The sequence below is a fragment of the Globicephala melas genome, chromosome 14 (genome assembly GCF_963455315.2).
Source record: "Globicephala melas chromosome 14, mGloMel1.2, whole genome shotgun sequence".
Taxonomy (NCBI): domain Eukaryota; kingdom Metazoa; phylum Chordata; class Mammalia; order Artiodactyla; family Delphinidae; genus Globicephala; species Globicephala melas.
The window spans coordinates 7,266,800-7,486,865 of record NC_083327.1 but is presented as its reverse complement, the minus strand read 5'-3'; the positions used below and the strand labels follow the sequence as shown (position 1 = coordinate 7,486,865).

The window sequence follows — 220,066 nt, the reverse complement described above, 5'->3', positions numbered from 1 at the left end:
AAAAAAAAGAAAAAAGAATCTACCTGCCAATGCAGGGGACACAGGTTCGATCCCTACTCCAGGAAGATCCCACATGCCGCGGAGTAAGTAAGCCTGTGAGCCACAACTACTGAGCCTGCACTCTGGAGCCCGCAAGCCACAACTACTGAGCCCACGTGCCACAACTACTGAAGCCCGCACGCCTAGAGCCCGTGCTCTGCAACAAGAGAAGCCACCGCAATGAGAAGCCTGCGCACTGCAACAAAGAGTAGCCCCCGCTCGCTGCAACTGGAGAAAGCCCGTGTGCAGCAACGAAGACCCAACACAGCCAAAAATAAATTTAAAAATAATAATAATTTTATTTTTAAAAAAAAGAGTCCCAAGGACAAAACGCTGGGGATGGCCAGCTAAATGAGTGGACAGAGAACGGTGAACCGTTGAAGAGAGAGGTGAAGTGCGGCCAGGAAGAGAACCAGAGGCCATGGGAGGAGGGGTTTCTGAGAAGTAAGGGTGCACACGAATGCCAGCTGCTCCGGAAAAGTCACTTATTTCAGTTTCAGGCAACACACACAGCATGGAGTCGCAGGTCTGTACCGTTCACTGTTTTCCTGCATAACTGGCCGTTAGCCAGGAACAAGAGAAGACAAGTGGTCTCGTCTGCTGAGGCTCCCCAGGGGGCTGTGACTGCTTGGTGTTTCAACAAACTGTTGAGGTAGGGGTGGAGATGGTTAGAAGGGAAAAGAAAGGAGAAGAAGATGTAGGTTCATGGGTAGGAAGCAGTGCTAGCATGAACCGTGGAGGGTGCAGGAAGGGAGGTGTCCGAGCTGAGTGTGGGGACAGCCGAGTGACCACAGGCTCCTTGGGGCCAGAGGTGATCAGGCGTCCTTAGGAGATGGACGCTGACAGCCGGAGAAGACAGTGTCTATGACAGCTCTCAGGGAGGAACAGAACTGGTACTGATGGCGTCTAGGACGTCACGGTGTCTGTGGATGCTTGGTGGCTGGGGAGTGAGGTTGAAGGCTTGTTTCTGCAGATTCTTAGAGAGGGGAGGTCCCTTTCAGCTCTAAAATTCTGTTTCCAGTTGGAGGAAAAAAATGCGGAACAATCTAGAGAGTCTGAACACAATGGAGCCAGTGTTCCACAGTAAAAGAGGGAAAGTGGCAGGGTGGGGAAGGGAATCTGGCTGGAGCGCCATGGGCGAGAGGGAGCCGCGTGTGAGGTGCGGGTGGAGGGTCTGCTATGAGCCGTGAGGACGGGATGAGAGTAGTAAGAGCCACTGGGCACTGATAATCCCCACACCAACCGTGGCGGTAAATCTTACCATCTCACTATGCGTACTGGGAAGCATCAGCCAGGATGGGCGAATTCACGCCGAGCAATAAATAACCCCCAAATCCTAATGACTGCAAACAACATGGTGATGCCACGTGTGACTCGGGTTGGTGGGAACTGTGCTCCTCACTCAGGGACCAGACGACTCTGTCATCTTTCAGGGAAAAGGCAAGACGGCGACTGTCTTACAGGCTTCTCCCCAGGAATGACATGTCTGCTCCCACTCTCAACTCACTGGCCAGCGCAAGCGCGTGACCCCTCCTAATCCCAGGGGGACCAACAGTGCAAGCCTACCATGCACCTAGAAGGAAGAATGGGATTCTCACCGACCAGCCCAGAAAATGGGGCTCAGAGATGTTGAGTACTTTGTTGAAAGTTGCTTAGCTATTAAGTAGCAGAACTGGCATGTGTGTTCCAGTCCTTTCTGGCATTAAGGCACTGCTCTCTTCATAAGCTGTGCAACACACTCCCCTACCCGGCCCCAGGATGGAAACCAGTAGAACAAAGTTAGATCCAGCAACGATGAGAGTTAAAGAGAGGCCAAGTGTACTGAGGCCAGAGGAACACACACACACACGCACATGCACACGCACACACACGGCAATACATAAACACAACATAGACACCCACAAAGAGAGGAAAGACCACTTGGTGTATGGCAGAGAAAAGATACATATATACATGTATACAAAATGAATATAGGGCAATAGAAATCAGAACCATAGGGGTCTGGGGAGGGAGCAGGGGTGGGGTGCACAGGTGGGAGTCTCTGGGGTGATGTAAATGTTTTGTATCTTAATCAGGGTGGTGGTGTAGGTAGTTATATACACAGGTGTTGTCAACACTCATTCAACTATATCCCTAAGAGCTCTACATTTTATTATACATAAATTATATCTCAATAGAAAGACTATTGAAAAAAGGGTATTGGGGGACTTTATACCATACGGAGCATAATTTGGTTTCATTTGTTCCCATTATTCTTGATTCTGTGCTGAGAATTTCCCCCTCTCCTTCCTTGAAACTCTGCTCTCAGCACTTCTACTCTGAGGAACTAGCACAAGGTCCTACCCTGGCTCGTGGCCAGAGCTACAGACCTTGAAAGCCACTCCTGAAGGGCTCAGAGGATTTTCCAGGGTCTCTTTTCCATCACCCTCTTCAAACCTTCCATGTCCTCTGGAGCCCTAGCTTCCAGCCAATCAGCTGCCACCCAGAATTTACATCTCGGCCTGGCCACTTTGCACCGGGAGCTCCTCTGACTGTTTGCTCGGCTTGTTAGATGCCCAAACAACCCTTCTTTCTCTCCATGGTGCTGCCTCTCGGGCATCTCCCTGTTCCCCCCCTACCCCAGGTGCAGGTGTGGGCGAGCTGCCCTACCCCCTCGCCCAACCCAGACCCCCCAGACTCTGCAACCCAGCGGCCCTGGCTGGCTTCTCGGAAGAGGGGACCCTCCGTGGACTTCAGGCCTCTCCCACCAGCTGCATTCTACATCTCCAAGTGCCCACTGAGCACGTCCCCTGGGAGAGCCTGACTGCGTGCAGAAATCCGTGTCTTCAAATTCGGGCCCTGCCTTGCGCCTCCCTGCCTCTGAACTGGCGTCTCCATGAGCCCAGTCACCCGACTTCAGACCTCAGAGTCACCTTTGATCCATTCCAGGGAAAGGAAATGTCCAATGAATGACCTATGCACTTCATTTCTTTTTAAAAATGTCTCCCGTGATTCGGTTCATCAGCCCCTCGCACTCAGATGGGCCTCTTTGTTTCCATTCTTTCCCTGACCCTAATTCACCCAAGGCCATTTTCTTAGACTCTGTAGACGTCACATCAAAGAGCAGGGTCATCAGCTTTTCATCAGCTCCAGGCAGATAAAGTAGCCTGAAAGACCAAAAGTGCCCAAGGTACCAGCAGGTATATTGAGCATCCTTTCTTCCACCCATCCATTCATTATTCACTCATTCCACAGAACTGTTTTGAGCATCAACTATACGCTAGCCACTAGAGACATATCCCCGAGTAAAAAAGATACGCTTTCTCTTCTTAAGTACCTCACAGTCTAGTGGAGAGGACAGACAATAATCAAATAATGACACAAATAATGCTATGAAGGAAAGGAGCATAGTGCCGTGAGGGCATGAAAAAGGGAGATTTGGCCCCCGTCGTGGAAATCTCCAAGCAAAGAGAGAACTGAGCTGACAACTAAAAGGTTAACAGGCACACATTCGCAGCAACATGGGTGGACCCAGAGGTGATCATACTCAGCGAAAGAAGTCAGACAGAGAGAGACAGACACCATGCGGTGTCCCTTACACGTGGAATCTAAAACAGGACACAAGTGAACTTATCTATGAAGCAGAAAACAGACTCACAGACTAGAGAACAGACTTGCGGTTGCCAAGGGGGAGGGGGTGGGGGAGGGAGGGCCTGGGAGTTTGGGGTGAGCGGATGTAAGCTAGTATCCACAGGATGCACAAACAGCAAGGTCCTGCTGTAGAGCACAGGGAACTCTATTCGACGCCCTGTGATAAACCGCAATGGAAAGGAATATTTGAGAACAGAATGTATGCATGTATAACTGAGTCACTTTGCTGTGCAGCAGAAATCGGCGGATCATTGTAAATCCACTCTACTTGAATAAAATAAATTTTTAGAAAAGATTAATAGGCATAGACGGGTGTCTGTGCTGGGGAGGGGTTGGAAACATGTAACAGCCATTGTTCCAGGAAGTGACAAAAGACATGTGGAGAGTATGAGACCATACGTGGCAGCATGGTGCCAGGCAAGGCTGGGGAACCAGCCAGGGAGCCTTGGGGGTGGTCGTGAAAGTGCAGGACTCAGGGCTCTGGCCACGGGGGAGCAGAGCTGACTCACAAAGTGAGCCGTTGCTGTTCCCGACCCGCCGCTGTGGTCTACGAGGCCAGGCTTCCCCCGGGCTGCTGCCCTGGACAGAGGAGGGGCGCCACTGTGAGCGCCCTCACCCCACTCTGTCGAGGGGGTTAGCCGCGCACCCTATCTTCCCTATCACCCTCCCCTTTACTCTTTTTTTTTTTTTTTTTTTTGCGGTACGCGGGCCTCTCACTGCTGTGGCCTCTCCCGTTGCGGAGCACAGGCTCCGGACGCGCAGGCTCAGCGGCCATGGCTCACGGGCCCAGCCGCTCCGCGGCATGGGGGATCCTCCGGGACCGGGGCACGAACCCGTGTCCCCTGCATTGGCAGGCGGACTCCCAACCACTGCGCCCCCAGGGAAGCCCCATCCCCTTTACTCTTCACAGGCATCCTCCACAGTAAACATCTTTCGCGTCTAATCCCATTTTAGCAGCTGCTTCTTGGAGAGCTCAGATTGACACAGCCTTTCTGGCCGCGACTGTCATTTCAGTCTTCATCCCAAGAGCTATAGGAAGTTATCGGAGTGTTTCAAACCCAGGACTGACGTGATCGGATTCATGTCTGAGAAGCAACCATTCCTGGCAGCAGGGGAGGGAGTAGACTGGAGGCACGGGGGCAGCAGTCAGCATCCTTGGCAGAGGTGTGGATGGGGTGGTGATGACTGGTGGTTACGCAGATGGTCAGCGGTGGGTGGACTGGAGAAGCATTGAGAAGGTGAAATCAATGAGACCTAGCGACGCACAACAGGGGCAGGAAGGGAGAAGGAGGGATCAGGAATGACCCTGAAGTGAGTACGTTCTGGAGATGTAACATGCAACAACGAGATTCTAGCTAAGGATACTGTGTTGTCTGTTTGAAATTTGCTAAGCGGGTAGAACTTAAATGCGATCAGCACAAAAACGAAAGAGAGGTAGAGAGAAATTGGGAACTTCGTGAGGCGATGGATAGGTTAATGAGATTTTATGGTGCGTATTTCACAATGTATACATATAGCAAATCACCTAGTTGGACTCGTAAATATATACAATTTAAAATTGTTAATTATATCTCAAAGCTGGGGAGAGGGGGAGAATGACTGAGATTTCTGCCTTGAGCAGCTAGATTCACGGTATTATCCTGAGGAACCTAGAACGGTGCCGTCTTTCCCACCAAGGCCAGTCTAAAGGAGTTCTCACCCGGGATACGACTTGGGCTTCACTCTTGCCACGACCTCTGCCGGAGACTCCTCCCAGCCTTCTCTGTCTGGCTGATTTCACCCGTCTTTCAGGCTCTTTCCAGCTGTCACGTGTTTGTTCGTTTTGGTCTCTCGGCCTGTAACACTCCCCCTCCCTCTCCTACAGTCCTACAGCGACATCTAATCCTCACCTGGGTTTCCCCATGAAGCCTCCTTAGGTGGCTCCTGGCTTCATGGTGCTCAACACTCAAAGGAAAGGCCTGCAAATGCATTTTGGTCCTAGCCTCTAACTTGAAACATTAAGGAAGGCACATCTGTGAAAACAAGAGGCCAGGGTTTCCGTGCTCTCTTGCCTCAGCCTGTAAAACCGTGTCCGATCATGTAGCGGAATGACACTGACAGCGATGGGCCCGATTTCCAGCAGCGATAAAGACTCGTGTCCCCACGCAGCAGCCACAAGGTAACGCCAGGGCTGGGGAAAGTCGTTTGACGAGCCAGCTGCCAAACAAGTGCTTCTTGATAGGTGATTTTTTAAATAAGAATAGATACGCTCCCAATCAACTTACAGTACCAATTAGTCCCTTGTCAAATCTCATAAATGGCTAGTCGACCTCAGTTTCGAAAAGGCCAGCTCTTCTCTGGGAAACTCATGGCAAGAAAAAGACAAAAACAAGTTTACTCCACCAAGCTATTTTCACGCGGGCTCCTGGTGAGACAGCAGGCATCTCAGGGATGCACGCAACATAGAATTTTCTTCAGACCCATCTGAAGCTCTAATCAGAGCTTCAGTTCTGATGAACCTGTTGTTAAGCTGTTAACCTGTTAACAGCTCTAATCTAACCTGTTGTACAGTAAACGAATCCCAAATACGAGCAGGGCATTTGCAAAGAGCTTTAACTCTTTCAAGTCTGCTGACCACAAAATAAATTTCCTGGAACAGCCAGTATGGTTAGACTGAGCTGAATAGAGAGAGAGAGAGAGAGAGAGAGAGAGAGAGAGAGAGAGGGAGGGAGACAGAGACAGAGACATTCCTAGTTAGAGTGGTCATTTGGGAAACTCTAAATGTGCTTCCAAATGACCTACTTACATTTAAATAGTTTGGAGGTGACAGAAACAGCTTATTATATCTGTCAGGGACCCTCTGATTAATTAATTCATCTATCATGCAATACCTGAATCTTTGCCTTTCTTCCCTGCTAAGAAATTCTCAGGCATTTCAATTGAGAGGCCGTATAACAGAAAATAAGTTCATAAAGGTAATTTCCTGTGAGGTTAGCCTTAGTGATTTTTCACCTTCCAAGAATAATTTTTTTTTTACGCACAATGGTCTTAGTAACTAAGATTCAAATAGGTCAGTGGGTCACATTTTTCTGTGCTTGTTAAAAAGGGGGGAAAAGGAGCGACAGGCGGAGAAATGGAATATGATTAAATTTAGTTTAATTTTAGAAATATTTTAATTGCAATGAAATTTAATGAGGGATCTTCAGGTAGTTATATAAAATTACAAAACAAAGTTGAAAACAACCTAAATGGCCCACAATAGGTGAATGGATCAATCATGTGTGACAGAGCAACACAAGGGGCAGTCATATAAATATTAAAATGATTTTTATGAAGAATTCATATAACACGTAAATATATGATCACAATTGCATTCTAATTCATTTGCTAGGAAATATCTGTAAGAAAACATATCAAAATGATAAGAGTAGTAAGCTTTGAAAGAAGGACCTCTGAGTAATCTTTTTCTCTATGTGACAAAATTTTCAAATTTTCAACAAAGAGCGTATGCCGATTTTATAATTTGGAAAATTCTACTTTTACAAACGAAACTACATTTTTAAAATTCACATTTTATAGATCATTTACTAAAACTAAATGTAATGAGTATAGTACCTAAAAGGCTTTACAGTTTACAGCACACTGTTACTCTGATGCTCTGTCATCTACAGCAGGTGAGAGCCCAGCATACCACGGATTTCGTATCGAGTCAAGCTAATTGTATTCCACTTCTTACAACATGATATGAAACCCAGCAAATGTTTTGGCAGAAATAGGATAATTCCCAAATGTAATTTTCTTTATGACTGGCCGTAAAATGAATAGTATAGCTGTAGAAAAAAAAAAAAAAAAAAAAAAAAACACCTTACAGAAATTATCATATTGAAAGTATTTTAAAGCCCTTGGACTTACTGATTCCCCACCTGACATTTTAAACCTTTAAAACTCTCCCTGGCGCCAACACTCAGAATCCACCCTGCTTCTATTCCCCCACGACCCCCATTTTCTTGCCTCTAACTTTTCAGATGGAAAAAAAGAAACCAAGTATATGAGGCCTGGACCCCCTCATCATCCCATCCTTGTACCCAGGTTCAGCAACATGATTTGTAAGATTCAATACAAAATGAAAATGCAGGGCCCCTAATTTTAGAAAGCAAGGAAAGAAGTGCAGTTACAGGCACTAAAATATAAAGCTTTTTCCTTTAAAAATATTTTATGAATGACAATATATATTAGGAGTAATAGCGACAGGTGAATAAAAACATAAACTTAAATTGCAAAAAATAGTATCTTTGGTATCATAATTGTATATAATACATGACAATATTTTATTAATGTGACATTCTAATCACAAGATTATTCCGGCTCACTTTTCTACAAGTGCATTTATTAGGCTGGCACAATTTTTACTTTCAGCAGCTTCATTTTCTTTTTTTGAATTTTCTTCTATTTATTTTTTATACAGCAGGTTCTTATTAGTCATCAATTTTATACACATCAGTGTATACATGTCAATCCCACTCACCCAATTCATCCCACCACCACCACCACCACCACCACCAACCCGCTGCCTTCCCCCCTTGGTGTCCATACGTTTCTTCTCTACGTCTGTGTCTCTGTTTCTGCCCTCAGCAGCTTCATTTCCAATTGATATAATTGAAAGCAACATCAGTTGCTCTTTTCAAATGCAAGATGGCAAATAATTTTTGCTAATTCTTCATTTTGAGAAGGATCCTTCTGCTGATGCAACTATTAGCTCTTAAGAGCATTTTAACAGATGGTCAATAGGCACATGAAAAGATGCTCAACATCACTAATTATTAGAGAAATGCAAAGCAAAACTACAATGAGGCACCACCTCATACCAGTCAGAATGGCCATCATTAAAAAGTCTACAAATAACAAATGCTGGAGAGAGTGTGGAGAAAAGGGAACCCTCTTGCACTGTTGGTGGGAAGGTAAGTTGATACAGTCACTATGGAGAACAGTATGGAGATTCCTCAGAAAACTAAAAACAGAATTACCATACGATCCAACAATCCCACTCCTGGGCATATAACCAGACAAAACTATAATTCAAAAAGATACGTGCACCCCTATGTTCATAGCAGCACTATTCACAATAGCCAAGACATGGAAACAAGAAGATGTGGTACATATATACAACAGAATACTACTCAGCCTCAAAAAAGAATGAAATAATGCCATTTGCAGCAACATGGATGGACCTAGAGATTATCATACTAAGTGAAGTAAGTCAGAAAGAGAAAGACAAATACCATATGATATCACTTATATGTGGAATCTAAAATATGACACAAATAAACTTATCTACAAAACAGTAACAGACTCATGGACGTAGAGAACAGACTTGTGGTTGGCAAGGGGGAGGGCGTTGGGGGACGGATGGATTGGGAGGCTGGGGTGAGCAGATGTAAGCTTTTATATATAGAATGGATAGAAAACAAGGTCCTACTGTACAGCACAGGGAACTCTATTCAATACCCTGTGATAAACCGTAATGGAAAAGAATATAAAAAAAGAATGTGTGTGTGTGTATATATATATATATATATATATATATATATATATATATGACTGAATCACTTTGCTGTACAGCAGTAATTAACACAACATTGTAAATCAACTATACCTCAATTTAAAAAAGTATTTTATAAGCTATGACAACATTGAGATACATTTCTGACAAATTATTTTGAAATGTAAATTTTAGTACATCTAGAGCTGGTGATTCTTGTGGGACAATTTTTCTAAAAAGTTTTAACCCTGCATACAAATCAGTTCTGTGTTAAGTCTGAATTGAATCGTAAATGTAAATGTATACCATGGAAATGTGCTTGGCAGTGCTGCAGTAGTTTTCAAACCCAGAAATTCTGAACTCTTAGAAATATTCTAATAACTCCCCAATATGCTTTAATGCAAATCAGTGGATTGCTGCTACCTGTCATGTCTGTGGGCTTGAACTTGAGTGTGCGCACACGGCCGCCAGGCATACCTTCTCTGTTCACGTGCGTGCTTCACGGTCCTGCTGGACTCCACGCACGAGACGCAAGTTCAAAGAGAACATTATTAAGAATTTGACTAATGAGAACCTACGGTACAGCACAGGGAACTCTACTCAGTGCTCTGTGGTGACCTAAATGGGAAGGAAATCCGAAAAAAGAGGGGATACATATATACGTATGGCTGATTCACTTTGTTGTACAGCAGAAACTAACACAACATTGTAAAGCAACCATACTCCAGTAAAAATTAATAATAAAAATAAATAAATAAATAAATCCATCAACGATGTGGTTTAATCTTCTGACTTTGGAAAAGCAAAAACTCTTCTCTATTCTCACTACAAATGGCTTTGAACTCAAAATTAAAAATCTGTATATTAATGATTCTTCCAAACATAAAAAAAGAAAAAAAAAAAGAATGTGAAAATGGACAAGCCTAGGGCTCCTGGTGAGAGTGAGGCTGGCCACTGCAAAGTCGCAGGCCCCTGAAGCTGGCCGTGCTCACACCTCCATGTCTACTGTCTGTCCAGCCTTCCTTCCTCTCTAATCCCAGCAGAAGCAACCTGTTTTCTGTCCAGCTCTTCTTCCTCTCTCCTGTTACTGAAAGACCTTCTCCATTAGGCATCTCCTTTCTCTCCAACACTTTAAAATTTAATATTTAAATTCAATTTAAATAAATTTAAATATTTTAAATTTAAATATTGTTCTTTGCTGAGACCTCCTAGATGCCTGTGAGCATGCTCAAATCTCCCCATCTCCAGACAGCTCTGTGGAGAAATTCATGCTCGCATTTCTCCTTCTCTGCAGGTACCGGAACACTGGACCGAGATCGGTGTCTTGGTCCTCTGACCTTTGCCTTGATCTGCCATCAGATTTCTACACTCACAACTTCACCAAAGTTTGTTGCGACCAAGGCCACCAAATGCTTCTTGACTGCCATAAAAAAAACCTTTAATCTTTCTGATGGACTGAATGTTGTCTCCCACAAATTCTTATGTTCGAGCTGCACCCCCCAAAGGGATGGTGTTCAGAGGTGAGGCCTTTGGGAGGTGATTGGGTTTCGATGATGGGGTTAGAGTTCTCCTAAGAAGCAGAAGAGAAACCAGAGCTCGCTTGCACTCTGTCTGTCTGTCTCTGCCATGTGAGGACAAATGGAGAAGGCAGCTGTTTGCAGGCCAGTAGGAGGTCTCTCATCAGGAACCAAGTCCGTCAGCACCTTGATCTTGGCCTTCCCAGCCTCCAGAACTGAGAGGACTAGATGTCTGTTGACAAAGCCCCCAGTCCGTGGTGTTAGTTACAGCAGCCTGAGCTGACTGAGACAACCCTCGCCTTATTGATGATCACTCCCCTTCTGGAAGGTCCTCCCCTAATTTCCGAGACACCACCCCGCCCTGGTTCTCATCTTGCCTCCAGCCCTCTGACCCCCCAGGGGTTCCTTCCCTCCACACGTCCCTAATATCACCTGGGAGGGTTTTTCTTCTCCCTTAGGCACTACTGCTGAGCAATTCCAGCACTCAGGCCGGAACAAAGGGGTGTGTGTTCAAATAACTCCTAAGCTCACACCTCAGCCCAAGCCTCTCTCCAGCCCTCCTGACCCATAAAATGCACAACTTCCTGGCCGTCTTCAGCAGGGTGTCCCTGGACCTGGAACAGTCTGCCCGGCAGAAACTCATCGTCCCTGCCCTACGCTTCCCACTGCTGCCCCATCCACCATCCAAACCCGCCCACAGCAGGAAACTGACTCGCCCGGACTCCCCTTTCCCCAGGCTCAACGCTGCACCTAATTGATGCTGCACTTCTCCAGTTTCTTGGCTTTATCTCCTCTTTCTCTGTCTCGCAGGGCCTGCCTTACTCCGGGCCCTGGTCCTCCTTTCGCCCGACCCCTGTTCCAGGTGTGTGTCCTGCCTTCCTTACCTTACGCTTTGCTGTCAGAGTGATTTTTCCAACACACATCTGCCTACGTCTCCCTTACTGACGACCTTTCAAGGATGCCTCATTGCCTGCAAAACTCAGGTCACACTCCCTCGCTAATAACAGGAGGCCTTCCGTGGTCTGGCCGCTGTGCGTTGCTCCAGCCTCGTCCTGTACATTCTGTGCTCTGGCTGTGTTGAACTCCTAGCGGTCCTCCAAATAGGTCTCTTTATTCTTTCCCACTTTTATCTTCTTTTGCTTAGAAAGCTTCTCTTACACCCTTACACCCTTATTTTCCTCCACACCTTCAGGGCTTATCCAATAGTGTATCACAGACCAACAAGGCACGAGATATGAAGCCACGCACTTTGGGGCAGTCAGGGAAGACCGGGGGTGGCCCAGGATGGTAGAGATGGGCAGGTTTTCTGACACATCGGATGTGAGACATGAGACCTAGAGCACTCAAGGATGACTTGAGGCTTCTGGCCTGAACAGCTGGGAAGGTGCAGCTGCCATCAACCCTGGCTGAGGAAGCCTGGATGGTCTGGGATAGGCCGAATCTGAGATGCAATCAGACACTCCAGCGGGGCGTGGGGCAGGAAGTTAGAGGTAAGCTCGGAATTCAGAAGGCAGAGCTGGGGGTCAAAGACAAAACCTGGCAGTCAGAAGCATTTAAGGCCACAAGGCTGAATCAGATCACCGAGGGAATGAGTGGAGATTAAAAAGGAGAAGTTCAAGGCCTGAGCTCTCTGATGTCCAGAGGAACGGCCAGTGAGATAGAAGAAAATCAGAAAGCTCGAACGTCCTGGAAGTCGAGTGGAGACAAGGATGAGATAAGATGAAACCCCGATAGATGGAGTGAAATGGGGACTGAGAATAAATCATTAGACGGTGCAGGATGGAATTATAGCGGGTGGTAAGGGAAGACTGAGTAGAGAGCGTTCCAGAGAAAATGCGAGCAAAGGACTTGGCTGCAGTGAATGCAGGGCAACCCTTTTAAGATTTTTTTTTTTTTCCTACACAGGGAAAGAGAGGAAGCACAGCAGTGGAGGCAGCTGGATAAAAAATGGTGTTCATTAAGATGGGAGGAAGTACAGCATGTATTGTATAATGGAAGAAAAGAAGGGAAGGAAAATGAAAGGCGGGGGCTGACACAGGAGCGGAGTGAGGGCCAGTGAAGGGGTGGCAGGGGCCGAGTGAAGGCCGGCCGGGACTCGGGCACGAGCGGAGATGAGCTGAAGCTGGAAGGCGGAGGCTGGAAAGTGGAGGGCTTGAAATGGAAGTCCCGGCGGCGCGGCAGCTTGATGTAAATGTTACCACGTACATGACGACCCGGGGTATGTAGGGTCTGGGGTGTCAGGGGGTAAAGCGGAGGAAAAGACCGCTGGACCGGAGGAGAGCAACGACCGGGAGGCCAGAGCCTCGGAAGGGTGCTGGGGTCTCTGCCTTTCGTGGAAGGACTCGTTGGGGACAGCGTGACAGTGTCCCTCAGAACATCTCTCTCCCACTCTCCAAGGGAGAGGACTGTTTCTCGGGCTGTCAGCTCCCGTGTTGGCTCAGCAGATGGCTCGCTTCTCGCTGCCCCGCGCCCCTGCCCGGCGCCGCGCCCTCCGCCCGCCCTGGCGCTGGCAGGAAGGACAGCACGCTGCTCCCCAACGCAGCCTTCGCACGGGGCGCCGGACCCACCCTCCGCTCCCGGCCTCCTGGCCGCCCTCCGGCCGCCGCGAACTCCTCCGCCCAGAACTCCATGACGTCCTGGCCCCACCGCGCGCCCCTACTCACCGCCACCCTCTCTGCACTCGCCCACGCCCGGACTCGCCCCCCAAAGGACTGGCGGTGGTCTCGTCCACGTGTTCGAAGCCAGCCCGCCTCGTACTGAGTCTCCCCGCGGCGTGTGATAGAGCGCCTCGCGCCCACTGTCTTCAAACACCTTCTTGGCTTCCGGGATGTCCCGCTCCCGTGGACTTTTCCCCACGGATCCTCTAGACGCAGCCCTTAGACGGCTCCTTGCCGCCATCATCCTCATTTCTGTGGTGACCTCACCTGGCGCCTGACTTAAGTAGCATCTCTAGGCCTACGACTTGCAAACTTGTACCCCATCTGCATCCTCCCCTTGGACTGCCTGCTACACATCTCCACCGGGGGTTCTAGTAGACGCCTCAAACTCAGTTATGTCCACCGTGGAACGCTGCTTCCCTGCCCCCCAAACCTGCTCGTGCTCCAACACCCCCTCGATGGGTAAGTGGCACCTCCATTCACCCGGCTGCTCAGGGTCAGACGTTGGACTCATCCTGGATTCCCTTCTTTCTCTCACACCCAGTTTATCAGCAAACAAGGCCAACGTTCCCCTGGGAATACATCACGTATCTGACCTTTCCTCAGCACCTTCACCCCATCACTCCAGACCAGTGCTCTCCAGTAGAAAGATAATGCGAGCCTCAGGTACATTTCTGCATTTCCTAGCAGTCATATAAAGAAGCTAAAAAAGCAGCAAGTGATCACAAATGTGGAAAACAAACTTATGGTTACCGGGGGGGAAGGGGAAAGGGATAAATTGGGAGACTGGGATTGACGTACACACACTGCTATACATAAAATAGATAACTAATAAGGACCTACTGTATAGCACAGCGAACTCTACTCAATACTCTGTAATGGCCTGTATGGAAAAGAATCTAAAACAGGTGGATATATGTATATGTATGGCTGAGTCACTTTGCTGTACAGCAGAAACTAACAACATTATAAATCAACTATATGACGACAAAAATTTAAAAGATAAAAAAATAAAAAATGAAAAAGTAGAAAACTCATTTTTGCAATACATATCAACACGATAAAAAAAGAAGCGAGTGAAATCAATTTTATTTATATATTTTATTTAACCATACATATACAAATTTTTATCATTTCAACGCGTAATAAACATAAACATTATAAAAGAGATGCTTTACATCATTTTTCAGCTGTCTTCCAGATCGCGCATGTGTTTTATGCTTAAAGCACATCTCACTTTGGACCAACCACAGTTCAGGCGCTCAGTCACTACATGTAACGCGCGCGGCTGCCCTATTGAACGGTGCGTCATCGCCCATCAGGACGCACTGGTTGTATTTTAATTGGTCTCCCAGCTTACATCACACCTCTCCTCCGCTGCCCTCCCACAGGTATTCTCCCCTTATCAGCAACGAGAACGATCCTTTAAAAATGTAAGCAAGGTCACGTCCGTGGCCTGCCCGGAACCCTCCAGTGAGTTCCATCGCACTTAGAATAATGTCCAAACGCATCATCATTGCTTTAAAGCCCCGCATGATCGGACCCCCTTCCCGGCCCCTCCTTGGGACCTTCTCTCCTACCACAGACCCCTCGTCACTCTTTGCCACCCCGCTGGCCCCCTGGCTGTTCTTCAGACATAAACACCCATACTCTCCCCACCAGGGACTTTCAATTGCTGCTCTTCTGCTTGGAATTCTTTTCCCTCAGACCTTTCAGGGTTTACTCCCTCCTTTCATTCAGATCTCTGCTCAGATCAGCCCCAAAGTGGGGCTTCCCCAAAACAGAACCTCTACCACTGGGTCTTCCTCCCTTGCTTTAGGTTTCTTCCTGGCATTTGACCCTGAAGGTCAGCACGACCTGACTTTGGTTTATGTATTTATTTGTTTGCTTAGTTAAGTCCCCACATTAGAATATAATCCCCAGGAGAACACGGACCAGGCTCTGTTCTCTACATTCTGACTCATTTATCTGAGTTACAAGTAAATACTCAATCAATATCTATTGAATGAAGAGTGGAATTGAGAAAGAAAGACACAAAGCAGCACCCTGACATTCAGAGCTCGCCTGACAGGGTTGGGCTGTGTTATATTCCAATCAGACAAAAAGCATCCCAGAGAACACCAGCCTCAGGCAAGCTTACTCTGACATCACGACGAAATGGGACAAGTAAGGCCACTTCATAGTTGTGTCTAAGGACAGACAGAAGCAAGATCAATGAACTGCCCCAAATGCCCCTCCCTTGGACAAAGTGAGTGACTGCTTCTTTACAAATTACAGCTTTATCCTCCTTCTAGCCTGCCCTCCTTATAGATAAAGACTTGAGATACCCAATCACAGAACTGTCTTGCTTTCCGACAGGAACCAGTCTAGAGCGAAACCCCTTCTCCCCGTCCTTAGACTGTCCCCTGCATCACTCAACCAAGGCGCTATACATTCTCTCTAACACTCTTACTGAGAAACCCCGTGATTCTCCATGGCGTATGGCCCCGCTCACTGCCATGAGTCATAAGCTCAACTTATTTCAACGTCAGCTGTGTTCCTGGTGGTCTTTGGTGGTGGGTGTTGACAGAAGGAAGGAATGATTGAACCTTTGCATTTGGAAATTATAGATGATCATTATTCTCTTACTTTTCTATTTTTTCCCCTGTATTTTCCAATGTTTCTGTAAAAAAACAGGTAGTCTTTTGGAATCAGGAAAATTTGAACACATTCAATTTTAAAATAACAGCTAGTATATCAGAGGCGTACCTTCTTAACAGATAGGAGATCTGCTTTTAAAGCCAATTCTGACACTTCCTAGCTGAATAAACTTGGGAAATTTATTTAGCCTTTTTGGATCTCACTGCTAAAAGACAAGAACTATCTTTGAGATCCCTCGTGGCTCTAAGAGTTTTAATTAAAATTCTTCCAAAGTAACTGTATTTAACTTGACACGGCGATATTCAGGAATGAGGGAGTGAGATGAGGGCTAAACTACGATCATGTGCCAATGTCTTCTACTTACTTTTCTTTGCATGATATTGGACATATTATTTGATCAATATTTTTTGAAGTAGAGTTGATTTACAAGGTTGTGTTAATTTCTGCTGTACTGCAAAGTGATTCAGCTATACATATATATATACATTTTTTAAAATATTCTATTCCATTATGGGTTGTCATAGGATATTGAATGTAGTTCCCTGTGCTGTACAGTAGGACCTTGTTGCCTTCTATACATAAAAGCTCACATCTGCTGACCCCAGCCTCCTGCTTCATCCCTCCGCCACCCCCTCCCCCTTGGCAACCACCAGTTTGTTCTCTCTTGGACAAATTATTTTACTAACTCGACTTCTTTATCCTTACCTGTAATTGATAAGTTGTAACATCCCCCCTTATATGGAGACTTCTGGGTGTCATTTTGTAAATACGTGTGTTTGGTGGAGTGTCAGGCATGTTCACGCACAATCTCTGCTCAGCAGCATAGCTATGGGAGCCCAAGATGCTGCAGACACGAAGCTGCCCTTCCCTTAGGAGTCTCAAGCTAGGGGGTGAGCGGGAGATGTCAATGGATGGTTGGAACATTGCATGATGCCCTCACTAAGAGATACATTTCCCAGACACAGGAGACGTTAGGTGTTGGGGGGAGGGGGAAAGGTCTTCCAGAAGAAGAGTCACTGAGAATGTGAGGAAGGATGAGGAAAAGCAGACCTCGCTGGAGGAGGGCGTTCCACGCAGACAAAACCTTCACCAACATGAAATAGCACGGCGGGTTCAAGGAGACACGAGCCAGTTCGTGTTAGAGGAGTGGGGTGAGGGAAGCATTAGGAGGTCAGATTGGAACCCTTAGGGTGGTTTAGTCCACACTCCAGCTCAACGCAGGGATTTCTTCTAGACTCTTCGGCTGCACTTTCCAATGTTGTCCCCTCTTCCCTCATAGGATTGTTACATTACAGTTACTTACAACAAAATAATTCAGTCCCTCAGTCCCACCAGTCTGTTTCTAGGGCTCTTGCCCCTGTGGTAGGGGCTCGGGTCTCGGCAGGATGGACCAGGACGTTTCCAGCCTGCACGAGTCTCCTTCTGTTAGAAGGCGCTGCTCCCCGTGCGCCTGACAGACGTCCTTCATCTTATTTTTTTTTTAATTTATTTATTTTTGGCTGCGTTGGGTCTTTGTTGCTGTGCGCGGGCTTTCTCTAGTTGTGGTGAGCGGGTGCTACTCTTCGTTGCGGTGCATGGGCTTCTCACTGTGGTGGCTTCTCTTGTTGCGGAGCATGGCCTCTAGGCACGCGGGCTCAGTAGTTGTGGCTCGCAGGCTCAGTAGTTGTGGCTCGCGGGCTCTAGAGCGCAGGCTCAGTAGTTGTGGCGCACGGGCTTAGTTGCTCCGTGGCATGTGGGATCTTCCCGGACCAGGGCTCAAACCCGGGTCCCCTGCATTGGCAGGCGGATTCTTAACCACTGTGCCACCAGGGAAGCCCCAGATGTCCCTTCGTCTTCCACCTCAGTGTTGGGAACCGTCTACTCTCCAAGACAGCACGTTCCATTCTCAGAGAGATCTACTTGCGAGAACATAATTTTAGATAATTTACCCCCATTAACATGCCTCCCTCTGATTTCTGCATAGGGACCCTAGTTCTGTGGATGAACAGAACCCAAGTTTACACTTTCTTCCACTTGGTGGCTCCCTGTCTAAGTTCAGACTATTGTCCTGTGTCCCTCTCTTGTTCTCTTCTCAGGCTAATCCTCCCAGTGCCTTCTGTGCTCCCTCCCGTGGCTGTTGCCAGATTCTCCCTGTTCTGGAGGCCCTCCTCCATATCACTCCTAGATGGTGTTCCCCCAAATTGAGCTCTTTATCTCGGTTGTGGTTTGATCAGCAGAAAACAGAACTGCTACTTTCCTGTGCTCTGAGCACTTTATTTCCATAAATGGAACCTAAGTTTATTTTGCCTTTTTTTTTTAAGCATCTATCATTCTGTGGTGCGTACTAAGCTCATCAGCCACTAATATCCAGTCCCCACTTTCTTTTTAACACAAGTTCCTTTTCTAGTAAGTCTTCCTGAGCCTGCATCACACAGAAACATCTCTTTTAAAACCTCTGTTTAATTTCTTCTTGCTGATGAAATTGTTATAGGAACAGCAGAGAAGTGAGAAAACTCAGAAAGGTCAAAAATAATTAAGACATGGGCTTCCCTGGGGGTGCAGTGGTTGAGAGTCCGCCTGCTGATGCAGGCGGACGCGGGTTCGTGCCCCGGTCCGGGAAGATCCCACATGCCGCGGAGCGGCTGGGCCCGTGAGCCATGGCCGCTGAGCCTGCGCGTCCGGAGCCTGTGCTCCGCAATGGTAGAGGCCACAGCAGTAAGAGGCCCGCGTACCGCAAAAATAATAATAATAAAGACATATCTTATGATTTATTATTCAAGTTGTCTCATAAAAATATTAAATCGGATATAAAAGAAAATATAAAAAAGACAAATGATAACCTTCGGCATAAGATGGTAATAAAATGACCGTTTGAAACTGGGCTTGTTCTTTCCAATAAATGACTTTTAGACCGTTCTAAATGCATGTGCTGACTTATTACGCAATACCTTTTGCCATACTAATACCTCGGTAATTGGGTCCTTTTTGGAGACACGGGTGTGTGTGTGAGTGCCCACCTGCCAACTGCACAGGAAGGCACACGTGTGTCCCCCTTCCTGTCTCTGAGCGGGGCCCTCGGAACTGGGCCGGGCCGACTCTGATCCACCCGCAGTCCTTACCTGATGGAGGAAAATTTCCCTTCATTCCTCTCCTTTGGGCTCACGTGTGGAAAGGGCCCTCCCGACCGTTAATCTGGGTTCTGAGTTATTAACATTGCCTTTTGATCCCCACTCGTCTTTACCCGCCTTTGAAATGGCAATTTCCCCAAAGCAAGATGGCATGGGAGGTTTGCCACGACAGCTGTGAGTCTCTGAGGTCACCGTCCTTTCTGTTCCTCCGATCTTAGCCTGAGTGTTTCTGCCTCGTGGCCCTGAAGTCGCCTCGCACGTGTCAGGACAGTTTCAACGTGCACACGTCAGTGAGCAGCTGTCCCCACGTGTTCTGAGCCAGCCGGTCCACGGTGGCTGTCTTCTTGACTCCAGAAAGCTGACAGCTGGGTATCGGGCTATTCCTTTTGGGGGTGTTTCCAATGTGACCTCCAGGTGCTGAGTAGTGACATGATAAATAACCCCTTAGACGTGATCAGTCTCTCCTTATCCATCCCTCACTGGTTCCCTGCAACCCCCCAGGAGACCAGTGGGGCAGAAGTAGCCGCCCCCCATTCCGTAGGAGGAATCTTAGATTGCAGGAGACAAGGTGAATTGCTCAGGAACACACGGAAAGGAAGCGGTCAGCCAGGATTCAAACAGCCTGAAACACACAGCAAGGGACTTTCTACTCCACCTCGATGCCTTCCCTGCGTGGAGGAAGGGGGCGTTCCTCTAAAACTTTCCCACGGGCTTCGAGATGCTGGCCTTGGCAGACAATCCACTTCATCTTGGAAAGAAATAACCAGACTTACCCTGTGGTACATTCTGACATCCAAACCTCTGGCGACGAAATTAAACACGTGGTTTACAAAATACGCAGCAGTACCTAAGTCTCAAATCACATGAACAACCGTTTTCTAATGGTCACACCTCAATTCACAGTGGATTCCTGAAGATTCTTTACTGAACGGTGTAATGCATAATGATGATATAATAGAATTTTGGGTCTGGAAGGGATTTTCATCTTTTAAGCCTTTTAAAATGGGCTATTTTTAATTGAAAAGGCAATACATGCATATACGGTAAGAATTCAAATATGGTAAGAAGGTATATATGCCATCTTATTTATGGGTATACCTGTACACTTTCTTAGCCCATTTGCATTTTCTTACCCTATTTCAATATTTGAAAAAAAAAACCATTTTTAATACCTCCTCCCCTCGAGCTCCGTTCCCCACTCCTCCTCTGCAGAGAAATGACAGACACCCCGCAGCCCAGGCCGAGGCTGTCCAGGCACAGACCATGACCGCAGACAGGCTCGAGCGAGCTGCACACACTGTCCTGTGTCCTGCGTTTTTCACTTAACAGCATATCCTGGAGGCTGTCACTTAGCAGGGCATCATCTTCCAGGGCTACACAGTATTCCACACTACAATTCATTCAACCAGTCCTAATGACAAAATTTGGGGGTAGTGGACTATATTCAGCCTTTTGCTATTATAACAATAACACAGTCATAACCTTACATACATCTTAAATAAAGGCGGAATTGCTGGGCCAATGTGCATGCATTTTCAGGGGACCCTTTTATCATTGTAATGGCACCTTCTTTGTCTAGTTTAAAGTTTTTTTCTATAGATTCGACCTTGTCTGATAATAGTATTGGGGTCTCTATTTTCTTTTTGTGTGAATTTGTTTGATATATCTTTGACCATTCTTTTACTTTCAAATTGAGTCACTTTTTTAATGTGTGTGTCCTACTTGGTGCTTAGTTTTAGGTTTTGCTTTGTAATCTAAATTGATTTTTTAAAAATTTAATTTATTTACTTATTTATTTTTGGCTGCCTTGGGTCTTCGTTGCGGTGCGCGGGCTTCTCGTTGCGGTGGCTTCTCTTGTTGCGGAGCACCAGCTCTAGGCGTGCAGGCTTCCGTAGTTGTGGCTCACGGGCTCTAGAGTGCAAGCTCAGTAGTTGTGGCGCATGGGCCTAGTTTCCCTGCTGCACGTGGGATCTCCCCGGACCAGGGCTTGAACCCATGTTCCTGCATTGGCAGGTGATTCTTAACCACTGTGCCACCAGGGAAGTTCGAAATTGATATTATTATCCTTTAATAAGTGAGTCTATCCATTTTACCTTAGTTCTATCATCCAATTTTATTATGTTTTCAGTTTTTACTGCTTCGTGTTTTACTTCGTTGCTTCTCAAAAATCTTCTCCCAAAAAGAAACTTAGGAAAGATAACAAGAAACTAATGACATTGATCATAATGATACATGGAACTTGGGTGGGAACAAAGTTGAAAGAATAAGAGAGGGAGCAACACTTTTCTGGGTATAACATATACAGTTTTTATTCTGGAAACACAGAAGTTTTAAATATTCAAAACTAAAATTACATCAGTAAGGATGCAGATACAACTCTAAAATTGAATATAAACAGAAACAAATTAACCTTGTTGTATTTCAAATAAACATAACTTCAGAGAAAAAAATAAATGAATCCAGGTAATTTTGAACACAGTCTTTTACCCTCAGTGTAAAAATAAAAAAGAAATGCCAACAGATCTTAAACTCTGTAATTGGTTGGACATTTCAGTGTTAAAATTTTTTTTTCACTTTAATAAACACATACTTTTAAAAAACCCACGACCATATAATTTACCCGTTAACGTAAACAATTAAATGGTGTTCAGTATAGTCACAGAGTTGTACCACCATCATCAGAATCAACTTAGAACCTTTCAATCGCCCCAAGAAGAGACCCAAGAGCACATACACCTCATCCTCCCCACCACCCCAATCTCCCTTCTAGCCTTCAACGCTGATGTTTGTCTCTGTAGATTTTATTCTGGACATTTCATATAAATGGAACTCTACAACGTGACCTTCTGTTATTGGCTTCTTTCTTGTACGATAGTGTTTTCAGGACTCATTCACGCTGTAGCAGGTATCAGTATTTCTGTATATGCCACAGTATATCTATCCATTCATCAAATCGGACATTTGAGTTGCTCCCACTTTGGGGGGCAGTTGTGCCCACTATTTAAATTGTTAAATAGAAGTGGTGAGAGCAGATATCCTCATTTGTTCATGATTTTTCACCATTAACTCTGGGCCAAGTACTGAAGTGGATCCCTGAATCTCAGACCTCCCCACCCATCATGTCAAACGCAGCTCATTTTTTTAGTAAGATCTGCTTCACATACAGATCAATAAGAAAAAGACACCTCAACAGAAATGAAATGAAAGCCTGGGCAAAAGACATGGAGAAAACAAAACAAAACAAATAAAAGTGATAAACACAGAAATGCTCTACCTGCTTAGAAATCAGTTAAGAGTACACCAAAGTGCCACGCTTGCTAGCCTAATTAGCAGAGATCTAAAATACAACAATTATGTTATGAAGAACGCTGCTATGGCTATTTATTTAGAGTTTTTGTGTGACATGCTTTCATTTCAGTTGCTGGGTCATACGGTAATTATGCTAAACTGTTTACTATTTTGAGGAACATTTTTTCAAAGCAGCTCCACCATTTTACGTTCCTACAGAAGTGTATGAGGTTTGCAATTTCTCCATATCCTCTCCAACACTTGCTATTGTCTACTTTTTACTATAGCCATCACAGTATATGTGAAGTGTCGTCTCACTGTGGTTTTGATTTGTGTTTCCGTAATGGTCAATGATGTTGAGCATCTCTCCACATCCTCATCGGTCATTTGTATATGTTCTTTGGAGAAACGTGCATTAAGATCCTTTGCCTATTTGTATTTTTATTATTATTGTAAATTTTTTTAATGGTGAGTTTTTTTAAATTAATTAATTGATTTATTTATTATTTTTGGCTGCGTCGGGTCTTCATTGTTGCATGTGGGCTTTCTCTAGTTGCGTCGAGCGGGGGCTACTCTTTGTTGCGGCACGCGGGCTTCTCACTGTGGTGGCTTCTCTCGTTGCGGAGCATGGGCTCTCGTTGCGGAGCACGTGCGGGTTTCAGTAGTTGTGGCACGTGGGCTCAGTAGTCGTGACTCACGGGCTCTAGAGCGCAGGCTCAGTAGTTGCGGCACACGGGCTGAGTTGCTCCGCAGCATGTGCGATCTTCCCGGACCAGGGCTCCCTGTATTTTTATTATTGAGTTAAGTTGTTTTTTATATATTTTGGACATAAGTCCTTTGCCAGATATATGCATTCCGAATATTTTTTCCCATTCTGTGGGGTGTCATTTACTTTCACGATGTTTTCCTTTGAAACACAAAAGTTTTAAATTTTGATGAAGTCCAGCTTTCCTTTTGGTGTCATATCTAAGAAACCATTCATTGCCTAACCCAAGGTCGTGAAGATGCACTCCTAGGCTTTCTTCTAAGAGCTTAATGGTTTTAGCTCTTACATTTAGGTCTGTGATCAATTTTGAGTTAATTTTTTGTATACGTTATAAGGAACAGGTACAACTTTATTCTTTCGCGTGTGGATATCCAGTTGTTCCAGCACCATTTCTTGAAAAGATGATTCTTTCTCCACTGAATTGTCTTGCTATCATTGTCAGAAATCAGTTGACCATGTGAGGGTTATTTCTGAACTCTCAATTCTATCCCTTTGATCTATATGTCTATCCTTATGCCAGTACCACAGTCTTGATTACTGCAGCTTTTAGTAAGTTCTGAAATCAGGAAGCATGGATCCTCCGACTTTGTTTTGTCTTATTTTTAGTTGCTTTGGCTTGTCTGGGTCTCTTGCATTTCCACTGGGATTTTGCAATCAGCTTGTCAACTTATTAAAAAAAGACCGATGATATTTTAAGAGAGTTTGTATTGAACCTATAGATCAATTTGGGGGGTATTGCCACATTGAAAGCATTAAGTCTTCCAGTGCACGAATGGGGATGTCTTTCCATTTGTTGACATCTTTCTTAGTTTCTATCAACAATGTTTTGCAGTTCTCAGAGCAGTTTTCACTTCCTTTCGAAAATTTATTCATAAGTACTCTCTTCTCTTTGATGCTATTGTAAATAAAAGTGTTTCCTTGATGTCATTTTGGTTTGTTCATTGCTAACATAAAAATACAATTGTTTTTTGTATTTTGATCCTGTAGCCTTCAACCTTGCTGGACTTGTTCATTAGTTCTCATCGTTTTTTAGTAGATTCCTTCAGATTTTCCATGTACATGATCATATCATCAGCAAACAGAGATAACTGTCTTACTTTCCAAGTTGGATGACTTTTATCTCTTTTTCTTGCTTAGTTGCCCTGTCTAGAACTTCCGGGGCGATGCAGAATAGAAGGGGCAGAGCTGACATGCTGGTCTTACTCCTGATCTTAGGGGGAAAGCACTCAGCCTTTGACCATGAGTATGATGTTAGCTGTGGGTTTTCATAGATTAATGCTAAAGTATTAGGGATAACAGGCATCGTATCTGCAATTTACTCTCTCAAAGGGTACAGAAAGTGCAATAGTGATACGTGTGTGTGCATGCACTTATGGGGAAAGAGAGAGATAGCAGAGAGTGAATATGATAAGGTCGCTGTGGTACGATGTTAACACTGGGGAGTTCTAGAGAGCCACTCTCTTCAGTCTGTTTTTCTTGAGCCCTTCTTTCCAAATGAAAGAAATTACTGGGTGCCATTTTATCCATCTAGAGATGTAAACCATGGGTTTGACAGCCATATCCTTGGTCTAATCCTTGCTGCAAACTTAGTACTTCTCTTATTTTCATCTTTTATTATTTGCAGTTGAGTAGCAGCTGCCTCTCTCAATGCTACAAGTTCTGAATTTCTGGATTGTCTATTCCCTTTTCTTCCTGCTTATGAAGCAGCCAGTCGTCTCTGAACCCATCCATTTTGTGGTAATTTGTGAAATGTGGCAAATATTAACCAATCCCTTCCCCTAAAGTCGCAAGTCCAGAGACACAGCATCTGCCTTCCGAGTTCTCCGAGGCAACAGTGTATTTTGCCACAGCATAACACGGATCACCATTTATCCTCAAAATGTTTCCATCTGGCCAGCGGGAGACCTTTGTTTTGAAGCTGGCGCCTGTGTTCTTCTCTTTATTAGTCTTTGGACACAGCCTTACTTTCTGACAAAAGTAGATTTTCCAGGCTCGTCTTGTTCTTTCCCTGCCCCAGCCTATTCTCTAAGAATAATTCCCTGCTCAGGTTTAGGAAAATAACATATAACGTACGCACACATATATATGAATATATACAACGTTTTAAAATCTATCCAAGCTGGCTTGAGAGCGTTACATATGCATACATATGTATATTGCTAGTAGAGAGAATTATCCTATGGATTCCTTTTCGTAATTTTAAGAAAATGTGTACAAACCAAGTAAAAGTGACAGTCTATTTTGATTTTTATAATTTTAGCGTATCCTGTTTTCAAGCTAATGTTACCACTCTCACAAACTGAGATTTAATTCTGCTTGGAGTTAATGAATGTGCTGGTTTGGACTGGTAATTTGCTGTTCAAATTTGAGATCCTTCAAAACATCTTCACGAACGCTAGTGAAAGCATAGTTTCCAACCCGTGTGCAGAAACAGCAAGGTGTTCTTCCTATCAGTTCTGCAGATAAATAAATATGTCAATCTTTCATTTGGAAAGGGCTATTTCACAATCACAGGAAAAAATCCGTAAACTAGAACCCAGGCCAAATGTCTGAAAGCCCCCCTGGGATGTGGACAGGCCAGCAGCTTCCTGGTGGACAAGTCTTCCCCGCCTGGTAGAGGTCAGCCCTCTGACCCGGCCATGGACCCCTGAGGAAGGACGGCTGAGTGGAGGGAGGTCGCTTTGGTGGGTTGTGTCCCTTTATCCTCTCGCTGGAGGGTGGGAGACTGCCGAGATCCTGTGCCTCCTACGCTCACCCTCTCTGAGCCAGGTGCCAAGCTCTACGATCCTTCTACATCAGGTTACTTATTTCCTTAAGACAGACGGTCCACCTCGATCAGAAATCTCATCTCCCAGGGATGTGATGAGCCTGGGCTCCTGGCTGCAGGAACGGAGGGAGGACTCACGTGTCGCGCCTGTTCGCCTTTAGTCACAGCTGCTTTGCAAGCGCCTCTGAGGCAGAGAGCTTCCGGAACATCATCAGTATGAATATAAACGATTTAATCTGCTAACGGTCCTTGTGGGCTTTGGCTGTCTCGGGTGTATCATGCACGGGCAGGGTCCTGTTCTGACTTCCGATGAGAGCTGGGGTGCCCCTGGGGAAGGAGGGCAGGCAGCCGCGGGCCGGGCCACAGGGCGAGCTCCCCACCGTCCGGCACCCGTGCCGCCCCCTCCAGCCTGCGCCTGGGACAGCGCGTGGCACCTGCGACGCGGACGAGGTGGAGGTTCCCGCGGACGTTGAGCACGAGGGCCGAGGGCCTCCGTGCGCGCGCGCCACGGAGAGTCTGTCCACCCTCACGGTCACCACCTCGGGACGGGCGGCCGTCGTGGGGAAGCTCGAACGTGCTGTCCCCACCGCAGTGTCTCAGGCCATCCCGCGACCCTCACCTGTCCCTGTCCTTCCTCCCTTGGGATGGCCGCCCAGAGGCCGAAGGGAGGAGTGGAAAGGTTTGCAACTGCTCAGTCACCGTCAAAATCACCAGGGTGAATGAGGGCTTGTCCTCCACTCTCACCAGCTACCTGTTCTCAGGAATGCGAACCACACGTGGCTTGGCAGCGATGACATTTTCTAAAATTTTTATTGGAATATGGTTGCTTTACAATGGTGTGTTAGCTTCTGCTGTATAACAAAGTGGACCAGCTCTACGTATCCATATGTCCCCTCTATTTTGGATTTCCTTCCCATTTATGTCACCACAGAGCACTGAGTAGAGTTCCCTGTGCTGTACAGTAGGGTCTCATTAGTTGTCTATTTTATATATAGTAGTGTATATGTGTCAGTCCCAATCTCCCAGTGCATCCTACCCCCCGCCCCCCGCCTCGCTTGCTATCTGTAAGTTTGTTCTCTACATCTGTGTCTCTGTTTCTGCTTTGCAAATAAGTTCATCTGTACCATTTTTCTAGATTCCACATAAAAGCAATGACATTTTTTAGAGTGGCTTCGTGTGATTTTCACTGAATATTCTGTATACTGACTCTTCACCCTGTTAACAACTTGGTTTGACCTAACAAAATGTAACGTGTACTGCGTTTTTTGTTTTTGTTTTGCTTAGTAGTAATGACAGTTAAATAAATAAAGGAAAATGGATGGTTTCATAAAAAACAATTACCAAAATGTAATTTAGTTTGTATCCATACTTTTAAAACCAAGAAGTAACTGATAAACTAGATGGAAATGACATGTAACTAGGCCACTAGACTGTCGATGCCTGTGCTCCCTGGTGTTAGAGTGACACACGCTCCCAGGCTTTCTGAGGGTGATGGGTGTGCGGGGGGGTGAATTCAGGCTGACAGCCACCGCTGCTGCTGCAAAGGGCAGCGGAAGTGCTGACAGTGTCACCCAGATGCTGAAGGCCAGGACAGCAGACTCAGGCAGGTAGGCAGAGAACACTGTGCTTGAGGGCCTCCCTTTAAAGTCCTCTAAGCAGTTAAGAAAGCAAGTAGGTTTCCTGAGAATTTTGAAATGGAGGTTAGCAACTCATTTCTAAAGTTAAGAAGGTATCTGCTTGACTGTCAGTTTCATCTATGCCATATGTTAATCTTTGAAATGGCTAAATGTGGACGAAAATATTACATTAACGATCTACCATAGACTCCTCCAATAAAACAAATTCAAACCGGAAACCTGCTCTTCTAAGTTAGTGACATTTGAAAGTTAGTTTCAAGAGCGGCAATGGGGTCGGGGTGGGAGGAGGTTCTGAGCACTGACTGGGGGGTGAGGACACCTCAGTCCTGGCCCTGGAGCTTCTGAGCAGCAGGGCGACCTCAGCCCGTGCTCTCACTAGGCTCTGCACCTCTGCTGACAAGGCTGCACCCGAGATCAGTTCTGGGCACTTTCGAGATCGACAGCCTGTGGTCAGGATCTAACAGCCGTGATTCCAAGATAAGCATCTTACCTTCACCCACACCCTTCCTCAGACCCAGAGTCCCATTCCTAAGAGATGCCATCTGCGCCTTGCTGGTCCACCTGCGACGGCAGACTCAAGGCACTGCTCCCAGTTCAACAGAATCTGTCCTCTGGTTCCCACTGGCCTCGTTTACATTTTAATAGGTTATGGCTGATAAAGCTTTAGAGGAATGAGTCGGTGAATCAGTCATTTTCCCTGGGCTGCTGCAGGTGTAATTCAGGCAACGGATCACAAACACGCACAGCCCTGAAGACAAATTTTATCTATGTGAAATTTTATAACTATAAAATAGACTTCCTCTTTGTAAAATGATCCTGCATTCAGATGGTTAAAACCGCCTTAATGATTTCTACTAAGGGAAGGTGCAGGGCAATTTCCTACAGCCATACCTTCTCATTGTTTTAAAGGAGAACTTTTTTTTAAAGTATTCAATAAATCAAGTGGTTTTGCAATTTTATTGCTAAATTAGTTCTATTATCAAATATAACTAAAATGCTTTTACATAATATTTTTATGATTTCATAGTTTGCCCGATGTACCTTATTTCTTGGATTTTTTTCCCCCTCTGTGCCACTGGGGTGAAGATGCTTTGATTAGAGAACAGTGTACAGAGGTTTCCAGTTTGTCTCTGAGTGGGAGGTTGCTATTTATGCGATTTAAAAAACTGCAGACAGATATTAGTTTTTCAACTAAGGAAAAGTCAGAGCGGTGATATCTCAAATGAATTTGAGCAGAAATGGGGCACTTCTGTGATTTTATGTAACTGGAAGAAAAAACATCCAACCTCCCATATTCTCAACCCCCAGGGGCTGACTGAGGAGTGTTTTTCTACCCCTCCCCTGCTGCTTATAGCGTCTGGCAGGGGAGCGGGCTCTTTCCTACACATTTTATATAGGGTGTATTAAAGAAAAACCGTCACTGCAACATGTTTTATCACTAAGCCTGCCGACCAGGAAGAGGTGGCACCTTTGACCAGGAAGTGACCCTGTTTTTTTTGTCTATGTGTACACAACCCATAAAAGTTTCGAACGGCAAAATCAAAGGAGAGTAGCAGCAACCGTGGACAGCGAGTGAGACAATGAGGCACCTGGAGAGAAGCAGGCGGTGGCAGGAAGTGGCGGGAAGTGGGGACGGCCCGGGGAGCGCCGAGAACGCGCACGTCCAGTGCGAGGGTCCGGACCGCCCCCCGCTCCCCGGCGCTCGAGGGCGGCGTCTCCACGTCCCCCACCCCCCCCGGAAACGCTAGCACAGTCCTCTGCCGTGGGAGGTATGCAGTGGGGTTGTGCAAGTGTCCTGGGCTGTGTGAGTGTCTCTAGACGCGCACAGCCTAGGCAGTCGGGCAGAGCCTCCGGTCCTCAGCCGGCTGATACCGAGGCTAGTCCGCGTGCCGCCGGCTCGCCGGGCCTAGTCCAAGGCCGCTGGCACCTCCTTCGCACCAGGTCGGTACTGGTACCTTGTGCTCTTCTTACGGGTGAAATGTGTTTCCCCTAAAATGACATGGTGACGTCCTAACCCCTGATACCTCAGAATGTGCGCTTATTTGGAAAAAAGGTGTCATCTGTCCAGATGAGGTCGTACCGGAGGAGGGTGCGCCCCTAATCCAACATGACTGGTGTCCTTACAAGAAGATGGCCTTGTGAAACCAGAGACACACGAGGAGAGCGCTAGGTGACCACGAAGGCAGAGGCTGCCGGCGTGCCAGCAGCAGTTGGGAAGAGGCAAGGGAGGGTGCGCGCCTGCGTCTCAGAGGGAGGGTGGCTCTGCTGACACCTGGACTTCAGGCTTCCAGCCCGCAGAACTGGAGAGCATAAATCCTACTGTGTTCCCAGCGTACCCTCCCCCTCCCCCCCGGTCAAAAAAAAAATCCGATTGTTTTAAGCCAGTCTGTGCTGCTTGTTATGGCCGCCCGAGGAAACAAACGCAGCTTTCCAGACGGTGGGCTCGGCATTTCGTCCGGTATCCTCCCTGCATCCCCCCGGGGGGTTTCCTCCGGGCCGCATTTTGGAGCTGGGCACCGGAATGTACTAACTGAACACAAAGCCTGCGCGCTCCTCCCCTCTCCTTCAGAGGTGGTCGGGTTGAGTCCCCCTCAAAGAGCAGAAAAAGACCCTAAGAACACAATCCTGGCCTCGCCTTACTGGACTGCCGAGGCCACCACAATGAAGGGAAACAGTAACCTGAGAACAAAGCCCAGTGGATTTTTTCCTGAGCAACAGATGACGTCAGCGTGGCGCTGCTCCCCGTCCTGGGCCATCCCGACCACAGCCTCAGTCACCCGCGCCCGCGGGAGAGGCCGGCTCGAGCCACGGAGGGCTAAGGACGCCGAGATGCAGGAGGGGTCGGCGCTCCCCGGCCGCGCCCTCACTAACCCCCAGGGGGCGGCGGGCGCCGGAGGCGCGGACGGGCTGTGAGCCACAGCAGGGAGGACGCCTCTGCACCGAGGGCTGAGCCACACAGGGCGCTGGACACACCCCCTCTGCCGGACACGCCCGCGCGAGAGGGACGCATTCGCCGGGTTACATTCACATTCAAAGGCAGACGGGGGACTATCCTGAACGACGCGTGCTGAGGATTTGGAAACAGAGCCTCTCGTAAGTAACACAACAGCCCCAAAGACTTTAACTGCCACTTTCCCAAAGGAAAAGAGATGGAAATATACTATATAATCAAAGAGAACTGAACCCATAATAATGATTTTCCTGAATGTAAGCGATGATGAAACTTTTTAATGTATTTTCTAAAATTTGCGAAATCATTGTCATGGTCTTTAAGAGCAGGCTATAAAACAGAGAGCCAATGGGCTACCATCATGCTTACAACAGGATGTTTAAACCCAGTGTAACTGTAAGTATGTTACGTCTAAAATAAATATCTTGAAGTGAATATAAGCACAATCTTCCTATACTGTAGGTGAAACAAAACCTTAAAAGAACAAGACCGTTTTTTTGGTTTGCAGTCAAGATCAATTGTTTCTTTCTCAGAAAAGATATATTTAAAAACATCCATCGATTTTTTGCTACCCTAGCCCTGGGCTCATGCCTCCTTCACGCTGATATACCCGTGTCACTCCCCAGCTAGACTGGCTGCTCAGCCAGGGACCCATTCTCTGAAATCCTCTGAAACCTGCTTAACTCCTCTATATAAAAACTACACATTCAGTCTGAAGTTGTCTGCCATAAAATATCTCAGAGGGGAGAAAAAGTGTAAAGGGATAATGAAACAAAATTAATAGCTTTTGATAAATATCAATAACTGTTAAACTTGAGCGATGGGTACATGGGGGACACACTGTATTATTCTTTCTACTTTTGTGTATTTTGAAAACTTCCAAATAAGAGCTTAAGCAACAATAACAAAGATGACATGTCTGGTCACTTTCCACAGGGGACTGCTTAATACCCAGTAGCAATGAATGCATGAAAAGTAAGTAACACCGAGACTTCCCTGGTGTTGCAGTGGTTAAAAATCCACCTGCCAATGAAAGGAACATGGTGTTCGAGCCCTGGTCCGGGAAGATCCCACATGCCGCGGAGCCACTAAGCCCATGCACCACAGCTACTAAGCCTGCGCTCTAGAGCCCACGAGCCACAACTAGTGCAGCCCCTGTGCCTAGAGCCCATGCTCCACAACAAGAGAAGCCACCACAATGAGAAGCCCGCGCGCAGCAACAAAGACCCAACACAGCCCCAAAATAAATAAATTTTTAAAAATAATTAACACCTTTTAATGAGCTACACATGCTAACTCGCCCCTTAATACCTTCAACTGTGACCAGTAAGGACCGTGGGGGCCTTCGGGAGTGACTCGAATGTGAGGAGTATCGGAGAGTGTAGTGGGGAAAGACCGGGGAAAAGCAAATTTCAGGAGAGGGCTTAAATTAAACCATGATATGTAGGTGTTGAACTGGTTCTGAGTGTGCCCTGAAAGATTTATCTAGTATGTCCACTGTGAAGAAAAGCGGGAACTATCTCGCATTTCAATGACTGAAACAGCTATGACATTTCACGCTGAAGCATCTTTTCGGTGACCCGACCCGAGTGGAGACAAGGCCTGCCTGCGGGCCTGCAGCGGAGGGGCCTGGCAGGTGGCGGGGGCCCTGGCAGGCCGTCCTCAACAGCTCACCCCTCACTGCTGATCATGCAAGCCAGCCTGCTCGGTGCCAGGTGAGGAGCTTCGCTTCGGCAGCGCGTCTGAAAATGTCAACGTTATTCTTGTCTGAAACTCTTCTTGCCTTTTACATCTTAATTACTCGTATAAATTTTGCAAAGTATCTGAACGTGGTAATGAGTTTTGTTCTGTTATTTTGGCACTTGCTGAAGCCGATCCCCATTTCTAGTAATTCTCTTTAGATTTCCTCAATAAAGGTTAAATGTAAATAATGTGGGCAGTTTAAGTGAATTTAATGGTTCTAAAAGTACGTGGGGTCAGCCTTACATAGCCTGAAGTTCTTGGTTCATGTGCAGGACATGAGGGCCATGCCTGTGGCTCAGCTTACATCCTTATAAAAATTACGCTAAAACCAGGACCGGTCTCAGACGTTTTGTGACCAAGCTTGTTTCTGGGTTAAAGCCTCCCAGCCCTCCTGTCTCCCCTTGGGCTGCACCCTGGCTAGACCTGCCCCACTTCGTCTTCCTTAACCGCCGCCTACCTTTTCTAATCCCATGCCCCTGCAACCCAAGGGGAACTTTTTGCTACTTGTCTCTTATCAACATTAGAAACCGGGCTTCCCTGGTGGTGCAGCGGTTGAGAGTCCGCCTGCCGATGCAGGGGACACGGGTTCGTACCCCGGTCCAGGAAGATCCCACATGCCGCGGAGCGGCTGGTCCCGTGAGCCATGGCCGCTGATCCTGCGCGTCCGGAGCCTGTGCTCCGCAACGGGAGAGGCCACAACAGTGAGAGGCCCGCGCGCCTACCGAAAAAACAAACAAACAAACAACCCCCCCCCCCCCAAGAAAAAAAATTAGAAACCTCAGAAGATTCCAAATCTTTTAGTATTTTGGGTGGTTTAAAGAAAGATGCATTACTCTTTTATAAATAAATTCCTAAAAGAATTTGGGGCATTCTTATAGCAGTTTAAGGTTGATTTAGGATTATTTTATCTCACCTGAGGGACCCAGCTGGCCCAATTCTAGAATACCGGGCCAGGAAACTTATTACAGGGGACATTGTGAGAAGGAAACAATCCCAGCTTCTGGGCACTGAATGAGACCAGGCTGCAGGTGCTGAAGGAAGGTCAGTCCAGCAGGCTTGACACTGCACACAAAAATGTCACAGTAATAGGTGTAGTTCACACACATGCGGTCCCACAGGGAAAGAGACTCGCCATAAAGCAGCAGGAGTGGTATCACGTGCAGACAGAACATGGCAAGAGGGAACCTGCGAGCAGGAACTCAACTTAGTTGTTGATCACTAGGGAGGTGGCACTGGGAAGAATGCCTGCAAGGTAGTAGGGCTTCGTTTCTACTAAGAAAGACAGGGCAACGGTTTGGCAAAGCAGGTCTGAGAGGAATTTTGTGTACAAATAATGAAGACAAGGATCCAGTTCATCAAACTGCAGGTCTTAACCCAGCCTAGTCACTGCTCCTGAGATGCAAGGCCAATGCCCTAGTAACAGCAGCTCGAGTACTGTAACAGGTTCCTGTTGCTGCACATTACTGCAAACCCAGTGGCTTAAAGCAACAAACATTGTTCACAGCTTCCTTGGGTCCGGAGTCTGGGTACTGGGTAGCTGGGTCCTCTGTTCAGGGCCTCACCAGGCTGAAATCAAGGTGTCGGCTGGAGCTGGGATCTCATCTGAGGCTCAGAATCCGCTTCCAGTCCCATTCATGTGGTTTGCAGACTTCAGAGGCTTGTGGCTGCAAGAAGACCGAGGTTCTTGTTTTCTTGTTGGCTGTCAGCAGGGGAGCTTTCAGCTCCTGAAAGCTGCCTTCAGGAGCTAGTCCATGGCACTTTCACAACAGAGCATCTTACTTCTTCAAATCCAGCAGGAGAACCTTCCTCCAGTTGGCTACAGTGGATTCTTACACAGGTAACTGGAGCCCCAGAATGACTATTCCATCATCGTTGCCATATAATGTAACTTAATCAAGGGAATGACTATCTCATCATATTCACATGCACACCAGGGAGAGGGAATCTCGGGGGCCATTGTGGAGTTCTGCTGGATGATTCAAAATTGAGCCTACGTTTGCTGAGTGTTTATTAAATGCTCAGCACCATGCTGCAATTGGGGGTACAAAACTGAATGAAATAAGTCAGGAATATAAGACAGATAGGGAAGCCCACGGACTGATGGAGGATGCAGAATTGAAAATTAATTCTAAAACAAGTTAGTATGTCTGTAATAGTTGAATGTGGAAATGACACAGAAAAGATAGTCAAGGAAGTGAGGTATAGCTTGATACGTGTTTTCTAGGCAGACAGTAAAGAAGAGGGCATTTCAGGCAGAAGGCATGTTTATCTACCCACACGTCTAAGAGGCTGTGAGTAGTGGGGCTTGACTGGGAAGGAGGGGCCTGAACAGATGGAAAGGGTCAGAACAGGAAGGACACAGAACTTAAGACTTCATCATGGACAGGAACCACCAAGGAACTTGTGAAGGGATATTAGTACATTAAGGTCACAGAGACCAAGTTACACAAAGATAAAAAAAACTGACGCCACAAAAATAAGAAAAATTTCAACATAAATAAGCACAAGTGAAAAGCAAAAGTCTCATATAAATTGATAACAAAAGACCAACATCCAACAGAAAATGAGCAAAAGATAAGAAAAAGCAATTAACAGAAGACACAAAAGGCTGATCAACATAGAGAAGAGTGTTTAACATCACTTGTGATTAAGAAAGTGAAGATTCAAATAGTGAAACATCATTTTCACTATGAAATTGTTAGGATAACAGTATACAAAACATGTATACTTACTTAGATTACTGAAGGACAATACGTCAAAGGGTAAGCAGGTGTAGAGATTTTATAGACCATTCTTGTTTTCTTCTTTATACTGTTTTCTAAATTTCCCCAATGAACTTGTATAAATTCTTAAAATAGTACCTAACATATTCATTTATTTTAAGAGAGAAAAAGCGTCTAATGAGAAACCGCAGTCCCTGTCCACCCAACTCGCCTCCAGAGGCAACTGCTTTCAGCTCTTCTAGTGTGCACTGCTCCAGGTGGTGTACATGTATTCACTCATTTAATCTTCTCAACTGTCCTACGAGGTGGAACTAGGATTATCTCCAATTTACACATAAGGATACTGAAGCACAGAGAAGTTAAATAACTTACCCAAGGTCACATAAGCTAGTAAGTAGTGGAGCTGGGATCTGAACCCAAGTGATCTGGCTCCAGAGTTAAAGATTTTCTGCTGTTACTGTGGCCTTACCGAACTATAATGCATTACTTAACTCACATTTATAAAGTCACTATTACCTAGCACATGGCAATGAAATCATTTTAAAAAAACGTTGTTTTACTTACATTTGTATCTTATAAGCAACTGATTAACTTAAACTGAAACATGATGAAATAAAAGTTTGCAGCTCTAATCATCACTGAAATATCCTAATACATTTAAATTAAAATTAATGTGCTAATATTTCCTCTTTCCTGATTTATAACAGCATATTTTCTTCCAAAGCTATCAAATATATTTTTAAACACATTATAGAAATTAGATGACTTAAAGGATATACAGAAAGAAAATAATCAAAAATAAGTTAATTCAGATGTACACAATCAGAAAAAGATACTGAAGTTAACGAATATGTGGCTTAAAAATCAATACAGCGTCCTTTTCGTTCCCAATCTCCATATCGGGTAGGTTCTGGGCCCCTGGGTCCACCTCTTTCTTTGGTAACAGGATTAACATCATCTGGAAATTCTGAAGAAAGACAGAGATGTAAAAAAAAGCAGTCAATGGAGATGGGAAAAGCATTATGGTCAATTCTGCAGACGAGGCTGCAGAGCTGACAGTTAACAGGCTGCATGCTACTGATGAGGCTACTACTATGCGGTCCTTAAACAAACTCTCCCCAGAGAGTGGTTCCTCTCCCCAGTTTGAGAAATCACTTTAGCATCCAATCTTCATATCCAATCTACTTTATTTCCTGCATTAGTGACTTAGAATTCTCAGAGGACTCTCAGGCCCTCATCTGAGGAGTGGCTGGGTTAGAACAGAAGGAAAGGGGTGCAGAGAATACAGAGTACAAATCCACAGGGTTTGGAAGGCTTTGAAACAAGATTACTTTGATTCAATGCCTTATTTTTCTTAACAGTGAAGTGGGTACAACCATCATACCTGCCTTACTATCTTGAGAAATAAAAAAAGAAATGCATGTAAAAGGTCTAGCACAGTGCCAGCTACATAAGAATGCTCAAATAATTTTAGCTATGAGTATTAATTTTCCTCATCATACAGTTTTGGCTTCAGCAACTGGTTCCCGGAAACTGCCATTTATGGGCATAACAGCTGTTATTATTGTTAACAGTGTATGTTCATAATAGGATTTTCCGTTTTGAGTCAGGCCCAATTCTGAGGACTTTATACATATTAATTCATTTAACCCTCATAATAATCCTTTGGGACAGGAACAATTATTGTTTCCATTTTATAGATGAGGAAGATGAGACTAAGTGATGAAACTGAGTTTGAATTCACACATTCTGGCTGCAGTCTTGCTCTTAGTACATACACTGTACTGATCTGTACACAGGAAGATCAGGAGAGGAACTAGCTATTTGAAAGAATCCCAATTCTTAAACAATGTCTAATCACTCATTCATTTTCTTTGACGTATAGGTGATTTACAATATTGTATTAGTTTCAGGTGTACAGCACAGTGATTCAGTTATTTTTACAGATTATACTCCAGGAAAAGGTATTACAAGATAAAGGCAATAATTCCCTGTGCTATATATCATTGTTGCTTATCCAATTTATACACAGTAGTTTGTACCTCTTAATCCCATACCCCTATCTTGGCCCCCCCTTCCCTCTCCCCACTGGGAACCACTAGTTAGTTTTCTATACTGTGAGTCTGTTACTGTTTTGCTATATACACTGTTTATTTTTTAGGTTCCACATGTAAGTGATAGAGTATTTGTCTTTCTCTGATTTTTTCACTAAGCATAATATTCTCGAGGTCCATCCACACTGTTGCAAATTTCATTCTTTTTAATGGCTGAGTAATATTCCATTGTGTGTGTGTGTGTGTGTGTGTGTGTTTGTGTGTATCTTCTTTATCCATTCATCTGTTGGTCGCTTAAGTTGCTTCCATATCTTGGCTATTGTAAATAATGCTGCTATGAAGGCTGGGGTGCACGTATCTCTTCAAATTAGTGTTTTCATTTTCTTTGGATATGTACATAGTAGTGGAATTGCTGGGTCATATGGTAGTTCTATTTTCAGTTTTCTGAGGAACCTCCATAATGTTTTCCATATTGGATGCACCAATTTACATTCTCACCAACAGTGTAAGGAAGGTTCCCTTTTCTCCACACCCTCTCTAGCATTTATTATTTGTTGACTTTTTGATGATGGCCATTCTGACCAGTGTGAGGTGGTACCCCACTGTAGTTCTGATTTGAAATTCTCTAATAATTAGTGATGTTGAGCATTTTTTCATGTGCCTGTTGGCCATGTGTATGTCATCTTTGGAAAAATGTCTATTCAGGTCTTCTGCCCATTTTTGGATTGGACTGTTTTTTTATATTGAGTTGTATGAGCTGTTTATATATTTTGGATATTAACCCTGTGTTGGTCATATCGTTTGCAAATATTTTCTCTCATTCACAGGTTGTCTTTTCATTTTGTCCACGGTTCCTTAGCTGTGCAAAAGTTTTTAAGTTTAATTAGGTCCCATCTGTTTACTTCTTTTGCCTTAGGAGACAGATCCAAAAAAATATTGCTACAATTTATGTCAAAGAGTGTTCTGCCTATGTTCTCTTCAATGAGTTTTATGGCTTCAGGTCTTACATTTAGATATTTAGTCCATTGAGTTTATTTTTGTATATGGTGTGAGGAAATGTTCTAATCTCATTCTTTTACATGTAGCTGTCCAGTTTTCCCAGCACAACTTACTAAAGAGATTGTCTTCTTCCATTGTATATTCTTGCCTCCTTTGTTGAAGATTAATTGACCAAAGGTTCATGGGTTTACTTCTGGGATCTCTATTGTGTTCCATTAATCTATGTGTATGTTTTTGTGCCGGTACCATGCTGTTTTGATTACTGTAGCTTTGTAGTATAGTCTGAAGTCTGGGCGCTTGACACCTCCAGATTTGTTCTTTTTCCTCCAGATTGTTTTGGCAATTTGGGGCCTTCTGTGGTTCTATATGAACCTATATGAATATATGAATCTATATTTGTTCTAGTTCTGTGAAAAATGTCATGAGTATTTTGATAGGGATTGCATTTAATCTGGAGATTGCGTTGGGTAGTATGGCCATTTTAACAATATTAATTCTTCCAATCCAAGAGCACAGGATATCCTTCCATTTCTTTTATCAATTTCCTTTATCATTGTTTCATAGTTTTCAGAGTACAGGTCTTTCACCTTTAAGTTTATTCCTAGGTATTGTATTCTTTTTGGTGTGATTTTAATGGGGATTTTTTTTTTACTTTATCTTTCTGATAGTTCATTATTAGTGTATGTAAAGGAAACATTTCTGTATATTAATCTTGTATTCTGCAATTTTACAGAATTCATTTATTAGTGCTAATAGTTTTTTGGTGGAGACATTAGGGTTTTCTATATATAGTATCATGGATCTGCAAATAATGACAGTTTTACTTCTTCCCTTCACATTTGCATACCTATTTATCTTCCTTGTCTGATTGCTGTGGCTAGAACTTCCAATACTATATTAAATAGAAGGGGCAAAGAGTGGGCATCCCTGTCTTGTTCCTGAGTTAGAAGAAAGGCTTTCAACTTTTACTGCTGAATATGATGTTAGCTGTGGATTTGTCATAAATAGCCTTTATTATGTTGAGATATGTTCCCTCTATACCCACTTTGGTGAGAATTTTATAATGAATGGATAATGAATTTTGTCAAATGGTTTTTCTGCATCTATTGAGATGATCAGTTGGTTTTTATCCTTCCTTTTGTTAATGTGGTATATCACATTAATTGATTTGCAAATACTGAACAATCTTTGTGTCCCTGGAATAAATCCAAATTGATCATCATATACAATCCTTTTAATATATTTTTGGATTCAGTGTGCTAATATTCTGTGGAGGATTTTAGAATCTATATTCATCGATATTGACCTGTAATTTTCTTTTTTTGTAGTGTCTTTGTGTGGTTTTGGTATCAGGGTAATTATTGGTGGCCTTGTAGAATGAATTTGAGAGTGTTCCATCCTCTTCAATTTTTTGGAATAGTTTGAGGTGGTTAGGTATTAGCTCTTCTTTATATGTTTGGTAGAATTCTCCTTTGAAGCTGTCTGGTCCTGGACTTTTGTTTGCTGGGAGTTTTTAAATTACAGATTCAACTTTACTACTAGTGATCAGTCTGTTCAAGTTGTCTATTTCTTTTTGATTCAGTCTTGACAGGTTGTATGTTTCTAGAAATTTATCCATTTTTTATAGGTTGTCCAATTCATTGACATATAACTGTTAGTAGTGTTCTCTTATGATTTTTTGTATCTGTGGTTTTTGCTGTTCCTTCTCCTCTTTCATTTCTTATTTTATTTGGGTCTTCTCTCTTTTCTTCTTGGTGATCCTTGCTAAATGTTTACCAATTTTGTTCATCTTTTAAAAAAAACAGCTCTTGGTTTTACTGATCTTTTCTATTGTTTTGTTGATCACTATTTCATTTCCCCTCTGATCTTTATCTCCTTCCTATCGCTGACTTTGGGCTTTGTTCTTCTTTTTCTAATTCTTTTAAGTGGCAGGTTAGGTTGTTTACTTGAGATTTTTCTTCTTTCTTGAGAAAGGCCTGTACTGCTATAAACTTCCTTCTTAGAACTACTTTTGCTGCACCCTATAGGTTTTGGAGTGTTGAATTTCCATTTTCTTTGGTCTTGAGGTATTTTCTGATTTCCTCTTTGATTTCTTCATTCACCCATTGGTTTTTTAGTAGCATGTTGTTTTAGTCTCTAAGTATTTGTTCTTTTCCCATTCTTCTTTTTGTAATTGATTTCTAGTTTTATACTGCTATGGTCGGAAAAAATGTTTGATATAATTTCTATCTTCTCACATTTTTTTGAGACTTGTTTTATGGCCTAGCATGTGATCTATCCTGGAGAATGTTCCATGTGCACTTGAATATAATGTGTATTCTGTTGTTTTTGGATGTAATGTTCTGTACATATCTGTTAAGTCCAAGAGGTCTATTGTGTCATTTAAGACCAGTGTTGCCTTATTGATTTTCTGTCTGGATGATCTGTGCATTAATGTAAGTGTGGTGTTAAAGTGCTCTACTATTATTGTGAATTTCTCCCTTTTTGTCTGTTAGTATTTGCTTTATATATTTAGGTGCTCCTGTTTCAAGTATTTATGTTAATGATAACATCCTCTTCTTGTATTGATCCTTTTACCATTATATAATGCCCTTCTCTGTCTTTTGTTACAGTCTTTGTTTAAAGTCTACTTTATCTGATATGAGTATTGCTACCCCCACTTTCTTGTCATTTCTGTTTGCATGAAATAACTTTTTCCATCCCCTCACTTTGTCTGTGTCTTTGGCTCTGAAGTGAGTCTCTTGTAGGCAGCAAATAGAAGGGCCTCATCACCCTATGTCTTTTGATTTTTTAGTTCTTTGACATTTAATTTCTGATAGGTATATAGTTAATGCCATTTTATGTTTCCTAGTTGTTTTTCTATTTCTTTGTTCATTTCTTCTTTTCGTTTCTTCTCTTGTGGTTTGATGATTTTCTTTAGTAGTATGCTTGTATTCTTTTTAGTTTTATCTACTGTAGTTTTGATTTGTGATTACCATGGGATTCATATATGTTGACCTGTAACTATATCTACTTGGTTTGAACTGATAGTCATTTAAGTTCAGATGCATTTGAAAAGATCTACAGTTTTTACACCTCTCCCCTACATTTTATGTTTTTGATGTCACATTTTAGATCTTCATGTTTATCTCTTAACTGTTTATTGTAGTTACAGTTGCTGCTACACTTTTTTTTTAAGTTCATCTCTTTCTTTTTAATTCCTTGCCAAACAGTCAGTAACAACCAACAGATATTATTAAGGTTCAGTTTTCCAGCCCTTCCCTTACAGCTACAAGTTCATTAGGTATGTGGGGTCTATGTCCCAGGTCACTGCAGGCAACAGTTAACCAAATGCTTTTACAATTTTTTGTTTTTAATCTTTGTACTGGCGTATTTAAGTGGTTGATCCTCAGTCCTTACTATATATTTGCCTTTCCTATCAGGATTTCCCCTTTCCTACAGCTTACTTCTTTTCCACCCAGAGAAGTCCCTTCAACATTTCTTTTAAGTTAAGTTTAGTATTGATGAACTCTTAGCTTTTGCTTATCTGAGACGCCCTTTATCACTCCTTCTATTTTAATGATAATCTTGCTGAATAGAGTACCCTAGGTTGAAGGTTTTCCCTTTCGGGACTTTGAATATGTCGTGCTGCTCCCTTCTGGCCTGTAAAGTTTCTGCAGAGAAATCAGGTGACAGACTTATAGGGACTTCCTTGTGTATGACACTGTTTTTCTCTTGCTGCCTTCAGAATTCGAACTTTTGCCATTTTAATTACGATATGTCTTGGTGTGCATCTGTTTGGGTTCATCTTGTTTGGACCCTCTTCCTGTACCTCAACCACTGCACCGCCAGGGAGGCCCAAAAAAGGCAGTTTTAAAAAATGAAAACAGTCTAAGAGATCTCTGGGATAACATATAAGGAGCCCAGAAGGAGGAGAGAGAGAGAGAGAAGGGAATTGAAAATGTATTTGAGGAAATTGTGACTGAAAACTTCCACAATCTGAAGAAAGAAACAGATCAGGTCAGGACCTGTGCCCCTGGGAGAGGACTCAGAAGAAAATGGAGAATCCATGGCGGAGACCCACCATGGGCAGTGAGTGCTGAGAACCACAGATTGGGTGCCCTAGTCCTGGCGTCCTCCACTGGGGAGACGAGCCCCCTTGGCCGGTTGGAGGGCAACTGGGACTCCCAGGAGGGCAGAGGGACCTGGACTCCGCTTGTGAGGAGGGTGCACGCAAGCTTGGCCCAAAGGCAGGGCAGAGGGAGGTCTGCTCCAGCAGCTGCCAAGTCCTGCGGCGGCCTCATCATGCACCCCAGCCCCAAGCCAAGCCAACTCTCTGGGGCAGCCACTACCAAGAGGAAGACTCAGCCGTGGGACACAGCGGTGACCCAGCCCCAGGGTGGAGCCTGGGAGGGGTAGCGGCAGCCATTGTCGGCACCTACTCAAGTGGCACAGCAGAAGCAGCCCAGACCTCTGACAGCAGCTGGCCTGCCACAGCTCACTCCTGGTACACGCCGAGAGTCCACACGGGCCCCCCGCAGCGCTGCAGTGTGGCTCCACAGCCAGATGGAGGTGACGGGCTGGGGGGCAGTGATCAGCTGAGAGGGTCAAAGTGGACTTGTACCGAGGCTGCATCTGAGTGGAGCATGGGAAACAAATATGTGCACCTGAACAGGCAGTGAGGCAGAGACAGCTCAGACCTCTGTCTGAGGCTGACATGAGCGGAGAGCCCACACAGGCCCCACTCACTTCAGCACTTCCTGCTCTGGGGCAAGGAGAGAGGAAAAGACCCACTTAATGGGAACAGAGCCAGCTCGTGCCTGACCCTCAGGGCTTCTGCTCCAGCAACCTGGGATCAGACCCCACCCCTGATAGGACAGTGACAGCCACCTAGCAGAGGGGAAGTCCTGCCCCACACCTGGCTCCAGCTCTAGCCCCTCCACCAGCAGGCCCACCTCCTACCAAGGAGATAGCTGTCAGCACACCCTGAGGAAAGACATGATTTGCGTCCATGTCAAATTCAGTTCTCCCACAAAAGGCATTGGGCACACGCAGTCTGTATAGGGCCACTCCTACATAAGAACACTCCTTCAAGGTAACTTTCACCTAAATTCACAGAGGCAGGAAAAGTTAAGCAAAATGAAAAGGGAGAGGAACTCCTCTCAATTGAAAGAGCAGTAGAAAACCCCTGAAAAAACCATTAATGAAACAGTTGACTAGATAAAGAATTCAAAGCATTGGTTATAAGAATGTTAACTGAATTAGGGGGAAGAATACATCTACACAGCAATGTTTTTTAACAAGGAACTAGAAAATATAAAAAAAGACCCAATCAGAAATGAAGAATTCAATAGTTGAAGTAAAAAACACACTAGAAGGAATGAATAATGCATAAGTGATCTGGAAGATAGAATAATGCACATCACCCCATCAGAACAGCAAAAAGAAAGGCAGTTTTTTTGTTTTTTTTTTTTTGCGGTACACGGGCCTCTCAGTGTTGTGGCCTCTCCCGCTGCGGAGCACAGGCTCTGGACGCGCAGGCTCAGCGGCCATGGCTCACCGGCCCAGCCGTTCCGCAGCATGTGGGATCTTCCCAGACCGGGGCACGAACCCGTGTCCTGTGTCGGCAGGCGGACGCTCAACCACTGCGCCACCAGGGAAGCCCCTTTGCCCATTTTTGAATTGGGTTGTTTTTGTTGTTGTTGAATTGTAGGAGTTCTTTATTCTGGATATTAATTCTTTTCAAATATATGATTTACAAATATTTTCCCCCATTCTGTAGGTTATTTTTCTCACTTTCTTGATAATGTTCTCATATGAACAAAATTTCTTAATTTTGTTGATGTCTTATTTATCTATTTTCACATTTGTTGCTTGTGCTTTTGGTGTCATATGCATGAAATCATTGTCAAATCCAGGGACATGAAGAGCCTGCCCAATTTTCTTCTAAGAGTTTTACAGTCTTCCCTCTTAAGTTTAGGTCTTCGACATATTTAGAATTAGTTTTTGAATATGGTGTAAGGTAAGGGGTCCAATTTCATTCTTTTACATGTGGATATCCTGTTTTCTCAGCACCACTTATTGAAAAGACTGTCCTTTTCGCCACTGAATGGTATTGGCAATCATGTCAAAAATCAATCAAGCATATACGTGAGTGTTTATTTCTGAGACTGCTGCTTTTGTGTGAGACATTTTAAGGAAGTATTTCCTCTCAGATTTTTATGCTTAGCTAAAACCTTTGAAGAGAAATTTTACCTCTAGATTAATGGCAACTTTTTAAAAGCTTCCATCACCTTGGCTGGTTGATCTGGTTATGAGATTGGGCTTGGTAGAGTGCTATAATCTGAAATATTTAATGAATGAGCAAACCCCCAACGCTTTTATATTCTAGGAAGAATTCCAGACACAGGTCCCTGTATCCTCTACTGGTATCTTCTTGCCTAGGACGCTTCACTTCATAGATGGGTTAGCGCTCATGAGACTGGAAAAACCGGACAAGCAGGGCAGCCTTGCCAAAGTTTCAAAGTGGTATGTTTACATTTATGCTGTATGAAATGCTATTTTTGAATAGCTAATATCTGCACATTTTCCACAATTCAAAGGTACAAAAGGATATAGCATGAAAATAAAGTAGTACTTAAAAAAAAAAGCTTTAAGACATGAAACAAATTTTATATATACTGAATACAAAATAATGTTTAGTCTAGCATCCCTTCTCCCGCCCAAAAACCTCTTTATTCTCCAAAACATCCCCTTCTCTTTCCCCAGCCATGTAGTTACAGTGAGAACAACCACATTTTCACCAGGCCACTGGCCACTGGTTGATTTAGCTGTGGACATCTGATCCAAGGTAGGCCAAGGAGCTCTCTTCTTAAGGAATCTGAAATCAGGACTAAGAAATTGTATTTTCAGTCTTGTTGTTCTCTTGAACTGAGTAGCTACTAGGAGCAGTTACTTTCTGCCCAGTGGACTCAGAAGGGAGTATGGAGACAGAAAACAATGAACAGTAGGTACCAAAGACAAGAGAAGGAAGAACACCCTGGTTTCCATACAGTGTTTAGTCCTGAGGTCCCAGTCTTCTTCTAAGGCCCATCAGCATTACTGCCCTAGGGAGCCTCACTTGTTCCCTGTACCTTAATAACAGCATACCCTACCTTCTGCTTAAGTCTGTTCAAGTAAGTTTCTGTTATTTGCATCTTAATTCATATATTTTGCCATGCGAATAATGGGGTGTAATAAATAAATTAATCAAACATAATCAATCACTACCAGGGACCTGGAAATCTTTTTTTTAACCCATACATACTGACAGTCAATTCAGTAAGTCCCCTACATACGAACCTTCATGATGCAAACTTTCAAAGATATGAACGTGCATTCCATCAACATCAGGGGTGAGTGAAAGTGCAGCTTGCCCTCTGTCTCCTATTGCTGACAATCCTTCAGCTCTACCATCTCCTACCTCCTCTCCCTCCTCCAGTCAGTAAGTCTTCTTGCCTGTTCACTTGATGCCAGCCCCTGTGTGCCAGCTGTTGTATTGCACTACTGTACTTTTCAAGGGACTGTACTGTAAGATTAAAAATGTTTTCTTTGTTTTTGTTTTTTATGTATTATTTGTGTGAAAAGTATTATAAACCTATTACAGTACAGTACCATATAGCCGATCGTGTTAGTTGGGTACCAAGGCTAACTCTGTTGGACTTACGAACAAATTGGACTTACGAATGTGCTCTCGGAACAGAACTCGTTTGTATATAGAGGACTTACTGTATGGTAATTTTATTCATTGTTGAAATGTTCTTTATTACTGTCAATGAAGAATTATAAACAATAACATGCTTCCTTCCTTTCATTTGCTTCTCAATGACAGAAAACACTTTCTTTGAGACCAAAAATTAAGAGAGGAGGTTTACTCTACTCACTTGTCAGTGGTTCTTTCTCTAAATTGGAATCTTCTGGTGCATCAAAACGACCTTCTGGTAACTTTGGCTTCTTAAGGGGTTGTTTGATGGGTTTGGATTTTTCTCCTTGAGAACTTATTTTCCTCAAAGAATGACACAGAATGGGTGATCCTAGCAGAGTGAAGACAGTGAAAAAATAGGAGCTGTTCATTTATTCTACTTCAAAATGTAACACTTTTACTTACTTGTGTTAAGCTTACATATTCACAGTTATCAAAATTAAAAAGTACAGAAGGACACATAGTGACAACCCTTCCCTCTGCCCCTATCTTTCAGACGGCCAGTTCCTTTCCTTGGAGGCAATCAATGCTATCAGTTTGAAAAGAAGAGCTTTGAAATGAGTTAGTTAACCATTATCAAAATTGCAAAAACAGATATAAAATGCGGATTCCTGGGACTTCCCTGGTGGCGCAGTTGTTAAGAATCCGCCTGCCAATGCAGGGGACACAGGTTCGAGCCCTGGTCCAGGAAGATAACACATGCCGCGGAGCAACTAAGCCCGTGTGCCACAACTACTGAGCCTGCACTCTAGAGACCACGCTCCACAACTACTGAGCCCATGCATCACAACTACTGAGGCCTGCGCGCCTAGAGCCTGTGCTCTGCAACGAGACACCACCATGATGAGAAGTCCGCACACCGTAACAAAGAGTAGCCCTCGCTCGCCGCAACTAGAGAAAGCCTGTGCACAGCAATGAAGACTCAACAAGGCGAAAAATAAATAATAAAATAGATTTATTTTTAAAACATTAAATAATAAAATAAAATAAAATATGGATTCCTGTCTGAAGCAATGCCAAAAATACCAGGAATCAGATCATTAAGAGTAACTAAGTAGTAGGAACTTTTCAATGACAATATTTACTATTTAAATCTCTGTAAGTCACAAGGCACTGTATTTAGTATTCTTATATTTAAATCCTAATCATGCCCCTCTTTTTCTGCCAATTAAACATCTTAAACTGTATTGGGCACCTGCAATTTATAAATGAGCTCACTTTCTAGGTTACAATGAGAAAGGTAAACTTTCAGTATTATGAAAGTTATCCAACCCTTGTTGAGATAATGTTCAGTAAGGGCAAAACCACTCTGAAAAATGACTTCAGGGTTGGGGTCTTCAACTTCCTAAAGGAAGAGCTTTAGAGGCAGACAGAGGTGGGTACCAGTTCTGGTCACACCACTGTGGCAGGCACAGTAATGGCCCCCAAAGAGGGTGAGAACCTAATATCTGGAAACTATGTGCAGGCTAGGTCACATGGTGAAGGAGAATTAGGTAAGAGATGGAACTGAAGTTGCTCATCAGATGACCCTGAACTAGGTAGACTGTCCTGGATTACCTGGGTGGGTCAACTGTCATCACAGGGGTTCTTAAAAGGGGAAGAGAGAACTGGAAGAGAGAACCAGAGAGGTGGCAGTGAGAGACAGACTTGATGATGTTGCTGGCTCTAAAGATGGAGGAAAGGGCCACCAAGTCCAGGAACTTGGGCAGCCTCTGGAAGATGGAAAAGGGAGGAAACAGATTCTCCCCTAGAGCACCCAGAAGAAACACAACCCTAACACCTTGGTTTCAGCACAGAGAGACCCATTTCAGACTTCTCACCTCTGGAACTGTAAGGATTTTTAAGCCACTAAGTTTGTGGTAATTTGTTACACCAGCAATAAGAAACTAAAACAAATACTTACTAGTTGTTTGACCTTTGTCAAGTTATTTACCCTTTCTAAATCCATTTCTTCCCCTCTAAATTGAATATAACAGTATCTACCTCATGAGGTTACTAAATAGATTAAACTGGACAATTCAGGCAAAGCACTTAGCACAGTGACAGACTGTATCTATTATTGTTATTATAGAATTATCTGGAAGCTCCTGATAGCATTACACGTAGTTAGGATTTTCTTTCACTACATGTATTTTATTCATATTCCAATAATGACTACATCACCCAACCCCCCGCTTTAAAAAATTATATATATATATACACACACACACACACATACACACATGCAAATAGATATGCACAAGTATTTGTATGTATATATGTCTCCATGTATGTGTGTGTGTATATATATATATATACACCCTCCACAGCCAATTTGGAATTTACATTGACATGTTTGTAAGATTACATAAAGTTAACATTACATACAAACTGCATTAACAATTTCAAAATAGTACATCAGGCTGTTAATTTGCACGTCCACTGCATATATCTCAGTGTCTAGCAACATTGTTGATTGTCTGAATGTCCAACTGTAATGCAGATTAGTCTTCAGCCCACAAAATTCAAGGATTAAGAAAATAAATATACAACTGAATGTATTAAGAAAGCTACAACGACTTACAGAATATAGACTTCTCCCATCTAAATACTCACTTACATAAAATACTTCACATTTATGATACTAATTGGCTGAGAAGAATCTGTGAATCAATAACAATTTCTATACATATTAAAATAAAAACACTTACCTAAAATTTTAATGTATTTATTGAGTTAGACTACAGACCATTCTGCCTTCAAACTTCCACTTCAATATTTCAGGGCATATTTTACTTTTAATTATGTCCTCAAAATAATACTTAGTTAAGCATGCACTAAAAATCAAAAGAGAAAAACCTGCAAAAAAATATCTTGTAAAGCTGCATTTATTTTTATTAAGAAACTATATGGGGGCTTCTCTGGTGGTGCAGTGGTTAAGAATCCGCCTGCCAATGTAGGGGGCATGGGTTTGAGCACGGGACCAGGAAGATCCCACATGCCGTGGAGCAACTAAGCCCGTGCACCACAACTACTGAACCTGTGCTCTAGAGCCCGCGAGGCACAACTACTGAGCCTGCATGCCTCAACTACTGAAGCCCAAATGCCTAGAGCCCGTGCTCTGCAACAAAAGAAGCCACCGCAATGAGAAGCCTGTGCACTGCAACAAACAGCAGCCCCCGCTCACAGCAAGTAGAGAAAGCCCTGTGTGCAGCAACGAAGACCCAACACAGCCAAAAATAAATAAATTTATTAAAAAAAATTATATGGGTAACAGAAATATGAGTTTCTGATTGTACTAATGTATTTCATATAATAATCTGTTCTTCGTTTTTTGTGGTTGACTATTTAGAAAAATATTATATTGAAAATGTTGGTGAATATAAACCACGCACAACTGAAAGACATTCTAGGTCCCAAATCACACGGATGTCCATGCTTGCCACTATTATTCAACATAGTTTTGGAAGTCCTAGCCACAGCAATCAGAGAAGAAAAAGAAATAAATGGAATACAAATTGGAAAAGAAGAAGTAACACTGTCACTGTTTGCAGATGACATGATACTATACATAGAGAATCCTAAAGATGTCACCAGACAACTACTAGAGCTAATCAATGAATTTGGTAAAGTTGCAGGATACAAATTTAATGCACAGAAATCGCTTGCATTCCTATACACTAAGAACGAAAGATCAGAAAGAGAAATTAAGGAAACAATCCCATTCACCACTGCAACAAAAAGAATAAAATACCTAGGAATAAACCTACCTAAGGAGGTAAATGACCTGTACTCAGAAAACTGTAAGACACTGATGAAAGAAATCAAAGATGACACAAACAGATGGAGAGATACGCCATGTTCTTGGATTGAAAGAATCAATATTGTGAAAATGACTATACTGCCCAAAGCAATCTACTGATTCAATGCAATCCCTATCAAATTACCAGTGGCAGTTTTTACAGAACTGGAACAAAAAAATCTTAAAATTTGTCTGGAGACACAAAAGACCCCCAATAGCCAAAGCAGTCTTGAGGGAAAAAAAACGGAGCTGGAGGAATCAGACTCCCTGACTTCAGACTATACTACAAAGTTACAGTAATCAAGACAATATGGTACTAGCACAAAAACAGAAATATAGATCAATGGAACAGGACAGAAAGCCCAGAGATAAACCTACACACCTATGGTCAACAAAAGAGGCAAAGATATACAATGGAGAAAAGACAGTCTCTTCAATAGTTGTGCTGGGAAAACTGGACAGCCAAATATAAAGGCATGAAATTAGAACACTCCCCAATACCATACACAAAAATAAACTCAAAATGGATTAAAGACCTAAATATAAGGCGAGACACTATAAAACTCTTAGAGGAAAACATAGGAAGAACACTCTTTGACATAACTCACAGTAAGATCTTTTTGATCCACCTCCTAGAGTAATGGAAATAAAAACAAAAATAAACAAATTGGACCTAATGAAACTTAAAAGCTTTTGCAAAGCAAAGGAAACTACAAACAAGATGAAAAGACAACCCTCAGAATGGGAGAAAATATTTGCAAATGAATCAACGGACAAAGGATTAATCTCCAAAATATATAAACAGCTCATGCAGTTCAATATTAAAGAAACAAACAATGCAATGAAAAAATGGGCAGAAGACCTAAACAGACATTTCTCCAAAGAAGCCATACAGATGGCCAAGAAGCACATGAAAAGCTGCTCAACATCACTAATTATTAGAGAAGTGCAAATCAAAACTACAATGAGATATCACCTCACACCAGTTAGAATGGGCATCATCAGAAAATCTACAAACAACAAATGCTGGAGAGGGTGTGGAGAAAAGGGAACCCTCTTGCACTGTTGGTGGGAATGTAAATTGATACAGCCACTATGGAGAAGAGTATGGAGGTTCCTTAAAAAACTAAAAATAGAATTACCATATGATCCAGCAATCCCACTACTGGGCATATATCCAGAGAAAACCATAATTCAAAAAGACACATGTACCTCAATGTTCACTGCAGCACTATTTACGATAGCCAGTTAACGGAAGCAACCTATATGCCCATAGACAGACGAATGGAGAAAGAAGATGTGGTACATATATACAATGGAATATTACTCAGGCATAAAAGGGAATGAAATTGGGTCATTTGTAGAGACATGGATGGATCTAAAGACTGTCATACAGAGTGAAGTAAGTCAGAAAGAGAAAAACAAATATCGTACATTAATGCATATATGTGGAACCTAGGAAAATGGTACAGATCAACTGGTTTGCAGGGCAGAAACAAAGACACAGATGTAGAGAACAAATGTATGGACACCAAGGGGGAGAAGCGGCGGGGGTGGTGGTGGTGGTATGAATTGGGAGATTGGGATTGACATATATACACTAATATGTATAAAATAGATAACTAATAAGAACCTGTTGTATAAAAAAATAAATAAAATTATATTAAAAAGAAAAGCCAAAAAACACGTGGACACAAAGTAAAATGAAGAACCCAATATTAAAGGAAGATCTAAAAAAGCAGTCAGATCAAAGACATTACTAGTAAAGGAATAAAAATTAGACAGATGACTTCCCATTAGCTATAATGAAAGCCAGAAGAGATAGAGCTGTGAGAAAATGATGCAGCCATTGAAACTACTTTCAAGAACAGGAGAGAAATAAAACCATATTTTCAGATTAAAAATAAAATATATATTTAAAAAAACCACAGAACTTTATCACAAGACTGTCACCAAAGGGAACTTCTAAACAATGTACTTTAAGAAACTGATCCAAGGACTTCCCTGGTGGTGCAGTGGTTGAGAATCCACCTGCCAATGCAGGGGACACAGGTTTGAGCTCTGGTCTGGGAAGATCCCACATGCCACAGAGTAACTAAGCCCGTGCGCCACAACTACTGAGCCTGCACTCTAGAGCCCACCTAGAGTCCATGCTCTGCAACAAGAGAAGCCACAGCAATGAGAAGCCCAAGCACCACACTGAAGAGAAGCCCCCGCTCGATGCAACTAGAGAAAGCCCGCATGCAGCAACGAAGACCCAACGCAGCAAAAATAAATAAATAAATAAAAATTTTAAAAGTTGTTAAAAGAGTAAATCCTAAGCGTTCTCATGACAAAGAAAATAAATTTATAAAAAGAAAGTGATCAAAAAATAAAGTGAGATAAAATAGAAGATAAAAGTTTTATATGTTGACTGTATAGAAGTGCAATAACAGTATTGATTTGTGTTACTACACAATTCCACCTAACATACACACAACAAACACACACACACACACCCCTAAAAGGCTGAACAACATAAGTGGAGGGTGAGTGAATTCAAAGCATTTTTAAGCTTTGTACTATTTAGGAGGAGAATAAAGGTATTAATTAACTTTCAACTTCCTTAAGCATGCATTTAGATTTCAAGGGTAACCAATAAAAAGCAGTGTATATCTTCCAAAGCAGTGTGTATCTTCGTTTTTTTCCTGTTTTTCTAGCAGAGGAAACAAATGAAAAAAGCAAACACTGAATTCAAAGTATGACAAATAGAAGGTGTGAAAAATAAGATGGTAGAAATAAAGCCAATTTTATCAGTAACTATAATTGTAAATCGACTGAACTCTCCAGTTAAAAGGTATGCTGTTGGACTTCAAAATAAAAACTCACCAAAATCTAGCCATATGCTGTTTATATGAAGAGAACCATTACCATGGTTCAAAAAAAAAAAAAAGGGTCAATGTTATGGACGGAAGGTTTGTGCCCAACCCCCCCCACATTCATATGCTGAAATTCTAACCCCTGATGTGATGATATTAGGAGGTGGGGCCTTTGGAAGGCAAGTAGATCATGAGGGTGGAGCCCTCATGGTGGATTAGTGCCCTTATAAGAAAGGCTATGAGAGCTTTCAGGGTCCTTCTGCTCTCTGCCACATGAGGATACAACAGGAAGACAGCCATCTGCGAACCAGAAAGCAGGCTCACACCAGAGACCAGATGTGCTGGCACCTTGATCTTGGACTTTCCAGCCTCCAGATCTGTGAAAAACAAATGTTTGATGTTTAAGCCGCCCAGTCTACGGTACTTTGTTATTGCAGCCTGAGCTAAGACATGTGAGATGCACCATTTCCACATCTTCTAAAAATAGGGGAACCCACAGAAAATGGAAAGAAAATAAAAACAGTAAGAGAAGAAAATAATAACATAAATAAAAGACATAAAACTAAGGATCAACAAAACCAAAAGTTGGTTCTCTTAAAAGACTAAAACTACTGTGAAGTCTTTGGTAAAGCTAATATGAAAACGACAACAACAAACACAAAAACACCCAAAAAAACCAAGAGAAGGTAAAACATATAATATGAGCAAAAGAGGAGTACATAGCTACATAGAACAAAAGTTTTTTAAAAACCCCAAACCAGGAACTTTATGCCTATATATTTAAAGTATACAAAAGGAACAATTTTCTCAAAAAATTTAACTTATCAAAACTGACTTTAGAAGAGAAAATCTGATAAATACCACAATAATCATTACAAAAATAACCAATAATTTAAAATCTTCCCTCAAAGAAAAGGGCAGGTCTAGACAGTTTTGTAGGCAATCTGTAGCAGACACTCAAGGAACAGAGTATTTCAATCTTAAAAAAAAAAAATCTAATATAGAAGAGAAAAGGATGAGAAGACTCTTGAATTCATTGTAAGAGGCTAGAATAACTTTAATTTCAAAACCAGAAAAGGAAATTCCAAGACATGAAAATTACAGGCCAACTTCTAAACAAAATATTAGCATACCAAACCCAACACTAAATTAATAATATAATCAACCTGATCAATCTGAATATTTTCTAGAAATGCAAGAGTGATTCAGCACTAGAAAAATTTATAATTCACCAACCCACCATATTAAAGGAGAAAAGTGAATTAACAAACAAGATGAAGAAAAATGAATTAGTAAGTTTCAAGATTTATTCTGTCTTAAAAAACAGACAACTACATAAACAAAAAACCCCCCAAATCCTTCTAGAAATGGCAAGGGACTTCATTAACCTAATAAAGGGCACACCTACAGCTAATATTACATGATGAAATATGAACATATTTCCTTTACAATTATGAACAAGTATGCCTATCACCACTTTTACTCAACATGGTACTGGAAATCTGAGCAAGGACAGAGAAACAAGAGAAAAGAAAAAGATATAAAGATTAGAAAGGGAGAACTAGATTTTCATTATTTGCAGGCAATATTTGTGTCTACCTAGCACTGCCCCACCAAAATCTGCAAATAAATTATTTAAATTAATAAAGTAATTTAGCCAGGTTACTGGACACAAAATCAATAAATAAGTCAACTGTGTTTCTATACATAAGCAGCAATCAGAAAATGATAATCTTAAAAAATACTGAGCAGTTGTAACCAAACCCCAACAGGAACTTTTTTTTTAAAGAATTTTATATGGAAAGCAGATATCCAAGAATAGCCAAGACACTTCTGAAAAACAAGATGAAAGGACTTATCCTACTAAATATCAAGAGTTGTTACAAAGGCATGGTCATTAAGATAGGTGTTACATCACAGGAACAGACAAATAGATCAATGGAACTGAAGAGAGCCAAGAAATAAACCCGCGTGCATATGCATATGTAAACTTGATTTATGACAGGGGCGTTACATCGGGCGGGGGGAAGGTCCAATATATGGGCCTGGGACAACTGGCTACTGACATGGGAAGAAAGTGAAATTGGTTTCCTGCCTCACACCATACATGAAAATCAACTCCTGGTAGCATAAAGGCTTAAATATAAAAAGCCAAACTATAGACCTTTGAGGAGAAAATACAGAATATCTCTACGACCTTAGGGTAGGGAAGGCTTTAACAAAGACCACAAAGCACAGACAATAAACAAAAGGATCAAGACAAGATTATAATAAAATTACGAATACCTGTTTATCAAAAGACACCTTTCCTTTGAATCTGTGTGACTGTACAATCAGATCCATTATTTTATTCTGTCTACTGCTGAAGATAATTTTTTAAAAAAAGACACCATGAGAGTAACAAAAGCAGTCCACAAACTGAGCTTGAGCTTGTATGGCCGTTAGCATAAGTGAGGCCATCTTGGGCCCATACAGGCTTTCTGCTGACCCTACCCAGGACTGTACTGCGAAGTCACTCACTCTCTGTTGTCAAGGGCTTAGCAGTTAATCGACATTGTTCAATAATCATTCGGATCAGGTGGCCTCTATACTCTGTTAGTCCCCAAACAATGAGGAAAATCTTCGCTGACATATTCCGGGCACCCACAAGACCAGTTACCTACTCATAAATCTTAGGAACGCACTTCCTGTTTCCAAGCACATACCTCCATAGTCTAGGTCAACTATAAAACTGTCCCAATGGCCCGCTTGGTGGTTTGGGGGGCAGCTGTTAATTTTTACTGACGGTTGCCCGCCTGCTCTCAGCCTTTACAGGTAAGTTACCCTATGATAAACTGATTCACCGATTGTATGAACCCGCCTGCCGTGTTTTTCAGTCTCAAGATGCCTTCTCAGTTCAGTAAGCACTTTTCATTCCCTCCGCCCTCAAACAAAGCTATCTGCCATTTACATAAGTAAAAAAGGTATAGTGGTCAAATACATGTAAAGAATATAAATAAGAAAGACAAACAACCCAATAAGAAAATGAAGAGATATTTCATCAAAAAAAGCGAAAAACTTTCGAAAAGATGTTTAACTTCTCTAATCAGAGAAACGCAAAATTGTAATGAAATACCGTTTCAACACCCTACAGGCAGACAAAAATTAAATTTTCTGATGCTATCCAATGTTGGCAAGTATGTGGGGCAACAGGAACTCTAATACTGCTGGTAGAAGTATAAATAGCCAGTAGGAATGGAAAATGCCTTTACAGCTTGCCATCATATTGTAAAACTGAACAGGCCTATGCCACATATTCCAGGAATTCAACCCCTTGTGCAAGTACACCTACAGTGTACACAAGATGTGTAGCAGTCAATCCTGGTGCTTCTAGAGTTACACAATGTCCACTGAGAAGGGGAAAGGAAAAACGTATGATACACTCTCATAACTCAATGAATAATTACAGCATCACCTATCAACATGGATGAATCTCAAACCAGTCAGGTGAAAAAAGCAAGTAAAATAAATGCAAATGGCATGAAGCCCTTTCTGTAAAGATCAAAAGCTTGCAGTTACACAACTGCATCAGGAAGCAGGTAGCAGGTAGCTGCTTGGCAATGGAAATATTCTATTTCTTAAACTGGAGAATGGATTCACAAATGTTGGCTTTGCTTCACAACTCACATGTGTTATGTAAATTTTTGGTATGAAACACTTCATTCTTAAGTTTTGAACATTAGTGAAAAAGGGATATTGAATGAACACACAACGAAGCTTCACAGTTATTACCTCGAGGTTTGAACAGTATGGGACTTTTACTTTATATATTATTCATTCCTGGATCATTTAAAATTTTTACAACTTAACAGGTAGTCTGTCTGGGGAGAGATGATTACAGAAAGGAAAACAAACTTTATAGGAATCTGGGGCCCATCAGGAGGAGGGGCGGAATTGTCTTCAACTTAACACAATTTTTCCAGCGTGTCCTAAATTAAAACTAGGCTTAGCATACTCTGTGGGTTAAGTCTGTAATATTTTGAGAAAATTTTCCAGCAAAAATGGGTTTTACAAGATTGGTTTTTACTGAAAGCATGCATACTTTCTCAGGAATAATTCCTGGCTTCACCTAATTTTTATTATACTTATTAGCCTTCGGCCCACTTTTCCAAAATTCTGCACTTTTCCACTTCTAGTACTGTAGACTGCCAGAGATCTTTTACGCTGTAAATAAACTAAATAAGCAAATGATGAGTCCACTGCCGCAGGGCCCGCTTTTCCACACTCTCCACGCGCACCAAATGCCGCGCGCCCTGCGAACCTCCCAGGACTCAGGACGCCCGCCCCGCTTCGTGGCCATCGCGGTGGCCGCCGGGAAGGAGACGTCCGGACAGCGGGGCCCAGCGACTGTCCAGCTCCGGTCCCGCCCTGAGCTCGGGCGAGAAGGACCTGCCGGGGACGAGCGCGGTGGCCGTGCAGGACACGAAGGCTCGGCAGGCCCGGGGCCCCCGAGCCCGCGACACGCCGCTGCCCCGCCGGACGCGTTTCTCGTGGTATCCGTGCCTTCGCGACCCCGCCCGCGACCTCGGCCCCGGGACTGGGCGCCTTACTTGCCGCTCTCCACGCTGTGGCCGGGATATGACTCAGCAACGAGTTGAAGCCCAGCACAACCATGACGCCAGCTCCCGCGGCGTCCGCAACATCCGCGTCTTCCCGGCACGCCCCGCGGGAGGGGCGGGGCTGCGGGGCGGGCGGGGCCTCCGCGGGGCGGGCGGGGCCTCCGCGGGGCGGGCGGGGCCTCCGTAGCCAGCGCCGGAAACCCGCGCTCCCGCGCCTGGCTGTATGCAGGAAGAAGTGGAGCGGCCCGGCCTTATCATGAAGAACAACCCAAACTACCCTGAAGCTCGTGTTGATGAAAACCTCAAATCATGGCTGAAGTTGGATGAGGGAATGCTTCCGTTTCTTCCTCTCAATTTGAGGCGAAGGTCTCTTGGAAGCTCGCTGTTCCAGTCCACAAATAGTGGGCACCTTCTACTCTTTTGCCTGTGCAATAGGCTTCTTTCCCCTCAGTTCTCCGTCTTTATTTTTTTATATTTCTGCTTGTTCAGTGAACTCTGACCCACTGACCAGGTGGCCTGGAAGATGACGTTTGGGTGCAGCGCAGAGCAGAAGGCTCTCATCTGGTCCAGCTGCTGGGAAGGAGAGCTGCGCATCCGCCCTCCGGTTCCAGCGGCTCCTGCCGTGTTCGGAGCACCTGTGGCAGGTCAGGAGGCTTCATGGGACCTGTGGAAAGTCTACACAGAACCGGAGTCCTTCGGGTTTTTTTTTTTTTTCTTCATTCATTCCTTCCTTTTTTCCTTTTTTAGGAAAGTTCTTGGCCAGCTCTTGGGCCCTGGTGATGTCTGACCGAGTAATATCAGGTGGCTGTATAATTTGAGTTTCTCATCACGAACCGGAGTCATCTGGTCCCCCTAGATAAGGACTCCTTTCACCAGGAGGCAGTGGTATATTCGGAACGCGGCCAGAGCCAAAACCCAAGCAGTTTTCATTAGCAGGTAGCTCGGTAGCTTACATACACACGTCACCCTTAGTTCATATCTACAGTTTAGTGGTGAGCTCCTTGTGACCAGCTGACAGAGGAAAAAATTCAAAGCTGGATTACGGAGGACTTTGCTCAATATACTGACCAGCTGGCAAATGACTGCTTTGGCATTTCGAGCTGCATTTAACAGAGGCCCTCGAGGAACAGCAGAGAGAAAAAAGATCCTCCCAGAGGGCAGAACTTTATCTTCTACTCTTTGCCTGGAAGGAGATATAGCTTGAGATAAAGATCTACATCAATTCATGGGCACTGAAATCAAGTGGTCAGGGACTGGGAAAATGTAAAGGTTTTGGAATAGGTTTTTTTGGAATTAGGACCTCTCCAAATGGCCCCAAAGCATGAGAACATTTGGGTCCCACTGAGTGCTCAAAAGAAGGCTCCCATGGCAAAAGGGCTCTTAATCAGAAACAAGATTACTGCACGTTATCTACTGCTGTCTAACATATTATACCAACATTTTGGGGCTTAAAACAATAAACATCTATCCTCTCGCAGTTTTTGTGCGTCCGAAATCCAGGAACCAGGGTGCCTCTGGCTCTAGGTGTTAAATGAGGTTGCAGTCAGGCTGTGAGCCGGGGCTCCTGTCTCACATGGAGGCTTGACTAGGGGAAGATCAGATTCCGAGCTCACGCACATGATTATTGGCAGGATTTAGTTCCCTGTGCCTTTTGGACTGAAGGCCTCCCTCAGTTCCATGCTGCGTGGGCTTTTCCAAAGGTCATTTCACAACATGGCAGCTGGGTGTCCACGGAATGAACAAGCGGGAGAACAAGGGAGACTGCTCGCGATGGAAGCCACAGCCCTTCCGTAATCTAACCTCAGAGGTGAAAGCCCATCACTTTTGCTGAACTCTGTCATTAGAAGCGAATGAATTAGCAGATCCAGCCCACCTCAATGGGAGGGGATTACACTGGGGGTGAATGCCAGCAGGTGGGGATCACTGAAGGGCATTTTAGAGGCTGCTGACCACCATGACCATTCTGCAGGCATTGCTTAGCCTCCTCCCCTCACCCCAGCTGTGCTTGCTCAGTGCCCCCCTAACAAGGGAGCCACGGTGGCATGGAGACATGCATGTGTTAACATAGTATCCCCCCTGCCAAGACTGATGGGCTAGCACCACTACTTGCAGCGACCAACCCGATCGATCCCTAATATAATATGGAATAGCCTGGTGGCAGCTTTGGTTACAAGGGACTGTACTACAATGAAGGAGATAGCAATTTGTTCTATAGGAATAGACAATTATTCTGGGTTTGGATTGCTTTCCCTGACTTATGCTTCTTTTAACACTTCACCTGTGGACTTACTGAATACCTTATGTTCCGTACACTTTATGTAGCATCCCATACAACATTGCTTCCTGTGGATACAGATGCCTCTGGGATAAACCAGTCTCATCACATATCCCATCAGATCAGAAGCAGCTGGTCTTGTAGGACAGCCCTGTTAAAGGTTTACTCTTGGAACCAGGTGAGAAAATGCTTTGGGATGCTGTCCTAAAGGATTTGGCATGTGCTCCAAATGAGTTAACAGTGTTCAGTGATAGCTCTTCTGTTGACAGAATAACAGGCTCCGAAGAGCAGCAGAGGGATTGACCTCTTGTTGTGATGTCTCACACCCTGCCCGTGTATTTTGCTTTCCATTATGGGAAGACACAGTCTGCCATGGGTCCCGCGCATCCCTGCATATTATTGCTGAGTATCCCAACTGCAACTCATTGCCTGATACTGGGCAGTTTCTGCATCTGGTCATATGGTCATCTAAGTAGGTCAAGGCAACCACAGCATTGCTACCATTTAACTGCTGCTCTCCTGGGAGAAAGAACTGGCTTGTGTGCTGCTTGTGCTGCTTGTTCAAAAATGGCTTGGCCCTTGCCTCTGGATTCTTCTCCTGTAATGCAATCCAAGCTGCTTGGCCCTGGCCCTGCATTGCGTGTACACGCCTCACTTGGCCCTCAGCATCACCGTGGGAAATGAGGCTCTAGGAGCTGGTGTGACTGTGCTGACCGTTTGGCCACGACTTTGCTGTAGTAAGGTCTCTTGTCTCTGACCTGGGAGTCTCCTGTCTCCACGCATCCATGAAGCTGCAGCAAGACTGCAAGCAAGACAAGTAGATACAATCTCAGATCCTTCGCAGCTCACCATCCGTCTGCACGATCCCAGGTTCTGCTGGCATGCTAAGTTTGTACCCAGAGTGGGGTATAAGTGGATAGATAGTGTCTTCTCTGAATTGGAAGTTGGGATTGCCTCCTGGCCATTTGTAGCTCATGCCCCTAGGTAAGGAGTTAGAAAAAGTGGTTAAGGTGCTGGCTGTAGCGATGGGCCCTGGTGACCACGGGGGAAAAGGGAGTGGGGAGAGGACTCTGTCTAGAACTTGGGGGACCTCGTCTCCTGGAATAACCTCTCACACCATGTTGAATTGTAAACATTAAGCAAAGATTATTGCAACCATATAGAGGCAAGGCCACCCAAGCCTCAGATCCTTGGGTCACACAAAAGGTAAAGAAATCTGATCAGCTGAGGTGCTGGTTGAGCACAAAGAAAACAGGGAATAAGTGGCACTGGTGACAGGTCATAGCCATCTAGCTTAATGGCCAGTGGCAGAACTGGGGGCTCTATTTACCATAGTTTTGTTTTGGTTTGAAATCAGAGAGCTTTGGGACATAAAACACACTGCTCCCTATATCCTACCCTGGAGATTCTGCTTCAGTTGGTCTGTCCTGGGGCCCTGAAGTTCACCAAGGAAACTTGCAAAGCACTGCTCTAGCTGTAGTTTCTTCCTCACTGGCTCATGCATGTGCTTATGTAGTTAATAATTTATTTTCTCTCCTTGTATATTGGCGGGGGGGGGGTGATAAAGTCACAGTTTTGTCTGTGGGCTGCACACCACTGAGGCAAGATCATTACAAAACCAGACGACAAATGGACGTAACACTGAAATCCTGGACTTGAAACTGGATGGGGGATAATAGCAGTATGTCAGGACGAAGCATTTAAACAATGTGTGAATATGATATTTGTGATGTTGGAAAGGCAAAGAGATGGACGGTAGTAGATCTCTGATGTGTTTTTCTATTTGGTGCTCAGTCATCGAACCCATTCCACAGGTTTAGTGAATTCTGGCAGGAGAAACAGTCCCATCTTCTGCTGGAGAAGCTGATGAAGTCCGATATACTCACTGTCTTGGGTGCCTGACAGCCTGGGTGCTGGCACGAGACTAAGCCTGTCAGTCGTATGATCTCACCAGACTTTGAATCTGGAACGAGTGATGGAAGTAAGTGGATGTCTGGGATCCAGTTTTCAGAGGCATCCCTGCTGGCAGAAACATACACAGACCTCCAGCTCCCCTGGAGTTGGAACTTGCCTATAATTTTGGTCATATTCTAGCTTCCTCGGTTTCTACCAGTTTTCCAAGAGTGGTTCTCCAGCCTTTCCGTCAAGTCTGTGAGCTACCTATATTCTTCCAATAAATTATTTTTCTGCTTAAGTTAATCACAATGGTTTTTGTTGTCTGCAACTCAGAATTCTTACTGGTATACACTTCAATGAGATTTATTCTCTAAGGTCAGTTATGATCATTGACCCTCTCCCTCAGAATCCCACCCCACCCCTGCACTCTGAATTTGGAGGTGAATAGCATATGACAGTTTCCCTGGTAAATGAGAAGTTAAATCTGTTAGACTTGAAACCATAATCACTGATGTGCTTTTAAAACTATTAAAACAACCAACAACCAATCAACCTACTATGATCATAAGAGCAGTTTTCCCTTCAAAACAATGATATGATTATGAATAAGAATGAATACTTTGATAAATCTGGAAGATTATTCAAACTTAGAATAAGTTGAACTTCTTTTTTTTTTTTTTTTGCGGTACGCGGGCCTCTCACTGTTGTGGCCTCTCCCGTTGCAGAGCACAGGCTCCGGATGCACAGGCTCAGCGGCCATGGCTCATGGGCCCAGCCGCTCCGAGGCATGTGGGATCCTCCCAGACCGGGGCACGAACCCGTGTCCCCTGCATCGGCAGGCGGACTCTCAACCACCGCGCCACCAGGGAAGCCCTGAACTTCTTTTTTCAGTTAAAAAGAAGAAATAAAAGAAAAAAACTATGGTATTTCAAACTCAGGACCAAGGAATGTGAAGATGAAAAATGTCTATAGCAAAAATAAAAATATACCTCTAGTATTCTGAAAATAAGCAAGTGTTTTAGCTGTCCCTCCAGATAGTCATTTGTTCATTTATTAGCAGCAGAGGCAATAACACAATGCTAAAAATAAACATGCATCAGCTGTACAATACACACTTACAAAAGCCTATCTATCCTTAGTGCATTCTTTTTTTCACAAGTAAAACAGGAAAGGAAAATAGTGAATTTAATGCTATTCAGCACCTTGAATAAAGTCAAAAGACTTTACATCTCCATATATCAAAACATTTGCATCTGTATCACCAAACATGTAAAGTTATTTTGTTCCATTTGAAACATGAATTATTTTATTTACATTACTCTTTAGTTCAACAAATTTTAACAATATTTAAAAATTATCTAAATTCATAAAAGTAGTTCATAAATTTCAACATTTAATTATTATGTACATACAAGGAAGTCCATGAAAAAAGTTAAAGAAATGTAGTCAGAAAGTTCAAGCAACATTTCCAAATTTAGCAAAATTCCAACCAAATCAAGGCAGAGGGCATTCAAACATTCAAAAATCTCTAGATGCTGCTAACATGAACATGGAAAGTTCCAGTAATAAAAGTCAATATGAGAAATAATGTTGAAATCACCAGTAGAAAATATATTTTAATAGGCATGACATATATTTACTAGCAACAGTAATAATGCTTCTTTTATAGAAAATGTTTATAACGTTGTCATATATGAACTACCCGATTTGAGAGGGCAAAAGAGTTGATTTCAAAAAATATATTTTAGCAGCCATAATTTTACTTCCAGTTAAAACATAGTAAAATGTTAAAAGTAAAATTTATGATTAACTAAATAATACCCCAATACTAGAAAATTTAAAATCCCATGCTATTCTAGCAATAACGGCCTCTAATACAATGTGTCTGATGTGAGGATTGTGGAAAGCCAATAATAAACAATCAGACATACATATGGGCTTAGAGTTTCACTGAAATACTTATGTAGCAAAATATATGAAAAAGTAATAGAAAAGTAAAAAGATAAAATTAAAAAAATATTGCACAGCCACATTACCTAGAAAGTAAAGTTGATGTTTAAAAAGCTCTAAACATGGATGATATAAATTATCTTCCATATAAAAAGGTATAAATATTTCTTAGAACTTATCAGCATCTACAGTTTAATATAATACATTATCTGAATCACTGTTGAATGAGGTAATTGTCAAGTCTCTACCAATGCATTTAATCCTAATGGAAATATTTGAGGGCAGCAACCAGAAAGAATTTCTCTAAAAATATTTCCGAATCCAGAACAGCTATATGTGCAGCTCTCCCAATGAGTGAATCAGCTGTATTGGGCAATGCATTGATGACATTATACCGAACCAAGTTACAATCCTTGCTTTGCAGAACCGGGCGAAGCAAGTTGTGGATCATTTCTGTATAGATCTGTCCTATGGAACAAATAGAAAAAAGGAAAATCGGTTCACAAGAAGAACTGAAAAGAAATTCTATGCCAACTTTTATATAATTTATAAAATTTAGTTACATTATTTCCGTTTAAAGCAGAAAATTGTCTTTTAAAAGGTTTTTTTCCCCTTGAATATCACTTTTGAGACTGTTTTAGAGAAAATATAATCACATTATTTATCTAGTCAAGCGAAATAAATTTATCATACATTATTCTTGCCAACTTGATATTTTTAATTAAAAGCAATGAATATAACAGAGCAAATAGTTTTTTTCAACCTTAAGTCAATTATGACTCATTATGAAAGTAAAGGAGCCATGCTGAGACATTCTGATAAGGCAAAATTTAAAACCTCTCAAGAGCAAATACTTTAAAAAAGTTTCCATGGCAGCCAACGTTATTCCACATATTTCCAAATTATCTTGAGAAAGAATAGCAACTTCCCATAATCAGAACAATGTGAGTTTGGCTCATAGGTCAAATTGAGAATTTTTTTTTTTTTTTGGCCTGCAGGTTTATTTAATGCTTCGTTTTGCTTTTAATTTCCAAGCTGTGCTCTTCTCTCCCTCTTTTTGGTTAATTCGTACAATGGATTTATTGAGGGCATGCAGAGCATAGAAGGTAAAGGTTACACACATATGTACACATACAAGCACAAACTGCCTTAAGAGGGGCGAAACAGTTTTTAATGCTCATGCATTACTATATTACTAACAGATGGGTGCTAACACATGTCCATCAAACGTGAATTTCAGGGTAGAGGCAGGATGTAGCCTTGAGGAATGATGAGAAGCGAATAACATACAGAAGCATAATTAGAGAAAGAAGAGAGATGTGCTTAAAAGAGGGATCAATAGAATATAGATTTCATAGAAAACGGTTTTTAAAAATTATTTATTTCTTTTTTTAATTGAAGTATAGTTGATTTACAATATTATATTAGTTTCAGGTGTACAAACATATTGATTCAATATTTTTATAGATTATACTCCATTTAAATTTATTATAAAATATTGGCTCTATTCCCTGTGCTGTACAATATATCCTTGTAGCTTATTTATTTTACACATAGTAGTTTGTATCTCTTCTTGTTTTAAAATATTATTTATTTTTGGCCGCGTTGGGTCTTCATGGTTGTAAGCGGGCTTTCTCTAGCTGTGGCGAGCGGGGGCTACTCTTCGATGCAGTGCGTGGGCTTCTCATGTTGCGGAGCACGTTCTCTAAGGCACGAGGGCTTCAATAGTTGTGGTGCGTGGGCTCAGTAGTTGTGGCGCGTGGGCTCAGTAGTTGTGGCTTGCAGGCTCTAGAGCGCAGGCTTAGTAGTTGTGGCGCACGGGCTTAGTTGCTCCATGGCACACGGGATCTTCCCGGACCAGGGATCGAACCCGTGTCCCCTGCATTGTCAGGCGGATTCTTAACCACTGTGCCACCAGGGAAGTCCCAGTAGTTTGTATCCCTTAATCTCCTATCCCTATCTTGCCCCTCCCCCATCCCTCTTCCCACTGGGAACCACTAGTTTGTTCTCTGTATCTGTGAGTCTGTTTCTGTTTCATTATATTTGTTTGTTTGCTTTATTTTTTAGAATCCACCTATAAGGGATATCATACAGTATTTGTCTTTCTCTGTCTGACTTATTTCACTAAGCATAATGCCCTCCAGGTCCATCCATGTTGCTGAAAATGGCAATATTCCATTCTCTTTTATGGCTGAGTAGTATTCCATTATGTGGATACACATCTTCTTTGTCCATTCATCAGCTGACGGACACTCAGGTTGCTCTGATGTCTTGGCTACTATAAACAATGCTGCTATGAATACTGGAGTACACATAAGTTTTGGAATTAGTATTTTCTTTGGCTATATGCCCAGAAGTGGAATTGCTGGATCATATGGTAGTTCTATAATGTTTAAAATTTTTTGAAACTCCATACTGTTTGTCACAATGGCTGCACCAGTTTACATTCCCACTACAAATGTACGAGGGTTCCCTTTTCTCTACATTCTCACCAGTATGTGTTATTGTGATCTTAATTTGCATTTCCCTGATGATTAGTGATGTTGAGCAGCTTTTCATGTGCCTGCTAGCCTCTGTATGTCTTCTTTGGAAAAATGTCTATTTAGGTCTTCTGCCCATTTTATAATCTGTTTGTTCATTTTTTTGATGTTGAGTTGCATGAACTGTTTACATATTTTGCCTTACTGGTCATATCATCTGCAAATATTCTCTCCCATTCAGTAGGTTGTCTTTTTGTTTTGTGGATGGTTTCCTTTGCTGTGCAAAAGCTTTCACACTGAAAACTTTATTTAGGTCCCATTTGTTTATTTTTGCTTTTGTTTCCATTGCCTGAGGAGACAGATGCAAATATTGCTATGACTTATGCCAAAGAGTGTTCTGCCTATGTTTTCTTGTAAGAGTTTTATGGCTTCTGTTCTTACATTTAGATCTTTAATACATTTTGAGTCTAATTTTTTTATATGGTGTGAGGAAATGTTCTAATTTCATCTTTTTACATGTAGTTGTCCAGTTTTCCCAGCAGCACTTATTGAAGAGACTATCTTTTCCCCATTGTGTGTTTTTGCCTCTTTTGTCATCGATTAATTGACCACAGGTGCGTGGGTTTATTTCTGGGGTCTTTATTCTGTTCCATTGATCTATGTGGCTGTGTCTGTGCCAATACCATGCTGTTTTGATGACTGCAGTTTTATAGTATAGTCTGAAGTCAAGGAGTGTGATTGTCCAGATTTCTTCTTTTTTTTCTCAAGATTGCTTTGGCTATTTGGGATCTTTTTTGGTTCCATATAAATTTTAGGATTATTTGTTCTAGTTCTGTGAAAAATGCCATTGGTATATTGATAAGGATTGCTCTGAAGCTGTAAATTGCCTTGGGGAGTATGGACATTTTAACAATATTAATTTTTCCAATCCATGAACATGGACATCTTTTCATTTCTTTGTATCATCTTCAATTTCCTTCATCAATATTTCATAGTTTTCAGAGCATAGGTCTTTCATCTCCTTGGTCAAGTTTATTCCCTAGGTATTTTATTGTTTTTCATGCGATTTTAAACAGGATTCTTTTTTTTGCTTTGTCTTTATCATAGTTCATTAGTACATAGAAAAGCAAATAGTATCATGCCATCCGCAAACAGTGACAGTTTTACTTCTCCCCTTCCAATTTGGATGACTTTTATTTATCTTTCTGTCTGATTGCTGTGGGTAGGACTTCCAATGCTATTTGAATAAAAGTAATGATAGTGGACATCCTTGGTTTGTTCCTGATCTTAGAGGAAATGCTGTCAGCTTTTCACCATTTAGTATGAAGTTAGCTATGGGTTTGTCATAAATGGCCTTTATTGTATTGAGGTAGGTTCCCTCTATACCCACTGTGATGAGAGTTTTTATCATGAATGGCTGTTGAATTTTGTCAAATGCTTTTTCGGCATCTATTTTTTTTTTTTTTTTGTGGTACGCAGGCCTCTTACTGTTGTGGCCTCTCCCGTTGCGGAGCACAGGCTCCGGACGCGCAGGATCAGCGGCCATGGCTCACAGGCCCAGCCGCTCCGCAGCACGTGGGATCTTCCCGGACCGGGGCACGAACCCGCATCCCCTGCATCGGCAGGCGGACTCTCAACCACTGCGCCACCAGGGAAGCCCTCGGCATCTATTTTTTAAAAAATATTTATTTGGCTGTGCTGGGTCTTAGTTACGGCATGTGTGATCTTCAGTTGCAGCATGCAAACTCTTAGTTGCAGCCATGTGGGATCTAGTTCCCTCACCAGGAATCAAACCCAGGTCCCCTGCATTGGGAGCGTGGAATCTTAGCCACTGGACCACCTGGGAAGTCCCTTTCGGCATCTATTGAGATGATCATGTGATTTTTATCCTTTGTTTTGTTAGTGTGTTGTATCACATCAACTGATTTGCAGATACTGAACCATCCTTGCATCCCTGGGATAAATCCCACTTTTGGTGTATGATCCCTTTAATGCGTTGTTGAATTTGGTTTGCTAATATTTTGTTGAGGATTTTTGCTTCTGTGTTCATCAATGATACTGGCTTATAATTTTCTTTTTTTGTGGTGCCTTTGCTTGGTTTTGGTATCAGGGTGATGCTGGCATTGTAGAATAATGTAAGTCTTTCTTCATCTTCAATTTTTAGAATAGTTTGAGGATAGTTGTTATCTCTCTTCAAATTTTTGGTAGAATTCACCAGTGAATCTGTGTGGTCCTGCACTGTTGTTTGTTGGGAGGGTTTTTTTTTTTTTTCTGATTAAATTTCATTACTGGTAATCATATGTTCATATTTTCTATTTCTTCCTGATTCAGTCTTCGGAGATTTTACATTTCTAGAAATGTATTAATTTCTTCTAGGTTGTCCATTTGATTGGTGTTTATTTTTTCATAATTGACCTTTTATTTTAAAAAATTACAGGGAGCAATTTCCAGAATCTTATTTTATAAAAGTCCTGCCTATATCCAACATTTTATATCACTATTAATTCCATTGAAGAGCTGCCTTTTTTTTTTCAAGGTACTAATTCCAATTGATGGGATACATGCCCTTAAATAGAAAGTTTCCATTTATTCAAATGTCAAAATTAAGATTATTGAGAAGTTTATTGCTTTATGGCTGGGCAAGATGCTACTAGCACATTTTAGGTAAATAATATTCTTTGTTAAAAACTATGAGGTCATTCTGTTTAAAACTCTCAGTATAATTCACAGAAAATAGATATATTTATTCAAATTATACATTGAAGGGCTGAGATATTAGCCATAGACATTTATACGTGAAGCAGCTCTTTAAAGAAGACACACAAACAGGTCTGTCTTAGTATAATATACATAATTGAAATTAATAAAACCTGGAAGACCAATATTATGCTATGTTCTGTTAAGATCTTGAAAAAAAAAATCACACATTTAGTAGTCCATTTGCTTCTCATATGAATGAGAAGCTTTAAGGAAAAAAAACACCTCTATACATGATGATGAAAATAAAGTAAACAATGTTTTGAAACTGCACTGTTATTTAAAACACTTTCCTAAATTCAGACCCTCCTTTGCAGCCGGCACAATTTTTCAGGTCTAATTGGCAACCTGGGGAGGCCCCTCTAGTATTCGTGAAGTAAAGAAGGTGGTGATAAAAGACCAAGCTGCTGCCATTAATCCAGGCCTTTGAATTGCACTGGCATCTTCACCTGCATCTTCTCCACTCTCATCTTCAAGCCCATCATCCATAAGACGCTCCATTTCTTCAAGTTCTAGATTGTTTGCATTCTGCACATCATTGTTGACTTCGGCATTATTATTGGGAGCCTGTTGCTGACCTCCTTCTTGCCTAAAATGAAACCATCCAGCTCGGTGTAAACCAGTAGCATGGCTCCCATTACCATGATAAACCGACTAAAAGAGGAACAGAAGTACACAATGCTAGGGAGAACGGCAGCTCGTGAGAACGTGTACATCCAGTCTAGCCAGTCTCGACTGAAGTCTTCTTCGTTTAGCACTGGACCTCCCTGTGCATTCATCTGAACATTCTCATCCATGGGTCGATTTTCTTGGGTCACTAGGTTTGGAGCTGATGAGGGTTCTTCTCCAGGAACATGTGCCACATTTAGAGGCTGTGAAGTAGCAGGCTGGTCTGCGGTGGCATTTGATGTGGCCTGAGCTGAAACTGCAGCTTGATATTGCATATAATACTCATGCGTATACATCTGTTGCCACCACAGCATCTGCAGTGGGCTGAAAGTGGGATACCCTGGGAATCCAGCCGGAACAGCCTGCCCAGGAACCTGGTTGTCTACATTTCCTTGCATTACATATGGGAACTGATGACTAGTAATCTCTTACGATACTTGTATTTTTGTGGCGTCAGACATTGTACTATTCCTCTTTCATTTCTTGATGAGTCCGCTCGCTGCCATCTTTGACTAAAAGTAAAGTACAGCCGAACATGCAGCATGACCATTACTGCAACCACCAATCCCAATAATCCGGAGGAAATTAAAGCATGGATTACTTTTGAGGCAATAAAACGGAGAAGCATTGGTAATTAGATGAGAAAAAGATTTCAAAAGAACAACTACTGTGTCACTGGCCAAAACATCTTACACAGCAAAAGAAAAGAAAGGAAGGATAGCTGTTACTATCAGCGGGTGTAAAAGGAAGTCGAAGGAAAGAGAGGACAACAAAAAGAAGGGAGAAGACAACTGCAAGAAAACTTTGGGAGAAACTCATGTGTAGACGTAGCTCTTTGAAATACTTCTAATATACTTTGTTACCTGACTGTTTGTCCTTTAAAGCTGTCTTGCACATTTCAATGCGGGCAGAATGATAAGGAACATAGCGATCCTGCAGAGAGCCCACTAGTACAACATTTTTGAAATAGTGAAGCCCTGTGAAGAAAAAATACTGAGTTACAGTGCAATAATTAATTAGATTTGAAATAACTTATTAGCATCATATTAAGTGGCCATAAACTTTATTTCCTTGGTAGTACTAAGTTTATGCCTTTTAAAATAACTGATGAATTCTTTCTCCAAATTTCTATACATTCTCTACCAAAATCCCCAGCTTCCTTATATGTAGTTTATGTGCTGATATGAGAAATGTGTGTTTGCACTGAGTGAGAGCAAGGATTGTGGTCTTGGGGGTTAGGGGGAGACTGAATGTGGTTGGCTAAAATTCTATAACAAGTGTTTCATGACGCTTTTACTTTCCAAAGGATATTCATCAATATTTAGGATTATTCCCCAAAGGAACATATATTCTTCCATAAAAACAAACAAAACACCCTATTTAAATCCTTTAAAGCTGACTTTTTACTTTAGGTTTTCATTTGACTGTTGCCTAATATTACTTATATTTTCTCCTTATTTAAGCATGATGTCAAGAGGATAAACACTTCGATTTTTCCAATAAAAATAACGATTTTTTGTGAACCATCCAACAGACTTTTGTCAGGTCTATTTTGTTTTTTTTTTAATTTTTCAGTAAACTACGTGAATTTAGGACTTGTGTCCTTGGGGTACTTTGCTAAATAACTCACTTAAGTACTGAAACCACATTCTTGACCCCTTTAATACCGATAATGTTCTAATTACAGTAATGTACTATTTGGCTCAGACTAGTATATACAAAATCAAAATTTTATATGATAATTAAATAAGATACAAATCAATAATAGTGACACATTAGAATTGTGTGTGCAGTACAGAGAATTTTGTTCTGGAATGTTCCAGAATAAAACTTTGATACTCTTATGTGCACTGAAATTCAGACTCTTAGAGACAGGTCAATTGTGGGGACTGCTGTGAATCCAGAATATAGGAAGCCTTTGTAGAAGCTCCCTGTCTTTCCTGGAACTTAAGGATCCTAATGATGGGAAGAGCTTAGACTGACACATAGCCAGGTGAAAAAGTATATACCCTCTGTGTCAAATATAACGTATCCCTCCTTTTCCCAATGAGAAGATACTACTTTGTGGCCACTTGAATATATAAAATTCTAGAGATATAAGTGAAATAAGAGAATGTCTATAACAGGAATTAACTCAGTTGAACACACATGTTTAAAATATTTTAGAAAGTTTAAGAAAACTTGATCTTTTCCCCTTCATTTTCACATTTCACGAGACAAAGTCATCCCCTTTTGGCATCACGTGATGACAGTCTTCATTGGTGCTACTTTGGGAAATGTCTGTGTGTCCTAGAGCAGAGGTCTGTGAACTGGTATACACTTACCCCCAGGGGTAATTTAAGACTCTCTGTGGTGTAGATGGGCATTTACAGCTCTAAGATAATTGATTTCCAGATCCCAACTTCATACGAGCACTTTTCTACAAATGACTTTTCCTTCTCCTACTTTACAAGGGAAAGACATTTCTCCAATCTATTTCAGATCTTCTTATGGTATATGGCCCTGCGGTATAAAATCTCTGGGAGAACCAAGCAAAATATGAACGAAGTCTTCCTCTTCCGAAAAGTAAGTCTGATGTTACCGACTGTCTGACAATAAGAAATGGCTGTGCCCGTTAGATCTTATGGCACATATTTTCCATAAATTAAATGAGCTAAGTCTGTGACTCCAGCTGAATATAGTAAAAATATACTATCTCATATGCCAGAAAATACATCCTTTGCAGCTATTTAAAATTATAGAAAACAGTTTTAGGTGTCACCATAAAATTATACAAGGGGATACAAACTCTTCCAAAATTCTTTTGAGGGGTAAACAAGCCAAAAATGTGAAAGCCACGGTCGTATGGTACTTCTTCACTTCTAACCCAGTTATTTTAGGTACTGTACTTTCTGAATCTCTAAGTATAATGCTGTTAAATGAAATTTTATCCCGAACTGCATGAAACCAGCCATGTAACAGCACAGTTGGCTCCTTCTTTTATCTAAAAGGTGTTTATGTGTGTCCTCCATAAAGGCGACCACACTGCACATCTCTGGGGGGGCATCACTCCCATCACATCGACAGGAATGATACTGCACAGCCGGTGGCAGCCTTGCTCAGTAACGGTCACCTCTGTACTTCTCCGGAAACCACCAGCATCTTCTATGTCCCCCTCTGTCTTACCTTATGGCTTTCCTGTCTCACTGGGCACACGGAAGCGTCGGAAGGAGCTTCCGCAGACTCTACCTTAACACAAAACCCACCTCCCGCATCTGTACCTTCTCGCTCTGCCCACCCCTGCCTCAGGCCGGCCCTTGCACTAGTGCACTAGGTCCCACTCCTTCTTCCTGTCTGCTTAAGGGCATGCCTCTAGTTGCTGTCCCATCCTTCTCTCGCATCAACAGTTTTCTCTTCTGGATGGATCATTCTTATCAGGATGGAAAATATTACAGTATTATACTTCCCATCTTAAAAAAAAAATCAGTCTCTCAATGAATCTGTCCTTGGGCTTTATTCTCCCCTCCAATTACCTCCCCGCCCCCCCCCATTTCTCGGCACTGCTCTATTTCTATAGTTTACATTATAAGAGTAATAGCCATTACCTTAAAAATTAAATATACTTTTCAAAATAATTCGCGGAGATTCTGTTGTGCTTCTACAGAGAAATGGCACTCAGGCTGAGAATCACTGCTTTAGACCAAGACCCTGGAAAGGAGTACCCATGTCTCCCCAGGTTCAGGCAGCTCGGTGGAGACGAAGCATGCAAACCAACAAAGGGAGAGAAGGGGATGTCCAAGAAACCCTTTAACTCTCAGATTCCATGATGATAAAACAGATACAATCACAGATTCTGACAGTGACATAGATACAAGATATTGTCATATTTTTAAACGTGATTCCCAAGATAGCACTGTACTTTAAAAATGCATTTTAAACTTAGTAATTATTTTAATAATACTTTTTCAACAACAATGTATTATTACTAGTACTGTGCTTCTGTATGGAAGGTTTGCTTTTTGTATTAGCCAAGAACCAAGTCAAACAGACTCTGACCCTTTTTTGAGTCTTCTGGTTTCCATTCCTGTGTAGCAGTGCTGGCTAGAGAGGGCAGAAACTCAAAGAGAAACATGGTAGCCCCCGAGGTGCAGTGCTGGTGGGAATCATGGCAGCACTTCATCCGAGCTGAAGCCCAGCTGATGACAATGTCTGAGGTGTGTATTTGGGGGAGCCTTGTACTGTAGGTTCATCCTCTCTGCACCTGCACTGATTCTACCTGCTCAGAGATGGTCTCGTCCACTGGCCCTCGGGTTAGCACTTCACTCAGCCCAAGGTGACTCATTCTCGGTTGAAAAGTTACCTGTAACTTGGGAAAGTAACACGATTTCCCCATCTATAGAATGAGACAGTTTAACTGGAAAAGTTTCTAAATATTTTAGTTATTTTTCAGGATTGCTAAGAAAAAGATTAAAGTAAATGTTCAGTATTTTTCTGGACTGCACAATTACATGGTTTACGTATGAACGAACACCGTAATGGTAACTTTCACCTTCATTATCTCAGTCGTCCTGATATATATATATATATATATTTTTTGCAGTACGCGGGCCTCTCACTGTTGTGGCCTCTCCCGTTGCGGAGCACAGGCTCCGGATGCGCAGGCCCAGCGGCCATAGCTCACGGGCCCAGCCGCTCCGCGGCATGTGGGATCTTCCCAGACCAGGGCATGAACCCCTGTCCCCTGCATTGGCAGGCGGGCTCTCAACCACTGCGCCACCAGGGAAGCCCTTCCTGATATTTTTGGCTGCTCATTTTTTTTCTGAAAAATTTAATGAGTTTTAAAGCAATTCATATTGACTCATCTCTGGTTACTTTCTGGAACTGGCAAAAATAGCAGTTCTGCACTGGTGGCTTTGCACTCCAGGGAACATTTAGCAGTGTCTGGAGACAACGCTGTTTCTCACAAGCAGGGGGTGGGGTATGTGAGGTGCTGATGGGTGTGTGCTCTACTGGCATTTAGTGGGTAGAGGCCAGGGATGCTGCTAAATATTCTACAACGCACAGGACAGATCCTGACAACACAGAATATCCAGCCTAGAACGTCAAAGTGCTGAGGCTGAGAAACCCTGTGCTTTCTAAATGGACATAGTCTACTCAATATTAAACTATTCTTATTTTTACTCATTTATTTTAAATACATTTGAAAGAATTTGCTTCCTAAAATAATGTAAGCTGCTGCTGATGCTTTCCTACACTTTCAGAAACAAAATACAAATGTTAATTACAAATCAAGTGATACCTATTATTAAACACCTCAGTAATCTGCTGGAAGAAAAGATTGTCTTGTACCATAGTAGCACAGCAGGAGACTTCTTTAATTGTTATATTTTATTTGTCAGAATTCAACAGCTGGTTAAGAGATTCTAAGCAGATGTTTTTAGGAAGATCTTAGAATGAGGATACTTTGTTCTTGAAATTCCAACAATGGGTAGATTGTTCTTTGGCTCTTTTTGAGCCCTCACCAAGGAATACAGGAGAGCCCCTGAGCCTTCTCTCTATGTAATCTTGACTACTCAGCACTGCTGTCACCTCATCTAGGTACAGTATACTGTTTACCTTCCACGTTGCTCTAGGTTCCTTCATCTTTCTTTCCCTTGATATTCAATGAGGACATGCTAGCATGCTGCAACTATATTGTGTAAATTATTGATATATTCTATCAGCAATCTGTAGGATGCTACAGGTTTTTTAGTTAAAATTAAAAGCTGCTATAAAATTTAATCATTGTTATCATATGATATTGCTTATATGTGGCATCTAAAAAAAAGGGTACAAATGAACTTATCTATAAAGCAGAAATAGAGTTACAGATGTAGAAAACAAACTTACGGTTACTGGGGGGAAGGGGAGGAGGGATAAATTGGAAGATTGGGATTGACATATACACACTACTATGTATAAAACAGATAACTAATAAGGACCTACTGTATAGCACAGGGAACTCTACTCAATACTCTGTAATGGCCTATATGGGAAAAGAATCTAAAAAAAGAGTGGATATATGTACATGTATATCTGATTCACTTTGGTGTACACCTGAAACTAACACAACACTGTAAATCAACTAGAGTGCAATACAAATTTTTAAAAATTTAATCATTGTTTATAATTGTAATGCCTTAATCAAAAAAGCTAATTTCCTTTTAAACGTAACATTTCTGTAGCCCTCTACAATATCTATTGTGTTCACAAAACAACAAAGGCAATTCACACTTAGTAAATACCTGATTTTTACAAAAAGATAACATTTCTTAATTGCTTTAGAAATCACTCAAATTACTTCAGGCTTTTAAATGCTTCCTTAATTTTAAAATAATGAATAGCTTTTGATTAAGGAACGCTATTAACCAATGATATGTTGCAGAGAAAAAGACTGTTTCAAAATGAAGACCCACAGGGGAGTCTTTGCTTAAATAAACAAGGGAAGAATGTAGAAGGCTGGATTTTGCTTTAGACAGGTGATTTTATGCGTTCTCAAAAGAATAGGAAATTGGCCATTCAGAAGAAACAGAAGCAATAATTGGATCAGGGCATCAAAGACTTTATAGCTTTAGCAGAGTAAAATATAAAAGAAGTTATCTCTAGGGCTCTTGATTGTTTAAAAATATCTGAGAATAGCAAACTGGCTACGTAAATTGGTTAAGTAAACACTGCTCTATGTTTTCCTGTTTTATTTACTTATGTTTCTGATGTGAACCCATATATTTCTACTTTGTGAATAAAGAATTTTATGTACATATACAGGTGTAGCAGTTTCCTAGGAATTGACTACTCATTTCTCATAATTCTTTAGATGATTAAAAAAAAGGAAAAAAACAGCTCAGAGAGACCTGTTCCAACTCCCATGACAGTATTATAATTTTAAAATCAATTAATGAATATTTGTTAACATTTAAAACTACAATTAGGATAACCGTCTCAAGTTCTTGAAAGTATACGTCACTGGCTTAACACGACCTGGTCTGACCACGCATGATGGCTGTGGTACCAGCTTCTGGGCTGAGGCGGCGTCTGGCCACTCTGGGCATCACACGCAAAGTGGGGCAACGGGGCTCCTACTTCATAAGGTTAAACACACGTGTATGACATGCTTGGGTGGCACCTGGAACACGGTATGTGCCTTGTGTGTTGGCTATTATTTATTTCTATATTTAGTATTATTTAATGTACTAGTTATTATTAGAAAACATAGTATGCTTTCATGCTATGTTCCATAATAATACTAATTCAATTCAGGTGTATACTAATAAATTCATTTCTAGCTATAAGTAGAAATCTTAAAACACAAAAACAATTTTAATAAGTCATTTGAACAATTTTTATAGCTAGTAATATTGACAGTTCTGCTAAAAAAAAAACCTCCTAAAATAGATTTATGATGTTAATGTGACAGCAAATTTCTATAATCTATAATACTATTTTAGTTCAGGCACCTCTTCATTTAGAGCTATTTTTACCAACTAATATTTACTGAGTTTCGTGCTATTCAGACCATAATCATTTTACATGAATTATCCATTCAACCTTTAATGGTCTTGTGAGGAAGATACTATTATTCCCATTTTACCAATGAAGAAACAGAATTACTTAATATTTAGATCAAGTAACCTTTATCAGTGTCTCAGCTAAAACTAGTATCTATGTGTGCCTTCAAAGTTTGTCTCTTAAACAGTGCTACACTGGTACAACCGGGGCGGGGGGGGGGGAGATGAAAGTCCTGCCATACATTAAAAGGCAAATAATAAATTAATAACCTGTAAGGAAAAGTTTTAACTAATCCTTAAAAAATAACTCAAGTACAAAAGACCTACTCATATCTACTAATAATTATAAACTTAGTGATACAAGTATCTGTTCAGTCAGTTGGGAAATGCCATGAATTACAGAATTTTTACAGTAGCAGCACCGGTACAAACTCCATGGCTACTCACAATGCTATACACATAGCTACATGTAATGGTTCTAGTCAGGGTAAGTTTTTCTCACATGAGAACTACGTGATGTATTTGATTTTGTAGGAATATCTTGTGGTTTTGTGAATCAAGTATGTATTTCTGTGTACTGTAAATACCTTACTGTTGCTACTTTTTACCCTTAGAAACAAAATCCCAAAACTCCACCTACAAAAGAACTTTTCTTTCACTGATTCTAATAACAGGCGACACATGAAATAACCATTCCCAATTCTCTTTCTCATATTGACAGCAGTATTTAAGGCAGAATCTTGAAAAGGTTAAAACAAGACTCAAATGAAGTGGGCTGTATTCAATGACTAAATCTGTCTAGTGTTCGTATCAAATGTTTCAAGAGCAGGATGGAAGACATGATGAGAGGAATGAAGATGAAAAGTGGATTTAAAAGGCCAGGGCTTAAGTTTACAAGTTCAAGCTACTTCAGCCTTCACCAAATACATGGGTTTGATTTTCAGCTTACCGTACAATATTTGACCTGCTTTTGGATACCAAACATAATATTGAAAAGATCACTCATTGATTCAGTGGGTTGACAGCGAACGCCTACTAGGAAGAACTACTGTGAATGCTGAGGGTATGTCGGGGGGCGGGTGGGAAAGGGTTGTCATGACAGATCCCACTGAAGGAAAAAAGGCTGAGATACATAAAAATGACTGACATGAGACAAGCTATAACGACTATGATAAAAGAGGTTCATATATAATGTTATAGCAGTTCAGAGACGACGTTAACAATCTTGGGATGTGTTATGCAAAGAAAAGAAGTGGGGTCAATCGAGGATGACACTGAGGTGTTTCAAACCAAGTAATCTAGAGGACAGAGTAACATTTAGAAAAGGTCAAAAAAAGAGGCAGCAAAAGAAGAAACTGTCAATTTTAGACACATTTAGTTTGAAATATAAGCACAGATATGTAGCAGGCAAGTGAGGAGTGGAATTCATTACTGTCGTCGGTCCTGAGACATGAGATTTGGGATATGAAGGCATGTGCTGGTACTCTGCCAGCAGAGGCGCACCGAATCAGATAGGGCAACAAGGAAAGCTCCGGAGAGCAGGTGGTGCTGGAGTGTAATTTTAGAAGATGAAGAGAATCAGTGCTACACAGATGGGCAAACGCACGGGGAGGAATGGTGGCAGAAGCAGCATGGTGAAGGCGAGGAAGCACAAACACGTGAAAAGTGACTACAGCAAAGGATGCCCGTCTGCAAAGAGGAAGGTACAGAGCACATGAAAGGACCAGGAGCCAGATTATACAGGATTTGATGCCCTAAGCCATGGACTCTACACGTCATCCTGAGAACTAGAAGGTACTCTGGAGGATTTTTGAACAGGACCAATACGGTCTGATTTAATTTTTAGAAAATCATTTCATCCAATGAGGAAGTGAGACAGAGGAGAAGGGGGGCATACAGGAGGCAGGGTAACCAGTTTGGAGGCCACAGTGATCATCTAAGTGAAGGTGATGGAGGCTGGACGAAGGCAGTCACAGAGTAAGGAAAGGGAGGCTCCACCAGGGCCAAGCAGGCTGGACGTCGCAGGGATCGGTAACTCAGCAGATGGGGGAAAGGGAGAAAGAGAAGTCAAGAACGACTTCTAAGTTTCTGCCTGGGTAGATGCAGAGAAGCCAATCTGAGGGGAAACAGGAGGTGTCTGAGCACACTGCACAGGAGGCACCCATGAGACATCTAAGTGAATATACTCTGAAGGCAGCTGCACACACAGGTCTAGGTATGCTGATGCTTGCAGGCCAACAGAAGGAAGTAGGAAAGTCCTTGCTTGACGGCCTTGACTTTCACAGATAGAACAGGAAACAGAGCCATTTGTGGAAGTGCAGGCAGCAGCGGTAGTTTAAGTCTGAGGAAAGGAGGTGAGAAACTTTGAAGGGAATGAGTAGAAAGCTACTAAGAGATAACCAGACAGGGAAGCCACGGATCTACAGCAGTAGTGATGTGCACGTCTGCGTGTCCTTTGTGGCAGAGCTCAACAGGCTAGGTGAAGAAGCGGTAGTACAGGTTTGCTAGTTGGCTACGATAGAAAGCAAAGGGTGACAGTGTATGAATGATGAAAGTGATAATTCAGAGTCTGAGATGGGTCAGGAAGGGGATGAAACCCTGAGGCACAGGGTCATCTTAGGAAGATGGAGTAGGGATCTTAACTGAGTCTAGAAAGCAGGCGAGAATAAGGGAGTGAGAGAGAAAGGACTGGCTGTTAAAGTGACAGAGTGGAATACTGGTTGAAATTTCTGGGTGGAGTGTAGCCATAGGTAAGGGTTCACAGTGGAGTGGAATAGAAGTTTACCAGAGTTGAGAAAGGCTCTGTAATGCTTCGTGAATCATCTAAAGGGTCGGCTCATCAAATTACCAAAAATGATGCCAGGATTAAGTATATTAAGGTTCAAGAAAAATATCTTTTCCGGGCTTCCCTGGTGGCGCGGTGGTTAAGAATCTGCCGGCCAATGCAGTGGACACGGGTTCCAGCCTTGGTCTGGGAAGGTCCTACCTGACGCGGAGCAACTAAGCCCGTGAGCCACAACTACTGAGCCTGCGCTCTAGAGCCCACGAGCCACAACGACTGAGCCCACGTGCCACAACTACTGAAGCCTGTGCGCCTAGAGCCCATGCTCCACAACAACAGAAGCCACTGCAATGAGAAGCCCACGCACCGCAACAAAGAGTAGCCCCCGCTCGCACAACTAGAGAAAGCCTGCAAGCGGCAACGAAGACCCAATGCAGCCAAAAGTAAAATAAATAAATTAAAAAAAGAAAATCATACAATTAAAAAAGAAATATGTCTTTTCCTAAGCATAACTGTGTAATAAATATTTGTCATGAACTCTTGTCAAAGTTCTCACTGCAGATGCAAGGAAGGCGCAGGAGAGCATTATACTGAAGACGACGAGAAGGCTGAGGCTCAAAGAAGCAGTTTCACGTGGCGGTGGAGAAGTCACGACTGGGAGGGATGGAAAGCAAGAGGACGGGCTCCCGCTCTAGGTGGGCCTCAGTAACTGAGGAATCAAGAAATCCAGCTGCTTCTATGGCAGGCCTGTGTGGTCTGGACTGCTGCCTTTTTTTTTTGGTAAATAAAGTTTTTTTTTGAAATGCAGCCGCACTCACTAGCTCATGTGTTGTCTATAGCTGTGTTTGGGCTACAGTGGTATGTTGAGTGGTTACAACTGAGATCCTACGGCCCACAAGCCAAAATGTTTACTATCCAGCCCTTTAGCAAAAAAGTGTGCCACCCTCTGCTCCACAGCCGGGGGAGTGGGCAGGCGGGGGCGGGCTGGGGAATAGCCAGCTTTCAGTTATGGCTCCACTTTCAGCAGGAAGTGGCGATCACATTCTTTGAGGAAGGTACAGATGAGGGCAGTCTCTTCTCCTCAAGCGGAGACCTCAAAGGACACAGTGGAAAGAATGTGCCGGGAATCTGTGAGTGCGAGGATGAGTCCAGGAGAGAGGAAAGCTCACAGGCGAGGTCACTTACAGAGCGTGAGAATGAATGGCCAAGGACCAGCTGGGGACTTCCGGGAGTAAAAGCTTAGAATACACATGCAAGATGGGGAATACATTTAATAACTGGTTAATGAGAGATGAGTAACAAGATCCATCTAGTGGTGAGAATCTGAAGAAGGAATAACTATTAATGGTTTCGTTTCTGACATTTTCCAGAAATGCTTATAATAGGAAAGTAAAAAAAAATGTGGCAGTTTAAAACAAAGGCTGAGGACTGGGGTTGGGGGTAGCTAGAAGGACAGGAGGGCTAGGACATGCAGAGGCCTAGTTCAAGAACTTAACTTATAGCTGGTATGAATTATAAAGGCCAAAATTTTTAGGATAACTTCAAAGTAGCTGTGCACCTCACAAAAAAATAAATACAATCATGTAAAAAAAAATTAAAACATGCTATCAACTGCTTAGTTCTGTGAGTCTATTTCACTATTAAGAAATAACAACTGACTGATGGTTTTTTAATCACCAGAAAGACATGTTGATAATTGATTTGTTAAAGGTTTATTTATTTACTTATTATTATTATTATTATTTTTTGCAGTATGCGGGCCTCTCACTGCTGTGGCTTCTCCCGTTGCGGAGCACAGGCTCCGGACGCGCAGGCCCAGCCGCCATGGCTCATGGGACCAGCCGCTCTGTGGCATGTGGGATCTTCCCAGACTGGGGCATGAACCCGTGTCCCCTGCATCAGCAGGCAGACTCTCAACCACTGCGCCACCAGGGAAGCCCAAAGGTTTATTTTAAAAAAGGTTTTCAAGTGAGTGTTTTCAAAACTGTTTCTATATACTTACCGGCTTTATTACTAAGCTTGTATAAGAAAGTCTGGCGAGGGTCTGAATGATCTCGACATGTCAGTTGCAAAAGAGAACCTGATTTTTTCCATTTCTGCATAAACCACAGACCTAGAGAGTTATAAATGGTATGTGATATGTGAGAGTTATAAACCGGAAATACATAGTACCATATGCCAACGTTATTCATTCTAATATATATATTTCACTTCAAAATATATCTCCCAAATTAGCATTTTGTTGGCGAATAAAAAATATATTTGCAAAATATTTCCATTTTCTGATAACAAATATAAACACACAGACACACAGAGGTTAACGATGGGTTAATGGTGGTTGACAGAGGGCTTGTTGTTTATTTCTACTTCATTAGGTAATGAAATAGGTAATGGTCTATGAAGAACACATTTGGGAAAATTATACCTTTAGATATACTTGTTCAAATTATAATGAAGCAGAGGGGGAGTAAACTTTAAACACAGTAGTAGATCCACATGCCTGAGCACGGCGCCTTTAGACAATCACAGGTCAGTCATGGGAGACTGACTGGATAAGGACCAACTCTAAGGATGAGCAACTGGATAATGTTTTCTAGTAACAGCTGAATGTAATTTCAGTGTCATATTTAATTGTATTTCTTTATATTACCAGTTACCCGTATTTAAGTGCATCTTCCCCTTAAGTGAAACCTCAATCACTCTGGAGCTGGTTTTCAAGATTGTAGACTACTCATTTCTACTTTTGTTGATTCTATTACTGAGGTGAACAGGGGAGGAAAAGAGGGTAAAAACCCTTTAACTGATTAAAGCTGCCAACTGAAAGTCTACCTGGGGAAAAGTTTAGTGAAGAAAGAAATTCAAAAGAAAGAAATTCAAAGTACTGCATCCGATTCATACTGGGTTCTATTTTGTACTATTTATGGATTTCATTTTTCTCAAGCCCTCTTCTTGAAACTGTAAAAATCTACAACTAGCTAGATTTTGAATACCACCATTTGAAATGGGATACAAAGGAAAATGGTATGGTTTATTTGTCAATGAAAGAAGTAGAAGAGAAAATGGAAATAAGAGTTTCAAGGCTCAATGAAAAAAAGTCAGAATGAAATCTAATTCTTACAATGGGAATCAATTGACTAAATTATAAAAGCCATTTTAAAATTCTAATGGAAAAACAAAGCCAAATAAAGGGCAAATCAAGTATCAGATCCTTCTTAATGAGCATATTTATTCTAATCAAAATTGGGGTCTTAATTTTTACTTTAATTTCTTTTAAAAGTTTAGAATTTATTTTCTCATAATATCCCTTTATCACTATCAAACCAAAATCAGAGTTAATGTTCTATATAAAACATTTTATAACTTTAAAATGTATTAAGCATAGGTATTTGTTATCTGCTCAACTAATGGAACAACAAAATAGCCTGTTTATAAGACTAACATTTACTGAAAATATTTAAAACAGTTTAACGATAAAAAGGGAAAAAATGCTGTTGTGACTTGACAAATATCTCAATATGACATCATTTTCTGAAATGAGTTTTGTCAGCTTATTTCACGTGCATGACAAAATAGAAAAATAGATACATCTTTTGTTTCATGAAATTCCAAGTACATGACAAATCTGCTCTAAAATAAACACCAGAAAATATTAAATTTGTATTTAAATCTTCTCTCCACGCCATAATTTTTGTACTGGACAATAAAACTTCTTACCTGTATTAACAAGAGCACTGCTGTTGTAGAGCGTACCAAGGTGAGGTCCAGAGAGTGATAGAAAGGTATGAAGTTTGTCAAGGTAATATTTAAACCGTGGCCTTGTAAGCACTGAACGGATTATTAAATTGCCCAACGAATGTCCAATAAAGCTATAAGAGAAACAAAATGACATTTCTCCCATAGTATTAGTTTAAAAAAAAATAAAAGCTGCTATCACTGTACATAGATGTGAAATACTAAGCATTTAAAATGTTCTAATATGTTTTAAAACTATGGTTTGATACTCTGAAATGACATAACTTACATTTTGAAGCAAAAAATGTGAGAATGTAGCAGAAAATTCCTATTATTATAGAGTTTGCATACTTACTCTATAGAAATAGGATACTACTTATCAGAAAACTCCTATTATTATAGAGTTTATATACTTACTCTATAGAAATAGGATACTACTTACCAGAAAATTTTTACTCCTAGTTCGTAAATACTTAGAAAGAAATACATTTTAAAAGCGCTAATACATTGACTAGATGATAAATTTGCATCTTTAGGTACACACACCAATTATTTACCTGTCAAGTCATGATTTAAAACAAAATAATGAAGTTATACGTATAAGCATGATTTAGGAGACATTATATCCCCATTTCTCTTATTCTCTGGTCCACACTCCAAGGTGGGGAGTTCTCTAAGTACTTTCAAGCCACAGGAAAAAAAATGTGCATTTTCTGACAGTAAGTCTAAAATTATACCAAAAGAATAACTAATACTTATAAAGCTTTTCACCTTTATTAAGGAATAGTTTAAATCAAAAGAGCCTTTTTGCCTACCATTATTTTATGATAGACAGTATATGAATCCCTCGGGACAATTAACAGTGAAAGAAGAAAGGCTGAAAGCTGTCTTAAAAGTGGTTTACAGATATAACTAATTTACAGACATAACTAGTGAGAAGCTACAAACTTCCTGAAGCTGTGAAGTAAAGTTTGATAACGAACAGTCCTCATTCAACCAAATCAAGCTTTTGGATAATGGTTGATTATAACTGACCATCTAATCTAGAAGAGGGCATACTTTCGTGGATGAATAAAAGAACTGAAAAAATAGACTTATTTTCTCATCATAAAATAACAAATTAATAAAAGGAATACAAGATGACTATAGAAAATTTAGTAAACAGATGAAAAATCCATAAATGAGAATGACTAGAACAAGAAAACAATCTCTCTCCACCCTCCACATACTTGCATCTCCCACCATATTTTAACAGAAATCTGTTTTTAAACGGTGACTTCAAATAAAAACCTGCTCTCTCTGTTCTCTGTCCCTACTCTGTACTTCCAAGAGGAAGCAAACTCTACAAAAGCCTAGAGTATAAAGAGCCAGCTTCCTCCTCTAACCCAGCTGGGATATGAAACTCATCAGTTTACTCTTCTCTTTTTGAGGCAGGAAGATTAGTTTTGACTTTTTCTTTAATTCTTACCGGACTAGAAGAAACAAATGCTTTTCTCTCCCCCATGTCTATTCACAACATCTGTGATTAAATAATAAGACATGTTGATTTGATCATCATCTCCTGCTTGTGGAAAGCTGACTCTCAAAGTATAGTCATGACATGTTGAAAGTATTTTTACAGTTTCATGTTTTAAATATATATCCATTTCCCTATAACCTTTCTTTTTGGTAACAGCTTTACTGAGATATCATTCACATACCATACAATTCAGCCGTTTAAGGTGTACAACTCAACGCTTTTTAGTGTATTTACGGAGTAGTGCAGCCATCACTACAAGAAATTTTAGAATATTTCACCACCTTAAAAAGAAACCCTACATTCTTTTTTTTTTTTTAAATAATTTTATTTATTTATTTTTGGCCATGTTGCGTCTTCGTTGCTGCGCGCAGGCTTTCTCTAGTTGTGGCGAGTGGGGGGGGGCTACTCCTTGTTGCGGTGCGCGGGCTTCTCATTGCGGTGGCTTCTCTTGTTGCGGAGCATGGGCTCTAGGCGCACAGGCTTCAGTAGTTGTGGCACGCGGGCTCGATAGTTGTGGTTCGTGGGCTCTAGAGCGCAGGCTCAGTAGTTGTGCACAGGCTTAGTTGCTCCGTGGCATGTGGGATCTTCCCGGACCAGGGCTCAAACCCGTGTCCACTGCATCAGCAGGCGGATGCTTAACCACTGCACCACCAGGGAAGTCCAACCCTACATTCTTTAGCTATCACCGCCCCCCCCTCCCCCCACTATCTCCCCTCTCCCCCAGCCCTAAGCAGTCACTGATCTACCTCTATCTCTATAATTTTGCCAATTCTGGACAATTCATATAAACAGAATTATATAATATGTGGTCTTTCCCTAAAATCTTTTTATTTTTATTCTCTTTAAATTAGAGTTGTGGTATCCTATATTTCAGAATAGGACAACAAAATTACCAGAAATTCTGTGTGATTTTTTTATAATTCATAAAGATATAAAAACCATTTATGTAATATTATAGAAGTTACCTTATTTTTGAGACTGTTAGACTATATATCTGAATATATTGTATTATCTCGTCCAGAAGGCGATCAGTCATGCTATCAAAATCAGCGAAAGTATCATTCTAAACAAAAGCGAAATAGATACGTTATATACTGAATATGTGTAATTACATAAAACACTGAATATAAACATTATTTTTAATTTAGGTATTGAAAATATGGTTAAAGACCAGTGGTTTTTAAAGAAGTTAGTGAATGTAATATTCATTATATTAAAATGAACAAGTAGTGAATTTCTAGGGGAAAAAAAGGCTCACTGTTCTTAACACTTCATTTAGGTAATCGTTTAGTCCATTATCAACACTGAACATAAGGTTATTTATAATGGTTTAATTAAAATATTTGCACAGAATGTGAAATTCTAGGAATTTTGCACATGTAAAAAGCTCATAAATCAAACTGTAAATCGCTTCTACTTCCTTAGGCTACACATTAATTGTTAAACTTCATAGAAGTCAGAAAAATTATATCTACTACTACAGGCGTTTTGCAGTCAGCAAATATTTAGGTAGAAACTGGTAGAAAAATGTGTGCTTCCACCGAAAACACAGCTATCTGTACCTGATTTCTCTCAGACATAAGAAAATCAATTCTTTCCCCAGGCAGTCCAAGTTCAATGTAAGTTTTTACTAACCGGAGATCTGCACTGTTACCTAGAAAATGAAGAAAATCAAAGTTATACCTAAGGGACGAGATAAAGCAAAAGGTACAATGCGCACCCTCATACTCTGTTACACTTCTTGGGGACAAGCGTAGGCCTATGCCAGCTGTGAAGAGACAAGGCCCTGGGAACCAGAATCCTCAGTGTCTATTTCACAGCAGATTTCCATCAGCTGGCAATGGCCTCCAACAGCCTGTCTCTTCAGAGGTCTGGTCGCATTGATGCTCTCGCCACCGCCCCCGTCCCCCCAGCAGTGTGTCTGTCTTCCTCCCTATAACGTGGGATAGTGTGTTTCTTGAAGATTTCAAAGAGGAATTTACCAGAGATTCTACTGGGCCAAGAAGCCTTTCTTGGAGGATAATTCTTTGAAAATTTTATTAGTGGGGGGAAAGAGGTTAGTATTAGAGATCTTTTATTCCTTGAGTCACGGTTTTGTTTTTCTTAAAGAAAAATCTCCAATTTCATAAGAATTTACTAGCTCAGACCTGTGTTTAGCATTTTTATAATCCATAGAATCTTTTGTCAATTTGTTGCTACAGAATCACCTTATAACACAGTAGTAGTCTGCTAGTCCAGAGATATTTGGTGTCTTCTAACATAGCTCCTAACCAAGAAAAATAGGCTGTCGAGTAACCGAAACAGCTGTCACAAAACCACAGCAGTGAAACAAGGTATTAAGAAGTTAAGTTATACCCTGATTAATCAGTGAATCTTTAATTCTTAGGTATTGATTTTTCTTGTCCATAAGGTTTAAAGCAGCAAGCTAAAAGGGAAGCAGAAAGATGATCAAAGGGAGACAAAATGATTGCCACGAGGTGACAGCTGACAAAAATAATAAAAAGAGAGAAGACAGAAAAATCCGAAGTTAAAATAAATAAAATGTTGGCGTGTGGATGTCAATTCCATGGAAAATTTACTTTACAAAGAAATCTAATATTATACTCAGCAAAATTAAGCACATCTCTGTTTTAGAGAGTATTTAAGATTTAATTAATATCAGCAATTCAGAAATCTTTTTTCAGGTCAAAGATTAAAATAAAACTAAATGAGATCTACTAGGAAAAGAAAAGACTGAGATGCTACGGGTTACACGTGCAGACGTTACGTACCGTCCAGGCCGTGCACACACACAATGAGATGGACTCCGCCTTCGGAACAACCCTCTTCCTCCTCTTCCACACAGAAATAGGGCACTGAGGACGCCAGAAGAGGGACATCGCTGTACATGAACCCGGGGAGCTTAAGGTGCTTCAATTCTTCTTTCGCCTGAAGGAAGCTGAAGCAAAACAGTGTAAAAGACATTCGTTACTAAGTATTATATTCAGTTTTTAGAACCCAAAAGATAATCTGCTGCATTTAGAGAACTGCAGAAGAGGAAACCCAGAAATATTTGATTTTAAATAATGAAAATATGTGGGCTCACCTAAATGATTTAGCAATCAGAGAGTACTTTTTTTTTTTTTTTTTACTATTTCTTAGTACATATTCTGATCAAATACAATGAGTATTTAAAGCCTGACATCACTTAAAAATATTCTTTTAAACTTGAAATCCTCTAAGAAAACACTGGGAATGGAGTTATGCTTTCTGCTGAATTTTATACTGTATGCATAGAAAAGACGGGAGAAGTACTGCACAGAGGACAGTCTGATGCTGACCCTGTGATCAAATCTTACCCTCTTTGCTCCTTTTTAATCTTATATAAAAGGCAAAGAAGGAGATATTCTACACAGTGTAGCAGTGAGAATGGTAGGTATAGTATTTAGTAGATGAGGTTATTTGTATTTTTCTCTAAAAATACCAATAAGAAGGAACAGAACTAAGAGGGGGATGTGATTAAATAAAATTGGTGGCATACACTCATTTACTGATAGAATAAGTGACATTTCTAATCAACTTGGGGACTGAGAACATCAAAGATTATTAACTATCGTAACATTAGATCATTTGAACTGATAAAAGTAAAACTCCAAGAAGCTGATGAACACTAAACTGAGCAGGACACACTGGGTGAAGAATACAGACCACTGCTTGCACTAATGACTCAGAAGAGTCTGAGGTACCCAGGAGGTGATGCAACCTTCAGCTTCCCGGCACATTACAAGTCTTCAATGGGCTGTTCTCACCTTGCTGGGTTCACTAGGTGTGGGCACCATGGGTCTTACTTATGTGTATACATCAGAATGATCTGGGAACTTAAAAAACCTACAGTAGATATGCCCAGACATTTTATTCCAGGGATTATAATTCCATCTGGACTAAGGTAGTAGAAAACCAGTGCCATGCTAGTAAACCTATGTCATGCTCAAAATTTTCTGGATTTTTTTACGGGCCCATGAAATCCCAATTCTGGAAACACTGACTTAGCTGAGGCAATCTAAGTCTGGTAGGCTTTAGGAAGTTTCTAGCAATTATCTAATATTGTCCTTATTTGCTAGATGTAAAACCTAACTTTTGTCTAGGAGTTAACCAGGGGAGAGATGAGGTATTGATGGGAAAAAAAGGGTTTTAGTCTCAGTTATGCCATACTTCTACCATAAAGTTACCAATGGAAAATCTGTATCAGGCAAGTCGAGCCTACAGAACAGGACAATCATACTGGGAACTGCAGGTCTGTCTGTCAAAGAGCATAGTGAGTTCACTGCTCCATTTCAGACAGCTAGTCGAAGAAGCACTTTCTGTATTACAGAAACCAGAGAACGTGAAATATGTGTGTTACTGGAGAAATATACATATATGTTCTCTCTCTCTCTCTCTAGTAGCACGTGCTATTGTGCTCCATTACTTACGCTTGTATTTGAGGTTTTGGTGAATTTTCATACCAGGACAGTGATGAGGTGAAGTTGTAAGAAGCGCTGCTTGGCTGCTTTGTAATGGCATCACATTTACTCTTAGAAGAATACTTAACACTGCAAGGAGACTCTCGTGGTGCAGATGGGAAGGACAGACAGCCGGAGGTACAGACAGTAGGCACGGTTATACCATCCCTCAGATGGTCAGTGCTAATCCTTCCGGATTTGATAGACCCTTCTCCTCCTGGGGCGCCTCGGTCTGCCCAGTGAGCACGTGCCGCCCCACCTGGGGCGGGGTCATCTGTCTCCCCATGATACCCGTTTTGAACCATTTGCTGGTCCTGCTCTTCTTCCTCCTCCTCTTTATCCTGGTCCTGCTGAAGGTGACTAATTTCTTTGTCAGAAGCTTCCTTCTGAGGGCTAACTGAATTGCTGTAGCTAATAGTACACGTGTCAGAAGTATCTGTACTGCTCTGACAGCCAAAATAATTTTCCACAAGCCCTTGCTTTACCATATCAGGACTGGCTGAAAAAGGGTCACCTGTACCCAGGTGCGTTTCATCTTTAACCGTAGGGGCTTCTGAATACATTTGTTTGAGATTTAACGCATCACTATTTTTTCTTTTCACAGTTCTATCTTCACTGACGTCTATCCTGGTAGAAATGGAACCTGAAACGACACAAGGGATGCCTGAACAAACCAGTCCTGAACTTAACGGAACTGCGGTCCCTGCAGGGTCACTAGATTTATCAGGGCTCTGGGAGTCTTTACACGAAGTGTCCAAGTTAGGTTTGGAGCTGCAACTACTTTTCACATCACTGGAAGTACCTTCGTCTGAAAAAACAAATTGTAAAGGGTCTTTAGTGTTTGAATTTAAGGAATGTATTGCTATCATTTCATTGTCCAAATGCCCTGAAAACACGACACTCTGCTGTTGCAAGATAATACTTGACTTCTTCCTATCGTCACACTTTGGCACATCAATTGTTCCTAGATTCAACACGGTTCTGCTATCGCTTAGGTGGCATTCAGGTACAACAGATTTCTTAGGATTTTCATCAGGTGACAGCTCATCGTCAGAAGGCAGAGAGTTTATGGACGTTAAGGATGACTGGATCTCACTGAAAGCACTTGTGCTCTCAGTGCAGTGGCTGCCTACTGAAAACTTTACATTATGATCCGGCTTCATCAAAAGCTGAGGAAACAACCTTTCGTTATTGGAAAGACCTTGCCCTTGTACAGTTTCAAAGACTAGGTCAGGGTTTGGATGTGTTGCAACAGAGCTTGGTTCACTTTCCACACCTGAATCTGAGAACCGAGATGAGGCACATGTGGCACTAATATCTGGTAACTTAATTGAGTCTCCACTCACTACAACATGATATTCTCTTGTAGAAGAAGCAGGTTGATTACTTCTTAGCTTAGCTAATGATTCTCCAACAGAACGACACTTTGCTTCCTGCAAAGCTTCCTTTTCAAGTGTTAGTTCTATAGATTTAGATTTACCGTTAGAGTCTAAGGACTCAAAGTTGGGTAGTTGTAAACTGTCCACAAAGACTTCATCCTGTCGAAGCTCTGTCCAAGGTCCTATTTTAACAGTTATTTTCTCTCCACCGAAAGGGTCTTTATTAGAGGGCTTTACTTCAATTGTCCTAACTCCCGAAGTGGGGGCAGTTTGATGATCATGGCAATCATCTGATGAACTTCTGGATGCCACACTGTGTTCCACTTGTGCAATTTCACTATCGTCCTGGGAGATATCAAGTTTACCTGAAATGGACAAATTTGCACAAAGATTTAGGCTGCCAGAGTTCAAAGGATCAAACAGGTCTGGTTGCATATTTTCAATATCTGGAGACTTTTGTTCAGTTCTCTCTGTATTAGCTGGCAAATAGCTAGCTTCCTTTTGACTTGTCTGTCTGATGTAGGTCTTTAGGTCAAAATTATATCCACATATTGTGGTGTCCAGACCTTCCTTCTGACTATGTGAAAGATTGCCTTCAAAGCTTTTAAAGAGATCATTTGATGCTGTACTTTTCAAACATTTGTAGCCTACCAAAACCACAGAATCCTTAGAGTTCTGTTTTATTAATTTTTTTGTGTTTTCAGGTTTCATTGTTTTCATGAGCTTAGTAACCTTAACCTTGGATTTATTTGATTCTTCATTCTTTCCTTTTAGAGACTTTGTTAGCTGCTTTTCACCTTCTGTAGACCAAAAACTGGAGGCCCCAGCAGGTCTGACTTTCAACTCTGGGCTGGAAAGTCCAGCTAGAGAGCTTTCTTCAGTCTCACATTTATCCATTCTACTGGACTCTGATCTCTGAAGACTCTGAATTCCCATCCAGGGTGCATCTAAGTCTTTTATCCAAAGAAAAAGAAATTCAGGTTTAAAACGAGGTATAAGAACTCATATGATCAAGACTACTTTCTCTGACTATAACTTTCTAATATCCTCAAAAATAAATAAAACTGGAGGGGGGTAACAGCCCCACATTAAGGAATGGCTTTATGTATATTAGAATATACTGAAAATGACACACACAGCTTACATATTTTAGTTAGATTACACTTACCTTCAGTAACTGCATCTAAATACCTGTCTTCAAAGATCACAGGTAATGAATTGAGATCTCCATCTAATTCACTACACTCAATAGGCAGGGGTGGGAGAGAGCTGCAGAAGGAAGTGTTTTTGAGAGCGGTGCACATCTGGAGGTGACTCTGAGCACTGAAAAACATGTCTTACGTCAGACTGCAATCTAGACAATCACACCAATTTCACCTCATCGTCTCTCCAGGACCACCCCTCCTCAAGACAACCTCCTTACGAAAGAGCTCCTTGGTCAGAGATAAAAACTGGTACGATGAAAATTATGGTTTGTTGACAAAAATTACTAATAAAATTATTGTTTACTGATAAGTTATTTAATTTCTATTATACTCTTCTATACTTTTAAATGTCATTTCAAAGTGAGTCTTCTGTGTTTAATGTCTGAACATCCTAATTAGCTGAGAATAGCATGGAGGAGAAAGACCAAAAGCTCAAATGCCTGCTAACGATTTGATGATAATGTTGAAAAAAAAAGTTAACATGTACTGATGAATACAATTAACAGCTATTTTAAAAAAGGTATATAGCTTTCTAATGCAAAATAGTTTTTTTAAAAAAACTTTCTTACGGAAAATTTGAAACAAATCAAAGTACACAGAACAGCACCATAAGCCCCATCAACAAACGTTTTCCCTTCTTGCTTTGTCTGTATCTCCACTCACTGCCTACCTACACACCCTATGATTATTGAGAGTTGTCTGTTGGGGCATATACTTCACGTGCACTGAAACAAATAAATCTTGGCTGCACGATTCTGACAAACGGACACGCGATACAGAACATTTTCCACCTGTCCAGAGAGTACTCTCACGTCTTTCCAGGCAAACTCCCAGCCCAAGTCGACACCAAGACACCCACTCTTCTGACTTGCTCCACCTTAGTCTTATGTGTTCCAGAACTTCATATAAACAGAGTCATATATTCTTTACTCTTTTATGTCTGACTTCTTTCACTCAACATAATGTCCTCAAAATATTCTTTAAAGCCAAAGAAAACCAGATCTAAATGTACTCAGTAGGGAAAGTGGAAGGCATCTACTCAGGATATTTGAATTGTAAATCTTTTACATAACAGCAGGAAGTGTCAGTCAGACTACCTGTGAAAATATGTAATACATAATGATAAATGTAAGAGATTCTGACCTGTGAAGATAAAAATACAACAAGACGGCCAAATGAAAGGCTGGAGCCAGGGCTGCGTGGGACTCCCAAGGGTGGGGTAGATCTGTGTGGGGAGGGGTAACGGCACAGTACACTTCTTTATGTAAGGGCGGGGTCTTTAGTGAAGGAATGCATAAGATTAAATGCAATTTGACTAAACAGGAGCTTTCTAAACTTCACATTCTCCTAATTTCTTTCATTGTAAATATTGTATATTCTGTCACTGATAAATTCTGAGATGATATCTTATGTAAAAGGAAATAGAATCATTTGAATTTTGGATTTATGCTACTCACTGAAGTTCCTGGTATGCAATGGCAGCTTCTCTCGGATGCTCAAAACAAAAGAATGCCTCAGAAAATCTGCGCACCTGGAAAATCCCAAAAGGGAGTATGAATAACATGGCACATTTAAAAAGTCAATCAGGAACTGGGTGGCAGGGAAAGAAACCCCCTTTGCGAGGCCCTCCATAACCATCCCTGTGAGAATTACTCTCCCTCCTCAGGGTGGCCAAAGCACTGTATTTTGGTACTTACCGCAAGAGTTAGAAGAAAGAATAGAATGTAGGTAAGAAATTTCGTTTTACATTATGGATCCACCATTCATCCTCCTTGAAGATGGGGATTCTGTCTGTCTTATTTACCACTACATCCCCACACCAAGAACAGCACCCAGTGCACAGAAGAATGGTGGGATCAGCTAGAACTCCCTGGTGCTCTGTGCCAGGCATCCCAGTACACACCAGCTGAGCTGATGGTGGACTCGCTGGCTCTGTGACCTTCGGCATTTCACCTTGGAGCCTCGATGACTCCTTTTCAATTACACTTAATACTTATTCTTCATAGGGGGTTATTGCAAAGAATAAACAAGATAATGTATTTGATAGCAGTTTTTAATCTGGAAAGTGTCTATAAATATAAGCTATTACAATTACCACTGTAGCATTCACCACATTTTTTCTTAAAATAATTGTATATGTGAACTGTCTCCCCTCCTAATGTGTAGGAACACATTAGAGTAGGAACTGTGTTTTGGATGATCTTTGCTATCCCCCCAAAATATGTCTTAGTATGTTACAGAAGCAAGTACTTGGTAAATACTGGTCAAATGTAGTTGAATATTTCTTCCATCATATTTGTATTCTGACCCTTTCATTTCTAACTATGCAGGAAAAGGCTTTGTCAGCACTGGAGCAACAGTAAGGGGATGGAAAAGATATTTTGTTTGAAGGGTACATGGAGGAGAGAGAAATGATATTATATCTTGGAATTATATTACACCTAAGATTTTTTTCTAAAGGGAAGTAAAACTTAGGGGTCTTTGGTTTTAAATGTACAATGAGGGGCTTCCCTGGTGGCGCAGTGGTTAAGAATCCACCTGCCAATGCAGGGGACATGGGTTCGAGCCCTGGTCTGGGAAGATCCCACATGTCACGGAGCAACTAAGCCTGTGTGCCACAACTACTGAGCCTGCGCTCTAGAGCCTGCAAGCCATAACTACTCAAGCCCGCACCACAACTACTGAAGCCCACATGGCCTAGAGCCCTCGCGCTGCAACTACTGAGCCCACGTGCCACAACTGCTGAAGCCCGCATGCTCTAGGGCCCATGTGCCCCAACTACTGAGCCAGTGTGCTGCAACTACTGAAACCTGCACGCCTACAGCCCGTGCTCCACAGTAAGAGAAGCCACTGCAATGAGATGCCCGCTCACTGCAACGAAGAGTAGCTCCCGCTCACCACCACTAGAGAAAGCCTGCGGGCAGCAGCAAAGACTCAACGCAGCCAAAAAAAACATATTCAAAAAAAGAGTCAAATATTTTAAAAGCCAAATGCAGAAAATTATGTATTATACGCTCCCCCTTGTATTTTAAAAAAGAGAGGAGAGGCTGGTGGTGATGGGGTTCTGGACATGCTACCCCAAATTATGGCACCTTGGCATACTGAATATCTTAAGGTGAAGAAATTTAAGAAAAGGAAGAGCAGGAAAGTCACCCTGACCTCCTCACCAACCCTTCTCCCCTAAAACAGGTCATAAAACCTTCATGTGAGAGGTGCCCTCACTATACCCAGAGGAATGAAATGTCCATTCTTATCTCCCAAAACAAAGGAATGGCAAGAAGAAGCCTACAAACAGGCCTTGCTAATAAATTCCCTCGGTTTACTACAATTACTTCATACTCCTTAACCTATCGTATTCCTTCATGAACTGTCAACTCTTCATCAAGCCTATCACAAAATACTCAGGTCTGTTTCTTTGGGTCTTCATTTCCTTATGAAGGCTACCTTGTCACATAAAACTTATATTAAACAGATTTGTACACTTCTCAGGGCTTCCCTAGTGGTGCAGTGGTTAAGAATCTGCCTGCCAATGCAGTGGACACGGGTTCCAGCCCTGGTCTGGGAAGGTCCCACCTGACGCGGAGCAACTAAGCCCGTGCACCACAACTACTGAGCCTGCGCTCTAGAGCCCGTGAGCCATAACTACTGAGCCCACGTGCCACAACTACTGAAGCCCGTGCGCCTAGAGCCCATGCTCCCCAACAAGAGAAGTCACCACAAGAAGCCCATGCACTGCAACAAAGAGTAGCCCCCCCGCTCACCGCAACTAGAGAAAAGCCTGCGTGCAGCAATGAAGATCCAATGCAGCCAAAAAAAAAAAAAAAACGTACAGTGAATTGAAGAAACATTTTATTCATCATCAAGTTATAGCCAGTTGAGTTTCTGACTTCCTAAGCTTGTCTCCCTGAGTTGGTGAGACTAGGTCTTCAGAGGGACAAGTTGACGGGGGCAACGAAACATCTGTGGGAAGGATGCAACTGTTTTCACCTTCAAATGCTGCTGACGGCCCCTTCTTCCTCTCCAACACTACGGGAGACATGAGGAAAAGCTATCTGCCTGCCTGCCTGCCTGCCTGTCTGTTAGAGGTATTTTCCCCGAGGGCTGTAAAGTGTAAAGAAATGCAGCCTGAAGTCATCTGGACTCCTGCAGCTGCAGCTGGGCCTGCCTTCCCACCTTCCCTGATCCCTACAATAAGAACCATCATTTCTGGACAGCATCCTCCCTACCAGGCTCCGTGCTAAGCACTTTAGTTTCATTCTTTGATTTGAACCATATAAAAACCCTATGAAGTGGATATTTCTTCATTTAACAAGTGAGGCAAGACAACATAGCTGGGCTGTGATACACATGGGATTCAAATAAAGACTTGAGAAAAGTGTCAAGACTTGTGCTCCAACCACTGATCCCTTCCCTTCTTCATTAAGACTCCCTGTTATCATAAAGTCTTTCCTTTCCTCTCTGCTCCCAGACGAGGCTCTCTGTCTGAACTTTCTCCTGCCCTGATTTCCGGGCAGTGGCAACCCGTGAGGAAAAAGGCTGGCACAGCACTGTGAGGCCATCACTAAGGCATCACTGCCACCTGATGGCAGCACAGCTTAATTCTGGGCAAAAGGCAGGCACAGAAAAAAATGTCAAATTTACAAACTCAGGATATGAGTAACAGATATTAATACTTTGGTGTATATATATATATATATATATATATATATATATATCTGTAAGACACGTTTTGAGTATGTACCCTAACTTTAAAGAATCCACTTATTTGGCAATATCAACTATTCAAAATTTAACTAGGACGTTAAAAAAAGGCTTTAAGGGTTCAAAATGGGTGTTTATAGTGCTTTAAAGAGTTAAATGTTCCTTTATCTATGTTCACCCTAATAGGTTGTTTAAATTGCTAAGCAATGCTTACTATAATAATTTTAATAAGTAGTTATTAATATAACTATATTTATTATAATTTAATATATTAATCACATATTATTATAATATTTACTATAATAATTTTATACATGCTCATCCAGGTTAGATTCTAATCTGTAGTGCAGAGTCCAAATATGTGATATATTATCTATGTTGCCTTGAAGAAAGAAGGCACCTCACAAATGTTCACTGAACAAATGTTTCTTGTTTTGAATTTAATTTATTTTTTTATACAGCAGGTTCTCATTAGTCATCCATTTTATACCTATTAGTGTATACACGTCAATCCCAATCCCCCAGTTCATCCCACACCCCCGCCCACCACTGTCCCTGCTTGGTGTACGTACATTTGTTCTCTACATCTGTGTCTCTATTTCTGCCCTGTGAACTCCTTCATCTGTACCATTTTTCTAGGTTCCACATATATGTGTTAATGTACGATATTTGTTTTTCTATTTCTGACTTAGCTCACTCTGCATTGCAGTCTCTAGCTCCATCCACGGCTCTGCAAATGGCACTATTTCATTCCCTTTAATGGCTGGGTAATATTCCATTGTATATATGTACCACATGTTCTTTATCCGTTCATCTGTCGATGGGCATTTAGGTTGCTTCAATGACCTGGCTATTGTAAATAGTGCTGCAGTGAACATTGGGGTGCATGTGTCTTTTTGAATTATGGTTTTCTCTGGGTATATGCCCAGTAGTGCGATTGCTGGGTCATATGGTAATTCTATTTTTAGTTTTGTAAGGAACCTCCATACTGTTCTCCATAGTGGCTGTATCAATTTACATTCCCACCAACAGTGCAAGAGGGTTCCCTTTTCTCCACACCCTCTCCAGCATCTGTTGTTTGTAGATTTTCTGATGATGCCCATTCTAACTGGTGTGAGGTGATACCTCATTGTAGTTTTGATTTGCATTTCTCTAATAATTAGTGATGTTGAGCAGCTTTTCATGTGCTTCTTGGCCATCTGTATGTCTTCTTTGGAGAAATGTCTAATCTGCCCATTTTTGGATTGGGTCGTTTGGTTTTTTTAATATTGAGCTGCATGAGCTGTTTATATATTCTGCAGATTAATCCTTTGTTGATTTGTTTGCAAATATTTTCTCCCGTTCTGAGGGTTGTCTTTTCGTCTTGTTTGTAGTTTCCTTTGCTTTGCAAAAGCTTTTAAGTTTCATTAGGTCCAATTTGTTTATTTTTGTTTTTATTTTCATTACTCTAGGAGGTGGATCAAAAAAGATCTTGCTGTGATTTATGTCAAAGAGTGTTCTTCCTATGTTTTCCTCTGAGAGTTTTATAGTGTCCAGTCTTACATTTAGGTCTTTCATCCATTTTGAGTTTATTTTTGTGTATGGTGTTAGGGGGTGTAGCTTTTACATGTGGCTGTCCAGTGTTCCCAGCACCACTTACTGAAGAGACTGTCTTTTCTCCATTGTATATCCTTGCCTCCTTTGTCATAGTTTAGTTGACCATAGGTGCGTGGGTCTAACTCTGAGCTTTCTATCCTGTTCCACTGATGTATATTTCTGTTTTTGTGCCAGTACCATATTATCTTCATTACTGTAGCTTTGTAGTATAGTGTGAAGTCAGGGAGTCTGATTCCTACAGCTCCGTTTTTTTCCCTCAAGACTGCTTTGGCTATTCTGGGTCTTTTGTGTCTCCAGACAAATTTTAAGATTTTTTGTTCTAGTTCTGTAAAAAATGCCATTGGTAATCTGACAGGGATTGCATTGAATCTGTAGAATGCTTTGGGTAGTAGAGTCATTTTCAAAATATTGATTCTTCCAGTCCAAGAACATAGTATGCCTCTCCATCTGTTTGTATCATCTTTAATTTCTTTCATCAGTATCTTACAGTTTTCTGCATACAGGTCTTTTGCCTCCCTAGGTATTTTATTCTTTCTGTTGCAATGGTAAATGGGAGTGTTTCCTTAATTTCTCTTTCAGATGTTTCATCATCAGTGTGTAGGAATGCAAGAGATTTCTGTGCATTAATTTTGTATCCTGCAACTTTATCAAATTCAATGATAAACTCTAGTAGTTTTCTGGTGGCATCTTTAGGATTCTCTATGTATAGTATCATGTCATCTGCAAACAGTGACAGTTTTACTTCCTCTTTTCCAATTTGTATTCCTTTTATTTCTTTTTCTTCTCTGGTTGCCGTGGCTAGGACTTTCAAAACTATGCTGAATAACAGTGGCGAGAGTGGACATCCCTATCTTGTTCCTGATCTTAGAGGAAATGTTTTCAGGTTTTCACCATTGAGAATGATGTTTGCTGTGGGTTTGTCATATATGGCCTTTATTATGTTGAGGTAGGTTCCCTCTATACCCACTTTCTGGAGACTTTTTATCATAAATGGGTGTTGAATTTTGTGAAAAGCTTTTTCTGCAACCACTGAGATGATCATACGGTTTTTATTCCTCACTTTGTTAATATGGTGTATCACACTGATTGATTTGCGTATATTGAAGAATCCTTGCATCCCTGGGATAAATCCCAGTTGATCATGGTGTATGATCCTTTTAATGTGTTGTTGGATTCTGTTTGCTAGTATTTTATTGAGGATTTTTGCATCTGTATTCATCAGTGATATTGGTCTGTAATTTTCATTTTTTGTAGTTATCTTTGTCTGTTTTTGGTATCAGGGTGATGGTGGCCTCGTAGAATGAGTTTGGGAGTGTTCCTCCCTCTGCTATATTTTGGAAGAGTTTGAGAAGGATGGATGTTAGCTCTTCTCTAAATGTTTGAAAGAATTCACCTGTGAAGCCATCTGGTCCTGGACTTTTGTTTGTTGGAAGATTTTAAATCATAGTTTCAATTTCATTACTTGTGATTGGTCTGTGCATATTTTCTATTTCTTCCTGGTTCAGTCTTGGAAGGTTATACCTTTCTAAGAATTTGTCCATTTCTTCCAGGTTGTCCATTTAATTGGCACAGAGTTGCTTGTAGTAGTCTCTTAGGATGCTTTGTACTTCTGCGGTGTCTATTGTAACTTCTCCTTTTTCATTTCTAATTTTATTGATTTGAGTCCTCTCCCTCTTTTCCTTGATGAGTGTGGCTAATGGTTTATCAATTTTGTTTATCTTCTCAAAGAACAAGCTTTTCGTTTTATCAATCTTTGCTATTGTCTTCTTTGTTTCTATTTCATTTATTTCTGCTCTGATCTTTATGATTTCTTTCCTTCTATTAACTTTGGGTTTTGTTTGTTCTTTTGTCTCTAGTTCCTTTAGGCATAGGGTTAGATTGTTTATGAGATTTTTCTTGCTTCCTGAGGTAGGCTTGTATTGCTATAAACTTCCCTCTTAGAACTGCTTTTGCTGCATCCCATAGTCGTGTTTTCGTTGTCATTTGTCTCTAGGCATTTTTTGATTTCCTCAGTGATCTTTTGGTTATTTAGTAATGTATTGTTTAGCCTCCATGTGTTTGTGGTTTTTACGTTTTTTTCCTCTGTAATTGATTCTTAATCTCATAGTGCTGTGGTCGGAAAAGATGCTTGATATGATTTCAATTTTCTTACATTTACTGAGGCCTGATTTGTGACCCAAGATGTGATCTACCCTGGAGAATGTTCTGTGCGCACTTGAGAAGGAAGTGTAATCTGCTGTTTTTGGATGGAATGTCCTACAAATATCAATTAAATCTATCTGGTCTATTGTGTCATTTAAAGCTTGTGCTTCCTTATTTATTTTCATTATGGATGATCTGTCCATTGGTGTAAGTGAGATGTTAAAGTCCCCCACTATTATTGTGTTACTGTTGATTTCCTCTTTCAGAGCTGTTAGCAGTTGCCTTATGTATTGAGGTGCTCCTATGTTTAGGAGCACCTCAATACATAAGCACCATATATATATGGGTGCACCATGTATATATGGGTGCATATATATTTATAATTGTTACATCTTTTTCTTGGATCAATCTCTTGATCATTAGGTAGTGTCTTTCCTTGTCTCTTGTAACATTCATTATTTTAAAGTCTATTTTATCTGATATGAGTATTGCCACTTCAGCTTTCTTTTGATTTCCATTTGCATGGAATATCTTTTTCCATTCCCTCACTTTCAGTCTGTATGTGTCCCTAGGTCTGAAGTGGGTCTCTTGTAGACAGCATATATATGCGTCTTGTTTTCGCATCCATTCAGCAAGCCTGTGTCTTTTGTTTGGGGCATTTAATCCATTTACATTTAACGTAATTATCAATATGTATGTTCCTATTACCATTTTCTTAATTGTTATGGATTTGTTTTTGTAGGTCCTTTTCTTCTCTTGTGTTTCCCACTTAGAGAAGTTCCTTAGCATTTGTTGTAGAGCTCGTTTGGTGGTGTTGAATTCTCTTAGCTTTTGCTTCCTATGTAAAGCTTTTGATTTCTCCATCGAATCTGAATGAGATCCTTGCCGGGTAGAGTAACCTTGGTGGTAGGTTCTTCCCTTTCATCACTTTAAATATATCATGCCACTCTCTTCTGGCTTGTAGAGTTTCTGCTGAGAAATCAGCTGTTAACCTTATGGGACTTCCCTTGTATGTTATTTGTCATTTTTCCCTTGCTGCTTTCAATAATATTTCTTTGTCGTTAATTTTTGTCTACTTTATTACTATGTGTCTCGGTGTATTTCTCCTTGGGTTTATCATGCCTGGGACTCTCTGCGCTTCCTGGGCTTGGGTGGCTATTTCCTTTCCCATGTTAGGGAAATTTTCGACTATAATCTCTTCAAATATTTTCTCGGGTCCTTTCTCTCTCTCTTCTCCTTCTGAGACCCCTATAATGCCAATGTTGTTGCATTTAATGTAGTCCCAGAGGTCTCTTAGGCTGTCTTCATTTCTTTTCATTCTTTTTTCTTTATTCTGTTCCACGGCAGTGAATTCCACCATTCTGTCTTCCGGGTCACTTATCTGTTCTTCTGCCTCAGTTATTCTGCTATTGATTTCTCCTAGTGTATTTTTCATTTCAGTTATTGTATTGTTCATCTCTGTTTGTTTGTCCTTTAATTCTTCTAGTTGTTTGTTCTTTAATTCTTCTAGGTCTCTGTTAAATATTTCTCGCATCTTCTCGATCTTTGCCTCCATTCTTTTTCCGAGGTCCTGGATCATCTTCAATATCATTATTGTGAAATCTTTATTTGGAAGGTTGCCTATCTCCACTTCATTTAGTTGTTTTTCTGGGGTTTTACCTTGTTCCTTCATCTGGTACATTGCCCTCTGCCCTTTCATCTTGTCTATCTTTCTGTGAATGTGGTTTTTGTTCCACAGGCTGCAGGGCTGTAGTGCTTTTTGCTTCTGCTGTCTGCCCTCCGGTGGATGAGGCTATCTGAACAAATGTTCTTTAAGTTCTTTTTATACAAACCTGATTTATGTTTACTGTTAGATACAACCCCTACTGGTTTAAGTTATTTGTTTTCTCAATCCACAGTACATTATAAAGAGCAAATGAAACCAAGGGAGAAGGAGAAGTAGAGCATATATAGTATATATAGGCATTAAGTATACATAAGTATAATAGACAAAGGAAATAAGAACTTGATGCTGAAACAAAAAGGTCCCTCTTAAAGAAAACCTAGAAAATTCCCATAAAAAGCAGATAAAATCAGTAAAAAAAATTAATATAACTTGGGCCTCTCTAATGGAGGATCTACTATCCAGACATTTTTGAGAGCACAGGACACCAGTGTACTATTAAAGCAGAATAGATTACACAAGATTGATAATGATAACTAAGTCACTTTGAAAGGGCTAAATTAGGTTCCATATACTCTACTTCAGAAGGTAAGCAACCATGAAGCACACTAGAAAGTTTTCATTTAAAATGGTCAAAAATAATTTAAGGAAAAAATTAGCCCTTTAGAAAGCACATATTGGATGATAACAAAATTCACGTATGGGTAGACTTATTTCTTGAAAATTCTGGGCATGTTTTTTGTATATACACATAAAAGCTATAATATATTTTATGTTAATAATTACATTAACAATGGGAGTCTGCCTAAACCTTGCAAAATAGGAAATAAATGGCATCAAACTAAATATTACAAATAAACAATATGTTCTCAGAAAGTACTTCTACTTTATTAAAAAAAGATAGAGCTTAATATATTAAGGTTCATTGATACAGTTGTACTGAAGGAATATCAGATGAAGTAGTTTTAGAGATGAGTTCTTAAAAATGCAAACTGTGCAATGTTTTGAATAGATAACACATCATTGTAAAGAAACCTTTAAGTGGGAAAGGATGGCTATACAAGTTATTTCTAACTCTTTCCCTCTTCTAGAGCACAGAAAGCATCAATACACTTGAAAACGTTATGATCTTAAAATCTCTGTAAAAGTTAATAAGAATTCCTGACCCTCCACCCTTGTTAGGGGAAGCTAGTGGCTACACATTAGAATCCAGGGTCCTGCTGATCCATATGGAAGCTTTGAAGGGCAAATTCAAAAAAGTGCTCCTTCAGAACAGAATGAAGATTCCTCAAAAAACTAAAAACAGAACTACCGTATAATGTAGCAATACCACTCCCGCGCATATATCTGGAGAAAACTCTAATTCAAAAGGATACATGCACCCCAATGTTCCTTGCAGCACTATTCACAATAACCAAGACATGGAAGCAACCTAAATGTCCACTGACAGGTGAATGCGTGAAGAAGATGTGGTACATATATACAATGGAATACTACTCAGCTATAAAAAAGAATGAAATAATGCCATTTGCAGGAACTTGGATGGACCTGGAGATGATCATACTAAGTGAAGTAAGTCAGACAGAGAAAGACAAATATCATATGATATTACTTATAGGTGGAATCTAAAGTAGGACACAAATGAACTTATCTATGAAACACAAACAGACTCACAGACTAGAGAACAGACTTGCGGTTGCCAAGCGGGAGGGGGTTGCGGGAGGGAAGGAGTGGGAGTTTGGGATTTGCAGATGCAAACTAGTATATATAGAACAGATAAACAACAAAGTCCTATTGTATAGCCCAGGGAACTATATTCAAAACAAAAACAAAAAGGTGCTCCTTCCACAGGCAGATACAACCTGCCCCCGGGAAGGAGAGGCCAGATTTCACTTCCCACTCCCCCTAGTAGAATGCTCGTATTCAGGGAAAAGCCTAACCCTGTTAATCACTTGGAGAATTTTTAAAAAATTACCCATGCCTGGGCCTCATTCAGCACTGGTAAGTTTTAAAGTTCCCTAGGTGATTCTAATGTACAGCCATGGTTGAAAAGCACTATTTAACTTCTACTTAGACCATGACAGAGCAAGTAGTATTGGATTGACTGTACTGAAAACAACTTACAAAACTGCACAAGATACAGGAGCAACTGTTTCAAGCACTGAAGAACATCAACTAGACATGCAAAGAAGCTGGAAGATGTAACTTACAACCAAGAGATAAAAGCAGTTAGAAGTAGACTCCAAGATAATCTAGGTGTTAGAATTAGCAGGCAAGCACTTTTCTTTCTCTTTTTAAATAATTAATAGACTAGGTTTTTCAGAGCAGTCTTAGGTTTAGAGAAAAATTGATCAGAAAGTATAGGGAGTTCCAACTATACCTCAAGCCCCCAAGTTTCTCCTATTATTTACGTCTTGTATTATGGTGATGCATTTGTTATAACTGACGAACCAATACTGATACATTGTTATTAACTAAAGTCCATCGTTTACATTAAGGTTCACCCTTGTTGTTGTGAATTGTATGGGCTTTGCCAAATGTATAGTGACACGTATCCACCATTACGATATCATAGAGAACAGTTTTACTGCCCTAAAAATCTCCTATGCTCCACCCACTAGACTCTCTCCCAATCCCCCTGAGCCCCTGGCGACCACTGATTATTTATTTATAGTTTTTCCTTTTCCAGAATGTCATAGAATTGGAATCATATAATAGGTAACTCTTCAGATTGGCTTCTTTCATTTAGCAGTGATATACTTTTAAGGTTTCTCTATGTCTTTTCGTGGTTTGATAGCTTATTTCTTTTTATTACTGAAAAATATTCCATCGTGTAAATGCACAACAGTTTGTTTAACCATTCACCTGATGAAGGACATCTAAGTTTTGGCAATTATAAAAAAAAAGTTGCTGTAAATATCTGAGTGCAGGTTTTTGTGCAGACCTAAGTTTTTAACTAATTTGGGTAAATACCAAAGAGCATGGTAGCTAGATTATTACGTAAGAGTATGTTTAGATTTATATGAAACTGTCAAACTGTCTTCCAAAGTGGTTGTATCATTTTGCATCCCCAACAGCAATGAATGAGAGTTCCTGTTGCTCCACATCTTCACCAATATTTAGTGCTGTCAGTGTTTTCAATTTTAGTCATTCTTACAGGTGTGCAAGGTACCTCGCTGTTGCTTTAATCTGCGAATCCCTAATAATTTATAAGTTGGGTATTTTCCTTCCCCCAAGTGAAAGGCTAGAGAGGGCTGGAGCTGGGTCCCCCAGGTCAGCTGGACTCTAGAAAGACAGTTTCTGAGGAGGAAGGTCTTGTTAAGAAGGACAGAATGCTCTGGATGTATTTACAAATGGCTATTTCCCCCTCTCCCTGCATGAGGGGATTTCTCTGATTTGAACTATGTGAACCTGGTAGGGTTCCTGGAGCTAAAACTCATAGAAGTGTGGGTGTCCCCTAAGACTGGGCCCTCCTGGAGTTATTAACTCAAGCTTGTTCACACTGAGCCTCCAGAAATTCATCAATTACAGTTTAAGTTTTGCTCTCCTGGTACTGGCTCCTGGTGACTTCTGTTCATGGGTTGGTTTCTGCTTTGGCAAGATGTGATTCTCTGTAACTGGCTAGCCATCTCTCCAGTTTGGGGGTCAGGAGTTTATCCCGTGGCCTTGGTTCTCTAATGGACCTAAAAAGGTGTGTTGATATTTGGTTTGTTCAGCTCTTTTCTTGTTGTTAGAAAGGGAGTGATGAAGTCCAAGCCTCTTAAAGCTGGATCAGAAACCAGAAGTTCAGGCAAGTACTTTCAAGCCATAAGTATAAACTAGCCAATGACTGGGAGAAGCTGGTCATAATGAATGAAGAGATGAGGAACCTTAGCAGAAAAATGAAATGATTAAAAAAAGAAAAGAACCAAAGGCAAATTTTGGAAGTAAAAAGTATATATCTGAAATGAAAATTTTACTAGAGAAGAGTTAGAGCAGATTAGACACTACAGAAATGAGTTAGTGAATTCAAAGATGGAAGAACAGAAATTATTCACTCTGAAGAGCACAGAGAAAAACTACTAAGAAACAAAATAATATCAAATAGTGTAACATAAGTGAAATCAGAATGCCAGAGAGAGAGTAGAGGAGAAAACTGGGGCAGAAAAATTCTGTAGTTCTAATGGCTAAAATTTTGATAAAAATATCACCCTGCAGATATGAGGATCTCGGCAAATCACGAGATAAATAAACATAAAGATAAATATCAAGAAAATATATAAATATATATTTAGATAAATATAAAGAAAATATATAAACTACAAGCAATATAAAGAGAACTACAACAAGGCACCGTCAGAGTCAAACTGCTTCAAACCAAAGATAAGGAGAAAATTATAACAGCAGCTGGAGGGAAACAACAATATAAATGACAACTGATTTCTCATCCGAGATTATGGAGGATGATGATAAAGGTATGTCTTTAAAATACTGATACAGGAAAAAAAAGTTAATCCAGAATATTGGTTAAACAACCGTATCAATCAACTTGACCTAATTTATTTATTTATTTATTTTTGGCTGTGCCATGCACCTTGTGGCATCTTAGTTCCCTGAAAAGGCATTGAACCCAGGCCACTGCAGTGAAAGCACCAAGTCCTAACCACTGGACTGCCAGGGAGTTCCCAACTGTAAATATATATGTTCTCAACACCAGAACACATGAATATATTAAGCAAATACTAACAGATCTGAAGGGAGAAATAGAAAGCGACACAGTAAGTCCCCTACGTATGAACGAGTTCTGTTCCGAGAGTGTGTTCATAAGGCCAATTTGTTTGTTAAGTCCAACAAGGTTAGCCTAGGTACCCAACTAACACAATCAGCTATATAGTACTATACTGTAATAGGTTTATAGTACTTTTCACACAAATAATACATAAAAAGAAACACAAAAAATAAAGAAAACATTTTTGATCTTACAGTACAGTGCCGTGAAAAGTACAGTAGTGCAGTACAACAGCTGGCGCTTCTTAGCAGTACCAGCTACATCACCACTGCTTTTACACTTGCTTCCGGACGTCGTACGCTTGAAATAAAGATACTATACTACTGTATTCTATACAGTACAGTACAGTAAAATACACAAAAGCACAACCACTTGTAGAGGATGCACGCACGTGACAACGTAGCCAGACACGTGGACTAACTTACGTGACTGGACATGCGAACATGTGTTTGCATCTTTCAAAGTTCACAACTTGAAGATTCGTATGTAGGGGACTTACTGTACTCATTAAAATGCTCTAACATCACTTTTTTTAAACTTACCCTCAAAGTATGGTGCTCTTGTGCTAGTACTAGTCTTAGCTCTTCATGTAGTGTTATAACTTCCAGAAACTGTCCCCATAAAGCCATTAGAAGTGAGCAAAGTTGTGCGAGATTCATATTTATAAGTTCTGCCAGTTCATCAGGATTCTCTATTTTCTGAAATGACAAGGGAAAAAACCTTTACTGCTCTCTGAGAATTACCATAACACACCTATATATATTACTGAGAATACAAAGGCAAATTTTTAGTTTTAAAAAATGGGTGTGTGCGCGCTTGCATGTGTGTGTGCGCACTTGCATGTGTGTGTGGAGAGAGACCAACTGACCCATGGCTTTTTTCTATCTGATAGTTACTACAGCACTTTTCGACCATTTAACCAATATTTCAATACCGGAGGTATCTTGTTACTGAAATAACATCATAGTCTAAAGTTACAAATCAGGATTCTATAGAACATGATCAAATTCAAACACTAAAATACTGGGAATTTTAAACACAATGTACAAATCATGATGAAAGTTATAAAAATTTTGAAAGATGATGAAATCTTAAAATCTGATTTTTTTCCCCATCAGCTAAGTAAAGTACTTAAAAGATCTGTAACTCCTCAGAAAGGAGACACTCTCTAAAGTACTGCTTTGCCCTCACACCTGTGCTCCTAGATTTTATGTTGCTTGCGGGAATCCTTTCATAGAGCTGTCGAACACTTCTTTCCTTCTCTTTTCTAACAATTCACTCACCCAGTATTTACTGCGCACATTTTACATGCTAGGGCCTACATTCTACAGACACCAAGATTAATATGAAAAGTTCGCAGTCTAATGAGGAAAGAAAAGTGGGTAAATGATTACAATATACTATTATGAGTGTTCTAATAGTGGTATTAAATTATCCCCTTTATTTAAATATTCACCTAAACTGATGATGGAAGTTAAGAGTACTGAATGAGATGCAGAATCTTCTAAAAGGCATTTGGTCTTCTTGAATTGATAAAATAAGAACTTCTAAACAAAGAATAACAAAGGACTATAAGTCAGAATGATGTTTCTCTTTGGTCAAGCATTTTTATCATAAGGACAGGCTTTTCTTCAATACACTGAGGCAGCAGTCAGTCTTCAGGGACGTAGTATCTTGATGCAAAAATCTGTCTTTAATTACTAGTAACACTAAGAAATCTACTTTAAATACATACACGGGTGCTGATCTCATTTTCCTACTGTAAAGATGGAAGAAGTCTGCTCAGATTGAAGCTGAGAGCCATTCCCACCTACACACCAATGATGGCCTCATTTATGGCTCTGGATCACATCTCCCCGAGCTCTAGATCCAGCATCTACTGGATGACTGTACTTGGACAGTTCAACGTGTCCCAAACTGCACTGCACCCTCCCTTTCTAAAAACAAACAAAACCCCCAAATGTTGCTTATCACATATGACCCTCTTTCTCTCAGTTTGTATTGGCTTCTTTTTGAAGTCTGCAATCCAGCAGGCTTTTCTTCCCCAACCCAAACCAAGCTTCCATTTATCTTCTTAACTAAGAGAACACTTAAAACAAAAACTCCGCAGCATTAGTAAGAAAGGAAGGGATCGTGTCTTATTCACTTTTGTGACTCTGGTTACCGGTACACAGTAGTCACTCAATAAATACTAACTGGACGAATAAATGAATGAATGAATAAGGAATTACAGGCCTCGGATAAGGAAAAAGCTCCCAGAATACAAGGACAAACTCAGAAAACGCTGACAAATTCCAGAATTCTGGAATGCAAGCTAATAGAGTCAACAGATGATAAGTACTGATTCATCAACATACACAGAAATTCTACAGAGGTGTTCTGCCCCAGGAAATGGTTTATAAGTGTTATTAGAAATGAAGCTAACAAGTTTCTCATGTCTCCTAAGAACACACAAAAGATTAAGATGTACTATAAAGAAGCTGAAACCTGCAGTATTGTTTCAGGAATGAATTTAATGGAGTTAGGAAAAGAAGACTAGAGTAAGTATTTGACAGTGATTAAATAGCACTACGTAAGGCAAGCAATGCTACACCTAGTATAATCTACACACAAGTAGAGCTAATTCTCCTCCAGAGAGCGAGGCTATCTAGATACCTTGTATTTATTAATTGTATTTCTCAGGGATCATGGTACCAAGGTTCTGAGAAAGGACTTTTAGTATTTTCATTATTGGGAAAAGCATCCCTTCGGGTATCAATTACTCCTTTGGTTTATATAACTCTTTACAGTAAGTGTCAAAATATAAATAATAATCTCTTTTTTATATTAAAAAGGAAATCAGAATTAAGTTTGACAAGATCTTTTATATGTATAAATGTAGGAATAATAAGACCTTACATTTATATATTTTTTTCAAATAACATTCATTATTTTGTCCTATTCGTAGCACTCACTGACCTTGTTTGATTACAAAATGGTGCTTACTTTAATAGACTTGGAAATGGGGGAAAGCAAAAAAGAAAAAAATAAAGTTCATTTTAGTTTATAGTCTTCAATTTTTTTCAGTTATAGAGAGGAAAAAAACAGAATCATATATAGCTTTATGCCATTTTCACTGGATAACACAGTATGAGCATTTCCCTACATCATCGAACATTTGTTGAAAGCAACATTTTTAAGGTTGTACAACTTCTTTAGATTATGAGTGTCCCATGATTTCTTTAACCATTGTCCTACTGTTGGGGATTTATTTAGGTTAATGTTTTACAATATTATAAGTTACACTACATATGAATTTCTGTTTATTTGGTATAAATTAAGAAGAAATACTCTTTTTGGCTTTGGATACATACTGCCAAACTAATCTCTGAGAAAGATCTACGAGGTACGAGAATCTGTATCTCAGCGCATCTCAATAAGCATTACATTGTTATTAAAAAATCACAGCTAGGGCTTCCCTGGTGGCGCAGTGGTTGAGAGTCCGCCTGCCGATGCAGGGGACACGGGTTCGTGTCCCGGTACGGGAAGATCCCACATGCCACGGAGCGGCTGGGCCCGTGAGCCATGGCCGCTGAGCCTGCGCGTCCAGAGCCTGTGCTCCGCAACGGGAGAGGCCACAAGAGTGGGAGCTGCACGTACCGTGAAAAAAAAAAAAAAAAAATCACAGTTAGGTTAAAAATGATGTCAGAATATTTAAATTTTGGGTTCTTTGATAATTAAATATTTTCCATATACTTATTACCAGTTTTTGTAATTTGGTGTCTAACCTATATTAATATGAAAAATGTGGAATAACAGGTTTCCTTAACGATTTGTAAGACCTCTTTGTAAGACTTATTATTCCACCTCTTGTGTATTCTATCTGCTGTCAAAGTTTACCATAGTTTACGTTAAATTTTATGACGTCCATTTAAATGCTGAAATTAAATACGAGTACATAAAAATTTATTAGTAATATTTGAATACATATAATTTTTTGACACTTAATACAGATGGATATAGAGTAAAGAATAAAACTTTTCCTTCACAGCCCCATCCTTCATTGTTTTTGTTTTTTTGCGGTACGCGGGCCTCGCACTGCTGTGGCCTCTCCCGTTGCGGAGCACAGGCTCCGGACGCGCAGGCTCAGCGGCCATGGCTCACGGGTCTAGCCGCTCCGCGGCATGTGAGATCCTCCCGGACCGGGGCACGAACCCGTATCCGCTGCATCGGCAGGCGGACTCTCAACCACTGTGCCACGAGGGAAGCCCTGTTTTCTGTATTTTTGTTAAGTTTGAAATGTATATGTATGTGTGTATATATATCCTTTCAAATATTTTATATGTATTCTAATCACACAAATATGATCAAATACATACAGAGCTTTTATTAACATATAAAAATCGTACTCATATTTTTCCAACTTATTTTTTCTTTTAAAGATTTTTGACGTGGACCATTTTTTTAAGTCTTTATTGAATTTGTTACAACATTGTTTCTGTTTTACATTTTGGTTTTTTGGCCCTGAGGCATGTAGGATCTTAGCTCCCGGATCAGGGATCCTACATGAACACCCTGTATTGGAAGGCAAAGTCTTAACCACTGGACTGCCAGGGAAGTCCCTACTTTTTCAATTAATATATCCTAGAGAGCTTTGCAGCATGAAAACAGTACCTTGCATCATAAATGAATACATATATCTTGAATTAAGGAATCCATGTCAATGCATAGAGACTTGCCTAATCCTTTCAAATGGCTACATGGGAATTGACAATTCTTTATGTCTGTTGAAATGTATTAGCACTTCTGCGGGACAGATTCCTAAATAAAAACTGTTTTGTGGCAGAGCATGTGTTTTAATAGATGTTTTCAGAATAGACTGATGAAGTGACCTAAAAAATGTACCAGTTTCTACCCTCACCAACAGCACAGGCAGATACTAGTTTCCCTACACCCTTATCAACAATGCAGATTAGCAGTCACTTTCATTTTTGCAAATTCCATGGTCAAAAAACCCTTTTATTGTTTAAATATGCATTTCCCTGGTTTTCAGTAAGACTTAGTGTCACCTATGTAGCCAACTTGTTCTGCTAAGAACTGCATTTTGTACATTGCCTCTATGCACATCCCTTTTTCCCGGGGGGTGTTTTGAAACTGATGCATAGGACTTCTTTATATATTGTGAGTATTAATCATTTGCCACTTTTAAGTATTGCAAATATTTTCTTCCAGTTTATTGCTTCCTTTCAACTTTATTTATATTTTATTTTGTTTTAAAGAAGTTTCAAATCATCAATACCTTATTTTGTCTTTTATACTATTACTCTGAAAAAGTTATTTCATATCCTAAGATCAGATTGTTTATATATACATGTATATGTAAATTTATCTTCCAAATTTTTCTGGACATTTAACTCTTCAAGTCCATTTAGAATTTTCTTCTATAGTATGGTATTTTACCACACTATTTATGTAACCCGGTATTTTATCATATATTCAATTCTTAAACATATTTAGTGACTGTTTCAGTGCTATTTAGTTTCATTGATTTGTCTTTCTAGTCTTTTAGAGAAGTCCTACTCTATTTCCATAACTGTAGTTTTATATATATATATATGTTAGCATCCACTTGGGCAAGTCCCTCTATATTATTATTATTCAAAAGTTTTTCTTAGTCATCCTTATCTTTCTTTAAGTGATCTTTAACATAAGTTTAAAGTTTCCAACAGTATTTTGATACAGACACATTAATATTATTAACTTGAGAAAAACTGGATCTTTCAGAGATCGTTCACCTTTCTGTCTGGGAGTATCATAAATGTTTATTCATCCAAATTTCCTTTAATATGTCAGTGAGACACTGTATTTTTTTTCCATATTAATCACAAACATCTTATTAAGATTATTTCTAAGCGTATATAATTCTTTGGGGCAACTATTATAATGACATTAGTGCTCCTGCCTATGTATAATTTTACAAGGAGAAGGTAAATACCTTTTCCAAAGGGGTCAAGTCCTCATTTAAATTTACATACAGAAATACAACCCGAAGTCAATATATTTTTGTTTGATTCATGTCTCCGATTTCTTCCATTAACGTAGCTAAATAAGAGTGAAATACATAGGGATCCTAAAATAGTCAAAACACTTAGTTCCATGGGGAAGAAAAAGGAAAAATAAAAATCTATTCAATTTAATTGCAAGAATGAACTAGTGGAAAAATGGTCTGAGACAAACTGATCTCTTGAAATAAAACAAACTTTCATTTCTAAACAATATCACTTTACAAAAGTATGTAAGTTTAAGTAATGCTTAAAAAAATTTTTCCAGAAATTCTTTGAGTGAACTAATAAGAGAAAAAGGACACTTCTGATCAGTTAATTGTCTTTGCTATTTCATTCATATGCACAATAATATACATTTTAAAGTTAATTTAACTTCACGTTCAAGTCAAATGTTTGATCAAGTAAGTTGTGTTTCTACCTAGATCAACAATTTTATCTTTGCATTTTAGAAAGGATAAATAATTAATATTTTGTTCAATAAAATACTTAGAAAACAGAATCCACTCAAATAACTTGGTAACGTGAATTTTAAAAATGCAAGTACCTTGACTTCTTCACATAATTCAGTAAGTCGCGCTTCCACATCCATTTCCTCTGAAAGGGGTAAAGAGTAATTGGAGGAAGTATCTCAATGTTAGATCTGTAAACTGTTTTTGAAATTATAGAAATAAATTAAATTACCTTTAAAAAACCAGAAGGTTGCAAAATATAGGACTATATTAAATGAGTTAAATTTCAATGTAATATATTTTTCTAAACACATTAATCATGCAGGTAATGTGATAATTAGTAAATTCTATGTTCTGATTACAGGCATACCTCGAAAATATTGCAGTTCAGTTCCAGACCACTGCAAAAGAGTGAAAACTGCAATAAAGCTAATTACATGAATTTTCTGGTTTCCCAGTGCATGTAAAAGTTACATTTATACTATACTGTAGTCTATTAAGTGTGCAATAGCATTATGTCTAAAAAACAATGTACATACCTTAATTTAAAAATATTTTATTGCTAAAAAAATGCCAACCATTATCTGAGCCTTCAGTGAATTGTACTCTTTTTGCAATAGTAACATAAAAAATCACTGATCACAGATCACCATACTAAAATAATGATAATAATGAAAAAGCTTGAAATAGTGAGAGAACTACCAAAATGTGATACAGACACAAAATGAGCAAATGCTGTTGGGAAAAATGCTGCCAACAGACTTGCTTGCCATAGGGTTGCCATAAATCTTCAATTTGTGGAAAACACAGTATCCGTGAAGTGCAATAAAGTGAGGTATGCCTGTATTAAGTAGCGGGTTTCTGTTCTCATAAGAGGCTAACGCTGTCAAGGAACTACTGACTATATACCTCAAGTAACTTGCACAACTGCACCACAGAAAAGATAAAACATACAACTAAGGTTTTATTGCACTTCACATATTATAAATTCCAGTGATCTTAGTATTTTGTATTACATATGTACATGCTTCACTTTTTACAAAAGCTCCGCTTTTTACAGTAGCTAATAGTTCAAGTCAAAATAATTTTTATAACCAAAACATATATAAAGCATGCGTGGAATATAAGCTGTTTAATGAAAATGAATGACAAAATCCTTTCCGACAAAAAGTAAGTTTCTATTTTAGTTTAATAAATTCAGTTGTCTATCAGACAGTCTAAAACCGAGGCAATTTTTTCCCATATAATCCTGACTTATTTAATGTATGCTACAACCATTTACAAAGGGGAGTGCAGATTAATTTACAATCAAAATGGTAATATTTACAAAGGAGTACAGAAACTAACAGAATAGAAGACTTATTAGTTACTTTTTGCAGGGAATACATTTCGCTAAAGCCTGAAATATCATGTTTAGATATACTCAGTTTTTCTTCAGAAATCAAACTAAAATGAGTTCTCCTAAGAGAACTCTAACAGCATAGCGTCAGCACACAACATTCCATAATCGTGTGGCCCTTAGGGAGTTTAACTGATCATTCTCACACAAAAGCAAGAATACATTCTGTGACATCCTTGAATTCATTCATCAGCTCACTGTTTCGTAAGGTATACTGAATGTTTACTAGTTGATAAAAAGAATGATAAACATTTAAATTTGATAAAATAAGCAGTTACACTGATGTGCTGAACACAACCAAGCTATGATGGGAACAACAAACACTCTGTTGGTAACTAAAACCAGGAGGACACACAAATGTTTTGGAATTCACCAAATATATAAATAACCCACTGATAACTAAAGAAATCTGCTGAGATTTCAAAAATCATTTCACAGTCAGGTAAATCAGTGGCTTCTAATGTTAGGTTTTCCAAAAAAAAAAAGAAAAAATCTGGCAGACCCTGTATTAAAATCATAACTTCCATATGCCAACATCATCACATGTTTTCACATCACTCATGATGTTTTCCTTTGATAGAAGAAAATCAGCAAAATTGGTCTTAGTAGGTTACATATCCTACCTATGAATTTTTAAAAAATGAAAATAAACTTTTTAGAGTTTTGATACACTTTTCTCATCTTTACATACAAGAGCCTAAGTGCAGAAACTGGTCCATTTGCATTATGGCTCGTGAGAGCTACTTCAATGCAAACACCTTCAGGGATGCTTAAATGCTAAACTTAACTTCAAAACCTTTGAGATGAAATGATTTCAACATCATTTAGGATTTTAACTGAGTTTATTAATTTTTCCTTTAAAAATGCCTATATATCTATTTATACAACTGTATAGAAACGTATACAGGTTATTTTCTTACAAGTTTTCTTTTCGGCAGCGCCATGCGGTGTGATCTCAGTTCCCCAACCAGGGACTGAACCCAGGCCGTGGCAGCGAAAGCCTGGAATCCTAACCACTAGGCCACCAGGGAGCTCCCTACACACTTTGTTTTACCTTGGCTCCTCCTGCTAATTGAAGGTGGCAGCTTAGAACACATCCTTCCATATTTTCAAATATATACATATATGAGATCTGGAGTCACTGCTTTCCAAAAATGGGTGTATTTTACAAACGTGCTGCGATTTGCTTTTTTTCTCTCAGCACTACTCCATGTAAATGGGATATGCAGCCCTAAAGCACTTTTTTCAAATGGCTGCATAATATCCCTTGGTGTGGGTACCTCAAAGTCCATTCTTTGCTGAATGATGGGCATTTATCTTTGTTTTCAGTGTTTTGCCACTAAGAATACTATGATCAATGTGCGTGCACATATACCGTTACATACGAGTACTCCTTTCCGTGCTACAGATGAACAAAAATGGAGTTGCTAAGTCGAAAGGTAAATGTATCTTAAATTTATCTTCTAAATCTATCCACCCTCTCATCTCCTCATTCATTCAACAGATACTCATAGCATAGTTCAGATAATACCAATACACTGCTAGGAGTTAAGGATGAAAGATATCTCAAAAAAAGTGTTATTAACGAACTTCACTATGTTTTAGTTTTGAATCAAGTCTTTTCCCACTCAACCAAATACTGGGCCCTTCTTTATATAGGCCTTATTATATGAGCAGCGTTTTTAAAAATTATTTAGCATGCTTACATCTAAACTGATAGGCTGACAATACAATAGTTAATGAGAAGTATATTTTTATTGCTAAAAAGACCACTAAAACATGTCATAAATGACCGTTTCACACCATGAATTCTTCAATTTTATAGTTAAGTTACTTAATGAGAATATAAAATTATATTCTAAAATAATGATCATAAATAAATCTTCAACCTTTCTTTTTTCCTTCCTGATAACAAGATAAGTTTCTCACTTCACAGTTTTAGTGAAAACTGACACAATTTAAGTATTTCTGGGCTAGTTTTCATTTGAGAAATGTGGAGAAAGATTTTGGCTCCTTAATTTCCTTTTGTCCATACTTCCGAAAACTGAGAAACAAATGCTGTGATTTAATTTTATTTTTTATTTCTACAGCTTTTAGTAACTTTTAAAAAATGTAATAGTGATGGTCTATTCAACACCAAGTAAAAACTTTCAGTATACTTATGGAAAGATAATAAATTAAGTACTATTGCTATTCAAGAACAAAAGTCTATAACATATAGGGAAATATATCAATAAAATAATGAGATCGCAGTATTTCCTTTCAAATGTGTAACATATCTGGATAGTGGCGACTTGATATTACTGTATTTTGCTTTTTAAACTTAGAACAATAAAAAATAAATACAAATTGACTCAAAAAACAAAGCCAGATACTAAAGATGCTTCTCTCTTTACTTCTGTAATGCATGAAATTAGCTTCAGTTTTTAAACCACATTCTATTAACCTTAGCCCTATCCAAAGACAAACTGACTTTGAACAAATTTAAGGCATTACCATTAAACCAACAAATTCTGGCAATGAACATGGTTTCCAAAAAGTGCTCTTTGTAGGAACTCTAAAATGAATATGTTAAAAGCCAAAGAAATCTTTGCATTTAACATTTCCAGTTTTAAATAAAAACTTCAATATTAAAATTAATTACAAATTAACCAAAGCTTATCTACAAACCAAATTGATTCTAATAGTAAGTTCTTACATAAGGGTGGTAGGAACATACAATATTAAGAAATACATATTTATGAAATTTGACACTAATTTAAAGCAAAGTTTCCTGCTAATTAAAAGGGATTATTTACTTAACCTATTTGTAAACGTACCTAGACAGGTGTCTTTCTGGGTTGGTGGCTGTTTTCTTCTGAGAAGGCGCTCATAAAGGACCTGCATGTTGGCCTTGGCTAGTTATAAGGATTGCACACAGCACTAGTTACTATACTCCTTTTACAATAAAATTTATTAGAATTTTCCAATTTGTTATTAATAGTTTTAGTATTGATGTGATAGTGCAATTAGATTAGAACACTAAAGCAAAATCTTTCAGTTAGTTAATTAGCTTATTAGAATTACAAATGATGTACATTCACGTTTATGTTACTTTGTTCTTTTCTCTATTTAAGTGTATGTGCCGCTCAACATTTCATAATCCAATATTATTTTTATGTTTTAGTTTCTTAAACTCAGAACTTTAGAGTTGGCAGGGGTCTCAGAGATCAGCGAGGTCAACCCCCTGCCTTTACAAGTGTAGAGACCGGGGCCCCAAAAGGTTACAAGACTTGGTAAAGCCTAGATTCCAGAATCCCTGACACCCATTTTCAGTAAGGGTTCCTTGCACCAAACCAATATTTAACTGTATGTCATCAAAAAAATGTACATCATTCATCTACGAGAAAAGAAAAAGACACAAGCAGAACAGAATTCAAGGCATTATTTTTAAAAAGGGAATAGAGTTTAGATACACTCCTCACACACCATGGTGGAATTTAAGACTTTTAAATATATACATATTTGAAAACTCAAGAAAAGCGCTAAATAGTAGAAGGAAATAGAATACATCCTCTAATCAAGAACTACTTTACAAACTTACTAAAACTGGTGAATATAATGATGTTTAGTCAACAGCGTTTTACAGAAATATTATCTAGTGCCTACAATCTAATTTTGCTAGGATAAAAATAAACAATGTTAATAGTTCAGAATATGCAATAGTTTTTTTTGAATAGTTAATAATATTTTTAGATGTTTTCCTAGAATATGCATTCAAGAATAAACTAAAATTCACAATAAATAGAAAATATAAATAATGAAAAGTTTAAGAATAACACAAAGTATCACTGATAAATATTTACTGAAGATGAATCTTGAATTTAAAAATCCCTAGGAAACTACTATAAAGTATGTGCTGATGTTTATGTACTTTTCAATTATCAACAAAAACTGTATTGTGCTATTTCATTCATTCATCCATTCAACAAATATATTTTGAGTAAACACCATGTGTAAGGTACTAATAATTTTATTCTGCCACTATTATTTACTTATTTGAAACTGAAGTCTAGGGGTTTGCTTTAGAATTTTATTTTCTGATAAAATATTTTAAGCAAATAATTTGGAATAAAATTGATAATTCATTTAGTAACTGACTCCTGAAATTAAACATAAGGGCTCTTTTAATTATGATATTTTCTACATTATATTCATAAGCCCAAAGTAAAACATATATGCCATAAAAGCCATCCTTACTCCAAAGTTAAAAATCTTATAAATAAATGAATTATCATACTGAAGTTAGATAAATTAGTGCTAATACTGTCTAAGCGATTTGAAATAAATCTTTGCCTTTGAAAAGAGATGCTTGTTTCCTTTAAACATTATTTCCTTTTGTACAGAAATATTTTTTTATAAGTTAAAATGTGGTTCAAGTGTTTTTCCATTCAGAAACATTACACGTTAAAACTCTGAAAATTCCGTGCACGCAGCATGGACAGGCCCACCTCAGACATGGCTCTCTGTACTAACCCACAAGAACCCCACCCAGCTGTGGGAGTCTCTCCTGTCTCTCTCAGTGCTGAACTGACTCCTTATTAAGGGAAAGGGGATGTCAAAGCTCTTCAAAGACCTAGAAGAGGCCTGCTCTTCCCTCAGCACTTTGCTCAGCCCGAAGGAATTCCTCCGTTAACCAGTTTTCCTTGTGGAGCTTCCTCACGCCTTCTGCTTTCTGGATGCCCTCCTCTTCCCTTCCTGATGCATTCAGCACATCTGGACCCCTTCAATCCTCCTGCCCTTAGAATGGAAACCAGTTTGCATAAACAGTCCCAGTTACTTACAGGTAGTAAGTGACAGCAATGGTGCACACATGCACATGCAGTGCTGAGCACTACACGATGATGCTCCACGAATTCAACATCCAAACTACTAACAAATTCTCCTATAGAAATGCCATTCCACGTGGTTTCTGTGTCATACCACTACTTTTCAGTAACATGGTATCGCCCTTCATTAACATTATGGTTTAATAGTTTTGTGGTCTGACCATTAAACCTAAGTTAACCAAAATGTATCATATAATTCTCCTAAGAAAATGTGTTTGAATCCCAAAGAACCAAATTAAAAAATACATGAAGCATAATTTTTCCATTAATTGAGGATTAGTGATAGCTTAAATTAGCTCTATTCTACAAACAATTCTTTCATTTTCAAAAAAGAACATTTTTAGAAGTTTACATTTGAGGCAGTGGTCTCTTAAAGGATTTTCCTAAGGAAAATAGAAGATTCTAAGTACATGAAACAGCAAGGAAAAAGAATATTCCAGAGAATAGTAATCAAAAGGTTTCCGTACTACCATTTTTGACTTGAGGAAGAATACATGAGCAAGAAAGAACAAACATTTTCCTACTGCTTGTAAAACTGGGGATACATTGGGATCCTTGAATTAAACATTCTAAATAGTCAACTGAATGATATCTGTTTCTAGTCAAGTCAGGAAAAGTGTGCACTCAACTGACTGATAATGAAATTAATCCAACCCATGGGAGCATCTGCTGACAGGCAGTGGTACAACAGCCAGCCTGTTCTCACAGCTGAACTTCAGTGAGGTACAGATCACTTTCTTACAATTCTTTTGTATCTCAAGACAGGCAGTTATAAAAACGGGTTAATTAGTCTCAAACCCAAGAATTATTTTCAGTAACTATTTTTGATAGTGCATCAATATTGTTAAAAGACAGATCCTTGAGGAACAAAGAAATAAGAACAGTGATTAATTTCAGTAAAATTTAAGAAGTAATTTCTGATTTATTCAAGTATGTAATGATGAAAATAATTTATTCTAAAGAGAATTAAAATGTGCTTTTTATGATGAGCTATTAGCTGATATTTGAAAGTAAAAGCTTATAAAACTTTCATAAAATGTCTGAATAAAAACATTTTTGCAAATCTCAATAATTTATCTTCTGTGAAGTGATATATGTATTTTGCAAACTACAAGTGGTATACAAAATCAAGGCAATATGATTTTTTATTGTGTATTACAATATACATGCAGATATTAATGTCAGACAAAAACCAAAGACTAGTGTTTTAAAATTATTTGAAAAATTTTCAGAATGTTAAAACTGAGTAATGTTATTATTTTCTGAAATGAAATAAAAGAAATAAGATCTGAGATCACTTAAAACCAAACATATGGGGCTTCCCTGGTGGCGCAGTGGTTGAGGGTCCGCCTGCCGATGCAGGGGACGCGGGTTTGTGCCCCGGTCCGGGAGGATCCCACATGCCGCGGAGCGGCTGGGTCCGTGAGCTATGGGCCGCTGAGCCTGTGCTCCGCAACGGGAGAGGCCACAGCAGTGACAGGTCCACGTACCGCAAAACAAAACAAAACAAAACAAAAAAAACACCAAACATATTTAAAAACAAAGGTCCCAAGTACCTACAATCTGCTTAGACTGTTAAATATTTGGAAGTATGGATTTAATTTATGTTACCTAATCTATCTAATTTCTCTTCCCTATCTAATAATTCTATGGATAATTACATTTGTTTTCTAGTAAGCTTTCTGCTTGTATTCTAAGAGAAGTAGTAATATTGACATACTGTTCAAAAAAATCTACCAAAAGACTCATTTCAAACTTAGCACCAAGAAATTATTTCTCAATATCATACAGTTTTTTTTAATTTCAGAAAGTAATTATCAAAGATTGAAAAAGATGAAGTTGAGAGAGAAGCAAAAGTGAAGCACATAAACTTGGTTTTAGTACAGAAACTATGGCCAAGCTGATAACTAGCAATATGAGAATGAAGAGAGTGCCTTGAACTAAAGCAGAGGTCTGGCTACTTTCAACATACCCAGTTCTAGTTTCTGACAAGAGGGAAGCTCTTCCGTTACCGTAATGAAGTAGCTGTGCAGCCCCTTGAAGGCCAGCAGGAGGGTGGCGCAGAGGGTGTAATGGAAACGGTAGGCGTGACGCAGGAAGGAGTCTGCAATGACGAAGCTGAAGCCCTAAACAAGGAGTCGATTTGGGACACACTGTTAGTAACCAAGAGTCTAAAAATAGCACCCTTGAAGCTTAGAAAAATAAAGGACTTACAAATCACAGTTAATTCTAAAACGGATAAGAAATCTAGCAATATCTTAGGGAGTTGTTCTCATTCATACAAGTAATTTAAACACAGGAAACTTCGACTGAGTGGTATTCCACTTTTGTAGTCTGAGCCCCCTTTTCTTTCAGGGGAGTAATGGCTGTATTCATACTGCTGGGTCTCAACTCTGGGTCTCAACTCTGGCAGTGACTCTTTACAAGCACCTTTGCAAAAATGATTCTACCAGTTGTGTGAAGGGAGCAGGGGGAGAGCATAAGTAATAAAAAAGACCCCAGCTGTCAAAGGTCTCTATCCATTAAGTCTTGTAAAATCTTGAGGTATCAGGTTCGTTTTCAAAAAAACAACTGGAACCAACCAATTTGTTAAGATCATATTTAATTAGATCTGTAAGTTGTTGATCTCAAATAATGAACAAAAGAATGATCACATTCACAAACATAACAGTTAAAACAAATTTCATTCAAAGTAAGAGAGAAAAGAGGATTTATAAACATATCAGTTCTTACGTCTGGTGATAACTGTTTTGTGTAGTTAATACCAAAGACCACACTTTCAAGAGTAGGAATCACAGAATCTTTGTTTTGTGCTGGTGCATTTCTGTTTAACCAAGTAGTCTTCACAGGGCGAGGAAAGCTGGAGGAACAAGCATCACATTATTATTGTCATAAGAGTCTATTTACAGTGTTAAGTTAAATGTTTACAAAAGAAAGTCTTAGAGGGGCAGAATAAAAAGCAAGGGCTTTGCAAGGCTATGATTTCTAAACTCTTCTTAAAGTAACTTTACAATTTTTCCTTTAAGAATTTGAGATAAAGTACTGGCTAACTATAAGAAGGCCAAAGCATTTGACTGGTTGGCAGTTTGGCAAAAGGGAAAAGACAGGAAAGTAAATCAAATGTACCATAAGCAGAGAGCAGCCTTCATTTGCAAAATGAATTTGCTTTGCAAAAATGAAATATCTAGATCCTAGCAACGAGGGTGTTGCAAGTCATTGGTAAATACCACTTGCTATGAAGTGTTTCTTAAAATTGAGCCATTAAAAAAAAAAATTGAGCCAAAGAAGCTATATTGAAAAAAATCAAATATAAGAAACAAGTTATACAAAAAACAAGCAAAGAAAAATCCTAACCTCAGTTACATTAACTCATTGATTTAATGTCTATAGTTGGGTTGATCATAGAAATTGTTTTATATAAATATAACATTTAGGGACTTCCCTGGTGGCGCAGTGGTTAAGAATCTGCCTGCCAATGCAGGGGACACGGGTTCGAGCCCTGGTCCGGGAAGATTGCACATGCCGCAGAGCAACTAAGCCCGTGTGCCACAACTACTGAGCCTGCGCACCACAACTACTGAAGAAATTAGAATAATAATAATAACGTTTAAATATGTAATACTGTAAGCTAAAAATTTTTTCATCTAGTTTAGAGGACTAAAAAGTCCAGCTATAACAAAACTTCAGGAGAAACCCTGCATTTATAGAAGCATAAATAGTGAGGAACACTACCGTTAACAGGACCCCTCTACCAGCGTACCACCAGCAAAAAGCCTTCCTTCCCCTTGCCTTGCTTTCCTTCCCGACCCTCTCCTTTACAGGCAAAGAAGGGCACAGCTCTAGCAGCGAGAGAGGGGACATCAGAGCCCAGGGCAGTGACGGAAAGAGCAGCAACCCCAGTTGTCACAGGCATCTCAGTCTCTTCTCCCATCGCCAACCAGAGCCAACAGCTAGTCCTCTTGGCTTCTGATTCTGAGCCAAAAATGTCCTCTCCTTGCAGTGAACGGTCTCTAGGAGATGAGCCGCCTCTCCCCACCAGTCTGTGCAAGAGCTGCAGTACCGCAGGAGGAATCGCACTGAGTCACCAGGATGAGCTCTCCGTACTCAGCGATTAGAGAGCAGCAGTGACAACCCGAGCTAACCGCTAGGGACTGTTTGCGCATTTCTTCCGAAAAGAAATGAAGCCATTGTTATAAAGAAAAAGGAATGCTTGAAATAGCTTCGTTAGGGATTCTTACTGAAATTACAAAACTAAGAAATTCGGAAAAATACTGGAATGTATTTTATAAACAGATTAAAAACTTACTTATTCGAAAGTTATACTTCTAAAAAACATACTTTCCTGTCAAAGAATTTTCATTGAGTTATCATGCTGTTAAAAATTAATTTATTTAATCAACATCTAAAATTGTTTTGAGTAAGTTTATAATAAAATTATATATAATCATAGGAACACTTTCCTGTGTACAAAAGTTATAGCAACTGAGAACAAGCTCTCAAAGGTCTAACAGGAAGGACAAAAATGGCAAAACAACTAGCTCCAGATCTTACTACAGAATAAGGAAGGCAAAGCAGGCCATCAGGAGAAAGAGACTCCTTCCTGGCCCCATGCTCTAAAGACATCACGGGACAACACAGGGGAAGTGTGGCTCACAATTTTTACAGCAACGTAAAGGCATGCAACAGGCTGTTACTTGGGGGAAATATGTTACATTGTCTTGGTTTTCTATAAATTCTGAAGTAGGTAATTCTACAAAATCACCTACTTAGTTTTCTGATAAGTCAGTTTAACATTATAACCCTTAAGCATCATCCCTAACATCAGTTGCTGGAATAAAATTTGCATCAGAAATTGTAAAGTAGTTCAGAAGTCAAGTCAATTTGGAGCCTTTTCACATAAGTTACTGATTTAAAAGTGTCTATCTGTTACCCATGCCACAAGGATGATGTCTTATTGTAAGAACTAAAGAGCTTGAACTGTATTCTTACATTAATGAAAGACAACCCATCTCCCCATGGAAGAGAGCAGAAAAAATAATTATCCCAATGAATTTATTACGATCCAGAATATTATGTACCTTTAGGCTAACATGACATAGTTTAAAACTGCTTACTTAGTAAAGATCCATAAAATTGGTTAATAACTTAGAAAACAAGAATTACTGTATAGATTTAAGAAGATAAATTAGTCTAGAGAAAAGACACAAAAACTATGAAAAAATGAATACACTTTCCCAGAGAATGAATAGTTACAGTCAGCATTGCATAAAAACAGAGGTGCAGACTAAACAATGCTGTATGGTTATTTCCATATTGCATTACTTTTCTTGGTCAGTTTATTTGACAAAGAATGCTCCATATTTTTGTAATAAAAAAGTCATCAATCTAATGTTCCCTTGCTCTTATATTTTATTAATACTTTAGTATAAAAATGAAAGTGTTTATTAAGTAAGTGTGACTTTAGAAATTCCTATTTCAGTTATCTTTATCAAAGTATATGTTTTCATTATAAAAGTAAAAGATACTATGTAATTAAGGAGCGGGAAAGTGGTTACATTTACCTTATTAGTGGCTGGTGTAGTGCAACCAACGACGCATGGACTGTCACAGACACGACAGAAAGGTGGAAGTAATCAAACATGACATTGACATGGTGATGGAGGCCTCTTTGGAGGCTAAAGTGCAGCTTCAGTGTTCGGCTGCTTATTAGCTGCAAGGCGTTCAGATCATCTGCCCTATAAAAAGCAACACATTTGCTTATTAGTACAAAAATTTAGTAAAGGCAAACATTTTGTAGCATAGTTTAAACTATCAAAACCTTTAATTACTTAATTATTTTTTAAAAACAGAATGAGAATAATTTTTAAAGCATCACATTTGCATTAGACAGTAATATGAAATCTAACAGTAAGAAAATAACCAGATCTTCTAGTTTTCTAACTATACTTACGGTTTCCATGTTAATGGACTGTTTTTCACTAATGCCCCTACAAAACGAGTCCTTTTTGATACTTTAGGAAATACTCTCATCTTAAAATTTTACTCCATAGGGAATACTGTTTATAATAAAGTTGCAGTACAGTGTAGGTCAAATCCTATTGTGCTAAATCCCAAAAGGTGCTTAAAATTGTTTTTATGGTACAAAATTTTGTTATTAAGTGTTGCTCAAAAATAAGCAGGTATCAATAATTGGTATATATTTTATTACAGATATTTAATGTCATTAGATTTACACATACAAAAATTGAAACAATGCCATGAAAATATGTCCAAATATATATCTATTTTTAACCAATATGTACATTATAATTACCTACAGCTAATTAACTATTTACTCATTTCAGCTTACTCCACTTATAGAATTGACTTCTTTTAAAAAAGAACCCCTCAAGGAATTCCCTGCAATAAACAAGTATTACAGAGGAGCAGTAGCCACCACGTAAAAAATTCTTATTCCTCCATGGTAGTAAAGACGACATCTCACAAGCAGACCTTTGAGAAATGTAACTGCTTAGACATTTATCCCACATGTAGTCTGAATTTATAATTTTCAAGAAGTATTTCTTGAAAATACTTGAAAACAAGAAGTATTTCTACAGGTACATTTGAAATGAAAAACAACCCCACGAAAGTAAAATAGTAAAATGGATCTCTGATTCTTGTTTTAAATGAATACAAGCACAGTTTGTCCCTAAAATGTATGACTGTATGTCCGGATGTGTGGACAAGTTCAGGGTAGCCAGTCCTAAAACTTCTTCATGGACTCTGGAAACAACTGTTAAGTCTAAGAGTCATCAGTCTTGATAACTCTCTGAATATCAAGAGAGTCTCACCTGAAGGTGGCATCACTCATGCCCCCAAGAAAGATAAGCCAGTGATGCAGTGGAATAGAGCTCGGTTGTGTTTAAATGCCTCAAGGCAGTGGTATTGTATCAACTGTGCAATTTCTAGAGTCTAGGAAATTGCTTCATGTTTCTTCAAGTCGTCTGACTTTGCTACCTGGAGCTCATGGAATCAGCATGGGCACAAAAAAGTAGGCCTAACCATTCCCATGAGACTCTCCCAGAAGGGAGAAGGAGTCCAAAATAAAGAAGGGGGTAGGCTGGGTTCTAAGAAGAAAATGGGGACTCTAATACAGATAGATAACAGTCATGAGTAACTTACGATTTTTAACTGTTTGATTAGCCTACTTACGAATAATCTCCATCTGTGAAGTGCAGATCCAAGGATAACAGAAAATTCATTTCCTCAAGGGTTTCTTCAATCTGAAGAGAAATTATACTATGAGCTGCCTTTTGAATATTTTATAGAAAGTTAGAAATATGCCTTGAGGCTTTACAAAAAATATTTATCTAAATATATATGAAGAAATGTTTACCTTTTTTTCATCCAACAACATTTTAACTTTGAAGATCATGACATCGTTTAAAACAACTTCCTCATTTTTATATAGAATTTGAAATGTTTTACTGCAAATCAGAGAATCATGAACTGAAGCTGGAAAGGCTAAAGTCATACCTAAAACAGATAAGATATGTAATTGACAGGTAAAAGGAAAAATACAATACAATTATACTTTTACTTTACCATACATTTGATTATATTACTCCAATGCCATGATTTTATATAGCAGTATTAGAACATTTCTGAAAGTTTATTAATTACTATGATAAAAAATGAATAAATATGGCTTCCCTGGTGGTGCAGGGGTTAAGAATCTGCCTGCCAATGCAGGAGACACAGGTTTGAGCCCTGGTCTGGGAAGATCCCACATGCCGCGGAGCAACTAAGCCCGTGTGCCACAACTACTGAGCCTGTGCTCTAGAGTCCGCAAGGCACAACTATTGAGCCTGTGTGCCACAACTACTGAAGCCTGAGCGCCTAGAGCCCATGCTCTGTAACAAGAGAAGCCACCGCAGTGAGAAGCCCGCACACCGCAATGAAGAGCAGCCTCCGCTCGTTGCAATGAGAGAAAAGCCTGCACGCAGCAACAAAGACACAATGCAGCCAAAAGTAAATAAGCAAATAAATTTAAAAACTATTTGTTAAAAAAAATGAGTAAATAAGTACCTTATAACAATTACAGAACTCTTATACAACTTAATCTGAGAAGGTAAATGAGAAATCTCAAGGTAGATATTTTAAGACTGAACAATTGATCTGTATACCACAGAAGAAAGCAATTTAGTTTTCCATAGCTGCCTAGTGAAGAATCTGGTTGGCTTTTGTCCTGCTTCCTGGGAAGTAAACTAAACTCTAAACTCTTGGAATAAAGAATTTGGTTGGCTTTTGTCCCTAATTCCTGAGAGTTAGCCTCTAAATCCTTAGAATTTCCCAATGACAGGAGTGTCTCTGTTATTCATGGTGGCCCAGACAGTTTACGGTAAGGAGATGACTCAGGACGGGGGCTGGCCACACCAGTGAGACCAACCATGTGATTGGAAATTTGGGGTTTTGAGCCACATGCTGTAAGCCCAACCTTCAGGGCAGGGAAGGGGGCTGGAGACTGAGCCATGTGGGCGATGATTCAATCAACCACGTCTATGTAATGAAACACCAATAAAAACTCTGGACACTGAGGCCTGGGGTGGCTTCTCTGGTTGGTGATACTCTCTACATTGTCATACATAGATTCTTCTGGGTGGGTAATGCATCCTGACCCCTTGGGGGGATGACAATGGACTTCACAAATCTGGGACCCTCCCAGACCTGGCGCTGTGCATCTGTTCTTTTGGATGGCTCTGATTTGTATCCCCTTGCTATAACAAAACTTTAATAATAAGTAGAGTGCTTTCCTGAGTTCTGTGAGTTGTTCTCGTGAATTACTGAACCTGAGCGGGTAATTAGTAACTCCCAATTTGTAGCCATGTGATCAGAAGCAAGGGTAGCCTATGGATCCTCAAGTTGCAGCTGGGATCTGAGGTGAGAGCAGTATGGAAAACTGTGTCCTTTACCTGCAAAGTGTGGTCCACCTCTGGGCTGTTGGGTGTCAGGACATCCCAACAGCCCACTTGCTGTCTTATACTCAATCCTCCAGAAATAACATGATGGGAAAGAACCTGGAGATGTTTAATCTAGAGACTATGCACAGTGGGCATCTCCGTGGGCAGGGAGCCCAGAGTGAGATACCAGAGTCCACCTGGAGTAAGGTGGGTGTCCCTGCTGGGGTGGCCTGAGGTCTGAGCCTGTGCAGGTGCTGAGGGAAATCCAGGTAGAACAAGGTACTGGGAGCCCAAGCAAGATGAGGGGGCAACTGCATGGGAGGGGACCTAAGACTGTGGGGGAGGAGGGGGTCCTGGCAGAGGGGCAGCCTGGTACAGGGTGCCGAGTCCCAAAAGGAGGAGAGAAACTTCTCTCGGGGGGTGAAGGTGGGTGTGGGCAGAAGCCCGATACACTGCAATGGAGCCCAAGTGAGGAGAGGAGAATGTCCCTGCAGGAGGAGCTCCTGGCAGGAGGGCTGAGCAAGTCCGGGTGGGGTGAGGAGGGTGTCGCACAGGGACGTGGGCTGCAGGAGGTGCTGAAGCCCGAGAGGTGGGCGGATGCATCGTGAGGGAGGGAGGCACTGACAGGAGCTGGTTATGGAAGGGGCTGATCAAGTGAGAAAACACACCAAGGGTCAGGAGAGCCAGGTGCCCTACTGAGACCTTTCAGGGAAAGAAGGTCCACAGATGGAAAGGAGATAAAACGAATCCTGCGGTTTTGGACTAAACTGGACTAAAAGTAGAAATACTCATGTGAACTCGTGGTTTTTACTACATGTTTAGATAAGGAAAAACAGGTGTAAAAACAGATGTAAATACATTTACATGAATACGTGTAAATGTATTCGTGTATGGTAAATATATATGTATATACATGTACTCACGAGCTCTGTCCACTCACAGGGCCTGAGAACACAGCCCCCAGTACCGGTTTCTAATACAATTCTCCACAAAGAAGAACCAAGGCTTTGCAGAAATGGCTGACTCCAGAGCTGGGGCACACACAGGACAAGATCCATCTGGACCATCTTTTCATACCAGAAAGCAAGTAAGTGCTAGGAGAATGAGGGGGCACATCAAAAGGGCAGAGAAGCCAGCTTGAAGAGGTTTCCCTGGTCACAGCGGGGATAAACTGAGCGTCAAAGTAAATGATGACAGAAATGGATTAACATGCACTGAATAATAGAGAAATTCATAAATCCACACTGATATAAATACACACGTACACACCAGAAGTTTGAAGGGAAAAAGAGTGACTTTACAGTGAAGTCTGACAGAGACTTAAATGATGCAAGTTAACATCACATTAATGGGACACACAGAAGTCATGTGCCACCTAGTGAGATACATGAGATGAACACAGCACTGCTCCTGAGATAGTCCTGTCTGTCACACACCATGAGGAAATCACAGACCAATGAGAACTGAAGGACATTCTACAAATTATCGGGGTTCCAGTCTTCAAAGGCGTTACGGTCATGAGACTCAAGGACAGACCGAGGAACTATTCCAGAACGAAGGGGACTGAAGAGGCATAGCACTTATTACGAGGCATGATTCTGAACTGGATCATTTGCTGCAAAGGACTTTATGGGGAAAACTAGCAAAACTTCAGTGGGTCTGAGGATAAAGTGGCAGTAATGTATCAATGTTAGCTTTGTAATTTGATGATTTCATTGGGTTATGTAGGACAATACTCTTGTTTGGAGGAAATACCCACTACTAAAGTGTTTGGGGATAATGGAGCACCGTGTTGGCAAATTACTCTTAAACAATCCAGGAAGAAAGTTCTTTGTATCGTACTTACAACTTTTCCCTTCATGCATATATGAAGGGAAATCAAGTATCAGAAACTTAACTTCTGTAACTTACAGAGAAGAGGAAGAAATTTTCCTCAATGGAAAGTAAATTTTTTAACGCGCCCAGGTAATGCAAAGTCAGAATCTGCCACCTCAGAGAGCGCCGGTGAGGCTCCAGCTCTTCCGCATTCCTCCTCCCGCCCGGCCTGCAGCTCCTGCGCTGCCCGCCAGTGCTTGCAGACAGCCTCTGTGTCTCCTCTCTATGGCCACCTCCACTGCCTCTGAATGCCACGTCGCCACACAGCACAACTTGGCACTTTGCTCCTGTCTGCAGTCCCTACAGAGCCCTGGAAGCCCTTACTTCTTGAAGGCTGTATCTCTTAACTCAAGGTTAACTTCCTCCCGAACGACTGCAGCCATCACTGTGGGTGAGAAACCTCCCCGACGCCTTCCCTCCCGACCCTCAGGGCTCTCGCCTTGCAGCCCTCCTGGCTCCCACTCCTACCTCGAACCCTGGACCTTTACGTGGCCAACGACCGCGATCCTTGTGTAATTTAAATTCCAATCGACACCCCCTCACACGCCCGCCTTTCTCTCCAGCCCACTCCCTCTAAGGCCACCAGCTCAACGACCCTCTGACCGCGCGGGATGCTACTCCTCTTCATCGCCCCCTGCTTCCCCTCAAGTGCCCACTTCCCTCCTGACCCACCTTAACCTCCACGGTTCACATTGTCACTCACCCTTGCACACGTCCTGTTAAGGACACACATACTACTCTTGCTCTGTCATCTTTGCCCGCAGAAATCTCAACCTTTGTAAACCTAGCTCTCTGCCTAACCCACACTTGTATGCACGAGGTGAATGGAGCTGGGAAGAACACACAGCTCTTCTGACGGACCGGACTTTGAATCCACGATCACTAAGCTTGAACAGGCCTTCAGTGCTGCCGAGCAATCACACCAGGTTTTCTGAATCCATTCCCTCCCCACATTCCTAGATCACTGTTTCATAGGATATTCTCTCTGCTCAAACCTAGCCTTCAGCCTCAACTGAGCAGTTTGGCTCTTATTTCAAAAGAAGATAAACATAACCAGGTTACTTGGCTCCTTGGACGTCTCACTCTCCTGGCTTTGCCCCCACCAAACAGGCCACGCCCTTGTAATCATTTTCTTTGCTGTGTTTTTCTTAGTCAAGAAGAAGCATAGCATAGTGGGGGTTTTTTGTTTTTTGTTTTTAAATTTATTTTCTTTATTTTTGGCTGCATTGGGTCTTTGTTGCTGCGCATGGGCTTTCTCTAGTTGTGGCGAGCGGGGGCTACTCTTCGTTCTGGTGTGCAGGCTTCTCTTTGTGGTGGCTTCTCTTGTTGTGGAGCATGGGCTCTAGGCACGCAGACTTCAGTAGTTGGGGCACGTGGGCTTAGTAGTTGTGGCTCACAGGCTCTAGGCGCACGGGCTTCAGTAGTTGTGGAGCACAGGCTTAGTTACTCCCTGGCATGTGGGATCTTCCAGGACCAGGGCTCAAACCCGTGTCCCCTGCATTGGCAGGTGGATTCTTAACCACTGAACCACCAGGGAAGCCCAGCATAGTGGTTAAGGACAGATTCTGGTTGAAATTCAGGCTCTGCCACTTATTAGCCCGAATTCAATCTTTTTGTGTTTTTTTTTAAACAGGGTCACAGATTGATTTATTTATTTTTGTCTGCATTGGGTCTTTGTTGCTACGTGCAGGCTTTCTCTAGTTGCAGCGAGCGGGGGCTACTCTTCGCTGTGGTGTGCATGCTTCTCATTGCGGTGGCTTCTCTTGTTGCAGAGCACGAGCTCTAGGTGCGTGGGCTTCAGTAGTTGTGGTGCGTGGGCTCAGTAGTTGTGGCTTGCAGGCTCTAGAGCGCAGGCTCAGTAGCTGTGGCACATGGGCTTAGTTGCTCCGCGGCATGTGGGATCTTCCTGGACCAGGGCTCGAACCCGTGTCCCCTGCATTGGCAGGCGGATTCTTAACCACTGTGCCACCAGGGAAACCCCCAAATTCAATCTTTATTAGCCTTTCTGTTTTCTATGCCCCACGTCCAGTCCTTAGCAAATCCCGTTAGCTCTACCTACAAACTACGCATATCCAGTATTTACTGACTGAGAGTGATAGAAATGCTCTAACAGAAACAAAGAACACTGCAGTTAGGAGTTCCCAAAACAGGATTCTAAACCACATGATAAGAAACTGTACACAAAACAAATTATCCTAAATTGCTTTGCAATGACAATAATTAACCTGCTGTGAGAGTCACCTATGCCCTCAATTAACATCAATATTTAAAGCTTTTAAAAAGATGTACCAATGACTTAAAGAAAATAAACTTATCAAGTTTTATTCTCAAACCAGAAGCCAAGGGCAAAAGCTGTGCAAGTTCCTCCAGTCGTTCATTCACCCACCCAGTCAACAAATATTTACTGAATAGCTATGACAACAGCTATATTATAACAGATAGTCTATAAATAGGCACATAATAGACACTTTCTAGGTGTTAGAGATAAAGAGTAAAATTAAAGAGATAAAAATCTCTGACCTTTTGGAGCTTACACACCAGTGGGAAGGGTGATAGAGAATAAAGACAGTAAATAAGAAAAATGATACAGTACGTCTGAAGGTAGTAAGTGCTATGCAGAAAGATAAAGAGAGGAAAGAGGGTGAGAAGGATAGCGGTTTTAAACAGAAAAGTCAGGCAATGCTTCATTGAGAAGGGGATCTCTCAGCAAGGACCAGAACCCCACGTCCTCTCCCTGCTACAGGCCTCCTTCACCTGAGGAGTCTGGAGGTTTGTTCCCCAGAGATGACAGAACAGAGGTCCTCTGAACGGGAAGTCACCTGGCAAAGCTGAGAGCACGAAGGTATAAGCAGAGGCGTTCTGAACCCTGAACGCCGAGGTGCACAGAGCTCTTCCTCTACTGGGTTCCCAGAATGCTGGCAGTTAAAGAAGTCTTACTCTCCAGGAAGGAAACAGGCTAGAGTCTTCCCTGGCATTTCAAGAACTGTAAAGAGCGTAAGATCTAACCCTATTTGCAAGCCAGTAAGCTAGCTGGCCACAGGGTCATGGATGCTGGCAAGAGACACGAGACTCTGGGGTCAGAGTTTCAAGTTCACCTCGGTTGCCCTTGTTCTCACTCCCCCAAGTCACAAGGGGTGACACAGGTGGATACCACGCACGCATAGGGTTTGGGTCACAGTTGAAGAACTCTAAGCTTAGGAAACCTTGATCTTTTTTAAGGAGGTATAAGAAAACCTGTCTAACCTTTGAACTGGAGGGAGACGGTATCTCTGTCATACTGGACAGTAAACAAATCCACCTTCTGCTCCAGACAGAGACACTACCTACACCTCCCAAAGCTCTTCACTACAGCAACATCCTTAAAAAGATGGTCTGGAACAAAAGCCTCTCAGCGTCCTTGCTCACTAGATGTACGGAGACTGAGAAACCATGGAGAGCTACTTTCAACAACATGTAGCGTAAAATCTCAGCTTCTTCACAGTTCTTGACACGGGGAATCAGACCAGGCCAAAATGTCTATAATAGATCTGTTATGTAAATCTATTTTATTAGATAAGATCTCAGATACCAACTTCACAGATTCCTAGCAATCAGCTCACCAACATCACCCTAATGTGACACTCGAAGACATAAGTCCCATGTGTGCCCTCTGAACGTCCAATCAGCCTCCTTTCAGTCACGTGCAGATAACTGACGACTATCAGACACCTGAAGAAAGCTTCTAACATGCAAGTTAGAAACCAAAACAGAGAAAAAGCAACTTGTAGAGAGAAATAAAACTTAAAAATCTATCAGTATTGTTCTTAAAAAAAATTGCATTCATGAAATAAGAAAATGTTGCTATAACTGGGGGTGGGGGTGGGGGAAGAATGGATTGGGAGTTTGCAATTAGCAGATGCAAACTAGTATATATAGGATAGATAAACAACAAGGTCCTACTGTATAGCACAGGGAGCTATATTCAATATCCTGTGATAAACCATAATGGAAAAGAATATGAAAAGAATGTATATATGTGTATAGCTGAGTCACTTTGCTGTACAGCAGAAATTAACACATTCTAAATCAACTATACTTCAATACAATAAATGGTTAAAAAGGAAAATGTTGCTATAACAAAGGAACAGTCATAGAACAAAAGAGCACTTGAATTTTAAAAGAAAAAATGGAATGAGACGGAGTGAGGAAAAGGAGGGGAGAGAGGAAGGAGAAAGAGAGATAGACAAAAAAAAGAGATAAAGAAAAGCAAAAAGCTCAAAAAAGCAGTTACGGCTGAAGAAATAACCTAATAAATACAGCAAAGAGGAATAAATGGAAAAAAAGGAGAGGAAAAAAACTAAAAATTAAGAGAACCAGTGAAGATGATCCACCATCTAAATGACAGAAGTTCCATAAAGAACGAACAGAGAAGACAAATGGGAGAAAATGATTAACAAACTAAGAAAATTTCCCAGAACTGAAGTACATCTCCTTCCAGAGGAAAAGGGCCCAATGAGTACTGAGAGACCAGAGGTACATCATCGTGTGCCATTAGGGCAGCCAAAACAAAGAGAAGATTCTACAAGATTCTTGAAAGGGGAAAAGGATCACATATAAAGAACTAGCAACCAGAAAAGCTTTGAAACTCTCAACAGCAAGGCTGCAACCCAAAAGCCAATGGAGCAATATTCTCAAAATTCTGAAGGGAAGAGTTCCAACCTAGAATTCCATACTTAGCTAAACAAGTGTAAGAGCAGAATAAAGACATTTTTAGACACTAAAGGTTTCAGAGATATTTATTTCCTACACCACTTTCCCCAACAAGATAATAGAGAATAGGCTCCACCAAAATGAGAGAGTAAACCAAGAGACAAAATAGGTGTTAGGAAACAAGATCCAATGCACAAGGAAGGTACAGGGAATCCCTAGGAAGACAGGAAGGAAGGTTCCAAAGAGGTCCTCTGTCTTAGATACAGAGGTGACTGACCAAGATTGGATCAGTGTGCTCAACCCACAGCTACACCGAGGTCTATCATCTGAAAGACCTGTGCTGCCATGGGGCCATTTTTTAACCTAAGGACAGATTAAAAGCTTGGCCAGATTCCTTTCAGCACTTGATTTGCTTGAGGGTGCACTAAGAAAGTTTCTGCCCTATAGCCTAGATCATATGAGGGCAGTCTTTTCCTCTCATAGAGGTTTTCTGCTTTGCCCTACTCCTAAGAGTTGAAGGAAGGAAAACTGAATGGTTAAGTGTAGATGTAAACCAGCCTATTCCACACATTGGCTATCTAATGCTCCACCATGCCGCGACCTTGGCGGGAGCCCTGGATGTGTGAGTTCACACAATACTCCATCACACTACGACCTTGGCGGGAGCCCTGGATGTGTGAGTTCACACAATACTCCATCACACTACGACCTTGGCGGGAGCCCTGGATGTGTGAGTTCACACAATACTCCATCACACTACGACCTTGGCGGGAGCCCTGGGTGTGTGAGTTCACACAATACTCCATCACACTGTGACCCTGGCAGGAGCCCTGGATGTGTGAACTCACAAAATATTCCATCACACTATGGCTTGGAAGTGTGGATTCACACAAGTCACTCCTGACCTTGCCCATTAACTCCCCTAAGGGATCCTGAAACGTTTCAGTGCACAGAAGCACACCATAACCCAGGGACTGCTCAGCTTTCTCATGGCAGCAGCTTTCCCCCACAGCTGAACTTGTGCTTGCTACTCAGTTTTTCCAAACTCAACCAGACACGTCCTTGGCATATACTCATAGGTAATGAAACTATAAGCAAAACTAAAGAATGATTAATACAAAAGTCAGGAGGATTACACAGGGCGCTTTTATGGTACTAATAATATTCTGTTTCTTAAATGAAGGGTTGGTACCTGGGAGTTTATTTTATCACTTAATAAAATAATGTTTTACATTAACTTCAAAAATGTCTGATACATTTCACAATAAAATTTTAAATGCTTATTGCATTACCTATGTCATGCATTGTTCTAAGCTAAGTAGACCAGACCAAACCAAAACAAACCAAAAAACCACCTTCCCTGCCCTCATCTAATTCTGTAAATTCCATCTGCACTAAGTGTGACAGAGAAGGACAGAGTGCTGTAGCATCTCATAAGATGAGGGTGAACTACGTCTGCAGAGTCAGGAAAGGCTCTGGTGACAATACAGCATTTGAGTTGAAATACCATGAAAAAGTTAATCAAAAGAAGACGGAAGGGAGGAGAATTTCAGGAGGAAGGAGCAGAAACTTCTTGTTAGCAACTGCTAACAGCTATAAAATAGGAAATCGACAGTAACACAATAATAGTGGGGGACGTTAACACCTCACTTACACCAATGGACAGATCAACCAAAATGAAAATAAATAAGGAAACAGAAGCCTTAAATGACACAATAGACCAGATAGATTGAATTGATATTTATAGGACATTCCATCCAAAAACAGCAGATTACACTTTCTTCTCAAGTGCGCACGGAACATTCTCCAGGATAGATCACACCTTGGGTCACAAATCAAACCTCAGTAAATTTAAGAAAATTGAAATCATATCAAGCATCTTTTCTGACCACAACGCTATGAGATTAGAAATGAATTACAGGGAAAAAACGTAAAAACCACAAACACATGGAGGCTAAACAATACGTTACTAAATAACCAAGTCATCACTGCAGAAATCAAAGAGGAAATCAAAAAATGCCTAGAGACAAATGACAATGAAAACACGACGATCCAAAACCTATGGAATGCAGCAAAAGCAGTTCTAAGAGGGAAGATTATAGCTATACCTCAAGAAACAAGAAAAACCTCAAATAAACAATCTAACCTTACACCTAAAGGAACTAGAGAAAGAAGAACAAACAAAACCAAAAATTAGCAGAAGGAAAGAAATCATAAAGATCAGAGCAGAAATAAATGAAATAGAAACAAAGAAGACAATAGCAAAGATCAATAAAACTAAAAGCTGGCTCTTTGAGAAGATAAACAAAATTGATAAACCATCAGCCAGATGCATCAAGAAAAAGAGGGAGAGGACTCAAATCAATAAAATTAGAATTAGAAATGAAAAAGGAGAAGTTACAACAGACACCACAGAAATACAAAGCATCCTAAGAGACTACTACAAGCAACTCTATGCCAATAAAATGGACAACCTGGAAGAAATGGACAAATTCTTAGAAAGGTATAAACTTCCAAGACTGAACCAGCAAGGAATAGAAAATATGAACAGACCAATCACAAGTAATGAAATTGAAACTGTGATTAAAAATCTTCCAACAAAGTCCAGGACCAGATGGCTTCACAGGTGAATTCTGTCAAACATTTAGAGAAGAGCAGACACCCATCCTTCTCAAACTCTTCCATACAACTGGGGAGGAAGGAACACTCCCAACTCATTCTATGAGACCACCATCACCCTGATACCAAAACCAGACAAAGATACTACAAAAAAAGAAAATTACAGACCAATATCACTGATGAATACAGATGCAAAAATCCTCAACAAAATACTAGCAAACAGAATCCAACAACACATTAAAAGGATCATACACCATGATCAACTGGGATTTATCCCAGGGATGCAAGGATTCTTTAGTATACGCAAATCAATCAATGTGATACACCATATTAACAAACTGAAGAATAAAAACCATATGATCATCTCAATAGATGCAGAAAAAACTTTTGACAAAAGTCAACACCCATTTATGATAAAAACTGTACAGAAAGTGGGCATAGAGGGAACCTACCTCAACATAATAAAGGCCATATATAACAAACCCTCAGCAAATATAATTCTCAATGGTGAAAAACTGAAAGCATTTCCTCTAAGATCAGGAACAAGACAGGGATGTCTGCGCTCACCACTATTATTCAACATAGTTTTGGAAGTCCTAGCCAGCAGACTAGCAACCAGAGAAGAAAAAGAAATAAAAGGAATACAAATTGGAAAAGAAGAAGTAAAACTGTCACTGTTTGCAGATGACATGATACTATATACAGAGAATCCTAAAAATGCCACCAGAAAACTACTAGAGCTAATCAATGAATTTGGTAAAATTGCAGGATACAAAATAAATGCACAGAAATCTCTTTCATTCCTATACACTAATGATGAAAAATCTGAAAGAGAAATTTAGGAAACACTCCCATTTACCACTGCAACAAAAAGAATAAACTACCTAGGAAGAAACCTACCTAGGGAGGCAAAAGACCTGTATGCAGAAAACTATAAGACACTGATGAAAGAAATTAAAGATGATACCAACAGATGGAGAGATATACCATGTTCTTGGATTGGAAGAATCAATATTGTGAAAATGACTATACTACCGAAAGCAATCTACAGATTCAATGCAATCCCTATCAAATTACTAATGGCATTTTTCACAGAACTAGAATAAAAAATCTTAAAATTTGTCTGGAGACACAAAAGACCCAGAATAGCCAAAGCAGTCTTGAGGGAAAAAAATGGAGCAGGAGGAATCAGACTCCCTGACTTCAGACTATACTACAAAGCTACAGTAATCAAGACAATATGGTACTGGCATAAAAGCAGAAACATAGGTCAATGGAACAAGATAGAAAGCCCAGAGATAAACCCACGCACCTATGGTCAACTAATCTATGACAAAGGAGGCAAGGATATACAATGGAGAAAAGACAGTCTCTTCAATAAGTGTTGCTGGGAAAACTGGACAGCTACATGTAAAAGAATGAAATTAGAACACTCCCTAACACCATACACAAAAATAAACTCAAAATGGATTAGAGACCTAAATGTAAGACCGGACACTATAAAACTCTTAGAGGAAAACATAGGAAGAACACTCTTTGACATAAATCACAGCAAGATCTTTTTTGATCTACCTCCTAGAGTAATGGAAATAAAACCAAAAATAAACAAATGGGACCTAATGAAACTTCAAAGCTTTTGCAAAGCAAGGAAACCATAAACAAGACAAAAAGACAACCCTCAGAATGGGAGAAAATATTTGCAAATGAATCAACGGACAAAGGATTAATCTCCAAAATATATAAACAGATCATGCAGCTCAATATTAAAGAAACAAACAACACAATCAAAAAATGGGCAGAAGACCTAAATAGACATTTTTTCAAAGAAGACAGATAGATGGCCAAGAGCACATGTAAAGCTGCTCAACATCACTAATTATTAGAGAAATGCAAATCAAAACTACAATGAGGGGCTTCCCTGGTGGCACGGTGGTTGAGAGTCCGCCTGCCGAAGCAGGGGACACGGGTTCGTGCCCTGGTCTGGGAAGATCCCACATGCCGCGGACTGGCTAGGCCTGTGAGCCATGGCCGCTGAGCCTGCGCGTCCGGAGCCTGTGCTCCGCAACGGGAGAGGCCACAACAGTGAGAGGCTCGCGTACCGCAAAAAAAACCAAAACAACAACAAAAAAACTACAATGAGGTATCACCTCACACCAGTTAGAATGGGCATCATCAGAAAATCTACAAACAACAAATGGTGGAGAGGGTGTGGAGAAAAGGGAACCTTCTTGCATTGCTGGTGGGAATGTGAATTGATACAGCCACTATGGAGAACAGTATGGAGGTTCCTTAAAAAACTAAAAACAGAATTACCATATGATCCAGCAATCCCACTACTGGGCATATACCCAGAGAAAACCATAATTCAAAAAGACACATGCACCCCAATGTTCACTACAGCACTATTTACAATAGCCAGGTCATGGAAGCAACGTAAATGTCCATTAACAGAAGAATGGATAAAGAAGATGTGGTACATATATACAATTATTACTCAGCCATAAAAAGGAAGGAAATTGGGTCATTTGTTGCGACGTGGATGGATCTAGAGACTGTCATACAGAGTGAAGTAAGTCAGAAAGAGAAAAACAAATATCGTATATTAACGCATATATGTGGAACCTAGAACAATGGTACAGATGAACCGGTTTGCAGGGCAGAAGTTGAGACACAGATGTAGAGAACAGACGTATGGACACCAAGCGGGGAAAGCGGCGGGGTGGTGGTGGTGGTGATGTGCTGAATTGGGAGATTGGGATTGACATGTATACACTGTGTGTATAAAATGGATGACTAATAAGAATCTGCTGTATAAAAAAATAAATAAAATTAAATTAAAAAATTAAAAAAAAAAGAAACTTCATTTATTTCTTACTTCATATGGTATTAGGTACACGGTCAGCACTTGTGGAGAAATTGGAACTTGTGTGCACTGCTGGTGGGAATGTAAATGATGTAGCTACCATGGAAAGCAGTATGGAGGTTCCTCAAAAAATTAAAAGAAAACTACCATATGATCCAGCAATCCCACTTCTGGATATTTATACAAAAGATTTGAAAACAGGGTATTGAAGACATATATCTGCACTGTGCTGTTCATGGAAGCATAAAGTCCATCAGCGGATGAATGGATAAAGAAAATGAGATATAAGATGGAATATTTTCAGCCTTAAAAAAGGAGGTGGGCTTCCCTGGTGGCGCAGTGGTTAAGAACCTGCCTGCCAATGCAGGGGACATGGGTTCGAGCCCTGGTCCGGGAAGATCCCACATGCCACGGAGCAACTAAGCCCATGAGCCACAGCTATTGAAGCCTGCATGCCTAGAGCCCGTGCTCTGCAACGAGAAGCCACCACAATGAGAAGCCCACACACAGCAAAGAAGAGTAGCCCCTGCTCACCGCAACTAGAGAAAGCCCGCGCACAGCAACCGACCCAATGCAACCAAAAATAAATAATAAATAAATTAATTAATTTTTTTTAAAAAAAGAGGGAAATCCTGTCATACGCTACCACATGGATGAACCATGAGGACTTATGCTAAGTGCAATAGGTCAGACGAATGCTGCGTGATTCTACCTACACGAGGGATCTCACATCGGCACTCATGGAAGCGGTAAGTACAAGAGTGGTTGCTAGGGGCCAGGAGCTGGGGTAAATGCGGAGTCCTCGGTACACCATGTTCAACGTACAGAGTTTGTCAAACAACAATGTGCCTACAGTTAGCAACACTTAACACTTAAAAGTTTGTTAAGAGAGGAAATTTCATGTTACGTGTTTTTTACCAAAAAAAAAAAAAAGAGTGCTTTACTCTGGAGTGTTAGTAACCCATGGCAATTTATTTAGAGAGAAGCCTTGAGGTTTTCGTCCTAAGGTTAACATTAATTTCCTGACATTCTGTACTTGGGCCTGGGGTGCCCAGCTGTCCTGATTACAGACCTTTAATTTATCCCTGTTTTCAGGCCCGCCTCTCACTTTCCTTCATCTGCTATTCCCATCTGCACGCTTGCAGGGAAAGTATCCCGAAAAGGTAGTTCAGCTCCTACTTCTGTTTTCTGTCTTTCAAAATTCACTGAAATATTTTTGTTATTCCTTCTTACACTCCTTCATTGCTATTACTGAGGAGTCTTGGAAACAAGAAGACCAAGACATATGTGTGTACTCAGTTTATTGTCTTGAGTCGGAAAGCCTCCCTGCTTTTTTAACATTTATTTGATGATAACCTCCATCCATGAGGTTAGGAACCACATAAACACGTTTCATTGCTTTGATTTACGAGTGAGGACCATGTCTTACACATAATAGGCACTCAGCAAGTATCTATTGAAGAACTGAACTTTCATCTAACTTCTTAATTTAGTGCCCTATTTCCTTGTTGAAATGACTCTATTTTCACTTTGCCTATCAGTCATCTGCTAACCCAAACATCAAACCTACACTTTGAGAGACTTGTGGTAGAGGCCTACAAATACTTCCATTAAATCATGATAATTTAGATTTTATTCCTATCACCATCTTTCTGCATTTCCATTTCTTTTGGTTAAACAGCTAGCATTGGTATCTCTCATTTATTCTGTGCACAAGTGAGCATTCATTCAACCATAATTTGCCGCTAAAATAACGAGAACTAAGAGATATGAACATAAATGAGAACACTGTCCTTGTTTTCAGAGTTCCCAGTCTAGTTTGGATAGAAACATTCAAGCACATAATTGCAGTACAATGTGATAATCTCCTAATTCCTTATTTCCGGAGGCCAAAGCAAATGGCACTGTAATTATTACTGTCTCTTCAGCCAGGTAAAAAGACCACAAATGGCAGTGACAGAAGGAAGCCGCTGAATCCAGGGAAAGGAAGTGGAGGCTTGTGATGCCAAATGGACTCAAGTTTCATAATCTATGCAAGAGTTTATTGCAAGAGCTAACTTTCTGGTGATTTTTCCATTCACAGTTGTCGAAATTATTCAGTTCCTGATAACAGTAATGAATTAGTGACATAATATGAATTGTCTCTAGCTATATATTTCTTTAAACTTGCCTCATTTTTAAAAGCATTTTTCTTTAATGATTCTTGCTGTTTGTTTGCATTAGAATTCCATTTCTGAATTGGAAAAAATGTGTTAAGATGCTAAGAGCTGAAAGAAGTCTATAGAAAGCGCTATGACAACATGGCAGAGGAAACTCCTCAGTGCCTATGGGAGGCATCTACGGGCTAACAAAGGAGACAATGAGGGGAGGAATGTGCACAGAATAGGAGGGAGGTTAGAGCCCAGCGAATCTGTTCCAGAGAATCCACAGGGACAATGGTGGGAAATAAAGTCAGACATGTAGGATGGGGGTCAAGTCATGAAAACTCTTCACAATTCAGAAAAACCTATCACAACATTTCAGTGTCTGTCAAAGGAAGGCCCTGAAAGGTTGGTGCCTGGGCAGAGCTTAAGGAAACAACTAACGGGGGAGAAAGAGATGGTTCTTCTAGCAGCACTGCAAAATACTGACGCTTCATTACAAGTGGCCAGTTAGCCACTGCCACGGCAAAGCACCTGGGCCAACTCTTCCTGATACCTAGCCCCTATTTCCAGACTTCCCTTTTTCTTTTATTTATTTTTTAATCAATTAATTAATTAATTTTAATTTATGGCTGCATTGGGTCTTAGTTGCTGCATGCAGGCTTTCTCTAGTTGCGGCGAGGGGTAGCTACTCTTCGTTGTGTGCGCGGGCTTCTCATTGCAGTGGCTTCTCTTGTTGCGGAGCACGGGCTCTAGGCATGTGGGCTTCAGCAGTTGTGGCTCGCGGGCTCAGTAGCTGTGGCTCGTGGGCTCTAGAGCGCAGGCTCAGTAGTTGTGGCACACGGGCTTAGTTGCTCCGTGGCACGTGGGATCTTCCCAGACCAGGGCTTGAACCCGTGTCCCCTGCATTGGCAGGCGGATTCTTAAGCACTGCGCCACCTGGGAAGTCCCCCCCTTTTTCTTTTCTTTTCTTTTTTTTTTTAGAATTTATGTATGTATGTATTTATTTATTATTTTATTTTTTGGCTGTGTTGGGTCTTCGTTGCTGCTCACGGGCTTTCTCTAGTTGCGGCGAGCAGGGGCTACTCTTCACTGCGGTGCGCAGGCTTCTCATTGCGGTGGCTTCTCTTGTTGCAGAGCCTGGGCTCTAGGCACGCGGGCTCAGTAGTTGTGGTGCATGGGCTTAGTTGCTCCACCTCATGTGGGATCTTTCCAGACCAGGGCTTGAACCCATGTTCCCTGCATTGGCAGGTGGATTCTTAACCACTGTGTCACCAGGGAAGCCCCCTTCTTCTTTTAACCACTACCACCAGTATAAAAGCACTGGGTGGTGGTAGGTAGGAAAAGAATGCAATACAAATATGCACAAGGAATCCTACCCAGAATAGACAGCCTTAGAAAAACCCTGGTCAAACACAAATAGCTGGAAATTTCTTTTTGGTTCAACCAGGTTTGACTTCTTATTAGTCCAAATGTTTATCTAGTTGTGAAGCTTTTATCGAAGTGGAGAATATACTTTTTTAGTAATAAGACTTTCCCTGCATATTATTGCTTGAATTTTGGGCAATTTCTCTTTCTTTCTCCCCATAAACAGCAGTCTTACAGAAGAACTAAATAGATTTTTTTTTCCAAAGAGGACACTAAAATGGCCAACAGTCACATAGAAAGATGCTCAGCAAGGCTAATCATCAGGGAAATGCAAAACAAACCCACAATTACCTATCACCTCACACCTGCCAGAATGACCCTCCTCAAGAAGAAAAGAGACAACAGTGCTGGCGAAGGTGTGGAGAAAAGGGAAACCCTCACACGATGTTGGTGGGAGTGTAAGTTGGTCTGACCACTGTGGAAAACAAAAAACTAAAACTAGATCTGCCATACAGTCCAGCAATTCCACTTCTGGGTATACCCAAAGGCAACGGAAATGGGATTTTGAAGAGATATATGCACTCCTGTGTTTACTGCAGCATCATTCACAATACCCAAGATGTGGAAACAATCTCAATGCCCATCAACAGATGAAAGGATAAAAAAGGTGTGGTGTATATATACACAATGGAATATTATTCAGCCACAAGAAAGGAGGACATCCTGCCATTTGCGAAAATATGGATGGATCTTGAGCACATTATGCTAAATGAAGTAAGTTAGAGAAAGACAGTACGTATGGTATCATTTACATGTGGAATCCTAAAAAAAAGCCAAACTCATAACGAACAGAGAGTAAAATAAGAACAATCTTATCTTCCCACCCCCGCCATCCCCTTGTATGGGGGAGTGGGAAGATAACACTGATGTAGCTTAAGGGTATGAGCTTGCAATGAGTATAGTATAAATAAGTCATAGAGATCTAATGCATAGCATAATGAATAAAGACAACAATACTGTACTATAATTAGGTAATGTGATAAATATCACTACAATGGCAATCAAAGTACAATATACAAATGTATCAAAGTAATACATTGTACACAATGTTAAATTTATACAGTGTTACATTATTCAATAAAAATGCCAAATTTATTCAAGAAAAAAGGAACAATAGCTGACTTTTAATGACTACTTATTACTTACTTATTGCTTCTCACTACTACTACTAGCTACCATCTGTAGAGCACTAACTATGTGCCAGGCACTGTGCTTTACGGATATTGTTATGAATCCTTTAGGCAATCTTATAGGGCAGGGATTAACATATCCATTTTATAGATACCAAGCCTCTGATAACGTAACTAAGTTGTCCAGGAAATAAATGCCACTGCTGTTTGCTGCAAAGCCTGTGCTTGGTCTTCTATGCCACACTGATAAACTAGTTCAAAGACATACCTGCAGTTCACTCTTACACTCACTACAGAACCCCACACTGGAGGGGAAGAGCTGTCTCACTGAGGAAGAAAAGACCCAGAGAAGGTGCTGAAGAGGGCAGACCATACCAATCAGCTCTCCTGTGTACAAGCAAGGCCAACCCTTAAACACGGAGAAGGGAGAGGCACACAAACGGCTCCAGTAGCTCCCTCTTCCGAGACTGTCCTTACATCAAGCGGGTGCTGAGATCCTAGAGGTCACCTTATTGCAGCTCTTTAACATCTACGGCAGTTAAGATAGGATGGGAAGCCAGGACAAAGTACCCACTATTTACTGAGCACTACACTGGGCCTCTTGACCCAATTTTCTCACTTAATTTTCAAAAAACACACTGTGAAACAGGGATTATTTCCATTTCACTGATTAGGAAAGGCTCAGAGAAACTGAATAATTTGTTTAAGACCATAAAGCTAGTAAACAGCAGAACAAGACTTGAAACTAGTTATGTCTAAATTCAAATACTCTGTGCAGATTACACGAGCTTTATATGAATAGAAATGGAAGCCCAGGTACCCAGATTTCTGTAATAAGTTATAAAGTCCAGGGACTTTTCTGAGGTCTCTTCCTCCCTTCGGTTTTCCCCTCTTGCCCTTGGTCATCCTGGTTCATGCTTCTTGTCCAAGAAATGGTTTTATTGATGTTTTTAAAAAAATTTAGATTTACTTATTAACATGAGATGTTATCCTATGTGCTTAATTACTATGTTGCATAAAAGAATTACATAAATCATAGGAAAACATCCAATTAATAATGTAAGTTTCAGCTCTTTACAACATTAAATGGTTCACAAATGGCATAGTAAATGAGTCAAACTTGACTGCTTCTTATTCTTTCTTGTATTACTAGAAGCCCAATAACAATATCCTACATGTATATGGCCCTTTACAGTTTGCTATGAACTTTCACTTATTGTAAAGCAGGTCACACATTTCACAGATAAGAAACTGAAGCTCGCAGAGGTTAAGTGAGTTTTCCAAGGTAACATAAAAGGAAGCTGGTATCCTGATTCCAAGGAATTACTTTGTTAACCACAACAAAGCTGCACCTTTGACTCTACAACTACTGAAATACCTAAGATATACCTATAGCTATCTCGATTTCATAGGTGACCCAGATCAATATCAAAACGAGAACTAGATTTGCCTTGTCTTGCCAGAAACTTAAGATCCTCCTTCTTTATGTTGGATAGTCATTTCAATTTTATAAACCCTTTTCCTCTTGTGTTACCATGGAAATGGAAATGCTGTTTACTTGTTTTCAACATTTGGAATAAATCCATAGACAAAAAACACAAGATTTAACTACAGTTACAAATCCGAATATGAATGTTAGCAATCTTGATGATATAAAACAAAGGATATGTCCAACAGGTTGGGAAGTGGAGGGAAAGAGAAAATTTGAAAAAAGAGGTAAGATTGTTTATATCCTTACTTTAGAAAATGAGGGGTTTGTCATATGTGCTGAAATAAGAAACAGACCTTAAATATTTCATTTGAAGCTCCAGTAATGATCAAAGAGAAATGTGAGAATAATGGTACCTCTTAAAAAATAGGGAGAGAGGGAGGAAGTGGTGTGACATAAATTGTCACAGGACGTGGAATGTCCATGTAGGGGAACCATCAGGGCTACAGAAACAGTTAAAAGCGGGTGAATCCAGAGAAGGAGCTATGGTTTGCACTACTAATCTTTCTGAACTAATGGATCTTTTAACTCTTTGCTGGTATTATTTGCATAAAAATATTTTTTTCAGAGAAAAGGGATGGATAGATACGAAAAATCAAATAAAACAGTATACGTTTCTTTTTAAAAACTACTATCACTATTAGAAATGGCGAGTTGTTCTTGACTTTTTATCAAAATTGTACATAGTCTTCTAACATTTCAAACTGGAGCCAGCTTCCCAGAACCGGCAATGACTTCTCTGTTGTAGAAATCTCTGAATGCACTGTTGTTATTCCGTTTTCAACAGCCCCATAAATACTCACTGTCTCTCATGACTGATGTTATTATAAGATGACAGCTATGTCCTGACTCAAGCCTCTCACTGTCAGCACAATCTTGTGCTGGAAATAATTTAAACATGTTGCAATAAGCTGTATAACACCATCTAATTCCCAAACCATCTAACCTGCCTACTGCAATTCACAGACAAAATCATCATTTTTTTCTCTTCTTCTTAAAAGTTTTCCAGAAATATTCACCTGGTGTAAGATATATGGTAAAATATAGAGCTGGAAAGAAAAGGTCTTGAGATGGAAGCACAAATCTAAATTAGAGGGCTTCCCTGGTGGCGCAGTGGTTGAGAGTCCGCCTGCCGATGTAGGGGACGTGGGTTCGTGCCCCGGTCTGGGAAGATCCCACATGCCACGGAGCAGCTGGGCCCATGAGCCATGGCCTCTGAGCCTGCGCGTCCGGAGCCTGTGCTCCGCAACGGGAGAGGCCACAACAGTGAGAGGCCCGCGTACAGCAAAAAAAAAAAAAAAAAAAAAAAATCTAAATTAGAAGAAAAATAGGGTATGTAACAAAAAGTACAGAGAAAATTCAAGCCCTTGGAAGGAAACGTGAACTGTTAAGGAACAGAAGCGAAAAGAGACTTAAACATATTTATGTTGTTAGCAAGGATGAGTCTAGAAATCAGTGATATATATTTATTAAAACAAAGTCAGCCAAATACATAGGAGTAATTTCTGGAGGCAGAAAAATTTTGGAAGGATACTTTTTCCTAACAAATTTACTAATACTAAAAAGGTACACATACTCCAGGAACTCTTAAATATCATTTTAAAATGAAACAAATCTTGGGGGAGGAAAGACATAAAAAGAGAAAGGAACCAATACCTCTTAGATTGGAATAAACTGGCTGCCTTTCTTTGCTCTTTGTTTTTCAGATTGCTGGTGAGGAAACTCACCTGAACATTATTTTGGATCTACTATATCTGTGAACCTCTAATAAGTCATGACATTCCATCAACGATTATTTTCTATAATTTTCATACAAACTTAAACATTCAACACCATAGGCTACTCTAGGGTATACTGGCAGGAAATACAATTGGGATGCCAGATTTACATTCCCAGGGAGGTTTCAGAGGATGGTTCAGAAGCTGTGGAACATGACACACATAAAAGGTAGCCAAGCTGGGGATGGTCTTGGGCAGGAAAAGCAGCACGTCTCACAGTTCATTCAGCACCACTGCATTTGTAAAAGTGTTGATATCTTTGTGTACCATAGCTCTGATGAACATAGATGCAAAAATCCTCAACAAAATACTAGCAAACCAAATTCAAGAGCACATTAAAAGGATCAAACACTATGATCAAGTGGGATTTATCCCTGGGATGCAAGGATGGTTTGACATATGCAAATCAATGAACGTGATATACCACATTAACGAAATGAAGATAAATGAAGGATTAAATGAAGGATAAGAATCATATGATCATCTCAACAGATGCAGAAAAATAATTTGACAAAACTCAACATACTTTCATGATAAAAACTCTCAATAAATTAGGTACAGAAGGAATGTACCTCAACATAATAAAGGCCGTTTATGACAAGCCCACAGCTAACAAATCCTCAGTGGTAAAAAGTTCAAAGTGTTCCTCTCAAGTCAGGAACAAGAAAAGGATGCCCACTCTTACCACTCCTGTTCAACACAGTACTAGAAGTCCTAGCCACAACAAACTGGCAAAAAAAGGAAATTAAAGGCATCCAAATAGGAAGAATTAAATTCTTTAATTAAATTAAAGAATTTAAAGGAAGAATTAAAATCATCTCTGTATGCAGATGACATGATCTTATACATAAAAACCCTAAAGTCTCCACCAAAAAGCTGTTAGAATTAATCAATGAATTTAATAAAGTTGCAGGACACAGAATCAACATATAAAAATCAGTTGCATTTCTATACACTAACAATGGACTGCTTGAAAGAGAAATCAAGAAGAAAATCCCATTTACAATAGCATGAAAAGCAATAAAATACTTAGGAACAAATTTAACCAGAGGAGATGAAAGACCTGTACACTGAAAACTATAAGACACTGGGGAAAGAAACTGAAGAAGACACAAATAAATGGAAAGATAACCTGTGTTCTTGGATTGGAAGAATGAATATTGCTAAAATATCCATACTACCTGAAGTGATCTACAAATTCAATATAATCTCTATCAAAATTCCAATGGTATTTTTCACAGAAACAGAAAAAATTATCCTAAGATTTGTACGAGACCACAAAAGTTCCTGAATAGCCAGAGCAATCTTGAGAATGAAAGAACAAAGCTGGAGGCATCACACTTCTTGATTTCAAACTACATTGTAAGGCTATAGTAATCAAAACAGTATGGTATTGGTATAAAAACAGGCACATAGATCAATGGCACAAAAAAGAGAGCCCAGAAATCAGCCCACCACATATGGTCAACTAATACCTGACAAGGCACCAAGAACACATAATAAGGAGAAGAAAGTCTCTTTGAAAAGTGGTGCTGGGAAAACTGGACATTCACATTCAAAAGAATCAAACTGGACCCCTATTATATATCACTCACAAAAATTAACTCAAAATGGATTAGACTTAAATTTGAGACCTGAAACCACAAAGCTCCTAGAAGAAAACAAAGGGGAAAAGCTCCTTGACATTGGTCTTGGCAACGATCATTTGGATTTGACACCAAAGCAAAGGCAAAAATAGACAGGTGGGACTACATTAAACTACAAGGCTTCTGCACAGCAGAGGACACCACCAACAAAAGAAAAAGCAACCTACTGATTGGGAGAAAATATTTGCCAATCATATATCTGATAGGGGATAATATCCAAAATATATAAAGAACCAAACAACTCAATAGCAAAAAAACAATCTGATTTTAGAATAGGCAGAGGAACCGAACAGACATTTTTTGGCAAAGAAGACATACAAATGGCCAACGGGTACATGAAACGGTGCTCAACATCACTAATCATCAGGGAAACGCAAATCAAAAGCACAAAGATGTCAGAATACCTATTATGAAAACGTCAAGAGATAACAAATGTTGGCCAGGATGTGGAGAAAAGGGAACACTTGCACACTGTTGGGGAGAATGTAAATTGGTGCAGTCACTATGGCAAACAGTATGGAAGAGCCTCAAAAAATTGAAAATAGAACCTCCAAATGATCCAGCAATCCTACTCCTGAATATATATTTGAAAGAAATGAAATCAGTATCTAAAAGAAAATTCTGCACTCCCATTTTCATTGCAGCATCATTCACAATAGCCAAGACGTGGAAATAACCCAAGTGTCTGTCAGTGGATGAATGGATAAAGAAAATGCAGTGCTTCTTTAAACAATGGAATACTATTCAGCCATAAAAAAGATGGAAATCCTGTCATTTGCAGCAACATGGATGAACCTGGAGGGCATTAAGCTGCATGAAGTAAGTCAGACACAGAAAGACAAATACTGGATGTTATCACTTACATGTGGAAACAAAACAAAAAAGTCAGTTTCATAGAAACAGAGAGTAGAATGGTAGTTGCCAGGGGCTGGGGTGTGGGAGAAATGGGGAGATGTAGGTCAAAGGGTACAAACTTTTAGTTATAAGAAAAATAAGTTCTGCAGATCTAACGCACAGCATGATGACTATAGTTAGTAATAAAGTACTGTATACTTGAAATCTGTTAAGAATAAATCTTCGGCCTTCTTCCCCACAAACACACAGAACAACTAACTATGTGAAGTGAGAGATGTGTTAATTATCTTGACCATGGCAATTTTTTCACATCGTATCTGTATAACAAATCACATATGTATATGTACTGTACAATGTATGTGTATAACAAATCACATTGTACACTTTAAATATATAAAATGATATTTGTCAATTATTCCTCTATAAGGCTGAAAATATATATAAATAAAAAGGTAGTCCAGAAAAAAGAAGTTTTTCTACAGTATTTTCCAACTGGCAACTTTAGGAGATACAACAGAGCAGGACATTTAGTCTGCTGATTAAGGTCAAAAAGCCAGTACCAATCTGTCCTGTAACATTAGTTGTTTTAACCTGTTTCCTAGAAAGTAGACTTACAAAAGACCTATTGACAATAAATGTATACTCCAACAGGTACACCAGCCCAAGAAGAAAATTAATTTTGAAAAGAAAAAAGGTACATATTTTTGGTCATAAGCAATAGGCCTCCCTGAGCATTCTGACAGTCTTCAGAAAGAGTAAACTCTCCATTACGTACAATTCATTAAACTTTAACATTAACCAGCATTTTGGTATCCATAGTACGCTAAGAAAGATAATCCTCAACACTTCAAATTCCCAGAATATATTTTTAAATTTCAAAAATGAACTGAACTGTGCTCAACATAGCTTTAATGTTAGGTATACTTATTATTTTGTGATGCTTTGAAAACTAGTAATTCATATTAGAAATATATAACTCTCTAGTACGTTTCATTAACCATTTCGTTTTCTAACTGCTTAGACTGAAACAGAGTATACTGTATCAGGAAAGCTGAAAAAATGCCCAATGATTATGTCAGGGCCACCAATCCTTTAATGCTGGTGTGTCTCCTCAGAATATGAGTAATAAAAGAGCGGCTATAACATGTCTATTTTATGCTTTCTGGCCCTTTGTTTTCTAATTAATCAACCAGAAAAAAAAAGTGGTTGAAAAATATTCTCAAAACGCATACTATAAAACTTTATCATAAAACACCTTTGTGATCATATGTCAAATTATGTGTCCACATTCACTGTGTATTTGTTAAATTTATAGATTACATGATATAAATGATACTACCCCCACTTATGTTTGGTTTCATGGAAATTTCACATACTTTCTTTTATTCACTCGTCATAAGAAACCTAAGAGGGAGACAAGGAACCTATAACCAAGTCTGTTTTACTGAGGCCTCAAATATATTTTTTATAAGAGGTATGAGAATGATGCTCTTTGGCATCTTATATTTGTAATTAAAAGATAAAGATAATTATGAAGTTTATTATTGGTCATTATAATGTTGCTTCACATTTTTTAAAAACAGTTGAAAATATTCCTTGGCTTACCTGCTGCATGTAACAAACTAGCTTCTACTCTGTGGGGAACTCTTGGTGGAATTTTCATAGATGCACGAATCTGGTAAAAACTAAAGCAAAAGAGACAAAGAAGTCACTTCAAAACATTTAAAAATATGCAATGCCGCAATTTCTATATATCTATATGTATTAAAAAATAAAGTTGGTCTGCTTCTATCAGTCTCCCACAGTATTTACTGCTGGTGGGAAACAGTGTATCAGATCCACACACAGATCAAATACTAGCATGGCATAAAACCCAAAGGGAAACAGGCGTGTGTAAAGACAGACAAGAGAAACAATCTTACTTTAAATGAGAGAATGCATAGCAACCATAGGAGTTACTAACGATTCTAAGAGTTTCACTGCTTTATTTGATTTATTCATTTTTTTCTTTTAAAAGATAATAAATTATTCTTAAGCATAATTTTGAGAAAATACAGGATTAATAGTAGACAGTTTTAAAAAAATTAGTTTCATACTATATGTATTTGGTTTAAAGAATTCAGTATTTTTTCGAGGTCATAACTATTCTGTTTAGTTTATGCACTTTTACTTGCTTATTTATTCTACAAAATTAAGAAAAAATATATATTAAAAAAAATCTACCAGTCATTAACAATATCAGTTTAAACAGAAAAAATTATGAGATAGAAGTATTATAATATGCTTGTGTTTTAACATCATTACACTACTAGTTTGTGTATGTAATGGAGGATACATGTATCTTTGTATACACACACACACACACACACACACACACACACACAGAGGGTTACTAAAAGCTAAATGAAGATTATAAATCAGGGATGACTTTAGATGGACCCTAGGGAGCTGAATATTTAGTCTTTATTTCTCTTTAATAATTTCCTAGATGATAGTTTAAATATTACATTTGTAAATAATACAAAGATTAAAATATATAAATATATTTATTACTATTATTTCTAGGAAGGTGTGGCCTTGAAGAGAACACAGATCACAAAGCCCGAATTAAAGAGTGAATGAAACAGTAGCCAATTAAATTTAGAACCTTTAAAATCACAATTTGGCCTTAAAGAGACATGGCAAAACTCCACAGAGAGAGATGCTTAGTTGAGATTAAGATGAGGTCACCTTGAAGCCGTGAGATGACTGAGAAGAAAAATCAAAGTGGAAAGAGCAGGAGCCTTGGGACCAAAGGAGAGCAAAGTTTTAATTTTAATTAAAGATTAAGTGAAATATTGCTATTTTAAAATATTCAGGTATGTGGTATAAGAGCTTAAGAATAAGCAACTGATAGACATTTCATTTTAAACTTCTTAAGCACAAGAACTATGTCCTATTTGTAAGTGTACACCCTCAATCCTAATATAATGATTTGCACACATAAATTCAGAGACATTTAAACAACACTCTGCATTTACTGTATACTGTTAGAGTATCCTAATTTAAAACTCCCTGAATTTAAATGTGCATGTGGGACTTCCTTGGTGGCGCAGTGGTTAAGAATCAGCCTGCCAATGCAGGGGACACGGGTTCAATCCCTGGTCTGGGAAGATTCCACATGCCGCAGAACACCTAAGCCCGTGTGCCACAACTACTGAGGCTGCGCTCTAGAGCCCACGAGCCACAGCTACTGAGCCCGTGTGCCACAACTACTGCAGCCCACGTGCCTAGAGCCTGTCCTCCGCAACAAGAGAAGCCACCGGAATTAGAAGCCCACGCACTGCAACAAAGAGTAGCCCCTGCTTGCTGCAACTAGAGAAAGCCCGCGTACAGCAACAAAGACCCAATGAAGCCAAAAATAAATAAATGAAAAAAAAAAGTGCCTAAAACATACAGTTCAACATATTAAAAAATAAATAAATGTGCGTGTGTATACATATACATACACGTACCATTAATTCATGACTTATTGAGGACCCACCTATGTTTAGCCACTGGGCTAAGTTCTAGAGATACAGGAGAAACAAACCACTGGAAGTAATTACCTACATTATTTTAAGCGATGTTCACTTTGCATTTATAAAAGCAGTCTATTATGACTGTAAATATATTTTTTAATTAAAATTAATGATACTTTAAAGGTATAAATCTTCAAAAATGAACAAAACTTTCAAATGTGCATATGTTAACTTTTTTTACGTAAAATATCAAATAAGAGATAAAATTTTAAAAGCAAAGGATAAAATATTTCCTTTTCTAAGGGCTGTGGTGAGCTAGGTTATTCAGAACAACTTCTTGCTAAAAAAACAACTAAAACAGCCAAATAAAGTATAAAAATATATCTTTATAAAATTATTGAAGTAACAAAATAGTATAGAATTATCAAACAAAATCAGTCAGGTAGACAACGCAATGAAGCTGCTTTTGTCCTGCAGGCATCTGCTGATCCATTCTGACAAACCTTACTTTCGGCTTTAAAAGCCTGGGTTATATTCCTAATATATAAAGAGCATCTAAAAATTGAGAAGAAAAAGGCCAATTAACCTAAAAAAATGAAAAAGAAAATTAATAAACAGTTCACCAAAAAAGAACTGCAAATGTCTCTTAAATACATGAAAAAATTTTCAATCTTACTTATAATTTTAAAAACTACAAATTAAAACTATAATGGGCTATCCTTCCTCATCTGTCACATCGAAAGAAAACCAGCAGTTTGACAAAATACTCTGCTGGTGAGGCTCTGGGCAAAAAGAAATTCTTCTGTACTGCTGGTGAGGTAAAATTGTGCAACGCCATATGGAGGGGAATTTAGCAATAAGGAGCAAAAACACATAGACATTTACTCTTTGACCTAGCATCCCACTTTTAAGACTATTTCCCAAAGATACTTTAGCAAAAATATTCAATGAGGTAGCACAAGGCTATTCATTGCAGCCTTAACTGCAACAGGAAAACTCAAGAAAAAAGCAAAATGTCCATTATTAAGGGACTGGCTGAATAAACTATGGTGCAACTATACAATGCAGTACCACATGGTTATAAAAAGTAATCTTTTATATATATATTTTAGTATACCTATATTTACATATCTATATTTAGTATATCTATACATACTGCAAAGGAGTGATCTCTAAGATACATTTTTTACCAACAAAAGCAAGCATGGAACATGTGTACTATGCTAACTTTGTGTAAGAAGAAAGGATATGATTATATATATTTTTTGCCTTTTAAAAAAAGTAATAAAAGGGAAGCATATACACAAAACTAATAAAAAAATAAAATGGTTACCTATAGGTGGGGGAATGGGGGTCAGGAGAAGGGACCAGGATGAAAACAAGGCCTCTCTCAATGTATGTACTTCAGAGTTTTGATTTTGGAACCACAAAATATTTTTATATAACAAAATAAATTAAATTTAAAAAAAGCAATCCCCTAAACCACCCTAAAACAACTGAACTTAATGTGTACCTTCTTAACTGCAATTTCACAAAGTTCTTTCAAGTGATTTTTAAAACATAGTACTTTAAGTGCCTATTCCTCATGGGATATATTCTACAATAAAAGAGAAGCCCAAAGAAGCTTTAAACAACATTTATAGTCTTGTTGGTGGTGCTATTATTTTGAAATTATCTTAGACATATTTGCACGCACATGAATAAAGTTAAGTAATCATGTTATTAGGAACCAAGATTTTCAGTGTAAATGAAAAGAGATAAATATAAAATTAAAAAAGTAAAATCCTTGTAATCTAAAATTAGAATAGGAAAATAGTAAAAATTTATCATATATTTTTCTTAAAAAAATGTATTTTCTATCTCTGTCAACTGAGAAGGCCTAGAAGCAATGACTCAATAAAAATGTGTATCTTTAACACATATATTACGATTTCTAAACACTATTTCCTACGAAAAGGAACTAGAGCCCGTTGGCTGATTCCAAATCTAGAGCAGGGAATATGCTAGAATCTGGAAAAGCTAGTCACAGTAGGAAACACGGAAGCTCTCAAATACTGCCTGGATCACTCCATGAGAAGTTCACAGAAATCAACCTACAAGGCTCTCTCTGAACATCAAGAAGACTAATGATGCAGAATTACCATCAGATACATTAAAAATCCATGAGTTCATATTGGTATAGGCATAACTTGTTTTTATCACACTTTATTCGAAGGTATTGGGGTGGCCAAAAGGTTCGCTCGGTTTTTTCCCATAAGATGGCTCTAGTAGCCCTTGGTTGTCTTTAACTTCATTCAAAACAATTTTATTAGATTGTATGTGACAGCTGTCATATCAGCATGCATTTAAAAAAAGACTTATCAAAATTGGTGAATTTTTGTGCAGCCTTTTTAATATTAAAGATGGAAGAAAAAAAGCAACATTTTCAGCATATTGTGCTTTATTATTTCAAGAAAGGTAAAAACGCAACTGAAACGCACAAAAAGATTTGTGCAGTGTATGGAGAAGGTGCTGTGACTGACAGAATGTGTCAAAAGTGGTTTGCAAACTTTTGTGCTGGAGATTTCTCACTGGATGATGCTCCACGGTTGGGTAGACCAGCTGAAGTTGATAGTGATCAAATCAAGACGTTAATTGAGAACAACCAACGTTATACCACTCGGGAGACAGCCGACATACTCAAAATATCCAAATCAGGTGCTGAAAATCATGTGCACCAGCTTGGTTATGTTAATGGCTTTGATCTTTGGGTTCCACATGAGTTAAGCGAAACAACCTCCTTGACCATATTTCTGCATGCTATTCTCTACTTAAATATAATGAAAATGTTCCATTTTTAAAACATATTGTGATGGGCGATGAAAAGTGGATACTGTACTATAATGTGGAATGGAATAAGCAGAGGGCAAGCAAAATGAACCACCACCAACCACATCAACGGCCGGTCTTCATCCAAAGAAGGTGATGGTGTATATATGGTGGGATTGGAAGGGGCTCCTTCCGGAAAACCAAACGATTAATTCCAACAAGTACTGCTCCCAATTAGACCAAGTGAAAGCAGCACTTGACGAAAAGCGTCCAGAATTAGTCAACAGAAAACGCATAATCTTCCATCATGATAATACAAGACCGCATGTTCCTCTGATGACCAGGCAAAAACTGTTACAGCCTGGCTGGGAAGTTCTGATTCATCCGCTGTACTCACCAGACATTGCACCTTTGTATTTCCATTTATTTCGGTCTTTACAGAATTCTCTTAATGCAAAAAATTTCAATTCCCTGGAAGACTGTAAAAGGCATCTAGAACAGTTCTTTTCTCAAAAAGATAAAAAGTTTTGGGAAGATGGAATTATGAAGTTGCCTGATAAATGGCAGAAGATGGTGAAACAAAACGGTGAATGTGTTGCTCAATAAAGTTCTTGGTGAAAATGAAAAATATGTCTTTTATTTTTACTTAAAAACCGAAGGCACTTTTTGGCTAACCCAATATTTTGTTTTTTACAAGTTGAAGGTTTCTAGCAACCCTGTGTCAAGCAAGTCTATTGGCATGATTTTCTCAATAGCATTCGCTCACTTCGTGTCTCAGTATCACATTTTGGTAATTCTCACAGTATTTCAAACTTTTTCATTATTATTACATGTGTTACACATTATTATTACATGTGTTTAATTATTACATATTAAATCAGTGATTTTTGATGCTACTCTTGTAATTGTTTTGGGGCCCCACAAACCACTCATATAAGACAGTGAACTTAATAAATGTTGTGTGTGTTCTGACCGCTCTACTGACCAGCCATTCCCCCATCTCTCTCTCTCCGCGGGCCTCCCCATTCTCTGAGACACACGATATTGAAATTAGGCCAATTAATAAACCTCCAATGGCCTCTAAGTGTTCAAGTTTAAGGGAGAGTTGGTTGTTTCTCATTTTAAATCAAAAGCTAGAAACGATTAAGCTTAGTAAGGAAGGCATGTTCAAAGCTGAGGCAGAAAACTAGGCCCTTGTGCCAAACAGGAAGCCACACTGTGGATGTAAAGGGAAAGCCTTGAAGGAAATTCAAAGTGCTGCTCCAGTGAACGCACGAATGATAAGAAAGCAAAACGACCTTATTGCTGATATGAAGAAAGTTTTAGTTGCCTGGAGAGAAGATCAAACCAGCCACAACATTCCCTTAAGCCAAAGCCTAATCCAGAGCAAGGCTCTTTAACTCCCTGAAGGCTGAGAGAGATGAGGAAGCTGCAGAAGCAAAGTCTGAAGCCAGCAGAGGCTGGTCCACGAGGCTGAAGGAAAGGAGCCGTCTCCATAAGAACAAAGTGCAAGGGGAAGCAGCACGTGCTGATGCAGAAGCTGCAGCAAGTTATCCAGAAGATCCGGCTGAGATAATTCGTGAAGGTGGCTGCACTGAACAACAGATTTTCAATATAGGCAAAATAGTGTTCTATTAGAAGATGCCGTCTAGGACTTTCATAGCTAGAGAGAAGTCAATGCCGGGCTTCAAAGCTTCAAAGGACAGGCTGACTCTCTTGTTAGGGCTGATGCAGCTGGTGACTTAACTTGAAGCCAATGCTCATTCACCATTCTGAAAATCCTAGGGCTAAATCTCCTCTGCCGGTGCTCTCTAAATGGAACAACAAAGCCTGGATGACAGTACGTCTGTTTACAACATGGCTTACTGAATATTTTAAGCCCACTGTTGAGACCTACTGCTAAGAAAAAAAAATTCCTTTCAAAATGTGACTGCTTGTTGACAATGCACCTGGTCACCCAAGAGCTCTGATTGAGATGGACTGTGGGATTCATGTTGTTTTCACACCTGGTAACACAACATCTATTCTGCCGCCCACGGATCAAGGAGTCATTTCCACTTCCAAGTCTTACGATTTAAGAAATACATTTCATAAGGCTATAGCTTCCAGAGACAGTGACTCCTCTGTCGATCTGGGCAAAGTCAATTGAAAACCTTCCAGAAAGAATTCATCATTCTAGATGCCATTAAGAATATTCATGATTCACAGGAAGAGGTCCACATATCAACATTAAAAGGGGTTCAGAAGAAGTTGATTCCAACCCTCCTGGATGACTTGGAGGGACTCACTCGTCAGTGGAGGAAGTCACTGCAGATGTGGTGGAAACAGCAGGAGAACTACAACTAGAAGTGGAGCCTGAGATGTGACTGGACTGCTGCAATCTCATGACAAAACTTGAATGGATGAGGAGTTGCTTCTTATGCACGAGCAGAGAAAGTGGTTTCTTGAGATGGAATCTACTGTTGGGGAAGATGCTGTGAAGACTGTTGAAATGACAGCAAAGGATTTAGAATATTAAACTTAGTTGATCAAGCAGGGACAGGGTTTGAAAGGGTTAACTACAATTTTGAAAGAAGTTCCACTGTGGATAAAATGATACCAAACAGTGCTGCATGCTACAGAGAAATGGCTTGTGAAAGGAAGAGCCAATCAATGTAGCAAACTTCATTGTCTTATTTTGTCACATTACCACCCCTACCTTCAGCAATCACCATCCTGATCACTCAGCAGCCATCAACACTGAAGCAAGACCCTCCACCAGCCAAAAGATTACAACTCACTGAAGGCTCACATGATGGTTAGCATTTTTTAGTGATAAAGTATTTTTAAATTAAGGTACGTGCAATTTTTTAGACAAAACCCTATCGCACATTTACTTTTTTAAGTGTAAACATAACGTTTACATGCTCTGGGAAACCAAAAAATTCCTGTGAACTTATTTATTGTGATATTCACTTTATCACGATGGTCTGGAACTGAACTCATAATATATCCGAGATATATCTGTACTAAATAAAAACTGATGATATTTGAAAGATGCTAGAGCAACAACACAATATTCTGAAAACTAGTAAATAAGGAAAAAAATAAAACACTTGCCATGTCTTTCCCGTATAAACTGTATTTCAGAGTAACCAAATAGTTAATGAGGCAAAATTCTTCTTCACAGAATTATAGCTAATAAATGCAGAAGGAATAATTGAATATCACCATTTTGTAAGCCCTAGTAAAATAAAATAATGACTCTGGAAAAGTTATGAATAGGTACCATCAATTAAGTGATGGAGAACTTTATAATGGATACATCAGATTGACAATACCTGAGTCAATCTCATGAAAAGAGGCAGACATTTTATGTCACCAAATATAATGTAACAGGAAGGACACAGCATCAGCTATGAAGGACTCTTCTCAAAAACTATCAGAATTTAATCAAGCTTTTGGATCAAACTAGCAATTACAAATTTTTTAAAAAATCTAAGAGATATAACACCCAAATACAACCTGTAAATTCTGGAAGGATACTGATTCAAACAAACAAACTATAAAAACACATTTATAAGATGACTGAAGAAATGAGAACACTGTTTTATTTGATGCCAAGAAATTATTTTAAACATTTCTTTAAGTGCAATAATGGTTTTTGCAGATTTTTAAAAACAAAAGTCTTCCTGTATTAGAGATACTAAAAAAAGATTGGGGAGGAGGGTAATAGGTGAAATAAGGAGAAAAAACTTCGATAATTGTTGGCTAGATCATAGGTATATATGTGTTTACTATACTTTCATATGTTTTAAACTTTTCCTTAAAGAAACAAAAAGTGAGTCCTAGATTGGTATTTCCCAAAAGGCCAGACACAAGGAAAATCTCTCTCAAAGAATAAACCTGAAGATCTTGGCAGAAATCAGAACAAAAAAAAAAGAGATGCACAGGGAGAAAAAAAAGAAGAGGCTACATAGAAAGCACAAAATATAAGATAATGGATATAAACACAAATATATCAGCAATTACATTAAATATAAATGGACCAAATGCTCCAGTTAAAACACAGAGTGCCCTAGAGAATGAAAAAGATAAATCCCACTGTATGTTGTTTACAACAAAAAAATTGAAAATACAAGGATAGAGAAAGTCTGCAAATAAAAGAATAGTAAAAGGTACACTTTGAAAATTTTAACCAGAAGAAAGCTGATGTCACAATATTAATATTAGACAAAACAGAGTTAAAAGCAAACAGCATTATTAGGATACAGAAGTCTTTTCATAATGATAAAAGCTTCAATTCACCAAATCAGCATTTTTAATTTGCAGGCATCTGTTCTCAAAACATGGGGTATGTCTGTTATAAACAGAAAATTATTGGATTTAAAATCCAAAAGTCTGCCTTTAAACCGGAAAACTTAAAACTATTTGAGCTTTATGGTCACAATAATTTTAAATGTTTGTACTTGTCATCTTATTCTATATTTTTTGTTTTTGATGTTGCTTACTTTTTCCATTCCTTCATTTGCTATGTCGACTCTGGTTAACTTGCTTTTTTTTTGGTAATAACCACATATAATCTCTAATTCCATTAGAAAGCAAATAAGTTTTTCAAAAACATTAGTATATAGGTATAGGTTTTTACATAAAGACATTTTTTAAAATTTTGCTTTTCATTTATGTAAGATGCAGAATTTAACAATTACTTCCCCCACCGTCATTCTCCTTTTCCATATTTTATTAATAAATCTGGAGAACCAACTCACTAATCTATTTGAAATGGACATAGTTTTTAAAAACTCTAAGATTTAATTTTGTAAATATATTTATTATTTTGACTTATTTCTATCATTTCAATAAGTTTCAAAGCTAATCTCCTGTTACAACTTCCTTAATTTAGAGTTCTAAACTTTTACTCCCTTTCCTGTTGTTCAAGAACATACCACAAATAATTTATTCAAAAAGAGTAAGTAAAGAGTATACTTTCTAAGACTCTGTATTTTCTTAGAATATCTTCCTACTGTTACAAAAGACAGACTACTTGGGTCACTACATCTTCCCTGCAAAGCTCCGAAGAGGCTGTGGAGTTATTGTAGGATCATGAGTAATTTTAGGAAAAAAGCTTCAGAGCAGATTCTTATTTCATTTTTGGTAAAATCTTTTGAAACTGGATACTTAACAGAACTCTTTAACTTTTGAAATATAAACTTTTTACCCCAATATGTTAACTTTTAAAATCCATTCTTTAATTTTGTCAAGAAAACGATGAGCTCACTTGCTGTCTCAAAAAGTCTTTATTAAGATCAGGAAAGATCTATTCTTATTGTTTATTATCTAGCCAAATTTACTGGTTACCTCTTTGAGAGCACCTTGTTATTTACAGGTGGAACTCTCATAAAATCCATACAAGTAGTCCCTGGGTTAAGTAATATTTGACCCATAAATAAATTCCTCTTTATGCAAATTGTCCCTTAAATTACATATTTGCATTATTATGGAAACACATTATTGTACACTTTGTTAACAAGTACACAAATTCATAAGTTTCATGTTTCTCTTCCCATTGGTGTTTGCACTGCCTTGAGGTCACGTCATTTATGCTTTGATTTTCGAGTAGACACTTCTCATAACAACTGTCCTTTAATGGAAAGATTTTCTTCTACTTAATTGACAACATTAATATTAAACTATTTTCTTCTGTCTTCTATAGTTCTTTTCACAGTTCCTAATTTGATTTCTTCTATATATTTATACTTCAAACACAGATGCGTTCAAGGCCAGTACTGGCTAACTGCTGGTATACTCAGTCAGTATCAGCTCCATCATTGACTGTTATGCTCCATCATTATGCTCCTTCAAAGGATGCAGACATCCTATCTCACACAGGCCACAAATGGCAGACCTATACTATGGCATCGATATTTAAAAATGAGGTAGGAAACAATAATGAGAGAAATCTAAATATTCAGAAGTAGTCTAATAATTGATGTAAATCGCTGTGAGAAAACTAACTTTTCTGACTACAGAGAATGGTTGATTCATTTAAACCTGAGAAAGTGATGACCTTCTTAGATAGTATTCTCAGTTCTTATACCTTACTGAAGAAAGAGACAATTTTAGACAGTTTAGAAGGGCTTGAAGAAAATTTGAGGTGGTTTCCTGCGAGTCCAATCAGCACCACTTAATCAAAAGTCCTCAATTTGTGAACTTTATACAACATATACGTGACATTATAGACAAGGGATCATTTTTTCCAAGGTTGTAATCAATGTCAATAATCCAAAAAATCAGCATGAAATTTTCTGACTCTTTTGGCTGACAATCATTTTTAAATCAAACTATTAACTTCCCATGAGTTTAACAACCTCAGAATCAAAAATGGAAGGGATTTAAGATTGTTTTGTTCAGAGCCTTTAAAGACTGTAGTATGGAACCCGGTTTCTAGGGTTCTACAGGCCTTTCCTAAGAGGATTTCAGCTCCACGGTTTTGTGATGTTACTGAAATTTACGAAAACAATTTCTAAGTCCATATCCTTGATCTTCTTTATTTCCAAATCATAATACATTATTCACCTTGCAGTAGTATAGCTTATGACAAGGGAATGGTGCTAGGACTGACTAGGGAAAGCAGCTGTAGCTACAGGTATGTAACTAAACTGTTTTGTGGGAAACCACATGCGAAAGAAAATAAAAAATAACAAAGTACTGCTGTCATCGTTTCAACTTGCACCCCATGGCCGTTTCCCTCATTACTTGTTTTATTATCAGCAGTATGCTGGATTGCTGACTCTCCCAAACACACCTGGAAACAAATCAAACTGATAACATTTCACTTGCTTTACAAAAGAATGTTAAAACATACAGCACCTTGACCAAGTTCCCACACTTTCTAAATATTTGAGAATACCTAACATTAGTCCATTTGCTTCCTTCTGAAATGAATTAAACTCAACTCCATTCTAGAAGCCATTCACTGATATTCTAAAGCTGTGTTCTTTAAACTGTGGTACATACACTGGCGCATCTCTGTGACATGTTACCAACCTGCAGTGAAATAAAGCAAACCGACTCCATCTCAGAACACACTGTTTTAACTAGTCTTTTTTTTTTTTTTTCCTTCCTAGCAAGAGTTTCTCACTGAAGGAAGCAGTGCATTAATCTACATTCTGGTGAAAGTGCCTCACCTCTTCTTGAATTAGTAACAAACTGTATGCAGATGAGTACTCAATAGCAATATCCTAAAGAATTCCAGAAAAAGATGTTCTCATAATTTTGCAATGGTCTCCAAAGAGAGGAAATTTCCCCTCCAGTTTAATACCTAACTGAAATTGCTACAGCTTCAATTTAATCCCACTCTCTTATCCTTTATGCTGTTGAGAACAGGTGTTTAAATAACATTTTTCCCTGTATATTTAAAAGGCGATCTCTCCTCCCCCTTTGGAGCCCTCTTGATAAACGAATTTTGAATAGAGTCAATTGGGAAGTCCACCAACTTGTAATCATGTACTTCTAGTATAATAAACAACTCAAAACAAGTTAGTTACACTGAGTTCTTATATCTCTCATTTATATAAGACATATGCCCACATACCATTTAATAACATCAAATTCATAATCAATGCTGTAGAGTCTCAATTTTCTTTTCAGAGTTTACAATCTACCATACTTAAAAAAAGACAGAATAGGTTAAAATGAAAATACAGCTAGTTTTTCTTTAGATTGTTAGTATCTGGGCTATTGGTTTACCATTAAGGAAAAACAATGTAATTATAGTAAAAACAGACCTACTCAGATGCCACATGTTCTCTCTCTTCTGCGCCTGCCTACAGCTTAGGCCCTGCCTAGTCGGTCCCTTATTGCGTAACAACAGTGGCAAAATTAAACACTAAACACTGTGGACGCGCAGGACAAGGGCCATCACCAAACGTGCACAAGAAGTGCTTCCTCATATACTCCACCTCCATTAGTTCCTGCTGGGCTATGACTTAGTACTATGCAGTAAGATATTTATTGATGTTATTTTAAAAACACTGAAGTAAAATACTGCACAGGACTACAGGCAGACCTCGTTTTATTACACTTCACTTTATTACACGTCGCACATGATGTGTTTCTTTACAAACTGAAGGTCTGTGGCAACCCTGTGCCGAGCAAGCCTAACGGTGCCATTTTCCCCAGCAGCATTTGCTCACTTCGTGTCTCTGCGTCACATTTTGGTAATTTTTGCAATATTTCATTTTCACTGTTATTATGTTTGCTATGGTGATCTATGATCGGTGATCTTTGATGTTACTGCATTTTCTAGCATTAAGGTATTTTTTACTTAAGGTATATACATTGCGTTTTTAGACATAATGCTATTTATTGTATACTTGACAGACTACAGTTTAGTATAAAAATCACTTTTATATGCATTGAGCAACCAAAAACTTCATGTGACTACCGCAATACCCACTTTACTGCAGTGGTCAGGAGCTGAACGTGCAGTCTCTCTGAGTTCTGCCTGCATTTCATTACCTGAATTTGTAAGTTTCTCATCTCAGTCTCCTAAACAGACATTTCATATATCAGAAAATAAATTGGAAAAGACATATTCTATTTCCTAACATTTAAATATAAATTTAGATAAATTTATCTGTTTATCTATCAAAGCTGACAGTTATTTAACATAACAGCCAAACACAAGCTCTAAATTAACGTGCTTATGGCAAAGGTAGTAAAGACTCAATAAGAAGCATAAAGAAAAGGTTTAAAAGGCAGGAACTGATAAATCAGAATAGAAAAGAGTAAATTATATCCTTGAAAATATTCTTACAAATAAACAAGTCAAGCAATATATCTAAAGACAATGAGCCTCTAATTATTCGATTTTAGAAAGATCAGTTACATAACAATATTCTTCAAAAGTCCTCAATGGATGTGGGAACTAGATTGTAGAATAACAGAAAATTAATGAAAGTAGCAATCATACATGCTATGTTTACGATGGCTGACAATAAAATGGAACAACAGTTCACTTAGTCCTTATCTCCAGTTCCAAACCTCCAATTATTTATGAACTATCTCCACTTGGTATCTTACCTCAAACTCAACATATGGAAATGAACCAATTCTGAGTCCCACACCATGGCCCCCTTCAACTTCACTGTTTATTTCAATATCACTAATATTGTCCAAGTCAGTGTGATTTGAAACTTCAGCATTATCTTTTTAAATTTCTTCTTTTTAAAAATTCTAAAATTTTAAAAATTCTAAATTGCAAAAAGTAGAACAGTGCACCCATATCCCACTGCCCATTTTTCATCTGTGAAAAAGATTTTGCCATATTTGATTCATATATTCATTTTTTTCTTTGCTGAGCTATTTCAAGGTAATCCTAGAGATCATGTAAATTCACCCTCCACACACATATTTTTTAATGCTTTTTCTGTCTCTGCATCATCCTCCACATGGAGCTACTCATTAAATCCTACTCTTTATTCCCCAAAATACCTCACAGAAATTAATAACAAAAACCAAAAGATGCTAAAGTGTGTGGCAGACCGACTTTAAAATGTCCTCAATTTCTTCCTCCACCCCTGTATCCACACTCTCTCAATGAGACTCCCATTAAGAAATGGAGTGTAGCTCCCCATTCCTTGAATCTGGGCTGGCCTTACCGCTTGTTTTGGGCAGTACAATGTGCTAGTTCCAAGCCTAGGTCTTAAAATGTCTTCTTGTACAGTTTCTTTCTCTCTCTTTGGACCCCTGCCTCCTCTATGACAATAAGCTGGAGGATGAGAGATGATAAAGCAGAGCTGAGTGCACCCAGGTGGTGCCATTCTGCACCAGGTAGCACCCTGCCAGCTGACTGTGAATTCATGAGCCCAGCCAAGATGAACCAGGCCAGCCCAGATCAGCAGAATCTTTCAGCTGATCCACAGATCTGTGAGCAAAAATAAATGCTTACTGCTGTGATGCCACTGAGGCTTTGTGTTTGTTGTCAGCTGCATTACTGTGGCAATAAATAACTAATACGAAAATGGGTACTAACGAAACTTAAAATATGTGGCACTGACTTTGGGACCAAAGTAACGGTTAGTTACAATTACAGAGGCAAAAAAAATAATGCGGAAACTATAGGAGACTTAAAAAACAGTGACCCATGTTTTGCAGTGATGAACTTTTTGTCAGTATGCTTTCAAACAATAACTTAGAAGAAGTTAGACACTGTACCCAAGAAACTTTTGGACTCGAGCAGACTAATTTCCTGGCAGAATATTGGAAATATCACCTGGTTGCTCCTAGCAAGGGTAGTAAGGTTTTGCAAGAAAGAGATGAGCTAAAGAAAGACCTGATCATTTTACAAGCAGAATCTAGAGGAACCAAGACTTCCTGGGGAGGAAAATAAAACTGCTTACAAAGATCTAATCAAGGGAGTGGCTGTAAATCCCTTTCTTAGATCTCCAAAGGAGTTAAGGGCAGTGTCTAAGTAGACATTCTCAGCTTGACAAAAAGGCTTTTAGGAAGTTAAAGGGCGTGATCCCACAGAATTCTGACTTCCAAATAGTAGTGATTCATTGAGAGAGTAGTCATGTCTCAATAAACAATTGTGGGTGTGGGTTTCAGAGCATGGAATGGACTATATCAGACATACAGAATCCCCATAAAGTTTTACAGTTGAGTTTCACTGGCCAAAGAGCCCCCAGCCCAGACCTGGCTTGGCCTTGTAACTTGCTTAGCCAGCAGAATGCAGTGAGGAAACAAGTGTGCTAATACAAGGGATCCTGCAACTTCCGCTCTCTTTCTTGGACTCCTGCCTCTGCCATAAGAACAAGCCCAGGCTGTCCTGAGAGACCACGTGGAGCAGAGCAGAGCACAGCTGTCTGTTTTTTTCAACAAGATGGCAAAGCCAAGACAGACAGACAAAAAACAGAAGATTTCTCTCATCCTACCCGGGTTGGTCACAGCCCCACTGCTACCACTGCCAGCACAGGAATTCAGGTTTGTATCCTGAGACATTGTGAGCACATCCACACTGCTCCCTGCGCCTCTATTTCTTCTACACGACCATCCATCCAATATCACCATGCTCTTCATCATGTCAGTAAGTGCTGATTGTAGTAACAGTGACAGTTTCATCCTTCCTTGGAAACAATCAATGGCTACCCAAATTCCTCCAGACATCAAAAGTCCTTCACAAACATAACCTCTCCTCTCTTTACTATCTTTTCACAACTCTACTAGAGAATATACAACCTCCTACTACTCTTTAAAATAATCTGTTCATCCCTGTTTCCGAGACTGACTCATGATGCACTCTCCTACTAAGAGGGTCTTTCACCTTATCCTCTGCCTATAAATCTTATCCATACCTTGATCCTATCCCTCCATTATGCTTTTCCTAACGTACAAGCCCAGAAAGATACCTTTCTCTTCTGATTCCTGGAGCACTTTCTATACATACCTTTTGAGGAGTCAACATTTTGTGTTCCTACAACATTTTGTGTTTTGTGTATATATGTTTTATTTTTCCCACACACTGTTAGCTTTTAAAAAGCAGAAATTAGATCTTAAACATTTTCATTAAAATCCTCTCAATGCTCAGTACAAATTCATAAACAAACGTTAAATATATCCAGCATTATCATTAAATCCATGTGAATATACTCAAATATATATTTAGAAATAAAATTTCCCTGAGAAAATAGTTGAATATAGCTCATTGTTTTCCTTATATATGGTGGAACAAGAATATGTAATTAAATTTAAATGAAAACTGTACAATTTATCTTATGCAAAATATATAATTTTCACATTAAAATACAAACCCTCTCTGAAATAAATCCACATTGTAGAACTTGTTTAGCTCCACGGAGAATTCTACCATTGCTTGAACTTCAGTCATTTTTAATTTATAGTCAGAAGACAAATCTGGTAACAGCACCTTGGTTAAAGAAGGGAAAAAAAAATCATGAAAGCACAATAAAAATGCCAACTTACAAAATCACTAATATTAAACATTTTTCAGAGTATGATACATAGGCAGGAAATAAAAGTGAAGCTAATTAATACAGTGCTCCTACGTTAGCCTGACCCGACTATATAGCACCAGAATCTATACTCACTAAATATACTTACTAATGAAATACTTACTAAATAGCACTACTCTAGAAGATATGCCCTGTTAGAATGCATTTTCTAAGATTTGTTTTCCTTCGTGACAACTATGTGATAATAAATAATATAGCAAATTGCTAAAAGTAACTTCTGACTTTATCATAGATAAAACAGTAACTTTTGAAGAAAAAATTATGCTACCCAATCATTCTCTTCTAGTTCTACATTGCATATAAAGGCAACTTCAGAGTCAAAACAAAAGAATTAACATTCTTTAATTCCCATTTAAATTCATGAAGCTTTTTCTCTGTCAGGTGAAGTTCTTAAGTGACTGTTCATTTTTAAATTTCAAAAAAAAATTTTCCCTCATTACAAAAGCCTAAAGTGTTCATTTTCAAGAGGTTAAAAAAAATAGACAAGCAAAAAAAAAAAAAACCCATTCACAATTCTATCCATTGAAATACATACTTTGGTATATATTCTTCATTCGTGTGTACATTTGTACAATTTCTATAAAAGTAGGATCGAACTACATGTACATTTTATAACCTGTGTATTTCACTTTATTGATGAACACCTAGTTAATAACTATTATACTGTGAATGTTATAATTTAAGCAATCTCCTGCTGTTGGGTATTTCAGTGGTTTCCATCTTCACACTATTCCGAAAAAGCATTATCACAATTTTCCTTATCAGTGACACATGCTTTAAAAAGCAGTTTGGAGTAAGAGAGTGTTGAAAGACAATTCTGAGAGTCTTGTGTTTCTGCATGTCTTGCAGGCAGAGACACTGACCGCCTTTATTCTGGACTATTTTTCAAGGACATATGTTTCGCACAGTCTAAGGAGTCAGATACAGTGTCTCATACTGGAATTAAGGGCAGATCTATTTACTGTGCAATGTAATAAAGTCTCCCCTGAGGCATAAGTCAGCAGGCTCACTGTCCGTCATAAAAGATTTGGGTTCCTCAGCTCAGGGGTCCTCTCCATAACTCAACCTACTCTTACGCAGGGGGCCTCATACTCTAGCCAGTGCTATTGCCATGCATATAAACTATCATTTTCTCTGATCCAGGAATCTCATGTCTCCTGCCCACATCCATGGCGCTGCAGCAGGCTAACTTGTTACTTTGCAAGCGGGATAAATTCTCAGACCCTTCACAGTTCTTAAAATAGTTCTTCATAGAAATCTGGCAAGTATTTTGATCTATTATGAATTAAATGCCATATTCTTACCTCTGCTGATCAAAACTTCATTTTAATATCATTAAATAACCAATGTTGTACTTCCAGTTACTGATTCTTGCTAAAAAAATATTGTTCCCCCTATGAGAAAGAAAAAATAACATCTCAAACAAAATAGCAGACATAAAAATGTCCATTTTCAGGAAACCTATGCGTCATTAGTTACTTAGTACTTTCAATTTATCTAAAAGATCCATACCCTCCATAAGCCTTAGGAATAAGTTTTAGAGATGTTTTCATTCAGTTTCACATATAAACTATTATATCTTTGTTATGCTTCACTTGTATATACTTCAAAGTACAATAATAAAGGAGTGCTTTCTGAGTTCAGTGATTCAGAAACAATCTTCATGAATACCCAAAACAGTATAAGCTTATTAATTTTTAAGATGTAAATTCACCATTTTAAATTATGTAATTCTGGAGTAATAGTCTATTGTATATATGTACCACATCTTCTTCATCCATTCGTCTGTCGATGGACATTTAGGTTGCTTCCATGTCCTGGCTACTGTAAATAGTGCTGCTATGAACATTGGGGTGCATATATCTTTTTTTAATTATGGTTTTCTCTGGGTATATGCCCAGTACTGGGATTGCTGGGTCATAAAAGGAACAAAACTGGATCATTTTTAGAGACGTGGATGGAGACTGTCATACAGAGTAAAGTAAGTCAGAAAGAGAAAAACAAATATCGTATATTAACACATGTATGTGGAATCTAGAAAAATGGTATAGATGAACCTATTTGCAAAACAGAAATAGAGACACAGATGTAGAGAACAAATGTATGGACATCAAGGGTGGAAAGGCGGGGGTGGGAGGAATTGGGAGATTGGGATTGACACATATACACTATTGATACTATGTATAAAATAGATAATTAATGAGAACCTACTGTATAGCACAGGGAACTCTTCTTAATGCGCTGTGGTGACCTAAATGGGAAGGAAGTCCGAAAGGGAGGGGAGATATATATGTATATATATATATATATATATATGTGTGTGTGTGTGTATGTGGTTGATTCATTTTGCTGTACAGTAGAAATTAACATAACATTGTAAAGCAACTATACTCCTATAAAAATTAATTTAAAAATATGTATTTCCCTTGGTGGAGTGATTTCTGAAACTTCACACACATCCACACACACACAGATATGTGAAATGTGTGTGTATATACATACACACGTATGCTATGAGCTATTTAAAATACTTTGACGAAAAAGGTTGCCTGGATATGCTATGGATAGTTTTTTCACACTCCAAATATTTATTGCTTAAATTTAAAAAAAGTCTTTTGCCCTTGGTATAATTATTTAGGTACTAAATATGTTAGAATAAAGACCACATTCTCTCTTCCTCATACATTTTTTTCTTCTCTCCGTCATACAGATATAGACTTTACCACCTTCCATAATTGTTATTTTAAACCTTAATAATCACATCAAAAAGTTTTTACAGTAACTATTCCTAAGGAGATCAAAATGATACTACCTTTATATAAGATATGCCCCATTTCATGGAAGTAGTCTCTTATCTAAGACAGCTTCTCCTGTACATATATTCTTCTGTGTAGGGTTCAGATCATGTTCCAGCCCTGTGACTCAAGTTTGCTTAGGTCTCTATGACTTAACTTACTCAGATATAAAACACGTATTCATTCATTCAAACATTTATTGAACACTTACTATAAGCTAGGAAATGCAAGAGATCAAGGCATAGCTAAGTTCCCGACACCTCAAAGTGCCACCAGGAAGAGATAAATATATATAAGTACTGCACAATGGTTAAAACAAGGCTGAGGATCTGAGCCCCAGATCCAACATTCTGGTAGTTACCCCTCTAGTGTCTTCATTTCCTTCATGGAATATAGCATCCCTACCACCTAAATTAGTAGGCCTGTTATCTGGGGAAGAAACAAACTTTTTTCTCATTTAAGCCATTTTACTTTTGGATCCCTTTACAGCAGCCTTTTCCTTAACCCAGAAATTAATACCAAAATTAGAGTATTGCCACAACATAATCCTAAAATGTGTGGCACTGGCTAAGTCACTGGGTAGCAGGCAACAGGGAAACAGATATTACTAGGATAATGGTGACCCTGGTTATAATGGAGCAAAACATTCCATAAACTGTTGCCTACACTAACTTATAGAACTTGGTGCCCATAAAAAGCCCAGAACTTCAGGGAAAGTAGATGAAAAGAACCACAATATTTGTGTGTGTCAGTGGTTCTTTGCTGCATTTACTCAGGCAAGAACTGGCCAGTTTGCAAGGTAAGATGGAAGGAAATATAGAGATGTGGGTCCTTAGTACCTGCATTATCAGGAGATAAGATTATTAGTACTTTTCCCAAAGACTTCTATTAAGACTTTATTTTTCAAAACAAATTTTTATTGGTGAATAGTTGATTTACAATGTTGTATTAGCTTCAGGTGTACAGCAAAGTGATTCAGTTACATATATATATTCTTTTCAGACTCTTTTCCACTATACTTTATTACAAGACATTGAACATAGATCCCTGTGCTATACAATAGGTCCTTGCTGTTTAACTATTTTATATATAGCAGTTTTTGTATCTCCTAATCCCAACCTCCTAATTTATCCCTCCCCCCTCTTTCCCCTTTGGTAACCATAAATTTGTTTTCTATGTCTGTGAGCCTATTTCTGTTTTGTAAATAAGTTCATCTGTAACATTTTTTTTAGATTCCACATATAAGTGATACCATATGATATTTTTCTTCCTGTCTCACTTACTTCATTTAACATGATAATCTCTAGGTCCATCCATGTTGCTGCAAATGGCATTATTTCATTCATTTTTTATGGCTGAGTAGTATTTCATTGTATATACATACCACATCTTCTTTATCCATTCATCTGTCAATGGATATTTAGGTCATTTCCATATCTTGGCTATTGTAAACAGTGCTGCTATGAATATAGGGGTACATGTACCTTTTCAAATGATGGTTTTCTCCAGATATATTCCCGGGAGTGGGATTGCTGGACCATATGGTAATTCTATTTTTAGTTTTCTGAGGAACCTCCATACTGTTTTATATAGTGGCTACATCAACTTATATTCCCACCAACAGTGAAGAGTTCCCTTTTCTCCACATCCTCTCCAGCATTTGTTATTTGCAGATTTTTAATGATGGTCATTCTGACCAGTACAAGGTGGTACCTCATTGAGGTTTTGGTTTGCATTTCTCTAATAATTGGCAATGTTAAGCATCTTTTCATGTGTCTATTGGCCATCTGCATGTCTTGTTTGGAACAATGTCTACTTAGATCTTCTGCCCATTTTTCGATTGTTTGTTGTTTTGTTGTTGAGTTGTATGAGCTGTATATTTTGAAAATTAAGCCCTTGTCAGTTGCATCATTTGCAAATATTTTCTCCCATTTTGTAGGTTGCCTTTTCGGTTTTTTTTATGGTTTCCTTTACTGTGCAGAAACTTCTCAAGTTTGATTAGGTCCCATTTGTTTATTTTTGCTTTTATTTCCATTACTCTAGGAGATGGATCCAAAAAATATTGCTACGATTTATGTCAAAGAGTGTTCTGCCTACGTTTTCCTCTAGGAGTTTTACAGCATTCAGTCTTACATTTAGGTCTTTAATCCTAAATGTATATATGGTGTTAGAGAATGTTCCAATTTCATTTTTTTATATGCAGTTGTCCAGTTTTCACAGCACCACTTATTAAAGAGACTGTCTTTTCTCCCCTGTATATTCTTCCCTCTTTTGTAATAGATGAATTGACCATAAGAGTGTGGGTTTATTTATGGGCTTTCTATCCTGTTCCATCAATCTATGTGTCTGTTTTTGTGCCAGTACCATACTGTTTTGATTACTGTAGCTCTGTAGTATAGTATGAAGTCAGGGAGTGTGATTCCTCCAGCCCTGCTCTTCTTTATCAAGATTGTTTTGGATATTTGGGGTCTTTTGTGTTTCCATACAAGTCCTAAAATTTTTTGTTCTAGAGAACCCTAAAGATGCTACCAGAAAACTACTAGAGCTCATCAATGAATTCAGTAAAGTTGCAGGATACAAAATTAAAAGACAGAAATCTGTTGCATTTCTAGAGACTAACAATTAACTATCAGAAAGAGAAATCAAGGAAACAATCCCATTTACCATCATTTCAAATAGAATAAAATGCCTAGGAATAAACCTACCTAAGGAGGCAAAAGACCTACACTCTGAAAACTATAAGATGCTGACAAAAGAAACTGAAGTCAACACAAACAGATGGAAAGATACACCTTGCTCTTGGATTGGACGAATCAATATTGTTAAAATGACCACACTGCCCAAGGCAATCTACAGATTTAATGCAATCCCTATCAAATTACCAACGGCATTTTTCGCAGAACTTTTAAGAAATCTTGATGAAACGAATCTAGCGCTGTGGCTAAGATTATATTTTAGGGTGCTGCCATCCCACCCCCCAATGCCTGCTGTTTCAGATGGCTTCAAGACAGTGGCCATTAGAATGAGATAAAGTGGTCAGCGCACAGAGAGCAGTAAATAAGGCAGGCTTAAGAACTACACCAGGAAACAATTTTGCTATAGTCACTGGCACCAGAACGGAATGGAGACAAACATAAAAGAATCCCAATATATTTTTGAGAGAACTGTATTTGTCAGAGAAATTATAAGCTAACCTACAAACACCTGTGACCATGGCACTTGCAGGATAGCAAGCAAGCCTGCAGTAGCAGGAAACTGACTATGAAAGCTATATACCCTCCAAAGTTGGGAAATTTTCAATACCAACTTCAGATGTGGTCATGGAGGTTATCGTAAGGAAGAAACCCCCAGACAGCAAAGACTGGGGTCATAGTGCAATGAATATAGGCATTCTTACCAGAAAGCAGAACTAAGGATAATAGATGCTACACCATTACTGCCCAGCATTACTCTCAACCAGAGACCTCTATGTGTCTCTCACTGTTTACTTACCCAAATGGAAAATTTTATTATTCTTTTCCTGTTTCTGATTCAGGAACAAATAACTGTGTTTTGCCTACAGGTTCAGGAACAAATTACTGTGTTTTGCCTACAGGTCACTGGACTTGCGGATCTGACAGGAAGTACTGATCGCTTAGTTGGATTAGTGCAACAAGAGGATTGCACCTGGGTTGTCTCCTTTGGGGAAGGGAGCTGGAGTGTTTTCAATAGGTAGGATGAAGGATACACATGGATATTTGGTGCCAAACTGCAAGACTGTGGTCAACTACTTGTCATTTCTGTTTTCCTCTTCCTCACTGCTGAATGGTCACCCAGCCTGAGACTACGTTTCCCAACCACCCTTGAGGCAAGTGTGGCCAATCGATCCTGTGGACCGCAAACTGAAGTAATATATGCAATGTCTGCCTCATTTGTTTAAAAGGAAATTCTTTGCCCTGGACTTCATTGCTTCCCTTTTTTACGGGCCGGAATACCTTCTGAATAGTGACCCAGTATTGACCACACAGATTAGGACAAAACCTGAAGAATGGTAAACAGAAAGATGGAAAGATTCTGGATTCCTGAATGGTTTCATAGAGCACAGATGTCGAACATATCTAGACTGTTCAGATTTTTATGTCTTATAACTCTTTATTACAGAAACTGTACCTAACCTATACCCTAAGTAATACATCCCCCACTCTAGGCTATTTTCAAAGAGGAAGGCAGATGATCTTTTATATTATGTATTACATATATTAATTAATAATTATGTTATATAATTATATACAATATAAAATGCTATAAAATGACATACATTATTTGAAAATAATTCAAATTGTCTGTCTTTGTTCTGATTCAAACCCCAAACGGCTTCCCACCACATTCAGCAGTAGTGTCTCACAAGGGCTTGTAATGACAACCTTACAGAATCTGGATCTTCCATCACTTCCCTGTTCTCATCTCCTACCAGTCTGCCCACTCCAGTCACATGGTTTCCTTGCTATTCCCCACACACATCAGAGAGATTCCTGCTTCAGGGCATCTGCAGTGGTTCCCTGAAACACTCTTCCCTCCAGAACATCCAAATGACTCACTCTACTCCTCCTAGCCTTGATTCAAATGTTACCTTCCCAAATAGGCTTTTCCGGGCCACACCCTCTAAAACAGGACTCTCTCTCCTGACACACCCTATCTCTTTCCTCCTTTATTTTTTCTACTCCGCACCAATCTCCATTTAACAAACCAAAGATTCTACTTAGTAGTCTTTATTCTCCCCAGTAAAATGTAAGCTTCATGAAGGCAGGAAATTCTAACTACTCTGTTCACAGCTGTACCCCACTGCCTGCCACATGGCAGGCACTTAATTTAAGATCTTAAGAACACTTAATAAATTAGCTTTAAATATTCCATAAATATTAACTATTAGTATTTTTCTCCTATTTAAACCCAACCGATTTGAAGAAAGGAATCATTACACTGATGTATTGAAAACAGTCTTGCATGAATAAACTTTTATGATAAAATTCCTTTACCAGTATAAGTCCAAGATCTGTTAGCAATTTCCTTCACTTTTCGTCTCATATCCTGCTGTGCTTTTTGTTCTTTTGTTGATGCCTAATTTTCCTCAATTCATCCCTTTTTACTGATTATTCCCTAAGTAGAAACATATGTATACAGATATATACAGAGTAATACTGATAAATCTATTTTTCATTCCCCCCCCAAAAACAAAAAAGAATTATTTTTATATGTTGGTAGAAGAAAAAAATTCAAAGGAGACGAGACTAAAGCAAAAGGAGAGTAGGCAAAAAAGAAAGGAAGGAAAAATTCAGAGCACTCTCAGAGTCCAGGGGGATCTGTGGGACCCTCTCCTCATAAACCGCTCTTCCCCATCATAGGGAGTAACTGCTACTAAGGTCCACACAATCCCTGCTGGCCCAGCACCATCAGAGGCTTCTAAATTTCCAAGTAGATATTGAAAATGTTTTTCCTAAAGGTTTTCACCTAAATTTTAGATGTTGCCAGCTAGTTAAAAAACAAACACAGGGGCTTCCCTGGTGGCACAGTGGTTAAGAATCCACCTGCCAATGCAGGGGACACGGGTTTGAGCCCTGGTCTGAGAAGATCCCACATGCTGTGGAGCAACTAAGCCCGTGTGCCACAACTACTGAGCCTGCGTTCTAGAGTCCGCGAGCCACAACTACTGAAGTCCATGTGCCACAACTACTGAGCCTGTGTACCTAGAGCCCATGCTCCGCAAAAGAGAAGCCACCGCAATGAGAGGCCCACTCACCGCAATGAAGAGTAGCCCCTGCTCGCCGCAACTAGAAAAAGCCCACACACAACAACAAAGACCCAACACAGCCAAAAGTAAATTAAATTAAATTAAATTTTAAAAAAAGCCAAACAAACACAAACAGAACAAAACCTGTGTAGTGAAAATCAAATTCCTCTACAGGACAAATTCATTCAAAGTTTGCAATGTCTGACTTCCACAGATTCTCATGCCACTCAGTTCATCAGGTAAAGAATCTTTCATGAAAGAGGGAAATCCTGGCCTGTCTTCTCTCAAGGAGGAAAGAAATTGAAGAGAGGGAGCCTTTCCTTTTACCCAGACGTGCCTGGGAGACTCTCCACTGCCAGAAACTCCCTGCACCCCCGGAAGCTGTGAGCTTCATGGCCTCTTGCACAGTCTGCTAGACAGCTCATATCTGTCACTTTCATCTGAGCCTCTGAAGCTATGGGAACCCTGGCTTACCTGAGACTGTCCACTCTGCTCTCCTGGCCCTGGCAAAGTAGCCTAAACAGAATAACTTGAGAGGTCTGTTCAAGAAGAGTCCCTGCCTGGGCCATTTCCTAGGTCCCTAAGAAAGAACTGAGCTGCGTAAACTACAAACCTCAATCCAAAGATGCCACAGGGGAAACCTCAACCAGAAACTGCCCCTGATACTAAGTGAGAAACGTAGGCACAAATGCTCTTAGGTCTGAAGAGGGACTTCTCTGACAGTCAAACCCGACAAACCCCTGTAACACCTCAGGGAAAGGCAGCCCACTCCCAAAGGAACGCGGTCACCTATCAGACTGGAAGACGGCCTTGGCCCTCAAGAGTCGCTACATCCCACATGGCGGCCAGCAGCCACAATGGCTACTGAACAACAGAAATGCGACTAGTGTGACCAAGGAACTGAATTTAAAATTTTTAATTCGTTTACATTTACATCTAAACACTGAAGCAGTGTAGACATTTTTTTCATTAAACATAACCTTATTGGTTTGACAGGGCTGTATTTTACTTTAACTGTTAAAGATGAGTGTGCTGAGATACACTGTAGCTGTAAAGCACACACTGGGTTTCAAAGACTTAGTACAGAAAAAGAATGTACATGTCTCATTAATATGTTTTTTATATTGATCACATCTTGAAATAATATTTTGGATATGTTGGATTAAATAAAATATACTATACAAATTAATTTTATCAGTTTGTTTTTATTTTTTAAAATGTAGCTCCTAGGACATGTTTAATTACATGTATCTTACATATTTCTACTGGATCTTAGTCTAGGAATGCCAAGCCAACTCCCTAATCACTAGGGTGCACAGTAACTGCCCCAGAAACAGTGCTGGGTGCATAAACACTGTGCCTAGCTTCTAAGATCAGGGATTCTCACACCCATGGGATCAGCTGAGACCTCCGGTATCCGCAAAGAGGAGTCCGGGCGTGGATACCTGGGAAAATGTGGGAGATGCTCCTGCACCACCAATACCCATCCTGAAACAATAGCTAAACATTTTGAGCTCAGCCTGAACTCCTGAGTGTTTCAGAAACCTAAAAGAGGACACAGAAATATCTGAAACTAAGAGGCACAGTTAGTTCAAAGGTTCCTTAAAAAAGACTAGAGACCACAGGCGATGATGAGATCCTTTCTCAGAAATCAAAGAGCTAACGTCTTGACCCTTGAACTATGAACCCCAAACAGATGTTCAGAGGATATTCTTTCTCCTAAGGCCGAGGGTAAGAAGGTGAACAAATTGGAGATTCCAGACACTCCCTTTGTCAACCTAAGAAATAAAGGCACCACTTTTATCAATTATGGAGCCAATGGCTCCAGCTTCTGAATTCCATTCCCAAGTCAGCAGCCATGGGACAAATGGGTTCAGAGCCTGTAATACTGACCGTTCAAATAATGATGCCCAATTGTATGCAGATGTTAGGTACTAAAGATACCACATAAGGTAAGAAATACGTATGGACCAACTTACCCTTAGAAAGGCTCCACATTGGCAATCAATACATCATTTCTCAATGAATAAAGCACATTCACTTTTTCTTCCAGCTTTAGGAAAAAAATCACTGGTTCTTCAGATGAACACTAGATAATGTAGTAAACTTGCACTGAGGGGCCATAGTGTACAAAAATCTATACATCTCTAAATGTTCCCACTCAATGTAGTGAGATGCTCACATTATGATAGACACATAGGAACAAATGAAGGAACATCAAATTCAAGCCCAACCAGATGAGGGACTCACACTATGACAGATATCTGGGGACTGAGACTGACATTTGGGATCTGGGACCAGTGAAGGGAAGGGCATCAAACATGTACAGTTAAATTCAAGTTTGTTAAATAGGAATACGATGGGAACAAAGAAATCCTCTAGATCTAGAAGGAGGTTAACTCAATCCATTTAATACTAGTTAGTCAATTTTGGGTCCATTTTTTTGGGCCTTCTCCCATGAATAAACAGGAAGCCCCAAAGAGGCACTCCGCAAGAAGCCTTCAGAATACTGTCTCATAACCTTGCAAATAATAAAAGATTCCTGTAACACTCAAGTTCTGTAGCAAACCAAGGAGAGTAGGAAGATGTGTCTCTTGGCGAAAGTACGCTCAGCCGCCACCTTTCCTAAGGACCACTCACCTAGGGCACAGCAGAACTCCAGTCCACAAGGGGCCGGCCCTCACCGTCTTTGAGCTAATCTTGACCAATTCAAACCAGACAGCCATAAACTGAAAACAACCAGCCAGTGATGTCTGTACTAGTCTTGCACCTCTCACCCTGCTTTCTGGTGTAATTCTGGCCACCTAAGCCGGTTAAGTCTGCATTGCTTGGTTCAGTCTAAATACCTGGCCTATGGTCTTGTTTCCTGATTGACATTCAGTTCCCGTTAGGACTGGCTGAGGCCTCGACACCCTGCCCAGCTCTGGAAGCTCCCTATTTCAGGGGTTAAGCATGCTAAGTCCCTGGATTATACCCTACTCTAAAACAGCCAAGCCACCCGGCATCTCTTGACTCTGAGGCTCACCACCACTCAGATGGCATCTAACCTTTTTGCCTCCACGATTATTCGCACACACAACACCCTTTCATCAGTGACATCTCTCATCTTAAAAGGTGATTCTCAACAAAGATGAGCTTAAGAGAACCGCTAGAGTAAAGGGGACATGTAAAGTGAGGAAAGTCACCGGTCTAGAACGCTTTGCTGCTACTCATCACTCATCGAAACGAACTCCTGAGGGCCACATACTGTATGCACTAATTATAGAAATATTTAAGAAGAGAATAGAGTACTAAGTTCTTCTCTTCTGGGGAGAGGGTAAGAGGGAAATCCTGCAAAGGAAAGATAAGCAAAATAGCTTGATAGACAAATTATATTTTAAAAAGCTATATGTTTCCCTGTTGATACCAAATATAGACCAAATGGCAATATCGAAACTTTCTGGATTACTTACTCTTACACCAGTAGCTTTTATTACTGCACCTAATTCTCATAAAAATCTGAAAGAGCTATTATTACTCCATTTTACAGGTGAAGAAACTAAGGAGCAAAAAGTTTACATAACTTATCCAAGGTCACACAGTTAGAAAATAATGAAAAGAGGACAAATACCTCAAAAGTGTCAAACTTCATGGCCTATATTTAAACGTGTATAATTCTAAAGTCCACACCTTGTTTTAGGAAATAGATTCAGTAGTCATCAAGTCATGAGATAAATATGCCCCTACTACAAGAAAACCTGAAATCAGAATGCAATATTGATGGAACAATTACACTTGATAAATTAACTATATTCAATTTTCCATGTAATTAACATTATTCCCTAATCATGAAATCTTCAAATTCCTCACACCCACAAATACAAAATCTGAAGTTTAAAGGCATTGCTATCTTCTGATTTCTTCAAAATTGGGGTTTAAACAGTTGTGTCTAATAAAAGAGAAATATATTATTATTACTCATCTTAGAACTGACACTTAGATTAAGAAGCACTCTCAGAACATTGTTAATTTTCAATAACTGTATTAATATGATAGAAAATCCATAGAAAAAATAATTATTAAACATAATGTAGAAAGAATGTCAGTAACTTCTGAGAGTATTTCGATGACTGACTTACCACATGAATGAAGTAAAGAAACTGAGAAACAACTTTTCTTGCTCATTATGGGACACTTGGTAAAAGATACTTTTGACATTACATGGAAAATCGGATTTAATTTATTAAGAGCAGTTCATATAAACTTTTCAGTTGTATATGCCACAAAACAAACCTGCCAGTAACATAATAGAGAACGTCTTTGAATATATCATGTTATTATATATCTTAAAAATCCCAGAATAGCCCCAAGTACCGAACTATTTACTCCTTTTAACATAAAGAGAAATTCAGAAAGAACCACAATCATTATCTATTACCTAGTTCAGGGATCTGCCCAACATTCTGAAAATATTTCATCTTACTAGTTATCTCAACAGAGAACAAAACTCAGAACCGGAACAGAAAGCACAATCCTCTCTCTGAAAAATATTCCAAGAAACTACCAATGTTTTCTTAACAGCTTCTGCTTTCTTGCTTTCTTCAGTATACCGTTAACTTTGGTAACAGATCCAGGTAACCTGGATTCTAATTCAGACTCTCTAAGCCTCAGTTTTCTCAAATGGAAATAATATTTATAACTCCTAAGTCAAAAGGACCTGACACTTCTATATTTCCATTAAGAAAAAAGAGGCTAATTGTTATTAAATTTAAGCACATCATTGATTACCAAGTATGAACCTGTTAAAAGTGGCAATCTTTGAAAATAAAATGGTAAAACTCACTGTGAAGTCATTCCACTCTATTTCCCTGAAAAATCTAGACCTGCCAAACAACCTGTGCTCTCTGATTTTTCTGAAAATCCCCTGGGCCGATTCATTAGGAACACTTTTTTCTGTATTACCACTCTACTTCTTACTCATATTCATTTCTAAACCTTCTTCCTGACAACTCAAGGAAAAAAAAAAAGATACACTACTCACTTCAGATCTACATACTCCCATCTCCATCCATTTATTTAAACATACAATGAACATATCACAAAACTCACTTTTAAGCAGTTTTTTCTTACTTTTTAAAGTTTTTTGATACTTTGAATCAAAGCAAAGGAAATCCTTGCCCTTTCTATCCCCTAAAGAACCTCCACTCTCAAGGGTCTACATCACAGCAAAGATAAAATATAAGACAAAAGAAGTTTATGGAAGTAACCAAAATCCTGTTAACTTTACTTTTTCAGTTTATGTAAATGTAACTTTACATTTTCAGCAAACATACTGAACGCTGCAGTGGCTGTTTCACTGCATATGAACATTAAACGAGTCCACAGTTCATGGCACATGCTACTAAAACTTTTCACATAAGTCTGAAATTTAAAAAAAACATCTAAATTGCAGTGATCTGGGATTTAAGCATTCAATTATACTTACGACGTAGTCTAAAAGAGATAAAAATTCAGAGTTTATATTGCAATTTTTGCCTGTGGTGGCCCTAAGCATGTTTAAATGATTAGGGCTTACTTTGCTTTTGAAAGATTAGTGGGTAGCCAGCCACCTGTTTACCCACATATTACAGGGAGACACACCCGAGGTATAGAGGTTAAGTGACTTCTACAAACTAATGTCATGACTCATCAGAAGAGTGTAGATCTGATTTCTAGCCCTGTGCCCGCTGTCCACCATGAATCTTTATTTTAATTTCTAAGAGCACAGAATCAACTCACTATAAATACCAATAGGAATTTGTAAGAATTTACTTTTTTAATGAATAGCTACCTAGAAATAGAAAGACTTGCCTTTGAAAGATGGGAAGACCTCCTTCAGAAGCAGCACTTATCTCTAGTTGCACTGGAAAAATCATTTTTAAAATCTTAAAAGCTGAGTTTATCGCCTGCTACCATACACAAGAACTGCTGGTTCTTCCAGAAGAGATGTGGTTTCACCGCCTCAGACCCTAAACAGTGTCTCCTTCTACTTTCACCTCTCATATACCTTCAAATAAGGAACTACACATTTTTGTCTTGGTGCTTCCCTTCTGTACAACAGAAACAGAAAATTTTAATTCCTACCTGACATAGACAACGTAAGGAAGAATTTACTGTTTGTGGACTGCTCTGAGATTCCAGAATGAAATACATAATCCAGTTGCTCTTCGGCCCTAGAATAAACGCAAACTTCACTGAGAGTGACTGCTCCCGCAGATGCCTTCAAAGTAAGATCCTACAACATTATTTACAGAGAAGTTTTTTGTAAGCCAAATCGTGATCACCATGAAGTAGAGGCAAAAACCTCCACAACTGTTTAGAGAGTTCTTTTACCCAATTCAAAAAGTTAGTGCTTCTGTCCGATATGTCTCTCCTTTAGTAAGGACACTAATTCTGTAAGTTAGTAAAAACTATGCATTTATTACAGAGACCATCACAAAAACGATGCAATCAGTTGCAACAGCAAATGTATAAAATATCAAATTAATAACTGATTTTATTTTTTTTTAATTTGTTAACTTTCATTTAAGACTAGCTCTTGGACAACTGTATTTCCCGGAGGACAATAAAATCTCCAAATTTTAACCTTATGTTTGGAGGTCAGCCTTTATATTTTCATCAACTCTGTCCTCAAGTGGCTTCTCTTGACATGTCAGGCAAACACAATTCTTAAAAATTAAAGCTTCTATCAGTAAGTGTAACAGGTTATTGCTACTGTCACTCTTTTGATGATACTTCCAGTCAGTGAAGAAAGAAAAGGAAGAGATTTTATTAAACTGTAAACTGAACTAAGTACACTGAGTGGATACCTGGTTTAGGTAGAAAGTAAAAGAGACTAGAACTCTTCAGAGATTTAATAAGAAGTAAAACGGATTGGCATTAAGAGGCTCGACCTATGCAAACAGAAAAAAGAAAAAGTTTTAGAGAAAAAAAAGCTCAAGATTAGAGAGGAGAGATGGGATCAGGATGGAGAAAACTGGAGGTCAGGGGCCGTCAAACGGAAGCGATGAAGTAGGGACCGAGAGGGAAGGATTCAGGCAGCGAGAGGGGCGTAGAACGAACTCCAGCACAGAGCGATGCTAAAGCCAAACACACCGTCGGAAACTCACACAAGAGAGAGAAGGTGAAGTACCGAAGGGGGTTAATGGGAAGAGCAGAGAGCCGAGGGAGCAATGACAGAGGCGGCGGAGTAGGAAGCCTGGCCGGTGAGGTAAGAGCCGGCCCAGGGATGCACGGGGGGGAGGGGGAGAGAGAAGTCCAGGCGCGCAAGGGGTACCTCGCCTCCCACGGGGGACCACCGGGGATTAAGAGCGGATCCGCGAGGGGGGCACGGGCGGGAGCGAGGCGCGAGGATGGGCAGAGGGCGAAGGGCAGAAGCGGGCGCAGGGGGGCGGGGGCAGGAGGAGTGCGGGGCGGGGGCCAAGGCCGGGGGGCCGGGGGGTCGGGGGCACCGGGTGGCGGGGGCAGGAGTGAGGGCACGGGGGACAGCGGCTCCGCACCCCGAGCGCGTCCGCACTGCCGTCCCCACCGACCTTCAGCCGCCCGGCGCCGGCTCCCACCCGAGCGGCCGGTGAGGGCCGGAGCGGCGAGGGCGGACCGGGAGCAGAGGAGGCCGCTTCCCGCCGGGCCCGCGGGAAGGACAAGGAGGGGGTCGCGGGGGTCGCGAGCTGGGACCGGAGGACGTTGGCGGCTCACCTCTCGCCCGGCTCGGCCTCCGCCGCCGCCCGTCGGACGAAGGAGCCCGTGGTGTCGCTGCAAGAAGGCGGCCCCGCCCGGGTCAGCACCATCCCGCCGCGGGCCCCTCACCTCGCCATCGTAGCACCGCAACCTCCGCCGCTGAGGAGCCGGCTCGTCAACGCCGCCCGACGAGCGGCCCTGCGCGGCCAGCGAGCATGCGCAGTCGCCCGGTCCCGAGGGAGCGCGGCCGGCTGCGCTACCTGGGAGCCACAGGTCCCGCCGCGCGGCCCCGCCCCCGTCCGCCCTCCCCTCTCCAAGCGAGGCCCCGCCCCCCAGGCCTGCGCCCCGCCCCCCGCGCGCTCCGAGCGCCCGGGCAGCCGCTCCAGCTCCAGAGCCGACTGAGATTTCGAGAGCTCTGTCCGCCCTATTGGGCTCCCGCTCCCAACCTCCCGCGAGAACGGGACGTTTGCGTCAATAAAAAGCGCGAGCGTCTTGGAAGTGCTCGGCTGCGGGTGTGAGGAGGGTGAGCGCCTTGGGAATGGTACCCAGCGGCGGGTGAGGAGAGGGAATGCGGGGACTTGAGCTGTATTTCTCACAGCGTCCTTCGTTCTTCTCTCGTCCTCACCTCCTGCCTGCGGTCCGGGATGAAGAGCGCGGTCCCCGCGCTGGTCACTCTGCGCAGCAGGAAGGGAAGGGACAGCTGCCGTTGGAGACTCGGTTGCTGCATTTTAAGGGGGGGGGGGCAGGTGTCCGTGTTGCTATGGTTACTGCTCGGTTACTGATGCCGAAAAGGGCTGGAGGGCAAAGTGAATATACCTCTTAGGTTCCATGAACGGAGCCCGTGAAGGATAATCCTTAAGTGATCTACTTCACTCACCCCAGTTTCTGAACCTAACCCAGAAGAACCTTTTGTGGTGCGGAAAGCTCAGTGTGTTACAAAAGCAAAGTTGAAAAGAAGGAAGTTGCGGCTGCGGCGGGTATTTTACAACTGAGGGGGGTGGATGATGGTGAGGGTGTATAACAATATGAGTGTGCTTAATAGCACTGAAATATGTACTTTTAAAAGTGCTTTAAATGGGGGCGGGGGAGAGATAAATTAGGAGTTTGGGATTAGCATATACACACTACTATATATATAAAACAGATAAACAATAAGGACCTACTGTATAGCACAGGGAATTATACTCAATATTTTATAATAACCTGTAAAGGAAAAGAATCTGAAAAAAGATATGTATATAAATCTGAATCACTTTGCTGTGCACCTGAAACTAACACATTATAAGTCAACTATACTTCAACAAAAAAAGTGATTAAAATGGTAAATTTTATGTATATTTTATCCCAATAAAAATGAATTGAAAAAAAAAGGTTTGTGCACTGATTTGGAAGTAAAACCGATGCCTTGTAGCTTAGACCAGCAGTCCCCAACCTTTTTGGTACCAGGGACCAGTTTCCTGGAAGACAATTTTTCCACAGACGGGGGCGGATGGTTTTGGGATGATTCAAGTGCATTACATTTATTGTTCACTTTATTTCTATTATTACATTGTAATATATAATGAAATAATTATACAGCTCACCATAATGCAGAATCACTGGGAGCCCTGAGCTTGTTTTCCTGCAACTAGATGGTCCCATCTGGGGGTGATGGGGACAGTGACCCCCGATGTGTGTTGCTTATGTCCAGTCTACTCCGTAAGATGCAACTTGTCACTTGCCACTCACAGATCGGGTTTTGATATGAGTCTGCAAGCAATTGATTTATTAGGGTCTCTGTGCAGTCAAACCTCTCTGCTAATGATAATCTGTATTTGCAGCCGCTCCCCAGTGCTAGCATCACCGCCTCAGCTCCACCTCAGATCATCAGGCATTAGATTCTCACAAGGAGCATGCGACCTAGATGGCTCAAATGCGCAGTTCACAGTAGGGTTTGTGCTCCTATGAGAATCTAATGCCACCGCTGGTCTGACAGGAGGCGGAGCTCAGGCAGTAATGCGAGCCATGGGGAGCGGCTGCAAATACAGATGTAGCTTCACTTGCCACCCTCTGCTCACCTCCTGCTGTGCGGCCTGGTTACTAACAGGCCATGGACTGGTGCCAGTCTGTGGCCCAAGAGTTGGGGACCCCTGGCCTAGACCATTTGGGGGACAGGTTTTGAATATAATTTAACCTCTGGTGTTTCTTTGTGTTACTATGTCTTGTTAACATGACTGTAAGTGCCTTGTTACCCTAAGATAACCAGTATATTAGCATTTGCATGAATGGCTTGCTTTCCTGGTTCCTAATCTCTGTCTTTTAAAAAAATGGCCAAATAGCATTTTACTATCCTTACACGTAAAGTTTTTTTTGTTTTGCGATTTGAATTGTAGCCTCACAACTGAAGGCCTTTTCCTATTTTTTTTCTTTTTTTTTTTTTTAGCTCTGGCTCTCTTAGGAAAATGTCCTAAATATCCAATAGTTTGCAGTTCCATATCTATGTCTTCCCTAAAATTCACCCTGTGCCAAGATTCCTTCCCTATTAATGTATTCTTTTTGTTCAAATCACATTTTTAAAATACCTATGTGCCAGAGAGCATACTAATCTTGGAGGATACCAACATGAATAAAACAGAACATGGGTGGAGTGTTTACATAACTGCCTTATGATGTGATGTGTGTAGTGCAGAGATGTGTGCACAGGGAACTACTGGAGCTCAGAAGAGGATTAATCCAATTTAGGTTGGGAGAGGTCATGAGTCAAGAAAGACTTCCAGGAGGAAATGATTCCAGAGAGTTAATGCAGTGGAATATATGTGTGTATGGGGGGGGGGGAGGGAGGAGGAATAGAGGAGGAAAAGATCGCTTAAACAAAACCACGCAACAAGAAACTGATCTTTGCACAGAACTAAGACTAAGCAATTTGGTGCCACAATTTGGGGGTGTGACGCTAGACAACCAGGCAAAGATCAGATCATGGTGAGCCTTTGAAGGATTTCAAGGAAAGATCAATTTAGTATTTTTTTCATTACCTAGTCAATGTATGCCAAGCACTGTGCTAGTTACTAGGGTACAGGAGGTTTAAGAGTCACTCCTAACTCTCAGGGAGTTTACAATCTAGTAAGGGGAGACAGGCACCTCTAAAGTCAAAAAGTTGTACCAAGGAGTTAAAATTGGGGTAGGCAGAAGGTTGGTTGGGAGTCCAGAAAAGGAGCTCCCTTCTAACTAACGTAGAGGTTTAGACAAGACTTCCTGGAAATGATTTGTCAATAGAAGAATACTCTCTTAAAATTAGAAAAACTATGATATCTCCTGACATACAGACTATTAGAGTGCAGAATGCGTTGATCTAGGCATCAGTTTACCTGGTTCAAGTTCTAGATCTGCAATACACTGTGTAATCTGAAGAGTCTGTGTAATCTGTGTAATCCTACCTTCTCTAGGTCTCAGTTTCTCTCATAACAAGAGAATCAGATTATATGGTATCTAAAGTCTTTTAGAAAATTTGTGACTCTAAATTTACATCCCATTTATCTCCCAAGGTTTTGAGTCAGCCTCTATGCTGCTAATTAACATTTTTGTGTCACACCTAACACACTTAACGTTTAAGCTAAGTTTTATGTTATATGTGTCATTTTCTATCCAAGCTATGCATGCTCAAAGGATGCAAAGTTGGAATCCTTTCTATCCTGTGGTTTACTATCTATGGTTTACATGATTTCACTTTGGCATAGAATGTATTTGAATCTTTACTAAACCCTTCTAACTATAGTATTCTCTTAACTGGAGTATTCCTTCTGGGGCAGTCACTCTTGTCTCCATGTAAAATATAGATTTAATCATTTGCAGACATTTGGGAAAGTGCCCACAGTACTCAAGGTAAGTTTTTTAAAGGTTATATAATCTTAACAAATATGAGATGGGGCAAAAAAAAAAGTTTCATTACAGGACTTCCTTCATGGTTTAGTAACAACTACAAACCAGAAGGACAAATGTATTACTTCACAACTTAATGTCATAACATTATTTCATGACTTAATAGCCATGGTCTTTCTGGAGGAATCACAATATAAAACTCAATTACCAAGTTTTTCTTCCCTGTAGTGTAATAGCAAACCCTCAAAAAAAAAAGTTTCCTTCCTTCCTTCCTTCCTTCCTTCCTTCCTTCCTTCCTTCCTTCCTTCCTTCCTTCCTTCCTTCCTTCCTTTCTTTCTTTCTTTTTAAACTGATAATGTTGTTTGCTTCTGAGGGAAACTTGGAGAGCTGGGCTTTTGGTGAGGGAAGGGAAAGGACTTTATATAGTATATTCTTCTAAGTTCAAAGCTAGCAAATGTATTAAAGAAAAAAATGTTTGAATCTATGTTAAATGATAGTTTTTTAAATTGTACACAGACTTTAATGATGATATTACAGAAAAGAAAACCTTGATAGCTACATAATCGATTAAAATACAAACAAGTGTTTGCTGTACAGTGTGAAAGGGGTAAACAGTGACTCCTTGGTTGCAGCTCCGATGATCTGGATTTCCTAAAGACAGAGTGTCTGCTTGGATCACTCAGAGATAATGTGTCAGACAGAAGGTGTTCCCTCCACCACCATCCCACCGAATCATTCCTGTGAAGTATAATTATCTAGCATCATGTGACAGTAATGAAATTATTTCTGAATTATTCTCTTCCTCATATGCTAGAAGTATAACATGATTTTTAAAAAGATAATATTTACACTAGATGCCATTTGATCTGTGATAGCAAACATATTAGGGCAACTATCTCACTCTTCTAATGACTCACATTTTTATCTCAAGTCATGATCCTTAACTCCAGTCACAAAACTTCTTTCTGCTTCATGTCAGGCCCTGTCACTGAGGTATCCTGTCGAGTCCTGTTACTCAACACATCCCAGACTCATCCTGCTCTCCTTTCCCCATCACACACAGCTCCATCTCCCTACCAACCTTCTACTGTCTGTTAATGACCCTCCTCCCCTCCCATTTACCTAAGCCCGGAACCTCACAGCTGTATTTGCAACTTTATGGATTGAATACATAATCAAAAAATCAAAACAGTTTTCTAATATCTGTGACCTTATACCTTTGCATAACTTTCTTTTCTAGCTTCCTGATCTATAAGTTGGGTATCATAATAAGAAGCTGCTTCACGAGAATGTTTTGAAATTATTACAAAGATCTTTTACAAAAAAAAAAAGGTATACATTTCTGATTATTCCTGGCACTGGCAGGAATAATAAGTCATGGAAGATTAAGGGATGAATCGAACTTATAATGTGTCCATAATTAGTGTTTAATTTCCTCTTGAAAAGCAACAGATACAATTCTAAACTCCTATGTCAATTTGAAGACCATAGAGAATGCAAAATTAACTTCACATGTTTAAAATGTCTTCAGTGGAAAACTCTTCTTTCCACTTCTTAGTTTCTGCATTGGGAACATTGATGGGAATGCAATAGAAAGAAAAAAAACTACAATAAAATCATTTTTCTGTATTATAGTTGTCATTATGTTTTATTTTTTTCTTGGGTAACTACCAAATTTATTTATCCTTAGATTTATTTGAAATGTGTAACAGTTGCCAAATTTGTCTCGGGTATTGAAAATAAAAGCTTCTTTGTATTAGGGAATATGAATTTCATTCATTATTTCCATTGTTTTTAAAAGCTACCACTACTTTCAAATTATTCAGAAAAAAAGTAGTTTAAAGTGATCTGGGAGATGAGAAAATAGTTAGCCTTTGGGTGATTCTATTTGTAGAAACTCCTTTAAGAGAACATATGCCTTTGTACTTGCTTTTACAAGTTAAGGAAAAATGTTCTTGGCAGTTGCTTTTCTTTTTTCTTGCTTTATCACCATGTAGGATGTAGGAATTAAAAGCTGACAGGATTTTATTAAGTTACTCCTGTAAAAAATATCTTCTACTAATTTTTAGCTGGTTTAAAATGATTGTATAGATAGTATATTGTCAAGATTGAAATTTGTAGATGAAAATTTTACAAGTGCTAAAGCAAAACTTTATTAGGTTTTAAAAATAGTTTATTGAGATACAGTTGACAAAAACTGCACTTATTTACCATGTACAATTTGGTACGTTGATGCTTGTAAAATCATCACCATAATCAAGATAATGAACATATTCACAAGCATGAGAAGTCTCCTTGAGCCTCTTGGTAACCCTATATCCTGTCCCCTTCCCTACCCACGCCTATCCCTAGGCAAGCACCAAACTACTTTATTTCACTATAGGATAGATTTCATTTTCTAGAATTTTATATGAATGGAATCAATCATACAATGCCTACACTTTTGTCTGACTTCTTTCACTCAGCACAATTATTTTGAGATTCATCCATGTTGTTGCACATACCAATAATTCACACCTTTTTACCATTCAGTAGTAGTCCGCTGGGTTAGTCAGCTCTGGCTGCCATAACAAAACACCACAGACTGGGTGGCTTAGACAACAGAAATTGAATTCCTACAGTTCTGGAGGCTGGGAAGTCCAAGATCAAGGTGCTGGCCTGTTTAGTTCCTGGTGAGAGCTTTGTTCTTAGCTTGCAGAAGGCTGACTTCTTGTTGTGTCCTTACATGATGGAGAGAAAAAGAGGGATCTCTTCCTCTTCATACAAGACCACCAATCCTATTGGATTAGGGTCCCACCCTTTTGACCTCATTTAACCTTAAATACCTCCTAAAAGTCCTGTCTCCAAATACAGTCTTGCTGGGGGTTAAGGGCATCAATGTAGGAACTGATGGTGGTGGTGGCATGATCCAGTTTGGACTATTACAAACAAAGCTGCAATGAATGTTTTTACATGTACTTGTATGGACATATATCAATACTTTCATTTCTCTTGGATAATACCCAGGAATGGAATGAATGTGTCATATGGTAGGTGTATGTTTAATTTTTAAAGAAACAGTCAAACTGTTTTCCCACTGATTTGTACTAATTTACATTCCCACAAGCAGTGTTTGAAAGTTTCAGTTACTTTACATCCTCAACATGGTATGGTCAATCTTTTTAATGCTAGTATCCTAATAAGTATATAATGATATCTTACTGTGGTTTTAATGTACATTTCTCTAATAACTAATGTCTGGAGGGAGCATTTTTGTCATGAGTTTTTTTGTCATCATGTAACTTTGGTGAAGTGTTTGTTTAAATCTTTCACACATTATGTTATGGGTTGTTTTCTTGTTATTGATTTCTGAGAGTTCTTTATATACTCTGGATATATTGTACATTTTTTTTTTTTTTGCTAAGCAAGCAAATAGTATGTTTAATGTATTTATGCCAAATCTGAACTCTTGGTTTTATGTATTCATTTTCTTATTACTTTCTAATATATTAATTTCTATCATTATTTTTTTAATTAATTAATTTTTAAAACATCTTTATCAGAGTATAATTGCTTTACAATGGTGTGTCAATTTTAGTGTACATTCTTTAACAGACAAGTGATTTGCAAATATTTTCTGAGTCTGTGACTTGTCTTTGCATTCTCAACAATATCTTTTGAAGAGCAAAAGCTTTAAGTTTGACAGCTTATTTTATCAATTTTTTTCTTTTATGAATTGTGTATTTGGTGTCATAACTAGTAAGTTTTTCTCTGATTCAAGGTCACAAAGATTTTCTCCTATGTTTTGTTATAAAAGTTTAACATTTAAATCTAAAATCCACTTTGAGTTGTTATATATGGTATGAGATATGGATTGATGTTCTCTTTTTATTTTTTGCATGTAATAATCCATTTGTTCCAGCACCATTTGTTGAAAAGACTATTCTTTTATTTGTTCCAAAGCTGCATTTTATTTTATTTTTTTAAACATCTTTATTGGAGTATAATTGCTTTATAATGGTGTGTGAGTTTCTGCTGTATAACAAAGTGAATCAGCTATGTGTATACATATATTCCCACATCTCCTCCCTCTTGTGTCTCCCTCCCACCCTCCTTATCCCATCCCTCTAGGTTATCACAAAGCACCAAGCTGATCTCCCTGTGCTATGCGGCTGCTTCCCACTAGCTATCGATTTTACATTTGGTAGTGTATGTATGTCCATGCCACTCTCTCACTTCGTCCCAGCTTACCCTTCCCCCTCCCCGTGTCCTCAAGTCCATTCTCTACATCTGCCTCTTTATTCCTGTCCTGCCCCTAGGTTCTTCTGAACCATTTTTTTAGATTCCATATATATGTGTTAGCATATGGTATTTGTTTTTCTCTTTCTGACTTACTTCACTCTGTATGACAGTCTCTAGGTCCATCCACCTCACTACAAATAACTCAATTTTGTTTCTTTTTATGGCTGAGTAATACTCCATTGTATATCTGTGCCACATCTTCTTTATCCATTCATCTGTCGATGGACACTTAAGTTGTTTCCATGTCCTGGCTATTGTAAATAGAGCTGCAATGAACACTGTGGTACTTGACTCGAAAAGACTATTCTTTATCCATGGAATTGCCTTCACACCTTCGTGGAAAAATCGTGTTGATATATGTATGTCTATTTCTTTTTCTTTTCTTTTCTTTTTTTTTTTTTGTGGTATGTGGGCCTCTCACTGTTGTGGCCTCTCCCGTTGCGGAGCACAGGCTCCGGACGCGCAGGTTCAGCGGCCATGGCTCACGGGCCTAGCTGCTCCACGGCATGTGGGATCTTACTGGACTGGGGCATGAACCCGCATCCCCTGCATCGGCAGGCGGACTCTCAACCACTGTGCCACCAGGGAAGCCCATGTATGTCTACTTCTGAACTCTGTTCTTATTCTAGTTTCTTAATTGAAAATGTATAATTTGAGAACTCTTTTTCTTTTCTGTATAGGTGTTTAGTAGTATGATTTTCCCCCCCTAAATACCGCCTCAGCTTTATCCCACAAATTTTGATCGTGTTTGTTTTCATTGTCATTCTTTTAAAAATACTTTCTAATCTCCCATTTTATTCCATCTTTAACCCATGGGTTATTTAAAAGTGTAGTATTTAGTTTCAAAATATTTGAGAGTATTTTAGAGATATTTCACTTATTTATAATTTTATGCCATTGTGGCCAGAAAACATACTTTGTATGACTTGAATCCTTTTAAATTTATTGATACTTTAAAATGGTCTAGAATATAAACTATTTTAATAAATATTCTGTGGACACCTGAAAAGAATGTGTGTTCTGCTATTATTGGATGGACCATACTAGATATGCTATTTATGTTAAGTTAACTGATAGTATTGGTCCAATCTATATCTTACTGGTTTTCTATCCATTTGTTCTATCAATTATTGAGAACTGAGTGTTGAAATTTCTGATTATAATTGTGGGTTTGCTATTTATGCTTGTGGTTTTATCAGCTTTTGCTTAATTCATTTTGAACCTCTTATTAAGTGCATATGTATTTAGGATCATTAAGTTCTCACAATAAATTTATCCCTTTATCATTAATAAATGGTCCTCAGTTTTCTTGGTGATATTTTTTGCTCTGAAGTCTATTTTGTCTTGTATGAATATAACCACTCCAACTTTTTCTTTTTTGGCTGAGTTGGGTCTTCGTTGCTGCACGCGGGCTTTCTAAAGTTGTGATGAGTGGGGGCTACGCTTCGTTGCGGTGCAAAGGCTTCTCATTGTGGTGGCTTATCTTGTTGTGGAGCAGGGGCTCTAGGCGCGTGGGCTTCAGTAGTTGTGCCTCGCAGGCTTCAGTAGTTGTGGCTCATGGGCTCTAGAGTGCAGGCTCAGTAGTTGTGGCACGCGGGCTTAGTTGTTGTGCGGCATGTGGGATCTTCCCAGACCAGGGCTCGAACCCTTGTCCCCTGCATTGGCAGGCGGATTCTTAACCACTGCACTACCAGAGAAGTCCCAAACACTCCAACTTTTAATTCGTGTTACCATGGTATATCATTTTTTGTCCTTTTACTTTTTAACATATTTGTGTCTTTATATTTAAAATGGCTTTCTTGAAGGTATCATTTAGATATGTCTTTGTTTTTTATCCAAACTGCCAATCTGCCTTTCAATTAGCGTGTTTAGATCATTTGCATTTTGTGTCCGTACTGATACTGTTAGGTTTAAATCTACCATCTTGGTATTTGTTTTCAGTTGTGCCATTTGTTCTTTGTCTCAGTCTTCTTTTTTCTGTCTTATTTTGCATTATTTTTAAAAAATAATTCTATTGTACCTCCTTTGTTGGATTACTAGCTGTCACTCTTCTGGTATTTAGAGGTTACTTTAAGGTTTATCATATACATTTAAAACTTATTACCATCTACTTTCGAGTGATATTACACTATTAATATGTAGTATAAAAACTTTACAACAGTATAATTTCATTCTCCCCTCCCAGCCTTTGTGCTGTTGTCACACATTTTACTTCTACATGTTACAAACCTCACAATGTATTGTTATTATTTTTGCTGTATACAGTCAATTATTTTTAAAATAAATTTAAATAGAGAAGATCTTTTGTATTTACTCACAGAGTCATCATGCCTAGTGCTCTTTTTGTCTTTGTATTGATTCAGATTTCCATCTGGTATCATTTTCCTCTTGACTGAGATTCTCCCTTTAACATTCTTTATAGTGCAGGTGTGTTGGTGATGAATACTTTCTGCTTCTGTATGTCTGAAAATGTCTTTACCTCACCTTTCTGTTTTGTTTTGTTTTTAGGTTCACCTTTGTTTTTTAAAGATATTTTCACAGGGTACAGAATTCTAGACTGACATTTTTTTCTGTCAGTGTTTTAAAGACACTGCTCCACTATCTTCTCACTTGCTTCTTTCCAACAAGAAATCTGTGGTTACACTCGTCTTTGTTCCTAGCTGTGTAATGTGCCCTTTTTCTCTGTGTCTGAGATCTTTCCTTCATACCTTGTTTTAAGCAATTTAAACAACAGATGTGTCCTCGTGTGGTTTTCTTCATATTTTTCATGCTTGAGGTTTATTGTGTTCGTGGATCTATGGGTTTATATTTTTCATGATATTTTGGAATACTTTTGGCCTTTATTTATTCACGCATACCTCTCTATCCTTCTTTCCTTTGGGAGCTACAGTTGCATATATATTAATTGACATAGAGCAGTCCTACAACTTATTTATGCTTTATATAGTCTATTTATTTATTTATTTATTTTGCGGTACGCGGGCCTCTCACTGTTGTGGCCTCTCCCGTTGCGGACCACAGGCTCCGGACGCGCAGGCTCAGCGGCCACGGCTCACGGGCCCAGCCGCTCCGCGGCATGTGGGATCTTCCCGGACCGGGGCACGAAGCCGTGTCCCCTGCATCGGCAGGCGGACTCTCAACCACTGCGCCACCAGGGAAGCCCGTCAATTATTTTTAAAATAATTTTTCTTTAGTTTCTTTTTCCTCTCTTGAGTTTCATTTTGGACAGTTTTTATTGCTGTGTCTTAAAGTTCACTCATATTTCCTTCTGCATGTTTACTCTGTTGTTAATCCTATCCAGTGTAATTTTCATCTCACATGGTGGTTTTCCCCCTCTAGAACAGGGGTAACAAACTAAGACCCTGGCATAATCAGCCCATGGCCTTTTATATATAGTCTATGAGTTAGGAATGGTTTTCACATTTTTAATTTTAATATATGACACAAACTTTAAGAGCCCTACAAAGCCAAAAATACTTACTATGTGGCCTCTACCCTGCGACTTCTACCTACCACAGCCTCCTCAACCCCTGCTGCATCTCTTCAACTCAGGAACTCACCAGGCTTTTCCTGCACTCCCCTCCCTGATCCACACTCTGGGTACTCTCTCCATGCCGTAAGTTAGAGCAGTTTTAGGGCTCATTTCCTTTGTTTCCTGTCTCTCGGGGATTATTGCCTGATATCCTTTTTCTTGACAACCATTATTTCTTTTCTATTAAAAAAATTCTTTTAGTTGCTTTATACAGGAAATGGTGGGTGGCCAGAGGAGTAGTAAATCCAGTCCTTGGTACTCCATTCTGGCCTGAGCAGATGTTCATTAGATTTTTCTTAAACACCTTTCACAAGTTAGAACTTACCTACCTTTCCAACTTAGCCTTTATCTTAGCTAAACTGGTCATATTTCAGTCTTGGCACTTGGGTTCACTTTCTTACCCCTGCCTGAGATTCCTTCCACCTTTTCTAGATGCTGTACTATACAACTGATATGGTAGAATGTCTGTGTCTGCTCCAAAATTTATATGTTGAAATCCAACCCCGAAGGTGATGGTATTAGGAGGTGGGGACTTTGGGAGGTGCTTAGGTCATGTGGGCTCTGCCCTCATGAATAGGATTAGTGCCCTTATAAAAGTAGCCCAAGAAAGTTCCCTTGTCCCTTCTGCTATGAGAGGGCACACTGAAAAGATGCCATCAATGAACCAGGAAGTGGGCCCTCACCAGACGTCAAATCTGATGGTGCCTTAATCTTGCACTTCCACCTTCTAGAACTACGAGAAATAATTTTATGTTGTTTATAAGTCACCCAGTTTATGGTATTTTGTTATAACAGCACAAACAGACTAAGACAAGGACCTAGGGTTTTCTAGTCTCTTAGTAAAATAAGGGGAACCAGTTTCCCAGGTAATTTTTACTTCAGATTTTCCTTACCAAACCATCAACATAGGAAAGTAGAAGGGATTAAAGATTGAGGATACTCTTTCTGAAACTCTTTTTTCCCAGAGATACTTCCATAAAGTAGAAAAGGTTTGAGCCAACTTGTGTTTTTTTTTTTTTTTTTTTTTTTGCGGTACGTGGGCCTCTCACTGCTGTGGCCTCTCCCATTATGGAGCACAGGCTCCGGATGCGCAGGCTCAGCGGCCATGGCTCATGGGCCCAGCCACTCCGCGGCATGTGGGATCTTCCCGGACCGGGGCACGAACCCGTGTCCCCTGCATCAGCAGGCGGACTCTCAACCACTGCACCACCAGGGAAGCCCAGCCTGTGTCTTAATGCAGAAAATATTTACTATTTAGCTTTGTCCAGGGAGGACTGTTCTTCTACCTCTTGATATGGTAAGATAGGAAGACTATTATTGCACTAGTAATCTGGAAAACTGGATTCCAACTCTTGTGCTGTCACTAATGGTGTGAATCTGGACAAGCCACGTAACCAGCCTGGCCCTGGGTGATCTCTTCGTATTGTGAGCAGGACACTAATATCACATTCTCCATTGTTCTGCGTTTCTCCTGCAGAAGTAGACTTGTCAGCTCTATTCAGCTTGGTGCTTCCATTCCTTTTGTTATGCCTTTGATGTTTTCTCGGGATATCTCATTAAGCAGGAGGGCAATTAATAGTTAGATGTGGGACCTATTTTGATCTGCTCCATGATTTACAGGCCCTCACTTTGGAATCTGAATTTTTGGGTAATCACAAACACTTCATATGTAGTGTCCTGGCACAGGAAGATATTAATCTTCCATTGAGTTTTACCTGACTTAAAAAGTTCCTTTAAGGTACAGAACACGTCTTGTTCTTCTTTCTCTCTGGCATGGTGACTTGCACAAAGCAGGCTTCAGTGAATGTTGTGCTTTTTTTCCTTAATTTTTAAAAATTAAAAAAAAATTTGTTTTTAGTTTTTTGGCCATTCCCCACAGCATGCAGGATCTTAGTTCCCTGATGAGGGATTGAACCCGTGCCCCCTGCATTGGAAGCGTGGAGTCTTAACCACTGGATCACCAGGAAAGTCCCATGTTGTGCTTTCACATACTTTATCTATGCTATCACATACTTTATCTCATTCATGAAACAACTCATTAAGAAAGCATACTAAGATAATATTTAATTTAAAATTCTGGGCCTCTGAAAAAATTTGAAATAGAACTCACCTATTTCTAATCCTTAAAGAGTTAATATTTTATTTTTAGATTTGCTAGACACAGCACAATGCTAGGGCAATAAAGGTAGGCCTGCTTGAAATCAGCTGATGAATCCTTTGTAAACAAATGAATAGTCTGCCTTTCTTACCTGTAGGCAGAGAGCATAAAATTTTTAATTGATTTTTTTTTTTTTTGCAGTACGCAGGCCTCTCACTGTTGTGGCCTCTCCCGTGGTGGAGCACAGGCTCTGGACACGCAGGCTCAGTGGCCATGGCTCACGGGCCCAGCTGCTCCGCAGCATGTGGGATCTTCCCGGACTGGGGCACGAACCCGTGTCCTCTGCATCGGCAGGTGGATTCTCAACCACTGCGCCACCAGGGAAGCCCTAATTGATGATTTTTAAATTTGGTGAAGATACTGTTATTTAGCCCATCTTTTCCTTTATCTCCACAAGGCAAATAAAAGAGCTTTGACATTCCTGAGCTGATGTGTTCAAGGTCCCTTGAGTCATTTGTCTAAAACTGTATTTATTTCACTGATAATCACAAGGCCCCCAACTGGCCCTTCTTCTTTTCCTTCTTCTATCTCTTTTTCTTTTTCTTTTTTTCAGTTTACTCTGAATGTCTGCAGCTTTCAGTTGATGCCCCTTCAAGCCATGCTCCACAACCCTCAGTGACTTTTCTAAATGCAAATTTCATTGCTATCAAGCTTGTGATTAAAATTCTTTGGTAGCTCTCTAGGGTCAAGCGCAGATTTCTCAGCAAGACTTCTAAAGTCTGAATCAGGGGTGGAAATAATACTGGCAGAAGGAGCAAAAGCATGCCTGGGGCAAATAGAGTCAGGGGGAGTGTTTAAGTAATGCTGCTTTAGGCGGCTTTTCCAGAGATAAGAGTTACCACTTGTCACCCAGTAAAGATCCAGTTGTTGTTTAGACATGAGCTTTGCGTTTGTTTGTTCTTTGTTCTTTTCAGCAGGAAGATTCCTTTATAATGGTGAAAGAACCAAAACAATAGGATGAGAATGAAAGACAAAATTAGTTGTATCTAAGAAGCAGGACCCCTGTTTTATGTAGTGATGTGTGTGTGTGTGTGTGTGTGTGTGTGTGTGTGTGTGTGTATTTAGGGGAGGAAGACAGGAAGATAATTTATCGTTTTTGTTCATAGGTGTCTGGACTCTTAGGCAACATCCTTACCAGACGGAGAAGACCATCACTTGGAGACCCTTGATCCTGAGTTGGATACAGTGACTGAATGGGATTTTGGACTGTTTCTCTTGTGAATGGATAAATAGTCTGTGTGGGAAGAGCAGTGGAAGACTATGTGATGCCCAGGAGGATAGACTCAGGTGAGGCACCATTTCCATAGTAGAAGCAACCATGTGACTAAGTTCTATTAGCAGGATATTAGTGGAAGTGATGGGTACCACTTCCTGATCCAACCCATATCAAAAGTTTCCCATGTGTGATTTTCTCCCTCTCCCTGTCTGCTGGTTAGATGTCAGTTCTCAGGGTAGCCTTAGAGGTCACATACTAAAGGTGACAGAGGCCCTGAGTGACCACGTGGACGGTACATCACACGTCACCCTCCTTAGGCCACACTCTCCTCACCTCCTTGACACTGCCACTGGCTGGACCTCCTAGGAATAAGGAATAAACATTTTATTAAACTGCAGAGATTTCAGGGTTTATCTGTTCCAGCCAATAGTTCTACCTTAACTAATACAAAGAAAATATTTTTTATCAAATTTGAGAAATATCCATCTACTACTCTTAGTTTGCTGTGGGTGTTTAAAAAATCAAGACTTGGTGTTAGATTTATTAGGTACCCTTTTGATATCTATTTAAGTTTTCTCCTTTGACCTATAGATGCCATGTGTTGTATGTCTAGCCACCTATGTTCAACTTTCCTTCCACTCCATGAGAGTAAAATTTCCTTGGTGGGGCTTGATTTTTCTTTTAATATATTTTTGAGTTTCATTTGGCAGAATTTTATTTAATGTTTTTTCCATCTGTATTGATAAAGGATATTGTGTTGAATTTTTTCTCTTTTTTTCTCTCTCTTACCATCTCCCTTCTTCCTCTGTGCCCTTCCCTCCTTTCCTTTACATTTGTCATTTATGGGTGTCAGGTTTCTACTAAATTTGTAAAATAAATTTAGAAGCCTTTTTAAAAAAGTATATTCTATCACATGGGATTTTAGAAGAATTTATCGCTAAAATAATCTGGCCATAGAGTCTTTTCATATTTTCCCAGAAAAATTTACTTAAGATAGGCTTTTAGCTCAGAGCTTTTCTTTTTATTATTTTTGGTAATGCCTGTGAGCCCAGGCACATGGTCACCCAGGGCATCATCAAGGTGAAAATAATAGCCAGAAGTTCTGCCAGACGGGTAGTGATCTGTCTTTTATAAATATATTTCCATGTAAAATATTTCACACTTATATAAAAATAGAGAGAGAAGTACAAAGAATGCCTGAGACTTCACAACCCATCTTTGTCAAATCTGAACCCTTTTTTTTTTCCTTTGTGACTTTCAGTGGTTTGGTTTGTGGTTACCATGAGGTTTTTGTATTGCCGTCCATATGTATACGTGATTGTTTTAAGTTGCATCTCTTAATTTCAAATGCATTTTAAAAACCCTGCATTTGTACTCTCCTTCCCTCACAATTACTGTTTTTGATATCATATTGTACATCTCACTGTTTTGTGTATCCCTTAACTGCTTATGGTGGATACAGATGATTTTACTACTTATGTCTTTTAACCTCTCTGCTAGCTTTGTGTGTGGATGATTTCCTACCTTTACTCTATGTTTGCCTTTACCGGTGAGCTTTTCCACTTTGTAATTTCCTTGTTTCTAGTTGTAGCCTTTTCTTTTTCACCTAGAGACGTTCCTTTAACACTTGTTGTAGAGCTGCTTTGGTGGTGCTGAACTCTTTTAGCTTTTGCTTGTCTGTAAAGCTTTTGTTTGAACTGAATCTCGATGCTGCCTATATTATGAATTTTACCCATGTTTTGTCAGTGTTGTTTCTCATTGTCGTAGAACGTTGACTTTGAAACATCATTTTGTGATTTTTTTAATGGTAAAATTCTTATATCAAAATAAGTTATTATATATATAATACAAATTCATTGTAAGCTTAGATATGCAGGATACATGCTAGTCATGTTAGTTTTATTTAACCAGTTATTATACAGGCAATATAATATCCTTGTCAATAGTTCTGGGTCTTAGGAACAAACAAAACTTTGCTTCAAATGTTGGCTCAGCTATGGAACTCTGGGCAAGTTACTGTCCCAAGTTTTTCATCTGTAAAATGGTGAAACAATGGCAACTTTCTGGACTTGTCGTGAGCTTTGTTGGTAGCAAAAGTAGGCATGGTGCTTGGTTCAGCACCTACTGCCCAGGAAGTACTGAATACAAAATCAACTCATTTTATTTCAGGAGAACTTTTTCATACAGACGATTAAACTTCCCTTATGTCTTTACATTTAGGAAGTTAAGTCCTGTTTATGGTGTTGTACGAATTACGAGCATCCTCAGGTCCTGAGCAGGTGAGCACTGATTGCATTTGCTCTGATGACAAAGGGAAGGTGCCCCGTCTGCTGTGCCCCCTCACACCCTTTCCTCCTTCCTCCCTACAGCTCTTCCTCTGGATCAGGTGTTGTGTCTGGCTGAAGGAAGAGGTGTCCCTGGAGCTGTCTCACTTGGCACTGTCACACCATATGCTGCCATAAGGAAAACGTACCAGGGAGTCTAGTCTTTGCTCGGAGTGGGAAGAAAGGCAGATGCTCCCAGTGCGGCCTTTCTTCCAGGCAGAGGAGGAACTTCTCAGGTTTCCATCCCACTGAATCATAGACTCTCACTTCCCATCCCCACTTCCACACTCCCTAAGTTAAGATGCTGCTCCGTGCTTTATGGTAACAGCTCACAGCCTCATTAAAGCTGAGGTGAACAAATGCTTACTGACCTTTTATCACAAAGAAGGCAATGTTGTTTAAAAGAAAACAAAACTAATTCTGTTGACAATGCACCTTTCTGTCTGTTAGCCACAGAGCTTGTGTCGAGATGGACAGCTTTCTGGGACATTCAGCCTGCAGCCACAGTGCTCAGGAAAGACTACTGGTTTGCTGAAATATGAATATAAAAACACCTGACTCACCAAATTATTTCCTAGAATAGTTAGCTGGGTGGAAGCTCACCAAGTTAATAACTAAACCCCACACTCAAGTCTGTTGGCAAAGGGCATGTTTAAGCTTAATGGCTCTGTATCCATCCAGAGAGATAAAGGAGACTTTGATATCCTGTCTGGTTGGCTGTGAGAGGAGCATGACTCATTAGGCACCTGGGACGCTGAAGGAGTGACCTGTACTGGAAATATTTTGAAAAGTGAGTCGACGTACTAGCCCAGTCCTTCAGAGACTGCTCCACACCAAGCCTGAGGCAGCTGGTTATTCAAGAAATAGGACTTAGGGCTTCCCTGGTGACACAGTGGTTGAGAGTCTGCCTGCCAATGCAGGGGACACGGGTTCGTGCCCTGGTCCGGGAGGATCCCACATGCCGCGGAGCGGCTGGACCCGTGAGCCATGGCTGCTGAGCCTGCGCGTCCGGAGCCTGTGCTCCGCAACAGGAGAGGCCACAACAGTGAGAGGCCCGCGTACCGGAAAAAAGAAATAGGACTTAAAAAAGAGAAAATCTTGTGCAACAGAAACATAGGGCAGAGCAAATGATCTCTGCATTATGAATGTATGAGTAGTCAAGAGTTATGCTGACTTGCATATGATCCAGCAATCCCGCTCCTGGGCATATATCCAGACAAAACTCTAATTCAAAATGATACATGCACCCCAGTGTTCATAGCAGCACTTTTATAATAGCCAAGACATGGAAGCAACCTAAGTGTCCATTGACAGATAAATGGATAAAGAAGATGTGGGGTATATACACAATGGAATATTACTGAGCCATAAAAAAGAATGAAATAATGCCATTTGCAGCAGCATGGATGGACTTAGAGATGATCATACTAAGTGAAGTGAGCTAGACAGAGAAAAACAAATATCATATGATATCACTTATATGTGGAATCTAAAATATGACACAGGGGTTTCCCTGGTGGTGCAGTGGTTAAGGATCATCCTGCCTATGCAGGGGACACGGGTTTCAGCCCTGGTCTGGGAAGATCCCACACGCCGCAGAGCAACTAAGCCCGTGTGCCACAACCACTGAGCCTGTGCTCGAGAGCCTGCGAGCCACAACTACTGAACCCATGAGCCACAACTACTGAAGCCCGCATGCCTAGAGCCTGTGCTCTGCAACAAGAGAAGCCACTGCAATGAGAAACTTGCACACCGCAACTAAGAGTAGCCCCTACTCACTGCAACTAGAGAAAGCCTGCATGCAGCAATGAAGACCCAACACAGCCAAAAATAAATAAAATAAAAATAATTAAATTAAAAAAATAAAGTAAAATGTGACATAAATGAACTTATCTACGAAAGAAAAACAGACTCAAACATAGAGAACAGACTGTGGTTGCCAAGGGCAGGGGAGGGATGGATTGGGAGTTTGGTAACAGCAGATGCAAACTAGTATATATAGAATGGATAAACAGCATGTCCTACTGTATAGCACAGGGAACTGTATTCAATATCCTGTGATAAACCATAATGGAAAAGAATATGAAAAAGAATATATATATGTATAACTGAATCACTTTGCTGTACAGCACAAATTAACACAACATTGTAAATCAAGTGTGCTTCAATAAAATAAAAATTTTAAAAAGTGTTATGCTGGCTTAGAAAAAGATAACTTCCACAACTTAAAAAATTTCCTATGTAACTAGACTGTTAAATAACCTAAGGTATGTGAAGCATCCAGCCCAGTGTCTGGCTGGCATATAGTATCACTCAATCTGTTTCTTCCCTTAATCTCTGATCTTTTTTTAATTTAATTTAATTTAATTTAATTTAATTTAATTTTATTTTATTTTGGTACGCGGGCCTCTCACCGCTGCGGCCTCTCCCGTTGTGGAGCACAGGCTCCGGACGCGCAGGCTCAGCGGCCATGGCTCACGGGCCCAGCCGCTCTGCGGCACGTGGGATCTTCCCGGACCGGGGCACGAACCCGCGTCCCCTGCATCAGCAGGCGGACTCTCAACCAGTGCGCCACCAGGGAAGCCCTATTTTATTTTTTGAAGAGTAAGTACTTTAAGATGATATCTATATTGTCTGATGTAAGTTCATATTTATAAGGTATTAATTTGTGTCTAAAGCCTAGCTCTCTCATTGGTTTCACTGTTAATAATAATGAAACATGACTGCACACTGAGTCATCTGTATCAAAATTTTGCCATATGGTTCAGAAATTATTTTGGAATGAAGACTGTTAGCTCACTTTGGTATACTTGCTGTGGTTTTGCCAAACAACAAAAAAACAAACAAACAAAAACCCAGTCATGTACATAAAGCCAGAATATGAATTTGAAAATATCACTGGTAACTCCATGTACTTACTCATTTTTGAATATTAAACTACCAGGGTGACATTTTAAATTTGGAACAAATCTTTCTAGCTCTTTCCCTGAGAAAATAAACAATGCTTTGAAGTGTTAGTAAATTAGAGCACTTTTTCAGTTGTTCCACAATAAATTATTCCACAGGCTAGGAAAAAAAATGATTCCACAAGTACTATTAAAAGTCACTGTATTGGGCTTCCTTGGTGGCGCAGTGGTTGAGAGTCTGCCTGCCGATGCAGGGAACACAGGTTCGTGTCCCAGTCCGGGAGGATCCCACATGCCACGGAGCGGCTGGGCCCGTGAGCCATGGCCGCTGAGCCTGCGCGTCCGGAGCCTGTGCTCCGCAACAGAAGAGGCCACAACAGTGAGAGGCCCGTGTACCGCAAAAAAAAAAAAAAAAAAAAAGTCACTGTATTCTACAAGGTCCTACTGTATAGCACTCTACTTAATATTTTGTAATAACCTATAAGGGAAAAGAATCTGAAAAAGAAAAAAATATATATATATACGTATATAACTGACTCACTTTGCTGTACACCTGAAACTAACACAACATTGTAAATCAACTATACTTCAATTTAAAAAAATAAATAAATGACAAAAATTCCCAGTATTCTGAATAGGGTGACAAACACTCTCACACATAAAACCAGACGTATACAAGGAATGAGCAATCTGAACTATTTGAATGCCTGTTTTTCAACTCCACCTAGCCTCCCTACTTCGTATTTCTTTAATATGTGCCTGTAATACTTCTATGTATTTAAGACTTCATTAAACCTAAGTGTATGAGATAACTTCAAAATAACGTTTTTGTCAATAACATAACATTTAATCATATATCATAAGCAGATACCTCTCACTTAGTGATATTTTACTAAATTCAAGGTTTTCTTTCCTAAAATATGCCATTATTGCTCTCTTCTAGAACAAAAAATCGGGAAAAAACTCACTAGGGTTTCCTTGACTGAGTATATGCAGGATTTTGATGGGCTGGATTCTAACTCTTTGTTGAGAATCCACTTCCTATTTCACCTCTCCCCTTCCCCACACCCCTCTGCTCCAACACACACCCTCTGGGGCAAGTTTCACTGCAACAGATACAACCCTGTTGGGCCAGTCTGTCTACAGACAGGATGTAACTTGTAGGAAGGAGAAGCCCTGGTGTCCCAGAAAGATTGAGGCTGCCAGCTGAGGGGCCAGCCTGCTTCTTCCCTTTGCTTTGCTACCCAGTGCGTGCATTCTTGCAGAAGTGGACCACTGTCACCCAGGAGCACGAGGGCTGTGACCCGTGCCACGCAGTTTGTAAGGAAGAGAGGAGAATCCAGGATGTGGGACAATTCAAGGGCAGGACGTGCTTCCACAAGGAGGAGAAAAGAGCCAGAAAGGGCGGTCTGAAGACCTGAGAAATTTGGCAACTTCTTACCCAGGGCCAGTGTGTGTTTGAGAGAGAGAGAGAGAGAGAGAGAGAGAGAGTGTGTGTGTGTGTGTGTGTGTGTGTGTGTTTATACAGGAAGGAACTAGCATTGCGAAATATCCCCAAGTACCACTGGCGAGCCTCCTTCTCTTTAAAAACAACAATAAAAAAACAAACCACTTTGAATCCTTTCATAACAGGAAATAACACACTGGAAACTGGAGAGTTGTGATGTGAAAAAATCCAAGAACTTAGAACAATAGAGGCTAACTAATTTATTAAACTAGTTTGTATAATAGAAGTTGAGAATAAATAGAAAGGGAGTTTTGGGCACCCAGTTGAGTTGACTAGGCATCAAATAAAGTAGTGAAAGCAACTGAGAGCCAACCATTTGCCGGGTTTTCAGAAGTACTCATAGATTTTCAGTACTCTCACCTCCAAATATAATTGTAACCTAAATTGTCTTTGCATTGGAACTTTCTTAAATTCAAATAATAGTAGTAAGGAACTGACAAAGGATTGATTGCATAGGTTTCAGAAAAACAAGTGTTGGTAATTAGGAAAACCTAACTAGTAAGGAGGAATGGGCTGCTGTAGAATGAAAAAGGCATGTTTCATATGCCACTTTAGTTAAATCAGAGTTTCTCCCCCGATAATGAGTAGAGATGCCACATATGTGATAAGTCATTGGAGAACCATTGGCTTTTTGTGATATGATATCCACTTAGAACACAATTCCAAAAATCATTTACACCCATATCTAACCCAGGTGGTCCACAGCAAGAGGCTCCTAGAAGTCATCACACGCCACACAAACACCACCACCGTGTTGAGGACTAAGCGTCTTTCTCCATCATTTCTAACGAAGTTATTATCTTCCCAGTCTAGCTCTTTTCAGGACCTGTATTTCCCTTTTCTTCTTCTAGACACACGAACACCTCTGTTGTCTTATCACAAACTCCTTCCCAACGTGGCCTTTCACTGTTTTTCATTGACCTGATTTGTTTTCACATATAACGTCAAATAAGGGAGGAAATGAGGAGAAAGGACCTGAAGGGGTGCTTCAGATTTTGGGGTTCTCCCTGGTCGGCAACCCGCTGCTGCCTCCTGAGCTAGTGGACGTGGATCTGAAACTGGTGTCCAGACGCAGCTCTTCCTTCATGGACTCGCTGTTGAGAGTTTGTTTATTCTGCAGAATTTGCCTTATAAGTTTGTTAATAAAATGCACCTTACTTTTACTTGCATTAATCCACTTATTGCTAATCTTTATTCTCACTTTTTTTTGTTTCCCTCAGTTTGATTCATTATCCTTCAACAAATTGTCTTAACGTCTCATTCACTGACCCATTTCTTTCACATATTTTTTTTGTATTGACAACTGACTCCTTGGAAAGAAGGAAAGTTAACGGTTCTATTGATTAGGGAGCTTTACTTTAATGCCCTAATGTTGTTTTGTGAATGATGTTTAAAGTATTTAATACGTTGTATATTTGAAATGATCATTGAAGAGATTTCCTAATTTCACTCCAACCAATTTACAACAAACTGCTGAATGTTGAAGGCAAACAGAAATGCGCTTGTCTGCATAAACAACTTGAAATAATTATTTCTAAGATGTCTTTTTTTATGCTGTGTAGTGAGCTTTCTGGGAGTTTTAAACCATTCAGGTGGAGGATAAAAAATCCTCCAGACATTTATACTAACTATGAAAACCCAGGTATGAGACTGATGTTTCTATGACTAAGCCTTGTACTTTATATAGCATGTTATACTATCAGTTTTGGAATCTTTTAGAGTAACCAAAAGGATATTAAAACAATAATCTTTCCTTTCCCAATAACTAGCTTCCATGTTAATCAGCACATTCAAGCTTCCTTCTCATTAGTTTTAAAAAATTCTAGGAAATACTTTTCATTGTATGCTACGAGTGATTTTACTAAATGATTAAAATCCTTTCAATAGACAATAGGAATGTGAGGCGGGATACAGGTATTTTGTATCCTAAGCCAATACTACAGTGCCAGGTAAATCTTGAAATGGACTTTGGTTATTTTATACTTTGTTTTATGGTAAGAGTAGCCATGTAACAAATTTTGCATGCCACATCTTACCTCAAATTCTCCACCCTGGATCTTGTTTCTACATTCAGAACACTGGAAAAATTGCTGAGAAAAAACCTTGGCAAAAAATGTTTTTACTTGCAATACTATAGTTCATACTTTTCATTCCATATCTGCTGGGTCCTCGATGAGGCTTTTTTTTTTTTTTTTTTTTTGAGAAGGGACACCTCTGGCCACCCTCCTGTCATCAACTGATCCTAACCCTCGGTCCTGCACTGACTTCCTGTATTTGGCTACAGGTGGCCTTGCTCTTACTTCATAGACAAAATCAAAGCATCAGATGGGAACTCTCTTCAGCTTTACCAGCTACAGTCTACAAACTTATCTGCTCCCACACACATCCTTACAGTTTTCTTTCTCTCTCGTGGGAGGGGTGTCCTCCTTTTGACAGAGACTAACCATTGATCTGTGCTCCTGAACTCAGGCTCTCCAAAGCCCTGGTGGCTTTGCTCCAACTATCCCCCTGGTCCCTTGTCACAGACCTTAGCCCTCTGCCCAGACCCTAAGTGAGGATGTTCTGCAGCTCAATCCTCACTCCCTTCCTTCTCTCCTGTGCGTATCACAAAGGAGATCTTACCCACTCCCCTGGCTTCAAGCTCACACTAAAGATGTCTGCATCTGCCCCCAGCCCTGACTGCTCTCCGGAGAGCTCCAGGTGCTGCCCATGGCGCAGCTCTGTCCAAAGATGCTTCCATCACAAAATGTTCAAAATGAATCCATAATTGGGGACCTTTTTTATAATCTTCTCTTCTGTATTCTCCTTGATAATGAATGGGGCTATGACTGTCCAGTCTTGAAGCCTAGGAATCACCTTTGTTTCTCCCTTCTCTCTCTGACTCTCCATCTTCAGAAAATTACCAAGCTCTGTTGGGTTTAGTAATAATTAATAGTGCTTCGTACGGGCTGGGCATTTTTCTAAGAGGATTCAGTGCATCACCTCAGTCTTCAGTCTCCCTGTGTTATGTGTCATGGCTATGGCTATCACCATTTTAAAGGTAAGGAAGCTGAGGCACAGAGAGGCTAAATAATTTGTCAGGACACGGGGTGACAGGGTAGGGCTGGGGTCTAACTAGAGAGCCAGCCTTTCAACAGCTATGATCTGCTGTCTTCCAACATGTCAGGACCCTCAATATCCTGAATTCATTTCCTCCTATTCTTTCTTCTTTCTGCTGATTTTTTTCGTGTGCTTCCTTATTTCTTGCCCGTGTAACTTACTACAGCTTCCGTCCTCAAATCCATTTTCTGGGATCTGTCTGATTAATCAGTCCTAGTCAGATTTTCTGGAGTGTTGGCTAAGCTATGTCTTTGTAACCTATGGATTTGAATCTTTATTTCAGGAACATGCATTCAGTTATACATTTGATTTTTCCCCCTATATCGTGCGCTCTTTTCTTCTAGGATAGCGATTATTTATTTGTATGTTGTCCCTATTTGTCATCTTCTTTCTTATTTTATCTCTTTGTTCTTTGTCATTTCATTTTGTTATTTCCCCAAGCCTATTCTCTTTGTACCTGACTGTGCTTTTATCCATATCTATTTTACTTTTTGTGGGGTCTCATGGGAGGTTCACGTCTGTAACAGTTTCGTTTTATTCTTCTATTCATTCCTGAGCTCCATAAACTCAATTTTCATCTCCGGTTCTCTCTTCCTCTCTGTTTTGATCACCTGTTAGTTTTTCAGGCTCATTTTTTCAGGAAGGGAAACTTGCTTTTAGTTTCTTTGAATATCGGGAGAACTATTTGTTTGAAATTGACCTATTTTGCTAGGAAAGGTCCTGAAATTCGGTATTCTTCATTTGACTTTTGTTTGTTTCTTTCCTCCCTATTTTTCCTCAGTATCTATGTTTCCATCAGGGAAATGGATGTTTCAGAAAGAATGAAGGATAAAAAAAGGTGAAAGTTTCTGAATTGAAAAAAATAAGTGTATACAACAAGCTTTGAGAGAGCATTTTATAAATTGCTCAATCTTTCCCCTTTAACATACCAAGGGCTAAACCAGGATGACCTAGCTCACAGATTTCTCTTGGAGTTTAAGAAGGATACCCCTTCAGCCAATGGTAGTCAAAACCTTTGTACTATATAAGCAGGAGGCCTACTTTCCCACAGTAGAAGGAAGATATGATATAGGAAATGTCCGAGAAAAAATTACCTGTGCTCCAGCAAGGAAAGGAGGAGAGAGAAGCCAGAGAGGGAAGAGATTCAGGAAGCATGTGTCCTAACTTTGCACTGATTACTCGAGGATTACTCGAGGGTGAAGGGGTGGGGGGCTCTCACTTCTGTTTCCCGCTTGGGATTCTGAGAGGAGCTTACCTCAGACTCTGCTGCAGAAATCTGGGGCATGGCCACAGCAATGCAGATACAGCACAGTCACATTTTTAGAGGCTCTTAAGTTGTGTTTCCCTGTTGTCTCAATTTGTGGCCCTTCAGAGGCAGAGCAAAGGAAAGGATTTGGGAATGGGAGGATTTATCTGGGACGTGTTCCCAGGAAACACCAGTAGGTTAATGGAGAAGTTAAACATAAAGGAAGAAAGCCAATAAGGGTGCAGTGCTGGAATAACCCACAGTCCTTCTCCTGTGTGTTTCCTTCACTTCTCACAACGAACACTTCACTCTGACACTTCTGGTCACCAAAAGCGTGGGGTCCTTTCCATGCACAAGCAGTTCTCCAGGCAGCAGCTGGGTGTCTTACAATTTAACTGAATTCTGACTTTGTCTAATGGGGATGGTGTCAGATCCCCCAGTCACACGAGACTGCCCCCAGCCCTCTTCAGGTGCCAATCACAAGGAACAGATCCTGGGACTTCCCTGGCGGTCTGGGGGTTAGGACTCCGGGCTTCCACTGCAGGAGGCACGGGTTCAATCCTTGGTTGGGGAACTAAGATCCCACATGCCACACGGCGTGGCCAAAACAAAACTAAACTAAACAACAAAACAACTTCCTGGCTCTACCTTTTCCGAGCTGTATGACCTTGGGAAAGTTATGTAAGTTCTGTGTGCCTCAGTTGTCCCATTTGTAAGATAGAATAATATTACCTACCTCAAAAGATGGTTTTGACAATTAATTGTATATGTTAATTAATACACGTAAAATATATGATCACACCAGTGCCTGGCAAGAAGGAAGCACTATATAATTTATTTGTACGTATGTAATATTATTTGCTTTTTTTTATTTGAACTTCCAACCTGACAGTTTTACCTTCTCCACATCACAGTGAGTTTTCCCCATACTAAATATGTGATGCATATATATTTAAAGGTCTGGTGGAATTAGAGCTAATTGTAGGTAATCTTTAAAAAAAAAACAAGGAGCAGGTCCTCAGGGTACCCACCACTTCCGTCTGATGTGGCTGCCAATCGGGGGCTCCCATGATGCCCGCCTCGGGTTCCATTAACTTGCTAGAGCAGCTCACAGAACTGAGGGAACCACGTACGTTTACCAGTTTAAAGGATGTGATAAAAGATACAGGTGAGCAGCCTAATAAAGAGATACCTGGGAGCGTCCTGAGCATAGGACGTCTGTCCCCTTGGAGGTGGGCTGCCTTACCCGCACCCCACTCCATGGATGTGTTCACCAACCTGCAAGCCCCCCAAGCCCCCTACTGTTGGGAGTTTTATGGAGGCTTCATCAGGTGGGCACGACCGATCATCAAGTCCATTTTCAGCCCTTCTCCCTTCTCAAGAGAATGTGGCAGTACGGCTGAAATTCCAAGCTTCTGATCATGGCTTGTTCTTTCTGGTGACCAGGCCCCATCCAGGAGCCATCCAGGGGCTCACTCAGCATTGCCTCATTGGAACAAAAGACACTCCTGTCACCCAGGAAATTACAAGGGATTCAGGAGCCCTGTGTCAGGAACCAGAGTCAAAGACCACATATTAGAGCAAACAATGCTCCTGGTGCCTCTTATCACTCAGGAAATTACGAGGGTTTCAGGAGCTCTGTGCCAGAAACCAGGGGCAGAGGCCAGTACAGTACGTCCCCTACATACGAACCCTCGAGTCGCGAACTCTCAAAGATGCGAATGTGCAGTTGTGTGTCCAATCACGAAAGTGAGTTCATGTGTCTGGTGTATGCTGTCACGTGCGTGTGTCCGCTACAAGTGGTTGTGCTTTTGTGTACTTTACTGTTCAGTATTGTATAGGGTACAATAGTACAGTCTCTTTACTTCAAGCCCAGGATGTCCGGAAGCAAGCGTAAAAGCAGCAGTGACGTAGCTGGTACTGCACTGTACTTTTCAAGGTACTGTACTGTAAGATTAAAAATGTTTATTTTTTGTGTTTGTCTGTTTTTTGTGTATTATTTGTGTGAAAAGTATTACAAACCTATTACAGTACGGTACTATATAGCCGATTGTGTTAGTTGGGTACCTAAGCTAAATGAGTCGGACTTACGAACAAATTGGACCTCCGAACGCGTTCTCAGAACGGAGCTCGATGGTATGCAGGGGACTCGCACTACATAGGTTTTCTATTATTTCACAGGCGTGCTGTCACACAAGTTGCCACGTGGGCAATTGGGGTCTAACCCTGCTGGGGACTCTGGAGAGTATGTCCGAGCACATATCTCAGGTGACTCCACACCGGAGGCAAAGGAGCTGGGGTCTTTATCCACTGTCTCCCAGACAGTCAATGGTTTGGGGCTGTTCCCGAAGAACCTTAACTGCCTGCTGTTTCCAGCCTGTCGTGTGCTCGTGAACAGCCACTGGTGGCCAGAGAAAGTCTTCGGCCAAGAAACCAAGTTGGCCAGTGGAGTCAGACGGGCGTCCATGGAAAGTGCAAGCGTGAGGGAATATCGGCTGGACCCTGGTCGCCTCTCATACACCTGGTCTTTTCATCCCCAGGTGCAAGGGTGCTGACTCCACGCGGCCTCCTGATGGTAAGGCTCTGTGACACCTAAGCTGAGGTAGAGAGGGGGGCCCAGCAGAGACTGGGGGACCTGCAGCCAGAAGGGGCTGAGAGGAGGGCTGTGTCAGCTCCGCCTGAGCCAGAAAACAGAAGCAGGAACTTCAAAGCCATGCAGGCTCCCACCACAGCTCAGTTATGCTGAACATATGTGGTTTCTTTATTTCCATCTATAACAAGTCTGTTCTTATTTGAAGCCTCCAGCTTCTGATTGGTAGGAAAAATATTCCCATTTCAAGTCGATTACATTTAAAACTTACTCTGGTCCTAAAGCTGAACAGTCCTTTCAGGTAAAGTTCAGTCCACAGAAGATACACTCTGGCTGCCAGGTCCCTTCCCTCCCCATATCTGCCACCTGTGACGTCTCCACAGGTGAAGTCGGGCACCTGGAGAGAGGGATGCACCTTCCTTGGCCTCTCACGGTGGAAGAGTCAGGGTCCTCAGGTGTGACATCCTTTGTCTGCTCTGGTCTCCAGGTGTCATACTTTACGTCATGTAAGGTTTGCCTCAGATTTCTTTTATTTAGCCACCATCCCAGTTATAATCATTCTTTACACGTTACATCTGTCATCGGCTTGCTGTCTCATCCCTCTTCTCTGGGAAAAAGGCTCCTAACTGTCTGCTACATAAGTGGTCCTGTGAGCCCATCAGTGGGCCTTGCCTGCTGGTCACAGGGATTACCAATCTAAGGAATGGGCTTGCACCCCAGGCTGCCCAGTCACAGCTCTGGTTAGGATTTTTCCATCTGGAGCTGAGACGTTGGAAGGAAGTGAATCTGGAATTACAGACAACAGTGTCCCTTCCTCAGAGAAAGCAAGGATGGCATTCACTGTGGGGCAGAAATGAGAGCGAGAGGGAAAACGCTGATGGCATTCAAATTCCTACTTCCTGTCACACCCAAGGCCAACCCTACCTTCGCCCTTTCTATAGACCGGTTATGTGAGTCCTAGTCACTTTTCAGAGCTTGCGTCCAATGCTTGTAACCAAGAGAATCTACAAGGGAAAGTTACTACTGCTGTGTTGTTTGTAACTGAGTAAGTGGGAGTGAAAAGCAAATTCAGACTTTTAAGAACGTAAACGTGTACAACCACTTTGGAAAAAAAATTTGGCATTATCTGCTCGAATTAAAGATATGAATACCTATGATCTAGGAATTCCACTGCCAGATATTCATTAGTGAGAAATTTGCACAAGGGAAAAAGCATGTCTAAGAATGTTTATAGCATCATATTTGGTAACAGAAAAAACCCTCAAACTGGAAACAGCCCAAATACCTTTTATAAGAATTTAAGACTCAGTACTTTATGGTATATACTCATAGAATTGAATACAGAACATTGAAAATGAAGTACGGATACATGGTAAATCTAAAAAAATGTAATGCTGAATAAAGAAAATTTATTGAAGAATGCTGCTACATGACTTCATTTATTTATTGCTCAAAAATATGTCAAACTAAACAATATGCATAATTATATGTACCACATACATGTGGTAAAATTAAAGAGAAAAGCATGGAATGATATTCACAAAATTCAAAATACTGTTTGCCTCTCATGGGGGAGAAAGGGAACAGAGAGATTTTGATTATGTTCTATTTCGTAAGTTGTGTGGTGGGTACTTGGGTGTTTGCTTCATTATTACTTTTTAAACTGTACTTATAAATTGTACTCTCTTGTTTTGTGTGACATACTTCACTAAAGTAATTCCAAATAATTAATTTTGAAGTAGCATGTTAATAAATTAGGTCCATTTTCTGCCTTCAGATATTAAAGCACAGGAAATTAAAAACATTTTAAGAATTCAGTTTCGTGGAAGCAGTTGTCACCAACTCTGATACCAAATTGTTTTTAAGTTTGTAAGTATGCTGTAACTTAAAACAGCACACACGGGTACACCGTCCAAAGCCGTCTTTTCTAGGTGTCAAAACTGTGCGAATCAATTGAAATGATGAACCACAGCCATTGACTATAATTTCATCCTCTAACGTCTTAGTTAAAGTTTTAGTTTAGTTCCTGGCTAATCACACCTAAAACAAAATAAATGCAGGAATATTTTTTTAGGTGGCAAAATGAAGCCTTTGCCCTTGTAAAACTCAGACAATTACTTATCTTCTCCTTTAGGACATACATTATTTCAGATGGGCTCTATATTTAGTGTTTAATGGGTCCTGGCAACCTCCCATCAAGTGCCTTGCAATTAAACATCCCAACACCTCCGGGGTGTGAGTCGTCTGGGCCAGTACACAGACAAATATTTACACGAACCCGCGGCACAGCTGGACTCTGTAATCTTAGCAGTCCGTGTGGAAAGGCAACCCAGCACCTATACTAGGAACCTCCAGTACATCCCTCGGGCTTCTGAAAAATCTTTGAAAAAATTTATTGTGAAATATAACATATATACATAGAAACAGATAGAACACAAAAAGAGACTTAAAAGTTTTAAAGGGAACAGCGATGTAACCACCTCCCAGGTCAGGAAATAGAACACGGTCAGCACCCCAGAAGCCCCCGAGTGCCTTTCCTCATGGCAACGCCCTCACCCTGTACCCTTTAGTGCGAACGACTATCCTGGTGTTTTTGTTAATTCCTTGCTTTGCTTTCTAGCTCTGCCTCCTGACTATGCCTTCCCAAGCAATATATTTTGGGTTGTGGCTGTTTTTGTTCAGCATTACTTCCTCTGTTCGACATTATATTCCACGAGCGCCATTCGTGTTATTATACACAGGCGCTCTCTTAAAACTCCTAAATCTTTCTAATATCCTCTATCTGCCATGCGTTGTAATTTGTACAGCACTCTAGTGATGGGAGGGATCAATAATTCTACTCTGGTATGTTTGTAATTCTAATCTCCCTGGCTCTCCCACCACATAATAATATTTTTAAGAATTATAACATTTATTGAGTGTCTACCGTGTGCCAGGACTGCCTGAAGCACTGTTCAAATAATATTGTTATATTCTTGATAATTCTGCATAGTGTGTAGGTTTAACATACTGTTTTTACAGATAAGAAACTGAAATTCAGAAAGATAAGTAAGTTTGGGCCTTTCTGAGATTTTGTTACCAGGAGCACAAATTTTGTTTTTATTTATTTTTAAATTTAATTTCATTTTTCAATTGAAATATATATATACTTTTCATATATATATATATATGCTTTTTTAGATTCTTTTCCCTTATAGATTATTAAAAAATATTGAGTCTAGTTCCCTATGCTATACAGTAAGCCCTTGTTGGTTATCTATTTTATATATACTAGTGTGTATATGTTAATCCCAAACTCCTAATTTATCCATCCCCCCCTTTCTACTTTGGTAACCATAACTTTGTTTTCTATGTCCGTGAGTCTATTTCTGTTTTGGAAATAAGTTCATTTGTGTCCCATTTTAGATTCCACATATACGTGATATCATATGATATTTGTCTTTCTCTGACTTACTTCAATTAATGTAATAATCTCTAGGCCCATCCATGTTGCTGCAAATGGCATTATTTCATTCTTTTTTATGGCTGAGTAATACTGGGGAGCTACATGTAAAATTATGAAATTAGAACAATCTCTAACACCATATACAAAAATAAACTCAAAATGGACTGTTTTTATTTTTATTTTCTACGATTTTATTCACGTTGAGTCCATGAGTGAACTTGCCATTTCAGAGGGGTCTCTGCCTGTCTCACCAAGCCCTTGGCACTTGGCCTTAATGTTCCGTTGGTACCTGCATCATTTGTCCTCCCCTTAAGGTGACAGCCTTTCTCCTGCTATTGTCACAGAGGTAACTTCCTTCTGGTCCACGGCACCCGCAGAGAACTGTCTGTGAATGTTCCTTCTTGGAAGCCCTAGAGAGGTGACTGGTCCTGCCCTGGGGACCTAGGAGGTCTAGACGGGCGGGGAGTCGAGGTGAAGAGCCCAGAGCTGAGAGTGAGGCTACATCAGTTCTTCCCTTGGCCGTCGTTAGTCCTTATCCAGGTATGTGGCCTTGGGGAAGTCCTTTAACCTCCCTGGGGCTCAGGTTCATCACGTGTAAGTGAGGGGGTTGGTCAGTAAGTTTCACACTGGAGCTCAAGGATCATCCTGAGCTCTGTTTCAGTTGCAGATTTGGGGAACTCAGGAGAACTTTCCATCTTGGGGATCCATATGTTGAACAAGTTCCCCACTTGATTCTGTTGCACACCCGAAGAGGGAGGCAACAACGGAAGGAATGGCCCAAGTCTCCTCTGATTTTAAAATTCTGGGTTAGAGTTTGAACTTTTGGTACCTTAGTATCTTTCCTCAGAGCCAACTGCCTACTTATTTCAAAGAGCGCTGTTTGCGGGCTTCCCTGGTGGCGCGGTGGTTGAGAGTCTGCCTGCCGCTGCAGGCGACACGGGTTCGTGCCCCGGTCAGGGAAGATCCCACGTGCCACGCAGCGGCTGGGTCCGTGAGCCATGGCCGCTGAGCCTGCACATCGGGAGCCTGTGCTCCGCAACGAGAGGAGCCGCGATAGTGAGAGGCCCGCGCACCGTGATGAAGAGTGGCCCCCGCTTGCCACAACTAGAGAAAGCCCTCGCACAGAAACGAAGACCCAACACAGCAAAAATAAATTAATTAATTAATAAACTCCTACCCCCAACATCTTCAAAAAAAAAAAGGGCTCTGTTTGCTTTTGTTAATAAAAATAAACACAAAGCCATTAAAATTTAAGATGCTAAATAAATACTGGCTATTCTGGCTCTGATTGAACAATACATGAGGGCATTAGTCATCAGAACAGCTTGGGACTGTTTGGTGTTCATAAACTGAATAAAAAAATGACTGCCCCAGTGAAACTGTATCCATATCATTAAGCGCTATTAACGCAGTGTAGCAGGAAATACAGCTCGCCTCTCTGGAGGACACAGCCTCATCAATATGATTGCCCATGAGGAAGATACAGAGTGCCATGCAGTCTTATGAGGAAAACTACGTAGTTTAGACTTTCAAAACAACTTTCAAGTCAGCTTATTTAATTATAAAATATGCTAAATATATCACCCAACAGATTGGAGACAGGCTGCTGGCTTATTTTCACTTTGATATTGCATTTCTTAGATATTTTTCAAATTTTTGTGTGACTATTTGCGGGAAAAATTTCCTTATATTATTTAATACTTTTGGGGGGTTATTCTTTATATCCTGAGGAACTGGAGTCACCCAATTAATTGCTCTCATTTGGGGGAGTCACTTTTTCACTAGGGATAAGCAACCTCAGGTCTTGTCAGAGGTCTGCCTTTTCCCACGCCAACATGCTCTGCAGTGATTCGCAAACCCACAACGGAGGCAAGTGGCGCGTCCATCTGTGAGAAGACTCAGAAGTCAGGGGTTTTCAGGCAGGGGCCGTAGCCCCCAAGGGAAGTGATAACAGCATCTCTAGGAGTGTGGGTAATTTCAAAAACCTCCCCATGTATTTTTCTCTAGTGCTTGAATTGCAAAGCTGGGACCAAAACCTGTCATATAGCAACTGTTCACATATTCAGCAGACAGCTGTAAACCTTGAATCCAGGAGCTGCTATGTTACTGTAAAAACAAGACACTACTGTTTGAAGTAAATAGGAAACTTCAATATCAAAAGCATGTAAATACATGTTCATGAATGATAGTTGTCAAAAGTGTCTATTTACTGATCTCTACCTTCATAGAGACATTATTATTTATTTCTGTAACCATTTTCCCCTTCTCTTCTTTCTAGCCCACCTGTAAGGTAAAATAGACAAAACTGTTTAGTAATTATTTTCACTTCCTCTTCTTCCTCATTTTTCATAGAAGTCTTGGAAATTAACTTGACCTTGAAGGACAGGTGGGGTTGACTACCTGAGAGAAGGCAGATGGTGAACCAGTCAGCCTAATGGCTTGGCATGTAGAACAGTGAGAAGTCCATCTCTGCTAAAGCAGGTTGGAGGTGGTTATAGGATGGAAAGAATGAGGATGACCTATCCTGGTCAAACATCAAATGTCAGGCTGAAGAGGGTGTAAGAAAGAATGAGGAACCAGGCTGAAGAGGGTATAAGAAACAA

The 220,066-nt window shown here is 40.0% G+C and overlaps 2 protein-coding genes and 1 pseudogene across 22 annotated transcripts; all 3 read right to left on the bottom strand.

Annotated features, from left to right (window-relative positions):
• Positions 1-16,624: 16,624 nt before the first annotated feature.
• On the bottom strand, positions 16,625-57,101 carry SDHAF4 (succinate dehydrogenase complex assembly factor 4). 7 transcript variants are annotated; one of them, XR_009558863.1, is made up of 5 exons: positions 56,984-57,101; positions 45,937-46,086; positions 35,819-35,949; positions 35,355-35,411; positions 16,625-32,977 (listed from the first exon to the last, which is right to left on the bottom strand). XR_009558863.1 is itself a non-coding variant. In XM_030859220.2 (4 exons), exons 1-3 carry the CDS (start codon positions 57,045-57,047, stop codon positions 35,840-35,842), a joined length of 324 nt encoding a protein of 107 aa, XP_030715080.1. In that variant the 5' UTR covers positions 57,048-57,101; the 3' UTR covers positions 33,041-35,411; positions 35,819-35,839. The 7 variants fall into 7 exon arrangements, 3 of the variants coding, with proteins under 3 accessions (XP_030715080.1, XP_030715079.1, XP_030715078.1); XR_009558861.1 differs by having other exon boundaries at positions 35,355-35,407; XR_009558862.1 differs by lacking the exon at positions 16,625-32,977 and adding an exon at positions 33,041-33,923.
• Positions 57,102-62,195: 5,094 nt separating this feature from the next.
• FAM135A (family with sequence similarity 135 member A) lies at positions 62,196-185,592 on the bottom strand. Of its 15 annotated transcripts, none has more exons than XM_060283321.1 (23): positions 185,323-185,592; positions 183,712-183,800; positions 170,352-170,441; positions 168,826-168,941; positions 152,331-152,410; positions 126,649-126,788; positions 126,465-126,535; positions 124,832-125,005; positions 122,004-122,130; positions 121,243-121,396; positions 117,222-117,299; positions 113,099-113,148; positions 107,053-107,208; positions 93,098-93,171; positions 91,604-91,758; positions 89,027-91,388; positions 87,347-87,513; positions 86,138-86,229; positions 85,541-85,638; positions 83,039-83,190; positions 81,327-81,437; positions 69,883-69,996; positions 62,196-63,581 (listed from the first exon to the last, which is right to left on the bottom strand). In XM_060283321.1, exons 4-23 carry the CDS (start codon positions 168,900-168,902, stop codon positions 63,376-63,378), a joined length of 4,638 nt encoding a protein of 1,545 aa, XP_060139304.1. In that variant the 5' UTR covers positions 168,903-168,941; positions 170,352-170,441; positions 183,712-183,800; positions 185,323-185,592; the 3' UTR covers positions 62,196-63,375. The 15 variants fall into 15 exon arrangements, with proteins under 15 accessions (XP_060139304.1, XP_060139317.1, XP_030715063.1 ...); XM_060283334.1 differs by lacking the exon at positions 183,712-183,800 and having other exon boundaries at positions 89,027-89,864; positions 90,537-90,800; XM_030859203.2 differs by lacking the exon at positions 183,712-183,800.
• On the bottom strand, positions 67,012-69,742 carry LOC115854748 (homocysteine-responsive endoplasmic reticulum-resident ubiquitin-like domain member 2 protein pseudogene; annotated as a pseudogene).
• Positions 185,593-220,066: the final 34,474 nt, after the last annotated feature.

Bases quoted from the DNA above. Each gene is read 5' to 3' on its own strand.
- SDHAF4 (XM_030859218.2), bottom strand. From the start codon at position 57,047: ATGGTTGTGCTGGGCTTCAACTCGTTGCTGAGTCATATCCCGGCCACA. The intron at 46,087-56,983 runs GTAAGGCGCCCA...TCACTCTGCTAG, and splicing joins CACAGCGTGGAGAGCGGCAA to GATCACCCATTCTGTGTCAT. The intron at 35,950-45,936 runs GTGAGTAGAGTA...GTCTTTCTTCAG, and splicing joins AGAGAAAGAACCACTGACAA to AATTTCCAGATGATGTTAAT.
- FAM135A (XM_060283320.1), bottom strand. From the start codon at position 185,414: ATGGTGCTGACCCGGGCGGGGCCGCCTTCTTGCAGCGACACCACGGGC. The intron at 152,411-185,322 runs GTGAGCCGCCAA...CTTTTGCTTTAG, and splicing joins GAGGCCGAGCCGGGCGAGAG to TTTTTACCAGATTCGTGCAT. The intron at 83,191-85,540 runs GTAACTTCTATA...TTTCTCTTATAG, and splicing joins CTAACAGTCTCAAAAATAAG to CTTTATTGGACATTCGTTGG.